Below are 288358 nucleotides of genomic sequence, written 5' to 3'. Positions count from 1 at the left end.
CACAGAGGGCAAGGTGCACAGGGGGAGAGAGACCCTAGGTATGACTTTCCACTCTGAGGCATGGTGCTGGCACACAGAGGGGACAGGTGTACAGGGGGACAGAGACGCTAGGTATGACCTTTCACTATGAGGCACGATGCTGGCATACCGAGGGGACAGGTGTACAGGGGGACGGAGACCCTAGGTATGACTTTCCACTCTGAGGCATGGTGCTGGCACACAGAGGGGACAGGTGTACAGGGGGACAGAGACCCTAGGTATGACCTTCCACTATGAGGCACGATGCTGGCATACAGAGGGGACAGGTGCACAGGGGGACAGAGACCCTAGTTTTGACCGTCCACTCCAAGGCACAGTGCTGGCACACCGAGGGGACAGGTGCACAGGGGGACTGAGAGCCTAGGTATGACCTTCCATCCGAGGCACGGTGCTGGCACACCGAGGGGACAGGTGCACAGGGGGACAGAGACCCTAGTTATGACCATCCACTCCGAGGCACAGTGCTGGCACACCGAGGGGACAGGTGCACAGGGGGACGGAGACGCTAGGTATGACCTTCCACTCTGAGGTACGGTGCTGGCACACCAAGGGGACAGGAGTACTGGGGGGACAGAGACCCTAGGTATGACCTTTCACTCCGAATTAGGGTGCTATCACACCAAGGGGACAGGTGCACAGGCGGACGGAGACCCTAGGTATGACCTTCGATTCTGAAGCATGGTGCTGGCACACTGAGGGCCAGGTGCACAGGGGGACAGAGACCCTAGATATGACCTTCCATTCCAAGGCACGGTGCTGGCACTCCTATGGCCAGGTGCACAGGGGGACGGAGACCCTAGTATGACCTTCCACTCCGAGGCACGGAACTGGCACACAGAGGGCTAGGTGCACAGGGGGAGAGAGACCCTAGGTATGACTTTCCACTCTGAGGCATGGTGCTGGCACACAGAGGGGACAGGTGTACAGGGGGACAGAGACGCTAGGTATGACCTTCCACTATGAGGCACGATGCTGGCATACCGAGGGGACAGGTGCACAGGGGGACAGAGACCCTAGTTTTGACCGTCCACTCCAAGGCACAGTGCTGGCACACCGAGGGGACAGGTGCACAGGGGGGACTGAGAGCCTAGGTATGACCTTCCATCCGAGGCACGGTGCTAGCACACCGAGGGGACAGGTGCACAGGGGGACAGAGACCCTAGTTATGACCATCCACTCCGAGGCACAGTGCTGGCACACTGAGGGGACAGGTGCACAGGGGGACGGAGACCCTAGGTATGACCTTCCACTCTGAGGTACGGTGTTGGCACACCAAGGGGACAGGAGTACTGGGGGGACAGAGACCCTAGGTATGACCTTTCACTCCGAATTAGGGTGCTAGCACACCAAGGGGACAGGTGCACAGGCGGATGGAGACCCTAGGTATGACCTTCCATTCTGAAGCATGGTGCTGGCACATAGAGGGAACAGGTGCACAGGGGGACAGAGACCCCAGATATGACTTTCCACTCTGAGGCACAGTGCTGGCACACCGAGAGCAAGGTGCATAGGGGGACGGAGAACCTAGGAATGACCTTCCACTATGAGGCATGGTGCTGGCACACTGAGGAGACGGAGACCCGAGGTATGAACTTCCACTCCGAGGCATGGTGCTGGCACATAGAGGGAACAGGTGCACAGGGGGACAGAGACCCCTGCTATGACTTTCCACTCTGAGGCACAGTGCTGGCACACCAAGGGGACATGTGTACAGGGGGAAAGAGACCCTAGATATGACCTTCCATTCCAAGGCACGGTGCTGGCACTCCTATGGCCAGGTGCACAGGGGGACGGAGACCCTAGGTATGACCTTCCACTCCGAGGCACGGAACTGGCACACAGAGGGCAAGGTGCACAGGGGGAGAGAGACCCTAGGTATGACTTTCCACTCTGAGGCATGGTGCTGGCACACAGAGGGGACAGGTGTACAGGGGGACAGAGACGCTAGGTATGACCTTCCACTATGAGGCACGATGCTGGCATACCGAGGGGACAGGTGTACAGGGGGACGGAGACCCTAGGTATGACTTTCCACTCTGAGGCATGGTGCTGGCACACAGAGGGGACAGGTGTACAGGGGGACAGAGACCCTAGGTATGACCTTCCACTATGAGGCACGATGCTGGCATACAGAGGGGACAGGTGCACAGGGGGACAGAGACCCTAGTTTTGACCGTCCACTCCAAGGCACAGTGCTGGCACTCCTATGGCCAGGTGCACAGGGGGACGGAGAGCCTAGGTATGACCTTCCATCCGAGGCACGGTGCTGGCACACCGAGGGGACAGGTGCACAGGGGGACAGAGACCCTAGTTATGACCATCCACTCCGAGGCACAGTGCTGGCACACCGAGGGGACAGGTGCACAGGGGGACGGAGACGCTAGGTATGACCTTCCACTCTGAGGTACGGTGCTGGCACACCAAGGGGACAGGAGTACTGGGGGGACAGAGACCCTAGGTATGACCTTTCACTCCGAATTAGGGTGCTATCACACCAAGGGGACAGGTGCACAGGCGGACGGAGACCCTAGGTATGACCTTCCATTCTGAAGCATGGTGCTGGCACACTGAGGGCCAGGTGCACAGGGGGACAGAGACCCTAGATATGACCTTCCATTCCAAGGCACGGTGCTGGCACTCCTATGGCCAGGTGCACAGGGGGACGGAGACCCTAGTATGACCTTCCACTCCGAGGCACGGAACTGGCACACAGAGGGCTAGGTGCACAGGGGGAGAGAGACCCTAGGTATGACTTTCCACTCTGAGGCATGGTGCTGGCACACAGAGGGGACAGGTGTACAGGGGGACAGAGACGCTAGGTATGACCTTCCACTATGAGGCACGATGCTGGCATACCGAGGGGACAGGTGCACAGGGGGACAGAGACCCTAGTTTTGACCGTCCACTCCAAGGCACAGTGCTGGCACACCGAGGGGACAGGTGCACAGGGGGGACTGAGAGCCTAGGTATGACCTTCCATCTGAGGCACGGTGCTAGCACACCGAGGGGACAGGTGCACAGGGGGACAGAGACCCTAGTTATGACCATCCACTCCGAGGCACAGTGCTGGCACACTGAGGGGACAGGTGCACAGGGGGACGGAGACCCTAGGTATGACCTTCCACTCTGAGGTACGGTGCTGGCACACCAAGGGGACAGGAGTACTGGGGGGACAGAGACCCTAGGTATGACCTTTCACTCCGAATTAGGGTGCTAGCACACCAAGGGGACAGGTGCACAGGCGGATGGAGACCCTAGGTATGACCTTCCATTCTGAAGCATGGTGCTGGCACATAGAGGGAACAGGTGCACAGGGGGACAGAGACCCCAGATATGACTTTCCACTCTGAGGCACAGTGCTGGCACACCGAGAGCAAGGTGCATAGGGGGACGGAGAACCTAGGAATGACCTTCCACTATGAGGCATGGTGCTGGCACACTGAGGAGACGGAGACCCGAGGTATGAACTTCCACTCCGAGGCATGGTGCTGGCACATAGAGGGAACAGGTGCACAGGGGGACAGAGACCCCTGCTATGACTTTCCACTCTGAGGCACAGTGCTGGCACACCAAGGGGACATGTGTACAGGGGGAAAGAGACCCTAGGTATGACCTTTCACTCCGAATCAGGGTGCTGGCACACCGAGGGGACAGGTGCACAGGGAAATGGAGACCCTAGGTATGACCTACCACTCCAAGGCACAGTGTTGGCGCACTGAGGGGACAGGTGCACAGGGGGATGGAGACCCTAGGTATGACATTCCACTCCGAAGCACGGTGCTGGCACACAGAGGAGACAGGGGGATGAAGACCCTAGATATGAACTTCCACTCTGAAGCAGAGTGCTGACACACAGACGGGAAAGTTGAACAGGGGTTCAGAGAACCTAGGCATGACCTTCCACTATGAGGCATGGTGCTGGCACACTGAGGGGACAGGAGCACAGGGGGACGGAGACCCCAGGCACTTATTTATTTATATGAACTTCCACTCCGAGGCACAGTGCTGGCACACCGAGGGGACAGGTGCACAGGGGGACAGACACCTTAACTATGACTGTCCACTCCGAGGCACAGTGCTGGCACACAGAGGGGACAGGTGTACAGGGGGACGGATCCCCTAGGTATGACCTTCCATCCGAGGCACGGTGCTGACACACCGAGGGGACAGGTGCACAGGGGGACGAAGACCCTAGGTATGAACTTCCACTCCGAGGCACAGTGCTGGCACACCGAGGGGACAGGTGCACAGGGGGACAGACACCTTAGCTATGACTGTCCACTCCGAGGCACAGTGCTGGCACACAGAGGGGACAGGTGTACAGGGGGACGGATCCCCTAGGTATGACTTCCATCCGAGGCACGGTGCTGACACACCGAGGGGACAGGTGCACAGGGGGACGAAGACCCTAGGTATGAACGTCCACTCTGAGGCACAGTGCTGGCACACCAAGAGAACAGGTGTACAGAGGGACGGAGACTCTAGGTATGACCTTCCACTCTGAAGCAGGGTACTGGCACACAGACGGGACAGGTGTACAGAGGGACAGACACCCTAGGAATGAACTTCCACTCCGAGGCAGGGTGCTGGCACACTGAGGGGATAGGTGTACAGGAGGACGAAGAACCTAGGTATGAACAAGCACTCCGAGGTATGGTGCTGGCACACGGAGGGGCCAGGTGCACAGGGGAACGGAGCCCCTAGGTATGACGTATCACTCCGAGGCATGGTGCTGACACACCGAGGGGACAGGTGTACAGGGGGATGGAGACCCTAGGTATGACCTTCCACTCTGAGGTACGGTGCTGGCACACCGAGGGGACAGGTGTACATTGGGACGGAGACCCTAGGTATGACCTTCCACTCCAAGGCACGGTGCTGGCACACTGAGGGCCAGGTGCACAGGAGGACAGAGACCCTAGATATGACCTTCCATTCCAAGGCACGGTGCTGGCACTCCTATGGCCAGGTGCACAGGGGGACGGAGACCCTAGGTATGACCTTCCACTCCGAGGCACAGAACTGGCACACAGAGGGCTAGGTGCACAGGGGGAGAGAGACCCTAGGTATGACTTTCCACTCTGAGGCATGGTGCTGGCACACAGAGGGGACAGGTGTACAGGGGGACAGAGACCCTAGGTATGACCTTCCACTATGAGGCACGATGCTGGCATACAGAGGGGACAGGTGCACAGGGGGACAGAGACCCTAGTTTTGACCGTCCACTCCAAGGCACAGTGCTGGCACACCGAGGGGACAGGTGCACAGGGGGACTGAGAGCCTAGGTATGACCTTCCATCCGAGGCACGGTGCTGGCACACCGAGGGGACAGGTGCACAGGGGGACAGAGACCGTAGTTATGACCATCCACTCCGAGGCACAGTGCTGGCACACCGAGGGGACAGGTGCACAGGGGGACGGAGACCCTAGGTATGACCTTCCACTCTGAGGTACGGTGCTGGCACACCAAGGGGACAGGAGTACAGGGGGGACAGAGACTCTAGGTATGACCTTTCACTCCGAATTAGGGTGCTAGCACACCAAGGGAACAGGTGCACAGGGGGACAGAGACCCCAGATATGACTTTCCACTCTGAGGCACAGTGCTGGCACACCGAGAGCAAGGTGCATAGGGGGACGGAGAACCTAGGCATGACCTTCCACTATGAGGCATGGTGCTGGCACACTGAGGAGACGGAGACCCCAGGTATGAACTTCCACTCCGAGGCATGGTGCTGGCACATTGAGGGAACGGGTGCACAGGGGGACAGAGACCCCTGCTATGACTTTCCACTCTGAGGCACAGTGCTGGCACACCAAGGGGACAGGTGTACAGGGGGAAAGAGACCCTAGGTATGACCTTTCACTCCGAATCAGGGTGCTGGCACACGAGGGGACAGGTGCCCAGGGGAATGGAGACCCTAGGTATGACCTACCACTCCAAGGCACAGTGTTGGCGCAGTGAGGGGACAGGTGCACAGGGGGACGGAGAACCTAGGCATGACCTTCCACTATGAGGCATGGTGCTGGCACACCGAGGGGACAGGTGCACAGGGGGACAGAGACCTTAGCTATGACTGTCCACTCCGAGGCACAGTGCTGGCACACAGAGGGGACAGGTGTACAGGGGGACGGATCCCCTAGGTATGACCTTCCATCCGAGGCACGGTGCTGACACACCGAGGGGACAGGTGCACAGGGGGACGAAGACCCAAGGTATGAACTTCCACTCCGAGGCACAGTGCTGGCACACTGAGGGGACAGGTGCACAGGGGGATGGAGACCCTAGGTATGACCTTCCACTCCGAAGCACGGTGCTGGCACACAGAGGAGACAGGGGGATGAAGACCCTAGATATGAACTTCCACTCTGAAGCAGGGTGCTGGCACACAGAGGGGACAGGTGTACAGGGGGACAGAGACCCTAGGTATGACTTTCCACTCCGAGGCACAGTGCTGGCACACCGAGGGGACAGGTGCACAGGGGGACGGAGACCCTAGGTATGACCTTCCACTCTGAGGTACGGTACTGGCACACCAAGGGGATAGGAGTACAGAGGGGACAGAAAACCTAGGTATGACCTTTCACTCCGAATCAGGGTGCTGGCACACCGAGGGGACAGATGCACAGGCGGACGGAGACCCTAGGTATGACCTTCCATTCTGATGCATGGTGCTGGCACATAGTGGGAACAGGTGCACAGGGGGACAGAGACCCCAGATATGACTTTCCACTCTGAGGCACAGTGCTGGCACACCGAGAGCAAGGTGCACAGGGGGACGGAGAACCTAGACATGACCTTCCACTATGAGGCATGGTGCTGGCACACTGAGGAGACGGAGACCCCAGGTATGAACTTCCACTCCGAGGCACAGTGCTGGCACACTAGGGGACAGGTGCACAGGGGGACAGAGACCCATGCTATGACTGTCCACTCCGAGGCACGGTGCTGGCACACAGAGAGGACAAGTCTACAGGGGGACGGAGCCCCTAGGTATGACCTTCCATCCGAGGCAGGGTGCTGGCACATAGAGGGGACAGGGGGGCGAAGACCCTAGATATGAACTTCCACTCTGAAGCAGGGTGCTGGCACACAGGGGGGGAGAGGTGTACAGGGGGACGGAGACCCTATGTATAACTTCCCACTCTGAGGCACGGTGCTGGCACACGAGGGGACAGGTGTACAGGGGGACGGAGACCCTAGTTATGAACTTCCACTCCAAGGCACGGAGCTGGCACACAGAGGGGACAGGTGTACAGGGGGACGGAGACCCTAGGTATGATCTTCCACTCCGAGGCACAGTGCTGGCACACTGAGGGGACAGGTGCACAGGGGCATGGAGACCCTAGTTATTACCTTCCATTTCAAAGCAGGGGGCTGGCACACAGAGGGGACAGGGGGGTGAAGACCCTAGATATGAACTTCCACTCTGAAGCAGGGTGCTGGCACACAGGGGAGGAGAGGTGTACAGGGGGACGGAGACCCTATGTATGACTTCCCACTCTGAGGCACGGTGCTGGCACACGAGGGGACAGGTGTACAGGGGGACGGAGACCCTAGTTATGAACTTCCACTCCAAGGCACGGAGCTGGCACACAGAGGGGACAGGTGTACAGGGGGACGGAGACCCTAGGTATGACCTTCCACTCCGAGGCACAATGCTGGCACACTGAGTGGGCTAATGGAGAGGGACAGCGGGCACCAGTTGCGCACTTGCATCGTACGCACAATGTTAGCACACTGAGAGGGCTGGTGGAGAGAGCAGCAATCGGATCAAACTGCGCACCTTCACTCCGGTTCACGGTGCTGGCAAAGAAACACAGGAGGAAGGAGGAGCTGGAAACCCAAGATGAGCACTTTCCCCTCTAGCATGGACCTGACTCACTGAGGAAGCAGGAGGCTTAAAGGACAATGGGCCCAAGGTAAGCCTCCTCCTGCTGCGGCTTTGAGTGAGTGCTACCGGCACTGTGAAGGGGATAGGGTGTAAACAGAGGAGACATCCTAAGGTGACCACCTCCTTTTCTGGACAACCTAATGGGGCTTGAGGGGAGATGGCAGCAGGCACAAGGTGAATCTCTCCACACCGCAATGTAGAACGAGGGCTGCTGGCATACTGAGTGACCTTTCATGGAGAAGTGACAGCAGGCCCAGGATGACCACTGGTCCATGTGCGCACTGTGTGCGCCCTGCGGCCACACTGAGAGGAATCTAAAGGTAAATAACTAATCTCTGAGATGCTGTTGGCGCACCACTGGCACAAAGTATCCAGTAAAGGCTGGAGGGAAGGGCCTAGCACCTGCATCGATGAATCTTCACACTGCTAACATTGTGGGGCCTGCAGGCAAGAGTGAGGCCATATGATTATAAAACCTTCATCGGCCTCATCCCAATTATTTTCAGGGACAAAAATGGAAGTACTCCAGAGGCCGGGCTTACATCCCCTACAACCCCAAAAAAGTTACCTAATAGGGAGCCACAGCCAATGGGTCAAGGAGCAGCGGGCCAAAAAAGTTTGGGAACCACTGAGTTATTAGATTGACTGACACTAAGGAAGAAGTCTTTCCTGGTACTGTCTGCTGTCCATTAGGACCCTCTTCCTCCATGCCATCTCTAAGGCCCTGTGTTGCACTGGCCTCCAGGTCATCCTAGACAGTCTGTTGAACTTTGCCCTCCTTCTTGGTTTCCATTGGAGCCCTTCACTTTTGTGTAGACCTATGAAGTTGTTCTAAGACACCACTCTGCAGCTTTGGTGGCGTGCTGCTTCGTATATAGACAGCTTCATAAGCACAACCCTGGGCCTTCTTCACCCAGCGCAGTGACATAATGACTCTTTACCCAGTCCCGGTAAGTAGACAATTGTTTCTGTATTTGAATGGCTTTGAGTTTAGGTGTCTCTTTGTACTGTTTGACACTTAGTTGATCTCTGCCTCACAGTGCGTTTGTTCACAGCTTAACCTGCACTTGGCTGTCACTATATGCTGCTCTCTCAAAACCTGGTTGCTTCTACTGTTATTTTATCACTCTGTATAATGTATAGCATTATTTTATTTATTTATAAAGTATTATATAGCGCGAACTTGATCCTGAAGGATATGAGAGCGCTTTACAATTTGAGGCAAAGGTAACAAATCCGAACATTAGTCTAACATGGGGAATCTAATGGGCATTGAGATGTTTACTCCTCTCAAATCGGAATGGTTGTTGTATTAAAAATGCATAGATAGAGTGAGGGCGATATACAGATAGATAGAAATTGCATAGTACCTCTGTTCGCTGTCTTCTCATCTATTTCTCGGTCAACGATGTGCAATTTTCTCAATGAAGCATTCTTTATCTATAAATTCTTTACACAGGCTGGAGTTGTGCTGTGACTCCACATACACCAACGTCGATTCTGCACTTCGACTGAGGCACACGTGGTACGCACAAGCAGTCTGCTGGACCACAGAAAACTCTCTGGGAGAGCACTGTCGATCTTCCTTTCCAGTTGTAACCATCATCCCCAGCCTGGGCACTCGCCAAGGACTACACCATACACAGGGGGTCCTTTTACACGTCTTTATTCCTCAGGGTGTAAATGTGAACTAAACATTCTAAACCTGCATTCACTTTGCTTTGCTCGAACACTTATGTCACAGGTCTACAGAGTCCATCAGGAGCCAAAGGGGTTCAGTCATTTCTACATCACATGATACTGCACCACCCATCAGGCAGATGCTACAAAACATACTCTGGTTTGAGAGTACATAATGTCTGCTGGCAGATTGCAAGGTGCTTGGATGGGAATGGGGGCCCTGGTAGTTTTTTTGTATTCCAGGGAGTGAGATCTATTGACCATTCTGAATAAAATCCAGAATTGTCATCTCTAGCCGGAGGAAGAGAGCAAGTGAAAAGATGGAGAAAAGGGAGATGGTGTAGGTGTGTGCCCGCACATGCTCTTTTACACTAGATTCAAGCTGGAGAGATCTGTTTGGCACCAATGGATATATGGGAGTGTTTCCCCACTGCATGAACCCCATAACTACCTCAAAAGTGTGTTCCTCTCCTTATTTATGTTGGCATGGTTCCTATCCAGAAAAAGGTCGGTAGTGCATGCGACAGTCCACACATCTCTGAAAAAGGTTCTTGTGTCATTGTGTCCTGCCCCTACCTCACATCCTCCAATGTACAGGAGAGTTTATTAATGTATTCTGCACCTCTCTGGCTGGAAACCTAGAGTAAAAATCTATTCCAGTAGAAAATGGTTCTCAGTGTGCTAATGGAAAAGACAGGGAAACTGTTTCTCTTCCTACAAGCTAGTTTTGAATAAAACACACTGTCTGATTGGAGTTGCATTTGACCTCGAGTTGTGCTGTGCTCAGGACGTGAAACTGTTTCTGAACTTCCTCCCTTCATCTGGAATGTAGTTCTGCCCAAGAAGACTTCTGGCTTAACTGACGAAGAGCTGATGAAGTGATAGCATCCCCAAGGACTGAGTGATAATAACGATCTGCAGAAGTGCAGGTGAGCAGTTTTGGAGTTATATGACTGTCTGACAACTTGTTCCCCTAAACCAAAAAAAACAAAATCTTTGTCCATCCATTCAACCCAATGAGACTCTCACCTGGGGTACTTCTAACTAGGTTTGAATAGAGGGCGGGATCGCACGTCCCCACATCCCAGCACCACAGCTCGCTTCAATGCATTATGGTAAATGTCTAACAGTCTTTAGTTTTTCATTATCGTTAGTGCAGCCAGTGCTGTGGTTCAGGATAGTTGTTCATCAGCAAAGAGCAACACACCGTCTTGGGGTGCTGAAAATGATGCCCAAAGTCTTCTCAGGTCTCTGTACCACTCACTGAGGGCAGGTGCATCCACCAGAGCTCATCAGTTCATTAGCTCAAGGGAGCCTTTTGAAACAAAGAGGGTGTGTGCTGACTGACCCACATCGCAGCACTCAGTTCACCCCAATGCATTATGGCAAATGCTGTACTTCATAACACCTACTTCAGTAATAGTCTTTAGTTTTTCACCATTGTTGGTGCAGCCAGTGCTATGCATCTCTAGACGGATGTATGATGTTACATTGCATTCTGCTGTAACGCGTGCCTTTACCTCACATCTGTCACGCCGCTTATGACATTACAATGCAAACCTTGACCATGCAGGTCATTTCAACGAATAGGCCTTTACCATGCATGCCTTTAAAACAAATGTTGCTGTAAAAGCATGTATGTTAAAGGCCTACACGTGGCAAAGGTTTATCTGACCATGTCCCTAAACCCTAATCTCATTGTCCGGTGCCCCCAACCCTTCTAAAGAAATGCCCTTCCCAGCCCTAAACCCTAAATCTCTAACCCTGTGCGACTTCCCCCAGCCCACAGTCATTCCCCTACCCTTAAATACTATCCCTGCGCTCCCCCGTCCCTTCCCCTACTCTAAACCTTAAAACAATTCCCTTGCACTTCCCCCGTCCCCTAAGCCCTTCCTTTACTCAAACCCCTAAAATAGTAGCCCCCCCACCCAGGCCCAATCCCCCTTACCTCTCTCCTTGTACAGGTAGCTCTTCTGAGGGGCTGTGCACATCAGTGATAAAGCTGAAGAGTCTCTCCGTTTCCTCTAACGACGTGGATTGCCTTCCAACTGATTCCACGCATATGCCCTTACTAATACACATATGCCTTTACCATACATACCTTAACAACTAAATTCATGGTAAAGGCAAGCGTGGTAAAACCATATGCGTAGTAAACAAAATGCATAGTAAAGACTACGCGTTGTAATGGAGCATGCGATGTAACACATGCTTTGTAATGGTATGCATGGAAACAGCTGCGTTGTAATGCCATTTTCCTCTCCAAACACGTGTTTCAGGATAGTTGTCTTTCCTCAGCGCATGTGCTTATTTATGTTTATTTGTTTTATAGAGAGCAACTGTCACCCCAATAGGGAATCGGAGCGCTACAACAAGCCATACAAATGTTCTAAACTGCAGCTATCCATAACATACACTAATAACATGAAAACCCTTATGCTTCTTCCTGAAACTTGGGTAATTTACTTATTTTTTGAGTGCATCCAGGAGCTTGTTCGATTCTGGGTACCTATGACCAAAAAGGCCCCACCATCTACTGTCTTTTGCCAAGGCCTAGGTATTATACGGTTTAGATAAACAGCTGATCTCAAGGTAGGGTGATATAACTCAAAATGAACTGTAGGAAGAGTGCCACTGGGTAAAGGAATCACTTTGAGCAATAAACACAGTGACTTTAACTCAATCATTTTCTTCAGTGGCAATCAGTGCATTTTAGCCAGGACTGGAGACATGTGACAGTTACGCTGAACACTGCTCGTCAGCCTTGCCACAAAATTGTAGACCAGCTGAAAATGCTTGCACCACAGACTTCCTACCTGCCTCCATCCTGTTGGATCGAGGTCTTCCACATGGTGGGGTGTAAGGATGTCTGGAATTTGTAAAGACCAAGGGCCCGGTTTATATTTGAAGGGGGGGCTATTCTTCACCAGGGCGACATAGTAAATTACTCTATTGCCCTGACGGAGATACCACCCATCCGAATTTAGAAACAACCACTGAACTAGCGGTCATTTCTAAAGCATCGTCAGGAACAACTGTCAAAGTGGTTCATGTCAATACTTTTTTAGGTCTCGCTGAACCAACGCGCATGCGTTGTTCTGCGAGAGTATAGTAGGCAAAACAAACTCTTGAAACCAGCGAGGATTGTCCGAATTTAGAAACAACCACTGAACTAGCGGTCATTTCTAAAGCATCGTCAGGAACCACTATCAAAGTGGTTCATATCAATACTTTTTTAGGTCTCGCTGAACTAATGCGCATGCGTTGTTCTGCGAGAGTATAGTAGGCAAAACAAACTCTTGAAACCAGCGAGGATTGTCCCCAATGCATGTGAGGTACTCAAGCGTGACGCTTCCCCAGCGCGCGCTTGGCCTCACTTCTCAATCACACCCCATATGGTGTTCCCTCCCACTCGCTCGCACATCAAAGGCTGCTGCTCCCCCGCCAATGCGTTCCCACCCCGCCTCCCCACAGCAATGCCAAGAGTTTGTTTTTCATGTTCTCTTTCCCCTTCCGGCACCCATACTCACCGCACCTCCAGCAGCCTTCTCCCTCCGTCTTCTCTACAGCTGTCTTTTGTGTTCTCTTTCCCCTTCAGGCACCCGTACTCACGGCACCTCCATCAGCCTTCTCCCTCCGTCTTCTCTACAGCCGTCTCCAGCAGAACAGCCCCTCCTTCCTCACAAGCGCTTTTTTTCCCGCTTTCTCCTTAACACGGGCGCCTGCTTCCAATAACCCGGGCCCGCTTTAAATCACATGGGCGCCCACTTTTACTTTAACACAGGGACCCGCTTTTACTATAACCCGTCGCCCGGCATCATCTAAATCCCCACCCAACCCGTCGCTACTTGATCTCGCTCAGTCACTCTCTTGTCTGTTTCTCCCCCCACTCCCACCACCCAGCCCTAAAGCCCTGTCTACGTTGCCTCTACCCTTCTTTGTTATAACATGGCGTAGAGGAACTTTAGTGCCGCTAGGAGGAACTACTCAACACCCATTCCATGCCACCCCCTCACCCATCACACACAAAAAAATCTTTTCTGTATACAAAAGCTAAGAGTGTTGTTTCTTTAACTGAGTCATCAGTGACTGTAGGCGGTTACAATTCTGTTGTCGAAATGTGCATCTTATTACATTGTTATTTAAATGGTTCGAAATTCTGTATACAAGCTCAGGTACTTGTTGCACACTGTGACCCGTACTGGGCAGTTCATGAAGGGCTCTTATATTGCTGCCGTATTTTTCAAGAATTCGCACCAGGCAGAATGTGCCTGTGAGCCATTTTCATACTGTGAATGCGGCAGAGCTGAGCCCACACGGGTATTTCAACTGTTCAGTACTGCTGTCAATATGCATAGACTGTTTCATCCTGAACACCACCAGCGCATTTTGGATGTGATTTTGCAATGAGGATCGACCTGCGTTAACCAATCCATTGTCCTGAGAATAAGTAAGTTGAGCAAATGTGCTTAGTTACAAACAAAACAAGCATTTTTTCGCGTACAATTGGACACTTTATTTGAACTAAAGCTCCCCCTGGGTGTTAACTTTATTTTGCGGATGCACTATTTTACCGCGAGCTGCCTTGAAGGTATTATAGCACTTAATGTGGATTTCATATCGCTGTGCAGGGGCCCTTCAATACTATGGCGGAATTGCTTATTGGTATTTTCTGTAAGTCCCGTTCTAACCCACAGTGCATACCTCCTAAAACCCAATTTACTGAAAATAACAAGCAATTCCGTCATACTAATAATTCAAAACAGGTTTTACGTCGCCTCCTCCCACCCAATTTGTTTTGTCTTTCCCCCATCTTGCTTCACCTAATCCTGCTTGTTGTGTGTGGGGCAATATTCCGCCCCAGGTTTGCAGTGCACGAGCAGCTGCCACCCCTCCTCCACTGCTCTCCCTCTAGGCACGCATTTCTTTCCCACAGATTTAGAGATAACTCGCAGCTACCTCACACCTCTCCCTCCCTAGCGAAAGCAACCTCTTCTTAATCTCTCCTCCCCGCCTCCTCCGCTCTTTCGTGAATTATTTCCGTGTATTATTTTAATTCATTCCAGACGCTTAAATTGGCTTGCCCTGGATATGTCTTCTGCACGGTACTCCAGTGAGCAATGGTAGAGGTTAGTGTTTTAATGCTTAATTTACTTGCATATTTTAGCCCGTCAATGTGCCCTTCCACACAAACACAAAATTGTTCTGTTTGCCGAGAGGTCGCTGCATTCTGCATCGCTTGTATCCTGCTCTATTTTGAATAATGACTTCCGCTACATTCTCAGGGAATTCTGGATTGATAAACACGGTCAGAGAAAGCTTGCCTTTGTTTCTCCTGTGTGAGTGCCTTGCACCATGATGCCAGTATGTTTATGATTTTGGCCCATCACTGGCCGTTTTGATTCCCCTACTGCTTCATTATAAGCCCTCCACACACCATCCAAGCGCACACAGCCCCTGAAGCAGTGGGGTTTTATTTGATTAATTATAGCCCTTTGATGCGCCCTTCCACATAAACGCAGCATTTCCTTATTTGCAGTGAGGTCCCCGAACATGCTGCGTTGCTTTGGTATCCTGCTTGCTCAAGGAATTCTTTATTTACAAATAGGGTAAATTTGTAGGGCAATTTGTTAGCTCTTCTCAGCATTCCTGACTGTTCCCTCTTATAAGCTCTGCAGATCTGGAGGCCGGAGATTTGCATACCTGGCCCCCAAGCTCTGGAACTCTTTCCCTCTCTCCCTTAAAATTTCCAACTCTCTGACACTTTTTCGTAAATCTTTAAAAACTTGGCTTTTTCCCCAATCTGGCTAATCTCTCTGTCTCCTCTACTTCCAACCAGCGCCAGGAAACCCATGGTGTCAGTGCGCTATATAAGCACCCCATACGATACGATACGATACGATCGCCAGTGACTGGCATTGGCGTTTAAAAGATTGTGTTTTCCTCCGCGTGTGCTGGCTCGAGATAAACCATGCGAACTACAGCGCGAAATATGTTGAAAGGTGCACAATTTCTTCAAAACATCAACTGCATACCTCAACTTAATCTCCCACTCGCTCTTGTGTGTGTAAAATGTCTTTCCCGTTGATTTAAACTTCCGGTCTGTGGGCCCTTGTCTGCGCTTAAGAGATTGTTGTGCTCCTTGTAATAAAACACTTACACACACTATCACATCATAAACAACACACAAAATCACACACTAAGCAGAACACCACAAACAATACACTCAATTATTGATCACATTAACACACTAAATCAATATCACCACTCAGCACCACCACAGCACCACCACAGCACCACTCAGCACCACCACAGCACCACTCAGCACCACCACAGCACCACCACAGCATCACTCAGCACCACCACATTATCACTCAGCACCACCACAGCATCACTCAGCACCACCACAGCACCACTCAGCACCACCACAGCATCACTCAGCACCACCACAGCATCACTCAGCACCACCACAGCATCACTCACGCCACCACAGCACCACTCAGCGCCACCCCAGCACCACTCAGCATCACTCACGCCACCACAGCACCACTCAGCGCCACCCCAGCACCACTCAGCACCACCACAGCACCACTCAGCGCCACCCCAGCATCACTCAGCGCCACCCCAGCACCACTCAGCACCACCACAGCACCACTCAGCGCCACCCCAGCATCACTCAGCGCCACCCCAGCATCACTCAGCACCACCACAGCACCACTCAGCACCACCAAATCACTCAGCGCTACCCCAGCATCACTCAGCACCACCACATTATCAATGACCACCACCACATTATCACTCAGCACCACCACGTTATCACTCAGCACCATCACAGCATCACTCAGCACCACCACAGCATCACTCAACACCACCACAGCATCACTCAGCACCACCACAGCATCACTCAGCACCACCACAGTGCCACTCAGCACCACCACAGCATCACTCAGCACCGCCACAGCATCACTCAGCACCACCACAGCATCACTCAGCACCACCACAGCATCACTCAGCACCACCACAGCACCACTCAGCACCGCCACAGCATCACTCAGCACCACGACAGCATCACTCTGCACTACCACAGCACCACTCAGCACCACCACAGCACCACTCAGCACCACCACAGCATCACTCAGCACCACCACAGCATCACTCAGCACCACCACAGCATCACTCAGCACCACCACATTATCACTCAGCACCACCATATTATCACTCAGCACCACCACAGCATCACTCAGCACCACCACAGCACCACTCAGCACCACCACAGCACCACTCAGCACCACCACAGCACCACTCAGCACCAAGATCAGCATCACTCAGCACCACTCAGCACCACCACAGCATCACTCAGCACCACCACAGCACCACTCAGCACCACTCAGCACTACCACAGCATCACTCAGCACCACCACAGCATCACTCAGCACCACCACAGCATCACTCAGCACCACCACAGCATCACTCAGGACCACCACAGCACCACTCAGCACCCCCACAGCACCACCACAGCATCACTCAGCACCACCACCGCATCACTCAGTGCCACCCCAGCACCACTCGGCACCACCACAGCACCACTCGGCACCACCACATCATCACTCAGCCCTGCCCCAGCATCACTCAGCACCACCACATTATCACTCAGCACCACCACATTATCACACAGCACCACCACAGAACCACTCAGCACCACCATAGCACTACTCAGCACCACCACAGCACCACTCAGCACCACCACAGCACCACTCATCACCACCACAGCATCACTCAGCACCACCACAGCACCACTCAGAACCACTACAGCACCACTCAGCATCACTCAGCACCACCACAGCACCACTCAGCACCACCACAGCACCATTCAGCACCACCACAGCACCACCACATCATCACTCAGCACCACCACATTATCACTCAGCACCAGCACAGCACCACTCAGCACCACCACAGCATCACTCAGCATCACTCTGGAACAATACAGCATCACTCTGGAACACTACAGCATCACTATGCGCTACCACAGCATTATTATGCGCCACCACAGCATCACTCAGGGCCTCCACAGCATCACTCAGGGTCGCCACAGCATCACTCAGAGCCTCAACAGCATCACTCACGGCCTCCGCAGCATCACTCATGGCCTCCACAGCATCACTCACGGCCTCCACAGCCTCACTCAGGGCCACCACAGCATCACTCAGGGGCACCACAGCATCACTCAGGGGCACCACAACATCACTATGCGCTACCACAGCATCACTGAACGCCACAGCATCACTCGTCGCCACCACATCACTCCGCGCCATCACAGCATCAATCTGTGCAACTATTCAACAACAACTGGTTCAAATATGTTCTCTCAATGTTTCAAGCTTTATTACAAATGTCACAAAAAGATGTTAATATTTCACTTCTGTTCTTGGATTTTCATCACAATAAAATACACTGAACATAATCTTCACAAAAGTTATTTACAAAAGTTTAAGCTATTGCCATTAAAAATTACAATCACTTTTATTTATTATTTAAAAAAATTAAAAGCCATTGTTATTTGTAATATCAATACATCTAAGTCACGTAAATACAAAACATGTTGCATTACAAATGCTATAGGTGTCACATTTGCGAAAGTTATAACTATTGACATTGTAAATGACAAAGCTATTAATTTAGCTATTTTCAAAACCAACACATAAATAAAAAAATTGTCATTTACAAGATCAATAGCTCAAACTTTCATAATGCGAGACCTATTGCATTGCAAAAGCTTGTTCATTTTGGGGCAGGGCTCCGTCAACATGATGGAGCTGATCCAGCGCCCCTAAAGAAAATCTGTCTCATCAACACTACCCACACCACAATACTCACCATTAATCATTCTCACAAAGCCCATAAAATACCGAGACTAATATTGGGCAGCTGAATCATGTGACCTAATTAATCGGAACTATTTACACATTTATATACAACTGCAGTTTATCATCTTCATGACCATGGATTTTAAATAAAAACATTTAATTAAGTCACTTAGGTAAATGGATCAAACTGATGGTAACTAGACTAAGAATAAACAAGACCAGCTTGTCATTTCAAAATCTAATTTTATTTAATCAAAGTAAATGTATTTTTAATAAGAAACTTTATTTATTAGCAAATTAGCAGCACTTTATTGAGGAACAGGCATTTTGGACTAGCAATTCAATAGCATATTCAGAAAACATGAATTTTAATCAAAACGGTTCTCATTCCCTAAAACTATTTCCCTAACTAACTCACTTCACCTAGGAGGGAAAATATAAAGTCATTAAACCCTATTATCCTTACATGAGCAAAAAGTCCGACAGCATGCCACGTCTTACAGGACTCGGAAAGTGAGGAGCACCCTCCTGTTATGAGGCCAGTTTTTATACCTTTCTAACTTACTAATCTTCACTAAAAGTAATCTTTTTACTGTCATTCAGTGTTCCGATTGGCTGACAGCCGTCAGTCCATATGAAATCATAACTTTTTTCAATCCAAAGTCGTGTCTTTCTAAAACGTCTTTGTCCTTTGTCCACAGGCGACATTAGCTTCCTAGGATTTGCAACATCTATTAAATAACAGTTCGCTGCTTCCTCAGCTTGGCTGATCTGCCGTTTCCTGTCCTTGGGGTTATCCAACCCAGAGCACATCTTGCACAGTTCAATTATTTATATTTTTCTGATGAACGTCATCGTGGCAAAACTTTCCACTTTCTTTGCTGTGCTCTGCTCTTCACGACAGGATTCCAAACACTCACTTAAAAACGCTAAGCCTCAGGCCTTTTTCTTGATGGCTAGTATTCAAACAAACACAAAACATTAATTAATTTGAGTAATGAAAACTATTCTGTTACCCACCCCCTTTACTAATGTTAACCCATTAGTTTATGTTATCTAGCCTTAAGCACAAAAAGCAGCATTTATATTAACCTTCTTCTTATAGGCCGCAGAATCCTCCACGAACTTTTTGCCACAGAAAGACACAACATAAACAAAAGCACGAAAATGAGCACATGCCATTAGTTATGCAGCCGCACTTAATATTGACAAAAACAATAGACAAGGTTAGTTTATTATTTTTCAACAAACTTGCAGGTGCAACATAGAGCACATAATGTTAGTCCCGTGTGTCATGTATTGTATTTTAATCTAGGTTGATTAGTACATTTCATGCATAGATTTATTAATACTATTATTCATTATGGAAGTTTAACTTCGCGAGGCAAAACATAACACATTTCTGAACCTCGGTCCATCAACTCCCTCATCTGGTGATTTCAAAATCACCAAACACGCAAAATTTTAACCCTTAGAAACATGTTTTGAACATTCACTGTGTTAGTTTTTCTAAACCTTGGATTCAGCAGTTTGTCTGCAACTCTCATATTGTCCTTTACGAAACTCTTCTAATTCTATCTCCTTCTCTTGCTCTTTCCTGAGTTTGTAAATCCTTTTCTTTTCCCTCACATACTTCTTCCTCTTGTGAATCATGCAACTGATTTTTAACAAAAGTGTCACTATGACTATGATTATTACAGGATAAAGTATTTTGCCAATGATTGAACTGCCAATCTCCTGAAACCAGTTTCTGATTGCTGCGAATCTTTTACTCATGCGTTCTGAAAAATGTTCATCTTCAAGGGGTTCTATTTCAGTGTGTATCTCAGTGATATTTTTGATAAACATCTCTATGCCTTGACTCTTATCTGGGATATATGTACAGCAATGCTGGACATGTAAAATCCCACAAACTCCTCCCTCTTTTGCCAGCAGAATGTGTAATGCAAGACGGTTCTGCCTAACCAGGCTTCTCATGGCAACAAGTTCTGTATCAACCAATTGAAATCCACTTGCAGTGTCTGTGGACAATCTATCTACAATTGTAGATACTTTTCTGATTTTGTTTGCATTCAAGGTAATCCCTACCATAGGAATTATTGCGCCAAATATGTCACCCATGATTTCTGAAAAGCTTTCCCTTCTGTATCTGTTCAAGTGTTTGCCAATTTCGAATGAACCTTTTGCATTTCTATCAACATGATAAATCTTTGGAAAGACTAAACCAACATAGCAAGTCCCATACCAGTGGTCTGGGAGGCTAAAGTAAACTTTGTTCCCGCAAACAAAATAAATTAAAGGGAAAATTGGATCTTTACCACCTTTAAATCCCCATCCCCCTATGATACGATAAGTGTCTTCACACTGACTTGCACCCACAAAGAAATTATCATATAAAGTATTGTCTCTTCTAATGCAGAATTTTCCACTAACTGGTTTATCTATGTGAATAGCAGCGTTCTCATTTCTACCATTTAGCTTTTCATCGTCAACTTTCAAAACTTTGATTTGGTTTGTTTTAGCATCTCATTCCTTTTGTAAATCGCCCTTCTCTCCTCAACCATGTTTAGAAAAGAATTTCTTCAGCTCTCATCTTGCATATTAAATTGTTTTTAAAAGCATATTCATATGTAAGTTCACTAGTCACTAAGAAAAATTCCCTCATCTGTTTGGCAGGTTTTACTTTGTTCAAGCTATTTACAACTTTTAGATTTGCAAAATTTCATCATAGTCTGAGCAGTAATACTCCAGACGACCTGTTTGATAAAACAAGCTAGCTATTACACTACACGTAATGCCATAAGTAAGGGGTAGCATGTTATACGTAACCCCCTCTGAAACAGAAGCAGGAAGTTTCACACAGATGTAACAGTCCTTTACATCCATAACCTTTACGTACTCTGACAAAAGTCTTGAAAAAGAATTGCTAGAAAAATCACCAACAGATCTATTTTGGTGGATCTCTGGTTTGTGCTCAATAACTTGATTAGTCTTGCCATCATGTTTAACTTGTTTAGCTTCAACTTTACTAGTCATGTTAGCTTTATGAATTTCTTTGTCAAGTCCAAAAGGGAAAATGACAGCCAAAATCAACCAAACCAAAATTATTAGAATCACACAAATAGAAGACATTTTGCAACATCTTCTTAAAATTGAACATTTCGAATTGTTGTTAGCATTAAGCATTTTTACTTAGTAACAAGAAAATGAATTCAAAAATGTAAAAATAATATACAAAAATATATACACCCCCCTTTTAAATTTTTTTTTTTTTTAAGACTTAGTAACTCCCTAACAGCTTTTCTTCGACCTTACGTCTTACATCAACGTGTTTTTCCAGCTAACACAATTTCTTCGACCTTGTGTCACCTAACACAATTTTTTCAGCCTTATGCCAAATATAAATCAGAACCTGATAAGATAACAATTTTAATCATTGTCACTGGTTTCTTCTAAATCCTCCTGACTACCGCTACGAATTTACACCACTGGTGGTATTATGATGTACGTCCATTCAGGGGACTTGTATTTCTGATTAGGCTTCAATACTCTCTTTGCTCTACTGCTAATCACTTCTATTTTCTTTCCTCCTTGATTTTTCTTATCAGAGTCACCTTTCTGACTTGATATTTCATTAATCTGTTCTTTTGACTTGTTCACAAATTTGAATTTCAGACCTCCATTTTCATTAGGCCAATTATCTCCTTTTCTTGAGAGCTTCTTCTTTGGTTCAGTTTGATTACACTCAGCTCTCCAAGTTCTTTTTCTGAAATTTCTTATTTCAGAATCTTCATCACTTTCATCTGAGTCAGTTTCTGAGATTTGAATTCTTGATTCAGGTACTTCTTTACTCGGCAGCTTCACTCCATTTGGAACATAATCCTTATAGCTGGTACTTGGCAATTCTTCTTCTTCTTCTTCGATTTCCTCCAACTTCCCAGTTTCAGAATTTTCGTTCCTTCTTCCAGAGCTTCCAATCTGCTTTTCAATACCGTCCTGATCTTGATTATCTTCTTGCTCAGACTCTTTTTCTGCTTCTTTTTCTAGCAGATCTTCATCTTCTTCAGAGTCTTGTATCACAATCGTCAAATCTTCTTCATTCAATGCCTCATTTGCATTTGAATCTTCCAGATGTCGACTTTCTTGACGATCTTCAGAATCTGGATCTTTTTCAGGTTCTTCTTCAGAATCTGAATCTGTTGTTGTGTCACTATCCTCATCAGGATTTTCAGGTTCTGGCACACAAATGGAGTGGCTAGCATGGATCCATCTTTTCAGACCCTTACACTTTACTGCATTTGTTGTGACAAGTATTACCTGTCTTGCTTTCTGCCACCTGGGTACTAGACAGTTTCTTCTTCGATGCACCTTCGTCCCAAACCAGTCTCCTGGTAACAGATCATAATCCATAATTGCACTTTCATTTATACTCAGTAGCTTATTAACTGGAACAAATGCTTGCCTCATGACTCTGCCCATGAGGATCTCATGAGGGCTTATACCTGTCTTTTTATCTGGTGTACTCCTCAAAGTCATCAGAACAAGTGGAAGTGCATCTGTCCACTTCATCCCTGTTGCTGAACACATTTTGGCAAGCCTATTTTTTATTGTGCCATTAATTTGTTCAACAACACCTGATGCTTCTGGTCTGTATGCACAGTGTAGCTTTTGTTTAATATTCAGGGCTTCACAAATCATTTGTAACAATCTGTTTTCAAAATGTGTTCCACGATCAGTCTCGACCGTCACCGGAAATCCATACCTAGGTATGAGCTCCCTTAAAAGCAATTTTGCCACAGTAACTGAGTCATTGTGACGTGTTGGGATCGCTTCCACCCATCTTGAAAACAGACAGACAATCACTAAGACGTATCTTAATCTATTGTGGGGTGGCAGGTCAATGAAATCCATTTGCAACCTGGTAAAAGGACCACCCTCCCGTCCTATGGTTCCCATGCTCACAACTGTTTTTCTGTTTGGATTAATCTGTTGGCAGATCAAGCATCTTTGACAAAGGGATTCTGCAATAATCCTAAATTTTGGATTGAACCATACTTCCCTGAACAATCTGATCATAGAATCTCTCCCTAAATGACCTGGACCATGATACATCCGTGCCATGTCAGCTATCATGCAGTTTGGCATAACTGGTCTGCCATCTTTGTAAACCCAAACCTCATCTTCTTCTCGCTGTCTGCAACCTGCTTTTAACCATGTGTCTTTTTCCTCATCTTCTGCCTCATCTTGTAGATCTTTTACTCCTTGCCATGTCTCAACTACAGATATTAGCATAAGTGAGTTCAAAACATGTTCATCGTTTTTTCCCCCGAATGATTGACATATTGTGTTTCGCGCAGTACCTTGCGATCTCATCAGCATAAGAATTACCCTTGGTAATATAGTCCTCGCCCTTTTTGTGTGCTGCCCATTTCACTACAGCAATTTGTTCTGGTAACTGAATGCCATCAATCAATCTTCTGATCAGTTTTGCATTCCTGTTCGGTGTTCCCGCAGAAGTCAAATAACCTCTTTGAGACCAGAGCTGGCCATAGTCATGGACTACACTGTACCCATATTGACTATCAGTCACTATGGTAATCTTTTTTCCTTTCGCTCTTTCACAAGCACGAATTAAAGCATTAATTCTGCCACTTGAGCTGAACGAATTCCATTGAGACAAGAGGCCTCAACTATGTCTGCAACTGTACAGACAGAGTATGCTGCACTCAGTATGCCTTCATCCGATCTCAAGCAAGAACTATCAACAAAGTAAACAAAATCTGATTCAGTTAAGGGTACATCTTTGATGTCCTGCCTTGGTCTTGGTTTTGTGCAGTATTCTAGAACATCTAGACATTCATGATCAACGTCATTTTCATTTTTGATTTCTGTAACAATACCATCAGGCAATAATGTGGAAGGATTTAAATTCACACACCTTGCAATTGAAACGTTATCTGATCCCAGAATAACTTTTTCATATTTGGTCAGTCTGTTACTTGTTAAATGCTGTGTTATACTTCTGGTAAGAAGAATCTCAACTGAATGGGGAACATATACTTTTACAGGAAACCCCATTATAATTCCTTCCCTTTGCTCAAGACTTACACTTGTTGCAGCCACTGCTTTTAAGCAACCTGGCAATGCTTTTGCAACAGGATCAAGAACAGCTGAGAAGTAAGCAATTGGCTTTCTCAGTTTTCCATGTCTTTGAATCAGACCTGATAATGCACATCTTTCTCTTTCACTGCAGTACAGCTCAAATTCCTTATCATAGTCTGGCATTCCCAATGCTGGAGCTTCACACAGACTTCTTTTTAGCTGCTCAAAAGACTCTAACTCAATTTTTGTTAGGGTAATCAGATCTTTTATGTCTGCTTTTGTTAGTCTCTGCAGTGGTTTTGCAATTACTGAAAATCCACTAATCCATTGACGACAATAACCTACCATCCCTAGAAACATTCTGACCTGTCTCTGTGTTGTTGGAGGTTGTATTGCTCGAATCATGTTTATTCTTTCAATTGTCACCTGTCTGATTCCCTTCGCAATTCTGTGACCAAGATATTTCACTTCTTGTTTGCAAAATTGTAATTTTGCAGGTGACACTTTATGTCCCTCATCTGCCAAATGATTTAAAAGAGTAATGGTATCTGTTACACAGTTATCTCTTGTTTTTGCTGCGACAAGGAGATCATCAATGTATTGCACCAATGTAGACTTACCAGGCAAATCTAGATCTTCCAGAGATTTCTTTAGCAACTGATTAAAAATAGATGGACTTTCTGTATACCCTTGAGGGATACGACACCATGCTAGAATACGCTCCTGGAACCTGAACGCAAACATTTGCTGGCTGTCTGGATGCAATGGAACAGTAAAGAATGCGTTGCAAAGATCTATAACTGTATACCATTCTGCATCATGCGGAATCTGATAAAGAATTACCGCTGGGTTTGGTACAACTGGGCAACATGGAACAACTATTTGATTAACCTTTCTCAGGTCTTGAACAATCCTGTAAGTTCCATTTGGCTTTTTGATACCCATAATTGGTGAATTGCATGGGCTACTTTCAATCTCTTTTAGCATACCTTGTTTTACAAATTTGTCAATTACAGGTATGACACCCTCAATAGTTTCAGCTTTCATTTTATACTGAGGAATGTTCAGAAAATCTACTCCTTGTTTTACTGTAATTTTTACTGGGTCCACATGTTTCATTAAACCCATTTCATCTCCAGTTAAATCCCACATTTTTGCATTGACCGTCTCTTTTACTTCTTCAGGTAAATTATTTTTGTCAAAAGCAGGAAATAGTTTACTTTCTTCTGCTTCAACCATTAACATTGTTAGCTTGTAAAGGCCATCTTCCTCAGGAGTTTGAAGCTCAATACCCTCCGATGAGCAATATATTTTGCAATTCATTTTGCAAAGGATGTCCCTCCCTAACAGGCTTACAGGACTGCTGTTACAGACTACAAATCTGTGTTTGTCTTTAAAATTACCAATTTCAACTTTGACTGGTTCTGTTAAATCTGTTTTGATTTGTTGATTAGCTACACCAACTACTTGGATACTTTCCCCAGAGAGAGGTAGGTTTTCTATTTCCACTGATCTCACAGTAGAACGGGTAGCACCTGTGTCCACTAGAAAAGTGATTTCAACATCATTCACTTTACCATTTACAAATGGACCAGACTGATCTACCTCAAGAGTGGCTCCAAGCACACACTCTTCCTCCTCTCTCAGGCACCGTCATGAGTAATCTTCAGAATCACTCCCTTCATTTTCTTTTAGCCAATATTGTTGAGAAACATTTGACACATTCACTCTTTGCTGTCTGTTTACCTGTTCACCTCCGCTGAATCCCATTTCAGGACTGTATCTCTGCACATTCACACAGTTTGGAAGTGGCGGTTGTGGAATTTGACTTTGCTGATTCACTAACTGTCGCTGTAGCTGTCGCTGCTGACTTATTTCATTTAACTGTCGCTGTAGCTGTTGCTGCTGATTTATCTCACTCTGCATCTGTTGATTTAATGATGTATTTTAAAAATTTCTGGGCAGATTTGTACACTCGCGCTTCCAGTGTCTAATTTCGCCACAATTAAAACATGGGAGCTTTTGTTTAAGCTCTTCAATATTCACATTAAATTTTGGCTTATCAAAATTTCCTTAAAATTTACCTTGATTCTGGTGAACATTTTTATTTTCTAAGGTTGCTATTTGCTGTTCAGCTACCTTCACCTGTGCCCACATTGCTTTCTCCTTAAGCTTTTTCTGCTTAGCATCAATCTCATCACTGCAGTATTTTGCTTTTCTCAAAATATCGTCAACTGAAAGTGATTGCCAACCGACAATTCCATTTCTGATCATTTCACTAATTTCAGGTCTTAAGCCATAAACAAATCTGTAGATAAAATGGCTCATGTCCTTCCCACTCAATTTCTCGTAACCACTGTATTGTTTAAATACCAGCAGTAATCTTTCATAGAATGAATGTACTGATACTTTTGGTTCCTGATTTGTTCTGTCTATTTTAACCCAGTCTACTTCTTTTGGGGCAATTTTGTTTTCAACCAGACAATTACTTTATCATATAGATCCATAACATCTGGTGATGGAGCACCTGTTATTCTGTCTCGAGCAGGTTCTTCTTTGGGCCAACTCACAGAAATGTTACATTCTGTCCAGAGATCTGATGGGACAACAATGTCAAAGAATCCATATAGATCAATCCACAGAACTTTAGAGACTTTAATGAATCTGTCCACCTGTCGATACCATTCCACCGGCTTTTCTCTCAGCCGAGGAAAATCATTTGTGAACAATAAAATGTCCTGTCTTGTCCAAGGGACATGCACATAACCTCCGCCAGCTATTTCTCTCATTGGAAACTCAGCACCTACTTCTCCTCTTTCTCTCCTGTCTTCCTCTCTTTTCTTTGTCCATTTCACTCTCCATTTGCTTAGTTCACCCAATCTTTTTAGAAACACTATTAATTCTTTTACATGAGTTATTCTTCCTGTGGTATTCAAATTTTCAATGTCTTTTTCAGAAAAATCCACTCTGTAGTGTTTCTGCAAATGTTTCTGCCTGCTCAAATCTCTTTCTAATTCAGCAGCCATTACCTCTAATTGGTCATACTTGTTTTTCGTTTTCCATTGTATACTTTTACAAATAAACAATATTTCATTATCCGGATAAAGCTTTAAACTGTCAGGTCCAATTGTGCCAATAATCAATTCCTCCAAATCTGCTTTTAATTTTGCCACATCAAGCAATTTAAATTCAGGAACCTGTGGGGTCTGTGGTGTCTCTGTTAAATGTATTTTATTTACACTCCTTTCTGGGGATCCAGTGTCAGATCCTGCAACAGATGGAGTCTGGTCATTTGACAAATTTTGATTAAAAGTTAAATCTGGCATCATTGATTTTTCGCGATGAATTTCTGTTACATCTGAATAAAAATTTTCAACCACTTTCTGAATTTCCGCATTTAATGGAATAGTTAAAGCTGAGTGTCTGATTTCCCTTTGATCAAAAACTGGTTGAACAGGACCAATCGTTACTGGTACTGTTACTGCTTCCATGCCTTTAGTTAACTGCTGTATTAATTCTTCTTTTGACCTTAAATATTCCGACATTTCTGGTGTATCCCTATGTCTCTCTGTCCTCATTACATTCCTTGGGATTTCATTTCTCTGATCTGGAATCTCAGGATAATTTCTGTTTACTCCTGATGTACTAGAATTACTTCTTGTCCCTCCCTACTTTTTCAGGTGATTTTTCATTATTCTGATTTAATCTAGGCGAATTTTCATCAAATTCTCTAGGAGGTGCACTTGGAGAAATTCCTGAAGAATTTCTCGGGGTAGACCATGAACAATCTGACTGGTAAGGAGGCGGTTTGCGTTTAGTTGAATAAATTTCTTCCAAAACCGCATCATCTAATTCTTCATCAATATTATTTTTCTTTTCAGCACATTTTTGACCATTTGCCTCACCAGGTAACCTTGTTATATACATGCCAACACACATGTCTGCACGTCTCCATCGACGCATTCTATCTTCATGAGTTTCCCTATTAATGTCCAATTTAGGACCTCTTGTTACACCACTGTTTTCTCGTTCAAGTTCAAACATCTCATCCTCCCATTCAACTAAAGCCTCAAATTGAGTAGGTCTAGGCCTTGGCACAAGAGCCATAATTTTTTCTCTCAAGTTTTTCAGGACCTTAATGTTAAATGACCCATCTTCCAGCCATGCTAATACACCATCACAAACTTTTCAAAGGGAGATTTTCTTTTTAAAAATACAAAAGATAATGCCCGTCTCCCCATGGAAGTCATCTCCTATGGAGAGGGGGGCATTTTTTGTTTTTTACTGTCCTCATACCTCAGTCGAGTCTCATTTACTTGTGTGATTTTTCACATTTTGGAGAAAAGGCTTACTCATTTCTTGCAAGTCTCACTTCTGAAGCATAACTTCAAGTATTTGATGCAAGACCTACAAATTACTTCACAGACTCTCACCTAGGAGAACAATATGACTCATTTGATGTAAGTCTTTTATCTTGATGCAGTCATTTTCACCATGTGTGAATTTCACACCCTTGAGCAAGTTCTGTTTCATCAGACATGAGTGTCTGAGATTGAAGAATTTATTTAAATTTTTATATGTGTTGATTTGTACTTATTTTTTTTTTTCTGAGTGAAATACAGAAGACAGGTAGGTCGTCTGGTAAATAATAGTTGACGTAACATTGCAATTTAAGAATACTCTTATCTATCACTTTTCAGAAATTATCATGAAAAATGTACACTTTAAACGCAATCCTGGGGAAGTTCAAGTTTGCTTGATATACCTTTAAAGTACTGTACAATTTAATGAGCTTTTTGGAATGGTTATGTGAAAATTGTGTTTTTAAAATGCAGTAACTAAGCCCATTTTGTATTTATTTCTTCTCACTAGGAAGGTAGAACCATTCTCCAAAGAATCTCCTTTCATCGTTAAAAATCGGAGCAGCTATTAGTCCCAAACACTTTCAAAGATCTCCATGCACCAGTGTTCGAGTGCATTATGTTTTTACATGCTGCTAGGTATACCAAAGATTTTCATGTTGTGAGACAGTTTTCATCTAGCAGAATTTCTAATGTTTGTTCCTGTACTTCCATACCCCTTTCCCCATGCTTGGTTTGTTTTTGGGCCTTGGGCTAATAAGTCTGCTCTTGCTGCCCTTCCCCAGCCTGGTCTGCTGATAGTAGGTCTAGGCTGGAACTAGGCTGCGCTGAAGAAATGGACTGGAGGAGGCAACATTTTCTTTTCACCCAGACTTTTTTACTGAAAGGCTGGTTTGTAAACAAAATGGCACCTTGCAGGTGGATTTTCCAAAAACTTTGAGTCCAAGAAATAAAATGTATTTATTTATTTGTTTATTTGAAAAGTTTTATATAGCGCTACTAGACACGGACACAACGGGAAAAACGAGGAAAACAATGACAGATGTCCGGCTGGGTAGGTGACGGCTGAGGGGTTGAAACCAGGCCCAGAGTCCTCCATAGCTGCATATGACAGCTCCACCGGGCATCGGCCAAGGTTGCTCGTATATCCAGGTGAGTACAAACAGTTTTGAAGGCCATGGGGCATCATCAGAGGTCCATCAGAAGTTCAGAGGAATGTTATTTAAGAGTTATATATAGTGCTGGCTAGACCCGTAGGTATCAGAGAACTTTACATTAGACTACACAATGTTATTGAGAATGAAAACAAATACAAATTACGTCAAAAATTAAGCAACAAATTGGGAGAGGAAAGAAAGGTGAGACAAAGAGAGAGGAGGGAGGGGAAGGCAGAAGTGTGAAGGGTAAGGATGAAGGAAAAGACGGCAGGAGAGACTAAAGGAAGTCTGCCCAAAGACCGACTGAGTAGGTGATGTCCGAGGAGGGAATCCACAGCCCATCTCCCCAATAGCTAAACAGGTAGCTCCATCGGGCATCAGTCAGATTGCTAAGTCTCAACTGACGAGGGAAAGTTCACAGAAGAAAGTCCAGTGGCTAGACAGGGTAGAAACTATGAGCAAGGACGAGTGAGGGCAAAGGTCAATAGCTGGAAAGAGGAGAAGAGTAGAGAGGAGAGGGGTAGGGGGTATGGAGAAGAGGAGAAAGGAGAAAAGTTCATCAGAGAGACGCAGGAGAGTTTGCCCGAAGACCGGCTGGGTAGGTGATGGTCAAGGAGGGAAATCCATAGCTCATCTCCCCTTTAGCTTGCGAGGTAGCTCCAACGGGCGTCAGTCAAAATGTCTAGGTCTCAGCTGCCGATGGAAAAATCTCAGTCAAGTGTCATGGAGGGTGAGCAGGAGCGGGGTCGGGTGAGGCAGTATCTGTATCCGTGTCTGTATGTGACAAACAACGGACCAAAAAATAAATAAATATATATATATATATCTCCAACACTAAGAGTTACCTCCAAAGAAAGAAAACTCACGCAGGTATGTGAGAGTTGCTTGTCGATTTATTGGGCAGCAGCTGCAAACACAAAGGGTCCAAACAAAGAAAGCGTGAAGGTCCGAGCCTGACGCGTTTCGTGATTTTGTCACTTCTTCTGAGGCTCAATGTTGCTGGAATATCGCCGCCACAGGTGCCGCTACTTAATATACGATCGTCAGTCCTGAGTGGGTGTGGCCGCTTGCACAGCCTCCTGGGATATGTAGTGAGGCACAGCTTACTATGAGGAAGCGAATCATGCAGCAGTGAGCTGGCGCGGGATTCTGTGCGTGTTCAGTCAGTGTTACCCCAGTGGGTTGCTTTAACAGTGCTGGCCCTTTAACTGCTGCTGTTTTCGGCTGCCGTCCAAAAAGCACCTTGCCCTGTAGGCACACACCATCTTGGCGATGCAGGGGTCCGTCTTGACACGGCGGTTTTCTTTCATGGCTAGGCACAGCCGTTACAAATCCAACACTAAGAGTTACCTCCAAAGAAAGAAAACTCACGCAGGTAAGTGAGTGTTGCTTGTCGATTTATTGGGCAGCAGCTGCAAACACAAAGGGTCCAAACAAAGAAAGCGTGAAGGTCCGAGCCTGACGCGTTTCGTGATTTTGTCACTTCTTCTGAGGCTCAATGTTGCTGGAATCACGCCGCCACAGGTGCCGCTACTTAATATACGATCGTCAGTCCTGAGTGGGTGTGGCCGCTTGAACAGCCTCCTGGGATCTGTAGTGCGGCACAGCTTACTAGGAGGAAGCAAATCATGCTGCAGTGAGCTGGCGCGGGATTCTGTGCGTGTTCAGTCAGTGTTACCCCAGTGGGTTGCTTTAACAGTGCTACCCCTTTAACTGCTGCTGTTTTCAGCTGCCGTCCAAAAAGCACCTGGCCCTGTAGGCACACACCATCTTGGCAATGCAGGGGTCCGTCTTGACACAGCAGTTTTATTTCACGGCTAGGCACAGCTGTTACAAATCCAACACTAAGAGTTACCTCCAAAGAAAGAAAACTCACGCAGGTAAGTGAGTGTTGCTTGTCGATTTATTCGGCAGCAGCTGCAAACACAAAGGGTCCAAAGAAAGAAATCGTGAAAGTCCGAGCCTGACGCGTTTCGTGAATTTGTCACTTTGTGTCTGTATGTGACAAACAACGGACCAAAAAATAAATATATATATATATATATATATATATATATATATATATATACCAAACCTAGCCCTGAACCCTATAAATACCCCTGTACCTCAAAACCCAAACCTACCCCTGAACCCTAAAAATACCCCTGTACCCCAAAACCCAAACCTAGCCCTGAACCCTATAAATACCACTGTACCCCAAAACCCAAACCTACCCCTGAACACTAAAATACCCCTGTACCCCAAAACCCAAACCTAGCCCTGAACCCTTAAAATACCCCTGTACCCCAAAACCCAAACCTACCCCTGAACCCTAAAAATAACCCTGTACCCCAAACCTACCCCTGAACCCTTAAAAACCCCTGTACCCCAAAACCCAAACCTAGCCCTGAACCCTTAAAATACCCCTGTACCCCAAAACCCAAATCTAGCCCTGAACCCTAAAAATACCCCTATACCCCCAAACCTAGCCCTGAACCCTAAAAATACCCCTGTACCCCAAAACCCATACCTAAACCCACCCCTGTACCCCATAACCAATAACTATATCTGAACCCTTAAAATACCCAAACACCCCAAAACTTATATCTCAGTACCCCAAAACATATACCCCTATACCCATACTTACCTTATCCAAACATAAAAAAAACAAAAAACATGCTCTTACCATTCATGCATTTACAACAAATTTCGTTGTTAAAGCATATAAAATGTAATGCCACGCGTTATAATGGCATTGCGGAGTCATGGTACTTTCGTAATGAAAGTATGCGGAGTGATGTTATGCGGAAAGAAAGTTACGGAATAATGGGTGTTTACCCTCCCCCGGTAAGTACATTGGTGGCGCGGCGGCCCACATCTCCAGCAACATACTCATTTTTTCCCCACCCATTTGAAAAATGCACAGGTCTCTCTCATTGATGGCCAGCAACGACATACACTTTTAGACACACCTCCCGCCACAAGTTCTAGAATTGCGAACTTTAGAGCTGGGGAGCTACGTTTGAATCTCGGAATCAGCTCAACATCCTGTGATTCCAGGCAAATTGCTTTTTCTACCCGTGCCTACCACAAATGAATGTGTTCTTCTGTAATGTAAATTGTGCTCATGCCATGTTGTTGAGTTCGCGCTATATAATATTGCAAGGAAAAATAAAGTAGGGAAACTCGAGTTCACACACTACTGAACGCGCACTCTTAAGTGCATCAGCAGTGCACTGTGAATCGGAGAGTTTCACAGGCCTGCCACAGATAAGAAATGCTATCAAAACGAAATCCTACAAAACAATATACTACTGGCCGGCAGCAATTCATACCCGGACAACGTTCGGACGGGCTGCTAATATGTATGTATGTATATATATATATATGTGTGTATATGTATATATATATGTATATGTATATGTATATATATATATATATCTATATCAAAACAAAACCCTTTCAGGCATAGAGTGACGCATACATTTTGCAAAAAAGAAGGAGAGAACTCTGGGTAGTTCTCAAGTTTAGGTGGAAAGCAGCCCCTGTTAGAGCACTCTCAACACCAGCGACACTCTAGATCTGCTCACCTCAAATGTCTGTTTTTCTATCAAAGTTTTTAAGCATAGGATTAGCACAGTGCTATCCACGCCGAGATAGACAATGACAAAGTCTTTTGAAATTTATACAGCAAAGTCTTTAAGCAAAGGACTAGTACAGTGCAGTCCTTGCCGAGCTGTAAAATTACAAAAGCCATTTATCACTCCAGGCACAATATTACAGCTTTGAATTAGTAAAATACCAACTCAAGCCAACCTGAAATGAGTATTATGAATTTATGCGTCACTCTATGCCTGAAAGGGTTTTGTTTTGACTTAATACTGGGTGCTCCCTTGTGTCTGGACAAAGCTATACCTCTCTGAAGAGCTCCAATTGGAGCGAAACACTGTGTCCGGGGTTGCTTTTACTCATTTCAGGTTGGCTTGAGTTGGTATTTTACTAATTCAAAGCTGTAATATTGTGCCTGGAGTGATAAATGGCTTTTGTAATTTTACAGCTCGGCAAGGACTGCACTGTACTAGTCCTATGCTTAAAGACTTTGCTGTATAAATTTCCAAAGACTTTGTCATTGTCTATCTCGGCGTGGATAGCACTGTGCTAATCCTATGCTTAAAAACTTTGATAGAAAACCAGACATTTGAGGTGAGCAGATCTAGAGTGTCGCTGGTGTTGAGAGTGCTCTAACAGGGGCTGCTTTCCACCTAAACTTGAGAACTACCCAGAGTTCTCTTTCTTTTTTGTATATGTATATATATATATATATATATATATATATATATATATATATAAATAAAAGAGACCATTCTGCATCATGCAATCTAGTCTGTGGCTAATATCAAGTAAGACCGAATTCCCAACTAGATAGTTTTTGTCCAGGGTTGTTAGAGGCATGAGGAGAGTCTAACAGATGAGGTGTGTTTTGTACTGGCATTGTTTCTTTAAGTTGCTTCGCTACACATCTGGGTCTGATAGATCTACTGTACATTTGAGTGGTTTGAGACCTCATATATAAACAATAAAGTCATCCATTTGCAGAGCTTTGTTTTAAAAAAACACTTTGAAGATGGATCATAACTCACACCCTAAAGCCCTCTTCTACCCCTCTCATCAGGACCCTAGAACTTCAAATAAGGTAGACGTGTACTGGCAGTGGTCATGAAAACATAAGTCAAAGGTGGAAAGGCAACACCCCTGTTGATGAGCTGTCACCGCATCTCATGCCACAATTTTGTTCTTATTAATTGTCCTACCACAGTCAAACTCCCCTTAAGGCTGTTCTACACTCCACAACAAGACTTAAAGTTTTGAAAAAAACATATGACCATATAACCCCAATGCTTAAAAAACTACACCACCTACCTTAGCCCCACCATGAAATTCAAGATCAGATGTTTGGCTGACAAAGCAATTTAGCCAAGACTTATTGATTCACAATTAAGAACAAAAAAATCCTTATGTGCCTCAGTTTTATCAAATGTTGCGCTGAGATTGTGGTACATTTCATTATGTACCAATCAGAAGGTTTCCATGCCTCACACTGAAATCTATCAAAATCTCTGTGCAACCGTATAGTTGTCATTTGCAGAATTTATGTTTATAATTTGGGTTGCCATGATGAAGTGACATTTTATGTCATGGTGCAGTGTGATAAGTCTCCATCCCTAATACAGTTTGAATCACCTAAATAATTAAAATGAAAACTCACAGTTGCAACTCACTGTAACTCACGACTTGGCTCACTTTCACCTCGTATGGCAAGCCTCTGCTGTTACAGATACTGCACTGACTGTTTTTAGTGTTTGTACACACCTTACTGTCCAATAAGTAATCATCAGTTTTTCACCTAAACCTGACCTTAGATTCAGGAGAAAAGCCCCAGACTAGTTATTAGTTTGTTTCCATCACATGTATCGAAACTTATTTGTGGAGACTCCCTTTTCCTTATAAAACATTGATTTAAGTTAAGTAAGTATATAAATGAATTATGTGGCCTATACTGCTGATTGTACTGTCCACCACTATTTAATAATCGTGATGTACATTTCAAGGCTTGTGCCTAGAAGTTTGCCTTGATGATATCGCTCGATTTATTTTTACTTGTGATACATTTGTTTTATGAAATGACACTTAATTTTTTGTTTGTTATCTTTTTTTCTTTCAATTTTTGGGATGAGCCTGCAGACAGCATGCATGCATGCATTGGTGCTTGGCGACTTACTGTGTTGAATTTTTTAAAAAAAATATTTATTTATTTAAGAGTTTTATATAGCGCTGGCCAGACCCGAAGGTATCAGAGCGCTTTACAACATTTATCGCGATGTAATTGGCTACACAGTATCACAATAAACAATATTGTCAGTTGTCAAACCTTGTTCAGGCCTGGAGGCGGTACTAGGAGCAAGTCAAAAGGAAGGCGATAAAAATGCCTTCTTACCGAAGTGTCTATGTTCTACGCTGTACAAGATTCCTGTGGTAGAGGAGCTCTCTCTTTTGGAGGCAGCTATCCATTCGGATGAGATCGGTTGAGGAAGAGGTCTTTGGGGCGACTTTGAAGTTTAAGAAGGAGGGATTAGTCCTGATATGGACTGGGATGGAGTTCCAAATTTTAGGCGCATTTCCTGAGAAGGAGCGTGATAAGGTTTTTTTGTTTGCGAGTTTTCGGGGGAATGAGAAGTAGGGTGTTGGTGAGATTCCTTGTTTGGCCTGCCTTTTTGAGTTTGGAAGCCAGGTAGGCAGGTTTACCGGTGTGAAGAGCTTTGTGCGTGAGGCATGCAGTTCTGAAGTTGGAACGCATTTTGATTGGGAGCAATTTTAGCTCTCTTAAAGAAGGAGAGATGTGGTCATATTTCTTTATTCCGGTGACCATCCTGAAAGCTGCTTTTAGAGTTGATCGGAGGGGAGCTAAGTGAGATTTTGCGGTGCCAGTCAGTGTTGCGTTCCCGTAGTCCAATCTAGACGGCACCAGAGATTGTGTGGCCTGTTTAAGGTCATTGGGAGGGATGAACGTTTTTATTTTGTTGAGTTGTTTTAGGTTGAAGAATGCAATCTTTAAAGTGTTCTTGATATGTTTGTCCATGTTTAGGCTTGGGTCCAGGGTGATTCCCAGGGATTTTACAGAGTCTGGTAAGGTAAGATTGCAATTAAGAGCATTAATGGATTTTAGCCATTCTGTGACTTGGGGAAGGGGGGGGGGGGCTGCTCCTTGTTGGATATGAGAAGGTTTTCCGTCTTCTCTTGGTTGAATTTTAGGTGGTTGTGGGATAGCGAGTGCTGGATTTCTCGTAAAGTGTTATTTAGTCTTTGTATGTCTCCAATTGAGGATGTTTCCAGGTAGATCTCGGTATCGTCTGCATAGAGATGGAAGGGGATGTTAGCTTTTTTAAGTATGGCGGTGAGGGGTTCCATGTAGATGTTGAACAGAGATGGGGAAAGAACTGATCCTTGTGGGACTCCCCTGGTTATGGGAAGTTGTAAATTCTGATTAGTTGGGAGTGGTTCTGAAGGAAGGAGGTAAACCATTGTAGGATCACCTGGTCTGCTCCAATCCTTTCTCGGAGTACATTTATGAGCAGATTGTGGTCGACCGTATCAAAGGCTTGTTTGTTTCCACCCTGTGGACTGCCGCTGCTACATGGATCCTTTTCTTATGGACCATTTGTGTTGGTACATGCACTACTTTTTCTTTTGCCTCATCTTTTTTGTAACTTTCCTGTTCATGTTTCACTTTGCTATCCTTGTCCATGTTCACTTTGCTGCTGATCCCCCTCCCGTTGTCACTGTTCATTTTGTTCCCGCCGACCTATCTTCGTAGTTTGTGTTGTCTTTCTTCCCACCCACCTCCCGTTGTCTGTATTCCCTTTGTTCCCACCCGCTCCCATTGCACTTGCTGTCTTTCTTTCCACTGTAACTGCCTAGGGAAGAGGTGCAGCATCTGCACCCGACAGGTGAGGGGTGGGTGGTGCTTTCACCGAGAGGTTATCACACAGGGCTACTAGTCTAAATAGACCGGGGTGCTTCATATCAACAATTCCCCATTAAATCGCATTACTTTGAAGTCAGAGCATCTTCCGCGGTCTTACTCACAGTTACGGTACAGAAGGGGTTATTGTCTCTAAAAGAGAAAAGTCCTGTAGGTGAACTGTGTAATTCTTGTGCCACACATGCCTACAGCTTTTGTGTAAGAAACACACTCCATTCTACACAGCAAAGAGGGCGGGCTGGTCAGCTTGGTTCTCATGTCTGTGAGCATCACACACTCAAAAGCTTTTTGTGTCTCCCACATACTTTGGTTTGTTTGCTTATGAGCATCTCATGGTCTGGTCTGTTGTGACCTCATGCGGTGTACTCATTTGTAAGCTTTTCTCACACAGTACCCTCTGCCACGTCATGGAAGCCACTGTTGTTGCAGCACTTTTTTTCTAGGCATGGAGAGATCCAACATATATTTGCATCTAATCAGAGAGGATCCTGGAAGCATTATTTTCATAGCTTCATATTGTTCAACTTTGCAAACGTGTGTACACATTTGTATACTGGAACAACTGTCGGTAGTGCAGTCTGAACGTACAACATTTCTTTAGCGCGCTCACCCTAATAATAAAGGCTGTGTATTAATGAACCATGCATACAAGTTCGAACAGCATTAACATATGGAATGGTACTGTAATTCTTCAGCCAAGGGGTTTGTGCTGCAGTGGGTTGGGCCTACTTGTCTCAAGGACAAAATAAACATGAAAACTTGCTGTCCTTGACCCCAAACAATATGTCCTGGGCGTCAGGCTATAGGAATTCCACAACCCTTCATCATTTATTCCTACATTAGACTGCATGACCCAGTGTGTAGTAATTATATAGCTCTTCAATCCCGGACAGCACAGCACCAAGGATAATGTGCTGCATGGCTAAACACTTATAAGGTCCCAAATGTGATAGACCTATTGGCTATGCCAATGCTTGTTCCTTTTCTTTCTGTAGAGCTTGGACGTAGTACAGATTCGATTTCACTTAATTATCGTCCATCCACCCACTACTGATGCTGTGATTGAGGTACTATTTCTTCTTTTTCCCCCCATTTTTATGTAGTGTGAAATCGACCTGAAGGTATTGGAGTGCTTCACATAAGCACCAGTTACATTACACAAGTTCACATTCATTTTTATTTTTTTTAGGCATGGGGAGATTAAGGTCCCAATTTAAATGTTGACAGAATGTATACTCCATCATAAGGACGACGGAGTATACATATCGTCAATATGAAGGTCAGCCCGATTTAAATTCAGGACAACCTTTAGTTTGGCTATGGGGGTGACTACCCCATCACCGCCATAGCCAAACCTCTCCAATGGCCTGACAGAGTAAGTGCTACATGTCTGCCCGCCCAATCATCTTGGGCGGACACAGACAGGGAAGGTCAGCTCGATTCAGTAGTCGAAATGTGGCTCAGAGGGCCGGATGGGAGTCCAGCCCCTACTTTCTTCAACATGGGGCAGCGTTAAGGGTAGTGGGTCTGTTCACTGTTCCAGCAGTGTAGATGCACTGGAGAGATCTTGTCTGTGCGCCTGCTGACCTACAGTCACAGATCATGGAAGGGACCATGGTGCGCGTCAAGTTGGAGCTCCAGGCAGAAGCCATCTTACTCTAGGTTCTGCACAGTGTCAGTCCTGCTCAGGGGAAGTCTGATCTTTTTACATGCAAGACGAAAATGTGACAGAGAGACGAGGGAGAGGGATAGGGAGAGGGAGAGAGTTTTCTCTCATCAGCAAGCTTGCTTCCTGCTGTCCCAGTTGGTTCACTTAGTTGGTAAGCCAGCCATTCATAACGGGGAATGAAGATTGTGATGGACAGACTGACAGAGACTGGTGAGCAGGACCCATGGCAATCGTGAGGGATGGTTCCAGTACAAGAGTTTTTTTTTCTGTGATCTTGTAGGCCTACATCATGCTGCTACCAATAAACCTTTAGGCTACCTGTAAATGTCACCCTCCCATGGCCTGTGGCGGCTGTCGCAGAAAAGATTCCCTTCTTGTTATTTATTGTTAGTTATTTTAATTTTATACCGCGCCTAATCACCTACAGGTCTCTAAGCGCCAGGAAAAGATGGTACAGGACAATAACATAGCGGAATCAGAGCAAAGAACAACACTAAATTATGCCATGCTCAGGCTTCTCCTGAACAATAGCGTTTTTAGGCTCTTTCTAAATCTTAAGAGGTTTCCTTCCTCACGCAGCCCTCCAGGCAAGCTGTTCCACAGCTGGGGAACCAACACTGAGAAGGCTCTCCCTCCCTTCGTCGCTAGCCTATAGCGAGGACAGGTCAACAGCTGCGAGTCCGAAGACCGAAGTGTTCTCACCGGACAGTACAGCTGCAGGCGCTCTTTGATATAGGCCGGAGCCTTACCATAGATTGCCTTATGAGCTGTACACAGACTCTTAAATTCCACTCTTTCTTTAATTGGAAGCCAATGTAGGCTTTGTAATAAAGGAGTGGCTTTAGACCTCCTCGGGAGTCTAAAGATCAATCGGGCAGCGTCATTCATTAAGACCTGGAGCCTGTTGGTAAGAGTTTTCGGTAGGCCAAGATAGAGAGCATTCCCATAATCAATTCTGAATATGATAGTGGCCGCCACTATTGATCGCATCATGGACTGTGAGAGGATAGGGGATAACTTCCGCAGTTGCCGAATGATATTGGTACAGCTGCCTACCACCGACGAGATCTGAGGAGCCATCGACAGGTCGTCGTCCAACCTAATCCCCAAGCTTTTTACAGCCAGGCTTGGTTTTGGGGCAGGGCCCAACTCCATAGGCCAGTAAAGATCACTCCAAGGTGAGGAAATGGATGGGATAACTAAGATCTCAGTTTTGTCAGGATTGACTTTTAAAAGGTTATCCGTCATCCATTGCACCGTGAACCTCAAGATGTTCTGGGATTGGAGTTGCGCAGCCGTGGTGTCGTTTATACTTAGCAGCAACTGCGTATCATCCGCGTAGTTAAAGACTTTACAGTCCATCGCAGCCAGCGAAGCAATCAGTGGTTGCAGGTACAGATTAAATAGAAGCGGGGACAGGGCAGACCCCTGCGGTACCCCACACTCTAAAATCCCCACCTCAGATGTTTCATCCCCCAGTTGTATCTTTTGGGTCCTTCCTGTAAGGAAGGATTCCAACCACTGAAAAGCCAAGCCCTTAATCCCGAAGTTCTTTAATCTATCCAAGAGCAAGGTGTGGCTGACAGTATCGAACGCCGCTGATAGATCTAGTAAAATCAGGGCGCTCGCTTTCTTACAGTCAGCCCTGCCTCTTAGTTCGTCCAGCACCGAGAGCATCACCAACTCGGTGCTGTGATGGGCTCGAAAACCTGCCTGTCTATCATGGAGTAGGTGGTAAGATTCCAGATAGCACGACAGGGACTGTAGAACATGCTGCTCAAGGATTTTTGAGAGAAAGGGCAGCTGGGAGATGGGTCTGTAGTTCTTTAACACAGCAGGATCCGACCCCGGTTTTTTCAATAAGGGTCTTACCCGCGCCTCCTTAAGTTCACTCGGCAGATATCCCATGTCTAGCGATCTATTGAGGAGAGAGATGATACAATCCTCTAATAGAGGGCGCGCGACGCGAAAGATCTCAGGTGGACATGGGTCAGCTGGGGAGCCAGATTTAATTTTTCCCATCAGCTGTTCCAAGATTAGTGCATCCATCTCCGGGAACACTTCAAGAGAGCAATCGCTCGCATTCTTAGATGTTAGGGCGGTGGCAGTCCCTGTCGCTGCCCCATTCTCTATCTCCTGGACAATGATCTTCACCTTCTCCAGGAAATAGGCCTGGAAGGTGTTGCAATCGAAAGGGGCCTTAGCATTGTCAGGTTTTTTACTCAGCTCGGCCAGTACTTTAAAGGTTTCTTTCTGGATATTAGCAGCCTTACTTAGGCGCGACTCAAGGTAATCCGCTTTAGCTTGGATCATAAGTTTTTTATATTGATGGAGGGAGGCCTTATAGATATTCCTATCCATGTCCTGCTTGGATTTCCTCCACAACCTTTCTAACTTCCTTAGCTTTGTTTTAGTTTCCCTTAAGAGTGGTGTAAACCAGAGAGCTTTCCCTGACCCATTTATTTGCTGTACTCTCACTGGCGCTATTTGATCGATAGCCAGAGTCATACTTCTCGTTAAATCAGAGTATTCTCGGTCCAGGTTACAATCCAACTCTAAGACCTGGGGGGGTTCCAGAAGTGCCTTGGTCAAAGACATCAGATTGACTTCAGCCCATTTCCGGGTTTTTCTAGAACCGTGTGAGTTACGAACGACCCCGCTATTGAGGGGGACCTCACAAGAGACCAAGCAGTGATCCGACCAGACACAGGGCGCTGCCTCACTAAATGTTAGAGTGGCATCTGTGGTCCACATGAGGTCGAGAGTGTGGCCTTTTACATGTGTTGGGGCATCCACAATCTGTTTAAAACCCAGTGCAGACATTAATGTGTCTAACTGACGCGTGGGTGAGTCCCAATTGGGCTTGTCCCAATGTAGATTAAAATCCCCTGTTACCAGGATTTTTGTATATCTTGAACTAAAGTCAGATATAATAGGACAAAATAGGTCAAAGAAAAGTGGAGTTGACTTAGGCGGGCGATAGACAGACAAAATCACCCAACACACATTGTGTACAGTGACCTTTACCCCGAGCAAATCGGCTAGGTCAATCGTCTCTGTTAATACCTTTTCAACTGTCATAGTCTTCCTATAAAGGATAGCTACCCCACCCCCCCCGTGAGCCCCCTGGGCGGTTGTGCCACATTATATCATATCCGCTTGGAACAGCGGCAATGATATCAGGCATCGAGTTCTCATCCGTCCAGGTCTCCGAGAGAGTCAGGACATCGATATCACTGTCCTGAAGCATATTATATACCTCCAAATGATGGCAGTGAAGCGAGCGGGTATTAAGGCTAGCTATTTTTAGAGTGGGATGTTTACCCAGGGCAGATGTGACCCTGACAGTCCGGGATATGCCGTGGTTTTTAAGCAGCAGCAAGACCGCCTGGTCCACCATGGGCTCACCTCTATTCAAGGATTTAAGCTCCTCTGGGGAGTATATGCGACGCTGACCAGTCGTCCCAGCCCCTGCGCCCGTTCGTGCGCGGACGGGCGCAGACGGGCTGGACTCTGGCGTGACTCCGGCGATGCTCCGGCGAGCCCGCAGCGCGTGCCCGCTGCGCGTCAGCATGGCCCGTTTTAAATACCGGTCTAGCGTCCTTGCGACGACTAGACCGTGCGCAGCTTCTCTGTGCAACCCCCCAACCCAAGATGGCCGCCGCAGTGCTGCCTCACGGGAGAAGGACCCGCTCCAAACGCGGTGAAAACACAATTATGGTGCAAGTGAGTGGGTAATTATTTAAAAGCCATAAAACGGCAGCAATTCACAAATATACAAAATACAAATCAATATTTTTAAAATGTCCTTGTACACGCTCCTATGAGCGCGCTACGCTCTGTAGTGCTACTTGCTCTGTTGTCCAAGGTAGTTTCCAATCACAGGCCGCCTAGTTTGCCCCGTTTAAATACCGGTCTAGCGTCCTTGCGACGACTAGACCGTGCGCAGCTTCTCTGTGCAACCCCCCAACCCAAGATGGCCGCCGCAGTGCTGCCTCACGGGAGAAGGACCCGCTCCAAACGCGGTGAAAACACAATTATGGTGCAAGTGAGTGGGTAATTATTTAAAAGCCATAAAACGGCAGCAATTCACAAATATACAAAATACAAATCAATATTTTTAAAATGTCCTTGTACACGCTCCTATGAGCGCGCTACGCTCTGTAGTGCTACTTGCTCTGTTGTCCAAGGTAGTTTCCAATCACAGGCCGCCTAGTTTGCCCCGTTTAAATACCGGTCTAGCGTCCTTGCGACGACTAGACCGTGCGCAGCTTCTCTGTGCAACCCCCAACCCAAGATGGCCGCCGCAGTGCTGCCTCACGGGAGAAGGACCCGCTCCAAACGCGGTGAAAACACAATTATGGTGCAAGTGAGTGGGTAATTATTTAAAAGCCATAAAACGGCAGCAATTCACAAATATACAAAATACAAATCAATATTTTTAAAATGTCCTTGTACACGCTCCTATGAGCGCGCTACGCTCTGTAGTGCTACTTGCTCTGTTGTCCAAGGTAGTTTCCAATCACAGGCCGCCTAGTTTGCCCCGTTTAAATACCGGTCTAGCGTCCTTGCGACGACTAGACCGTGCGCAGCTTCTCTGTGCAACCCCCCCAACCCAAGATGGCCGCCGCAGTGCTGCCTCACGGGAGAAGGACCCGCTCCAAACGCGGTGAAAACACAATTATGGTGCAAGTGAGTGGGTAATTATTTAAAAGCCATAAAACGGCAGCAATTCACAAATATACAAAATACAAATCAATATTTTTAAAATGTCCTTGTACACGCTCCTATCAGCGCGCTACGCTCTGTAGTGCTACTTGCTCTGTTGTCCAAGGTAGTTTCCAATCCTTCTGACTTCAAAGCAAGGGGCTACCTGCTTTCACATGCAGGCAGTGCTGCCAGGGCATGCTCTCGGGATTTCAACCTCATCCGTTTGTTCTTTGAAGATCGTACAAGAGCATTTCTTTTCCTTCATCTCTCTAAAGGTCAGAACCCATAGGACAATCTACCATCCCACCTAAAGGGAAAAGCCCATCTGCCCCGGAAAGGGCCATAGCTACTAAACTGAGACATGAACGCTATGCAATTAGAAGGTTCATTGCTCCTAGTGTGCTATTTCATCTTCTTTCTTTGGCCCATCTTCCTGCCAATTAACGGAATCTATTAAGTGGCTTCTCAGATGCACCAAATGATTGCCAGACTGACTATTCCATCACCATTCCTAACCCCACAGACATCCTGGCTGCAACCTAAACTAGGGACAGAGTCAGACTGCCTCCTGGACCATCTGCAACCGCCCTGCTGCCCTACCATCACGTCTTCTGCACCCTATAGAGGCCTCTAAACCTCCAGCCCGCCTTTCCAATACCTTCAGTATTCCCAGAATACCACCTCGCCTACAGGCTTGATGCTTGTGTGCCAATAGGGCTAACGATTAGGAGAAGAAGAGTACCATGGCTATGAAGTAAATGGGGCAGGGTCAAGAATGATGTGCATATGGCTGGGTCTAAACTGGAATGGCATGGTGAGCAAAAAAAAGATGGATTTAGGCCCAGATCTCTGTACTGGGGTGTTTGTATGACATTGTTCTGCATTCTGTCCATCAATAGTTCTTTTTGCATTGGTCACCCCAAGTGGGACGGTTATGCCCAGACGTGGGTCCCGTGCTCTTCATGTCACTGGAGTCTAGCTATCCTGGCTGAAAGCCCGAAGCCGGTCGTAGGGTGCTTGTTGCCAGTCCAGGGAGGACCTGGCCTGGAAGTTCGTGCTGGACTGTTCCCATTAGGCACAGGGTTAAGAATAATTTCCATATGGCCGAGTCCAAACTGGAATGGCATGGTGAGCAAAAAAACGATGGCTTTAGGCCCAGATCTCTGAACTGGGGTGAACGTATGACATTGCTCTGCATTCTGTCCATCACATGTTCTTTTGGCATGTGTCACCCTGAGTAGGACTGGTATGCCCAGACGTGGGACCCGTGCTCTCAATGCCACTGGAGTCAAGCAATCCTGGCTGAAAGCCCGAAACCGGTCCTAGGATGCATGTTTCCAGTACAGGGAGGACCTAGCCTGGCAGTTCGAGCTGGACTGTTCCCATTGGGCTCTGGGTCAAGACTGATTTGCTGGGTCCAAACTAGAATGGCACGGTGAACAAAAAAACGATGGATTTAGGCTCAGATCTCTGTACTGGGGTGAATGTATGACATTGTTCTGCATTCTGTCCATCAATTGTTCTTTTTGCTGCATTTACTGGGCCATAATGTGACAGTGTACATTGCGCTTTACTAAATGTCCCCTAGTTGGAGGGAATAAAACCATATTTTGCAATGTCTCCTGATTCTGGATTACATAGGGTAATATGCAAATTATAGCCGGTGCGCATGTCACGATTTTGTTCCACTCTTCCCATTATGCCTACCTGCCCTTTCCAGTATCATGATTCCTAGGTGGGGCACTTACCTACAGGTAGAGCCAGGTGGAAACACTACAAAAAATACTGGGGGAACGTCAACAAACCCTCTCCATCCATGCTAAACTCAGGTTGCCTAAACTTCACTGACCAGACATTCCTGGCGAGAGCAGCAAGCAGCAAACATGTGCACCACCCAGCTTTTCCCAAAAAGTAAACCACAAGTTACAGTGGTATCACCCAATTCCTCCCCGTCTTACAAGCCTACAATATCTTCCTAGCACATACCATGACCCTCCTAGTGACCCCACTGCCACCCAAGCAGATACTCACCCTAAGTCCACTTCACATACCCTCCCCCACACCTTCACCCATGAACATTACTTGGATTTTTGTTTTGATAAGGTGTCCACATGTCGAAAAGTGCTCAAGAAACTGACATCCAAGTAGTGCTCACAAATTAATCCATAATCAGGTGTTTAATCTTTTCTGAAAGGTTAAATAGTCAAGGTGGAGATGGAGAGCATTCCAGAGGCTGGCTGCCAGCACCACAAAAGCTTCTACCTCAGACTAGATCTTTCAGGCACTCTCGATGGATACAATGGCTCAAAAGTGTTAATTCCATGAGGCTGGGGATGCGGAAATGTTTGGTGCAAGAGCTTTCTGCCTCTTCCGTGCCTTGTCCACCACCGCACACAGCACTTAAATGGACTGTTCCATGAGCAACCATGTGGATTCTCCTAGTCACGTTCCTGCTCCTTCCTTCAGCACATACACTGCCCATCAGAGACCCACACTCTGACTAAAGCACAAGCCCACACCCTACATACAAGGTTGCACAAATCTATCATGATGGGGAACTAACCAGGGCACATCCACGAGTCAAGAAAAATGAACAGAAAAGAGTCCTTATTTTAATTTCCATTTTATTTATTTCTGAAACTGGGCAAATGACATTAGCAAACATCAGTGGTGTTACCTTCAAGAACTGAAACTGTGCCCATTTCACCAAATTCAAGTATTACAAGAAAGAACAAATATTCGTTTAAGTAAATAAATACATACATTTCAAGAGAAACAATGTAAAATGAGCCCTTTTGTGACTGTGTGCTGGACCAGGAGCCCTGTGATGCCAGCACTCTTCGCCTGCTCCGCAGAACCCTATCTACCAGCTTAGAGCGTGAGGCAGAGACTGGCCAAGCACGGTATACATACTTCATTACAATACATCATTGCAGTAGGTCAATTTCATGGAAAATAAGATTATAAAATGTGTCGTACAAGAAAGCAAAGATTGCTTTCATTTACTGGAGACGTATTTTTCATCCTGTGAAAACATATAGGAACTTGAGACAAAAAGTCTATCTTGAAAAAATATGTGATGAGGTTACTGTTTCATGCAGAAAATCCCATGACAACAGCCTGGATACCATTATGGCCGAATAGCCTGGAGTGCATTAATGTAGTCATGAAAATACCCAGAGAGAAGACCCTCGTAAAATGGGAAGTGCAGAGTTGCCTGAACTTTTTTTTCATTTTTTGAACTGCTTCAGTGCTTGTTCTAATAATATTTCCCATTGACCGGTCCAAACAACCACCAGGATTACTGATGACCAAAGCATGCACCCAGTGACAGGGAATGTAAAGGGAGGAGGGCACGGACAGCAGCTGTAAAAGAGTTGGTTTAAGTTGGGATCAAGACCACCCTTTCTCTTCCCCTCTGAAAATGAGAGACTGACACCACCCAGGTGAGAAACGTGAACTGTTGAGGAAAAACATGACCATGTCTAATACAGGGTTACAGAAGAACCTTTGTTTTTCTTCTGTGTCAAACTTGGACAAAATGGGCTATAGGAAAGTTTAAGATAGATTTTGGGAATGGTCACCCTCCCCGAATGCTTTAAGACAGCACAATCTATGAACAGCCTGTGAACCATGAAGCCCCACAATCCAGCCCAGCACTACAGCCCGAAAGGATACCTCCACCCAAAACCATTGACTCTCTTTGGACTTCACCATCAATGATCAACCCTGACCTACATGTTTGTAAACTGTGGCACGTTTGTCGGTTCCAGCACCTTTATTCCAGCTGAAACAGCCTAGAAGAGCTGTCGGACATCATGTGGTCTTAGACAACAGAGAGGCACATCGCTGATCAGCAAGGAAATTAACATCCTGAAAAAAAATTCAGGGTAAATTTTTAGAGGCAAGCGCACATTCGTCACAATACATACATCACCACACGCACTGTGCACTGCCTAGTCACAGTGCTGCAGGACATCAATGCTTATAGTATTGAGAAATTTCCTCAAGGCTCAATTATTTACATTAGTTTGCATGTTGAGCCTCATTCCAAGAACAGACTCCCAGCAATGGAGCAAATGAGGGCACAAGTGTAATGCCTCATTGAATATATTTTCTAGTGTATTTCAGAGAAGATCAAAGAATCTTGATTCCTTTGCTCTTTCAAATAGTCCTAAACCTGCAGAAATAGATTTCACACAGACATCATTGTACAGTTTAGGGTTTTGTACCCAGGCAGAGAACAAATGCAAGCTAGGGTCATCCTGATAAGTCTAAATTGGAGCGCACGGACTGCAACTATCGGTAGCCTAGGGCAGTACCTGCTTCCTCTGGTTAGCCCTATGCTAGATCTAGCACTGCCATTTCCCACTCTGGTTTTGGGGTGGTGTGGATTAGGGGGGGTCAGGGGGTGGAGAGTCAAACGCAGGACCATAAAAACCCTGTTTACTCCACTCCTTGCCATTCTCTTAATGCATATGTGCAAAGAGGAAGGCTGTTGAAGAGCAAAAGGTGGTAAAAGGGGTTGTAGGAGAAAAAGAACTGCAATGAAAATGGGTGAATGAGGCAGGCATGTTAACAGGAACTCCCCAAGCAACTCTGGAATACAAATGGGATGTTATACACTACCTGAAACCTAGCTGAAGCTAAAAGTGATGGGGCAACAGATGTTGTGGCTGCAGCACCCACAAGGACTCTATACTTGTGGCTAGAATGCACGTGACAATATATTTCAAAATGCCCCCTAAGGACAGCATAAAATACTCCATTAACACTTCTCATAGCTGGATAAATTCATTGATTTTGTTAAGTATATCTCTGGCCAGCTCTAAAGCTTTCTCCTGTCCTGTTGAGAAGATGTCATTAGGTATGCCAGGTGTCTGATGATAATTTGGATACTGTGTCTTTTTATTATCCACTCCAAGTCTTTCTAGCTCCAGGACCATGCCCTGTACTTCCTTAAGACTGATGCTAAAAGCAGAGATTTTGCAAGCCAAATCACAGATGGGAGCGTCTGTATCAAAACCACCAGGTTTCTTACACAGAACCGCAATCAAAGCTTTCTGTATTGCCTGGTGAATCTTGTACAGCACCCATTCAGGACTGCCACGGTCAACGTCATGGAAAGCAGCTTTGAGATCACACTCTGCTTGCCGGAACCACCTGCTAACTTCACTCAGTCTTGGCTTTCTTTGCTGCCTGTCATGGTAGCCCCAAAAATCATATTCACAGTTAGATCTTCTTGTAAAGTTTTCATGATGCTGACGGTGCTGTGATGCCTCGCCATCCCATCTACTCCAGAATTTAGGAAAGCCTCTAGGATGTTTGTATTCATTTCTGGAGTGGCTTGAGCTACTGTAACCTCTGCTCGGACTGCTGAAGCCTCTGCCCAAGCCATTGTAACTCCTGTCATCTTCTAGGTCTCTTATTCTCTGCTGAAGATATTTGCAGACTTCATCAGCTAACTGTTCTTGCCCAATATTCTTGTCTGGATGGTACCAAAGATAAAGCCTTCGAATGGACTGTGTCTTCTCCTTCTTTGACAGTTTGTATATCTCAAGGAGTTTCTCATCTATCTCTCTTTTTATATCTTTCAAGGATTTCTCAAACCACCTGCCTTGATTTTCCTTTTGGTCTTGTAGGTTCTCCACCGTCAGCAGTTCTCTGCAGTTGTTCTTGCTGATGAGACATCTCTTGAACTGATACAGATCTAGGGCACTGACGTCCATAATACGATCCGGTCCAAGATCAATCCTGAACATCTCCACTTCGGTGTCACCACTAATCCTTGAATCCACTTTCTCCAGGATGATTGCGTAGACGTAGACACCTTCTTCATCAGGATCCATGTAACCTACAAATTCACCCACATTAAATTTGTTGACAATGATCATTTCTAGAGAGTCATGCCACTCACCAGGAATGTTCTCACCTGGACTTGGCATAGAAAAGCTTGTCTGGCTTGCAGAATTTCTTGACAGAATAGAGTGATCTTTCATAACATTGCTTATGTCTTGAGGGTTTTTACAAGAGAGCATTTCAACAAGGATCAACGTTGACTCACAGCTGAGCACATTCATCATTAACCCATTAATCTCCTTTGCCAGAGATGTTATTATCTTTACAGTTTCATGAAAAGAAGTTCCTTTCTTGTGCACCAGATAAACTTGGCACTCTCTGTCCAATTTCTTCAGGATGAACACATCTTTGGACAAAGATGTGTCTGGTAGAGACTCCAAACCTTTAAAAAGAATTGTCTGTATTTTCTCGCAGCAAATAATCTCTAATTTTCTGAAAACAGCTTTGCATTCTTTAGCAGCCTGCCCTGCAGATGTCTCTCCGTTGTTTTGTGCTCTCAGCAGGCTCACAAGGGCTTCCTGGAAGATACTGGATGAGAAAAGGCCATGTAATTGTTCTTTCAACTCACAGTCATCACCAAGACTGCATGGGATCCACGAGTGAAGGTTTTCCGACGTAACTTGTGAGAGCAGTTTAGGCTGAATATCCTCTGGAAGCTGTTGGAGGAGTTTCTCCATTTCATATTGATCATTAAAAAGACTGCATGTCTCAATGTGCACCAGGAACTTGAAGGAACCCTCTAGAGAACTGATGGCCCTCCTGGAATTGCAATTGTTATAAACCAACTTGGCTGAATCATAGAGTCTCCCGTCTGAAGCAGGGAGGTAAAGGGATTTTAGACTTTGAAGTTCATCGTTAGGTGAACTTTGTTTTATCAGCAAGAACAGTTTTTCAGTGGCTTTAAGAAGAGTTGTCCTCTGATTGCCGTGTGGCGATTCCTTCTCTTTGGTTTCATCATAGATTGTAGCAAGCACCCTGGTATAGTGGAACACGCTTGGCTCTGCCTCTACCCCAATACTCTCGAACAGCTCCCTGTACCTACCCAACTGAGAAGGCACGTTGAAAAGGTACGGCTTAAAGAAAAGGTGTTCAGGCAATGAAAATAGTACCTGACTAGGATCCACCAGTGTACTGTCTTCCAATAAAATCACTGGTAAACTTGTGAGAGGAGTGGGATCAAATGGAAGATGTCTTTGGAGAAAAAGATAGGATTCTTCTAGAACTTGATGTCGTTTTTGAACAAGTTCAAAGTTTTTGAATGGTGCTTGACACACATTCTTTATGTTATCCAGTACTGACTCCAGGGGTGGGTCGAAAAAGACCCCAAATGACTTAAGTAGCTTTTCTTGACTCTCAGTGAAGCGGGGCATTCTGCTGTCCTTTGAGGACTCATATTTTGTTTCCAATAAAGCCGCAGACGTCCACACTAGCATTTCAACACATTCATATGAATTCACGATTGAATCTTTAAAAGGAATCAGATGGGTATTATTTGCATATGCTGGGTGTATTTTTTGCAAGTCAGTATTAATGTTAACAGCGGATAAAAATTTGATAGTAGAGACGTTTTTAATGAAGTCCTTTGTGAGATTGTCCACTTCCAATTGAAGCATGTGTGAAAACAATACTTTTATCTTGGGCTCCAGTGATTTCACTGAGATACCTCGTTGTGCTTCTCGTTCAACTTCAGTTGCAAATGCAATGAAGTCCTGGTCAGATACTTCATGCCTCATGCCAACACCAAGCAGGATTTCCTTAATGCTGCTAAATGTGTGTCCTACCCGAACGAAGAAATCTTCTGGGATAAACCTTGTCTGCAGCTGAAAAGTTTTAAATATTGAACAGTCAGGGTCATAATAGAAAGATGCCTGCTGAAGCGTTCCTTGTCCATCTCTAATGAACTTGACAGATCTAAGTGAAGAGAAAATGTTTTGCTCTTTATCTTCAAATGCTTCAGGATATTGATGCTTTAGATTCAGTAGGAGGTTTGGAATTTTTAGTAGATGCTCTTCACACATGTTTGGGAGCAGGGGAAGTAGAAAAAATATAAGAAATTGTAAATCATCAAATGTTTGAATGTTCATGTCCTCAGCCAAAACTGTATGGCGGTAGCAATTGTGTAAAAAAACGGTCTGTGAATCTATCTGGTAGAGCCCTCTGTAGACATCATTCTGTTCCTTTGAGAGCTTTGTATCAAGGATGTATCTCTTCTGATAGACATTCAGTGACCGATGCTTTCCATCTATAGTTTTAAACAAGGGTAGATACTGGAGTCGGTCAAAAAAGCAGTACTTATTTTTGATTTTAGGTAACCCACCTACAAGGAATTTCAGTAACGTTTTTATCTCCCAGCTAGTTAACTTGTTCCAGTGGAGGCAGTTGTTTCTGGCCCATAGCATCTCCAGTACAGAGAAGCAGTCATTAGTTTGTAATAAATAAGGTTTGATGCTGTGGTATCGTATTTTAAAAGGAATTATGGATGTTCTTAGCTTAGGAAAACCTAACTTGGAAAGACCTTTGGCCAGATCATCATCCAGCAATTCATAGAAAATTATCTTGAGGTTACCAAGAGGCAATAGAAATATGCCATTTTCATATTCAAAAGACACAGGTACAATTGCCCAGTCACTTAAAAGAGCAACCAATTCTTGAAACATTAATTTGGTGCTTTCAATATTTTCAGAGTTTTTGTAAATCGTTGTCTCAAAAAACGTCCAGGCATCCTTCATCCAGGCTACATCACTTTCAGGTAATTCATGGTGAGCAATGTCATTCTTTGCTGAGACTTTGAAACTTAGTCCTAGGTAGTCTTTGATGAAACACGTTGATTCTTGAATTGTGAAATCTTTCAAGAAGCCTGCTTCCAGAAGTGAAAGAGCATTCTCAACATCAACCGCATCATGGCTGACAAAATTGTGCTTTTGTGCTGGAAATAAGAATGAAAATAGAGTAAGGTACTTAGGCTCAGCCTCACAGAACCTTCTCAGTTTTCCATCAAGCGTCACAAGAAGAGGAAGATCATTCAAACAATCACCAATCTTTTTCTTTTCAACCTTAAGACAAAAGTTCAACAGAGAGCGACAGCAGGATTCACTTTGAAGAAGGGTGTCAGAGACTGGATGAGGTAAGCTCTGCCCTTCTGGGTAAAGACTTTGGACCTTTAAGTAATTGCAGACTGTTTCAGGATGCAGATCTATAACTAGTACCTGCGCCTTTTTAAACTCCTCAAAGATGCTCTGGAGAGACTCAAAGGGAAGCACTACTTTCATGTGTATGTTCTGAAGAGCATATTCCAATTCTGCATCCAGCTTTCCTAAAATAAAGTGGGGTTCTTCTGTTATCACTTGATTGACACCAGCCCATTCAACAATCACAATATATTCTGTAAATGTGTGAGTTTGTTTAATTTCCTTCTTATAGACAGGAATGAGAGTACTTTGCTTTTCAAAGATTGTACAGTACACGCGATGAACCATATTCTGCAACAGTGGGGGGGTTTTCTCAGACATGCGGGGGAAAAAACGTAACAGTTTTGCATTAAGAGAAGATTCACATTCTTGAAAGTTTTTAAACCTCAAATGTCCTGCTGTGTTTTTGAAAAATGATGATTTACACAAGTGTTCCAGGAGGTCACAATACAGTGGGGCAAGAAGATGCGTTAGGATCAGAAAGTTCCATTCTGTTTTTGCACTCCCACCATCTTCTCCGCAGATGTCCCTACGGGCTGAGTCCAATATGAAACTTCCATTAATATGAACAGGCAGGCCTGTCTCCACTGGTAGCGGTAGAGTGCAAAATGTCCTACCTGGTACTAAGTCATTAATGCATGCGGCCACAGCCCCATGTGCTATACGGTAGGACTTCAAGCTCTCACAGACTCTACGAATATCAGCCAATTTATCATCATCATTGACTCCAATCTGCTTGGCTACAACCCATTTAGCAGCTAATTGAGACCAGCTACAATGTATGTCCACAGTGTAAAACACCTGGTGTGCTGAGGTCTCAGGCATGGTAAATTCTGCCTCTGCAAGCTCATTGAATTTCTTCTGGAAATCCATATGGTGCTGCTCATTAATACTGCTAAGTTTTGCATCAAGTGAAATAATGTTCTTTAGCCGATCATCTTCCTGTGTAATTTTTGAGAATTTGATGCTCTGAATGTTATTTAGAAAAAGTATAAAGTTGCTTGCATTCTTCTTCAGTTCCCCCCATAGTGCCTCGATGTCACGAGTAGATACCGTCTGATCTGAGATTTCAGATTTATGTACAATCTCAGCTGTCCTTAGTGGCAGGCGAAAGAGCGTCCCCTGTTCCAGATTAAACTTGGCAGGAAGGAAAGTATCATACACATCCTGAAATGTATTTTTAAACTCTGAGTTGACAGTCATCTTTGCACCAGGAGAGCTATGATGTGAAGTATTCAAGAACAGAAGGTTGGGGTCAAATATACACAATGTACTGTCACCCGTCACAAAAGATGGGCAGTCTGTCAAGTGATAGACAGCATTAAACCCAAGCCCATACTTCCCAGTCTTGTCTAGTCGATCACCTTTCCCACCTTTGCCTAGTTGTTGAATCCCTTCAATATCTTCATTAGTAAAGACTTTATTGTTATAGATACAAAGGGCTGGGCCTTGTAAGGGGTTCCACTCTTCCCCAAAAGTACGTAACGTAGGATGTGTCCGCCTGTCCCATACAAAATGGATCTCTGTGGCACCAGAGTCATCTGCATTCTGAATAAGCTCCTTAAGAATATCGGTTCTGGAGGAGTATTCACTGATAATATTCCTGATACGCCTTGTAAGGTCTTCTTTGGCCCCAAAGTCTGACACCCAGCGGGACAACTCAGAAATTTTCAGGTTCTGCAGAGTTTTGTGAATTTTTGTCAGTACCTTGAACCGCAATGCCACAGACCGAGGGATCAACTCATGACAGAAGAGCATATCTTTCTCACAAGGTAACCAAGGAGTGTCGTTGTAGTGAAGCCTGTCTGCAGGGCGCAAGATTCCATCTTGATCTGGAAGGAGCATGTACTGCGTTTGATGATCGCAACTAACAGCAGTTTCATCTCTTGTTCTTTCAAATATCACATTGATGAGTTTCATTGTTAAATGGAATTCCTTTTTAGGTAACGGATTTCCTTGATGCTCTCTAGCAATGCTCTGAAGAACAGCAATGTAGTCTTCAACTGTAAAACTGTCTCGGACGCCTAGACACTTCCACAATAGATCAAATTTATGATATTCCTTGGGCAACTGATACAGGTAGGGAGCTGCTTCAAATGATATACTGCCTGCAACTGAACTCAAATGTACAAACTGATGATCTATAAGAACAAAGGGAAAGTCAAAAGCTCTAGTTTTAATCTCATTCATTATCCCTGGCTCATCCCTTATGGCTTTATTCAAATAGGTATAGCACTTTCTGGCAATCTCTGAAAGTTCTTGTTTTGACAATTCATTTGACATTCTAGGAACTTTTGCTAGCTGCAACATCACTGTCTGAATTGATGGAAGACTGTTCAGTCCCAAAAACTCCATGATCTCTTTACAGAATTTAAAATCCTTCCCAACATGTTTTTTACTAAGGACTGGTTCGCTAAGGTTAACCAAACTGAAATGCTTGTAATGGAAAATCTCCATGGGCTTCTTGAGTACAATATCAGCCACATTCTGCATATTGCTGCAAGGTGGAAGAATAGCAGGAAGAAAGGCAATGTTCTTAAATAGAACGTGGTCAGTGTTACTAGAGGTTTGTGCTACAAGGTCCCGGAGCAGCTCCAGTATATGGTGTACGTGTCTGCATGCCTTTTGTCTATCATGCTTCCAGACTGCTGAGAGGTTTCGGGCTCGCTCCATCAATTGCATCATGGGGAGGCGGTCTTTTAACATTCCGAGAAGTTCAAGGCGGGACAACCGTTCAAGTTTCAGATAGGTTTCAGGTGTTCCCTGAGGAAAGCGTCCATCTTCCTTCCCAAACAGGGAAGCTACTTTACCCTCTGGGTGAACTAGATTGCCAATGATCTGTAGGGTTCCATAAGGGATCGATGGAATGCAGGGGACAGACATTAGCAATCGATCTAGTTCCTTATTGTTCATATCAATGGCATGTGTAATGAGGGCATCCCTTGCTTCTAAGGCTACATCGCCCAAGTTGTTGAATATAATCTCTCTGTAAAACCTTTCCCAGTTGTAAGTATTTCTAAGCAAGGCTTCACCACAACCACTTGCAATGAAACCATATTTGACCCACTCTGGCAGCGAGATAGCCACAAATGGTTTGGGGAGCATTTCAGAGAATACCTGTGTTGCAGTCGCACCAATGTACCTGTTTTCCACAATTTCGGAGCTTAAGAAACATGCATGCTCAATCGTGCACCATTCATTCCCATTGTTAAACACTGCAAGAAACCCACAATCAAGCCCCTGGGCTACTGCTCTGTAGAAAGCTTCGACAGCTGCAACAATTAAGGATTTAATTTTTCTAATATCAGGCCAAAATGTGTAGTAGTTGTAGCCTTCTAATAAACCATTCTGACACATGTTCTGGAGCTGGGCTAGAGCTCTTGCCCAAGCCACCAGAACTGCATCACAAAGAAGCTTCCTGTTCCACTCACCCTTTTCAGTTGTGTCCCATAAGCTTTTCCTGTTGGACATGACAGCAAAGGCTCCATTCAGGTGAAATGGGAGACCAGAGAAAATTGAAAGAGGCAGAAAACAGAAAACCTGGCCAATAAAGTCATCCAAATCAGGTGTCCATTTCCCAGTGTCTATGTTCCTTTTTAATGGCAGGGCTAGCCCGGCCACTGGGAGCGAAAACCTGATTTTATTCTGCCTGTTCTGTTGAAATGTTTTTAAAGACTCCCCAATGCCGAAGCTGGAGTGCAGTAGATAATGTTTTTCATAAGTTCTTGACTTTTGCATCGTTGTGACACTGATGATTGTAGATTCAGTGACATCAACAACATTGTTTTTGGGCAGTACAGCTGAGATAGCCTTCTGCTCATTCTGAAGTAAGAAGTCATCAGTAATGCTCAACTTCTGAGCCTGCTCCCTGCATAGTTCCAGCTGCAAAATAGTGTCATGAGGTGATAATAATTCAGGAGGAAGAAATCCAAGACTTATGTCCTGCACTCCTTTTAGGAAGATTATGAGGTTTTGGGAAGACTCTTGAAATATATTTACAAGTACTTTAATCTCTTGTTCACCAAATCTTTGATCACAAATCTTTGAGCTTTTTGCATCTTCCTCTGTTCTGAAAGGCAAACGAATAAGTGTTCCGTTGTAGTCGAGTGTTCCCTTCAGATCGCAGCCAAAAACATTCTCATATGGGTGAAACTGATCAGAAAATAACTGAAGTACTTGAGGGTGCTTCTGGAGGTTTAGTTTGATACCAGGATTAGCTTCATTTTGAATGTGTTTCGTGAGATGATTTGCATTGGGATCAAACATAAGTATACTACTACCACTGAGTATAGATGGCACATCGGTTACACGATACACTGTATTGAAACCAAGTCCAAATTTTCCAATCTTCTCAACCTGGAGCTCTTTAGTAGCTGCTCCAACCCGGGTGATATTACAGAAGTCGTCATTACTGAACTTGCTGTTATTATATGACCACAACGCAGGCCCATGGCAAGATGCCATTTCTGGGTCTATGAGACTGTTTCGAAACAAAAGATTTTGTCTCATGTCCACTAAGAACTTACAGATAGTGGCACCTGCATCGTCAGCGTTCTGTATCATCTCCTTGAAAAGATCCACCTCTTCGCTGTATTCTCTGAGGATGTTCTTTATTCTGAGTGTGATCGGTTCAGAGGGTCCCCAGGGTTCAAAATACTCTGGCTTTAGTATCTTGGTGCTGAGTAATGGGACTTTAAGAAAGGCGGCTGTGGTCAATGTGATATCTTCATGAACAATGTTATAGTCCAGGTCATGTCCAAGGTCATTCAGATGTTCCTTCGGCATATCACAGAACAAGACAGTAGACAAGGGCCTTAAGGTGAAAACTCCTCTCCCTGAATGCACTGGAATAGGAAGGTCGTCTGCACCGTGAAGGCCTCTTCTCTTCATCCAGTCCAAAACAGATATAACAAGTTTTAATTCAACATTGGTGCCACAACCTGAACTCCTGACCTGTATGTCCTTCATAATTTTCTGAAGCATACTAGTCATCTCACCGTCGGTCATGGTCTCACGAACTCCACACTGCAGGAAGAGCTTTTTGTAGATCAGGAAATCATGGGACACCTTCTTGATCTGGGAGCTCAGATCTAAGTCTTCTGGATAGGACATAAGGATCTCAGATGGGGCAGAAAAGCCAGCACCATTCCAGATCCTCATACTGTCCAACATGTTCCGGAACTCACCTACTTTGTCTTGCAAATGCCTGTAAATATTGTGCAATTTCATGACCAATGAGTAGTAATCTACTGTCTGGTAATGAAGGCTAAGGGCTGTGAGGTTTTCTATTACTTTCTTGGGAGGTGGTGATTCATTCAAGGCAAGACTAGTACTTGCTTGTTCATTGAATTCATCAGTGATGGGCATAGAGAACTCCACAAGAGAAGAGTGCTTCTTATTTCTCATGTCTATAGGTTTGCAAAATGTTACCTTAGCATCAGAAGCAAGCCACGGTACCCACGCCATGCTACACAAGGACTGCATATTTTTGATATCAGAGCGTGCGAGCACCTGGGTATCATTGCAAACTTTGACAAGTGCTCTTGCCTTCCTCTCTAGAACCCAAAGATCTTTTATACCCTGGTTTCTGTTTAGCTCATCTGCAATCTGTAGAACATCTCCCAGGGAGATGTCCTGAATAGTATCTTTCAGCCCAAGAACTCTCAGAGACTTCAATGTTAGTGATTCCTGAAAGCTGCTAGGAGGAAACCTACAGGACTCAAATAAATCCTGAAATGTTACAATTTCAGGGTCAAAAAGAGCAGACGGCTTGACCATCTCCCCATTACAAGGTATGAAGGGCAGGCTTTCACAAATTTTCCTGAGCTCATTACTCTGACTGAACAGTACATCACCATTTCTCAGGATCCACAGCATGATGCCTTCTGCTTCACTTCTGTGATGGACATACTGTCCGTTTTTTATTGCCACAGCAGACCGTATAGCAACATCAGCCGCGCTCAAGAAGGGTACCCTAATCTGCTGCAGTAGCCGCCGATCATTTTCACTTCTGCAGGAAAGCAGTGTTTCTGGCAGCACAAGGTCACTGGGAATAGCTGGGACAGTGCATTTATCTACAGCTTGGGCATTACTTGCTGGAACCAGGTCCGACCCCGTGGACTGCAGGGAGCGCATCTTGGTAAAGATGGGCAACTGAGACATGACTTTGCACTCTTCAATGCTCAAACTGGTTGCCAGTGAGAGTAAGTCACTGAACATTAGCTTCTGTTCCACTGTCATTGCTGTCAGTTTTCGGATTACTGTGGCCACACCTATATTTGAACAGGCCTTTAGGATATTGTTGGATGTGGGTGCAAGAACATAGTCCGATAGATTCTTGTGCCAAACTTGTGAGTCCCATTGGCGTATTACTGTGCAGCCAATTGTTTCTAATATATTAACCATATTTTCTGTCAGGCTGGGTCCATCTTTGTTTAGGACGAGAAGACAAGATTTCTGCCTCAGCCTTACCAGCTTGAATGTCTGGGCCCCATGATCCACTGGGCTCATGGGCACCAGGGGATACCCTTCAAATGGTGATAAGACATCAGCATCCTGCTGAAGAAAGTTCCAAAATACATGTAGCCATTCTCTAGGAGGCTGTAGCGATTCATCCGTGTGCCAGGACACCTCATCCAATCCACTCGTCCAGCTTGCTGGTAAGGCCTTGAGTAAGTTCTTCTCGATCACCTTCTTATCCAGGCACACAAGATTTCTGAAGATCTCTGCAGAAGACAAAAGATAGTTTGTAAGCGAATAGTCCTAACTAACATCGTTGTGAACATCAAGTGATTCTGTGAGCTAGAACAGTTCACAAATATAGAAACACATGATTTTAAGGCTTGAAAGCATGCACAGCCTTGTTGGGGGAAGGAAGGAATTTAACAAAGGAAGTCATAATACTTGTAGATGAAATTTATTCTGTATATGTTGTTGTTACCCTTGGCCATATTGGTGTAGTCACTATGTTTATTTACCTGGTCTTTGAGCATCCAGTCAGGCGTACAGCTGGGTTATTCCCCCCTCAAAATATTTACTGGCCTGTGCATATTTGCCAGAAAATTCCATCTCTCTATCTGCGGTCTCATTGAATACTTCTATCCTTTCCCTCACGAGTACCTTCCTTTCAGCAGTGTTACAATAGACCTGTATTTCTTATTCAGGTGTTGCAATTTTCTCCTACTTGTCTAATTGGTCCCTTAGCGCTTTCTGCATTCCTTATTGTTTGGATATAGCTGCCATCTTATACATGCTTTGAGGCTACCCACTGAGTGACAAAGGGAGACACAGTTCCCAAATATGTTTAAGAAGTATACGCATGGGTGTCTCAGTATGCTACCTTCACTAATTTTCCCTTTTAGTCTTTGCAATAGCATTATGCAACAATGCTGGTGACTAATACAACAGTGCATAAGGCAAATAAGTCATCTCTACCATCCAGTTCATCAACTGTCTGGAGCAAAGGTAGACGTCTATCTTCAAAAGGGAGTTATGTACTGCATAATAGTAAGTGTATGTATGGTCATTTGGGTGTGTCTCTCCAGACATCAATTGAGCCTAGTGTTTCCATGTAGTATTGCATGGTATCTTTTGAGATGTTAGTTTTGTCAGATGCTACATTTAACCTATCTTTTGCACATTCCAACCCTATGTGTTCTGAGTCCCCAAATATGTTATGTTATAGACCAAATATAAAGAGCAAGGTACACTCAAGGGATAATAGTGTTATCAAGTCAAGAGGAGCACGGAGTTAAAAATGTATCTAATTATCAAAACCCTGCTTAAAATGTCAGGTCTTAAAAGCTTTCCTGGATGTTGCCAATTCAGTGAAAGAATGAATCTCCAATGGGGGACCATTGTATTCCTATGGCACTAAAGTAAAGAATCTGCATCCCTACCCACTATTCCCCTCCACCCCAGTCCTTATTTTCCTAAATCTGGACACCGCCAAGAAATTGGCAGAGGCAGAACAGAGAGTTCTCCCAGGAACATATCTGAGTAGTCGATCTCAAACAATCTGGGGCTAATCCCTTTCATGCTTTAAAAATTAGGCAGCAATTTTTTAATTTAATAATTTGCCGTCTAATCGGTAGCCAATAGTAGCGCTATATTGCTCCCTCTGCATGAGAATAGTGGGAGCGTTCAGCGTGGGTGTGTGGGTGTGTGGAGGAGGTTTGATAAACAATGGTTGTGTGATAAGCTGCCTCCTAAAATCTACTTTTAATAAAGAGCCTTCCTATTTTAAGTTGAGCCTAGGCAGAGTGCAATGCTGTTTTGGAGATATGCTGTATTTCACTCTATGGGCTTTCATCATGCCCATTGCTTTTCATTAGTTCCTTCGTGTGACTTTTAAAATTCCTTTCTTTTCATTGGTAAAACGAGGCTATTTGTCCTACCTTTGAGTGTTTTTCGCTTTCATGGCTACTGCCCCTTTTACATGTCCCACTACTCCTTGGCTCATTTATGGTTTATTTGGCACACTCTACATAAATAAATAAAACTAATTATATTGCGCACGCTGCAACGCCATATGGAGATGCAGCGCGCGCAATGTAATTTGTTTTTTTCATTTATTTATGTACTTACCTCCGTTCGGCCGTATGCCGGAAATAACTACCCCCAACCCTGCCCCTCCCCCGCCCCAACGCCCAGCAGCTCTCCCTCTAGGAACCACTACTGAGTGCTGGTAATGCAGCAATGGACCAGCCTTTCAGAAGTATGCCCTCCACCTCTTTAATAAGGGATTTGAAGCTTTGCAAATCAGTGCATGTGTTTGAAAGCTGTGCTCTCAGCAACGTGGTTGGCAGGTTATGCTATCATATAATGTATTGTAGTAGGCTCTCCGCACTGGTCAGGGTTTGTGTGAAGCCACTCGAAAATGTTGCTATTGTTCTTTCATGTGAACCACGGATAGTATGTTGCATTCCCAAGAACCTATCCAAACAGAAAGGTCAAATGAGATTGCTTTGCTATTTGTGTTTTTTTTACATTTCTTTAGTCCTCATTCACCTCAAGGTCTAATGTCCATCACTTCGGCCCTTTTACGAAAGTGAGACCAACCTTCTAAGGAAATCCGACAAACATTTCCTTCCCTGCTATATCTCTCTCTCTCAGGGTGTTTGTTTCACACCAGCAGCGGTCTTAAGTACAGACTGGGGACCCTGCAGCCAGACTAGAGAGTTTTAGAAGTGTAATCATTGGGCAGATGTATATTTATTATTTCATATATCATTACCCCTCACTCCCCGCGACACCCCACAGGCACCAGCCCCCCAAACTTGCAGGGGTTTCCAGAATCTTTTCCTCTTTGAGTCTTTCCCTAATAGGTCCAATTATTTGTGTTGTAGTGAAACTTTATTTTCCAAGCGGTGCTACCCCCTGCATCTGTAAACGTTCAAAGCTTCAGTCAGAGAGATATTACAAGAGAAACCGAAAACACAGTCAAAGTGCTTTCAACTGTTTATTTTTTATTTTTTTAAAGACAGCTTATGTGCTCAATAATTCCTTCTGCCTTCATTAACGCTATTTCCATCTTAAACAGGGAGCATAGCCTATGGCAGCTACTTATTTTTTCACAAATAATACAGTTTCAAGTAAGAGTTGCATAAAAAGAAAACCATGTGTTAGGTAAAATGAACCGTTATTTCTGTATTTTGCCTCCTTTTGTACTTCTCTCCGGCTCAAGCTGCAATTATAATAGCATCTCTTGAGTTCGAAGAATTAAAAAATTTCATTTTGCGATGGGCCTAATTAAAAGCAGGAGGCTTTTTATAATTCCACCCCCACCCCATCCCCCCAACCCCCTGGCTAGTTTATGGGCTGGTATGCACAAAAATAAGCAAGTATGGAACAAAGATACCATAGTACCAATGCATCCAAAGCAAAATTAAAAATTAAAAAAAGAAATCTCGCCGGCCGGGTTCTATGGGGTGTGGCAGTGTGAACATCGGCACCTGGGGTCTGGTTCTGTGGCCTATAATAGCAGCGGCTTTGTTCATCACTACGTTTTAAGGCCTTAGACAATCCCGGTCGATAATTTAACTAGAAGCTGTCTCTGTTAGTTGCATTTCATGATCTGTCACTTGGAAAAGCACAGTGAAAAAAATTGGTGCTTAACCCGCCGCTTTCTTGTCTTTTGTTTTACCCTTTTCATCTACATCTTGTAGTGTAGTTCCTATATTCCCAATAGGCTCTGCGCATTGGAATAATATATCCTATAGATTTGACGTAGGACTTAGGTCGAGTAGGTCTCTATCAAATATATTAGACTTAATTGTGAGCTCAGAGATCACTAGAAACTTTCTCGAATACACAAGAAGGGATTAGTTTCTGACAAACGCATAAACATTACAACTTTGTTTCCCCAAGAATAAAACTGATCTTCAGAGTCATGGAAACAATAGATAGATAGATATTTTACCCCAGTCATTCGTGCATGCTTCGTTTCTTCAGAGGTGCAGAAAAATAGAGAGACGGGCGTTTTCAATAAAAGATTTATTGAACGGTCTTCTTTCTCATGCACGTAAAGTGAACTGCTACAATCGTAATACTGGTTGCAAAGTATAATGCGTACATTAAGAAGAGTATTATAAAATAATACTGTAAAAGCATTGTATGGCTCCTAGACCATAGGTAAATACGTACATAAATAACAAAGGCTAAAAAGTACTCAGCTGGTGCTTCTAAAATACGCCTACCCCAAATGTACCTAACCTAAGTTTAGTACGAGGGAAGAAGTAAGTGAGGTGTAGCATAGGTTTAGTCCGTTTTCGCCAAGAATTTAACCAAGAGCTCTCTCAGGGTCTAATCAACTCTGTACCTTGGTTTTAGAATGAAGGAGGTCTGGTAGCTCTGTCTCGGGACGCGGTTTCCCAACACCCCGCGAGGGGAGCTTGGAAACACTGGAGCTGGATTCTCCAAGAGAGAAAGGCAGCCTCTCTGTCAGTGTGTCAGCTGGAAGGTCCGCTTCCTTCGGCACTTGCTATAGCTAGCTGCGTCGGGCAAGTAGCTAGTCGAGCTGCTCCGAACCACCGTGTGCTTGCTAGGGCAAGTGTAGGCATATTTATACCTTGAAAGTGCCTAGTTTGACGTAAAGTCGGACATAAAAACATCACCAAAGAACCCCAAGGGAATGGTAGTTCTTTGAAAACGCCACCATTTCTAGGACAAATCAATATTCAAGCAAGGGGATGTCTCTGACTGCTGAAGCAGAGTTTTCCAAGAAATCGTTGTGGCTTTTCGGAACTAGTGGAAGTAGCCATGCCTGTATTTGGACTGGATGGGTTATGTCTAAATATGGGCAGGATTTCTATGCCTATATAAGGGCAATGTGAATTGTACCTATATAAGGGCATGAATCGGTAAATTACGCTTGATTCTAAAATGCTTCACAACAATCTAAAGTGATTTCATAAAGGTGCCTAATATGTAAATAAAAAAATAAATAACAGTGTGCTGCATGGCTAAATACTTATACGGTCCCAAAGGAGAGACCTATTGGCTATGCCACTGCTTGTTATAAAGAAGTCTGTCTTTTTTTCACTGGTGTCGAGGAGCCATATGGATTAGGAAGAGTGTGCCGGGTCTGTCCTGTTCTGGTTATTGGCAGTTGGTGTGTAATGATCCCAAGTGGTGCCAGCGCGACCGAAGGAGACATCTGCAGCCAGCTATTGTCAGAGCAGGAGCCTTCCTGGTGAGTGCCTGATTTGTGGGGTATGTTGATGGGAAACGTCCTTCAGACCGAAGCCGGAATACCGATGTGCCTTTACAGCACCAGCAAAAGAACCAACGCATCTTTAGTACGCATTTGTTCAGCAGGTAAGTCACTATAACAACTTGCCTTAGGGGGGCACATTGGTGGAATGGTGTTGGATTTAAAGTCTTATAACGACTTGCCTGCTGAACGAAAGCGTACCAAATACGCATTTGTTCTATTGACCGTGCTGTAAAGGTACAGCTTGATTCCAGCATGTGGAATACTGTCACACATTCATGTTGATACTTCTCTGAGGTCCATTTGAAAGTGGAAACAAGGGGGCCTCATGGCACGAGACAACAGTGCATGAGCTGCTTGTGTATCAAGAAAATACTGCAGATTGGAAATTTTTTGCCAAACCCACTTTAAGCGGACTGGTTCCTGTGACAGCAATGCGTCTCCAAGGTAACACAGATTGCTTACTCTGTCCTGAGAAGACGCAAGTTCCAACCTCTGCTCAGCCAACGGATGATGGCAAATGGTGGTGCAAAAAAATTAAAAAATAACCTTAAAAAAATGTAATGGAAATCTAAGAAGTGCGCAAAGGGTAATAGTGGTGGAGCACCTAAATTTAGTGTGATTTAGAGAGTTTTGCTTTGCAACCTTATCCGTTGATTTTGACTTTGAGGGCACCACCACGTTTCCTATTTGTAATATGGAAGGAATTACTGCACCAACACCATTCCTGGGTACTACAGGAGAACCCACTCTTAGATGGGAGGGATGGAATGAAGGCCTTGAGGCATATGTTGAAGTGACTGGTGGAGACAATATACAGCTTCAATCTGGCACTATTAAAACATTATCTAGGTGCATAAGACATCTCGTTTTGAAACACAGATATGACATTGATGAATATGAACACAGCACTAAAACCGCTTCACCTACATTTTGGCTAAAGAAGAAATGAGGTTGTAGAAAGGTTTAAGTTCATGAAAAGAAGCCAGACTCCAGGAAAATTTGTAGAGAACTTTGTGGCTGTGTGGAGACGTCTTGCAACTACAGGTTTACTATTATTATTTTTTTCTTTACACAACATGCAACGGGATCAAGAGGTACAAAAAGTCAACTGCAGAAAAGTTCAAGATCTACCAGCAAGCATGGGAGGACCAGAAGTTTGACAAATTGCATTGCGAACGATCGGGATGCAAAGAATTTCATCCTTCAAGTATGGGACATACGAAAAATTAATGAGAGTAATCCCTTCTGTGAGATCATGGCTAATGGGGTGAAAGTGCAAGTAATGGCGGACTCAGGTGCCTGGTGAAGAGTATTTATCTAAATTTCCTAAACACACAATAGATTAGTGGCTTATTAAAATAAACAATAGATTTGGCAGGGTATATAAATGCAACCTTAGAGTTTCAAGGGTTATGACAGTCTCATAAGTACATTTTGCCAGAGATGGGTCCTGTTTGTTGGGATGGCTGCAGCAAAAAGATTTGTTGATGCATCTTGATCCCAATCATCCTGACTCGGTGTTGGGGGCAAAGTCAGAAATAAGAAAAGCAGCTGGTAAATCTTGGGGAGAGTGACTTTTCACAGGTATTCAGTGATGACCTGGGTATCTTGAAAGGGTTCATCCATAATATAATGTTGAAAAGTAATGCACAAACAAAGTGAGGAGTATTTCCTATGTTTTGAGAGACTCCTTGAAGAAGGCGTTACAAATCGGGTGATATCATAGAGGAAATAGAATCGTCAGAAGGCTGGCTCCAATAGTGAGAGCAAAGCGAGCTAGTGGGGATATTCGCTAGGGCATGGATTTGCATGCTTTGCGTTCTGCAATATGAGTTGGCAATGATCTTTTCGACCTTAGATTATCGTACATCCAGATTTCAGGCACCTAACATCTTTAATTTCACCTGAAGGGGCATACAGGTTTAATCCCAAGCCCTTTGTTCATTGAGAGATGCAGAGAATAAATATTCCACGATTGAAAAAGAGTCTTTAGCGTGTTGGTGGGGCAGAAGCTATATCATCAAGTTTGTATGGGGACCCAGATGAACTGTGCACACTGATCACAGTCCGTTGATGGATGTGTTTACCAAGCAAGGGTCAGGTAGTGTTTCTGGAAGAATTGCATGGTGGATTTTGAGATTATTGGAGTACAATTTTTCTCTCCAATATGTTCCTGGGAAAAAAAAGTCTATTGTGATTAGCAGTGCATGATGTGCAGGAAGACGAGATGGAGGGTGATATATTAGTTGCCAGTGTTTGCAGTAAAACTGATGAGAGTATTTCCCATATGGAGTAGGTAGAAGAAATGCAAGGGGATGTGGAGCTGCAGGAAGTAGAAAATACCTAACAGAGGGTTGGCTCAAGAAAGATAAATTATCTGACCATGTAGAGGCTTCTCTGGACATGAAGTTGTCTTGTTCTAGTGAGGTAATGTTAAGGAAAGATTTACTAGTTGTGCCAGAGGCATGGAGATTAACGATAGTAGATTTAGCCCACAAAGGTCCTGTAGGCATGAGTGCTACCAAACAGCATATAAAGGGCAGAGGCCTTAGTTGGATCGCAATATTGAGCAGAGCATAAGGGATTCCATTACATATGCATGGAGTGATAAGTCATAGAGAACTGTCTTATACATTAGGAGGATAACTGAAAAGATAGATGCCCCATGGCAAAAAATTCTACTTGATATATTTGGTCCATACAGTGTCCTTGGTGCTGGTCTCATGCATGCCTTGGTGGTGGTAGATATTTTTCTCGATGGCCAGAGGTGACATTTACTCACCATCTTACATCTGATGTGGTCATTGATTTTCCAACCACAGTATGGGTTAGGGAGGGAATTCCCAAAACCATTTTAATGGATAATAAAGTTCAACTTGTGTCACATGCCTGGTGATCATTTTTGGATTCTAAAAGGTGTGGAACACATTAGTTTGTCTGTTTATTACCCCCAGAATAATGGTTTAGTCGGGAGGTTAAACAGGGTTTTGAAAGAAGGTATCCAGTTAGTATTGTGTAGTGGTATTCATAGGCGAGAAGATGTCAGAAAAATTGGTGTGTGTGTATCGCACCACACCTTCTACCAATACTGGTCATGAGGGGGCGGAAACCAAGGGCTTCCCAAAGTAAAGATGTGGGGAAACAAAGAGTTTGAGTTAGGAAGCAAGAGATTAAGTGATTGAAAAAACTATTATTGACTGGCATCTTGGGAATTGGCTCGTGGCAAGAGGATTTGTGGTCAAGGCCCTAAAGGGTTCTCAAGATTTTCCATTCCACTCACAGTCAAGTTCAGTGATGGCAATGTTTGGAATAAGTTACCACCTCCTTTCAATTTCAATCTGAATTACTAGCTTGTTTGAAGGAGTGTGAAGGACTGTGTCGGAAAGAGAGAAGAATGAGTTTAAGCTAAGGAAGCCAGGCGATATCTGGTCAGGGTGAATAAAATGCCAAAGTGGTTAAAAGATTGCAAAACGTTTGACTTAAGTTGTACTGAAAATGCTTGAAATGTTCTGTACATCAACTTATAGAATTTCCATATATTGTCATCAAATGTTGTGCAATCACTTTTCCAGCAGTGTGTTATTACTAGGAGTTTTGTATTTGTTGTTAGTAGGGAGGGAGAAGTGTTAGATTCCTCCTTCTGCACGAGAATGTTGTGAGCATTCAGCCTGCATGTAGCTGCCTCAAATATGCAGTGTCACTCACGGCCCATTCTAATTATGGTCACTCAATTCCGATACATTTTTGCAAGTTTGTTTTTATGTCAGCTTCTCTGCTTTCCGAGAGCAGCATTGCCCAACCATCCAAAGTTCCTTTTGAGGAGTCTGTAGCTTCTCCGTAAGTCACAAATACACTAATGTCATCTTTCCATCGGATTCTTTTGTTTTTTAAACCAGCTTTATTCAGTTTTGTAGCATTATATAACGTGAAATAAAGAATGGTAATGCACGTTTGTTATCCTTACATCATGCACTCATCAAATAGTGTTTATGTGTTTCGCTTCAGAGGTTAAACTCAGGACTCCGATCTGATACTAACTTAGTACAGCATTGCACCATATGGCACTTTAGTTAATCAGAGTTTTTTTCTAATGTCAACGAATGCTTTTATCATCATCCTAACAGATTGGGAGAAGTCAAGGAATAATGATATTCTTGTTCTTAGATAGTGAATTTCTTCCTTTTCTGGTGCCATGCGCAAGATTGAAGATCAATCTCTGTGATTCCGTAATTTTACAATTACAGATCTCGGTGGAGCTCCTAGTGGAGGATTCGGAGTCAATAATCTGTGTGTTCTTTAAATTGTGAACACTGCAGAAAAAAAGTATTTGCAGAAAAAAAGTATTTGCCAAATAAGTCTTTGAAGGTGTTTGTTGGACTTGGCCCTTTTGGCAGGTTCATCCCAAAACATTTTGCATTTGCCTAGCCTGTTTCTGTAACCTGGTGTTGGTGATTTTAGGCCTCTGCGCAATTTTTCACTGTGGTCCAGTGTAAAGTGCGTGCGCTCTCTGTGTATGAGTGATGAGTGGCCTGCCCTCCCATAGGAATGCATGGGGAATGTGTGTGTCCATGGTAGTTCCTGATGTGTGGGGAGTGCAGGGGCGAGTTTGGTATGTGCAAAATTGTGAGATTAAATGCTGCGCGATGATGTGCGCGGATTTATTGCGTCTAGTGTGGAAGTGCCACTTCTAGAAGTTGGCATGTCTGTGCAGTGAATGTGAATTGACTGTCTGGCTTGGGATTGGCTGGAACAGGCTGGTGTGCCTGGCTCCAGGAGTCAGGATGGGTCTTCTCTGGTGGTGAATGGAGAGATCTGCATGCTGATGGGAGGGAGGAGTGCACCTGGGACCTGAATAGGGCTGGGCCTTCCCTCCACAGTGCTGGCTCCACCCCCTGTGGTGTGTCTGATGCCCTTGACCCATCCTGTGAATAGGCAGAGGGGCTGAGCAAAACAAAGTGCACAAGAACCAGTTGCCTCTGGTTCGCCCCTTGCCTGCACCTTGGAAACTAAGGAAATGGTGTATAAAAGAGGGGCTGTGACCCCATGAAAATGTTCTTGTGCTTAACTTGAAACAACCAGGGGTGTGCTGCTGCTGCTGGGGCCCAGGAGAAGGCTTGCTTCCCTGGACCCTGCCCAGCCCCTGGATGCCTGGAGGACTTCTGGGGGACCCTTCTGCCTTGCTGGAGTATTTCCAGGACCCTGAAGAGACTTTGGGGCTGCCCCAACACCTTGGGAGTGCTGGCCTTTATTTTCAAGTGTCCCTGGCTCTTTCTGCGCTTTATCCCCCTCTGGGAGTGCTTTATTTTAACCCTGCAGCGCTGGGCTGCAGCGGGTGCGAGGGATTCCCCCTGTCTGGGGATTCCCTCCTCCTTGGGCTCATCACGGGTGCCCACCCCGCCTATTTTGCGTACTTTAATTAGCAGGAGCCCACCCTGCTTTATAGCCCGATCTTGGCAGGGAGCCTACCCCGCTTTTTGCCTTTTTGAAAACATATTTTTAAAAATACGGGTGCCACCCCGTTTATGCCGCCGAAGAATCACCGCCGCAGCCCGAGCTGCCTTGGAAAACGTTGCCGAGCCGCTGCCAATGTGACCCGGAAGTCAGGCACCCATCGTAGGGACATGGGCGTGACCTTGTGAGACCTGAGGGAAGTCCCAAGGAAGCCGTGCCGCATGGATCCCCCGTGCAGGGAGAGAAGGAGTATGGCGGCTCGGTAGGGCTTCCATGAGCGGAGAGAGCCCTGCGGCAGTGAGGAGTTGTACCTGGAGGAAGCACGGCGCTGCGGGTCCCCGCAAGGCTCCCGGGAGCGAGAGAGCCCCGCCCACTGCGCCGAGAGAAGCACAGATGCTGTCTGAGGAGGCCCGGGTGAAGAGACCCGGCAGCAGAGGCAGCCATCGGCAGTGCGGGATTCCCAGGAGTAGAGGGACGCCCAGCGCCGCGAGAAGAAGAGCCGCCGCCGATGGGAAGGAAGAGCCGCCCGACAGAGCCGGTGAGTAGGGCTCAGTGGGGGCGGCAGCTCGTGAATGTGATGGTGCCCGTGGAGGCAAAGAGTCAGAGCGGCCCCAGTTGCCCAGTGGGCCGCTTCAATGTGAAGATGGCTCCCAAGAGGACCCCTGCGGGGGGCCCAGTGTCGATAGACAAGTTTAGGCGCATTGCCTGGGCGGCCCCGCTGGCGAGAGGGCCGCCCCAACGAGGGGGCATGTTTGTTTTAGGAGTCTCGGTGGCTTCCCCGCCCCCATTATTTTCCTGAGGCCGAGGGCTCCAGCGATGGCCCCATTTATCTAAAGGGCCCCAGAAGGGGTTCCCGAGGGCCAGAGGGGCCCATGTTCTTGCCCCTGAGGGCCACAGTTCTAGGGGGAATGTGTATTTGCAGAGCCATCGTTTGGGGCCATATTTGAGTATGGAAGGAGCCAGTGGGCTCCTGGGCACAGTTGATTCCAGAGCCACTTGGCTCCACCATGAGGCGCAATGCGTGAGAGAATCCCAGAAGTGGCACAGAGGTGCCAGGCCTTCCACAGCTGCGCAGCACTTAGTGCCAGCTGCAACGTTTAAGTTTGCGCAGATGGCGCACCCCTGACAGGCGAGGCATTGGCAGCGCGCCCTGACATTCTTGACACAGGGCATTTGAGCCCTTTCTTGTATGGCCAGTTGGCCTGGGGGGCTGGTGGATGTATAGGGTGCAAGGCCCTATTGTGATTTTGTGCTAAAGTGATGTGGTGCTATGAAATGTATTGTGTATAGTATTTTTTGTGCATCCTGTATATGATACCTCTAAAACTGTGGTTTATGATTATGAGGTTGTTTTACCTATGGAAGTTTGTGCTAGTGAGATTGTACTTCACTGTGTGATTTACGCCCCTAATGTGAGTTATACTTAGGAGGTAGGGTCTAATGTGTTTAGACTAGTGAGAGATTGCATAATGTGTTCATGCAGGTGAGGTTGGCGCAGGAGGTAATTCGCGCCTGATGTGACTGTGCATACCGTAAAGTTATGTTACAGGTTGAGGTGGAGTACAGTGATTACCAGTGGCTACTGGTTGTAGGTTTATGATCTATTTTTACTTGTACTAATTTCTACTAAGTGTTGATCCTGACAGTAGCCCACGTGGCCCTGTCCTGTGTAAATAATCCCTTGTGAATATTGCCCGTGCCAGTTGGCACAATGTTTATTGTGTGATTACTATCTGTGAGCTTTTGGCCGGGCTCTCGAACAAACTGACTGACACGGGGGTTCTTGGTAACGAGGGTTTTATTATTTTGTATTGTCTCCTCTTTTGTACAGGTACTCTGTAAAACGGGAGGGGGTTGTCGGCGTCCTCAGCTGCTTGTTTCGTCGCTTCCTGTTTTCGGAACTCCCGTTGCCTTCTGGGTGTTGTAGGCCTTGAGTCCGCCGTGTCTCCACTCTCGGCAGGGACGCCGCCCAAAAGAGAAAGAAACCAAAATCACGCAATTGTCTAAGAGCGTATTCGGGGTGGGGAGTGAGGGACCACACGTGCTCTCCCAGAATGAGGTGTCGGTGAAGTGAGGGGGGGGGTTGTGTTACACCTAAGGTCTTGGCTGGTGTCAAGGGGGGGGTTTTCCCCACTTACGGCCCGCCCAACCCGTGAACAGTGACCGTACCTGTTCTAGCCACACTTCATGTGAAGTGTGGCTGAGCGAAGCGCCTTCCCGTTGGCCTCCCGGCTTGTCGTTGTAGTCGCTGGTCTCTCTCCTCCTAGCTCCGGCTCCCGTCCTCCGCTGTGCCTCTCCCGCCTCTGCTTTCCGATGCTCTGGGCGCGTCTCTGCTCCCGTCCTCTTCCTCTCTTCTCCCGACTCCTCCGGCTGATGTTCTCCGTACGTCTCCTCTCCCGACCTCCTCCTCTGCTTTCCCGTCTCTTCCTCGACTGCGATCTCCGTTTCTCCGTCCTCCGTCCTGCTCCACTCCGCTCCTCTCTCGCTCCGCCACTCTCCGACTCCTCCGGGTGAAAAACACACCTGACTCTGGTTAGGGCGTTCTTTTACCTCCAGCAGGTGGGCAGGGCCAGGGTCAAGTTCCGCCCAGTTAAAGAAACACGGCTCCTCCGTGTCCAGAAGGGGATGTACCGTGTCCTCAGCCGTTTGCCAGGTATCTGTGTGCTGCACAAAAAGAGGTGAGACAGGTAAAGGTAAGCCGGGAGGGCCCGAGTCCGGGTCCTCCCCGTCACACTATCTGATGTGTTTTGAGAATACAAAGGCTATGTTTATATAACCTTGTGTGGAGTTCCTTTTGTGGTGTGCCTGGGATGTTGTTGCTGTGTGCGTGCGCAAATGCTTTACACATTGCCTCCGGGATAAGCCTGACTGCTCGTGCCAAGCTACCAAGGGGGTGAGCAGGGGTTATCTTGGCGTGTGACTCCCTTGCCCTGACTAGAGTGATGGTTTCTGCCTGGCTTTGGCGCAAGCCTTACCCAACCAGAAATCCCAGTTCTAACAGTGTTTTATAGGCAAGTTTTCACATGGTTTCCGTCAGACCTGAGGTGCACACATTTAATCATCACAACTGCCTCCATATTGTAACTTTTGTTTTGCATTTGACCGAACATTTTCAAATGTTTTTGATTTCTTTCACCTGCTTGTAATTTCTATGTCAGAGGGGATCAATGCCCCATAGAGGAACAATTAAAGGGACCCTTGTAGTCACACATTCCTCATTTGCTCAGAATCTGTAATGTGTGAGTGTTCTCAGTGTTCATGGGCATTTACCCCCTCTGATATAGGAACTACTCAATTTAAAGACAAGCACATTCAGCACTTAATGCATATTAAAAGAGCGATTGCTGTATGAATAATAACTGATAGACATAAAGGGGTCCTGGTTCTGAGGAAAACCAGGGACCCCCTTCCGGGGCTGCAATACTACAGAAAATTGTTTACCTATAGGATTCTGGAGGATTAACACACCTATGCATCTGGACTCCATTTTCATGATCTCCTGGGCCTTTTAGTAGTTAAGTATTCGTTTTTGAAGGGGTTCAAGACTTGTAGTCTGCAACCCTGGATCCTGCTCCACTTTCATAAATAGTACTCCCTGTAATCAGGGAGCGCATTTGGCACCATAAAAATGTACGATGAATAAGGCAACGCCCTTAATAAAGCATTGCTGCTAGGTTGGTTTTTGACTGCTCTCCTTACAAATTTTCGTAAATTTTGAGTCCTCTTTTGATACATATACACAAGATTCTAGGTCTCCCTACAACAGAATACTTTCCTCTTGGGACCCTCCCCTCACAAGTTTGTTTTGAATGATCAATTGTTCATATAATTTTCTCAGCTTATGCATTTGAGAGACTGGACTGCTTTCTGGATGGAAATAAAACAAAGATGAAGAACATTTATGATGCTATCTATAGATTCATAGTTTGTAACCTCCATGGCACCATGGGCCCGAGGTCGCATTTGTGTTAAACACATACATAAGCACCTTCCTTCCACACCTTTGTACCGGTCAAATGTCTGTATAGGTACAGTAGTGTTTTGTATTCGCTGTGCTCTTCGTTGGTACTCTAGATATGCTATGAAAAGCAGAAGTCCATCCCTCTTGATTGTTATGAACTTACGAGTAATGGCCCTTATAATATAGTAAGAGAAATTGTTTTGCAGTAGAAGTGAAGTAGATTCTATGCTCAGACAGACAACTTACGACTTTCTCCCATCTTCTGAAGATGCTGAAGGACACCAGATCTGAGATCACTTGGCAGGAATCGCCCTATCAGGCCTGGCAGAAGAAGTCTGGAAAAAGAGAAAATAGTACACATTCTTTTAAAAATAATGCACAGACTGAAATGGAATAATCAGGCAAGCCTTAGTGTAATGAATATGAGAACGAATGCATGGTATGTGCCACTGTAAAATAGCATTCCCACCAGAGCACACTTTGAACATTTATTCACTTCTCTGGTTAAATAGTAAGCAATTGACATTCTTTGCTGAATTCTTGAAAGCAGAAACACAAAGACACATCTTCCAAGATCAGTTACATACTTCAAAGCTCTGTCCATTCTATACCATTATAAAAAAATGGGCATCAGCCACATGCATATCCAAAATATGGCTTGCTAAATATCAACCCAGGCTCTAACATTAGCCACGTTTTAGCACTATATTTGGAGAAATGTGTACTTCAATCGTTAAGCTAATTTATATTTTGTTAGAAGCGCAATATGTGCTTTAGCATCTCAGAAAGACTAGTGGTTTGTATGTAAAACTATACCAGATACTAATCTACACAACTATTATGTTTCTTTGCAAGTAAGTAGTTTTGTCTTCTACAGTGCAAATGTATTTTGGATTCACATGCTGGTCAAAAAGTGGTTTCTGCTTATTGGTTGTGTGTTCAATGGTGTAGTAATGTTATGTATCTTTGAATTAAAAATGTTGTAGTGTTACACTTTCAAAAGCAGTCCCTTCTTCAAAGTCACCATGTAAACTTTTCTTACAATGTAAATAAATTTAGAAGTCTCAAAAACAATATTGAGAATTTGTGTTGGGCCACTACATCAACTTTGTAAAATTGCTCAGCTGTTAACAGCCATGCACCTCCATGATCTATCTGTAGACAACACCTACTCTAAAACATACTGCTTAAAACTAAGCGGATCATCTAACCGCAAGTTGATGATCCTTCAACAAACATAACATTTAAAAAAAAACTATTTACCTGCCAGATCAATCTTCAGATGCCTGAACTTCCCCAAGAACATGAACAGATTCTAGAACGTAAGTCAGATATGTATAGTTGTTCTATGATAATTAATGGCAATTGTTATTTGTGGAGAAACGTGCCCCTTTGTCTGGTGCGGAGGCAAGGTTTTTAATCATTTGTCCCCCACCCTCCCCGTGGCCTTCCTTTCTGTTTTTCATGAAACACAACAGCTATGCTTGTTAAGTTCAACATGTATCATCTGGATCTTTCACAATACAAGCTGTTCCTGTTCACAGAATCTATTTAGGAATGCACCACCGTGCTCCTATGTAGGTTGAAACACACAGCCATGATTTAATTCTGAAATAAGTGGACTTTAAGAGTTTTGGGGAATTATCAATACAGAAAAAGAGTGGAAACAGAAAAAGGCAGTTAGTTCTTCAGGTGGGGGTACATGGCGAGGAGGAGATGATGAACAGAGAATTCAGCTAAGTAGTAACATAAAGATTCAATTTAAAAAAAGTTTTTTCAGAAATTCAAATGGTTGGGTATAGAATTGGATTTCCAGGGCAATGGTTATCCATATTTGAGCTTCTTGCACGCCAAAAGCCCAGCCCCTATTGTTAAGATTTGCTCTTAGGTAGCCTATATAAAAGCTGTGCTTCTGATTTTAACGCACACTTTTTCCAGACAAATTTAAAAAGGATGCTCTTCTCTACTAGTGGTCAATGAGGTTGACAGAGATGATCCGAAACAAGGTCATATGCTTTACGTCTTTAAGACTTCTAATTGTAGCATTCTCAATAAGCTGAAAGCGTTAGATGCTATTTTGGGGAATTTCCATATAGAATTTCCAGCATCAAGACAAGAATGCACAAAAGCAGCGACGGTAATGACTTTCTAAGAGAAAGGCTGGTGTATGATTCACAGGTGAAAAAAGCATGCCTTGAAAGTGGCATCTATGTGTGATCAAGAAAAGGTTCTGGGCCCAGTAGAGTATGTAAGCGGATTAATACGTCTTCAGTTTTTTGCTATTGCCTCTGGCTCTTTCCAGCTAAAACCAATAGCATCAGAGGGACCTTGTCCAGCAGCTATCTGGAATTAAGAGAACTTTGTTGGATACAGCCTTCAACCTTGCCCTGCTGAAGGATTTCAACTTCCATAAAAAAAGACAAGGGAGAAGGTAAAAACTTTGACCAGATGGCCTGCTTGTACATTCAACCTCTGCTCCATCACAGGCAACCTATTTTTTAACCTAGTTCCTGGTGACTGGAGCTTTAATTTTTCTTGGCACTTTTTGTCTCAAAACTTTAAAAAAATCATTAATCCGGCCCCCCTTATTGGATTGTAGCCATTTCGGTGTCACCGTTTCTTACTACATTTTTTTTTTTTTTATTTAAAAATTGGCTGTGTTGTGTTTTGTTTGGACTTTTGACTGTTTGAATGTTGCTAAATAGTGAACACATTTTCCTAATTTAAGTCTGTCTGGTCTGTGCCATAACTACGAGGGAAAGGAACCCAGGCTGAAATTATTGAACGTGTGTGTTTTGTACCCCAGTCATACAGCCGGGACACGGAAGGGATGTGGCGTGGGTGAACACCCTACACATTGGGTTGGCTGGAGCCCACATTGAGGATTCCTGGTACGACGGGGACTACCCTCTATCTGCCATGGATGTCCCTTTGCCAAGAGAAGATTGACGCTTGGGACTTGGCCTCTTTCCTTTGACAGGGGCTGGACCCAATTGGATTTAGATGAAATGTGCACACCATTGCTCGAGTCTGCAGAGTTGATGCTGGTGACTTCAGAGATGAGGGCAACTAAGTAAGAGACCCAAGTGCTGCGGAGGAAGGCATCTGAGACCTAAGTTTGAAAAAATACTAAGATAATGCACCTTCCAGACTATAGGCATGCGGTGGAGTAATGGACTTCTACTATGGAGGATGTTCCCGGCCAGGCTGATTGTCAAATTTTATGGCAAAATCTTTGTTCTCTGACTCACCAGAAGAAGCATCGGAGTGTTTTGAGGAAAGAAAAGTGCTACAACACCCAGAGCAATGAGTCACCCACCCAACAACATCAAGAGGCCCATAAAGACCATCTAAGGCCCAGAGATGGAGATCGTAGGCATGCCCGCTACCAACTCAGAGACACACCGCGCAGCCGTGTTCCTGAAGACAAAGCCAATAATTCTCCTGATAATGAGTTAACAGAATTGTCTGAAACCAGACATAGATTGCCCAAGCTAATAGCAGAAAGATATTCCCAATGCATTGGGAGCTATGAGGATGCACACCCGATATCACACAGAATATAAGTATTTACATTTTTGCAACCTACAACAGCAACCCAACCTGAACATTGATTTGGGGTCCCTTGTAAACCCAGAAATTCCACAGCCATCTTGGCGATTTCAGAGCAAAGTGACAGGATCAGCTTTACCCCCCGCCACCTCCCCCCTACCTGTTATCCTATACTGTGTTTGACTAGTTTTGTTTTAACTTTGCTTATTTGGCTACAATTTTACTTAGGGGCGACATCTGCTTCATGGGATGGGGGGGGGGAAGGGAGTGTGGGCAATTGAGTTTAGTCCATTTTAGATTGTTTTATTTGTTGGTTTGCTGTTGCTCTGTTAGCAACCGGAAGGATAGTAGGCATTCCACACAACTGACACAAGGGTTACTTGTGACATACATGCAATTCACTGACGCTCTGCCTACTCCGGGGAGGCAGGCAGGTCCCCTCCTCTTCGCCACTGTTGGACCCATGCTTCCTTCACCAGCAATATGCCCAGATGCCCAGAACGACACCTGGTACCCCTCTCCCTCGGAAGCCAGCCCACCCCCACTGACCACGCCCACAACCTGGGAATCATCCTGGACTCAGAGCTCAAAATGGACTGCCAGATCAACGACATCGCGCCAACCTACTTGCACACCATCTCCCTCCTATGTAAGACCTTCAAATGGATCCCCCTCAAACACAGAAAGACCATCACTCACGCCCTGGTCACCAGCAGGCTCGACTATAGCAACGCTCTCGATGCCGGAATAAACAAAAACCTCACCGCAAACTACAGAACATCCAAAGCGCCACTGCAAGACTGGTCCTCAACCTGCCAAGACACCGCCACATCTCCCAGCACCTGCGCATACTCCAATAGCTCCCCATCGAAGCTAGAGTCACCTTCAGGATGCTAAGCCATGCTCACAAGGCTCTCCATGACTCCGGACCAGCATACCTGAATATCCGACTCAAATTCCACGCACCCCAAAGGACCCTATGATCAGCCCAGCTCTCCTATGCCGTGGTCCCCCGCACCAAAAAGACTAGATTGGGAGGCCGCTCCTTCTCCTTCCGCGCGGCCAGAGCCTGGAACGACCTGCTCCACCTCAGACAGATAACATCAATACCCATCTTAGCAAGAAACCTCAAAACCTGGCTCTTTGACAGACCCCCTCCTTGATTGACTGGAACGTGCAAAAAAAACTCACCCCAGCCCTTTGAGACCCTTACAGGTGAGTAGTCGCGCTTAACAAACACCTGTTACGATTTGATTATGGCCAAACTCCTCCAGCATAACATTCAGACGTAACATACACTTTCATATGGGTGGGGTTCTCCTGGTTCAAAAACTAAAAAGCACCCATGGATTACGGCACTATTGGAATATGAATATCTTACTTGTCAAAATCAAAAAGAGGAGGTCCTCCTTTATTATAATAAAATGTGCATGATGTTCTCATGCTGAAGGAGACCCACCGTATGGGGACCCAGTGCAATTTCCGAAGCCGATATGAGTACGCCAAAGTCATTCCATGCTGGTTTCACTAGGGGCTCCTGAGGAATGGCAGTGTTAATAAATCTCTCTACCGAGCTCCTAGAGGTGCCCCTCGGAACAATAGGTGTGGGTGGAGATTTCAACCCTGTTATGTACCGAGCAAAGGGCACTCTTGCGAAAGCTTCATCCCGCAGCTTGGTAGATACTTGGCACTAATGACACAAGCACACCACACAATTCATGCACTTCTGCAGCACCCATTGCTCACAGTCCAGAATAGACTACATATTTGTACCAGCTAGCAAGACAGCCTCAATGTCAGGAGCTCATATTCTCCATAGACGACTTTAAGATCACTTCCTCATCAAGATTACGGTCCGGAAGCATGTGGGCGGTTTACAGAGAATGTAGACATTGAACACCTGGGGGCTACAAGATCCCTGATTGAGAGTCATGCATCAGTAGAGCGTGGTCTAGTTCTTTGAGGTCAACTTAGAATCAGTCCCTTTATGCATTGCCTGCTTAGACTTCAAGTGGCCTTAACACAAACCAGTGGACTCCAGAGAGATGCAGCTCTGTTGTTTTAAATTTTTAGGTCGAGCCTATAGCAGCAGCGCACATGCCCTGCTTGTTTTTCAAGGCATGCAGTATTCAGTATGGAGTGGAAGCTCAGTGAAAGCTCCCTCCCACTCTCCGCCCATAATTTTCATTGGTGTGTGTCTTTGTCGGTCCTAAATGCTACCTTCCGAGTTGTTTTAGGCTTGTTATTCCCTCCTCATGACGGCCATGACGTCATTTGTATCCTTCCATGGCTACTGGCCCCTTTACTTTGTGAGTCTGTGCCTTCTCGCTCGGAGCGTAGAAACAAGCTGCATTTAAAAGGGCAGGGAGATGTAGGCTGCCTCTGGTGATGAAGAAAGCTGCCCCTTTTTCTTCCCTCCAAGATACCACTTGCTCCCGATTGCTGTGAAGAGTGCTAAAAGGTAGAAGCAGCCTGCTTCCCTTGTTTTCCCAAAGCTGTAACCAGCCTATGGTAATGGAGAATAGCGCTCGGACGAGATAAGTTTCGTGTGGTGGCAGACTGATGTTGCCAACCCCCCCCCTGAGGTTTCACACATGTGCGAGAGTAGTCCTCCCCTTTAGCTTCCTGTCAGCGCAGTCTCCCTCTGTCGAATGATAGCCATGTCGCCCCTGGGCTGCCCTGTGTTATTGAGTTTAGATAAGTACTGTTCTTGCACATCACCCTCTGACAGCCTCCATGGCTACTACTAACCTGCCTTCTGCGGGGGGAACTCAGAGCGCCCGGGAACATGCCGTCAGCACAATGGGGGAACGACCTCGGTTGGATGAACAATAGCCCGGGTCAGCCTCAGGAAACCCTGCTGGCTCTGGGCCACTCATCCTGTTTTGCGGGGCTCTGGACACGAAAAGCCAACGGATACCATGCGACATTCGTCCCAAAAATAGAGCCGACTTCAGTAGGTTAGGATGTAGCAGAAATCCCTGTTTTTTCCAGAGTGAGAAGAAAGTAAGCGCTATAATGATTGTTGGGGGCACTTCCTTTTTCAATATTTGAGCAACTTTATCTCAATCAGCAAGTCACTGCTAATGACGGAAATCAGTTCTGGGGTATTAAACAACTAACAAAATTAATGCAAGGAAAGCGATTCCCCGCGAGCACCAAAAACACAAATATACAGTTGGAAGCCATCCCTTTAATCTTCCTTTACGGTGAACTCTGAAAAGCACCAAATGACCGGCTACTCGGGAGGTATTTTTAGGGCTCGTTGAAAGATGGGCTGGATCTTTCAGAATGCAACCCCCCGTCCCAAGCGGGGATTGGGGAAGACAACCAGGCACAGAAGGACGGGAATAGTAGGGGTGTATTGTTCATATTTTAAAATGCACAAATGAGAAGAACCCTGCAACAAACTAAGACTGCCAAATCACTCCCTTCTTTGTCTTTGTATAAACCGTTCGTCCTCTTGGGTTGTGTGTGTAATTTTTTCTTTGTCCGTTTCAGATTTTTTTTCTTTTGCCGTTTATCTGTGTTCCTTCTTTTTTCCCCATCTCTTTCCATATTTGTTTTCGATTTTTGCATCGTTGCATCGCCCTACTTTTTCTTTGTTTGTTTCTCCGCTTTATTCTTTTTATACTTTGCACATTTCTTCTTTTCTTTTGGTATTTCTGTTTTTTTCAGTCTTTTATGTTCTTCGTTCTTTGTGCCATTCGGTTATCAGTTTCTTAGTTTTTCCAGATCTCTTTTGTCTTTTTGCGCTTTTTAATTTATTTGTGTCTCTCTACGTTTCTCTTTTCTTTCTTTCTATCGAACTTTTTCTTTTTCTATTTTACGTTGGTGTGTCTAGTTCTTTCTTTCCTGTTTATTTTAAGTCTGTGTGTCTAGTTCTATATTTTCTTACTGTCCACCCTCAGCTTCAGATTGTTTTCTCGCACTGTCTGCTTCCTTCCAGATGCTATTTTCATATTCTATCCTTTCCCTTTCAATCATCTATTTGTCACTTTCCTTCTCTACAACTCATTTTCTTCAATTTTTCTCTAATCTGCTTTTCACTTTACTCTCCCCGACATCCCCTTCTATTACCTCCTCTACACCCCTTGCTGCATTCTTTCTCCTCACCCCTTTCCCCACAACCGTTCTTAAGTTCACACCTTTTCTTATTTCTTCCATATCATATCCAAGCAACCTCTTACTCCCCCCACCCCCAAACTCTTCTCTTCCATCCTAGCACTTCCTTCTACTTCACTACATCTACATTTCGAGGCTACATACCCCAAGTTCCCATTGTACATCAGGACATTTGTGTAAACTCGATCCTCACTCAGTGGTCGAAGTGGGAGGGATCAGAGGGGCATGATGAGCCCATACTTTTCAAATTCAAGATAAACGGTTTCCCTACTTTTTGTTAAAAGTGGGCTGTCCGGGACGGTTAATTTCGAGAGTTGAAATGCTTCAGCTGAAACGTAAGGCAGGGCGAGCGTCTCTTTTGTTATGAAACTGAGGGAGATGTTCTTGCCAGGGTGCTTGCTGTCTGAAAGAAATGTAAGTGTGCACAACTGGTCAATCTGCAAATGTAAAAGGTGCTTGGAAGCAGGTATTGGCTTTAACTGATGGGTCTTTTGAAGTTTCCTGATGACACAGATGAATTATTTTTGACTGGTACGGCAAGGGAGTTACCAGCTGAGCTGTGAAGTGTGTGCATTTAACAGTTGTTAAAAAAGACTGCACAATTTACAGTCTCGGTAGTACTAAAATCTGTATTTTGGACACTTTATCTTAAGCCTTTTTACGCATTTTGTAGCGGCCTATTGTATAGTATGTGTAAATCAAGTTTAAAATAATGACTTACATATTCACAGTGCTTTCTGTAACAGACTGGGACTGGGACATTCACAAGTCACTTTTCTCACCAAACAGGATTCAATTCTGTGGCTCTCTGGTTACATGCAGAGACTGTGCACTGCATTAACTAATAGAGGTTTCATAATGTACGATAGTTCATTTCCCACTAATGCAAGATTTGTCCTTTGTACGGCTGGCAGTGGTTACTTTTACTTACTAGCACATATCACATTTATGGGAGACCTTCTATTAATTTCCCTTCAGCAGCGCCACATAGTAGAACCTAATCTGGAATTAAAAGAATAATTATTTTGTCACATTTCAAACCTACTAATTTTATATATGGATATAGCTAGTTGAATGTAGTTGTGGTACTGTCTTGCATGCAATGCATTATGGGTAGGGTGGATTTACCATATCTTCTGCAGGGTGCAGTACTATATGCAGCCAAAAGAGGTCCCATGTGACCTAATTTGGCCACATATGGTCCTGCACCCTACAACATGGCTAGGTAAAACCAGCATTTGCAATGCAATAGGTTTTTAAAACATAAATAAAAGGCATTGTCATTTACAATGCCAGTAGCTTAAACTCACGTAAATGTGAGGCCTATTGCATTGCAAATGCTTGTTTTAACAGTCTTTGATAAAGTACACTGGCCCTTTAAGCTAGCGGTCTACCTAAGGATGCAGCTTGGCTGCCATTTTCTTGGTTTTGTGAGAGTCCTTTATTCCTCCCCGTGGCCCAGGTTCATGTTAATGGTGCCCTTTCACTTCCTTTCCAGATTTGCCATGGTACCCAATGGGGGTGCTCTCTTTCCCCTTTCTCTTTGCCCTGGTCATCAAGCCTGAGGTGGAATGGACTAAACAAGGGAATTCCGATGGTGTGAAGGTCCAAAGGACTTTTTGTTCAATGCCATGAAGCCACTATCCTGAGAGCTTCCATATGCTATGGGTCTTCAAAACTGCATCGGAATCCAAAGTAAACTGGGGGGAATCAACATACATGCACCTAGTGGCTAGTCCCTCCTCCCCAAACGCCTAAATATCAAAATGTAAGGTGGCCTTTACTCATTTCACATATTTGGGCAAGATGATCATGACAGACCCGAACCCGAGTTGGAACCTTAACATTAACCTGTTACTAAGAAAGAGCCAGGAGACCTTGATAACCGGTCCAAACTACCACTCATTACTATGGGTCAATGTCCTTTTTAAAATGGTGTCCCTTCCACAAATTCTACATAATTCAAAACCACCCATATTTGCTCCCCTAAACCTTTTTCCAGACATTACATCGCTCTCTCACACATCTTCTATGGGTAGGGGGAAGAGGGCAGAGTGCAAAGACTCCACAGGTCTAATTTGCCAAGTGTGTACAAACCACATACGTTGGTGATTTGGAGATCCCTACTGTACAATTCCATTACTAGCCATCCTAACATATTGAACTGAATGATTGTCTCTTCTACCATAGAGAGGGCGTGGCAGTCCATATGCAAGTAATACTAGAAAAATATATTTTATATTCCATGCTATATGTCGATTCCGCACTCATTACCTGTGATAACTAGAACTACATTAAAATGCTGCATTTGAACACATTGGAAGGCAAGGTGTGTTGACTGCAGAAAACCCACTTTTGCATAGCATACTTCTTAAATAAGTGGTTGACCTGGTGGGATTCCAGGTGACAGCCACAGATTGCATGAAATCCTCCAAACAACTCACAGCCAATTATACTCTCTATAAGAGCGAATTTTCTCCATGTTATATGGGAATGCACTGTCATTACGTCATACTGGCACACAATCCACACACATATGGAGAGAGTACTGGGAACCAGATTTACAATATAGACCCAAAGGTGGTCGTGATGGATCATGGACAGATGGGAAGGCAGAGTTTCACGTTTACAGGTAGGAATAGGACACTTAAATTGCCAAACATGACATAGAAAAGCATTAGTGAAGAGCAGCCTTTGGCAAATGGCAGGGAGGAAGGGATAGATGTGCATTACTGGAAAAGGCAGTCTATAAGACTAGAGGTTGCCTTGGTCTACATGGACACAGTATGAAGAGGCCGGATCTCTCCAGGCCCGAGGGCAATGGGCACTGAGGGAAGTTATTTGGGGATTGCCTGGTTGAGGGTTCATTTGGGCTCCATAGTGGGAGGAGGGACTTCAGTGAATATGACCTGTAAAATGATGTAATGGAAGTGTACAGGTACTATCATTATCAATGCAGCATGATTATAAACTGTTTAGTAAGGATTGAAACGGAAATAAAACTTTTTATAAAAATAAAAAAAAATAAACTGTGTTCGACGTGACAAGATTTGGGGACTTATTACTTGGATAGGGCACATCCTCCCCAATTAATAACCTATTTTCTTACATTGGTGTTCTGTGTGGGGGGGGGGGGGAGGAATCCAGAACTTTTGTTTAGCAGTTGATACTCCGTTCTAATAGATTAAATTAAAAACGTCCTCTATACAACTGTCAGCAAAAAAAAGGTCTTGATTGGGTAATTTTTTTTTTTTTTTTTACAGTAGGCATGCCGCAAAAGGGAACGATGGAGAGCAACAAGGATAAAAAAAACTAGTTCTCTAAAAGGTTTCAAAAGTCTGTGAACAAGCAAGAGTCCAAACCACCCTTACGAAGAAATAAGTTGGGTACAAGGTAAAGAATTATGATCCCACAAAGGGCAACGTGTGCTTTGATTGTCGGCAACCAGGAGAGATGAAGGAAGACTCCGATGGCTCCAAGAAGCCCCACCAGTGAGCACGCCCAAGGGATTGCAAGTGTAGGAATTCAGGCGGAATTCAGGGAACCTAAGGGTTGGAGGAAAGCCACACTAGTCTGCATAGGTGGAGTGGATGTTGAGACCATGGCTAACTTGCCTCCCAGCATGGAAAAGTATAGGCAATGGAAAACCGTCAAAGGGACCCGTGGAGAGGCTTCAGGGAAACTGAAGCCAACATGATCGCTGTGATGGAAATCCTGGTAGTCTGGGGTAGGTTTTCAGTTTCACAAAATTAGAGTAGTAACTGATATTGACACACTGACATGAGTATCACGTATTTAACCTTTTTTAAACATGAGGGTTATAGTATGGAAAGATCGGTTAGCATACGGCGTCCCGCTGCACACGAGGAGAACCACTTTACTAACCATACGGAGTGGATGACTTTTACAAGCGCAGGGCGTCATATTATAAACACACAGATGAGTGTTGTAATGTCCCAGGCTTTCCCCTCAATGATGACGCTAGGCTGTATAGAGGGTTGAACAGGTTTATTTAACTACAGGCTATCGGAGAGCGCCGAGCCGATCTGTAGCTCACTCAGCGTTTGCGCCTCTCTGCCGCGCATGCGCACGGCTGCTCAAGATGGCGGCCACCGCATTGCGTTATCACGCAATGCGGGACAGCTATACCGCAAACACTACATATCTCCCCCCTTTAATACAATTGCATGAACTTCAAACTTACAGTCCTTCACCCATTTCAAAGTCTTGGAAGCGGGAAGGTCTCACCACTGCTCTCCCTCTGCGGGTATACCTTACCGGGGCAGCATGTGTGTCTCTCTCCAAAGTCTCATCACTGCCTTCCCCACGGTTGGGCTCCGCAGGGTTCCCCCCCATTCTCCTTCCTCTCTTCTCTTCGTCCCCCCCCGGGGCGATTCGATTGTCTTGTGATCCCCTCACTTCTCCATCTTCTAGATCCGCACCCAAGTCAGAAAGTTCAGCTCTGTTGTCGGGCCCTGTCATTGCTCCTTGCTCAGGCTCGACATGACTCCAATGTAGTACCTTGTTGCACCTTGCCATGCGGTCTTGGGACCACACGTTACCGTCACTCAACAAGGCCGCTCGATCATACACCTCCTTGACTTGGAGTGGTTTGCTGTACTTGCTGTCTCCCTTCCTTTGCATCACCGCCAACTTGACTCTTACCCATTCGCCTTCTTCCAATCCGGTCTCTTTCACATTTCTCCGTGCGTTGTAGTACTTGGTGTATACCGCTTGTGCTTTTTCCAGGTTCGCTTGCACCACTGCCGGAGACCATTTACTGGTTACTGTTTTCTCCTTCCACATTCTATTGTCTCTTGTGAATGGGTCTCTGCCTCTCAGGATTTGGAAAGGGTTGTACCCTGTGCCAGTGGGGGGGATTCTGTATGCCCATATCATTTGTCCTATCTCCTTTTCCCAGTCCTTGCCACACGTAATTGCCGCTTGCACTGATCCCATCACCACTCGGTTAAAACGTTCCACCAGTCCGTTGGCCGCCCGGTGATATATAGCAGTGTGCTTGGAGAGGATGCCATTTCGTTCCATGAACGTAGTCCATTTTTCTGAGGTAAATTGAGGACCGTTGTCACTCAATATTGACTTGGGGATGCCTTCTCTTACAAAGGTGTCATCTAGGAACCTTAGAATTGTTTCAGTGTCCATTACCTCTTCTACTTTTACTTCTGGCCACTTGGAGTATCTGTCTATGAGGACACATGCACACTTCGGCGTTCCTTGACCATCTAAGATCGGGCCCAAAATGTCAATAGACAATTCCTCCCACGGATTTCTCGGGGAGTCAAACTTTCCTAATGCCGGCCTCAGAGGCTTGAGTGTCTTATCCGCTCCTTGGCACTGAGTGCACTCTCTGATGTACCGTTCTGCTTGTGTGTCCATGCCTGGCCACCAGTATCCTTGTTTTGTTCTTAACTTTGTCTTGCCGATTCCTAGGTGCCCTTCGTGGTGTATCGCCAGCAGCCTGTGAATTATTCCTGATGGAGGGATGACCTTGTCCCCCCTGTATGCGAACACTCCTTCGTCATCTACTGAGAGCTCCTCCCTGACTTCATAGTACCTCCTTAGGTCCTCATTGAGGTGCCTCTTCTCTGGCCAGCCCTTCACAATGCATTCCTTCACCTTCCGGATGACTAGATCCTCCTCATAGGCGGTTTCCCATTCTTGTCTGCTAATAACTCTTTCCTGGTCCTCCATTAGGGCTACCATTTCTTCTCCCCCTTCTCTGTCTTCTTCGTCTGGTTCCATGGCCGCTGTCCTGCTCAATTAGTCCGCCACTTTGTTGCGGCTGCCTGGAATATACTCCACGTCATATCTAAATTCCAATTGTTTCAAAGTCATTTTTGAGATTCTGGGTGTGGCACTGGCATGCCCACTGGAGGGGAGCACCTTCACCAACGGTTTATGATCTGTCTTTAGCTGAAATCGTGTCCCCCACAGGAACTGTCGGAATCTTGTCATAGCCCACACCACTGCCAGCATCTCCTTCTCAATGACGCTGAACTTCTTTTCAGTGCTGCTCAATGTACGGGAAGCAAAGCTCAATGTTTCCACCACTCCTTGACCTCTGTCTTGCATTAAGACGGCACCTAGGCCCTTGTCGCTGGCGTCCGTTGTGAGCACCGTTCTGCCCTGGGGATCATAGCCTTGCAGGGGTACAGCTCCCACGATGTCCATCTTAACGCTGTTGAATTCCTCCTGTGCTTCTGCTGACCAGCTGAATGTTGCTTTCTCCCTGGTTAGCTGCCTCATGTGGTGGGTTTTCGTTGCGAAATGTTGAACAAACTTACTATAGTACTCTGCCATGCCCAAAAAGGACCTGACTTCCTCCTTGCTGGTGGGGGGTGGTGCGTCACAAATCGCTTTCACATTCTCAGCCTTGGGTGTGATGCCTTGCACTCCAATTTCATGTCCCAAGTATGTTACGGACTCCATTCCTAGGCGGCATTTGTCCCATTTTGCAGTCAGGCCTTTTGTCTCCAACACATCCAGCACTTTGGTGAGTTTGGCGTCATGGTCTATTCTGTCTCGCCCCATTATCAGGATGTCGTCCTGAAAATACTGGATGCCTTCCATGTCCTTGAATAACTGGTGCATCAATTTCTGAAACACGGCCGCTGCCGAGGCCAGTCCGAAGGGCATACGGCAAAATTGGTAGCACACGAAGGGGGTGATGAAGGACGTCAGCCTCCTGCTCTCCTGGTGTAGGGCTATTTGGTGGTATGCTGAGGTTAAGTCGATGGTGGAATACCACTTTATTCCTCTTGTCTTGGCGAGCATTTCCTCAAATCTTGGTAGGGGGAATTTCTCCACCACGATGTTTTTGTTCAATTCCAGCAGGTCCACACATAGCCTGACCTTTCCGCTGGGTTTCATCACCACCACCAGTGGCACTAGCCATTCGGCGCACGTGATTGGCTCTATGATGCCCTTATCTTCTAGCTCCCGAAGTTCTACTTGCACCGCCTCTCTCACCGCCAGGGGCACATTCCTCACCTTATGGGATACTGGCACTGCTCCTGCTTTGAGTATGATTTTGTGTGCGAACTTCTCTAGCTTGCCCACTTTGCCTCCAAACACCTTAGGGTATTCCTTCTTCCATTTGTCTATGTCAGGCCATCCATCCGGTTCCGTAAGCAGGATTTGGACCTTTCCTCCCGGATCCAACTTTATTCCCAGGTCGCCATGGTCCAGCCATCCTAACACTGATGGTCCTTTTTCGGAGACATATAGTTTGCAGATGGCGCTCCGCCCTCTGAATTCAAATTTCAGCGGTCTGAACCCCACCATGGGTATGCGGTCTCCATTATACGTGACGGGCCTTATGTCCAGTTTCTCCAGCTCTGGGCCCACGTGAGGCGTGAACGTCTCATTCCATACTGCCCTCTGGACTATCGTGTATGGTGAGCCCGTGTCTGCAACAATGTTTATCTGCACTCCACCAATTGTCATGTCCAGCACCGGCTTGCTCGACCTGTTGGTGTCCACGCATAATATTTGGTCATAAATGCAAAGGACGGTGTCCTCCTCCTCGCGGTCATTATCCTATGGGGCTTCCTGCCCTTGGTCCACGTATCGTACCATGCTCCTGGTTGACTTCTTGCGGCACACCTTCTCGTAGTGCCCTACGATTCCACAGAACAAACATTTGGCGCGAAATGCTGGACACTTCCTATGGTGGGCCTCGTGCGTCATGCTTCCGCAGCGGTAACAGTTCCTCTTACCACCGCCCATCTGTCGGCCTGGTGGGCCTGGATTCCCTTGCCACCTTTGTGGTCCTTTCTGTGGGGCACCTTTTTGTCTGTTATCCCTCCGGGGTTCTTCTTCCTCTATCCTGTTCACCATGGGTCAGGCCATTGTCTCTTTCTTTGCTGCTTCCGCACACCGTCGTGCCAGCTCCGCTTTTTTCACTGTCGCTATGACCTCCTTGAGTGTGACGTCGCCACTGGACCATAATTTCTCTTGTACGGCCTTGCTTGTGGTGTGCATCACGATCTGATCCTTGATAAACTCATCTTGGAATGCAGCATAATTGCACGTGGACGCTAGTTTCCTTAATGCCGTCAAATACTCTTCCACCGACTCCCCTGCTTCTTGCTTTCTTTGTTGAAAGTTGAATCGGTTAATTGAGACGCATACCGCTGGTCGGTAATGTTCGTTCAATTCCTCGATTGCGTGGGCATATACATCATCGTCGGTGGTCGCTCTTTGCTTAGGGACCAGGTTTTTAAATACTCGGAGCCCCTCCGGGCCCAAGTTGTGGAGCAGTATTCTCCTCTTCCTCTTACTCGGGAATTGTTCTTCATTTTCATTTTCCAACACCTCTATGAAGTTGTCTATGTAGTCTCTCCAGTCCTCCCATCTCATCAGGGGCTTTCCCGGCTTGGGCAGGAACGGGACAGGCGCAGTCGCTGAAGATGTCTGCGCGCACATTTTTTCACGCTTGGTTTTTGGCGCGGTTGTTAGCGCAGTTCCACTTGGCCCTTTGGGGCTCCCTGGCGCCCCGTCTTCCTTCTGTTCTTTGTGGAGAAGCTGGTCTCTACCCCGTCGCTACCTCCTGAGGTCGCCAGCGCTTTGTCTCGTAGTCTTCACGGTGACAGTGAGGGGCTGTAAGATTGTGTGCCCTTTGACGTGCACTTCTTGGTCCCCACTGTGCCCTTGCTGAACCCCGTTGCTGTGCTGGGGGGTGGGGGGGGTTTGCCGCGCTCTCCAATGCCTGTCCTTACCCGCTACCGCTGTGGTACTGGTTCTCCTTCTGTGGCCGTGGTTTTTTTCTCCAGTTGGGTTCGATAATCAGTGGGTCTCTGGTGTTTTTTCGTTTATATCCTTTCTCTTTAATTTCTCCGATTAGGATTGAATACATTGATTAAGTAAAATTAGCTTAAATATGTACTAATAACCAAATAAAATGGTTTTGATTAACCCCTTCTGTGCTGATGACGAGCCCAGGCTCATCATGCAGCACGGTGCTTGTGTGCTGGTGACGAGCCTGGGCTCGTCATGAGCTGTGGAACGCTCACACGCGGGGATAATTTCCCCGCTGTGCTGAGCGTTCCATTGCGCGGGCGTGGTCATGACGAGCCCAGGCTCGTCACCAGCACACGAGCACCGTGCTGCATGACGCGCTTGGGCTCGTCATGAGCACCGCGGCGCCATGTGCGGCGCCGCTCCCCCGTGCCGTGGGGAATTAGCCCCGCGGCGAAGAGGTTAATCAATCAATACATTTGTAAAGCATGCTACTTACCCGTGAGGGTCTCAAGGTGCGGGGGTGACAGAGGGGGTAAAGCTGCTACTGCTCGAATAGCCAGGTCTTTAGGAGTCTTCTGAAGGTTAGCAGGTCCTGGGTCTGCCGTAGGGGGATGGGGAGGGTGTTCCAGGTCTTGGCGGCGAGGTGGGAGAACGATCTGCCGCCGGAGGTCGCTCTTCGGATGCGGGGGACTGTGGTGAGGTCGGGAGAGCGGAGCAAGCGGTTGGGGGTGTAGAAGCAGAGTCTTCTGTTGAGGTATGTTGGTCCACTGTTGTGGAGTGCCTTGTGTGCGTGGGTGAGGAGCTTGAAGGTGATCCTCTTGTTGACGGGGAGCCAGTGCAGGTCGCTTAGGTGGGGTGTGATGTGGCTGCGGCAAGGGAAGTCGAGGATCAGGCATTCAGACGAGGGCATGCTGACGAGGGCCTGGGTGATCGTCGTTCTTGTTTCGGTGGGGATCCACATGTATATCTTGGGGAGTATGCAGAGTGTGTTGAAGCAGGAGGACGAGACGGCGTTGACCTGCTTTGTCATGGATAGGGTTGAGGCGAGGATGAACACTAGGTTGCGAGCGTAGTCAGTGGGTGTTGAAGCTGTTCCCAGTGTGGTCGGCCACCAGGATTCGTCCCAGGCCGAGGGGGTGGATCCGAGGATGAGGACTTCCGTCTTGTCCGAGTTTAGCTTCAGTCGGCTGTTCTTCATCCACTAGGCGACGGCTTTCATTCCTTCGTGGAGGTTGGTTTTGGCGGTGTCGGGGTCCTTGGTGAAGGAGAGAGAGACAGCTGGGTGTCGTAGGCATAGGAGAGGATGTTGAGGTCATGCAGTTGGACGACGTGGGCGAGCGGTGCCATGTCGATGTTGAACAGTGTTGGGCTGAGGGATGGGCCCTGGGGTACGTCGCAGATGATCTCGGTGGCTTCGGAGCAGAAAGAGGGGAGACGGACGGAGGTGATCCAGCCCAGAGCCTTGTCTCGGATCCCAGCGCCGTGGAGGCGTGTGCGTAGGGTGCGGTGGCAGACAGTGTCAAAGGCGGCTGACAGGTCCAGGAGGATGAGGGCCGCGGTTTTGACGTTGTCCAGCAGGGCCCTGATGTCATCGGTCACGGCAATGAGGGCAGTTTCAGTACTGTGGTTGCTGCGGAATCCGGACTGGGACGGGTCCAGGATGCTGTTCTCCTCAAGGTAGCGGGTCAGTTGTCTGTTGACGGTCTCACGATGACCTTCGCCGGGAACGGGAGCAGGGAGATGGGCGGGAAGCTCTTGAAGTCCTTAGGGTCAGCCTTGGGTTTTTTGAGTGAGGGGTTGATCTCGGCGTGGTTCCAGCTCTCCGGGAAGGTCGCTGTCTCGAAAGAGATGTTGATGGCTTTACGGAGATGGGGTGCGATGGCGGTGCTGGCTTTGTTGAATATGTTAATGTTATGGGGGATTTATAAAACGCGCGGCTACTCAGAGGAGTGTCCCGGCGCTGAAAAAGTCCCCCTTGAAAAGAGAGACACTAGTCACTCACAATCCTACACAACTTCACTACTGATGGAACAGCCAGGTCTTGAGTTGCCGTCTGAAGCTAAGAAGCTCAGGTTCTTGTCTAAGAGGAGGAGACAACGAGTTTGATAGTCTGCCCACTACCACCAGGAAGGAGCGACCCCCCCAATCCTGGTCTGAGAGAATTTTGGCACCAGTAACAGATGTTGTGTCGATGACCTCAAGGTCCTGGCTGGGGTGTAGGGTATTTTCTCTTCCTGATGTACTGAGCCCCACTATTATGCAGAGCCTTAAAGGCCAACACAAGAGACTTAAAATCAATCCTGTTTTTCATTGATAACCAGTGTTGAGTTTTCAAATGACTTGACACTCGAGTCCTAGGCTCAGTGAAGAGTTTTCAAATGACTTGACATGCGAGTCCTAGGCCCTGCCAGAGAAATCGCTCTAGCTGTCGCATTTTGCACAACCTGAAGGCATCCCAGTAAGTAATTCGGAATGCCCAGGTAAAGTACATAGGCATAATCCAGCCTTGACATACCGTCTTCCTATGGGACAGTGGTAGCAGTGGTAAAAAGTTCCTCATCATTTTTAGGAGCCTAAAACACGTGCCAGCAACAGATTGAACCTGCGACTTCATAGAACTCCGAGTCAAGCATGACTCCAAGATTTTTCACAGTGGTGACAGGACTGGATGGAGAAGGTTGATCCTGGGGCCACCAATTACGCCATTCATCTCCAAGGGTATGACCCAAAAAAATAATTTTGATTTTGGCAGAATTGCATGACAATTGGTTCTGTCGAATGCAGTCAAATACCTTAGTTAGACATTTGTGTATTACTTTCATTTAGTGGCTCATCCTTTTCAAACGTGAACAATAGTTGGGAGTCATCTGCGTGAGTTATAATCTTAGCCCAGAGTTTCTCCGCAGGAGGTGCCAGTGTTGCCATATAAATATTAAAAAGAGTTGGACTCAGAACTGAGCCCTGAGGCACTCCGACATTCAGCGAAAGAATATCAGCTGAAAAAGGTGGGGACCAGACAAATTGCTGACGGCCTTCCAAAAAAGAGGAAAACCACTTAAGAACTGTGCCCCCGAAACCACATTCCCTGAGTCTCTGAAGGAGTCGTCCGTGTGGCACGGTATCAAAAGCCGCCGAGAGGTCCAGCAGTATCAAAACTGCCTTACCTCCTATATCAAGGGTGGCTTTGATACTTTCATTAACTTCCAGTAAGGCCGTTTCGGTACTATAATTAGCTATGATGCCAGATTGACTGGGATAGAGAGCATTTGGGCCTCAATGAAGTCCGTGATCACCACATTTACGTACTTCTCCAACACCTTGGCAAAGAAAGGGAGCAGTGTTATGGGCCTATAGTTGCTAACTACGGCAGGGTCAGCTGATGGTTTCTTCAAAAGGGGGAGGATTTTACCCTGTTTCCACCTCACTGGGACTTTTCCATCGGACAAAGAGAGGTTCAGAACTTGATTAACCGCTGGGTTCAGAACCTCAGCGACAGATGCTACTATTTTTCGCAGGACAGGGATTCGTAGGCGACCCAGATTTCATCGCCTTCATTATGTTAACCCCTTGGGCACGGCCGCGAATCTGCGCCTGTGCGGCAGAATCGCGAGTGGGCGGGTTCATGACGGCCCCCAGCCGTCATCAGCACACGAGCCCCGTGATGCATGACGGCTGGGGGCCGTCATCAGCATCGAAGGTGTTAAGTGAGGTGTCCAGAGAAACAATACTTCCTCCCTAAAATATTCTTTGGAGTCTGGCACAGCATCCTGATTCATGCAGATGGACATATCAAAGATGTCTTGGATGGACTTAATCTTATTAAAGAAAAATTTTGCCATCGGATTCGTCCATTCACAGGTGGGAGTGAAAGGACTCTGGGTATTATTGGGGGAAACAAAGCCTTTCGCAATCTTGAATAGTTCCCTACTACTATTTCTGGCATGATCAATTTTAGTAGCCAGGAAACTTTTTTTCTCCTCGCACACTTTTATATAATGCGCTTTCAGTGCCTGTTTATAGGCGTCTTTACTCAGAGGGTCAAAACTTTTCCTCCATAAACGCTCTAGGCATTTACAAGCACTTTTACTCTTCCTCAATGTCTCGATGAACCAGGGAGCAGAGTTATTTCCCTGAGTAGCCTTACGCATCTTTGGGGGAGCAAGATGCAAGGCCCAGTTCTGCAGCCCGCTTTCCAGAGCGAGTGTCGCATCATCTAGGGACCTCTCCACAGGAATAGGATGATGGTCTAATATGTCTGCCAAAGCATCGGGCGTGATTAGCTTAAAGGATCTGAATTCTTTTGTTTGTTGCATACCGTGAGACCAGGCCCTATTAGACACTTTTTCCAGCCAGAAGGTAAGCAAGAAATGATCTGACCAAATAATAGGAAAAGGGTTGTCTAGGTCAATGTTACATGTTAAAAAAAAAATCTGGTCCAAAATGTGCCCCTTAACGTGAGTGGGGGACAACACATACGGAGCCATGCTAAAAATGTTCAGAGATTCACATAACTTCTTGGTATTATATATATATATATATATATATATATATATATATATATATATATATATATATATATATATATATAAATAATCGCACTGGCGATTGACTGGTGGGCGGAGACTGACAGATGAAATACTAATCCTTCCGCTCCCTCCAGGTCAGTAATAGGTATAGCCGAGCAAGGGAGATAGTTCCTATATATAATTGCTACCCTCCCCCTCTATTACCTATTCTGTCTTTTCTGATTATCATATAATCAGGGGGTATAGCGTTAGCAAGAGTAGGGTTTGATCCCTCGTGGAGCCAGGTTTCAGTAATAAACAAAACATCCGGCTTGGCTTCCACAAGGAGATCATACAGTTGAAATTCATGTTCCTCATAGACCTGGTATTTATAAGCAAAGCTTTGAAATTTTCCCTGGTCACCTCATTCAAGGGGGTATGTGACTCGAAGGTATGGTCATTTCCCCCACAGGCCCCTCCCACACCATCTCTGGGGACTGCCTTCCATTCGCAGACATTACACAGCAATTTGTCAGAGTCACCCGATAGTTTTGTTCATGGACAACACATTGCCTGACTACCAATCCTCATAAGGTTGTCTCTGCTGTATGTAAGCCTAAGTGTGCTCTTACCTCCATTACTTCCAGTAGAATGGGGAGCAATTCCGGCGCCGAGCACCTCCGGGACGCAGAGGGGCTTGCCTTTGGCACGCATGCTGCGAGCATCCACTGCGCGCTAGCGAAGCATCCCTCTTTAAGCCCTCCAGAGCAGCTAGGCCGCCCCACAGGAAGAAAAATGGCGGCTCGGGAGTGTCGGCAGAGACAGTCTGCACCCAGATGTGGTGTGGGCATCGGTCTGATGGAGAGCCAGAGTGGATGGTGTCATCGTCGCTTATGTTGGGCGAGGAGAGCAGGGAATCGGTCCAGGAGAGCAGGGAATCGGTGCGGGTGGTGGCCATGGGGACGGAGGTCTCAGTGGCTGTTGGGGCGGTCGTGATGTTGAAGCGGTCGTGGATGTCTGCGATCTTGCGATGCAAGAAGGTGGCAAGGGAGTCGCATAGGTCTTGCGAAGGTGGGATGTTGTTGGTGTTGGAGCGTTCCTTCAAGATGTTGAAGAGCTCTTTGCAATTGTGTGCATTGTCGTCTAGGCGGTCTTTGAAGGAGGCCCTTTTGGCGGATCTGATGAGGTGATTGTGTCAGCGGGTGGCGTTCCTGTGGTTGTCCGGTGTTGGGCCGGGGAAGGCCGGGGAAGGCTCGCGCTGGAGATCGCAGCCCCTCCCGCCCTCCCAGGTACTTAAGGGCGTTTTTACTTGTTGTGAGGACATTTGCTGAACTCACCCTTGAGGCGGAAAGCCGGGGGTATCTTGCGCTCCCTTGCGCGCTACTGTGACCCGCCAAGCGCTGAATATAGTGTTGGGGTTATTGACTGAGAATAACTACTTTTAAAAACTGTATATATTTTATTAGGTGGCGATTTTAATTGTAGCCCCTACCTTAGCGAGATTAACATCGCTAGGACACTCTCCGTGGGTGACGCAGCGCCGCTGTTGCTAGGCGCTGGTCACTTCCCCCAGTAACTGGAGCCGCCATCTTGGGCCGGGGAAGGCTCGCGCTGGAGATCGCAGCCCCTCCCACCCTCCTCCCACCTATTGGAATGTATTTAGGTCAAGGGTCGTCCCGTCCGCGCAGCGGGCGGGCGCAGCGGGCGCGCCAAAGGCGCGCCAAAGGCAAGCCCGTCTGCGCCCGTCCGCGCCGGATCCGGGCCCAGGGCCATGCCCCCTGGCCTTTTTCCGTTACCTCCTCTGGGGACATACTCCTCCAGCCAACTTAGGAGCTACCGACCTCTACAAGATCCCCTATGCTCCACACTTGACCCGCATTCTTTTGTGGGAAATGCTCATCAATGCTTAAATTGTGATGCCTTAATATCAACCAGTCACAACCTCCCTCACAGGAAACCCATTAAGACTCCTTGTGACTATCTCATGGCCCTTATCAATGTCCGCTCACTGGGTAAACATCGACATGAGATAGCTGAGCTCATGGAAGAAAAACAATTAGACATTTTGTTTTTAACTGAGACCTGGTTGGACAAAGCTTCTGATCCGGACCTGGTTATTGCTGTTCCCCATGGGTTCTCAATCCATAGATTGGATAGACAACATAAGAGAGGGGGAGGTATAGCCATAATTGCACGGGATACCTATGCGGTCAGAATTGATGAGATACCGCTTCTTTCTTGCGAGGCTCTTCAATTCTCTATCAAACTTACTCCTTCCGTTAACTTTAAAGGTATCCTTCTTTATCGTCCTCCAGGACAAAGGTCGGCTTTTATCTCCGACATTAGTCACATTCTAGAAGTATCTGCTTTGGATGGTTCATTTACCATACTAGGCGACTTCAATTTTCACTTCGACACAATTGAAGATAGTGACACAGTCGCCCTCCAGGCATGCCTAACCACCTTTGGGCTCTCCCAACTAGTGAGAGCCCCTACTCATGAAGGAGGCCATATTCTGGATGGCATTTTTTCCAATTTAAACGACTTTCAGGTTTCTGCAATTTTCCCCATTATATGGTCAGATCACTTTGTTATAACGGCCACTCTAACCAGCCATGCCTCAGGAATAGCTATGGAAAATGATAATCATCGTCAGACCTTCTTGGATTGGAAAAATATTGACAGCAATAGCTTACAATCAGCTTTGATTAAAACCAGCCCGACTCTATCACACGATCCTAATCTCGCTATCACCCAATATAATGAATGGGTTGCATCTGCGGCCACTCTTTTGGTCCAGTTAAAACAAAGCTCTCGGAACAGATCAACCCCATCTGCCCCTTGGTTTTCGGAAACACTAAGGACACAGAAGCAGTTGTGTCGGAAGAATGAGAGGAACTGGCGCAGACACTATTCCGAAGAGGCCAAAATAATATACAAGCACTCGGTTATCATATACAAAAATATGATCCTAGATGCCAAGAAGAAGTATTTTTCGGAAAAAATCGAACTTGCTAAAAATTCAAATAAAGCTTTGTTTGAGACAACTAAACAACTGGCCGGTTGTTTACCTAATCTTCAACCCCCTTCCTCCCAATCGTTTTGTGATGCACTGGCCAATCATTTTTATGACAAAGTTAACGACATTTATACTGTCTTCGCCAGCTCCGCAAAAACGCCAGTAAATACCACTTCTGAGAAGGCGAGTTCCTCCACAGCCGGTCCTTTTCTTTCTCAGTTTAAGGAGGTATCTATCACTCAGGTCAGGGATTTTTTATCACCTATTAAATCAGGATCTGCCCTTGATCCATGCCCTTTTAAAGTATTGCTACCAGTTTTGGAAATCCTGCTCCCAGCCATCACTAATATATGTAATACTTTGATCAATACAGGAGTCTACCCCGTTGATCTAAAAAAGACATTACTTAAGCCGTTGCTGAAGAAGCCAAATTTAGACAGGAACGAGCTCAAGAACTACCGACCGATTGCCAATTTGCCCATCTTGGCCAAAGTTGTCGAAAAGGTTTTAAACGCCCAACTGTCAGCCTTTATAGAATTCCATCATCTATTGGATGATTCTCAGTTTGGTTTTCGCCGACATCATGGGACGGAGACGGCCCTGATCAAGGCCACAGAGGACATCCGAATCATTCGTGATGCTGGTGGCACTGCGGTCTTGATACTGCTGGACCTATCGGCAGCATTCGACACGGTCGATCATGCTATTTTGATCGACCGTGTCGAAGATCTGGGGATTAAGCACAAGGCTAAGACCCTATTGGCATCCTTCCTTGCCGAGAGGACTCAGGTGGTCACCATAGGGCCTTTTCAGTCCACCACCTTGTCCCTGCCATGCGGAGTACCCCAAGGCTCATCCCTGAGTCCGACACTCTTTAATATATACGTGTCGGACCTTGCCAATACTATCAGAGCTCATGGGATGAGCCTTACATCCTATGCTGACGATACCCAGTTGGTCTTGGCCATCAGAAATGACGGACAAAAAGTGGCTAATAACTTCAATCTGGGCATGCAAGCTATAGGAAGTTGGATGGCCTCCAACTGCCTCAAATTTAATTCGGATAAGTCCGAGGTGGTCATCTTTGGACGCTTATCCCCAGATTGGTCTTCCCGCTGGTGGCCACAGTCCATGGGTTCACCTCCCATCCCAGTCAGCAAGGTGAGGAACTTGGGCGTCATGGTTGATGACCAGCTCACTTTTCTTTCTCACGCAAATCAGATTGCTTCCTCCGCATTTTATAAATTACGAATCATCAAAAAAATCCTTCCTTTTCTTCCTACTTCAGCTGGCAAAACCTTGATCACGTCCTTGGTCTTATCCACCTTGGACTATTGCAATGCTCTATTCTTGAATGCCCAAGAGAGAGTCCTCAACAAACTGCAAACTATTCAAAACGCTGCTGCCCGACTGTTGGGTAACATCCCCAAATTTCAATCAGTCTCGAGCACTATCAGAGAGTTGCACTGGCTTTCCATTAGGAACAGAACTAAGTTCAAGGCTATGTGCATTGTCTATAAGGCACTGCACAACCAGGGACCAGCCTTTCTTACTCAACAACTTATTCCCTATCGGCCCACCAGGTCCCTGCGGTCCTCTGATCTCTTCCAGCTGAAAGTACCCCGTACCAAACTGGTCTCATGGGGTGACAGGAGATTCCTTGTTTCAGCACCCAAGCTCTGGAACTCTTTGCCATTAATCATAAAGAACAGCCCCTCTTTGTGGTCCTTTCGAAAACAACTCAAAACGTGGTTATTTGACCAATAATCAGATTTTCCTGTAGGGTTGAATTCAGCAGATACCAGCGCCGAGATGCCCAAGGGCCTTTGTAGCGCTTTACAAGTGTTTAAATAAATAAATAAATTGGTTTGTGGTGCCATTTCTTCTCTAGTCTTCTGCAGGTTTGCTTGGAGGCTTGGAGGTCCTCAGTGAACCAGCTGCCTTTCTTGCTGGTGTGTCTGTTGGAGGGTTTCTTGATTGGGGCGAGGGTGTTGGCGCAGTCGTCGATCCTCTGAGGTTGCGGGTGGTTGTGTCGGGGGTCGTGGGTTGGCTCCGAGCGAGGGTGGTGGTTAGCTGGTCTTCGGTGACTTTGCTCCAGCAGCGGCGGGGCAGCTGTTGGGTGCGGTGGGTTTCGGGAGGGTAAGTGGATGCAGTGATGGTAGGTCCAATGGAGTTCGGTGGTGTGGCTGAAGGAGATGTGGGTGTTTGCGGAGAAGATTGGGTCAAGCGTGTGTCAGCAGAGTGGGTGGGTGTTGTGACGAGCTGTCTGAGTCCGAGGTTGGCGAGGTTGTCAATCAAGGCGGTGGAGTTAGTGTCGGTGTTGTTCTGGAGGTGGAAGTTCAGGTCCCCGAGGAGGATGTAGTCTGTGGAGGCGAGGGCGTGTGTACTGATTAAGTCGGCGATTGAGTCGCTTAACTGTGGCCGGGGTCCGGGGGGGGGGGGTGTCTGTAGACTAGGTTTCCTCTGAGGGTGGTGTTGGGATCGGTGTGGATCTGGAAATGCAGGTGATCAGCGGTGCTGAGGGTGTTGTCGGTGTTGATTGAGACTCTGAGAGTATTCCTGTGGACAATGGCGATTCCTCCTCCTGTTCCGTTGCTGCGGTCCCTGCGGGTGATCTTGTAGCTGTCTGGGATGGCTATGGCGATGTCGGGTGCTGAGGAGGGGTTCTTCCAGGTCTCCGTCAGGAAGGAGACATCTGGCGAGGTTGAGTCAAGTAGGGCTCAGAATTCAACGACGAGTTTGCGGGCGGAGCGGGTGTTGAGAAGAATGCATCTGAGTTGGTTGCGTTCTTTCACGGTGGGAGGCTGGGCGGATCGGATGCTGGTGAAGCTGCATTTCCGGCAGGAGAAGCGTGCTTTGGTATGCTTCGGGCGGCCAGGAAGCAGGTGTTGGATCGTCCGGTGTTGAGTGCGTGGAGGGTGCTGGCATCGTAGTGGAGACCGGCGTTGTGGCGTTTCTGGGCGCGGTCCAGGCACAGATGGGCTTGCCTTAGGCGTGTCTTCGGCCACCATAAGAAGGGGAGGCGGGAGGGAGGAGCAGCTGGGAGGTGGGAGCAGACGAATGGGCGAGCGGGTGGGCGGGGCCATAGTGGATGCAGTGGTGGGAAAAACGGGGGGGGGGGAAACAGCAAGCAGGGAGGATACAGAAGGCAAAAGGGTGCAGTGAAAGTCCAGAGGGGCAAGGAAAACAATAAAACACAGTGCAAGCAAGTACAACAGATAAACAAATAGAGCAAATTACAGTGCAATAAGAAACAAATTAGCAAGACCTACGGCCTTCCACTAGCCACCAGGCTGAGGCGCAGGTGTAGCCTGCAGGTGGAGGAGGGCCTTGAACTCTGAAGCGGCAGCTGGGGCTCAGAACACAGCACATAGGCGGTGCTGTGCGGCGTGGGGAGCGATCTGCCTGTAAAAGGGTCTCTGCCCTCTCCCTTTCTGAGCATTGATTATTGTATCCGAGGTAAATGTTTGGTATTTATGAAATTGAATTTTCTCTCCTATGAATGTTGGTGACTGCACTGTATTTCTGAGATGGTTCACATATGTTTTATTTAGATAAAGATTTAAACTTTTCTGAGTCTGTGGTTATTTACTTCATAAATATATGAATAGTTAGAGTTATGTTAATTATCACCATCAACTAGTTCAACTAATGGTCTATTGACCGGAGGAAAGAACTTTTTGATCAAGTGAAGTGTTAGTTAGGGATGAATAACTGTACCGAATAACTAATCCTGAATATTATGAAATTTATAAAACCTTGACACAAGCGGTTTACTCAGATGTGAGTTTATGGGCCCAGGTGAGTATATGGTAGTGATGTATCTGTTGCTGGTATACCGCTGGATCACTTTTCTGGTAGCAGAGCTACGGTTATTATTGACTAGTTTGGAGATAAATATGGTTTATTGATTATTGATTTATGTTTAACAAAAGAGCTATTCGCTTGTTTTATGTCGTCTAAAAGCACAGGAACAGTGGTTGCCTAGGCATCTTGGGAATGGAATTTGAATAGCGGGTGGTGATAGAAGCCATTCTGCAGAAGGTTACCCGTCTGTTGTCATAATACCGAGAAGCTCGGGAGGGCTAGCAGTGTTATATTAGGGACTGTAGTGTAAAAGTGGAGTGTGAGTGAGAGCAGTGAGTTGGATGGTGAAACTTTGGTCTTATTTCCCAAAAGGGGTAACACTGAATAAGTAGCGGGTTCTCCCAAGCTTGAATGAGGAGTAAACAGGGGTTTTTACTCGCAGTGAAAAAGGATTCTGGAATAAGATTCAATCTATCCTGAATTCATGGAGTAGACAGAGTAGCGCTGTTTTTATGTTGTTACTAACGGATTTTTAATTAGAAAAGTAAAAGAAAATAAGTTATCGTATTATCTTGTGAAGGGAGGGTCAGTCGCAGGAGTTGTACAGACGTCACAAAGAGCCACGCTGGGATTGGTTGAAACAGTGGGCATGTGAAAGAAGCAGATTTTAAAAGGAGGGTCAGTAGTGAGGAGCAATACGGACGTCACAAAAGGTCGCGCTGGCATTGATCAAGACAACAGGCGTGAGCCTGAGCCTAATTGGTTGATGGATAAAAGCCACACTAGGATTGGTTGGAAAAGAATGTATGTTGGGTCCCAATTTGACTGCTAGTGAGAGTCGAGCTGACATAGGAAGGGACGTAGGTAATAGAGTTCGAAGGTATACGGAAGACTCTTTTCTAGATTGTCCGTCTGAAATATTTGGAGAATGAAAGAAAAGGACGTTAATGAAGAAAATTAAAAATGTCTTTAAGAAAGACAAGCCTGTGATGACTAGGGAGGGAATTCCTATTCCGCCACCTAAAACGCCTGCTTAATTTATGAGGATGGAGAAAGGAAGTCACACTTGTGTATGGTTGGAGAATTGGGTAGAGTATACAAAAGATGATGTTATTTTGTCTTTTCCAGATCATGGTACTTTTAATGTAAAGATACTTCCGAATTTGAGAGATAGAATGAATATGTTAGAACCAAATCCTAGAATGAATATGTTAGAACCAAGTCCTAGAATAACACAGTATGAAGCTTGAGAGGAATGGGAGATTGAGGCATTTAATTGTGAGAAATTCAGAAGTGGTAAAAGATTTAGAGGATTTTTGCCTAGATATCCTTATGAATCAAATGTAGATCAAATAAAGTGTTGGAGAAGAGCTGTAGTGACAGAGGGCTTATATTCAGTATTAATGGCGGAGGAAAAGTCAGGAGGCAAGTGTAAAGAAAAAACGGAACACATGAATATGACGGGATATGGTGAATCAGATGATGATGATTTATTAGAGGATATTTTGATTAAAATCCCTCCACCATACCAAGAACCTAGTAGAGTCACCCCAAGTGCACTGATGAGAGGAACGCCTTGAACCCCACAAATTTCACATGATGTGTCAGTTAATAGGGTATTGCAGAGTAATGAAATAGAAAACTAGGGAAGAATTAGTTCAGAAAATAAGCCAATTGAATTTAAATGCAGAAGCTTTGACAGTGACAGTGACTATTGGTCCTGTTATCCCATTATACGGAGATAAAAAGATTTGCCCGAAACCTCAAGCTGTGACAATTGCGTTAAGTAATCCCAGAAAAGAAGTATTAATTTCTGATGATCAGGCCAGTGAAAGTGAATCTGTCATTTCATTAATGGATCTCCCAATAATGGAACATTTAGCCGAAACTCCAAAGAGAGATTTACCTGGAAATTTGAGCGAAAAGGGGTCTTAGGTCCATATAGGAAGCAGAGCCTCAACAGCAGTTACTCCAGAAGATTTAGAGAGATGGGCACAGGGCATAGAGAAACTAAATTCACAGCCAAAGATTTTAGATATCAGCAGATTGAAAGTAGATTTGGAAGAAATTATAGCTGGTAATGTGAGCACAGAAAGATTGAACGTTAATAATGATAAGGAGTTGTTATTCTTATGTAGGAGCATAACCAGAAGAGCAAGAGTATTTCATGAGAAATTAACGGAAGTTGCATAAGAGATTGGAATAGAATAGATATAGGGAAATCAAAACTATTGCAGAAACCATATTGAGTGGAGTTTCCTGAAAAGGATTTAGAAAGTGTAAATTATTCTGGTAAGAGACTACAGATAAAGGAGTTAATGAACTTTTTGCGAAAATGGGGAGACACTGACAAATGGAGAGTCAGATGGACAAGAACGAAAGAGGAAATACAAGCGAGAGAAGCGTCATCTGCATTTCCGGTGACAGAATCAGATAAAATTGAAAAAATATGTCCAATGAAAGAAGTTCCTGGTGGTGGATATGTTCGTGTTCCTTGGAGTAGACAGGATATTTTGTCATTTACGAATGATTTCCCTAGATTGAGAGAAAACCCTGTTGAATGGTACAAACAGGTGGAAAGATTTGTGAAAGTTTCAAAAGGATTTGGATGGTTTATTAGATATTGTGGACAGAGTGTAAAATCACAGTTGATTGGCCAAATAAGGAATATGCTAGAGATTCTAAAACAGGAGCATCATCAGAGGAGGTATGAAGATGTATAATCAAGTGATTACTTTCTGGAAAGGAAAAATTCCTCCTAAAGAGACAGATTGGGTAAAAATAGATAGAACAACTCAGGAGCCAAAAGGATCTGTACACATGTACTATGAGAGATTATTACAGGTATTCAAGCAGTATGGTGAATTTGAGAATATTGGAGATAAGGCTATGGCACATTCTGTATATCAGTTTGTGAATGGTCTGAAACCAGAGATTAGTTAGATGATTCAACAGCACTTTTTCTGCCGGCTGAACAAGACTTTAGACAAAATATTAAAACATGCAAAGTACTGTGACGATAACATTGAAGCAAAAACATAGAAAGCTAAAAGAGAAAATAATGTGGTCACAGGTGAAATTGGCAGAGCAGCAGGAAGCAAAATTAATGAGCCAAACTGATAATGAGATGGATGTTAGCTAAGCAAGGTACAGAAGTGGATGAAAGGTTTTCATTATTAACTGAAAATGAATTACGAGAAGAATGGAGAACCACAGTAAATCCAGAGGTGTGGGACTTTTCAGGAAAAGATATAGGGCTAATGGCGAATGTAGATTCAGTGAAAATAGAAGTAAAAGAAGGTGCAGTTTAGCCAAACACATGACAGTACAAAATGAATCCAGAAGTAAAAGCAGGAGTTGCTCCAGTAAATGATCAAATGATTAAGCAGGGAATTCTGAAAGAAATAATGGTTAGTCCTTGTAATTCACCAATCATGGGGATCAAAAAGCCTAGTGGTAAGTACAGGATGGTGCACGACTTGCGAAAAATAAACAATATTGAAGTGCCTTGTTGCCAAATCCAGCAGTGATCCTTTATCAAATACCTTGGAATGCAAGTTGGTATACAGTAATTGATTTGTGTCAAGCATTTTTTTTCCATATTTTGCACCCAGACAGCTAGTATGTTTTCGCCTTCCGGTTTGAAGATCGTAGTTTGGCATGTTGCAGAGTTTCTCAAGGGTATACAGAGAGTCCCTCAATTTTCAATCAAATCCTGAAAAAGTATCTAGATTCATTAAATATGCCTGGGAAATCAGTTCTGGTTCAGTACATTGATGACCTATTGGTGGCATCAAAGACAAGAAGATTGTGTCACTGACACAATAGCACTACTGAACCATTTGGCCGAAGGACACAAGGTGTCTCCAGTTTTGTCAACAAGAAGTTAGATATTTAGGGCATGAAAAAAAAAAAAAAAGAGGAGTTAGAAAAGTAACCCCGGAAAGAATAATAATAAAACAAATGCAACTACCTCAGACACAAAAGGAGCTGAGAATGTTTTTGAGAGTGGTTGGGTTACTGTAGGCAGTGGATAAATACCTTCTCCCTGCTAGCGAAACAATTGATATAATTGACCCTGAAAAGAGCAAATGATCCAATTGATTGGGATGATGATTGTTTGGAAGCATTTGTGAAATTGTGAAATTGTCTGTGTGAGGCCCCTGCTTTGAGTACGTCTGATTCATCAAAAGAATTTGCGCTGGTTTGTTGTAAAAGACAAAATTGGGCACTTTCAGTTTTAACACAGCGACATGGATTAAGCCGACGACTAGTGGCATATTTCTCTGCCACTTTGGATCCATTGGCTTCAGCCTTACCTGGCTGCTTAAAAGCAGTAGCTGCTACCTGTATGAGTCAGGGGCAAAGTGAGTCATTTGTGACGGGACATCCTGTAAAGGTATATGTTCCACACTCAGTTGGGATTCTTTTGACAAGAACGCGAACACAGCACCTCACTCCTAGTCGGATGACTAAGTATGAGAGAGTGATTTTGGGAGCAGAGAATGTGACGGTGATAAGGTGTACAATAATGAGTCCTGCCACATTATTGCTAGATCCTTGTTGTGAAGAAGTGAAAGATGAGGTTGATCATGATTGTTTGGATGTGACTAAATGGTGCATAAAGCCCAGCCCAGACATAAAAGAAGCACCCTTGACAGAATTTGATCATGTATTGTTCGTGGATGGGTCATGTCTGAGAACAAAAAGGAGGAGGGCTAAGTGCTGCATACGCTGTATGTAAAATATGAGGAGCCATTGAAGCATCCCGATTACCAGGAGTCAAATCTGCACAAGTAGTCGAATTGGTTGCCTTAACAAAGGCATGCAAAATTGGGAAAAATTGGAGAATAACCATATTTACAGATAGTCAATATGGTTTTGGGGTTGTGCATGATTTTGGCCAACTCTGGATGCAGAGGGAATTTCTGACTTCTTCAGGATCTCCCATCAGAAATAGCAAAAATGTAAAGCATTTGTTGGAAGCATTACAATTGTCAAAAGAAATAGCGGTTGTCAAATGAGCTGCACATCAGTCAGGAAATGACTATGTAACGGCAGGTAATAAATATGCAGACCAAATTGCTCAATACTGTGCAGGAAATACAATGGCAATTAACAAGAAATTGAATCAGATGAAACCAGCTGCTAACTTATGTTTTTTTCAGCTCCAAAAACATTGGATGAGGCCAGACAGTTGCAGGAAGAAGTTGAGGAAAAGGAAAAAGAAATCTGGGTAAAGTCAGGTTGTATAAAAAGGACAGAAGATGAAGTGTGAGTGTACTCAGATGGCAGACCAGTCATGCCAGATTGCTTACTCTCTCAAATGGCAAGAGTATACCATGGGACAACACATATTGGCAGGGACTCAATGATCAGACTATTCAGAGAAAATTGGTATAATCCAAAGTTTAGGGTAGTTGCAGAAAGCCTTTGCCAAAGATGCTTAATGTGTCAGCGGCAGAATCCAGGCAGAAAGACAGTGGTTAGTTGGGGAAAGATTGGAAAGGCAGAAGAACCATTCACCAGGCTGCAGTTAGACTTCATTGAGTTACCTCCGTGCAATGGATTGAAGTATGTACTTGTCATAGTGTGTTCTCGAGATGGGTAGAGGCATATCCCGCTAGAAGAAATGACAGTTTCACAGTTGCTAAATTACTGTTAAGAGTGTTGATACCTCGATTCGGTTTTTCAGTTACTTTGAAATCGAATAGAGGACCTCATTTTAATAATGAGATCATTCGATTAATCCGTGCTGCTTTTGACATTGAACAAAAACTGCACAAGTTCAGGCAGAAGACGAACAGATCAAACTAAGACCTGAACAGGATCAGATAGAAGTAGAAGAACATGTTCATGCAGAAAAAGAACAACCTCCAATAAGACCTGAACAGGTGCATAGAGAAGAAGATCCAAATACAGAGCAAAGACAATTAGAACGAAAAGAAGAACAGATTTTGCCCAGCCAAATTGGAAACAAAAGAACTTTAGAAGACGGAGAAGGTGAAAGTGCAGTTCAGGTCAAAAGACTTAGAAAAGGTGATAATTGGCCAGGTGGAGTGAAAAGATTGAGGGGCAGATGTATCAAGATTCCATTTTGCGATTCCTAAATAGCGATTTTTAAGGAATCGCTATTTAGAATTCGCAAAATAGAATGTATGAAAAAAATCGCTATTTTTTTGCGATTCCTTAATCTTCCTTATTTGTGAATTTGCATTTGCTAATTTGCAAATAAGGAATAATTTCCCATGCATTCCTATGGGCCAGGAGGCCCATGGGAATGATTGTGAGGTAATTCTCAAATTGCGAATTCGCAATTTGCTAATCGCAATTTGAGAATTATTTCAAGGGTGCAGGGGTGTCTCAAAGACACCCTGCTGCACCCCTGAAATGTACATGTGTGTGCATATGGTGCACATACATGCCCTATGGGCATGTGTGTGCATCACATGCCACCATCAAAAATGCTAAATTGTGCATTTTCTAAAGACTTCTCAAATTACCATCAACTACAAGTTGGTGGTAATTTGCGAATTCTTAAACAAAAATCGCAATTCAAAAAAGCTACATACATAGCATTTAAGGAATCGCAAAATTGCGATTCCTTAAATGCTATGGCAAAATAAGGAATCGCAAATTTTTGCTATTTCTTATTTTGCAAATTTTTGATGCATGCCAAAACATGCAAAAATACCTTTTGCGATTCGCAAAGGCCTTGCTTGTCGCAAAAGGCTTGATACATCTGCCCCTAGGATATTACTTAAGGAAGTCAGAGAAGAAACCAGAACAAGTAAGTGAAGTTTCAAGTGAAACTAAATCTAAACAGCCAGTAGTAAAACTCACACGAAGAAGTCCAAGAGTGAGGATTCTGAACAAGAAATACAAAGCCCCTGAGTGGACCTGTTATTCTAGAAGAATGTGAAAATTTAGATTTACGGGAAGAATCCGAGAGAGTTCATGTTGCACAGATTGATGAAAACGAATTAAGACCACCCTAAAAATAAGACTGTTTTTTGAGAATAAAGGGAATAGAAATTTTCTCAGATTAAAAATGGCAGAAATTGAAGTTACTGAACAACCAAAACTAAGTTTAAAACGATAATGTTTTAGGTTTTGCTTCTGTAGAATTTTACTATGAGTATTAGTGTGTTTTTTTCTAACAGTGGTGGTACCTTTGTTAATGGTAACAAGAATAATACAGCTACTAATGAGAAAATAGATAGAATATAGGGAACTAAAATAGAATTAGGGAATAGAAGATGAGAAACTATCATCATGACTAATCAGACAATGATTAAACTTTAAATGTGTTTACTAAATTGTTATTTCAGTATGGTAATACAATGGAAATTAGTGATTGTTATGTCTGTATGAAATTATCCTCAGCCGTATCAGAAGGGGTAACTTACCACCATATACCCTTGACATATGGTATATCATGTAGTGTTCTATCAAGTTTATTTTATGTAACCGGAAAGCTTCAGTATTTTTATTCAAACTTAGATGTAGTATTTTCAGAACTAACTGTAAGAAAGAATATCAATCCAGTATTTAGTAGTAAAGATGCACAGTGTATGGGTGATTTTTTCTTAACAATGAGCTCAATAGATATAGCACACAAGGATAACGTAACATGTATATTACGTGAAGAAAAATAATTTTTACGCGAAAAAAAAAATATTTTTGAATTCAGTATTAGAAAGGAGACAGGATTTAACAACGCAAGCTGCTGAACAGAAAGCCCAGAAATCCCATGTACCTCCATGGGCTGAGAAAGAGGGAATGAGGGAATGTATGGAATACGCGAGGCTCATGCTGCAATGTCCCTAGACTTAATGAAGATTGGAAAATCTGCCTCCATAGGTTAAACACAGATTGCAATAACATTTTCATTGGTTCCAGTGAATGTCAACACAACTTCCTAATTTTAGAGGGATAGGGACTAAAAGGGGGCACTGATCTGGTATTTCCAGGAGTTTATTATGTGTGTGGAAATAATGCCTAGTATAGGTTACCTTCAAGGTGGTATGGTAGTTGTTATTTCGGAACAGTTTTTTCAAAGATCTACCATTTGCAAATTGTCAACAGTAGTGATTGTCTTTCTACTGATGCTGCCGGAGGTTTCTTAATGATTAATACAGAAATGGTTGCGATAAGATCTATGGTTTTACAAAATCGTCTTGCTCTTGATGTTTTATTGGCAAAAGAGGGCGGAGTCTGTGTTATGCTGAAAATTCCACATTGCTGCACTAACATTCCCTGACAAAAGTAAGGAAATTAAAGGATATTGAAAATATTACAAGGATGCATGAAGATTTGACCCAACTGGAGGTTGACAGTGTATGAGGGAGATTAACAAAGAGTATAACATCAATAGGGAGATGGTTTACTAATTTTGGAAAAGTTTTCTAGGTCAAATAATATTGCCAGTAGTTGTGATAATGAAAATAGTATTGACAATAATGATTACAAGTAAGTGTTGCAGGAGCAAAGGAAAAAGAAGAATACTGTAGTAACCACAATGAAAGTGGATATAGTAGAAGCGTATTTATTCATAAGTAAATCTATACAGCTTCATAGTAACCTCCAGCTTCACCAACTGACTCCAGTCTTAGAATTCTCATATGATGTAATCTCATTACATCATTGAGTTCCATACTAAGGAAAAGACATTTCCACCCCTTTCCCCCCTTACAAACATTTCCTTATAATTGATAAAGAGAACATAAATGGATAGTACAAAAATGAATACAATCAAACTATTACAGTCAATACAGAAAAAATGCACAAGTTGCTACTTGTGTAACAATATATCTGTAAGAGACATTAGTTAGTGATAGATTCCTTACTTTAGAATATCCCCAGGCGTCAGACTGGATTCGCAAATTTTTGCGTAGTAGTACCCATGCGCGTCGGTAGGCGTCGTCCGCGGCTCCACGTCCGTCGTTGGCGTCGTGGGCGCCGTGATGACGTAGTCGGAGTATATAGACGCTGCCTCCGTGTGCTGACGTCAGTTCTTATACACAGCTTTTCCCCGCCAGAAACGCAGAGCCATGAAAAAAACCAACACTGGTGCCATGAAACTATGGCCCTGAAAGGGGATGACCTTAACCCTAGATATCGGTTCGCAGAACGGGGAGGATGGGTGGATCGGTAAGGAATCTATCACTAACTAATGTCTCTTACAGATATATCGTTACACAAGTAGTAACTTCTGCATCTGAAAGAGACACGTTGGTGATAGATTCCTTACCTTAGAATAGATACCCCAGCAATCCCAACCCTGGTGGTGGGTCTGCGAACCAATAATCACAATAATAATCCTGGAGGACGGAACGGCCAAAGAAGCCATCCCTCCGGACTTGGCTGTCCAGGCAGTAGTGCATTGCGAACGTATGCAGCGAGGCCTACGTAGCTGCCTGACAAATGTCCTGCAAGGGGACTCCCCGGCCCAGGGCAGTACTAGCCGCCCTGGCCCGAGTGGAGTGGGCCCTAAGCCTAACAGGAGGTTCCTTTTTAGCCAAGGAGTAGCATGCCTGGATGCACAACACGATCCACCGAGAGATGGTCCGCTTGTACACCGCCCGTCCCTTCTTAGCGCCCACGTAACCAACAAAGAGTTGGTCATCAACCCGGAACTGGCGTGTGCGATCCAGATAGAATGAGAGCGCACGTTTTGGGTCCAGACGGTGGAGCCTCTCTTCCTCTTTCGAGGGATGCGGAGGCGGAAAGAAGGTGGGCAAGGTGATGGACTGCCCGATGTGGAAGGCTGTGACTACCTTGTCTTGTCCGCAACACAACCTTGTCCGGATGGACAGAAAGGAATGGAGGTTGGGAAGAAAGAGCCTGGAGCTCACTCACTCTCCTGGCAGAGGTGATGGCAACCAGGAAGGCAGTCTTCAGAGTAAGAAGGCGGAGAGGACAGTTATGAAGCGGCTCAAAGGGAGCGCACATCAAATAAGTAAGTACAAGGTTCAAGTCCCACTGAGGCATCACGAATGGAACAGGAGGAAACTTGTGCGGGATGCCCTTCAAAAACCTATTTACAATTGGGGACTTGAATAAAGATGGCTGATCAGGTAGCCTTAAGAAGGCGGAAAGGGCAGAAAGGTAGCCCTTGATAGTGCCCAGAGCAGAGCCCTGCTGGGCAAGAGAAAGAAGGAAGAGGAGAACCTTAGAAAGGGGGGCAGAGAGTGGATCCACACCCTTTGCTGTGCACCATGCCACAAATCTGTTCCACCTGCAGGCGTACACCGATTTTGTGGAGGGACGCCTGGCTGACAGAATGACATTACAGATTTCGGGAGGCAAGTCAAATGACCTCAACTGTCGCCGCTCAATCTCCAAGCTTGTAGGTGGAGACTGGACAGGTTCGGGTGGAGGACCGTCCCCTGCTGCTGCGACAGAAGGTCCTCCCAAAGAGGCAGACGAATTGGGGGATCGACAGGCATGCTGAGCAGCTCTGGATACCAATATCTTCGAGCCCAGTCCGGAGCCACGAGGATAACCTGGGCCCGGTCGCGCCTGATCTTCTTCAGCACTCTAGGCAGAAGTGGTATAGGCAGAAAGGCGTACAATAGACCAACTCCACTCGTGACGAAAAGCGTCTCGTAGCGAGTGCCGCCTTGAAAATTAAAACGCGCAGAACTGATGACATTGCACGTTCTCGTGTGGTGAATAGATCTAACCAAGGCTGTCCCCACTGAAGAAAGAGGCCTTGCGCCACGTCCGAGTTCAGACGCCATTCGTGATCCATCATGCACCGACGGCTGAGTTCGTCCGCCCTGGCGCTCAGAGAACCTGCCAAGTGTTGAAGCACAAGGGTCATGCCCTGATGTTCCAGCCACTGCCTGAGTCGCAGAGCCTCCTGGCATAGGGTCCACGACCCCATCCCGCCCAGTTTGTTGCAGTACCACATGGCGGTGGTGTTGTCCGTGAACACCTGCACTACGCTCCCCCGGACAGAGGGGAGGAATGCCTTCAGTGCAAGCCGGATCGCCTGCAGCTCCAGAAGGTTGATGTGGAGCTGGTACTCCGCCGGAGACCAGAGACCTCTGATCTCCGCCTCTCCCATGTGGCCCCCCCAGCCCTGGAGGGACGCGTCCGTCACAACTACGTGCTCCAGTTGGGGTAGGGAGAGGGATCTGCACTGACCCAATCGAGGTCCGTGAGCCACCACTGCAACTGTCTTGCAGTGCCCTCTGAGATCAAGACACGGTCGGACACGTTGCGCTGCTGCTGGGCCCAATGAAACTTCAGGTCCCACTGCAGAGCCCGCATCCGCCACCGGGCGTGATGCACCAGAAGGATGCAGGAGGCCATCAGCCCCAGAAGCCGCAGCGTCAACCTGACCGAGACGGGATAAAGGCTAAAAGATCGGAATCAGAGCCTGAATATCCCAAACCCGCTGTTCGGGAGGATAAACCCGAAACTGCGCCGAGTCTAGAACTGCTCCGATGAAGAGGAGCTTCTTAGAGGGACACAGGTGTGACTTCGGCACATTGATGGAGAACCCCAGCAGGTGCAGGAGGTCGGCCGTAGTCTGGAGGGGGCTGACGACTGTCTGGGGCAAGCCCGCCTTCAACAACCAGTCGTCGAGGTAGGGGAAGACTGAAACCCCTAACCTGCGCAGATGAGCTGCGACCACCGCCATCACTTTCGTGAACACCCGTGGGGCACTGGTAAGGCCGAAGGGGAGCACGGTAAACTGAAAGTGCTCGTGGCCTACCGTGAACCGCAGGTAACACCGGTGGGCCGGCAGGCCGGGGATGTGAAAATAAGCGTCCTGTAAGTCCAATGCTACCATCCAGTCTCCAGGGTCTAGGGCAGCTAAGACCTGAGCCAATGTCAGCATCTTGAACTTCTCCTTCCGGAGAAAGCCGTTGACGTTCCGCGGGCCCCCTTTGCCCTTCTTGGGTACCAGAAAGTAGTGGGAGTAACAACCACACCCTACTTCTGGCCCAGGAACGCGCTCGATGGCCCCCTTGGCCAAGAGGGCCGTAACTTCCTCTTGTAGAAGTCGCAAGTGATCCCCCGACACGCGGTGGCACTGCGGTGGCATGGCTGGAGGGGTCGCCTCGAAGGGGACGAAGTAGCCCCTTCAGACGATTTGCAGCACCCACTCGTCCGAAGTGACAGTGCATCAGCGGTGGTGGTGATGGCGAACCCTGCCCCCCACTGGCGACACATGGGCCTGAAAGCACGGACTAGGAGGATTTCGAGGCGGATGCTGCATGGGTAGGTGTGGACTGGCCTCGCCGTTGTCCCCAACGATCCGCCACAACGGTTTCCACGTCCGCCACCGCGCTGGATGGTAGTCTGTGGCCCATGGCTGGCAGGACGTGTGGGGGCGCCCCTCCCTTGGCCACGAAAGGAGCGAAAAGCAGCCGTTTGCTGGCGCGGGGCAGAGAGGCCCAAGGACTTAGCCGTAGCCCTGGAGTCCTTAAAGCGCTCAAGCGCATGGTCTGCCTTGTCGCCAAAGAGGCGACAGCCATCGAACGGCATGTCCATAAGTGTGTTTTGGACATCGGCCGAGAAATTGGCGGACCTCAACCAGGCGTGGCAACGAATCGCCACCGTCGTGGTCATTGCTCTGCCTAGAGAGTCAGTAGTGTCCAGCCCACACAGGATGGAGTAACGTGCCGCATCTCGGCCTTCCACAAGAGCCTGGCCGAGATTAGCCTGGACCTCCACCGGGCATTCAGGCAGCACGGCCGCGACCGTGTCCCACAGAGAGTGGGTGTAGCGGCCCAAGAGGCACGTGGTATTGACTGATCGCAATCCCAAACTTAAGGAGGAGAATACCCTCTTCCCGTAATTCTCGTACCTCTTGGATTCCCGGTCGGGGGGAGCCGACTGGAATGCGGTCTGGGAATTGGAGGCTTGGATTACCAGGCTCTCAGGGGTGGGGTGGGGAGACAGAAAGCAAGGGTCGCCCGGAGCCGGGCGGTGGCGCCTGGCCACGTTCCTACCCACAGGCTGCCCTGTGGCGGGATTGGACCAAGTGCCCAGAAGAACGTCTGATAGGGCCTCATTAAACGGCAGCAGAGGCTCGGCCGAGCTTGACTGCGGTTTAAGGACCTCAGTGAGGAGGTTAGTCCTCACGGCCGCGACGGGGAGCTCAAGGCCTAAGGCCTTGGCCGACCTCATCAGCACCACGCTATAGGCAGCCCCTCCTACGTAGTCACGCTAGGAGGGGAGACAAAACCAGTGTTGGGCGAAGTGTCCAGACCACTGGCAACTCCAAGCTCTCCTGTCCAGTCCTCAGAAGACTGACAGTCACGTGCCAGAGTGTCCTCAGACCCCTCCCAATCCTCCTCGTCACCCACCGCCTGGTACTCAGGCTCAACAGATGGGGCTGGGTCATAGAAATAAAAATCTCCCAACGGCGTCATAGAAATAAAAATCTCCCAACGGCGTCGAGAGCGGACCGGACCCGAATCAAGGGCAGGACCAGGGACGACGTCGTCCTGGGACGGCGCCGGGGAGGACACTCTCGGGGCCGACGCCGGCGAGGTCGTGAGGTCGACCAGCGGCAACTCGGATCCGGAACCGGACCCAGTGGGGCCCTGCGGCGTTGGGACCGAAGTCACCGACGGAGCCGAAGCACCCGGCCCGCTTGGGGACCCAGTCGGAACCAATTGGCCCAGAGGCGCCACGGAACCCGACGGAGGAGCGAGCGACCTCATTGCCATGAGGAAGTCTGTAATCTCCCCCGGCGTCGCGTTCTGCCCAGGGACCGGCGGGTATGGAGCAGGCCGCGACCCCTGCGGCTTCAGCGGAGCAGCGTGGGCGGTGTCGCCCAAACCCCCGGCCGCGTCGCGCGAGCGTCAGGGGGAGTCAAAAGAGCGATGGTGTCTCTTCGACTTCTTGTGCCTCTTACCTGAGGACTTCGAGCCCGAAGACAGATGACGACTCCCGGAACTGTGGCAGCTTCGGCCCCGCGACCGGTCCCTCGACCTCCTTTCGGACCGGGACCTCGAGCGGTGCGGGCGGACTGCCGAAGCTCGAGTCGCTTATGGGACCGCTTCCGTCTAGCTTTAGACGTCAGGGCCCAGCAGTCGGAGCAGGACTTGTCGTCGTGGTCGATGGGGGTCGGTAACCGACATCAGTCGGCGCAGGGCTTGAACCCGGGCATCCCTACCGGCACCGTCTGAGTCGAATAGACTTCGAAAACAGATCAAAAAGGATCTTAAAAGTTTAGTCAAAAAGTGACTTGGGTACAACTTTTTCCGAATCTGCGCTTGCTGGCGCGGAAAAAAGAAGAACTGACGTCAGCACGCGGAGGCGGCGTCTATATACTCTGACGACATCACGGCGCCCACAACGCCAACGACGGACGCGGAGCTGCGGACGACGCCTACCGACGCGCATGGGTACTGCTATGCAAAAAATTTCGGAATCCAGTCTGACGCCTGGGGATATTCTAAGGTAAGGAATCTATCACTAACGTGTCTCTTTCAGATGAAGAACATTGCAACATAAACATAATACAAATAAGATCTCTATTCTATAGGATATGGAATATGAACCTTACACAAATTCCCCATACTCCATTCTCTTCCATCATCCAGTTTCACTACAGATCCCACTACCTTAACCACTCTCTAAGGTTGAGAATACTTGCTCTCACCTTTTCTGACAAACACCATCTTTCTTACAACAAACCAATCACCACATTTCATTTCAACATCTTTCACGCTCTTCCTTCTTTCGTAGCACACTTTGTTGCGTTCTTGAGACTCCTTAATTGTTTCAACAGTACACTCACGATCCACCCAAACTTGACTTTTCTTTTACAACCATACAGGAGATTACTTAGTTGCAGGTTCTCTGCCTTATAGAGCAATGAAAGGGGATACACCAGTGACAGAATGGGGAGTCACCCTATGGGCCCACATCATCTTGTTCAATTCCTCTCTCCACATCAATCTATTCGCTAGGGACAACTGGACGTTGTCTACAATTATTCTGTTGACTCTTTCTACTAGACCGTTGTGCTGCGGCCAAAATAATGCTAGTCTAACCGGTTTAATTCCCAAATCATCAAGAAATTTAGTCATTACATTGGACACCAATTGAACTCCATTATCAGTAAGGAAAATGCTACTTACCAGTATGCATCTGTTCTTGGCATGTAGGGCTGCAGAGCCACACACTTTTGCATAGATCACCATCTGGTAGTGGGCCCGGATGATTACACTTTGTTGTTGTCTTGGAAGAGTCTGTCTGTTGGATGACTCCTCCTATAGATTGTAGTGCGCATGGGCATCGACTCCATCTTCAGATTGTTTTCGCCATTGGGGAAATGATGGAGTTGTAGGAGTACAAAAAAGGATGTTCATGTGTTGTGTATCGAAGTAAGATATTACTGGAACAGATATAGGTAGCCGGGGAGGTGGGTGGGAGTGTATGGCTCTGCAGCCCTACATGCTAAGAACGAGGTTCTGCTCTGCGGAAAGTACCATCCGTTCTCTGCACTGGCTGCCTATGGCACAGAGGATCCACTTTAAGTCCCTGTGCCTTTCCTTCAAGATCCTTAAGTTGGCCCCCAGATCCTTGATAATCTTTTGGTGCCTTACGTGCCCTCGCGTTCCTTGAGATCTTTGGGTCAAACTTGGTGGTGGTCCCACGGTTCAGGCTGTGCAGGGCTGGAGGTCGGTCCTTCCGGGTTTTGGCTGCAAAATTGTGGAATTCTCTTACATCCCACATTCGTGAAATGGATGAGCTTCTGAAGTTTAGGAGGGCTATTAAAACACATCTGTTCCCTCATACATCTTAGTACTCTGATCTGTGCGCTTCTGCCCTTGTACTGCTGTGTTGTGTTTGGGTACTCTCTCTGAAGCGCCGGGACGCCCCTTGGCTGGGGCAGCTGTGCGCTATAGAAGTGTTATTAACATAACATAACAGAACAGATGCATACTGGTAAGTAGCATTTTCCGTTCGAGGCATATGGGCTGCAGACCACACACTACTGCATCGATTGCATAGCAGTTCTCTCTCTTAGCGACGACCACCTGCATCTGTTGCAGTAGTTTGAAATAATGTTTTTAGTACAGCCTGACCCACACTAGCTTGTTGTTTTGCCTGCACATCTACACAGTAGTGTTTTGTAAATGTGTGCGGTGTAGACCATGTAGCTCCTTTACAGATTTCATCTAGGGGTATATTTCCTAGGAATGCCATAGATGCCCCTAATTTATGAGTGGAATGAGCCCTAGGGGGAATGGATAGAGTGAGTTTTGCTTTTTGTTAACAGATTTGAATGCACTTAACAATCCACCTTGCAATACCCGATTTTGAAATGGGATTACCTTTGTGTAGAGGAGAAGAGAACACAAACAACTGTTTTGTTTTACGAAACAGTTTTGTCCTATCAATGTAGTAGAGGAGCGCTCTTTTTACATCTAATATATGTAGAGCTCTTTCCGCAACGGTTTGTGGTTGAGAAAAGAATACTGGCAAAACAACAGATTGGTTGAGGTGAATCGGTGAAATTACTTTTGGAAGGAATTTCGGGTTTGTTTTAAGAACCACTTTGTTGTGATGGAGTTGTAAGAATGGTTCTTGAATTGTTAATGCCTGGATCTCACTTACTCTTCTGAGTAAGGAAATAGCAATTAAAAAAGCAACTTTCCATGTAAGGAACTGTAACTCACACTTATGTAATGGTTCAAATGGAGGACCCATAAGTCTAGTAAGAACAATATTAAAATTACATACCGGAGAGGGTGGTATTCTGGGAGGAATTTTTCTTTTGAGTCCTTTCATAAACGCTTTGATGGCAGGTACTCTAAATAATGACAAATGTTGTCTGTTTTGAAGGGAGGCTGCTATAGCAGCAAGATGTAACCTGATTGAGGAGTACGCTAAATTACATCTTTGTAGATGGAGCAGGTAACATATAATGTTTTGTATGGAAACATCTAATGGGTTAATGTTGTTATTTATGCAATACACAACAAACCTTTTCAACTTGGCTGCATAGCATGCTCTAGTGGTGGGGCGTCTCACTTCTTTTATGACATTCATGCAATCAGGCGGAAGATTGAGGTATCCAAATTCTAAGACCTCAGGAGCCAAATCGCTAGATTGAGCTGTATTGGGTCTGGATGCATGATCTCTCCGTGGTTCTGTGTCAGTAGATGTGGAGAGAGTTTTACATTTTTGATGTGGTACTACTGAGAGTTCTAGTAGTGTGGTGTACCATGGTTGTTTTGCCCACGTTGGTGCTGTGAGAATCAATGTGAGGGAATGTTGATGTAGCTTGCGTACCACTAACGGAATTAGTGGGAGAGGTGGAAAAGCATACGCAAATGTGTTTGACCAACTCATTCATACCACATTGCCTTTGGACAATGGGTGTAGGTATCTGGCGACAAAGCTTGGGCATTTGGGGTTGCGGTGTGTGGCGAACAGATCTATCTCTGGTTGGCCCCACTTGTGAAAGAAAGGTTGAAGAACTTGAGGATGAAGTTCCCACTTGCGTATCTGTTGTCTCAGACGACTTAACAGATCTGCAACTTGATTGTGAACTCCTGGTAGATGTTCTGCTAACAAAAAGATTTTGAGGAATGGTCCACCTCTATATACTCTGCGCCAGCCGGGAGAGCTGTAAGGAGTGTGTTCCTCCTTGTTTTTGGATGTAATACATGGCTGTCATATTGTCTGTGTGGACTAGTACAGCCTTGCTTGATAGGTAATGTTGAAACGATTTTAGAGCTAGAAAAATTGCCCGAAAATCCAGATGATTTAGGTTGAGTAGCTTTTGTTGCAGTGTCCATGTACCCTGTACTGTGTGTTTTTCCAAATGTGCTCCCCATCCTTTGAGAGATGCGTCTGTGGTTAGCACCATTTGTGGATCAGGCTCTATGAACGGCAGGCCCTTTGAAAGATTTTTGGTGTTCACCACTGCAGAGAGCGATATGTCCGGTCGTCCACCACCAGATCTGTTATTTGTTGCTGAGCCTGATTCCACTGACTTGCTAAGTACTCTTGTATGGGGCGCATTTGAAGTCTTGCGTATGGTACTATGAAAATGCAAGATGCCATCATTCCCATTAATTGCATGAACACTCAAGCTGGTAGTGAGTGCTGTGGCTGGAATTTTTGTATAAGAGCTTGCATACTTTGTATCCTTGTTGAATTGGGGTATGCAATTGCTTTGGAGGCATCTATTGTGGCACTTCGATATTGTTGAGACAGGGATGGTGGGAGAAGTGACTTCTTTTGATTTACTGTGAATCCTAGCTTGTGCAACAGGCAGATGGTCTGATGCGTGTGCTGTACACATTGGTGGTATGACTTGGATTTTATTAACCAGTCGTCTAGGTATGGGAACACATGAATGTTGTCCCTTCTTAAGTGTGCTGCTACTACTGCTAGACACTTTGTGAACACTCAAGGTGCTGTAGTTACTCCGAAAGGGAGTACTTTGAATTGGTAATGTTGACCTTCTAATACAAATCGAAGGTACTTTCTGTGAGATTGATGGATAGGAATGTGGAAGTAGGCGTCCTTGAGATCTAATGTGGCAAAGGAAGTCGCCTTGTTTTAACAGCGGCAGAACCTGTTGTAGTGTGACCATATGGAAATGGTCGGATTGTATGTAAAGGTTTAGGGGCCTTAGATCTAGTAAAGGTCTGAGGGACCCATCCTTTTTGGGTATGAGAAAGTATAGGGAGTAAACTCCTGTGTTTTGGGACTGGTTCTATTGCATTCTTCTGCAGTAGAGATGCAACCTCTTGTTTTAGGAGTGTGAGATGCTCCTGTGACAAGGGGCGTTGTCTGGGTGGTATTGTTGGAGAAGCAGAAGTGAGCTCCAGGCAATAACCTGACTGAACTATTTGTCTTACCCACCTGTCTGTGGTGATGGAGTTCCAGACAGGTAGGAACTGTTGTACTCCACCCCCGACAGGAGTAGAATGGTCAGGGGGGATGGAAGGGAAGACACTGTTTGGGAGTAGAGGCATTGCGGTCCTCTGCCTCTACCCTATTGTTGTTACCTCTATATCCTCCTCTGTAATACCCTCTACTGGGCAAGGTTGGTGTGGGCGCATTATGAGAGGAGGAGGTGTTGTCAGTTTGAAAACCTTTAGAGGCACCCCTGTAGGAGCGACAAAAGGACGCTCGATGGTTCCGAGTTTGTAAGGCTCCCATGGATTTTTCCATATCCGTATCTTTTTTCCTTTTCTCTAGTGCATTATCAACTGTTGGACCAAAGAGATGTTGCTGGTCAAAGGGTAGATTTAAGATACTGGCCTGTACTTCTGGCTTGAATCCAGAGATGCGTAACCATGCATGTCTACGCAACAGGACTCCTGTATTTATTGCTCTAGAGGCTGTGTCAGCAGCGTCTAATGCACAGCGGATTGAGGTATTCGAATAACCTTGCCTTCTGGTATCAAGTCAGTAGCCCTGGTCTTATATTGTTCTGGTAAATGTTGCACGAGTGATTCTAACTCATCATAATGAGCTCGAGCATATCTCGCTAACAAAGCTTGAGTGATAGCAATTCTCCAGACATTGCTGCTTGTGAGATGGTGTGTTTTCCTGAAGCATCTAAGACCTTGGACTCTTTATCAGGGGGTGGAGCATCCCCTGTTGTCTGTGAGTTAGCTATTTTTCTCGCATTTGATACTACTAATGAGTCCAATGGCAGCTGACCTTTGATGTATGCTGGGTCAGTGGAGCCGCTTTATACTTTTTTTCCAGTCTGGGGTTAATTACCCTGGCTCTAACGGGGTCTTTGAATACCTCTGATGCATGTTTCATTACTCCACTAAGTATTGGTAATGTGGTTGTGGTTTTATGTGACAACAGTAGTGTATCCATAAGGAAGTCCTCTTCCACTGGATCTGTATGTAAGTCCACTCCATGAAAAGTGGCTGCTCTATGAATGAGCTGTGTAAACCCAATAGTGTCATCTGGGGGAGATGGACTAGAAGGGTATGCGTCATCTTGTGGCAGATCTGGTGCATCTGGCGCATTATAATCTTCCCAGGGATCATCTGATGGCCCAGGAATATTGTCTGGGTCATCTAGGTGTTGCTCACTTTCTACCCCATGTGAATAATTGTCTTCATCATCATCCTGTGTTATAGGGTTATGAGTGCTGGATGGTGAGTGTACAAGAGAAATATCTATTGGTATCTCTAGCAATGGTGAAGGGATTCTTATGGGGGAAGTTTGAGCATGTTTTTGAGAGGAACTTGATGTGGTTTGGGAGAGTCCATTTTCCTCTTTTCAGGCACTGTAATGACATGTCCAGTTTTTGGGTTAATACGAAGAGTCTTTAGCTTTGGATCTGGGTGGGAAAGCTCTTCTGCTGAAAAATCCTTTTTCGGTCCCGATTTATCCTGCTTGGGATCAAAATGCTTAGTTTTTCCAGTGTCTATTGTCTTTGGAGCGGATTTTGGCTTCGGTTCCGAAGACTTGATATCATGTTTCTTTCTCGGATCTGAGCTTTTTCGATCTGGAATTGTTCCCGAAGTACGTTTAGAATTATTGACTTTCGGAGCCAAAGTGTGTTTCGGTGCCGAAGCAGGCTTCTGATCGACTTTTTCGGAACCGGCGTTGTCTTCGGTTCAGTAGACTTGGGAACGTCTTTCGGTGCTGAGCTTGATGTTGGGTTGAGCGGTTTCAGTACCGAGGGCTGCTTTGTTGCCAGAGTTAATTTTGGTTTGAGTACTTCTGCTTGTCGGGACCAACAGACTGACTCAAGCCTGAGTCGACTGGAGGCTTTTTTTTATTATTTGTTGCTGAGCCAGAAGGCACGGCGTCGGAAGGTTTTGGTCGGTGTGCACCTGGACCCGGAGGTGGAGGTGGAACCGAAGCCTGTCCCGGTATGGGGGAGTGAACAGGGTCGACGCTTGTACTCACGACCTGTTGACCAGCTGGAAGAAGATAGTCGTCTTCTGATTGATCCTCGGCTCCGGAAGCTGGATCCTCTGCTTCGGAAACAATGTCGTCCTGCTGGTGTTCTTCGGACTCTCCCTCGATCGGAGCCTCGTCTATGATGAGGTCTGGTGTCGATTAAGATGACTGCGCCATGACTCTTCGAGCTTGAAGGTCCCTAATTGTCTTCTTGGATCGGAACGAAGCGCAGGCCTCACAGTCTCTACTCTTGTGCTCTGGAGAAAAGCACAGATTGCAAACCTCATGAAGATCAGTGTGAGGAAATTTGTGTCCACACTCAGGGCACTTCTTGAAGGGTGTTCTTTCCATGAGCCAAAGGCCCAATGGCGCAGTTGGGCCAGACGGCCCAACGAACGCTGGAATCGAGAAGTGTAAGCCTTTCTTCGACGCGGGTAACTGGAATTACTGTCAAAGACGATACGGATGGTAGGATGTAGGACTGGAAGTCTCAAAGAGATCGGTAACGGGACCAAACAATAAACAAATCCGAGCCCGATGGCGGAAAAAATAATATGAATATTGAGCCGATGCCCATGCGTAATATGATCTATAGGAGGAGTCATCCAACAGACAAAGACTCCTCGAAGACAACAACAAAGTGTAATCATCCGGGCCCACCACCAGATGATGATTTATGCAATAGTGTGTGGTCTGCAGCCCATATGCCTCGAACCTGGTGTTCTATGAATTCCTTCTTCAAAGAATATCTCCTTAAGAAATTCAATTACTTTCACAGATGTGATATTCTCGACAGGTAAAAATCTGTTCCTAACACCTAGCCTTTCAATTGGACCTAAGAAATCCAACGCTAATTTTTCCAATGGTCGATCAGGGACTTTCACACACCCCCTCACAGGCCCACTCACTCATGCACTCACAGACCAGCTCAGACACTTACGCACCCACTAACAGTTCCAATCAGTCACTTATGTACCCACTAACACACCCACCCACTCAGACTCACACATGTGAGTAAATCTGAGTGGCTGTATGGGTGTGTGAGTGAGTATGTAAGTGGTTACTTGGATGTGTTAATGAGTATGTGAGTAGCTGTATGGGTGACTGAGTGACTGTATTGGAGCGTGAATGGGTGTGTGAGTGTGTATAAGTGAGTTACTAGGTAAGGGAATAGCTGCATAGGTATGTGAGTGTGAGTGGCCGTATGGGTGACTGAGTTGTTAGAATGGCTGAGTGGGTGAGTGAATAGATGTTTGAGTGTGCAAATAGGTAGGTGAGTGGGGGTATTAGAGAGTAAATGTTTGTGCGAGTAGCTATAAGGATGAGAGTGTATGAGTAGTTTGGATGCGTGAATGGGTATGTATGTGGTTCTGTGGCTGTGTGAGTGATTATATGGGTGAGTGAATGACTGTCAGTGGATGAATTGGTACATGAGTGGGTGTGTCAGTAGGTGTATTGTTGAGTGAGTGGCAGTCTGAGTGGCTGAATGGATGAGTGAGTGGGTGTATGAGTGACTGTATTGGTGAGTGAGTGGCAGTGTGAGTGGCTATATGAGTGAGTGTGTGAATACCTGTATGGGTGAGTGAGTGGCTGTGTTAGTTTCTGTATGGGTGATTGAGTTGGAGTGGGAGTGCCCGTAAGGGTGTATGAGAAGGTGTATAAGTGTATGTTTGTATGACTGGGTGTGTGATTGGGTGTAATGGTGAGTTAATGAGTGTGTGAATGGCAGTATGAGTGAGTAGAGGTGTGAGTGGCTCCATGGATGAGTTATTGGTTGTGGAAGTACTGGTATGGGTCTGTGAATGGGTATATGGGAGGCTGTGTACGTATAGATGTATGAGAGTTTCTATGGGGGTGTGAGTAGTTCTGTGGATGATGTCATCAATGATGTCATTTGAGATCTCATCAGTGATGTAACCGAATGTGTCATGAGTGATGTTATATGGGAGGTCAAAAGCAGTGCATTGCGGTGGTGTAAGTTATAGTTAGCTCAGGTAACTATTACTGCTTTATTTCTCTGGTTTTGTATGAGTGAAATGTCAGACCAACTAGAACGGCCCTGTAACCTTTGTGTTTTTCGGTGAATTTCTAAGGGTTTTTAAATTTTATTTCGTATGTGTAACCTGTAACCTTTGATAGTGAGTGTCAGTGAGTGCATTAGTGTCTCAGAGGGTGTGTGAGCAGATGCGTATGTGTCTCATTGGGTGTGTGAGTGGGTACAGGAGTGTCTGAGTGGGTCTGTGAGTGGGTGTGAGTGTGAGAGTAGGTTTAGGAGTGCCTCCACGAGTGTGCGAGTCAGTCTGTGAGTAAGTGCATGAATGTCTGAGTGGTTCTACGAGTGGATGCATGAATATCTGAGTGAGTCTGTGAGTCAGTGTGTGTCTCTCTGAGAAGGTCTGGGAGTGGGTCTGTGAGAACATGAGTGGTTCTGTAAGTGGAAGCATGAGTGTTTAAGTGGGTCAGTGTATATGTCTGGGTGGGTGCATGAGTGTCTGAATGGGTCTGTGAGTGGGTGTATGAATCTCTGAGTGAAGCTGTGAGTTGGTGTGTGAGTTTCTGAGTGGGTATGCGAGTCTCTTAATGAGTGTGAGCTGGTGCATGGGTCTCCTAGTGGCACTGTGAGTGGGTGCATGGGTCTCCGAGGGAGGATATCAATCTCTGAGTGGGTCTATGAGTTGGTGCATTAGTGTCGGAGTAGAGTCTGTGACTGGGTGTGTGAGTGTCTTAGTGGGTCTGTTACCTGAGCCATCTATAACTTACGCCACCGCAATGTATCACTTATGACCGTAGAAATTCAGTGAAAAAAAACAAATGTTACAGGGATGTTATAATTTGGAAATCGAATTAAAAAAAACTTAGGCTGACATTTCAATCGTACAAAACCAGAGAAATTCAGCAGTTATAGTTACCTAGGCTAACTAGAACTCATGCCGCCACAATGCACTGTTTATAACCTCACATATTACATCACTCATGACATAGTCAGTGAAATTACTGATACCACTGATGAGATCTCAAATGACATCACTGATGACATCATCCCATGATCAGAAGTGTTTCATAAACATGTCTCAGACTTAAAGATATATACTAAGCTACAACACAAGTTAAAATAATATTCTTTCTGTACTAGTAATTAGGTATATCACAAAAAGGAGGTAGTTCCTCTGTCAGGCAGATGCACTAAAGGGTGCCATCAAGTCAGAGTAAGTGTTGCTGGGAGATCTGAATTTCAGATCGTAATTCCCTTACACACCTGTTAAGCTGTCATGCTTTATCATAGGATGCTCCTCGTCAGACCAGTGCTGCAATGTCGGACAGGCCTAGTGGCTACTTTGGTGGAGTTCTTTAGATCTGAGAACGCCATATGTGGTGGGTGCACGTTGGCAATAGGAGTAGTGAATTATAGTGTATAGAAAGCGACTTAAAATAGGCACCGGCACCCGTAATAACTGAATTAAATTAAATAAGGGTCCAGGACTAGGTAAAAACATTAGTGCTATCTTGAGGTCCCTAGGTACCAGGAAAATGTTAGGAGTATGTGGTCGACATGTTTCGTGACATCTAGACCCAACAGTCGGGCAGGACCTCTTCAGGACCTTAATAAACAGTGGTGCCCCCCTGGTGGGATGGGCGATCTCCCCGCTACTCGAGGATAACCTAATATAGTATGCTGCTGACCCCTAGTGGGGAACCAGTGTAGTGTCTCCACCTTGAAGAGTGGAGTCTAATACTTCATAGGTGGATTGGAGGATCCCTATCAGAGTAGGTAACACTTAGTATGTAGATCGGCCACTACAGTCTCACCTACTCTGCTCTATCACGTCTGAAGGGGAACAGCCATGACAACGCGGGGATTACCCCGCACTGCCATTACAACGTAGGGATTACAGCGGCGCTTTTGGATAGGGAATAGTTTAATTTTCTATCCAACACCTTCCCTACTGTCAACGTGGGCTGGAGTTGGAATAGAAAATTAAACTATTCCACTATCCAGCGCCCTCCAGCGAAAGTCGTAACGACTTTCGTTGTAATCCCCGCGTTGTAAGGGCATGCGTGGTAATACCACGCGTTGTCATGACATACACCCAGTCTGAATATTCGTGATCGGGACCCTACAATCCGCCTTGGATCTTCTTGGCATGCTTTTGTGATAGGCGTTATATTAACTCCTAAACATCATCCTACTGTGCACATTGATAATTTGCCATCAAAGCACTTTCGTTAGTAATCTTTATGGTGTATGATGTGGTAAAGGCAGTTTTCCTACTCACTGCTTTGGATTGTCATTCTTGTTTTTGAGTGCACTGCAGTGGTGCCACAGATTTTTAAGCAGGGGCGACTACAATGTTGGTCCTATCTGGGTGTCTCCTATGCATATAGAATCCTGTGGTGATGGTTTATTAATTTTTACCTCTATTTAGTTGAAGGTTTGACAGATTTAGAAATTCCTGCCCTCATGAAAATGACTTTAGTCGTTTTCACTACTTACTTCAGTTTGGCTGATGAGTATAAGATATCGGATTGATTCACAGTGCCCACTAATATGGGCTCTTCTTCCTTCTTCATCGCTACGTGGAATCTCAGCAGTGTGTGGTTTAATAGGGCTGAAGAATCTCCGGTGGCAAAGACAATACATTGACCCTTGTTTTGGGAACTAGGGAGTATCAAAACCTTCAATTCGATGAATGGAGAATACGCTTACTACGGTCTCAGAGACTGGGCATTTAGGGGAGGCATTCAGAATCCAGACCTTAATTCAGATATATAGCAAGAGAGCAGAGAATTGATGCCATAGTTAAGTAAATGGATGCTCTGTTTAGGAAAAATAAAGCCTTAGAATTCAATAAAAAGTGCATGAAGTCCTGATCAAAGAGACTACCCCTGTAAGTAGGACCAAGGTTCACAGCTGTTGGGAGGGATATATGCAGTACATGAATATGGAAGATCCCTTGTAGAACAGACTGCAGAGGGTTATCAAATCACATGGCAGAACAAGACCTATCCTATGCCAATGATAACGGTGGTAGATGAAGGGAGCAATTAATACATCCTGACAGCCCCAACATTTCAGGCTGAAATCCTGTTTGAGGCACAGTAGAAAACAATTGCTCTCCACAAGGCACAAGAAATAATGAACAAAAAATTACAATTTAGAACGCTACAAAAAAATGCTTTTCTCCATGTGCTGGTACATTTGGACCCACTTCAACTCAGAGAACTGCAATTCCTGTTTTAGGGCCTGGAAAAGGCAGAGGAGAAGAGGAGTATGACATTTGAAGTCGAAGAGAATATAGTATTGCTGACCAAATATCATTAGAGGTAAAATGTTTAGATTTTGCTTAATGGTCAGTCAGATATGCCTTTGGACGATACCTTTCATAAGAGTGTAAGGCTTTAAAGGTTTATTTGTATTTGCCTCTATTAGAATTTCATGTAGGCATTAAAAAAGCATATAACCAAAAATAAGTATTATTTTAGAAGTAAAATAAATGAGCACTGTAACTAGTCTAGGATGGGAGTAAGGAGCCGACGGTCTTCATGGCTATCAAAAGTCCATAATGAGTATGCTATAATAGGTATGGCAAATAATATTCACACTTTCTGGTTAACACTGGATTTTGGTATTTTATGCAAACATTCAGGTAGTTGGACTGCACTTAAAACCAGGACTATGGCAAATATTCATCAAAACATTCAGAGAGCTTTCGGGTGTATATCAGGGCACACAAGTGTCTATCAATTTGTAACATAAATTAATGGGGTGATTCTTAAAGGAAAAATTTATATTCTAAACAAAGGATAAGAAAGTGGCTGAAGGGCTGATACAATATCATGAAAAAATCAGACTAGCTGTGAATGTGGGCATTACCATACAATCATACAATGAAAATGTCAGATAATCACAATATCACAAATATTTATACAACCGATGGGCAATATTGGGTTCAGTAAAAACGTTAATGGATATGGTAAACGGAATGGTGAGCCCTCCATTCTTTAATCAGATAGTCTACAAGATCCCACATTACATTTTAAGTGAATATCATGAGAATAAAGTAAAAGGCAGTGCCAAGCTACTAACCTTGGATATTTAGGGCTGTCGATGAAGGCCTTTTCGTCACTCTCTGCCTCCAGAAAGCTAATGAAGTTTCCATCAGACAGAGGTAAGAGCTGGAGACCCTGGAGGTCTTGGTATTGTTCGTCACTGATCACATACTCCAAAATCAATAGCTTCTGTCTGCTTAAGAGCCTATTCCAGGAGTTTTGTTGCAAGACCCCTCGGATGAATAAAGGAGTCACCATTCTGAGCTTGTTGGAAGCCAACAAAAGTGTGCTCAAAACATGTCCTGGGACTTTGACAAGAGGTTCTCCCACATGCAGAAGAAGGTCTTCCAAGGCTTGCTGTATGTCATTGTTCTGCATGTCAGGTAAGAAGACTGCTTCCGTAGCTTTCAACCACATGGAACTATCAGCAGCCGTGTACAGCACCTCCATCTGAAGCAAGCATTTGGCAATGTTTTCAGTCAGCCTTTGCCACCTCTCTTTGTGCACGGTCTGATTTGGGTCAGGCCAAATGCCATAGGCCAACGAACTTGAACCATCCAAAGACCTTACCAGAGACACAGCTGCCTGGACTGCCTGGCAATAGACGAGAGGTAAGATCTGCTCTACCAGCAGATGGTTCCACTGGGCAGCATCATCGTGTTGTTGATCTACCTCCACCCATTTTATGCTTCTTCTGTCATCAGTCAGGTCAAAGCTGGCATGGATTATGATCGGGAGACCAGTCCTATTTTCTTCTCTGTCTGGGAGTGGCAGGAAGCAGCTGAGACGCCCACCACAGGAATGTACACTCTTGTCACCTAGGCAATATGCAAGGCCAATCTTGGGAATATGGTTTAATTTCTTTGCAAGGTCTTCCAAGACTTGAAAATTCCCATCTTTGATTGTGCTAGCAATGACCAGCCATTTACAGACTTCTTCAGGCCTACCAAAGCTATTTAGAGTACAGGTCTTCACATTCATTGAAGTGAGTATCTTAGATGAAGTGCAATTGATATTCTCTAGAACTACACTACCCTGAACATCCATGCAGGCAGTCAGTAGGTGTTTCACTGCCCCATCATGGTCAATAATTCTCAATGACACTCGAGTGACATTCCGAAGAAAAAGAAGGCTAATACTAGCATCCTTACTGAAGCACTCAAATAGCTCAGTAACCCTTTCTGTACTGTAGAGATTGTCAGCTAGCTCAGAAGGACTTGACCGCAGTGGAAAACGGAAGAGCGTGCCCTCGAAGTAGCCAGTCTCCCTGATATTGTCCCAGTTACCACGGTCAATGGCTCTTAAACCATCCATGAAGGGAAGAAATTGGTCAGAGAGTGATTCAATCTCCTTCCTGTCCTCTTCATCTTGCAGGTTCCACATGAAGCCTCCATCATCAAAGACTGTCCTTTGTGGATCTAGCATTCCAATGTGTCTGCCACTGAACACCTCCGGAAGATCTGTGTAATCAATGGAGGAGACAGTGAGTGCAGCAAACAAAAACCTTTACTGGGACAAAAAGGCATTTGATATGAACACAAAACTGGAATTTTAATAGTGCTCCACACAGTTAATATAATAGAGAACAGTGATAGTACTGCCCAAGAGACAATACTACCATCCAATCTATATATATAAAAACGAAAGTATGTCTGTTTGTCCTTTATGCATTACTACACCATTCATCAGATCGGCATGAAACTTTGGGAAGTGGTTGAGTACACTCCCGCGAAGGTTTATTTAAATATCGGCCCCCCCGGCCCCTCATAATCTTTCCAATACTGAACGTTTACAGTGCGACTCGCTTTTGCAATGGCCATCAACAAAGCACAAGGACAATCGCTGCAAGTGTGTGGACTAGATTTGGAGAATACGTGCTTCTCACATGGACAACTGTAAGTGGCCAGCTAACGCGTCGGAAAACCTTCGGATTTATTCGTGTACGCACCAGACGGAAAAACAAACAATACCGTGTATCCACAAGCACTCGAATAAATAAACAGAATTAAAACAACACTTTAAAATGTTTTCCATATTAAAATGAATAAGTTTCAATAAAAATGACACAATGTAAATTAAATGTTATCATAACAAGTAACCCGAACATCCAGGAAAGGTAGGCTAGTGGTACTTATTGTGTGAGTAAACTGTATGTGATCATCAAGATTGTTGATGTAAGTCAGAAACTCTGAGATTTAATCTGGTGGACCGATCCAAATAAAAAATAAAATTGTCAATATACCGCCACAGAGTGCGGATGTTGTTTGTCCATTTGTTGTTGTTCAAAATGCAGTCCATGATTTTTGATTCATATGAAACCATCACTATGAATTCTATTAAGGATTGTTTCAGAAAACCAGCTCCTAAACGCAACAACTTTAACCGCAGGGAATCTAGAGCACTGAATCAAATTGCATGCAATCCGAATATTGTCTGCTGCAAAGCAGATAAAGGGGGAGCATTGGTTATTATGGACAGAGACTATTATCACAAGAGTGTGACAGAACACGTTCATGACGCTAATTTGTACATGAAGTTAATGCATGACCCAACTGAGACTTTTTCAGCGATTTTGAAAACCATTCTGGATAAAGCTGTTTCCATGGGAACTATCACCGTGAAAGATCATAAATACTTAATGCAATCACACCCTAAATGTCCTAGCATACATATGCTACCCAAGATCCATAAAAATCTACACCAACCTCCTTTCCACCCCATCGTATCCACCAAGAACTCCATTCACGAACCGACCAGGAAATTCATTGGCCTGTACCTTCAGAACATTGTTAAGAGCATGTCTACATACTTACGAGACACCACTGACTTTTTAAAACGACTTCAACAAGTGACCTTGGAGCCCAACATCATGTACACCTTGGTTACCATTGTCCTATGTGCCTTATACACATCTATACCGCACAACAGGGGAATCGAAGCAATTGAATCCTTTTTGCTAACTCATCCCATTGACGATGACTTGAAAGTTCTAATACTTGAACTAATACAATTCACACTTTTACCATAGCTACTTTTCTTGGAACGATGAATACTACTTGCAGCTTGTTGGTACCTCAATGGGTAATTGCGCAGCGCCCAGCTACGCCAATCTCTTCATGCACCGCATGGAACTGGACTGCATTTTGAACAACTACAAATGGACAAACAACATCCGCAATCTGTGGCGGTATATTGGCGACATTTTTTTAATTTGGATCGGTCCACCAGATGAAATCTCAGAGTTTCTGACTTACATCAACAATCTTGATGATCACATACAGTTTACTCACACAATAAGTACCACTAGCCTACTTTTCCTGGATGTTCGGGTTACATTGCAGGACAACAAACTAGTTACTGACCTGTTTGTGAAAGATACTGACAGAAACAATGCCCTATTTTTCACCAGTTGTCATCCCACTTCTTTGAAAAGACGCCTACCTTATTCTCAGTTGTTAAGGGCTAAAAGAATTTGTTCAGAACCAGAGGCTTATAATCTTTCTGAACAAAAGATTCTTCAGAAATATAGAGATCGGAAATATCCGGAATCCACCCTACAAACAGCTAAAGCACATATTTCTTCCAAGAATCGCCAGGATCTTTTGACTCCACACACTGAACTAACCAGTAACCAGAGACCGGTCTTTGTGTCTAAATATTCCACCAGAAGCATCGCCATCAAAAACATCATTTTGAAAAATTGGGACATGATCCAATATGAACCAGACTTCCAGGGTATCTTTAACTACAGACGACTATTTGCATATCAGAGGTCCAAAAATATCAAGAACATCCTGGAGTCTCAATCTACAGATTCTTCCGCTGGCTACACAGGCACCAAACCTTGTTTAAATTGCAGCCACTGGGAGGAGCCACGCTAGCAACTAAGATGGCCGCTCAAGCTTCCGGCTCCGCAGACCTCCGTCTTCGGCCAGACGATCCTGTAATATATCCTGAACAAACGCCCAACCTCCAAGTAGATGAACTGATGCGGAGTCTGATGGTGCAATACCGGGAATTTTATCGCACCGAATGACGGAGCGGTGTCGTACTTTGATCTTCGGCCTAACCAAGCGTGTAAGCCGGGGCCTCGATTACTGGCCCATCCGGGTTACAGTTGAACAACATCGGCCGTGGGACTCAGACAGGGTCCGGTCTCTTCCAGTGGCGGTTATCCGGGCCTGTTTATGATGGCGGTCACCGGGTCGCAGTGGTATTGAAGGAGTGGTAACAAGACTAGTCTGCGGCTGTGGGGTGTGTCCCCGACCCGGCGACCCGGTTTCTCTGTCCCCCGGGTCTGCCGGACTGGGGCCCTCGCTCGCAGGGACAAGATACAAATCGAAGCCTTCTGGTGGACAGAGCACCCTCCGTTGTCGTCCGCTCCGCTCCGGTCTCCTTCCCCGAAGGGATCTAGTGTTCCGGCGGGGCACGTCTTTGTAGCTACAGAACGAGCAGAGATGGAGCAGACGAACTGTGAGCCTTCCTTGCAGACCGTACTGGCCGCCATTGGAGCACTTCAATTACATCTGGAAGCCATTGTTCACAAAATGATCGCTAAGATTGAAACTGGGTGTCCGAGTCCGGGCCCTGATCCATCGCAGGAATTACAACGAACTGAGTCTCCCACGCTGTACATGGTAATGGAAGATGAGGGCCCCGTGCAGGAAGAAGTATTGATGCCCTTGGTTAGTGTGCAAATGAGGAGTAACGGACTGGGTTTTTTGACAGAAATGCAGCATCCACCGTCGTTAACGATCGGAGTAGATCGATTAGATGCTTTACTCCTGTGGACTTCTTTTAACGACAATCGGAAGGCACCAACGTCTTCTCCCTCTCCAGCGATTTTAATCTACTCATGGCGGAAACAACTGTTGGATTTAATGTCGGTGATAGAGATCGTATGTGTGGCTGCGATTTACAGTGATTCAGTGTCTGTGACTCGTTCCGGATTGCACTTTATCGAACTTCCCTCGTACTTTGATTCTTCTAGGGCTGCGACGTTGTCACCAGTTAGAGTTCGCATTTTGGATCGGAAGGGCCAAGGATGAGATTGTTTGTCTAGATCTGATTTCGGGGCTTTGGATGACGCAGGATTTGCTGCCATAATGCTTGCTGGAGGTTGGGCGGTGCTTAACGTCTCCCCTGTTCTGTACTGTTTACAACTATTCAATGTTTATTGTTCAATAAAGGGGTTGTTCGTTTCTGGCCGGGGGGTGGGGAGACCGGGAGCCTGTATGGAACTCTCCTCCTCCGCTCTTTTCTTTTTGTAGAATTAGTTAGTTGGGGCGACAGGCACACTGCTAGTTGGGGTTAGGCGATTGCCATATGCAGGGGTGCAGGGTGGTGGGAAGGGTCTATAGTCTCTCTCATGCTCTCTTTTTATTTATTTATTTATTTATTTATTTACGCAACTTTTATAGCGCAACAAATACCCGAAGGTGTCTCGGCGCTGTGGAGCAACAAAGTTCATCATCCTACCGTCTTCTCACTGGTTAAACAACCATGTTTTCAGGAGCCTACGGAAGCTAATCAGATTCGGAGCAGCTTTTATGGCAGTTGGCAGAAGATTCCAAAGTTTTGGAGTGGCCACCAAAAAGCGCCTATCACCCCAGGTGACTGATCTTGTACGTGGCACCTGCAAAAGACTGGCATTGGCCGATCTAAGGTGCCTTCTGGGGGTATAGAGCTGAAAAGCTTCGATCAAGAATCTGGGTCCTGCGCCATGTAAGGCCTTATAGGCAATACAGAGGGCCTTAAATTTAACACGGCTCTCAACTCTCAGCCAGTGAAGCTGGCGGATAGCAGAGGTGGTGGATTTGCGGCGAGGGATGTTAAGAAGAATCCTAGCAGCCGCGTTCTGAATAGATTGCAGCTTCGTGATGACACGCTTCTGAGTGTGGAGAAAGAGAGCATTCCCGTAATCTATTTTTGAGAAGACTAAGGTAGAGACCAAAGTCTTCCCGGCTGACGGAGGGAGATAAGGTAGCAGCTTCTTAATCTTTTTCAAGATGTAGAAAGAAGATGACACAACCTTATTAACATGGAGGTCGAAGACCAGCTTGTTGTCGAAAATCACTCCCAAGTTTCTGGCTTTTTCCACTGGGACAGGTGGATGGCCAAGCTTATCTGGCCACCAACCGAGAGACCATTCAGGGGAGAGTTTTCCGAAGGTCATGATCTCGGTCTTGTCCGAGTTAAGCCTAAGACAGTTCAAGGCCATCCAGGTACTGACCTCAAGCATGGCTTTCTGGAAGTTGGCTGCTACAGTAAGGCCATCCTTATGGATACCCAGCACCAGCTGGGTATCATCTGCATACGATGTTAACTGTATCCCATAGGCCTTTATTATCCTCGCTAAGTCCGCTACATAGATGTTAAAGAGCATGGGACTTAGCGAGGAGCCTTGTGGGACTCCACAAGGGAGTGCAGAGATGGGAGAGTAAAAATCTCCGAGCCTTACTGTCTGGGTACGGTTTGCCAGGAAGGATGAGATAAGATCCTTAGCCCGACCATTTATACCCAGAGTTGTGACACGGTCGACAAGAGTGACATGGTCGACCGTGTCAAAGGCTGCCGACAAATCCAGAAGGATGAGGACAGCCGCCCCTCCCTGATCCATGATCGTCCTGATCTCATCAGAGGCCTTTATCAAGGCAGTCTCTGTTCCATGCCCTCTCCTGAATCCAAACTGCGTTTCGTCGAGAAGTTGGTGAGTCTCGACGAACTCTGAGAGCTGCTGGTTCATCAGATGTTCGCATACTTTGGCTGGAAAGGGCAGGCACGCAATTGGTCTGTAACTTGCGACAGCAGTGGGATCTAAGGAAGGTTTTTTTAGGAGGGGTTTAATAACAGCCTTCTTCCATATACTAGGGAATTGGCCTGTTAAGAATATGTTATTACAAATTTCCATCAGTGGGAGTGAGATCACTTCTGTGAGTTTCTGCATCACGGACGGGGGACAGGGGTCCAAAGGAGAGCCTGATTTAGTGGTGGAAATGATTTTGATCACATCCTGATGTGAAACAGGCGAGAAACAGGAGAAGGAGTCGGGATTAGTGTATGACAATATTTCTTTCCCGCTATCACCTCTATGTTCAGTTCTAATATCGTTTCCAAAAGAAGCGTAAATATCTGCAACCTTGGTAGTAAAAAAGATGGCCAGTTCATTGCAGAAAGTCTGTGAGGGCTCAACTCCAGATCCAGTGGAGGGGGTAGACAGGGTGGTGACAACGGTAAATAATTCTCTGGCAGAGTTAGCAGCAGTCTCAATTTGTGCTGAGTAAAAGACTGTTTTCCGGGCTAGTATCGCCTTTTTATAGATCAAAAGAGCATCTTTATAGGTTTGTCTAGCTGTGTCACAGTAAGCTTTCCTCCAGCGCCTTTCTAAATTCCTACAATGTTGGCGATGTAGACGAAGATCTTCATTATACCAGGGGGCTGAAGGCGATACTCTATTTGGTTGCATAAATTTCTCTGGGGCCACTAGATCAGCGGCACTTCTGATCCAGTTCTGGAACTCTGAAGCTGATGGTGATAAACTATTACCTCCCTGGGGACAGGAGGAGGCCAGGGAATGCAGCATCTGAGGGAGATCAGCAGTTTTCCAGGCCCGGGCACCTATCTTGGTGCGAGGTCTGGGGTGCAGTAAAGTAGAAAGTCGAGCATCTAATTGGAAGATAATAGCCCTATGGTCTGACCATGGAATTGGGATAGTATCTGATACAGTAATGTCAGGATCATTAGTAAATAGCCCGTCCAAGGAGTTTTTCTTTCTTTCATAACGCTGTGTAGTATCTTGATTTCATATGTATTCCAGTATCCGGTAACCGCACCTTTTATTTCATCCTGAAGTATACGAGTGGGTGGGGTCTGAGGGTGGGCGACTATGTTGGGAGATAGATTGCTTTGTTCCTCATCCTGAATTGTGCTTGCTAGCGCTGGAGTCTTGGTCATTCCCTTTAAATTGATCTGTGATTACTTATTTTTGTAACTACCAACTTAATCATGCTGTTTGACTGTATGGCACCGGATATTTCTGTCTCTTTTTCCTAACTGTTAGGCTTGGGGGTGGGGGGTTAAACATAAAACAAAACCTCTGTCTTATCATGTAATTTGTAGTGCGTTCAATGCAATGATTATCCTGAACCGCTGCCGGACCTCAGGGTTGTCGGCTGAAGAGCTGTGTCATTTGAGAATATGGTGGATCCTAGTCTTTTGTAGCGGCCGGCCCCTGTGGTTGTAGTTCCATGCTTGTAATATTGCTGAACGGTACAATAAAGGTTTAAAAAAAAAATAATAATAATAAATTGCAGCCACTGTCCCAATATCATCAAAGGTAATACCATGAACCATCCATCATCCGGAAAAACCATTAAACTTATGACTAATGCTACATATGACTGCAAAAACGTTGTGTATCTACTCAAATGTCCTTGTGGATTACCTTATGTAGGTAAAACTGAGAGAAAAATAAAAGTTTGCTTGACCGAACATAAGAGCACCATAAGGAACAAAACCACCAAAGCACCCCTTGCGGCCCACTTTACTGCATACCATCATAACGTCAGCCAACTACGGTTCCTTGTCTTGGAGATTGTACCGTTGAGGCCAGGCACGGATAACAAAAAAAAGACTCTTACAAAGAGAAATGGTCTGGATAAAAAGACTAGATGCCTGCCAGTCTAAAGGCCTCAACGACAGGATTGAATACAGTGGTTTTCTCAGACCAGTCAATTGACTTACATGCTGTCATTTACCCGTCATTTCTCATGTACATTTGTTCTTCTGCTTTTTCCTACTTTACTTTGTTTTACACTCAAAATGCTCTAGATTCACGCAGCGTGTGTTCTCGACTCCATCCGTTTATTTTCCCTCCACTATAACCTTATTTAGTATTCCCACACTACCCATTCTATCTGAACCTTGGTTTACTCATTCTTTACCCATGAGGACTGCTTCTGTGTGTCCGTTTTTCACTCACTGTTTTTTGTAACGATATGGTTTTCTCTCTTAAGCTATATTATTTCCATCTTTTCCACATCATATGTATGTCTCTACTTATTGTATTTGCACTGTTTGTTCCCTTTATCTCATTCATCTATCTTTCTCTTCTCTATAACCTAATTCCGTATTCCTCACTTAAGATGGCCGCCCCGTGCGTCGGTCTTCTACTTTTCCACCCATGGTCTTTTTACTTGATATGATCTTTGTTTATAATCTTTATTTCTTTTACCGACACCAAGTGTATGTTTCCAGGTTGTAATCATGATTTTATTGTATTTCCGTTTTCTACATTCGTGGTCTTCCATCCCTCTTGAGTCCTTTGTTTGTTTCTACCCCATACGTCACACTGCCCGTCGCCATTATTTACTTCCGCGTTCACTCCTGCAACTCTTACCCGCTTGACAGACACGAGATGAGTCTTTCCCTTGTACTATCCGGTAAGCACCGAACACACGGTTCCGTCTAACTTGCGCCACGTGGGTGATAACGTTTGCACTTCAGACATTAACTTTCCGTCAGCTTTCACTTTATCGTTAACCTTCACACATTAACTTTTTCCGACCGGAATTCACCCTGTTTTGATTACCGTTCTACCATCAGGGATTCTCAACTTTGTTTAAGCTTTTTGTCACTTTATTTCTGTTTCCTTCTTTTAATCTCCAGTCACCCTGCGTTTAGCACGTATCTTTTTGCATGCTGTTTTCAACACTCACGTGTTTATAAACCCGATTCACCGCCCGTGAACCCCTCTAAACCCCCGCACATCTAGGCACGTTTTAAGTTCAGCCCCATGTTTGTTCGTTTTGGTGTACTTGTACTATGGAGGTGTTTTCTCTCCCTGAATCTTCACACTCTTCTTTTCAGATTGCGAAATGTCCCCTGATGAAGGGCTTCAGTCCCGAAATGCAAAGGAACACAATCAATGCAATCGGATACTTTTGAATTTCAAATTGACTACTTGTTTCTTCAATGAAGTTACTATCATGAAGTTGCTATGATTCAATATGTAACTTTCTAAATAAATACATCAGTAATGGAGTACTGACGATTAGTGTACCTTCATTTATGACTTTGTTTACATTTACAAAACTTTCATTGAAGGAGAATCCTTCTCCACTCGGAGTGCCATTGGAAGTAGTGCAGGTGGTCCCTGCACGCCCCCAGTTCTTTCGTTGATCTTTGTCTAAAACATGAATAATACTAGTCTGCTTCTTAGGTACACCCATTTTTTGTATTTTATGCCCTCAAACGAGGCCTGTTAACAAGATGGCTGAAAGCAACAATTTTTTTTACCATTATCCCAGGCCACTTGCTCCCACTAAGATGCATCAAGACTTACAATACAGAGTTGTAAACAAGAGCTTGCATTTGGTCAATGCACTGCTATACTCAGAAAAATATTGCCACTCACGCTGATTTCAAACATCTAGTTCCAAAAAAAGAAGGGGCAGATTTACTTGCATTTCACGCAATGCAAGGCAGCAAGCAAAGTTATGTTGTGTTGCAGGTAAGATAGACAGCAAAAAAGTGTCATGTCAACTGAAATATGGCGCGTTTCTGCTCTCTCCTATTGCTAGCACACTGTGTGCTGCCTAGCGCCAACGCAGGAACCCTTGCACCATCATGGTGCAAGGGTGCCTGCAATACAGGCAGGATTGTTTTTGTACAGGAAGGGACACCCTCCTGCAAAAAAAAAATGCTTAAAGTAATTTTACTCATTACTTGTGTGCTACAGAAAACTTAGGATGTAACTAGGAGAAATAAAGATATTTCTCCTCATTATACCTGGTTTGGGGGAGAAGTAGCATTTTGACACATTCCCAGGCTTACTAGCTTTAGTAAATCTATGAAAGAGCCAAAATCCATGGGTGGTGCAGTTACTCATTCAGCAATCTTCCCCTCACACCACCCATCCCTTAGGCTTACCTCAGTGATCCAGGCACACCGGACGAGTTTTGGAGATGCACCTGTGTGCCTGTGAGTGGTACTGTGACCTGAGAGGAACTTGGCAGCATTTCCAGCAACCCCAGATGGTTTTTCTTTGCTCTCTAAAACTGCTGCTCTATACTTATGAAGGGCTCAACCCAGAAACACGTGTCTAGAGGTATACATAATGTCTGCACCAACTTTGGTGAAAAACTCAAACTAATTTTGAAGTAAGTTTTAATTGGGTACTGCACTTACCAGGATGCAAAGGGGCGAACTGTGCTGGGACTGTGAGGCAGTGTGCTCCCAACCCCCATTCCCTCTCATGTCACTCTATGCCAAAGTGCTTACTCCCTACCTCAGTCTCTTTCCAGCCTTATTTCATCATGTGCCTGAACAATTACCAGTCCTCTCCAGAACACTGTTGTGCATGAGCGCTGGATGTCTCACACTTCATGCTCTCCTAATTTTACAATTTATCACAACGCTCTCAGTAGTTGGCCCCTGTGAGAAGCTGGCTTGGTGTAGGATGTCCACTATTGTAAGTGGGCACCCTGCACCTGTCCAGACAACCCTTATGGTGATTTAAGAGGTCTTAGACAACCTTAGAAAGCTCTCTAAGTGGTAGCTGTGGAAAGCAGCTTTCAGGCTTAGTCCAGAAGGAGAATAAAGCAGCTTGTTTCACTAGAATGCAATGTTATATGTATAGATTAAGTTAAAAAGAACCACACAAGGTATTCATAAAAATATGTATTTACTATATAATTCTATTGAACACGTACAAATATCTTCTACCCAAAGAAATGCAGTAAATAGTACAGAATACACAGTAGGCCTGGGAGGGACCAAACCATATACTAAGAAAATGGTAGAAGAACCACGACTCGAGTCAAGACAATGTCCAGAGGATGTAGAAGTGCTGGGGACCCAAGGAACCACCCAAGGTAAGTAGATAGGGACTCGAGGATCATTTGTGCAGTGTGAGTACACAACCACGATCCCTGTACAACACTACTCATAAGTTGACGTTGGATTTTTAAAGACTAATGACCCTTCCCAGTGAACAATGCAGAAGGATCCAACCTTCATACATACCCCCCTCACCAAACGAAAGGCGTAAGCTAACTTTGCCCAGTTGAGACTTTATTTCCTAAGTGGGCATATAAGGAAGGTCCTGCAGTAGCATGAATATCCCCTATCTTATGGACCACTAAGAAGTTCCTCCCCGTAGGGTCTTGAATCCTCCCAAAAATTTGGGGTGTCTACCTGTAAGCGGTATTTGCCAAGATAGAGGCTGGTGGGGAGTCGGATTAGGGAAGTGAGGACCTAACCGGGTTGGTCTCAGCCTCCTCAGAGCACTGACCACCATGGAGGTCTTTCTTCTAGTGGTCAACCCCTGGCTGTCTGCAGCCTTTGGTTTGTCCCTTCTGATTGGAACAATGGGGGCACAGTGAAGGTTTGGGACAGCTCTGTCCCAGGTTTTACTTTGCCCAACAAAGGCCATCTGGGGGGATGTCACGGCGTAAGGGTAAGAGGGATCCCTCAGATTGCTGAAGAATATCCACTGAGCTAGTAATACTAGGCTGTGGGTCCATAACCTGCTGGTGAGGGGGTTACTCTTGGCAGTGGGCCCCTAGGGATCCACTGACACATCTCTGACCTCTGCAGCCCTAGGCAGACTGAGGCTGGGGAGAGAGGGGCAGGCCTGGGAAGGCTCTGCCAGGACAGGCCTCGCCACCTCTGGGGCAGTTTCTTCACAAGGGGTAGGATTAGTTCCCTGAGGAGGCTAACCCTTGCTTATAGTCTGGGGGGGGAGGGGCGATACTTTTCTTCATCCCCAGTTCGCTCTGGTGGAGCAAAGTGGGCCATCCTTTCAGGCTCCACTGCTCCTTATATACCCTAAGGTATTTCCATGGGGTTGAACTGGGTCCCTGAGGGTCAATTCTAGATGGGCCTTCACAGTTCTACAACAGCCCGGCTGAAGTTTCCAAATCTTTGCCCAAGAGGCAATCTACAGGCAAGTTTGGGCACTGAGATTGACTATGGCCATGGGATGATCTATTCTAACACCATCAGTGTTTGTCACCTTATACCTGTACTCAGGTAAAAGCTGAGGTGGGGGCACTAGGTTTCCTGTCACCATGGTGGCACTAGCCCCTGCGTCCCTATAGGCTACAGCGTTCTGACCATTATTTAGAGGCTCCTGTCTGTATTTGCACAAGGATTTGGGACTTACAGTAAAAGTGGCAAATCCCATGCCACCATCACAGACTAAGGTGGCCTGTGTGGGGGATCTGGCTAAGCCAATATCCACCTCGGTTCCCCATGAGAACCCAACTACATTTTTGGGTGTGCTACCACTACCTGACGGACTACTACTTGTGGCCATGGGGGGGTGTTGTAGTACTAGTAGTAACATTTTCCTTATTGCTGTCCTTAGGGCAATTAGCATAATTTTTCACGTGGCCTTGCTTTTTACAAATAAAGCAATAATGTTTTTTGTCAAGGGAGGAAGGAGTTTGGGGACCTTCAGAGGACTTCTCTTTAGATTTATCCCGACCTTTCTCTTGGGTTTTGGAAGTATCTTTCTTCTGGTCACCACCAACCTGGTTTTTCTTTTTACCTCTGGTTCCTACCCATTTATCGGCCTTCTTTCCCAATTTACGGGGAGATGATAGAGCTGAGTACACCGGATACTGGTGCAAAAGCTGTTTTGACAATTATTATTAAGGATCTGCTCTCTCATAATCAAGTTGTAAAATCCTTGGTAGTCATGCACTTTGCTGCCATGTAGCCATCCTTCCAGAGCCTTTGTGAAACTATCCACACAATCTACCCAGTCCAGGGTTTGTGCTTTCTGGGTGTCTCTGAACTTAATCATGTATTTGTCAGTGGTTAAGCCAAACCCATCAATGAGAGCCCTTTTCAAGACTGTGTAATTATCAGCATCCTCTTCTCTAAGAGTGAGGCGCTTATCTCTACCTTTGTCAGCAAAGGAGAGCCACAAGATAGCTGCCCGCTGCTCTTGAGGGAATATCTGAACTTTACAGGCCCTTTCTAAAGCAGTTATCTATTTGTGGATGACATCCCCAACATGGTAGGGAGGTACTATTTTGCTCAGGTTCCTATGGTCAAAATAAGTTCCTCTAACTCTAGTGACCTTGTTGCTGCCACCATGGGACTCTAGTCCCAATTTTTTTGTAGCACTCTGAACTTCTAGGGACTCTTTGTCAAGGGTCAACTGCTCTTGCATGATCCTAAGCCTAGATTTCTCAAGTTCAAGAAGTTGATATTCCCTATCGAAAGAGTTTTCCCACTTCCTAGATATGGAGGTCCATATTGACTGTCCTGAGGCATTGGATTCAGCAGAGGAGGATCTAGACCTCCTTGGTCTACTCCCAGGAGGATCAAAGGGGGCATTCTGTTGGCCACGTGTTCTTCTCTGGGAGGTCTGCATTGTCCAAATAAGAGTAATCAGGCTCCACCTGGTCAGGGTTAGATTCTAGTTCCAAGAGTTTCCTCTTCTGGCCTATCCTCATTCCCATGCTCACCCAATTTCTCCTGTTCATCTGATCCACTTGTTTTCCTGAGGTCATCTAACAGTAACACCTCTAGGAGGTGTTGGCACCTTTCCCTGTCTTCAACTTTCTAGAGGCACAAAGGGCTTCAGTTCTTGGAATGCAAGCTCACTGTATCTAGCAGTCAGAAAGCCAATGGCATCACCTTTGGAAGAGATACTAAGTGCGGTGTGGTGTTGCACCTACCTAACCTAGTGGGAACTAAACTCGGAGGTTGGAGAAAGGGTGCGCTAAACCCTTGGCTACCCAACCCTAAGTTCAGTAGAACTTACTTATTCTAAGCTTGTATTATATGTGCCTAGTATTAGTGATGGTTTTTAAATTAATCAACACAAAGGTTTATATGGTAAAACAATGCTGGCTTGAATCCCAACCGCTGCACACCAATGTGAGAAGTTAGGCTGGTATATGATGTCCACTAATATAAGTGGGTACCCTGCACCAGTCCAGACAACCCTTAGGATAATTTTAGTGGTCTTAATCTCAGAAATCTCTAAGTGGTGGCTGAAGGAGTGTAAAGCAGCTTGTTTTTAACCAGAATGCAATCTCGTAGTACACACTAAATGAAAAAGAACCACACAAGGCATATATAAAAATATGTATTTATTATATAATACTCTGTAACACACAATTATCTCCTACCCGGAGATATGCATTTTGCACACCATACTTAGCAACGAAATGCAGTAAATAGTACAGAATACACAGTGGGCCCCAGGGTAGGACCAAACCATATACTAAGAAAGTGGTATAAGAACCATGACTCGAGTCAGGACAATGTTGAGAGGAGGCATTAGTGCTGGGGACCCAAGGAGCCATCCAAGGCAAGTAGACAGGGACACCACATAGCGTGTGTGCAGTGTGAGTATACGACCGCCATCCTCGTGCAACTCTACGTATAAGTCGCGGTTGGATTTTTAAAGACTAAGGACCCTACCCAGTGGGCTCTGAAAAAACCCCATGGGAGACAGATGCTTGGAGAGCTACTCCACCCGTGGATACCATAGTACCCACGTTACCTACACCAGGGAAGCTGGGTGCATAGTGGTGAAGTGGTGTCGGAAACTGCAGTCAAACCCAAAAGGGGAATTCAGGAAAGTGCCGCTGATGGAAGAGGAGAAAGTGTGTGTTGGAATCAAAGGGTGGATTCTAGTCGAGGAGAACCTGCAAGCAGAGGGGACAGAGTCTATGTCACTCAGGAGTGACCAGGAGACTTGGAAGTCGAATGAGCTCCGATGTGGGGTATTGCAGGAGAGATGACGATGACCTTGACTCTGCAGCTGTGAGGGCCAGGTGATGCTGAGGAGGACCAGGAGCCATGCACAAACTGTCCCACTGAGGATGTTGAGTGCTGGAGGGTCGGTGTCAGGCTGGAGCACCAACAAGCCTTGGCAAATGCAACCAACGCAAGAATTGAAGAAGGAGCAATGTCGGGACCAGCAAGAACCAGGGGACTCCATATAAGCAGGGGAGTCAGGGCAGGTGCAGAGCAATCAGGGGAGCCCAAAAGAAAGACGTGTGGACCTCAAATGGACCCACAGGCCGGAGGCACTGGAGTCGCAAGAGGACCTTGAGCAGCTCACCAAAAGATGCAGGCCACAGTGCAAACAATGCTAAAGATTCTAGTCACAGGAGGTGCTTGAGGTTGGGGCTTCTTGGAGCCTGAAGAGCTTCTTGGAAGGAAGCCAACAAGCCTTTGCAATTGCAAGTTGATAAGGTGCACAGGGTTCAATTATTGCAACCCCCACAAGGGATACTGGCCTCAGACTTGGTGAGAGGGCAGGGCAGGCCTCAGGAGCTGTGGAAAACCACCACCTGTGTTTCAGAACCTTACGGAGTCCGGAGGAGCTCAGGATCAGCAGACTGGGTGACTTAGTTGCGGTTCCTGCCAATGCAGGAGAGTGACTTCTTCACTCCAAGGTAGAATCCTTCAGGTGTCCTTGAAGCCGACAGGCCTTGGAAGGTTCCTGTTTGATGCACAGGCACAGACGATGCAGCAGACTGGAAGGGAGACTAAGTTGAGCCCAAAACCAACTCCAGAGTGCCCGGACGGAAAGGGTTGGGACAATTCAGGGGACCCTCCCAAGGGCGGGTCTGGACAGGGGGGAAGTTACACTAATGTCCTTTGTCCAGTTTCGTGCCAGAGCGGGAGCCAACGGCTCCCGGGACTGGTTTGAAGGAGTAGTTTCTGTCCTGTAACTCCAGTTCTGTACTAGGGGTATCTCTGTTATAGTAATAATCTAGTGAATAGTCCCGCAGATGTGCGTGGACCCCGGAGCAATCAAAAATAATCTCTTAACGTGTCGAAAAATGCAGAACTGCACAGACACTTAAGAGAGAATTAAAGATAGATAATGCAGCCTATAAAACAGGCTACACTGTCCAGTACTTAAAATAGAAATTCCACCAAAAATCCACAAAACAGCAAAGCCTGTCCAGATTTCCCTTGCTTTAGCAGCAAAATCCCTCTGGAATGATAGAGAGGAGGACCTGGACAGACAAGGCTACAATTATGTGGCTCAGAACAGGATACTGTGCCTTTAAGAGAACTTTCCAGAACTTCACAGTATCCCAGAATGCACTGCAGGTCCCTTTTACTTTCAGTTCTTTTTGAAGGCGTAACACGCCAGACCTGTAGCATTCCTTACATGAATATCTCTCTCCACCGGGGAGGCGAGCGGGCGCTTATGACTATAACAGAGATACCCCTACTACAGAAACTACTCCTTCTGTAGTAGGGGGATCTCTGTGTATAGTCATAATCTAGTGAATAGAATGGCAAGCCCATCCCCACACCAAAGCGGCGGTGGATAAACGGGAAATAACACCACTATTGTGCGAACAGATTTCGCAGCGAAGCCTGCCCAACCTGAGCGTCTGCCCTGGCATCAGTGTCCAGACAGTAATGCTTTGCAAAGGTATGGACCGACTTCCAAGTGGCCGCCTTGCAGATTTCTGCAATTGGAACATTACGGAGCAAAGCCGTCGTGGCAGCTTTGCCCATGGTGGAATGAGCCTTCGGTTTACCCCCTAAGGTCTTATTAGCCTTTTGGTAACACAATTGTATGCAGGACACCTAGAGATGGACTGTTTAGAGGTAGCAAGACCCGTCCTGACTGATCCATAATTGATAAACAATTGGTCTGACCTACGAATATCTTTGGTCTTATCCAGATAAAATTTCAACACCCTCCTAACATCCAGGGAATGCAAAGACTTTTCCGCTGGAGATAAAGGATTCTGAAAAAACGTAGGCAAAGTTATAGTCTGGTTGACATGGAAATTAGAAATAACCTTGGGAAGAAATTTAGATTGAGTACGCATAACAACCTTAGCAGCATGAAATACAGTATAAGGTTCTTGGCAACACAACGCCTGAATTTCACTCACCCTGCGGGCCGATGTAATGGCCACGAGGAACGCCGCCTTCCAGGACAGGTGCTGCAACTAAGCCTTATGAATAAGTTCAAAAGGCTCCTTCATCAACCTGGACAGCACCACATTCAGTTCCCATGAAGGCGAAGGAAGCCTGACAGGAGGGAATACTTTCTTCAAGCCTTCCAAAAAATCTTTGATCACAGGGATCTGGAAGAAGGAAGTCTGTGAAGGGCATTTCCTGTAGGCAGTCAATGCAGCGAGATGAACCTTAATAGAATGAACATTAAGGCCAGACTGCGCCAAATACAGAAGGTAAGGAAGGATGACGTCTTCCTTGCACGTCGTCGGATCATAGTTCTTGGACTTGCCCCAGATACAGAACCTCTTCCACTTGAAAGCATAGGAAGTCCGAGTGGAAGGTCTCTTAGCCTCCTTCAATAGGTCCATACAATCTTTGGGTAGATTCAAATGGCCATACATATCTCAGGAGCCATGCCGCCAAACTCAAAGACGAGAGGTTGGGGTGCAACATCAGCCCCCCGAACTTCGTGAGAAGGTCCGGCCTGCAGGGCAACCGTATGTGAGGAAGGAGAGACCTGTGAAGTAGGTCCGTGAACCACCACTGCCTGGACCATTCCGGGGCAATCAGGATCATCCGCGCCCTGGAATGGGACAGCTTGATGAGCACTGCCGGAATCAGGGGAATGGGTGGAAAAGCATACAGAAAGCTGTTCGACCAGTCGATCCATAGAGCATTCCCCAGCGTCCCCTGCTGGTAGTACCTGGAGGCGAAGTCTCGGCATTTGCTGTTTTCGGCGGTGGCGAACAGATCTATGTCGGGAGTCCCCCACCTTGCGAAGACTTCTCCTAGTACTTCGTCGTTTATGACCCATTCATGGTTCTCCTGAATCAGTCTGCTCAGTGCGTCTGCCTGAACATTCTGCACACCTGGTAGATGGGTAGCCGTTATCGCCTGTCCTCTGGCCAGAAGCCAGTGCCAGATTGCCTGCGCTTCCTGTGACAGGGTGCGCAATCTCGAGCTCCCCTACTTGTTGAGGTAATACATCGTGGTCGTATTGTCCGTCTGCACAAGCAGAGAGTTGGTCTGGAAGGACGGAAGAAAGGCCTACAGTGCCAAGTGAACAGCTCTGAGTTCCAGGAAATTGATGTGGTACATGGACTCCGTCTGGGACCACGTCCCTTGAATCTGTAAGTCTCCGGAGTGCGCCCTCCATCCTTGGAGAGTCGCATCCGTCGTGATAGTCTGAGTGGGAATGTCCTTGTGAAAGGGAACCCCTGTGAAGAGGTTCTCCGCTGAACACCACCACTTCATTGACTGAAGAGCATGCAGAGACAGTCGTATCTTGTCGTCCCAAGACCCTTTTCTCTGATCCCACTGATCCTCCAAGCACTCCTGCAATGGTCTCATGTGCAGTCGTGCGTGTGGCGTTACGAAGATACAAGAAGCCATCGATCCCAGTAGAGAAGACACCGTTCTCACTGTTGCAGATAGAGTGGTCATAAGAGCCTGAGCCTTCCAAAGAAGTGATAATCGTCGCTCCTCCTAAGGAGACACGCTTGCTGATAGCGTATTGATGGAGGCTCCCAAGTACTGAATGCACTGGACCGGAGTCGGGACAGACTTGGACATGTTGATGTGCAACCCCAGCTTGTTCAAGAGAACGCACGTCTTCTGGAAGTGTGCTTGAGCTTCCGAGAAGGAGGAGGCCTTGATCAACCAATCGTCCAGGTGCGGGTAGACAAACACCTTGTTCTTCCTCAGGTGCGCTGCTACCACTGCCATGCACTTCGAGAATGTTCTGGGCGCAGACTTCAGTCCGAATAGCAGTACCGTGTACTGATAATGATTGGTGCCGACTTGGAATCGCAGGAACTTCCTGTGTTTGTGTGCAATGGGCACATGGAAGTACGCATCCTGTAGGTCTATTGCACATAGCCAGTCTCCCTGTTGCAACTGAGGATAAATCTGATGCAACGACAGCATGTATGTATAAATTGTTTTGTAACGCGCTCTGTTACTTGGGAGTATCCTGGTGCGAAACTTTTCTCTGCGAATCCACTTGTTTGCCTGTCGCAAGTCCAGAATGGGCCTGAACTCGTTCTTGTCCTTCTTGTGAACAAGGAAGAACCGGGAGTACAGACCTCTTCCTCTTTGAGACAGAGGTACATCTTCTATCGCCCTTTTCCTTAACAGGATATCAGCCTCCGCCTGGAGTTCGCTCAGCTGAAACTGCGAGCAAACCGGAGGAATCGATGGAGGCGGGCTGGTGAACCGAAGACTGTATCCATTGCAAACAATATTCAGCACCCACTTGTCCGGAGTAATTTTTCTCCAGTCTGCCAGAAAAAATTGAACGCTTCCCCCCCACCGGAGCGGGTAACGGATGAAGGGGAAGTAACCACTCAGGGTCGAGACCCGGCCGGGCCCTTGTTCGCTGTAGAGGACTGCTGTCCACCTCTACCCTTCTGGCGTTTTTGGAAGGGTCTCCGGAACTGCTGCTGTTGTTGCTGCTGCTGTCCCGAAGACTGCCCTCGTCCTCTTCCCTGGGAACCAAACCGTCTCTGGAACGGACGGTAGGCTTTCTTTTCTTTGGGCTTAGCAAAGCCCACAGCCGTCAGGGTTTCTGCCTCCGCCTTCATGTGGGCCATCTCATCATCGGCATGCTTTCCGAAAAGGGTTTCCCCTGAGAAGGGCAGATTGGCCACCCACTGCTGGGCCTCCGGCTTGAGTGATGTGAGCCTGAGCCAAGCGTGGCGCCGCTGGTTGATCCCATGACCGTACCCATGGGCAGCCAAAAGAGAGACATCCGCAGCCGCACTGATGACCTGGTTTGAAACCAGCATCCCCTCTTTGAGTATCTCCTGCAAGTCCTCCCTCTTGTCTCGTGGCAGGAGTTCCGTGAATTGTTGCAGGGATTCCCAAAGGGCACGGTCATACCGCCCTAGCAACGCCGCATCGCTGGAAGCCTTCATGGCTGTGGATGCAGTCCCACAAGCCTTCCTACCAGCCGAGTCGATCCATCGACTCTCCTTATCGGGCGGAACGGTTGAAGACGGGGAGGTAGAATGCAACTTCCTGGCCGCCGTCACTATAACAGAGTCAAGTACCGGGTCTATCCGCAGGAAAGCCGGGTCCGAATTCGGGGCCCTGTACTTCTTCAGAAGTCGGGAGGGAGCGGCCTTCACCACCACTGGCGTGAGGAACAGCTCCTCCGCAGGCTCTTCCAAACCAGGCACTAGCGGCAGTAGGGGGCGAGACAAATGCTTCTTGTGAAGCGTCTCAAATATCACGGACGTCGTAGGTGTCGGAGCAGTCACGGCGATTCCCAATTTCGCTGCCCCCCTCAGGAGAACATCCTGGAATGTGCTGATGTCGTCCACCGGAGACACCCTTGTTCCCGGGGATTCAGACAAGGTGGGAGAATAGGTCCTGGTCCTGGAGGAGTCCGTGCGGGACCTAGATCCATGCCTCCTATGGCAACGTCTTGACATGGTGGAGGATCTACGTATACTCCTCGATCTCCCTCTCCGTCCGGAGCGTGATCGTGACTTCCTCGGCTTTGGTCGATCCGCTGGTACGGGCGACTTCCGCTTGGCCGGGGCCTTCGGCTTAGGGGTCCCCTTGGGAGGGGTCGTTAGTCTAGGCAGCGAGGCCAACCTTGGAGGGACCGGAGGCGGCCTGTCTGCTGGCAGCTGAGGTCGAGGCATGGGTTGCGGAAGTGGTGGTAGAGGAGGAGGTGTAGCGTTCCTCTGAGGGAGTCCCCTCGATAATGGAGGCAGCAGTCTGTTCAGTTCCTTCGACGTCGAACGTCGACGTCGCTTCGACCCAGAGCCCTGGGGAGACGGGGAACAGACTGTAGTCATCCCTCTCGACGTCGTAGTCGGTGCAACTGACCCAGACGGAGAATGGTGACGCTTGCTGGTCTTCCTGCCCCTGGGGAGCCCCCCAGAGGCCTCAGCACGGGCAGAGGAAGCCCCTCCAGACCCACCTTGAGCCTTCAGCCTTCTTTCCTCAAGGCCCTGAAGCCTGATCTTCTTTCTGTCCTTCAGGGTCCTGCCAGAGAAGCCCTGACAGATCACACACTCCTCTGGAACATGGGACGAGGGAAGGCAGAGGATACACACCTCATGGGGATCTGATTTGGCCTTCTTCCTGGAGCACTCCGGGCATTTGTCAAATAATGCAGGCATATTTGACATCAAAAGAGTGCAAAACACAAGAAGGAAGGCACCAAAGTACTTAGAAAGCACTCAACTTGACAAAAAAGTGAAAAAAATCACCAATAAACCCTTGAAAAGGGAGAGCTCAATGCTCCAGGGTCCTGCTTGCAGGAGCCGGAAAAAAGAACTGAAAGTGAAAGGGACCTGCAGTGCATTCTGGGATACTGTGAAGTTCTGGAAAGTTCTCTTAAAGGCACAGTATCCTGTCCTGAGCCACATAATGGCAGCCTATGGGCTTGTCTGTCCAGGTCCTCCTCTCTATCATTCCAGAGGGTTTTTGCTGCTAAAGCAAGGGAAATCTGGACAGGCTTTGCTGTTTTGTGGATTTTTAGTGGAGTTTCTAGTTGAAGTACTGGACAGTGTAGTCTGTTTTATAGGCTGCATTATCTGTCTTTAATTCTCTCTTAAGTGTCTGTGCAGTTCTGCATTTTTCGACACTTTAAGAGATTATTTTTGATTGCACATGGGCGGGACTATTCACTAGATTATGACTATAACAGAGATACCCCTACTACAGAACTGGACTATGCACGGGGACACCAAATGTGCCCCTCATGCAGACCTAGTGGTGCTGGCAAGCACACCCACCCGGTCCCAACACACTAAATCCTGTCTGGGAGGTGGTCACACACCCCTGTGACAGGACACCTATTGTTCTGCTATCCCCTTCTCGAGCTTGGCTCAGCAGCAGGAGAGCAGAAATGTGTCTCTGGTCGGCAGAAACCATTTCATGCTGTCCGTGTCTAGAATATTGGCACTGGGAGCACTGAGAGCCTAACGGAGGGCTCTTCCAGTGCTTGGAATCCTACCTCCCACACTGTTTACGATGTGGGGATATGATTCTAACAGGTTTCATAACAAACATGATAGGATTCGTTCAAGCCAGTTTTGAGATGGTCATCGCGTAACTACGCAGAGCCCCTCCATATAGTATATGGCTGCTTCACGGACAACCCAGGAAAATGGACTCCGTAGACTGTAGGGGTTTCCTGCTCATGCAGGGGCACCCTCACCCTTGGAACCAAGCACCCTGCCTTCAGGATTGGAATTATTTACAACAAGGGGTGGTGATGGACAGAGTCTCTGAATTAAGCAGAGTACTCTCACCCAGTCAAGAGATCAGGGCTAGATCCAACACCGTTTTTTAGCTCATTGCACCATCCCAGTTTCAGAACCCGGCTGTATGCAAATTAGTCTGTCCCTGGCCCAGTGCATCATGGGAACAGGGCAGACCAGACTACAAAAGCCAATTCTTACACTGGGAAGGAAACAAGCTTCCGGGGACCGGTTTCTGCCATTTCAGGCGTCTTCGGCCCGGCTTGCTTGAATCCTGATGGTGCAATGAGCAAGGGACTCACATCTGAGTATACCCTTCCACGCTTAGGGTGGACAAAATTATTTACAACAAGGGGTGGTGATGGACAGAGTCTCTGAATTAAGCAGAGTACTCTCACCCAGTCAAGAGATCAGGGCTAGATCCAACACCGTTTTTTAGCTCATTGCACCATCCCAGTTTCAGAACCCGGCTGTATGCAAATTAGTCTGTCCCTGGCCCAGTGCATCATGGGAACAGGGCAGACCAGACTACAAAAGCCAATTCTTACACTGGGAAGGAAACAAGCTTCCGGGGACCGGTTTCTGCCATTTCAGGCGTCTTCGGCCCGGCTTGCTTGAATCCTGATGGTGCAATGAGCAAGGGACTCACATCTGAGTATACCCTTCCACGCTTAGGGTGGACAAAATTATTTACAACAAGGGGTGGTGATGGACAGAGTCTCTGAATTAAGCAGAGTACTCTCACCCAGTCAAGAGATCAGGGCTAGATCCAACACCGTTTTTTAGCTCATTGCACCATCCCAGTTTAAGAGTGGTCTGCTTAATTCAGACACTCTGTTCATCACCACCCCCTTTTCTGTATCGTTTTTGGCCACTATAGGTGTGGCAGGGTATACTCAGACATGAGTCCCTTTTTCACTGCTCCATCAGGATTCAAGCAAGCCGGGCCGAAGAGGCTGAAATGCCAGAAACCGGTCCCCGGTAGCTTGTCTCCTTTCTGGTGAAGAATTGGCTTGGTAGTTTGGTCTGCCCTGTTCCCATGATGAACTGGGCCAGGGACAGACTAATTTGCATATAGCCAGGTTCTGAGCTGGGATGGGGCAGTGAGATAAATAACGGTGATGGATCAAGCCCTGATCTTTGGACTGGGTAAGAGTGGTCTGCTTAATTCAGACACTCTGTTCATCACCACCCCCTTTTCTGTATCGTTTTTGGCCACTATAGGTGTGGCAGGGTATACTCAGACATGAGTCCCTTTCTCACTGCTCCATCAGGATTCAAGCAAGTCGGGCCGAAGAGGCTGAAATGCCAGAAACCGGTCCCCGGTAGCTTGTCTCCTTTCTGGTGAAGAATTGGCTTGGTAGTTTGGTCTGCCCTGTTCCCATGATGCACTGGGCCAGGGACAGACTAATTTGCATATAGCCAGGTTCTGAGCTGGGATGGGGCAGTGAGATAAATAACGGTGATGGATCAAGCCCTGATCTTTGGACTGGGTAAGAGTGGTCTGCTTAATTCAGACACTCTGTTCATCACCACCCCCTTTTCTGTATCGTTTTTGGCCACTATAGGTGTGGCAGGGTATACTCAGACATGAGTCCCTTTCTCACTGCTCCATCAGGATTCAAGCAAGCCGGGCCGAAGAGGCTGAAATGCCAGAAACCGGTCCCCGGTAGCTTGTCTCCTTTCTGGTGAAGAATTGGCTTGATAGTTTGGTCTGCCCTGTTCCCATGATGCACTGGGCCAGGGACAGACTAATTTGCATATAGCCAGGTTCTGAGCTGGGATGGGGCAGTGAGATAAATAACGGTGATGGATCAAGCCCTGATCTTTGGACTGGGTAAGAGTGGTCTGCTTAATTCAGACACTCTGTTCATCACCACCCCCTTTTCTGTATCGTTTTTGGCCACTATAGGTGTGGCAGGGTATACTCAGACATGAGTCCCTTTCTCACTGCTCCATCAGGATTCAAGCAAGCCGGGCCGAAGAGGCTGAAATGCCAGAAACCGGTCCCCGGTAGCTTGTCTCCTTTCTGGTGAAGAATTGGCTTGGTAGTTTGGTCTGCCCTGTTCCCATGATGCACTGGGCCAGGGACAGACTAATTTGCATATAGCCAGGTTCTGAGCTGGGATGGGGCAGTGAGATAAATAACGGTGATGGATCAAGCCCTGATCTTTGGACTGGGTAAGAGTGGTCTGCTTAATTCAGACACTCTGTTCATCACCACCCCCTTTTCTGTATCGTTCAGGATTGGAATGGCCTGCTATAGGGGTGACGTATAGGTTTTAAGTGCAGTTACCCTAGATATAGGAAACCTATATCTTTAGTAAGTTGTGCTAGCACCAACTTACACAGGCTGCAATGGCAGGCCTGTAGTACCATTTTCAATGGTATCCCATGGATGGCATATTACAAGCTTCAGCCCATGGGGGACCTATGGGGTCCCTATGCCCTGGGTATCTCAGTACCATATATGAGGGACTGACCAGGGTAACCCAGTATCTAATCTGGGACGTACCCAAGTCCTGAACATGACAATTTAAGGGAGAAAACAGATAGATTGGGGTTCTGATTAGCAGGATCCCAGTCAGACTAGTCAAAAACCATTATGGCAGCAGGCAAAAAAGTGGGTGTAACCATGCAGAAGGATACTACCTCCCTACAGCCCCCAACCCACGTAGTGACCCATCAATCTGGCAAGCCTCCCACCGTGTGCCTTTGCTAATGCCAACAATGCACCCATATCAGATGCCTTTTTGCTGCTCTTCGTATTGTACCAGCCACTTCGCCTCATGCTAGTATCCCTATACGTCATACTCCTCCACTTTATAATGGTGATGACAATTGGTTTTTCAGTTCTCTCTTAACATCTCCAATTGGTGGCACAAAGTATACTGCCTTTATCCTAGTTGATGGGGGAAGACTGCTTAGCTTCCTAGATGTGCCTGCTATCTGGTGTCATGAAGTGCCCCTCATTTATCCTGGGGTGACACAGGGTTGGGCAGAAACACTTGTATGATCCTATCTCCCCTGCAACTGAGTAGCTGCTCCTCTCCCACCTCCAATTAACCCACATAATAGAAAACTGGAGCTCCGTTTCCCTCACTTGTTTTAGGCCCCTGAAATCACTTTAGTAACTGCCCCAATGAACGCAACAACCCACCCTGCACCATACCTATCCACCTCCCATTAAACATTATACCCAATCCCACTCCATTATTCCAGCTAATAACAGTCTTTGACACCACACTTTCCCATCTGTATGCCCCTACTGTCTTGCACTAGATCTCCACACCACTCGGGCCTCAGTTATGATGCACTGACCCCGTAGGTTTCCTTGTCACCAGGAAGGTGCCAACTTATCCCAAAGTTGGCTATCGAGGGCCAAGTTTCCATTTATATCTTTAAAGGCAATACAGGTTACCCTGTCCCCAGACTGCCCTACAATGTCCCCTGTGTGTGCCAACATTTGGCAACAAATAACAGGGCTATTCAGACTAAATAGATTGGGGGAAACTTTACCTGCATTGAAATAAAGGATCTTTTAAGTGAAAAGGGAATGTAAAATCAGAAGTCTCCCTCCTAAATCGTCCACTGCCACCAGCAATGAGCACTCCTACAAAGGCAGCTGCTGTCAGCCTCTTTAAACTGTTGGGCATTGATAGGAATGCCCTCTTGCAATACCGCACATCACCCTGTGGTCCAAGAGCCCATGAAGTCTTTGTGATTGTGCTGCAGCACCTTAGACACAGCTTTGATGGTTTTGTGGCACAAGGGAATTAATTCCTTGGCATGCCTGCATTTTGGTTGAGATGTTAGCCCCAAGGTCAATTTGACTTACAGCTCCTACATCGCCAGTGCAACAGCCCTGAATCCATCCCACCCTGCCCCCAATATCTGGAGCAGACATAGTCAGTTCTTCTCAGAATCCAATTGGAAATTGTTTGGGGTAGGGCTGTGCAATACAGACAATTTATTTTATCCTGTTGTTTACTGACCTACCCAGCAGGTGCAATCTAGCATACTTTTCGGTATTTAACCTTATGCAATATGTCTGATATGACACCATTATGCCACATTGCATAGTTAAGATTTTGTGCGGGTAAAAATCCTACCGTGAAGATTGGGATCCAAGTGAATTACCAAAACACAAGAAGTTTTTAATCACATCACGTGTGAATTTGCATTAAAACACAGTGTTAAACGCCATTCTGGCATTTTGCGTAATTTTCTCAAAGGAATTTGTGTGAATTCCGCCCAGGCATAACTAGCATGCTGGCCATAGTGTGGACTTTTCCACCCTTCGGGGCTGATTATGCATGTGAATGAACTAAGGTATACAGCATTTTGGGTCTGATAGAGCAGAGTGTACATCAAATGATTTTATTGATAAAAGAAATGATTATGACAACTTCTGCGTAAGCCATAGAAAACATGTGCAAATTTTCACCTTCAGAAAATTGACATATAAATGATTTGTAGTTACTGCATAGTAAAAGCATGCAGAAGTAAGATAGATTTGAGACAATATTTGTTTAATTAATATAGATGTGACTATTAATCATGAAATACTATTTTCACTAATTTATATGTGTTAGAATAATTAAGGAGAAAAGTCTCACGTTATTGATTTTATTGCGAATTGATTTGATTTGTATGTAATGAATTTGAAATGTATCAGACTAAAAGAAATTATTATGATTTAGTTTGGTTTCCATGTGAAAATTAACTACAATGTCATTTTATGCAATAACATGTGCACCGAAAAGTAGGTGCTACACAATTATACTTGCATGTGTTTTCATGAAACTTCTTTAGCATGTATTCCACATATGTATTAGGAGAATAACACAAACGACAAAGATTAATATGCATTTTCTCATATGTATAATGTTGACACTTTAAAAAAAAGTACTTGTACACTATACTTACATGTATTTTTATGATCAGATTGAAATATTTAATATATTAAGTCATATTTTGAATTCACATGCTAGCTTCTTATTAATGTGCAATTCACAAATTGACATGATCTAGTCATATGAGCCCAAATGTTCATGCAAGCCTCATTTCCGTTTTAGTGAAATCATAGACTGAATATTTCCAAAGCGTATGAGAACTACTTGCAATATTGCAAGCTGTACTGAAATAATAACTGTTTTCTTTGACATCTCCCATACTGAACAGTGCACTTGCAACAATTTTTGTTACATTCTGGAACAGATGCTTGGGAAAGGGAACTTATGAACTCTTACGCCTTCTTTTTCAATGTCCTATTCTTCAATGTGTTCTATGCTTACATGACCTAAGGAACTGCGTAATTGATTCACCTAATTTTTCCGGATTGGTTTCTCCTTTACTGCCACATCACTATCACCTTATTACGGATTAACCATTGAACTGAAAGGTCTGACAAATTGAGATGTCAATGGATGTCACCCCAGAAAATGATCCGGTATAATTGGTCATTTTAAGAGAACCTGTTGGCTTCTGATACAGATCTGATTCCGATTCTGTTGCTGCGACATGGACTCATTTCTGCTGACCGGAGCCCTTGTGCAGATTTAACGTTTTCAGCTGGAGGCTTATTGTCACGTTGTTGTGACTCGTGCGGTAGCAGCACACGGAGAAGGATTACGGTCTTGACTAATTGGGCTGGCTACTAGTAACTTTGCTGAACTTTCCTGAGAGTCTTTGCAGAAGGCTCACCTGGCTACCTATCCCCATCAACGCAAACGCTGTGTTGTAATTCTATCTAGGACCCTAATTCGATATTTCTGATTTATGCCCTTGTGTGGTTATAATAAATAATATCCTCATAAAGGCATAGGAATCATATACAAATTAGTCGTAGCCCAGGCCATCCACATTAAGCAAGGCTACTTCCCCGGACCCTAGAGAGTACAACGAGTTCTTTAAACAAACCAAACCTCCAGCAACCTGGGAAAGCCCCCTGGCTTTTGTTTTGATTTATCATAGAACTCCTGTGAACACTAAAAGAACGGCCAGTTCTTGGTGACATCTTTATTGACGTCTTATGTCCCACCTTACGTCAAACCCGGCACCTTTCAGGTATAAATATACCAACGTTGCCTTAAGCAAACACACGGTGGTGGTTTTGGAGCAGAGCAGCTACCTACTTGCCTGAGAGCCCAGCTAATGCGAGAGCCCACGGACGCTGCCCCTCCTTTTGACGCACTGAGAGAGGCGCTGTCTTTTCTCCGGCCGAGAAATCCAGCTCCGGTGTTCTCAGCCGCCTTCGCGGGCTGCTGGGATAGCGAGTCCTGAAAGAGAGATACCAGACCTCCTGCTTTCTACTACCAAGGTACGGAGCTGACTAAACCCTTAAAGAGAATTCTTGAGTCAGATTCTTGGCAAAACAACTTAAGTTAAACTGCTACTTAATTACTCCTTCCCACATATTAGGCTTAGGTCAGGTACACCGGGGTAGGCGTATTTAGAAGCACCAGTTGAGTACGTTAGTCAATGTATATATGTATGTATACGTTTTATCCATTTTAAAGTATCTTATGGCTAAGAAACCATATCAATGCTTTTACAGTATTATTACATAATACTCCTTTTACTGTACGCACTTTACTATGAGTATTGCAATTATGGCAATTCATTTCTCTTGCATAAGAAAGAAGACTGCTCAATAAATTACACCTTTTATTGAAAACGCCCGTCTCTCTTTTCTCTGCACTCTGGTGAAACTAAGTACGCACGATTGACTGAGTGAAATAGCGGTCTATTGTTTTCACACGACTCTAGAGATACACTCTTATTCTGAGGGAGCAAAGTTGTCATGTTTTATGGTTGTCAGAAGCTAATCCCTTCTTGTCTATCCAGGGAGGTTGAACTCCTCCTCGTTTATTCGAGAAAGTTTCTAGTGACCTCTGAGCTAGCTGGCAAACCTTAAGTCTAATATAGTCAGTAGAGACCTAGTCGACCTCAGTCCTACGTCTACACTGCTGAATATATTATTCCAATGCGCAGAGCCTATTGGGAATATAGGAGCTACAATACAGCTGTATGTGGTCAGAATCTGCCTCGGATGAGGAAGATTGTCCCATTCACTCACCATATATTCTCTTAATCCAAGAGGCTTTGTATATTTCATTAAATCATTTACTAATTGATTATAAGAGCTGTATGCTATTTTATTGAACACACATGTTCTTCACATTTTAAATAATTAAACTAACTTTTGATATAACTCTGCTGTTCTGTCTCATCATTCCTTGTGAGAGCATTAATTATGGGTTGTCCATGCGCTGGGAAAGATTAATCTGTATGAATATTGAATTTTAGTTACAGTTATCCTAGTCCTGGTCCTCATTGGGCAACTGTTCATTCACCCAATATCCAACCCCTTTCAGCGCAGAGCAAGACCCATCGGAAGACCAACTGAATGTATGAGTAGCGTAAAAATAAGTAAATTCCGTAAAGGCCCAGTAAACGCTACAGCAGGTCCTAGTTGGCCAAATTTCCAGTGAAATTCACAGGCAGTAAAACGTATTGTCTGACAATTATAATAAATCGTCTCAAATCAAAGTCTGTGTAGACCTTATGAATGAAGAGGTGTAGGACAAATTTTGCAGATTGTCCCATGTAATTATAAGCCATTTTTAGACTTGTGTAGAGACAACCGTAGCTGTTTGGAAAGAGCATATACTATATATGCAGAGAGAGAGAGGGGGCCACACATTTGCAGAGGATATAGCATGGCCACCAGCCACTAGTACAGAGAGGTCCTGAAGTTACACTTGCAGGAACTAGTGGCGTCAAGTGCTACAAGGCTTACCAACTTCTTGTTATAATTTTTTTTCTTACCTGAATTGTCTAAGTGTACCGAATAGCACAGCAGTAGAACACACTTGATTAAATTAAGAGATTGCCTGCTGACCAGCCTGGGGCCTTTTTCTCCGCAGACAGTGAAGTAGGAATACTATGAAGGTTTTTAGGAGTGGCGCGGGAATGAGCCAGATTTCCCTATCCCGGGAGTTACCCATACGGTGTACTGGTAACTCCAGATGTGAGTAGAATCCATCACATTACGAATTCGACCTTGAAGGTTCATTAAGACATGGGGAAATGCAGAGGGACTATGTAATTCCTGGTCAAATTCCCCCGATAATTCCTAATATTTCTCTGCACTTTCATGAGGTGATTTCAGCAGTTTTCTGTAGTTGAAATCTCCAGCAGAAGTTTTAAAAACAAAAGTTTATTCCAATAGTGCCAGAACTGTTGTTACTGGCCCCATATCAATTAAGAGGCTGTAGGAAGGTAGGATTCTTCTGCATGGGTTACCTCCACTTTTTGCCTGGTGCTAAGGTGGTTTTTGACTAGTCTGACTGAGACCCTGTTAATCAGGACCCCGTCCATCTTTTTTCTCCTTAAACTGTTACAACATGTACTTAGTTACACCCCAGATTAGATACTGGGATACCATTGTCAGTCCTCATGTGTTAATGTGTAATATATTACTTAGCATAAGCTGCAGCCATTTTGGCTGTGGCGTCCATTTCGTTTCCTTCGTAATTCTCCTGTCCTCTGCTGCTCGTATTTTTACTGTGTTTGTGTTATCTATTTTAGTTAACTTCCGGACTCAGCTAAAAGCAATGTACATGCTGAGGGTTTGCCAGTACACCTGTTAACTGTCAATCATTTACTGCTGCCATAAGCATTTCTGCTCCCCTTCCACTTTGCTGACCATGTAGTTATTCATCTGCCCTTGTTTGCTGACAACTATTTCTAAAACGTGTTCTTCCTATTTCTGTTCACATGCTTACAGTGCAGGAAACTAGTATAAAAGGGACAACGGTTTGTGAAGTCAGTGTACTAACTCATGCAGCACTTGAGAGTGCTGTGTGGATGTGGTCCACTCATGAGTGATTAATAAACTTGCTATTTATTCCAACTCCAGTGCTGATCTCTTTTTTGTTGGTCTTTGAACCTGTGAACAAAAGGGTGACCCTGGACCAGTGTACCCCTAAAAAGGTACATTTCCACAGTTGGCGTCCGACTCATGGGACCCCATCGGAGACTCGGACGTCCAAAGGAGTGGTCTACACGGAGGATCAAAATATTGCTAAGGAAGGGCACTGCACGAGGAGACCTTGGTCTTCGCACGCCGACGGAATTTTTCCAGATTTCCTGATTTGACCCTACAGGTGGTGACCAGTTTCGACTGGGGTTTTCTTTGGCGCAATTTCATTAGGTCGACCAGAGATCGGCAGGTAGGAGTTGGAGACTTCGGTTTGGTAAGGTCGCTGAAGCGGCACTCGAGTAGTTTGGTCATGGCTTTTTGTTTAGATTTGGAATTCATTCTTTGCAAAGTTTGAAGGCAGGTAATGTAGAGATTCTTCTTTTGGAATACTTGTTTGGAGTAGTAATATTTTACATATATTTATAAAACATGCCTGTTCTCAGCACACTTCGTAAGTGGTGTTGCTGCTATGGTGGCACCAAAGTAAGTTTGGAACAAAGTCTGCCGGCTCCCCCAGAAGGGACACCTAGTAGAGACATGTATATCAAATATGGCATTTCTTTCATAATGTACGGTCCACAATGGAACAAATACACAAAGAAAGAGTCCGATCTCCAATGGCCAGTGAATGGGTCATTCAATTTTAAAAAGGTTCACTATGTAGAGCAGTGTTTATTTAAAAGGAAAGGTAGAAAGGATATGTTTGACTGTGTGCATATGTGGGAGAAAGAAGTACGAGAGAGAGCAAAGAAAGCAGAAGCTATAGCAGAAAAAGAACAATGAAAAACAATATTTCAAAAAGCGCTAGAATTCAAAAATAAAGAAAAGGAGGAAAACATAGAAAAAGAAGATCGAGAACGTAGATTAGAGGTAAAAGGCCAGTTCCCTATTAGGCGCCCTATCTATCCACTACTTAAGACTCAGGATGATTGCATCCTATTAGAATGACCCCCACCCCTATATAAACTTTCCCACTCCAAGTGCCCCTGAAGATAAGGTTTCTGATGAGGAGCATGTGTCTTCAAATGAAAAAGATAAAAATAAACGAGATGGGCGACGGACTCGCTCTACTTTGACTAGAGCAGAAAAAGATAAAATAAAAAAACGCTGCTAGGGATGAGGTTCGCCAGCCTCACGCTGCATCGCTCATTGTAACTATGGTTTAACAGTGGAAAAATACAGAGCAATTTTATTTTGTAGAAAAATTTGCTTGGGAGGTAATATTTGATTATAGACAAATTTCTCAGGGACTAGAGCCAGCTGATATAAATACTGATTATAAAGGATTAACAGAGGGGACTTTTACCTTTTTCGGACCTATCTGATATGATTAGACGAGTGGTTAAAATACGGGACCTAACATTACGTTTACGAAAGGAGCAAGAATTAGCTAGAACACAGAGAGGTATAGAAGCAGTTCAAACTCAAGCACAGGACATAGATGCTCCGGTGGAAGAGGTTGCACCAAGGAGTACTACAGTTACTGTGAAACCTATGCATGAAGCTGCACTCCTGTATGTTCCTCCGAAGGGTGCAGGAACCAATGATGATAAAACGTCAGATGATGCAAAGGAATATTATATATGTAATTGGGATTACACTCCTTGGAGTATCGCAGATGTTATAGCTCTCAAGTAGCTTTGCCTGACCCCAGGAAAAATCCTGCCGCCTTTTATGAGGAGGTGGAAGGAGACATCAGCTCCTGCACTATGACCTTGCTAGATAAGTCTTTTTGGGCTTATTTTGCCCGCCGATATGTGGAGAAAGATACGTAAAATAGATGATAATGTAGCATATGGTGATACCTGGGAACATTTAGAGCAAATAGATGTGGGAAGGGAGCCTGGGCAGAAACCTCAGAAGCAGATATTAGATCTTCCTAAAGCTATTGTGACTAAGTTAAAGACTTTCATACCCCCTAAGAAAATAGATTGGACCACGTTAGCGTCCTGAAAACAGAAAAAAGGATGAGTTAGTTATTGATTTCTTTTCAAGATTTGAAGAGACATTCCATGATTTTAGTATTCAGCTATTCGCCGATGATACGGGTAAGCATTTGTTTGTTGACAAATTTGTCGCTAATATGTTACCGGAAATAGCTAGTCGCTTAAAGGCCAGTGAGAGTTCTTGGACCACGTCTTCCCCAGTTTCCCTTTTGACTATGGCCCAATATTATGAGTGACAGGAATAGGAAGCGAAAGGCAGGGAGAATAAGAAGGTTACAGAATTAAAGACAAAAGTTGTGTTGGCTCAAGTATATGGTCCACCATTTAGGGGAGGTGGAAGAGGCGGATGTGTAATGTATACACCTGGAGTGCCCCCTCTTCCTAAAGCAAATTGGTCCCCTGATCAGGGTGCTTATTGTAAAGAGACTGGGCATTGGCATTCGGAGTGCCCTCTTTTGCAAGGTCAGCAGTATCAGCGGGGAAGGAGTAGTATAAGAGGACACCCAGGAAATTCAGTAAGCAGGGGAGGTACAGGAGCTCGCCCCAGATTTAAAGCAGTTGAACAAGGACCAAATTAATCTAATACTTTTGATAGATAAAATCAATATCAAATGTCGGATTATTCTACTGATGCCCTTACGGATTCTGATTATGCATAGGGATGCCTAGGATGGGGTAAAGAAGGGTGTTGAGGTGCCAGTAGATCAATTGGGTCCCTATGTTGACGCAAACGACTTGGGATCTACTGATCGGTTTCTGGTTGATACAGTGGCTACCCGTAGTGATCGGTCTAAAATATTGGTTCCTAGGGCTCCCCTGTCCGGCACAATGAAAACATTTGATAGTATTCGATGGGACACCTACACCTAGCCCACTTTCACAGCCACTTGAATTCAGACTTGATAAATTCACAGCAGCATGTCCATTTTTGCTTTCCCCTACCACACAGGAAAACATTGTGGGTATCGATATGCTTAAATATTTTGTGCCACAATACGCTGTTCGCCGGAAGGTATGCTTGTTATTTTGAATGACAATTATCAAATGGTTGAGAGATCTGGTCTTATCAATGAGGCTGTTGCTCTGGCATCCTTACCGAGTACTTTATGGGCTAATTCAGATACTGATGTGGGTCAAATGGTTATTCCACCTGTACATATTCAAGTAAAGGAGGGTGTCTCATTGCCTCGACTGCCCCAATACAAAATATCTCGAGAAGGTGAAGAAGCATTAGCACATATTGTTCAGGATTTGATTAAAGTAGGGGTAATGGAAGAAGTCCCCTATAACACTTGCAATAGCCCTATCCTTCCTATTTTGAAAAAAAGACACTGACCCTAAAATCTACAGATTCATTATTGATTTGCAAGAAGTTAATAACATTGTAGTGCCCCAATATCCGGTCGTTTCTGATATCACTACACTTCTCACTATGGTCCCTCCTACTGCCACTACAATTTCAGTGGTCAATTTGAAGAATGCTTTCCTCTCAATACCCATTCACTCTGACAGCCGGTATTTGTTCGGGTTCAACCTGAAAAATAGATCCTTTCAGTTCTGAAGAGCTCCACAGGCCTATACAGAGAGTCCTAGCATTTACAGTCAGGCATTAAAAAGGCAGCATGAATCTTTTCCTGTACCTACAGGAGTGGCCCTTATCCAATATGTCGACAATATCTTGTTGGCTGCAGATAACCCTGAGCAGTGTGAAGAAGGAACACGGTTATTGTTCTCATTTCTTGCCTGTCACAATCACAAAGTCTAGCAAACGAAATTGCAATTTTGTAGACAGCAGGTTACCTATTTAGATCACCTCCTGTCTAAGGAGGGACGTGCACTTACACCAGACCGCAACCAGACTATTTTAGATACTCCTGTGCCCCGTACTCAGAAGGATATCCGTGCACTGATTGGCCTTACTTCTTTTTGTAGGCAGTGGATCCCCAGTTTTTCACACATTATTAAACCTTTGTTGGCCCTATTGACTAAAGACACTCCGATGCCCCTCCCATGGACTACTGAATGTCAGAATGCCTTCCAACAGTTACGTCAAGCTCTTTGCTCTTCACCAGTATTAGGAACTCCAGACTACACTAAGACTTTCACACTCTATGTACACAAGAGGGAAGGTTGTGCCCTCTCAGTTTTAACACAGAATGATAAGCAACGTCCTTGTGCATATTTCTCAGCTGTCTTTGACCCAGTTGCCCGTGCGCTGCCTGGATGTTTCCGAGCAGTGGCAGTAACGGCTGTATCAATACGTCAGAGTGAGGGAATAGTTTTGTCACAAACTGCTTGAGTTTGCTAAATCAAACGAAAACACAGCATTTGACTAGTGCTTGCTTGACAGGCTATGAATTGACACTTTTGGCCCCTCATATTACGCTGAAAAGATGTCAGACCCTAAACCCTGCTACACTATTGCCATTTCCAGCTACTCAGTCTCAGTCACGAGGGTTTTATGATTGTTTATTCCTCACTGAAGAGCAAACAAAGGGCTGTGTTGACCTAACAAGATACACCTCTCCCTACTGTTGATGGAGAGCTATGGGTTTATGGCCCGTGTCTAAAATTGCATGATGGCACTACATCTGCTGACTATGCGATTACAACACTTCAGACAGTAGTTAAAACAGCTCGCATCCCACAGAAGTCGGCCCGAGAGACTGAATTGATTACACTAATGGGAGCATGTGAGCTTAGTACAGATTTGCTTGTTAATATTTTTACCGACAGCCAGTATGCTTTCGGGGTGGCACACAATTTTGTATATTTGTGGAAAGAAAGGGGCTTTCTCACCTCACTTGGGACACAGATAGTGTATGGAGAAATAGTACATAATCTCCTCACTGCTCTAACCTATCCTACGAAAGTGGCAATTATGAAGTGTGGTGCACACAAGAAAGTGACTGATAAATTAGGAGCAGGTAATGCCTTTGCAGATCACACAGCCCGCAAAACTGCAATGCAGCGAAGTACCACATCTATGTATGTAGTGAAGTCACAAGCTGAAGGTTTGCATGATGCCAGGCAAGAAGAGCTGGACATGCAACAATCTGCCTCCACTGATGAACTAGACCAATGGTCTAAGGAGGGAGCACTGTATGATGAGAGCTCCTGGAAGAATAAAGATATGACCAAATGGAAGTTACCCACAGCCTACTCACACTCCATGATTCACAAGGCACACGGGCCGGCACATGTTGGTGCATCCTCAATGGCAAAACAACTCATGCAAGTTTGGGATCATCCTGATATTGCAGGCACTGCTAAAAAGATAGTCCAGTCTTGTCTGATCTGTCTCCAGTATAATCCTGGAAAGAGAATGTGAACTCCAACAGGAGGGTTTGCGACACCAACTGCACCTTTTGTGGTCCTACAAATGGACTACATTCAGTTTGAGCACTGTAATAACCTAAAATATGTCCTAGTATTGGATTGTGCCTTCAGGAAATGGGTGCAGGCATATGCTATGAAGGATAATACAGCTCTCACGACAGCAAAAGTAATCCTGAAGGAGTTCATTCCCCGATTCGGCATTTGTCGGGTCCTAAGGAGTGACAATGGACCTCATTTCATTGGGCAAGTTGTCGAATAGGTCCAAAAAGGGTTAGGGATTAAGCAGAAATGTCATGCCCCTTTTCACCCACAATCAGCAGGTTTGGTGGAGCGTTACAACTCCACCCTGAAATTGAAATTGGCTAGAATACAGGCTTCCACGTCTTTTGAAATGGCCTGATGCCCTGCCCCTAGCACTACTTTCTATCAGATCAATACCACATACACGATCTGGCCTTATTCCATATGAGGTTGTGTTTGGCAGGCCCATGACTATTTGGGGAATCCCTAAGCCTCACCCTAGACATGATGCACCTGACTATTTGTCCCAGTAAACTGACAGCTTGTCTTCTATTTATCAGCAGGTACAGGAAGCCCTTCCAGACAGGTCGCAGGGTGATGGTCAGTTGAAACGACTTTGTCAAAACAAAGTCGCAGATCGTGGCCAAGTTCTTTGGCACCTTGTTGGCACGGACCGGAACAAGTCCTCCTGGCTACCATAACTGCAGTGTGAGTGACCAACCGGAAGAATTGGGTGCATGCCACCCATTGTCCAAAAGTCATGCGTGCCCTCGTGAGCCCAGCTGCGCTGACAGATCACCGCAAAATCCTGACTACTGACTGACTACAAAGGGGGGTAGCCTATTAGGGACTACTCGTCTCAACGTTAGTGAAGGAACCAACGCCTGCCCAGGACCTTAGGGCACCATCTGTTTTGTTGTTTACTGACTAAATGAACATACCGGAGGAGAAGAAAGGCTGCAAAAGTTTGTAGTAAAAATATGATGTTCGCCATGGGACTAACTTCATTGCTGCAATAATGTGGGTTGTAGAGGAAGTAGCTCCAGCTCAAAACGTATTGACTGCTACTACTCCTGTCCCCACCGAACATTATTATTTTACTCTTCCCTATCATGAAAAGAAACACGGAATGTCGTATCTCAATAACACTTTCATACAAATGTTGCATCACACTCATAACGCTAAAAACACTACCAACTGCTGGGTATGTGGAATGATGCCGGCTCATCAGAAGGGAGGAATGCCTTTCATGCCCTTGCAATCTTTGCATAATGGCTCCTGTATGGCCTGGTTTGCACTGTTGTGGGCCTCTGAAATTGTGAATATTACTCTAGCTGATGTAGGAGGACTTAATGCAAAACTTAATAAAGCTTGCTACCCCGATGAGGAAGGGGACCCACAAGCCAAAGGAACTGTATGGGAAATGGAGGAGTATTGCAGAAGAAATTCCTCCACACGTTATGTTTTCCTCAACACTCGAACGGCCTAGGGTAACGGGCCTTTTGTTATCGCCCTTACAAGAGCCCGAGCAAATCTTTGTGTGAGCAGTTTTGGTAGTATCCCAGTGAGAAAAAGTGGCTGTACCACAGTATTGAACATTACTGTTACAGAGGTGTCCCCCAAGGATCAGTACTATCACCACAACTTCAACATCCATATGGAACCCCTTACCACTATACAAAAAAAAAACAAAAAACAAAAAACATTTCCTTCCACTCTATGATGACGATACCCAGATCTATCTGGAAACCTCCTCCATTGAAGACATTCAGAGACTGAACAACACTCTTAGAGAAGTCCAACACTGGTTATCACGCAATCACCTGAAACTAAGCCAAGACCAGACGGAAATCTTCCTCTTCTCCAACAAGGAGAAGAACCCCCAATTCACAGAATGGCTTAAATCCATTGATGCTCTCAACTATAACCCCACCCTAGCCGATTCAGTAAAATCGCAGGGAATCTCTCTAGACCCTAACTTAGACATGAAAAACATCAAGAGCACCGCAAAGAGCGCCTTCCTAAGCCTCAAACTACTAAACAAAATAAAACGCTTAATCCAGCTGAAAAACCTCAAACAACCCACTCAATCCGTAGTGCAGTCAAGACTGGACTACGGAAGTGCAACCCTCACAGGAGCAGCAAAATCACACCTAGAGCCCCTCAGATCAACCCTGAACACAGCAGCGAGAATGGTCACAGGAGTAAAGAAATATCAACACATCTCTCCAGTACTCAAAGAACTAAAATAGATCAGAGTCTAAATGTGCGCCAACTTCAGAACCACATGCCTCATGCACAAAGCTCTGCATACAGGGAAACCTGGCCTCCAAACTCCAGAAGGTAGGTCAGTCAAGAAACCGAAGGAGCACCAACACTCTACTCCTTATCCCTCCTAAAAAACTAGCAAACAAAAAACCGCACTGCAATCCTTTGCAGGAAGTGCGTCTAAAATCTGGAACTCCATCCAAGTACACATCAGGACTAACCCCTACTACTTAAAATTCAAAAGGCAGCTCAAAGACCTCCTCCTCAACAGATCTCTCCAGAAGGGTTAGCTACAACTCAACACCGAAGCACGCTGTGACTTTGACCTCAGACCCCTACCTCACTCTCCCCAAGACTACCTCAACGACCCCCCATATCCCGGATCAAACCACGGCAGGAGACAGGGTGCTATCTACGAAGTGATGATTCGGAGAGACCTGAGACACTGTACACACAACTGTGTTAACATATCTTACAAGCGATTCAGCGCTCGCAAGGATTTCATGACCAAATCATGTCAAGAGACATGGTGCTCTCTATGACGACACCACTCGAAACGCCTTGAGACATTGCACATACAACGGTGTTTACATATCTCACAAGTGACTCTGTGCTTGTAGCAAAGAGATTACACGATGCGTAAGGACCCATTGTGCATATTACTATATTAATGTATCTTATGATTGATAATGCTGCAAAGCGCTCCAATACCTTCGGGTCTGGCTAGCGCTATATAAAACCCTTAAATAAATTAAATAAATTCCTGGAATGAACAATAGCAGTTTTCTATCCTAACACAACACTTATTTCATCTGTGGGAGTAAAGGCTATTATCATCTACCAATCAGATGGCCTGGAACATGTTATGTGTCCTTCTTGCTTCCTCCTGTGTTCCTAGCACCTGCATCTGATCATAAAGATCATAAACTGTTAAAGACATTTCCTTGAACTGATTCAAAAGAACTATAAATAATGATCAAGTTGATCAAACTGACACTATATAAAACCCTTAAATAAATAAAATAAAATATCGGCCTTGTATATAATTATTGCAATTCTCTTCTCTTGTTGTTTATGTATCCAATGCAGGCAAATGCTTTGTTCCCTCTGTATTTCCACTTGTACTACTGGCCTACCAACTAAAACGAATGTCCAAAATGTAAATGCCCGTTTAGCAATAGATCGAGAAGTCAGCGATATGATGCTAATTGACATCCATGATGTTTATCGTACCCCTTTTGGAGTATAAGAAAATGCCTTTGCTTATGCTAAAAGGGTCATCTGTGGAAATGTATGATATTTTACTTAGCATAAGCTGCAGCCATTTTGGCAGTGGTGTCCATTTCATTTCCTTTGTAATTCCGCCATCTTCTGCTGTTCGACTTTTTACTGTGCTTGTGTTATCTATATTAGTTAACTTCCTGACTCACCTAAAAGCAATGTGCATGCTGAGGGTTTGTAGCTGCAAGTACACCTTTTAACTGTCAATCATTTATTGTGCCATAAGCATTTCTGCTTCCCCTCCCACCTTGCTGAACATGTAGTTATTCATCTACCATTGTATGCTGATAACTATTTCTAAAACGTGTTCTTCCCATTTCTGTTCACATGCTTACAGTGCAGGAAACTAGTAGAAAAGGGACAACGGTTTGTGAAGTCAGTGTACTACCTCATTCAGCACTGGAGTGCTGTGTGGATGTGGTCCCACTCCGGAGTAATTAATTAACTTGGTATTTATTCCAACTCCAGTGCTGATCTCTATTTTGTTGGTCTTTGAACCCGTGGACAACAGGGTGATCCTGCACCAGTGTACCCCTAAAAAGGTACATTTCCACACTTATAATATTGTACCCATGTACCCAGATCATAGGTACCCCAGAGGTCTCCCATGGGCTAAAGACTGTATTATGCCACCCATGACAGACCATTCAAAATGGAACTACAGGTCTGCCATTGCAGCCTGTGTAAGTTGGTGCTTTCACCACTTACGAAAGATATAGGTTTACTATATCTAAGGGTCAATGCACTTAAAACTCATTAGTCACCCCTATAGCAGGCCTTAACAATCCTAAAGGCAGAATGCTTGGTTCTAAGTGAGAGGGTGTCCCTGCATGAGCAGCACACCCCTGCAGTCTACGGAGTCCATTCTCCCGGGTTGTCACTGAAGCAGCCATATACTATATAAAGGGGCACCGCATAATTACACAATGACCATCTTGAATCTGGCTGCATCAAATCCTTTCATGTTTGGTATCAAACATGTTGAAATCATACCCCCCACACCCTAAACAGTGTGGGAGGTATGATTCCAAGGACCAGAAGAACACTCTGTTAGGCTTTTGGTGCTCCCGGTACCAGCCTTTTTGATCCCGACAACGCAAAATGGTTGCTGTCGACCAAAGACACATTTCTGCCCTCCTGCTGCTGAGCCAAGATTGATCAGGGGAAGGCAGAATAATATATATCCTGTCACAGGTAGGTGTGATCACCACCCAGACACGATTTAGTGTATTGGGGCTGGATGGGTGCGCTTGCCAGTGCCAGAATGTCTGCATGAGGGGCACATTTGGTATCTCTGTGCATAGTCCAGTTCAAACCAGTCCTGGGAGCCAGCGGCTCCTGCTCTGGCACAAATCTGGACAAAGGACGTGGTGGTAACATCTCCCCCCCGCCTAGTCCCTCCCCTGGGAGGGTCCCCTGAATCTTCCTAACCCTTTCCCTAAGGTACTTAAGGGCTTGCCTGGGTGTAGGTCCCTAGATTTGTCGTGGGATAAGATTCAGAACCGAAACCACTGCACTTCTACCATCTGGGCACTCTGGACTTCGCTGGACTTCGTTTGGGTTGGACTTGATCTCCCTTCCAGTTTGCTGCATCGTCTTTGCCTGTGCATCATATATGAACCTTCCAAGGCCTGTGAAACATCAAGAACTACCAAAGTAATCTCCCTTGGAGTGAAGGAGTACTCCCCTGAATTTGCAGGCTCCGCAACACTGTTGATTGGTCTGTTGATCCCGAGCTCCTGTTGACTCCAAAGGATTCAACTACACAGGGGGTGGGTTTCTACACTCCTCGAGTCCTGCGATATCCTCTCACGGAGCTGGAGACCAGTATCCCTCGTGGGGGCTGCAATTCCCAACCCCCTGTGTCCTTTTGCAAGCACAAATGCTTGTTTCAATTCTGCAACAAGTGCATCGGGCTCCAAGTAGCCCCAACCTCTGGCAACTGCTCCTACAAAGATCTTCAGCCATATCGCACTGTGTGCTCCGTGGCCTCCTGTTTTGTAACTTTGCACAAGGTCCTCCTACGATTCCAGAGCCCTGCCTGTGGGTACCTGTGGAGGGTCATCTTCGACTTTCTTGGGCTTGCCTAATTGCTTGGGGCCTGCCCTGACTCCCCTGCTAGTGGTGAGTCTCCAGGACCTTGCTGGTCCTCTTCCTGCGTGGGTTGCTTTTGCCAAGGCTTGTTGGTGCTCCCACAGGACACAGACCTCATAGCACTCTACATCCTTTGTGGGACAGCTTCTATCTGGCTCCTGGTCATCCTCAGCTTCGCCTGGTCCCCACAGCTGGAGATTCAAGGTCATTGACATCTACCCTGATGCACCTGACATCGGTGAGCATTCTTCTAACGAGCCCCTGGTCCCTCCCAAGTGACCCAGATTCTGTCCCCTCTGCTTTCAGGTACTCTGAATCCAGAATCCACTTTGGATTCCCACAGACACTTTATCCTCTTCCAGCAGCGGCACTTTCCTGAAGTCCTCTACTGGGTTCGACAGCGGTTTCCGACACCACTTCATCCCTATGCACCCAGCTTCCCTGGGTTAGGTAACGTGGGTATCCACGGGTGGGGTGGGTCTCCAACCTTCCGTTTTCCACAGGGTCCACTGGGAAGGATCCTTAAACTTTAAAACTTCAACTACTACTTACTTGTAGAGTTGTACAGAGCCCGCAGTCAAGCTCCCACACTGCACGCATGCTCCGTGGGGTCCCGGTCTACTTACCATGGGTCGTTCCTTATCCCCAGCGATTCTACATTCTCTCGACATTGTCCTGACTCGAGTTGTGGTTCTTACAATACTCTTAGTATATGCTTTGGTCCCCCATGGGGCCCGCGGTGTATTAGGGCTAATTACTTTGATTTCTTTACTATAGTATTGTGAACTTTGTGTATATCTCTGTGTGGGAGATACTGTAATATACTACAGAGTGGTATATAATAAATACATATTTTTATAATTACTTTGTGTGGTTCTTTTTCATTTTGTCTATACAATAAGCTAGCATGCTGGTAAAACAAGCTGCTTTACACTCCTTCAAGACTAAGCCTACCCTCTACAGCTACCACTTAGAGAGCTTTCCAAGGTTGTCCAAGACCACTAAAGTCATCATAAGGGTTGTCTGGACTGGTGCAAGGTGCCCACTTACATTAGTGGACATCATATACCAGACCAGCCTCTCTCAGAGGCCATTTATAATGAGGGCCTTAGTGGGTATCTCGACTTACTTATGTGAAAGATCAAAAGCTTTTATTTTATTTATTTATTTCAATAAAATGAAGAAGAAGTGATAGCGAATTGGCGTTCACCATGGAGAAATATGAAGGGTTGAATGAGATATAACCTTCAATTAATCAATCAGGGGATTCATAAAGCGCGCTACTCGCCTGTGAGGGTCTCAAGGAGCTGCATCTAAGCAAACAATTACCTACAAGCAGAAGTATTTCTCTACACCCTGAAAAAGGCAAAAATATTTACACCACTGAAAAGTAGCTTTAACATTTGAGATCCCACCTTGTCCACTGTGTGTCTGCATTTAAGTGGGAGAAGTGTGGTGAGGGTAGTGAGAGGGATAAAATGTTACATGCAAAATTTAATTAATTTATATAGTTACATTTCTACCGTGGCTCAAGTGAATAGATATATTTTGATACAATATTTACGAAGAAAATAATCTATCATTTTGAGTGAATCTTTTGTAATGTGATCCTATGGGATATTTATGAAATTCCTTTTTTAACCCCTTCGATGCTTGTGACGGAACCATTCCGTCATGCCTCACGGTTGAGCTGTGCGGATGACGGAATGGTTCCGTCACGACCACACCCAGGAATGGAATGCCCAGCACCGGGGGGAAATCGGCACCACACGCAAGGTGTTAAAGAAGCTTTTCTATGGTGTAAATATACTGTAGGTATGTTTCTTATCAAATCTAAAGTTATTGATGTGAAACGTATGATTTTGTAATCGTTTATGTGAATATGAATATATGTTCTCTGGGTTTAATGTTTATATAAAACTATCACAGTCTAAGTAAACACATTCATGCATTTTAAACTACAGTATATGCTAACAAACATTGGAGTAGTGAGTGACAGAAATAGGAAACAACTCTAGTAGTACATATATTTCCTCCTACTTGGGGCCATGCGTGCAGCTCATGCACGAACTAAGAATTTAAGCATGTGCACTTTTGGCAGTACAATATCTCTAAACAGTCATATGGCTCACCTTCCAACTAACGCACTTTTTGATACATCCTTGCTGGCATTTTAAGGCAGACCTCACTGATAGCAGGTGTAAACCACTATTTCCACTGAACTGTCACTTTCCTGCAGCCCATTCACACTTTGAAGTAACAGAGGTCACTTAAAACTCTGCGACAATACAAAACAAGCATTGGCAAAGCCAATCGGTCTGGCCTTTCACATGGCTACAGTACCTGAATTAATTACTGGATGCCCATCTCAAGTCGGAAGAAACCGCATAAAGTCTTTAAAAAGACTGCAGCCCTTCAATACTCTGCTAGATGTTCCTCTCAAATCAGAAGGAACTGCTTAACAAGTCTGCCACAGTCAGGAGGAGCCACGCTAGCAACCAAGATGGCCGCGTAGGCTCCCGGCTCCGCCGACCTCTTACTCCCGCCGGAATATCCTGTCATTTATCCTGTCCTTGCGCCCAGCCACAGGGTGTATGAACCTGCCGTGAGACTAATGGTGCTTTACCGAGATCTCTACTTGCTCGGCTGACGAAGATATGTCGAGTGAAAGTTTGCGGCCTAGATCTGCCCGGAAGCCGGGGTCTCGAGTACTGGCCCATCCGGGTTTCAGTTAAACAACATCGGCTGTGGTGGTGTGATTGGGTCCGGTCTACCGGAGTGGGGAAAAGAAAACATTTTTCTTCGCTTTTTTGGATTGATGTGGATGACGGTTGCCTGCCTTGGTGAAAGTCTGAGGAGGGGTGACAACCCAACGCTTGCAGTTGTGGACGGGGGCCCTGCCCGGCGTCCTGGTAACGGGCCCGCTGGTGTTCGCTGGGTTTGGATCTCCGCCAGCGGTGGCGGCCCTAGGATATCATCGAAACAACTGATGTCTCCCTCTGCAGTCGAACGTTCCCTATTCGTCCGTCCCCCTCTGAGAAATCTAGCCTGCCGGGGGAAGCGATCATGATCGACATCGATCAAAGAGTGGTTGAACGGAATGTGAGTGATCCGTCGCTACGAACTGTGTTGGCAGCCATTGGGTCAATTCAAGTGTACGTTGAAGACCGCATTCAGAGGATGATGGCGCGCTTGACTGAGATGGTACGAATTGGACCGGACCCTACTCCACTACAAGAAACAGCGACAGCCGAGACACCCAAAATGGCCACTCTGATGAAGGAAGCAGACCCCCTATTGTGTGAGGTATCGGAGCCTTTGACCAGTGTTTTGGACGATGAACACAAGCTCGATGCCACCAATGGATTGTTAAGCCTACGATCGTTGCAGACTATGGAAGGACTAATTGTTGTTCCTACTCCAGACACTTTTGATGAGAATTGTAATCGAAATGAAACTGCGTCACTTCCCTATGCATCGGAGCCGCTAAGATGGCAAACGAATCAACGCTGGGAGCTCATAACGGGGAAGAGAGTCTCTGGAACTGTCGATGTTCACGGCACTTTCGTTCTACTATTTTGTCTTGCATTGAGTTCTATTATAGTTTCTTCGTACTCGGACTGTCCTGTGGAAGAGGTGGTTTATCCGGAGGGGACTCATGTGTCTGATCGTAAGGGGCAAGGATGAGATCGAAAGACTGGGTTTGACTCAAGTATCGATGGGCACGGGATATGCTAAACTTATGCTATAATAAGGCTGGGCGGTGTTTGAAGATTCCCTTGTTGAGATACATATTTGCTGTCCGATAGATTTCTTGACTTCAAATTGGGGATCCTTGGTTCTGGCGGGAGGGGGGGGGACCGGGAGCCTCTACGAAGATGCCCTCCTCCACTTCTCCTCTCTACTTCGGCAGATTTCTTCTTTTAGAACCTAGTTAGTTGGGGGAGTCAGGGACGCTGCTACTGGGGGTTAGGCGATAGCCGTTTGCAGGGGTGGAGGGTGGGGGGGATGGGTTTATCGTTTTCTTTGTTATCGCCCATATGTTTTTTTTTTCTTTTTCATTTTTTCTTAGTCTTTCCTTTCCTCGCAATATTGGCGAAATATCCGGACTTTGATCCTTAACCTCTAGTATCTGGTTGCCATGATTCTCCTGCTGTTTTGATTTTAGGGGTGGGAAGGTTCTGAGGATCCGCAACTGAACTGTTAACTGAATATACTGAGGCAAATTTTGTTTTGTGCTTAATAGTGCGAGCCTCTCGAATATTTTTGCTACTCCACGTCTATCCTGTTTTTTGTACCAATTCACCCTGTCATTATTGGATGTATGTATGGCACCGGATATGTCTGTTTATTTTTTTGCTTTAAAATAATAAATAGATTTATAAAAAAAAAAAAAAAAGTCTGCCACAAGGCTGCAATAACTGATGTGGTTACTAAATGTCCCTCACAAGTAAGATGCAACTGCTTCTAATGTCCCTCATTAGGGTGTGTCTTCAACATAAAAATGTACATATCCACATTTGCTACTCTAATAAATTGTGCTTAGTTTCAATCGGATAAGTAATTGTGCTAATACTTGGGTATTCCTTCAACCAGATTGTTGGGAAACAGTGGCACTATATTTACGCCCCTGAGAAATGCCCACTGCCTTATTCTATGGTTATTACTACAGATACCTCTCGACCCAGATGTTAAAGCTTCAAAAATGTTTCCAAGAGCTGCAGTTCCTCAAGACGTTACAAGAGGTAACTGGAGTCAGATGCAAAGGCATGGATAGCCTTTCATTAAGCTGAAGTTCCACTATTCATTACGAGGTGTCACTCTAAAGTCAAATACAAAAGCATACATTTTCTTTCATGAAGCCACAGATCCACTAGTCTACTAAAGGTCCCTCTCAAGTCAACCCAGAGGTATTGATATCTTTAAGGAAGGTGCAGTTCCACAAATCATTACTAGAGGTCCCTCTTGAGTCACATGCAAAAGCATTGAAATTCTTACTTGACGCCACAGTTCCACTAGTAGCTACTAGGCGTCCCCCTCGAAACAAAAGCAATGAAATTCCTTCATGTAGCCGCACTTCCACTAGTCATAACTAGGTGTCCCTATCAAGATGTAAAAGCATTGCAATTCTTACAGGAAGAAGCAGTTCCACAAGTTACAACTAGGTATCCTTCTCAAGTCAAAAGCAAAAATACTGATATTCTTTCACAAATCTGCAGATCCACTTGTAAGAGAGGTCCGCTCAAGTCAGATGCAACTGCTTCAAAGGGCCACCATCAAGCTGAGGGGGTGCAGCTTTAATATATACATTTATATATACAATTATTGTAAGTATATGTGCTTATTTTCCATACGTTTAATTTTTTGCCAAAGATTGCTCACAACGAAGTCAAAATTACAAAATTACATAGGTCAACTGGAAAGTACAATTGTGTTTAGAAAACTTATTTTGGTTGTTTATTTGTAGGCGGGTGGAAGGGTATGCAGGTAGTAGCATATTTTTGCTTGGAGGCGTAGTGCATACCCACCGTTGGGAAAAAGCTTTGAGGTCTCGCTCAAGTCATTTAATCAATCAACCAACAGAATTTGTATAGCGCGCTACTCACCCATTAGGGTCTCAAGGCTCTGAGGGGGGTCGGGAGGGGGGGGGAGGGGGGAGAGAGGGGTCGCTACTGTTCGAACAGCCAGGTCTTGAGTTGTTTCCTGAAGAAGAGATGGTCCAGGGTCAGCCGTAGGTGGGTGGGGAGGGAGTTTCATGTCCTGGCTGCCAGGTAGGAGAAGGATCTTCCTCCGACAGTGGTTTTGCAGATTCGTGGGACGGAGGCGAGGGCGAGGCTGGCGGAACGGAGCTGGCGGGTGGGTGGGTGTGTAGAATGTGAGTCGGCTGTTGAGGTACTTCGGGCCCGTGTCGTGGAGAGCCTTGTGTGCGTGGGTGAGGAGTCTGAACGTGATCCTCTTATTGGGGAGCCAGTGCAGGTCTTTCAGGTGGGCAGAGATGTGGCTGTGGCGAGGGATGTCCTGGATGAGTCGTGCTGAGGCGTCCTGAATGCGCCGGAGTCTTTTCTGGAGTTTGGCTGTGGTTCCCGCGTAGAGGGTGTTGCCGTAGTCCAGACGGCTGGTGACGAGGGCCCGAGTGACCGTCTTCCTGGTTTCGGTGGGGATCCATCGGAAGATCTTTCGGAGCATGCGCAGGGTGTTGAAACAGGATGACGAGACGGCGTTGACTTGCTTGGTCATTGTGAGGGAGGAGTCCAGGATGAAGCCCAGGTTGCGTGCGTGGTCCGTTGGCTTGGGTGCGGTGCCCAGGGCAGGGGGCCATCAGGAGACGTCCCAGGCGGAGGGGGATGGTCCGAGGATGAGGACTTCCGTCTTGTCTATACAAATGGTCGAATGTAAGTCACAAACTTGAGGAAGGTGTGGCTTTAACCTAAAAATCTGCATATAATACTCTGGCTGCTCCAATGACTTGTTCTCATCTTCTCTAGGACAAATAGGTATACCAAAGGAATCAACATTATAATTTACAATAAGTTTATTAAGAGTTATGGAAATAGTTAATGAAACTCTACTATATATATCAGTCATTGGGACACCCAAGTGTCTAACCAGGTATTTTATTGGGAGAACTGTTTTTTTTAGGTGCATGTGTACACGTGCAAGGGCAAAAGGCAGTTACTCAAAGTTAAAGCATCCACTAGCTGGAGTGGGCTGGACTGTTGATCTGCACATTCGGCTGAGGTGGGAGGTAATATAATTCGAGTTACATGGCAACAGCCCAATGGTGAAAGAGTGCTTGTTGGGAGCCCTTGTATAAGCATGTATTATTGTATTTTGTTAGGCAAACATGAGGCTGACAAAACAGCTAAAGCAGGCTTTTGGCCAGACCTAAAAATGTCTTGTAAGATTTACTGGATATTTGCACTGGTCTGCGATTCACAAGTTGGAGGGATGATGGCATTTAAGAAAATGTTTCTGACTGCTACAGGCTTCATGAGTAATAAGTGGAAATGACCTGCAATATCACAATTACCGCTGCTTACTGCCTTTTTTAATCAGAAATCTACAACAACATTTACCAGGATAGTCTTAACGAAGGCTATGTGTTGATGGTGTTTTCTTTATGTTTTGTTAATTGAACTCCAGCCCAACATGCTGAACTTCTCAGAGGATCTCAGGCACAGGATCTTTTCATTTACTGCACTATATCAAAAGGTGATTTAGGCATTTTTCCAGGTTGGAAACTACATTGAATTCACCCAGATTTAATAGAGAGATTCTAAGTTTAGCATGATTTGCTCAGTAATAGTTTCACACAATACTGGGGTGGAGTTGGAGAGAAGGGGGAGGATGTAGTTAGAGAGGAGGGTATTGCAAATTTTCTAAGTAAAGATCAGACATAACAGCGCGTTAAAACTCTACATTAAAATAGCAGAGGTGGTGCTATTTTCAGGCCACAGACTCAAATCTGGGCCAGGAGGGTTAAGCCTGTAATTCTTGTGAGACAGGTAAAATGCATACAATTGAACTTATACTCTGACAGCTTTATAAGACACTGACTCATGTCAAGAAATCTCCCATTTAACCAACATGCCAATGCATCTGAAAAGCAGGTACTGCTAGAGTCACCTAAATGTTCACATTCCTACTTTTTTTTGCTGCTTAAGTAGGAGCAACTACGAGTTGACGCAGCACCCACCAAGCAGGGCCATGCCTTTTTATGCACTTAGGTATAAAAACACACATATATATGTGGGGGTGTATGTGTATATAAATATACATGGTATCAACAAGGACTAGCCAAGGGTGACCTATGTAGGACTCTAGGCTGCATTTATCAGCAGGCACCTAGTAGGTGTTCATGAAGCCCTCACCCACCAACCTAGTTGGCGGCATGCTTTATCATCGGGCCCACCCAGTGACACCTAGCGTGTCCCGGGTGTGCTACGATGCCTGATTACAGCGGAGCTGGTATGTTATTGAGAGTGCAGTGTGGTGAGTGAAGAGGTGAAGATTAAAACGGCTTCAGGGTGATCCCAGTACCCGAGGGTAAATTACATTTTAATGACTGGGTCTCCGTGAGCGGTTAAAAACAAGGCAGTGGGACGTTGTGGTGGTGAAGTTAAGACCACCTACGTCCAGTGTAGGTCGACATGTTTCAGCCAGTGCCTTAGTTATGCTGGTTTTCCTCAGGACCAAAAGATAGTGAGTGCAATGATAAAAATTATTATTAAATTCTATTCTTAAGTGCGTGTTATCGACTATGTGTCGCACTCGCTAAGGTGCTCTTAGTGTATGAGGGGGTTCCCTCATCAAGCATACCTTAACATGTAACATGTAGGACAAGACATGTAGAACAAAAAACGGGACATACAGAAGAGTCAATTAGCATATGTCTTTAAGGTCACTAGACAATATGGCCGGTTTATATGTGCTTCGTGGGGAGGAAGGACTATAGCACGGCGAAGGTGTAACAGCATGTAACTGCACTCTCAGTAACATACCAGCTCCGCTGTTATCAGGCGTCGTAGCACACCCGGGACACGCTAGGTGTCACTGGGTGGGCCCGATGATGAAGCATGCCACCAACTAGGTTGGTGGGTGAGGGCTATAGGAACACCTACCAGGTGCCTGCTGATAAATACAGCCTAGAGTCCTACATAGGTCACCCTTGGCTAGTCCTTGTTGATATCATATATAAACCCCGGGGATCCGGACTAGCTAGTTAGTCCTCCCTCTCTCTCTTGATATACGCATATATAAATATACACACACATATACACACATATACATACATACACACACACACACACACAATTGTCTTTCCTTAAACTTTACACACTGCTACATGAAGTCTTCTTAATATCACCAAAAAACGTTTGTGTGCGTTTCAAGATTAACCTACAGGAATGTCATGAGATTTTGAAAAATCGCCTCTCCCAACAAGTTTTCCTGGCATGCTTCATCATTGGCGATCTTTCACATCATGGTAGGTAAATACCACCATGGCGGACTCAACCATTGCTGGAAGTTCTTAGGTAAATGTTTCTTGGATAATTGCAGGGATCCAATACAACTTAAATATTTCTTGGGATATACCCAGAACATATCTTTTATTCAGGGGTCTCCCAGATATAATTAAAACCTTAATAAATACGTACGGGTATAGGGTGAGATGCAATGTCCTATTCACCTGTGTTCCTATGACAACACGTTTTGTCCGTTGATGTAGCATGGCACTAAAAGATGTGGGTGAGAAGAATTTGTAAAATCTCTTGAGATTCCTGTAGGATGATCCTGAAACACGCACAATAAAACAATTTTTGGAGGTTACCTAGCATTTTTGGCGATATTATGTTGTGATGTGGAGGATATGTCCAGGTTTTTATCCCTCTTCCTCTCCAACAGTGAAATTACACGAGGTCTTCTTACCTGTGATGTGATAGACCGAGTTGAACCCCAGTCCGAATCGTCCCACGGTATTGGGATCCTTCAGTTTGACACTGTTCCCTGTGCTCTGGATTCCTGCCCAGTCATCATCGGAGAAAGTGGCGTTGTTATACGCCAGCAGAGCAGGACCTGATGATGGCAGAGAGAGAAATTCATCAATGGAGACAACAAACGATATGGAGGGCGCACTTTAAAGGAATCTCATGGTCTGTAACTGTGGATGCTGGTAGTGTATTCCATTCATTAGACACAGAACAGGGAGCTGCATCCAACTCCAACTAAAACAGTAAAAATCCTCATTGTTTCATTGAATTCAAACATGTCCTTCACTCGACCAGCTAACAGTAGTCAAGGGAATGTACTACGAGCTACCTTTGATCTGAAAGGTGTGTGAAGCAATACGGGGGGCCAGGATATGTACACAAAATTGGCTGGGGTATGTAAAGAAAATCAATCTAAATTAAAGATGTAGGGACAGATTTACGACCATGACATTTAGCGACTCACAAATTGTGCTCAAATGCGAGTCGCAAAATGCCATGTACAACTGTGTCATAGACACTATTTTCGATTTCCAATGGGGTAGCAAATTGCATGCCCCATCAATATTCATGAGGCACTCGCAATGTGCGACCTCATTGGGAATGGCTGGCCCTCCCAGGTATGGTGGCCTGCTGGGCTCAGCAGACCTCCATGTCTGGGACTGCTTTTAAATAAAGCAATTTTTTTTTGAAAATGCAGCCCGTTTTCCTGAAGTGAAAATGGGATGCATTTAAAAAAAGAAAAATGAAATGTTGGGACCACTGCCTGCCCCTTAAAAATATTTTCCCCCACATTCACAAAGGGGAAGGGGTCCAGAGGGGACCCCTTCCCATTTGCGAGTGCTTTACCACCCTCTTGAAGGAGGCGGTAAATTGCAAGTGTTTTGCGACCGCAATTGCGATTGCAAAACATTCTTACATAGGCCTCTGACTCTCTATTAGGAAGGGACGCCCTTGGAATGCCCCTTCCTAATAGTAACTCACAATTCCTTTTTCGCGAGCCTCAAAAAAATTGCACCTCACTAAATAAGGATTGCACATGGCTCTAATAGATTTTGCATGCACAAACGGATTGCAAAACCGTTTGCACATGCAAAATAGGGTCGTAAATCTGGCCCTTAATAATTTTTTCAGAGTATATGTTTTGACAGAGCACCGAAACCCAACATTTTCAAAGAGATCCTCGATTTATAATTAGGCTCCGATGGAGCAGTGCCTATTTCATTTTGATCTGGACCGGGCCCTATCATTGCACTTGACACTTCATCTTGTCTACACCAAGTGACCTCTTTCCGGTCTTCATTCAACCACTAGTTTAGTGGCATGATTGGGAGTCTCTCCCGGTTCACCTAGAGCTGTGGCCGTTGACAACATACTTAGTGCAATAGAATATCTATTATATAAATAAATTCAATAAAACAGCAAGGTAAATTAAAATACTTTTGTAGAGGCAACCATTTAATCAGTGCCATTTTGAGCATCATCAGGTTGCTAGTGATGGAAGACCTGGTATACAGTTCCACGGAGCACACAAATAGGCGGCCTTATGGAGCCTTCTCATGAAACAATCAAGATCATGACAAAATGTTTGATAGTACTCTAAGCTTACTGCATTTGTAAGTTCCCGTAGGCTGCAGGAAATTAACGTGTTTGGGAAGAAACATATAGCTCTGCAGATTTACATAACAAATGCATTTTAAATCAGGGAGAGTTACTGTGGAGCTATAAAATTGCATCAGTCCCAGGACTTCAGGTGTGCAAATAATTTGTACTAAATTCACATAGATCATAAATCTACTCTTCGTAGGTTTCCTCCTAGGATTTGAGTAGATGTATGAATTTGGCAGGGTTCATAAAATACCAAACACAGCTTAATCTTAAACCTAAACTGGTGGATTTTGCAACAGGCAGAAGATACTCCTTCGTTTGACTATCTACAAGGTGCATGCACATTTGCTCCTTTTTTCTCCTTTGGTAAAACAAAATACTCTGTTGAAAATCCCCTTCCCCGAAACATCTTAAAAAGATTGGGGTGTTTGGGAATTTTACACTACATCATCCGATTTATTCTAATCTAATTGGAGTTGTTTTAAATGCATAAATGGGTGGGCACATCTACTGAACGTCTTAGAGAATACCCTGGCCTCCACCTTGGAAACAAAGGTTCTTTCCCAAACACTTGACTTACAATACTGAAAAACCTACTGTATTGGAGGAAAATGTTACCACTAATTAATATCACTTTATGCATTCAGGTGACCAAACCATGTTTTGAACATAGTCCTGTGGCACCTACCAGGACAACTGGGGAAGTTACAGTGCCGGCCAACAGGGATGGAAAACTGCAACACGAATGAGTACTTCATGAACTTTCATCAGGAAAAGCCTTAACATTTCTAAACAGGTTCTGCTTTAGTTTGCATACCTTGGAACGTATCTAAGTCTTCTGACCAAAGACTTTTCTTCTCATAATCCCTCTCGTCATGCACAAAAATGACTTCACTAGCGCCAGCATCGTCTGCATTCTGGATCAGCTCCTGGAAACAGGTGTGAAGAGAAAATAAAGTTTTAATCCTTGACAAAGTGTTAATATTCCATTCCATAGTACATATCTTCTCTCTCTTGGGCTAGATAAACTCCTATTGATGTACCAAGAAAGCTGCGAACTGATGAATAGGAACATATGCGGAGCAATGCTGATCTAGCGGAACAATGATTATTGAGAGTCTTTCTAAAAGAAAGAACATCCTGAATCTTGCTGGAAACCGGGTCAGTTGGTTCCACAGTTTGGCTCGGAAATTCTGAAAAATCGACATATCTGGGTCTTTTTTATTCTGGCTGTTTGCAGCAGCACTTTTCCAGAGCGCGAAGGGCAGCCAGGCTTATATTGTATTATTTGAACCTAAAGGACTTGCCTGAGAGACATGTAGGCACTTGAACTGAATTCTCTGCTTCACTGGTAACCAGGAGCTTTATACGCAAGGTTGAACTCATGTCCTTTTTAGCTTACACAATGACGTCATAAAATGGACAGATCTCCGTAATAACTTGCTGCCATACTTACTGAGCAAGGAATGTGTCCTTCTATGCCCACATATAGCAAAAGCCAAATGCCGAAAGCTGATTGCACAGGTATTGTGTAAATCCTCGCATTGACGCATTTGGTGGTCTCAGCCATCAGGATATGTAGACACCTTCCTGGTCAAAATCTTGCATAACGAGCTGTTTATTTCAATGTGTTGGTTGAACACTTATAGCTTGTGCAACTTTTGCCTCGTCTGGTCGGTAACTCTACTATATATTTGTTCATTATGCTGAAGAAATCCCCTTTTCTGTCTCATGATTGGATCTGTACTAAACACACCTTTTGTTGTTCGTATGTATTAAACACCCAGAGTAAGTTCTGCGAATTGGATATACTGCTGTTTTCCTAACGTTCCTGTAAATCACGTATAAAGGTGCTTATGAAACTGGACTATTGTCTGTGTTTCTTTAATTGAGCTTCCACAATAGCGTGTGTGGAGATGTGCTCGTTGTGAAAGTGCAACATGCAATCACTCCAAGTGAAGTAGGCTGCTCCACTGCCCCATGCTATAAGCTGTTGTGGGTGGAAGCAAAATGTGATCGACAACAGACCAATGTGGCTGAAGGCCCCTCTTTGCAAGTATACATAGTTCTGTAAAATCAAAAGGTCTAGGCTAAAGCCAGACCTGCAAATGGTGACACTGAAATGTCAGTCCAGAAGGATTCACAGCTCAATTATAGAAGCGTAAAACTGTAAAGATTGTTTATGGAATAACAAAACTAACCAAGACCTCGAAAATTACATTTCATGAATTTATTTTGCCTGGCAAGTGTTCAGCTAGATTTTTATCTCTTGTTTATCAGCAGAATGCAAATCTGGAATGTGTGATAGGGTACACTCAATGAGTGACTTCATTTAAAATGGCCAAATACTGCCTCGATTACCAGCCCATGACATTGCGGACGATTAATGGCAGCTAATTATAGCACTTGTGTACAGATCATTTGTTTTAAAAATTGCTTTTAGGTAGCGCTTACTACCCTGGATGAGGTATTGAGGTGCTTAAGGCGAGTAGCACGCTACCTGCAGCCCAAAGTTAGTGGTCAGTCCATTGGTTATTGGAGTTAGTATTGCATGCTAAAGGAAACCATTACTTTCTATGTAGTACTTTAGTGATTTAGGCATGATCATTAGAAGGGGGTATGTGAGAAACAAATTATTTCACAAAGAGCTTTTAGGACAGACAGGCTTAAGATTTAAGAGTGTTGTGGAGATAACGGATATATGACGTTACCACGTGTTCTTTTACCACGCAGACCATTACCACGCATTTTTTACAACGCAGGACCCTTTACCACGAATACCTTTACAACGCAATACACTACAACGCAGGTACTATTACAACGCATACCATTACAACGTAAGTATAGGTACGTAAATAATATGGTAAAATAATGTAATTATTAATATATTTTTTTATTAATAAATTATTATTTTAATATTTTAATTATTTATATTAATATTTATTTATTAATTTTTAAATATATATGTTAAAAATACCCCTGTACCCCAAAACCCAAACCCAGCCCTGAAACCTAAAAATACCCCTGAACCCCAAAACCCAAACCCAGCCCTGAAACCTAAAAATACCCCTGTACCCCAAAACCCAAACCCAACCCTGAACCCTAAAAATACCCCTGTACCCCAAACCCCAAACCCAGCCCTGAACCCTAAAAATACCCCTGTACCCCAAAAACTGAAAACTGACCCTGAACCCTAAAAATACCCCTTTACCCAAAAACTGAAAACTGACCCTGAACCCTAAAAATACCCCTTTACCCAAAACTGAAAACTGACCCTGAACCCTAAAAATACCCCTTTACCCAAAAACTGAAAACTGACCCTGAACCCTAAAAATACCCCTGTACCCAAAAACTGAAAACTGACCCTGAACCCTAAAAATACTCCTTTACCCAAAACTGAAAACTGACCCTGAACCCTAAAAATACCCCTTTACCCAAAAACTGAAAACTGACCCTGAACCCTAAAAATACCCATTTACCCAAAACCCAAACCTAAAATATTTTAAATAAAATAATATACTTACCAATACTTACGTTGTAATGGTATGCGTTGTAAAGGTATCTGCGTTGTAAATACCTGCGTTGTAATGGTATGCGTGGTAAAGGGTCCTGCGTTGTAAAAGTTGCGTGGTAAAGGTAGGTCGTGGTAAAAGTTGCGTGGTAAAGGTTGTATACCGGAGATAACTGGCCTTTGCCTTATCGAATACTCACCTCATACTTGAAGCTCTGCACACTTGTGTACACTTGTGTACAGGAAGGCTGAGACCACAGGCAAAGTCTTTGTCTGTCTCTACTGGAACAGTAGAGAGCAGAAACAGAGCAAGGCCTGCTGTTAATTCACCCTGAAATTAGAGGAGGAGGTATACCACAGAAGGTGTGGAGAACTTGCCTTTTCCAACCCAGAGCTACATTCTAGCCCTCGTGTGGGCTGCCGTCAGGATGCCTGACGATATTGCAATTACCAGGACCTGAGGAGCTGACCAGGCTGCAACTCTTTCCCCCAAACTTCACTGAAGAAGAGGGTGATGCCTGTCGCCATTGTGCCTCTACTGCATCTATGTTTCCACTTAAGCAGCAATGAAGAAAAACGTGAAGCCTGCTCTGACTGCAAATGCGTTTCCCAAGGGGGAGTTCTGGAAAGTAGACAGGATGATCAGTGTGTACAGAAAACGCTGCCATCCAAGCATTTCCCCGTCACTCTGTACCCTTTTACCTGAAAGGTACCGAGAAGAAACAGAACACCTGCATGTCCCTGGGATGCCTAGTGCAAAAGTGCTTTTACAGTAGCATTGGCCACAGCCATAATGTTGCACCATTCCAGAGTGGCCTTGAAGAGAGGTGCGTGGACTAGTGTGCACCTGTCCGGCTTCCATTCTGTTTTCACTGTGGAGCAAACAAGTGGTATCGATGGCGAATACTACTCTATTTGAATGGCGACTGAAGCATGGTAGTAACAACATCAACAAATACTGTGTGCATTTACCACACAGGGCAAGCTAAGTACGCCATCAAATTGTGACAACGGATTAACAGTGCCCTGTATGCAAAGGACTGTAGCCTCTCAATAGAAAGATGCCTATGTGTATACTGTGAATGTGCAGGCCTTTATGAAATTCTTGATTAAACTGCATAGCAATTAAGATTCAACATAAGAGATAAGTATACCATAACACTGACTGTTACTAAGCACCTTTCCTCATTGTAGGCAGGCACGTCTTTATCTTTTATGTACAGACAAACCCAAATGTTCTTTCCCACACCACCCTCGAAGACTAACCCTCGACTGTTCAACAGCATTAAATCCAGAAATTCAAAGCCTAATGAAGAGTACTTGACAATTTGTAAACTGGTGCCTGTTTTTTGTATTTTAAAGGAGCTTCAGGATTTCCCCATTGTTTGAACATGCATGGAGACATAACTCTATTGTTTATCTCTCCAAGGTTAGGACTCAACCTGGAGAATCTGAAGAACCATGTGAAGTGCTCTGCCCTCGAAGAGGGGCTGGTCTGCTGTAACTGTGCTGCCTCTAACCAGACCAAAGGGTAAAGGCACTTGTCAAGGACCAACTTGATGAACAGACTTAAAGAAGGCTTATAGGCCAGCTAATCAAGAACAAAGATGCAAAGAGAACATCTTACTGCAGTCAAGAAACGTGGTAAGTATTTACATATAGGCTTGAGAAGTCACCCCGCCATGCAAACTTGTCTATTTATGTTCTACTTGAGAGATCTTCACCAGACATACCTACTGGATTCAGATACAGGACAGGCTGAGCTGAGCATACATGCCCTGAGTCACACAATATCCTGCGATTGACTCCACCATGTCCCCAGGCCATCACGTAAATGCGTCTGGACGTTCTGGGGTACATGTAACTGCATTTTCTAAACAAAAACGAACACAAGCTTTTGCCCTTTTTAACTATCTTGCTTGAATTTACAGCTCTGAGGTGGACCGGCTTACCCAACTGGCCCACATCCCTCATGGACAGACACTTCTCCATAATGGTGTTCAGCTCTTCATTATAGGCTCGGGGAAGAGGAACCCAACGAAAAGCTGGATTGGAAGTTGAAGACAAACTGTATTTGTTTTCTTTGCTTTATTGATTGATAATGGTCTACATTGCCTCGGAGATTTGCTCTCAATCAACTGTACTTCCCAACAGGAATTTGACCCAGAGACTGTGGAGATGTCTAGGAGTCACTTGTGGTCCACCTGATTTTTGTTTCTGGTGAAATAGACTTGCAACAGGCTCCTTGAACCACCCTCCCTGTCAAGAAACCCCACAATCCTAGCAGCCAGGTCTCCTTACTGACCCTCGATCCTAGAGCTTGCGAGCCAGGTTACCGAGCCCATGGTCATTTCGTGTTTTCTGAGAAAAGTCAGGAAATATCTTGCGGTAGCAAGTAAACACTGCACCAGAAATCAGTAAATGAGCAAATCCCTCATATTTTGCAAATCTACCCTTAAGCAACAAAATATTCTCATTGAACATGATGTTTTTCAGGGCAGTTTACTGTATTATGTTACATGACAGTTGGAGGAGTAACTATTTGATCTGTATTGCATGGACGGCAGAAGAACACTGACTGAAGTCACATCTATTAGTGTTGCATTTTTGGTTTGTGTGTTAGGACCAAAGAGTGCGCTCCAACTGGGTGCAGCAGCATGGATGCACAATTTAGACTTGTGGACGTGAGCAAAGGACTACCAGGGTAAATTTGCAAGCAACATGTACAAAGCACTCATTGATTGCAAAATGGGCACATTTAGTTCCAACATTTGGGAAACACCAGGTGTAGGAAATTGGGTTACTGGTTGAGGGGGTGGAACCCTACTCAAGGGAGGCCACTCTCTTTGTCCGTGACTGGCCGCTTGACCATTGCTAAAATGATAATACTCCCCAAATTGCTCTACCTATTCATCAACTTGCCGATTCTAATGACACCACACTTTCGTCATCAGCTCAGATTCTACCTGGTCTCATTCGAGCAGGTGGTGCCAAAGCGCGTATCTCCTAGGAAATAATGGCATTCCCCTTTGAGCAGGGTGGATTGGTAGCCCCTGACATGGACCTGTATTATTTGTACGCTCAAGCTCCGTTAGCCCATCACTGGCTCTTCCCCACTCAGTCCCTTAACCATACTGCCCATGAAGCCGATCATGCGGCTCCCTGCTCTCTCCCAATTACCTTGTTCATGGCCCCTAGGTGCCCGTGAACAAGGGTTGACACTGTGGCGTGCACTGTCTGGGCATGGAATGAACTAAGGCACAGGGCCCATGTCAGGCACCACTTCGCTCCCTCAGTGCCCCTAATTGGTCACTCCTCCTTTCCCATTACGGAGGACCTGGGCACTCCCTCTAGACTTCTTAAATTGCGACTTACGATGATGGGTGCAATATACCCAGACAATACATTAATCTCTTCTCAACAGGCTTTACAAGGTGGGGATGTCAACTGGTTAGACATCTTCACATATCATCAACTCCGAGCTGCTTTTCGGGTGAAGTACACCTCGTTTCCCAATGCCCAGCCCTCATTCCAAGTACTGGAGTGGGCCTTGACTACTCCCTCTCCTCACCGGCTCATAACGCGGTTTTATGCAGGGATGCAGAACACAGCACCAATGTGTTCCCCGAGAGCCGTACCGCAAGGGATAAGGATATGGCCCCTCCTCCCTTGGATGAACAGTGGAAATGCCGCTGACCGCGCGACCCGCAGGGGAGCATGGGCAGGGCAGCGCCCTAGTCCCACACGACTGGCGAGCAGAGCATCTTATTGCGCCCCTCCCTGCGCCACCTCCCTATCACTAGCCAATGGGGAGGGCTCACCTGGGAGGAGGGGTGCCCCTCCGGTATTTAGCACTGCAGCGCCATTGCTCGGCCTCTCCCTGCCGGATTCTCCCTCGGCTCTGCGCTGTTCTCGCGTCGCGTCGGCGGATCGTTTTATTGAGGTATGTGGCTTCCAACTAGCCTCCCCCTGGCCCCGTCCCTGGGCATGACCAGGTTGATGGGGCCCTGTGGTATCGACCACGGGGGGGGGGGTTGGTGGTGGCGGGTCGCGGGTTAGGTAGACGGTCGGGGTGGGGGCAATCAGCCGTTTGAGTGAATTTGGATCGGGTTAGGAGGGAGAATCCAGTCTTAGGTGGCCGGAGTGTTATTTACGTAATTGACCGGCATCAGACCGCTTCTGTGCTTTCGAGCCTCTTCCAGCATATATCGTGGTTTTAACTTCCGTTAACCCGGTGATGTCGGACACAAAAGGCCAGTGACGCACGGCCGATTCGTAAATAGTGGCTCGTCGGAACTACTGAAGGCGTTTACGGTTACCTTCTCCAATTGTCCCTATTTTATAATTGAGGCGGAGCACTCGACAGCGAGGACTGCGAGGCGGCTTTAGTAGTTCCGCTATCCTGCTTAGCATGTGGTACCTGTAATATAAAGCTGATACGAACACAGGCACGGTCTGTCTTATGGCCCTTATGGCACAGCTCATCAGTTAATTTGGGGTTGGTTGGCGCCATATTCGGTCGCCATTACACGCCATTTTAAAGGATGCACCTCCTACGCTGTAGTACCTAGTTACCGAAGGGACTGGGTTAGCGCCTTAGTCGGGCGACATTATCGGGCAGCTCGTGTAATTCTTGGGTTGGTTGGCGCCATATTCGGCCACCATTACACGTCCATTTTAAAGGATGCACCTTCTTTGGGTGTCTTTACAATGCTGCTCATCCCTTCCCTATGTTTCACCCAGTACAAGGGCGTTAGTCATTAAGACTTATTCTACATCTACACAGCAAGCCTCTTTGTGGTTAAGCAAAAGTTTATTGTAATGCTGATCTAGTGCAACACTGCCATCCTATGGATTCTTTCGGAATCGCGAAGCTTGGCCATTTCTTATCGGCTTTGCATTTTATTTTAAATTTGTCCAGTGAAAGTTGTCATACGTTGCCTATTGACTTGTAAATTTTATTTAATAACGGTGGTCATCCTATATATCTCTAAATATATGTAGAACCTCCTGAAGAACCAGAATCCCCAAAATAGCGAATTTTATTACCCGCATCGGTTGATTATTGCGTCTTTTGCTGTAGCAGTATGCAACATTTCGGGAAGATGGTGTGAAATTACGTTTACGTACACATAATGTAAATCTGTCAATGCGCGCTATATTTTGGCACGCTTCATTGACAAAGCAAATAGTCTAAACAACCTAACAAGCGCACAGACTTGTTCGGCGCATTCCTACTTTGCTTTTATTCCGAGCAAGCTTTACCCGGTATGGGGCCTCTCCCCTTCCAGCAAGGGGGGCCATAAATGGGGCGTAGCTCCCGTTGTTGCAGCAAGTGCCGTGGCACCAGGATTCGGATTTAGTACCCGAGAGGCCCGTTGAACCCCGATAATGTTTATATTTCACTACCCCAACAGCAGTCGGGGCCAATGTATCGCAACATGGCCCATGGTACACTCGCTACACTACGGACTTCGAAACCTCCCTGTGGGGAGAATCCGAAGCTCTGGTCTCTAAAATGCCAGGTTGCTCTCACTTAGGAAAATATTCAACTCTCCGCCCCCTTTCACTTACAAGGCGCTCGCTTCTTCACAATCACTTCATAAATATCAGTTAACAATTCCAATTCGTCTAGGAGCAGCGCCTCGACATGCCACCCAGCGCACAGGCGCCATAATACAAAACAAGCGTTCCTCTTATCTAGAGTGAGGCATAGTCTGAAGAGGGCGAGAGAAAGCTAGAGTGAGCCTAGGAACGACTAACACACCAGGTGAAATAGCAGACAAACTTCGATGATAAGGAAATAAGCAACCAGATACGTAAAATAATGATGAAAAGAACATTTATTTAACGAGAACCAACGGAGCCCACGGCTGACCGCAGTCCAGAGACGGGAAGAGTCAGCTGGTCAGGCTAACGATGTCACTCCCCCTAAAATGCGGGCGGCGTGGGGCGTCATGCTCTCTAAACACCAAAGCAAAACAGAAGCGTGGTGCGGCACGTAATAACGGAATGTAACTTGAGCAGCTTTTCACTACAGCTGTGCACCAGCCCCGAAGCTATCCCGGGTATGAGGTCTATTATAGCTGCCTGGTGCGTTATGTGCTCAAACTGGTCCTGACATCGGCTGGTCCTGACATAACATAAATAAAACACAGCTCGCCAAGGAACGTGCGGGATTCTCGCATATGGGCAAACACAGCGCGTCAGGGAGCGTGCGGGTTTCTCGCATAGGGGCTGGCTTGCTCGGTAGAGTAGGCATACGCAACCAGTCTCTGTGCATAATCGGTTAGCGCGTTCGGCTGTTAACCGAAAGGTTGGTGGTTCAAGCCCACCCAGGGGCGTTTCATTTAGACTTTCAGCCCAGAAAGGCTTCTTTCCTGAGAAGAGAGGAGAAAGCCTGCCAAAGAATACGAAAACAATACGAAAACAAACAACAGACTGACAGCCAACATTTACCGGGGCTTGCAACAGACTTGCTTAAATCAGAGTCCCCGCCCTTTCTTGTACTCGAGTCGCTAGGTGCCATAGGGCCTGGCGCTATGCTTCGGTGTGCGCGGTGCTGGGAGGGATGAGTGCGCCTGCCCGGCGCTTCCCGCATGGTATCTACACTAGGGTGGATGCGGGACCCCAGCCCGCTGAGGTGGTCGCTCCCTTCCTCAGAGCGTCCTGAGCGCTGCGAGTAAAGCTTGTTGATGGCCAGTGCAACAGTAGGGCCAGTGTGCGCAGCAAGTGGGCATGCGAGGCATTAGACCAGTAATGCGCCACAGTGCATGAGGTAATCAGATAGTGTTATGTCACCTACGAGGTAGGGTTTAATGTTTGTTTCACCACGAGCCTCATTTGGAATGCATGCAGTAAGCTTCAAGTTCAGTTGGTCTGCATTGAAGCGCGGGCGCCGGCCCGACACGCCCGTTGTGCACTTTCGAGCGGCAGAGACAGTTAAATCACGAATTGCAGTGTACACGATAATTAATTCGGTCTTGTTTTTTCAGGTCGCGCCCGGGAACACGTCGCAAGGACTGGCAGCCGCATAGGTTTAACAAGTATATGAGCAGGTAATTCATGGGCGCGAGTCAGACGGTGGTTGTGTTAGTAACGGGAGCATGCACTAGTCAGCACAGCTGATCCGGTTGCCAGCAGACTCAGCAAGGAGTGGTGCTACTCCACGTGTTTTATTGGCAGTAGACTCAGCAAGGAGTGGCACAACCTCACGTGTTTTCTCACCCATAGGAACCCGGAAGGGCAGAAGCCACCGTGATGAGCATCCGCGGCGCCGCATTACCACAAGATGGGCTGTGGGCAGAATTTCTGGCAGTCGCACAGGCTAAAGGGCCCGCATGGGCTCAGGGTTTCATCGAGGCGCGTAGGCTAGAGGAGGCTGGCCGACCTAGCGCCCCTGAGGACGCGGCGGGCACCTCAGGAGGAGGGACGCGAAGGTCCACTCGGAAGCGAAAGTACACACGCAAGGAATTTCCGGCCGAGCCAGCACGAAACGAACACCAGGCGACGCCACTTCCCCCCGCGGCGAGGCCCGTGGAATTACCTGTGACACCTGCCGTGGTGCATGAGTCGGCGGCGGGACTAACAGACTTGGCCCAAATGGGTAAGACAATGGACGAAATGATGGGATTAATGGCACTCTTTCAAAAACGTTTAGATGATGTGGCGGCGGCACAGAAAGGGATGCCCCCCCCCCCCGCCCCGGGCCGACAACTTCTGATCCAGTGATGCAAGTGTGGGCTTGCAGGTTTCCGCAGTTGCGGTGCCACTGCCAGCTGCGCCGCTTGTCACCCCCGCCACACCTCAGAATGCCGCCGGCTTGCAGGTTTCCGCAGTTGCGGTGCCACTGCCAGCTGTGCCACTGGTCAACCCAGTCACACCTCAGAATGCCGGCCAGGTGCCCGCCACGGGGTCAACGCCCGCCTCGGGGAGTGCGGTAAGGGGCTTAGCAACTACTGCGATCAGCGGCACGGCTGGTCCAGTGGAACTAGCTCAACCTGGTCTGGGTGGGGCTGCCCCGGCGCAAGTGGATGTGGTACAACCGGCCGGTGTGGGCCCGGGCAAGCCAAGCGCGACACACGCCCCGCTGTCATCAGGTCGTTGCTCCCTGGCCCGGCAGGTACCTCAGGCTGCCAAGGAAGGGATATGGAGGAGGGAGTATATTGATATTTTGACGCTGTTGATGCATGACATCGCAGGTGCAGACTCTAGGAGGATGGGGAAGAAAGATGATGAGAAAAAAGTTAGGTACCAGCGTTGGCCTGAGAAGACAATAGAAAACTGGACCGAGGCATTTAACATTTTAGCAGCAGTAATAGTGCAGAAGGACCCAGCTCAGAGTGAGGCATTGATGGAATACGCCAACACCATCCAACAGGGAGCGAGGGAGTCCGGGGGGATGGGCTGGTTCTGGTACGATCAAAAATTTAGGAAAACCATGGCTAGCTGCCCTGAAGTAGGGTGGGAACATAAGGATATCCAGCTCTGGATCAAACACATGTGCAGGACAGGTAATAATCAGAGAGACACACCGTACAAGGCACAAGGTGAATGGGACACTAAGGAGTAGGAACAGTTCCCGAGGCGTTCCTTCCAGCAGCCCTTTCGGGGGGGTCGGGGGAGGGGCCAGGGATCCGGACCGAGACGTTTCAACTCTGGAACCTGTAGACTGTTCAATGGTGGAACATGTACCTGGGGTAGAGCTTGTAAGTTTGCCCATAATTGTAGCAAATGTGGTGCCCAGCATGCAGCAATCACTTGTACCAACGGCCAGAACCCCTCCCCCGCCACAGCACAGGGAACGGACGGAGCACGCCAGTAGGGCATTGGGAAGCAAGGGCCCCTCTCCCAGTGTTGCAGATTTTTTTTTACCTTTACGATCAGGTCGCTGTATTTATGTGTCATCACGTCTTTCAAGTGGAGTTTGCAGTGCTCACGTATAATGTTTATGTCGCATCACGTCTTTCGAGTGGAGTTTACAGTGTGGCTCACCGGTTGGAGAAGTGTGGCTCACCGGTTAGAAGCGGCAGACCCTGAAGCAGAGGTCGGCCCAGGACCAGGGTTCAATTCCCGACGCGGCAGGGTCTTGGGTCAATGTCTGCGGACTCGATAATTCTCGCTTAGGTGCCTAGGCTAACCATGGGTCCCACTCTGCAACTCTGGGCAATAGCTTGCTTAATCTCCACAACAGCCCCAGCAACACCAGGGATGCCTGGCTTCACCTTGGGGTGCCCTCTCACAGGGAAAGCCAGGACGGGTTCCCCAGCGGTATACAGCGCCAGGACACCACGTAACGAGGTAACAGTGCGCTTTACAAGTATACATACATTACATTACAGTGTTCACCAATAAACAAAGTGTTAATGTGACGGTGTTTGGTCCTCTCCCTCCTTTAGTTGTGGCTTCAACATTGTCTTGTTTCTTTGCAGCTGACTGTTGCGTGTGGGTGATGGGCCATTCTTACGTTCCCAGGCTGGAACGATGGGCGACATCCAAGAGATGGAATTTGGCTTTTGCAAGGACACAAATCCTGTGGTTGGGTTTTCCTGGAATGAAATGGGGTCACCTGAAGTACAAGCTTGAACAATGCCTGGTAGTACGGGGCGGCCCTCCCAATATTCTCATTATCCATTTAGGAGGGAATGATCTGGTCACGGTGGGGAGGAGGGCCCGGATTCTGGCCATGCAGAAGGATGTGGCAGCGATAACTAACAGGCTAGGAGCCACTGAGCTATTTTGGTCAGAAATTGTCCCTCGCAAAGTGTGGAGGGGCGCACGATCGCTGGTTGCAATAGAGCAGTCCCGCAGGAGGGTCAACAGGTCCATGCAGAAGTTCATGGAGAAGAGGGGCCTGGGGTTCATTAGGCATGCACTCATACAGGAAAGAACTGAAGGGTATTACGAGGGCAATGGGGTGCACTTGTCTGGGTATGGATGTTTTCCTCCTAGACATACAAGAGGCTCTGTCAGCGGCAGGTTGTAAGTAGCGTTTTGGGTGGGGGGGCTCTGTCATCAACGGGGGCCTCCTCCAGAGCTGTGGCGGAGTACAGGGCGATCTGGAAGCAGACGGACAGTGTACCTCTACGGCAGAAGGGTACAGTAAGGGTACCTCTGCCTGGCACAGTAAGGGTGCCTGAGCCAAGGACCTGGAGCCGAAGGAGGTTCCGGGGAAACCGCGACGGCGCCCCGTTAGTCCTTCGGGCGGTCGGGGGGCCTGAACCGACCGGGGGTGTGCCCCACCGCTCCGCCCTGACAGGGGGGCGGGAGTATAATGAAATGGTAATGTGCTGCACCGTCAGAGCATCGTCTCGCCGTGCAAGATGGCTCCTTAGGCATGCGGGACAGCGAGGGGCTGCCTGCTTTGGATCGCCTATAAGATGACCCACCATAACGTCGTACCTGTGTTGTATAAAATAAACCTGCAGCAGTTCTTTCCCACAAATATGTCTCCTGAGTTTCCTTTTGGGAAGTGTAAGTGTGTAATTGTCAAGCGGGGGAGCGCATGGCGGTGTGGGCACTATGCGGCTGTGCCCAGTCGCCTGCACTCTCCCCCAACTACAGACTCCGTCATATTCATTTTAAATATATACATTGCCTTTATCACACTCCTGAGGAGAATCTGGTCTAGATGGGCCTGAGAAAAGACACTTGTTGCGCGGCCTGCTCTTTTCCCACGGCCAGGTTCCTTCATCTTGACCGGGATTGTCCGGGCATCTCGGATTCTTGGACTGACATTTATAACACAATTGCAGAGATTGCACTACACCTACCTGAGTGCACTCCCAGAGTAGCGCTACTAGGCTTTGTTAATGATGTGCCCTTGGCAGTAAGCAAACAGACAGAAATCCTCCTCCTGCTCGCCAAGTGTAGGTTTGCAATGCAATGGGGCAGATGCACACTGCCTCTTGCTGTTGATTAGCTAAAGGATGCAGCGTACTGTCATGAACAACTTACAGCATACTGGGAACTTATGCTTTCCGTTCCCAACCCCATACCTTCTTGCCCATACAGATGCTGTAGAGGATGGGCGAGATGAAGAGGGAGCTTGGCCCTCTACTCCTTGATGGGAAAGGCCCTTTGGCTCCGGCCTGATCACTTGAACCCTCCTTTACTACCCTTCAACTGCCCATACCTTTCCTTGCCACCACCAACCTCGCTGTACAATGGACCCAGATACCACCGAGTGACAGCCCTCCCCCTTCATCATTCCCTCTTTTGTTTCCAAGTTGCCCCCTTCTCTCTCTCGTGCTCAGCTGCATAGAAGTGAATACTCCACTTGTGATATACTCAGATATGTACGTTTTCTGATTTGAGATGTCTTCTCCTATGCTTGCTGTAATCTCTGTATTGTGTTCTTTTTTAAATTGGTAAACAGATTATAGAGAAAAAAAGAATTCTACTCAAGTAGCAACTGCAATTCCTGTTAGGGTGAAGTCACATGCACACCAAATTAATCTGTGCTCAATCCTCTGGTAGCTTGGCACAAAAGCAGTCAGGTTTAACTTCGATTCAATGTGTAAAGTATTTATGCAGCACTTCAAGCAATAAAAAAATGAGAAGACAAGAAGCATCCCACACCAATTTAGAATAGAGGTAAATGTAATAAATGATTTGAGACTAAAAAGACAAAAATCCAATCAGTAGAACTGGAGATAATGCAATTTTAAAGATTTAGGTGAAAACAGTGCTTAGAAGCACAAAGTGTAAATTGTGGTTATCTGGTTGCACCGGACCAGGACAAACTCACAAGTTCAGGCAGACTATGATGAAGAGTGCGCCAGGTACAAGTTAGGACTCCTGAACAGAATACCTTAAATCAGAGTTGCAGCGAGTTGTGAGGTCCAGTGTACACGATGCATCCTGCAGCGGTAGGTCCAATGGGCTGTGAGGCTGTGAGGAGAGGTCCTGCGTCGAGATGCGTTGCACAGCGTTGGTTCAGCGGAGCTGCGCAGCAAGAGGTCTTGCATCGAGATGTGTTGCACAGCAGCAGCAGGTCTGAAGAACTACAGAGCGATGTGCCATGCTGCATTGGGTTTGCTAGGACCACTGCGAGGTTGGCAGAGCACCTTCAGTCACACTTCCAAGGGTTCAGGACGGAGTTGACACCACTTGGGGAGGCAAGACTCACAGCAGGTAGAGTCCAGGTGCTGGGTGCAGGGTGCTTGGAGCCATTTCTCTCTCTGAGGCTCTGATCAGGAGGCCAGCCAACTGGCCCTTGGAGTCACTCTGGTGGTCCCGGGTTTAAGATGTAGGTCAAGTCCTTCGCACCCAAGACCCTGAGTCTTCCATAGGTCCAAAAGTGTTGCGTCCAATATTTATTATTGGTGCCAGCTTTCTAATGCGGGAATGTTCTGGAGATTTCCACTCCAGAGGTGTTTGGAATTTCCTGCCACCCTGCCCTGGCCCTAGCTTGTCTTGGGCACAAAAGACTAATGTCAAACCCTTTGTGAGGGTGCTGGGCAGAGCCTTTGTGATATGCAAGTGTGGTAGGTAAAAGCTCCCCCCACTTACCAAGTCAGAGATGGCCTATCCTGCCAACACCTATTCCCCTATTCGTTTCAGTGTCTTGGAGCACAAGACCAACTACCAGCTACACCTAGTCATGAGACACAGGCACCAAATGGTTAGGACATGACAATGCCAACTTTCTAAAAGTAGCAAACGAGGGTATAGAATTACAATTATTTAAATATTAAACTCGATCTCTTTCAATTGGGCACAGGTAGGGAGATCACTTATTACATGCAATAAGATAACTAAAAGTTATACGATGCGAGAGGTAGTCCATGCAGTAATGATAAACGAATGTAATAGTTTTTCCCTGCAAGGAGATGTAAAAGTTAAACATTTTAAATACACTGTACCCGGTCGCGGGTACTCCATAGTGCCTGCTACATTGTGCAAGGTTTTACAGGGAGGGGTCCCCTGAGTACCCCCACTGACCCCATCTGGAGACCTCAGGATGAAGAGAGACCTGCTAGTGGCCCCCAAAGTCAGTTTCGGACAGCCTTTTTGTGTCGGACAGACCGACTCGGAAAGGCGGTCAGAATCCAACATCGTAATCAACCAATTTGGAATGATCGAACGGTTTCCCTTCCTACCGCGGGCATTGTAATCGGTCTGCCGGAAATGTTTCCAAAGGAGTCGATCGAAAGGGTTCCGAGACGGTCAAGGAGAATCAGACTGTTGGTTGGAGGCTTTCAACAGACATCGTAAATAGGCCCCAGGTCTTTATTTCTCTGTAATCTTAATGGTTGTCAATGAAGTGTAGTGAATAGACACCGTTTCACAATATGAGAGTGAAAACTTTAATGAAGGGTGTTGAAAGTGTATGTTTGTGGAGCACTGCAAGCGTTCTGTCAGTTTTACCGGTTGATCCATTTCTGAAAAGGGCCAAGTGTCCATTAGGGGTTGCTTCGTGTAGAATGCTTTCCACAGGTTCGCCTAAATAGGTTTCTATGATGAAAAGTAGGGCCTGGTTAAAGATCACTAGAGTACCGGCCCATATTAGCCACTCAATTTATTTTAAACTTATGGGAACTAATAGGGATTCAGATGGAAGATACTCCTCATTTCATAACTCTATCATTCACATTTTGATAGAGGTTTCCACTTGTTTCTACTGGTTTGGAAGTTCCCATCCAGATTTGAATCTTAGCTCATCTGTTTTGGCTGATAGATATTGAATGAAAGGGGAAAACACTTTACTTTTGGTGTCAATTCTGATCCACAAGTGAGATTGTTGCAACATCTATTCTCTTCCAACTGTTATACTATGTTCACCCACAAGTTAATCCTTTCTTTTTTGCCTTCTATTCGGACACACAATGCCACATATAACCGTGTCAGCAAGCCGATAATCTTTCTAAATCAAGAAGTGCAGCAGGTCACATGCACCTTATGGTTGCACAGGGTCTTGCAAACCACGATGGCATTTGAAAAACTAAAGTGAATTTAAAAGAGCAGGTAAGAATACCATTGTTTCACAAGTTTGATTTAATTTTCCCAGTCGTTTTTAGGGCAAGGGTGACGACCAGGTTCTGATTAAGGCACTGCATGAATGAGGAAGGGTGCAGACACAAGTTGATCCACTATTGCAATTGGTAGCCAACAATTATGTTTTAATATGTGGCAGAGCAAAGGGAACTGAATATCATTGTTACAAAAAGTTTACAACACAAATTAAGAAAAGTGGGTCCCATTTCATCCTTTATCAGTTGCACTAGGTATAGTAACCACAGCTAGTCGCTCTAAGAAGAAAACAGGTAGTGTGATCCAAGTAAAGGCAGCAACACCAGTGTGCCGCATTTCAGGAAAAGTGGCTCTAAGAGAAAGAATTACGGTATAAATGATAAAAACACAACTTGTAGACAAGAAGTAAAAAACAAACCTGATAACAACTAAAGGGAATTTACCACTACTTTGACTTTTCAAAATGTGATACATTTTATTTCACAATGATGGAGTAACAATGTTTCACTTTGAGTTACTCCTTAGGCTACTGTACTCTATGTTCTATGATACAGCATAAGCCCGGAAGCGTAACATAGGACATAATCTGTAATAAATCACTATGGGCCTTAGTTAGAGTTTTGACAAGGGTTACACAGTCACAAACGTGAAGGATGTCCTGTCTGGCATATTACAAGTGCCATTGTAGCCTAGGGTGTAATACGACAGATAGGATATCCGTCATGTTTTGACTGAGTATCCCACCAAACTTTAAATAAAGCACATGTAGTCTTAGTTTTATAAATAATTTTGGTTTTTCCCTCACCAACCCACAATGTTTAAGAAAAGATGCTCACAGGAGAAGGCATATATTTAATTTTGCCTTCTTTTCCAACACTTCTTCAGAAGTACAAAGTGCCCTAGACTATTTGGAGGTCCCGTAGATTGTACTATGACCATACAAACATCTTCAAGTCTCTACACAGGCTCCTTCTAAGAAACAGCAGTTTCAAACTTGAAAACAAGACCACCACACATTCTGCAAACACTATTTAATTGATGTTACATACAGGTTGTATAGGAATGTGATCAAGCTATGTTTTGGAATATTTCGGGCTAGGCTTCTGGAGTTTACTTGACAGCTGCCACCCTTATCCACATTTCTGAAGGCTTTGAAATATTTCCACAAGTCTGGAGGAAAGAGAGCTGGTACACAAGAGATGACAAGTTATAGAAAGCAGTGATTCATGTATCAGTAGTCCTAGGTCCCTCTTTACCATAGGACAGCCATGAACCATTTGCGGTCTTCACCAATTTGTTGTGGTATTGCTGGAGAAAAAGAGACAAGGGCCAGCCAATGAGTCCTGGGACAAAGGGCTGCAAGACCAAATGTTATCCTTTACATTTTGTGCCTTCAGTCTAAAATTATTTTACAGTGAGTAGTAATCCACAGTGGTTAACTCCATAATGCACAGGAAATTTCACAAGTCTGGGCAATGATGTGCTCCAGGTCCAACGGTCACTTCACGGAGAATAAAACACTTATGAGTCGGATAGCACTAATACCTTATTACCTTTAAAATCTGCCCTCCATCGGGGTATTTATGCAGGATGTTCTTGAGATATGTCAAGAATGGGGGTGATTTCTGAGAGAACCTATTCCTGGAAAGGGGAGAATAAACATGCCAGATTAATAGAAGATTAAGTAATACCATTACTTTCCTATCCATATTTCACAAATTCACATTATAAGCCTTCTCTGCCTTTCGAATTCGAAATGACATCACCACGGAGTGCATTATTAAACTCATGCAATAGCGGGTCAGATTGTGCGTGTGCAGACACATCCTTTCATATGATATGATTTCAACTGTTCAAAGGCCTAGTCTTCTTACCAGTGTCAAGAAAAATCCATATTGGTAAAGCGCTAACTACTCACCCTTAAGGGTCTCAAGGCGCTGGGGCCCATTGTGGAAATTAAGTGAGCTATTGCCCAGAGTCACATGGTGCAGAGCTGATCTGCTGCCGGAGCTAGGGATTGAACCGTGAGCCCTGTGCTCTGAAGTCAGCTGCCCTGTCCGCTGCAGTACACCACTGCACCACACCTCTCCACCCAACTCACCAGCACTGTGTCCGTACACATCACTATTAGTGGACTGCTTTTCCATTTCTTCACGCAAGTGAACAGTGTCACCAAGCTGCTGGTTTGGAAAAGTCAGGTAGAAACATGGACTCCGTTCCCCAAGATGTAAGGGATACCATCTGGAAAATCTGGAGATCCATAAATTATATCCTTGGCACAGGATTTCTTGAAGTTACAAAGCGGCTCAATTTTTGGCAGCATGATAAGCACACATCTTCTTTGCAGAAATAATGTGAATTTGTTGTATATAAAATAAATTCTAGTGTACTGCAGAAAAATAATTACAGAAAAAAAGACTTGGCCTTGACAGGCATGTTCTTCACCTATTTCGCAGCTTCCATTCCCTATTAAACATGTGGACACCATCTCATCACATTTACAACCTGTTTTAGACCTGGTTCAGACCCAGGAGTTCAGAAAGTGCATTTCAATTCTGTATAAATTAGTAAAATGAAGATGGAAGAACACAGTGTGGTGCCCAGAGGCTGTTCGATCTGTAGGGCCATTACATCATTGATGATACCTTCATTATTCTCAGATCATCACCAGACTACTGCTAAACCTCTTCCTACTCTATTTTCAGACCTCTCTTGGGGGATACCTCGCAGCTCCTTTCTGTACTCTTTATTTCTTTTACCCGCAGACCCTTTCCAATTGTGCTTCATTAGTTCAGGGCATGTTTCTGTCTGTACATCAGTGACACACAGTCCCGGGCAACACACAGTCCTGGGCATCTGCATGGGTGAGAAAAATGAATACCATGGTCAGTCATTGGATATCCAAGTTTTTTCTAAACCCTAATGGGTGGCACAGGGGAGACCGTGCTTCTTTTCATGAGAATCCGGCCTTAGTTCCAGTGGCCTCAGTGAGAAAACTTTTGCATCCTCAGTGAAACGATCAGTGCGGTTTCAAATGTATTCTTTAATCAACTTAAGACCATCGGCAGAATTCTGCATTATCTTTATTGCCGCCATCTTGTTTTGGCAGTCGATGTGTCTTGCAAGCTTAATAATGGCAGCATTTCATTGGTCTCCCATAAAAATCTTTTGCTCGACTTCACTATGTCCAGAACGATGCTGCCAGAGTACTTCGCATAGCAGAACCTCCTCTCTCTCCTCCACTGTGGTCACTTGACTGCGTGTCAATCATGTAAAATAGTAGGCACTCTGCCCCTTTCACAGAACCTATTTTGCCACTGGTCTAGCCTTCTAAAGTGAGAAATTTTATCACAAAAGTGCACTTAACCATCTCACTCTACCAGCTGACATTTTTGTTATTGAAGGTTGGTCATTTCTTTCTAAACGCACACTGCAATTTTGTGCAACTATATGGCAGATTCACTGAGACAGAAAGATAACCACAGATATTTCAGGATGGGTTTAAAACGTGGTTATTCTACAATAATCCCATTTGGTGTCATTCTTATATCTATTGAGCAAGCACCAAATACCTTTTTCACTATAGGTGCACTTGCAAATCCAAAAGAACAGAACATTACATATTAGTTTATTGTCCATTTTAATGTAGCTCTCTGAGCTTTAAACTCCCCCCTTGTAACCCTGATTCCCTTGAATTTACATTCTTTTCTAATGTCTGTCAGACCCGTTCTAGAATTGATTATATTTTGGTTAGTAAACCCTTACTCCCAACTATTCAATCTTCCGAGATTGGATCTATTTTTATTTCTGACCATGCTCCTGTCCTTTCTGCACTTTACCTTTCCCTGTGCTCTCCTAAATCTGGTCGCTGGAAACTTAATTTTTTGTTGAAAGATATTGTTTTCATTTCTGAAGCCACCACTTTTATTAATGAGTTTTTTACTATCAATAAGCCTTTGGATACTTCTATTCCTAATAATTGGGATGCCTTTAAGTCCTCCTTCCGTGCCTTCACCATCTCCTATTCATTAAGAAAGAAGAAAACTACAAAGGCCAAGTATACAACGCTCTTATAGCAACTCAAATCGCTGGAGAATAAAGTATTTTACTTCCAGATCCCCCTCCGTTCTCCTTGAATTAATTAAGGCCAAATCTTCTCTAAACAAATTTGCAACAGTTGATGCCTGTAATGTCCTTCTTAAAATTAAGACGCAGTACCATGGGAATAAAGCTAGCAAGATGCTGGCCACTTTTTTAAAAATTAAATCTGAACGTGAAAATATTGGCCCCCTCCTGAATTAATCCACCAACAAATTGGTGTCCTCAGATGAAGATATTTCCACTGCTTTTCAGGATTATTACCAATTGTTATACTCTGATGACGCGAATCCCTCTAATCAGAATTTACACACCTCTTTTACGGATCTTATTAAACTCTCATTGTTGTCTGGCGAGTTTGAGGTATTAGAAACAGAGATCACTCTTCAAGAGATAATAGATGCCATTAAATCAAAAAAAAAAAAAATCAATTAAAAAAAAATCAAAAAGCACCTGGTCTTGATGGCCTATCTGCTGAATTTTTTTCTACTTTTTCTTCTATTTTTGCTCCCAAACTCTTTGCTCTTTTTAACTCTTTCCTTGATGACTCCAAGGCATCTAGTTCCTTTATGGAAGCTTTTATTTTCATTATCCCCAAACCTGATAAAGAACAACACCCTCTGTAAAATCGATCGCCCTATTTCACTAATCAATTAGTATTGTAAGATTTATGCTAAAATTCTTGCCTCTCTACTTGAGAACATTAATTGTTTAAAACTGATCAAGCTGGCTTTGTTAAGGGTAGATTGGCAGCGGATAACGCTAATGTCATCTCCATTGGGAAAAAGTAGAAGTCTCCCCTTGCAGCATTGTCCTTAGATGCCGAGAAGGCTTTTGATCGTATTAACTGGCAATTCATGTTGAATACTCTCAATGGTATGGGTTTAGACCAAATTTTATTTCTCATGTTAAATGGTTATATTTGTTTCCTCGTGCCAGTAGTTTTGTGAACAAACACTTTTCTAAATATTTTCCTTTATATAGGGGGTACCTGTCAAGGATGCTCTCTTTCACCCTTGCTATTTGTTTTATGTTTAGAACCGTTCCTTGAGCGCATTCGTGTTAACACACTTATTTCCGCTTTTACACAACTCTACAGAACCAAATTGTCAGCATACGCTGATGACATTCTGGTATATATGTCCAACCCCATTACCTCTCTCCCTCCCTTTGTGTCTGAGGTTCCGTTGTATTCCAGTATTTCTGGATATAAGATGAACTTCTCTAAAACAGAGGTTTTTCCTTTGAACTCCATTTGCTATCAATATAGGTTTAATACCACTAACTTTACCTGGTGTCTCTTAAAAATAAAATATATCTTAGAATATGGTTTTCCTCTACCTAATCTACCGCTATCAGTTACACGTTTAATGCTTTAATTACCAAAATACAAAACACTACTTCATTCTTGGTTGCCTCTTCATTTATTATGGTGGGGTAGACTGGATACTATTAAAATGATGAGTGTTCCCCATGTCCTTTATACATTATCCATGTTACCTTTAGGATTTCTGCTTCATATTTTTCACAAATTAACTCTATTTGCAGTAAGTTTTTATCGAATAACAAACAGCCCCGCATTGCTCTTGTGAAACTCAAACGCCCCAAAACAGAGGGTGGTGTGCGTTTTGCTGCCTTGAAATTATATCACTCTGCATTTTTAATTAGTCAGTTTTTTGCCTTAACTTATGATTTTGCTGATAACCCTATCCCTCGTTGGATTTTTTTTTAACATTCCCTATTAAAATATTTTTCTTTTCAAAATATAATTTATATGTCTAATTATACTTTCATATCAGATAATCCTATTCTAAAATATTCCAACAATTATTATATGATATTTTGTCAGTTGGTCTTGATCCATATCAATTTTCTTTTGTCCTCTACGGTGTGGTATAATAAATGTATTAAATATAGATGTAAATTATTTTATTACAAACACTGGAAGGAGAAAGGAATCATATTTATGAATCAGTTGATCCTTCATAATTCTGTTATTCCCTTCCCCCCAGTTACAGTATAACTTGCCCAACTCCTTTTTTAATGAGTACCTCTTAATATCAACTGCTTTGCAATCTAACAACTCATGATTTTTCATTTGCCACTCTTTCCTCCCACACCATTATATAGGTGTTTCTCAAGACCACAGGCCTAAGGCTGCTTCTATTTATGAGATATTGCAATTGCCAATTACTGAATGTTCTAAATCTCATACCGAATTACCATGGGAAGCGGATTTATCTTTATCGCTTTATCGTAGTTTGCACAGGCCAGAACCCCTGTGCAAACTACTAGGCACATATACACAAGAGAGCAACTACTCTGTCTTGACCCTCTAGTATGTGTCCCGCACAATCTAATAGGTAACTCACAAGGCGCTCTGATTACTAAATGCAACCTATGTGAATGGATTGCATTTCCATCAAACTCCATTCCTGATGATGATGCACAGGTTAGCAAAACACCTTTAAAGTGTATCTTACTTAATACCAGATCCATAGTAAAGCACATATTCCAGCTCAAATGCATGATTCAAGTGGAAAGACCGGATTTTGTCTTTCTTACTGAAACATGGGCCAATGAGAACAGTGATCCTGATTGGCAGATAACAGTCCCAATGGGTTATCTGGTTACCAATCACGATCGAATAGGAGCCAAAGGTGGAGGAATCGCCATAATATATCGTGCTGCCTTTTCAGTCAAAATTGGACCGGAGGCCATAGCCGATGCGGAGGTTATCTTTCTCCATTAAATGGAATAAAGTAGAGATATTTCCAGGTCTACTAATTTATAGACCTCCTGGACCTAAAACTGTTTTTTTAAACGCTATACATAATTTTATGGAATCCTGCTTAGATACCGAGCACTTTACAATCCTGGGGGATTTCAACTTCCATCTGGAAGATAAAAGCAACCACGACACCATATGCTTGTTAGACAAGTTAGCTAGCCTTGATTTCACTCAGATCATCAGCAAACCTACACATACAGCAGGGCACACATTGGATGGGATATGCACCAACAACTCTGGCATATCAATTAGAAAAATCTGCATGTTACCATGCACCGATCATTCGGCGATTTACTTTGACATAATACAAACAATATCTACTAGAAGACGTATCTCTCGCGTTCCAGATAGTAAATACAGAATATGGAAGTCAGTGAGTGAAGCACAGTTTGCATCAGCACTCACAAAAAGACCTGAAATATCCAATGATTTAAATCAAACCATTGATGATTTCTAGAACTGGCTAACCACAGCAGCAAATAAAGTGGCACCTGAAGTGTCCAAGAAATCTATAGTCAAAAAGGCTTCATCCCCATGGTACTCACCCAAGTTAAAATCGATAAAGATCAAATGCAGACAAAAAGAACGGAGATCCCAATATAAAACTGACCATAAGAAAGAATATTGCGCAGCCTTGGAAAAATATAAAGCTGCAATTATTCAGGCAAAGGCTACATACTACACGATTAAAATCCAAGAAGCTGCAAATTCTTCGAAAGAACTATTTCAAACAGTTAATGCCCTGATGAGATGCCCACGGGATGCAATGTTCACACCGGAACAAACATTTATAGATAAAATTGCCACTTTCTTCCAAAACAAACTGCAATCAGTGTATGATAGCTTAGAAGAATCAAAACACAATATAGGAGAACTAAATGTAGCTCAACCTGAAGCCAGGGTGGAACATGAAGGCTTGCTATCCTTCTCCCCACTAACAGAAAAAAGGGTAGAGGAACTGCTACTAAGCATCAAATCGGGCTCCCCCTTGGATCCCTGTCCGCCATATATATTGCATATGGCATCAGAAGGCATCAGCTCTGCCTTATCTCCATTAATTAATAAAATCCTGTCTGATGGGAGTGTTCCCCAAGACATGGAAGAAAGCGTGTATACGCCCACTTCTGAAAAAGCCTAAATCGGACCCACAGGTTGAGATGAACTACAGACCTATCTCACGTCTGCCTTTTGCAGCGAAAGTACTGGAAAAGGCATTAAACATTGAACTGATGTCATTCTTGGAGATAAACAACCTGCTAGACAACACCCAACATGGTTTCCATCCTAAACATTCTACGGAAACTGCTCTAATCCTGGCAACAGAAGAAATACGTAGGGTAACAGATGAAGGGGGGAGTGCTGTACTGGTCCTGCTTGATCTAACAGCGGCCTTTGATACGGTAAACCATACTGTGCTCAATCAAAGGCTGCAGGATGTTGGTGTCAATGTTACAGCATTTTCTCTCCTATCATCCTTTCTGGCAGACAGGAAACAAACGATCTACTGGAATGGCCTCAGATCAGAGGAATTCACCCTACCGGGAGGAGTCCCGCAGGGATCGGCCTTATCGCCAACATTATTTAATATATATGTTGCCCCTCTGGCCAGGATGGTAAAGAGCCATGGCTTTAAGTTGGTATCCTATGCTGACGATACGCAGCTCATAGTATCGCTAGCTAAGGCTGCAGACTCACAAGCCATGGACTTCTGTAATTGCATTTCATCCCTGATGAACTGGATGAATGTGAACTTTTTAAAGGTAAATACAACCAAAACAGAAGTCATGGAATTCGGCTCAAAAGAACAAATCTGGAACCAATTATGGTGGCCTAGTACTGCTGGACTACCTCAGATACCAGTTTCAAAAGCCAGGAACTTGGGAGTAATGGTTGATAAAAACCGGACCTGGGCTCCACAGATCAACCAGGTCACCTCAGCTTGCTTTTTCACTCTAAAAGGACTGAGAAAGATTCTCCCATATATTCCCTTTGCCTTAAGGAAAACGGTGGTTGTCTCAACCATACTGTCCAGAATTGATTACTGCAACGCCCTCTACCTTGGAATGGGTGTTGCTCAACTAAATAAACTTCAGGCTATTCAAAATGCTGCAGCCAGAGTGCTGCTTGGGTTGCCCAGACGCCACCCAACTTCAACAGCCATAAGAAACTTTCACTGGCTCCCTGTATGCAGAAGAATAGAATTTAAGTCACTCTGCCTAGTTCATAAGGCTCTGTTTGGAGAGGGTGCTAAAGATGTGCAAGCTCTCTTCTCACATTATGTCCCTACTCGGACTTTAAAATCCTCTTCCCTTGGTCTTGCACAAATTCCAAAGATAAAAAGAGCACGTTATGGAGGAAAGCGTTTTTCATTCCTGGCGTCTAAACTCTGGAACACACTTCCACTACATATAAGAAGTTTATCCAACAGAGGGCCAAGCAGGGCTCGGGGATGCGACCCGAGCCCAGGCGACCTACCGCAACACCACAGGGAATCCCAGCAGTGAGGGAGCGGTGCCGTGGTCCAAAGGAGGGACCCCCGAAGGGAAGTACCCCAACAGCACCACATCCTCCAAGCCTGGATCGGAACCAGTCAGTGCCAGGGCCCAGCACAATGCAAGGGAGCTGCCGACGCCCCAGGAGGGGAAGGAGGTGGAGACTCCAGCGAGGCCTGCAAAGCCACCGCATATGTCTCCATCTGGACTCTCGACGCCCCTTCACCGGAAAACGGTGGATAGGAGGCCGACACGCATCACCCGCAGTGAGCCCACGCCCCTGGCATGCCGAACACCAGACCCCTCAGACAAGCTGCAGCACTCACCCACCAGAGAGCGTCGCTCCCGTGACATCGGAGAGGGATGAAGACGTCGACAGTTTCTGAAACCGTCCGCCAAGGCTGAACGAGGGGAAGAGGCTGACCTTGAAAGACGCGCCGAGAGTAGTTTCATCCGGCGCTCCCGCAGCAACTCCGGCTTCAACTGTTGGCACCCCTCACAATCTATGGTGCCGTGATTTTCCCTCAAACACCACATGGAAATGAGGTGAGTGTCGGTCGCCGACATAAGACGCCAACACGACCTGCAAGTTTTGAAGCCCGAAGGCATTCGCACACTGTTCCACCAAAGATATCAAAATGAGGGGAAAAAAGGGGCCCAAACAGAGACCGGATCCGCGTTGCACGCGGAAAAGGAAAACAATTGACATAGGCGTGCCGGGGTGGGACTTATGTGACCTCGCTGACATCACGTATCCGGACGACGCATGGGCGGAGTCGCTTGATGCCGTCCCCCCGGCGCACAGGGATGCTGTGGCAAAAAGTTTTCCGGATCCAGTCTCACGCCTGGGGATAATTCTACGTTAAGGAATCTGCGGTTAGTAGTCTCCATCAGATTTGATCTTGCAACCTGCCACGATAATTTAAGCTGTACTCAAACACGTACCATCACATGATCACCAACCCTACGTCAGTGTAGCTCCTGCCATCATGCAGGTCACCTTTCACCCTCTGCTCACTAACCTACTGACCTATGACTATCTGATACCTCTGCATATAAGCTTGGATCCAGATTTTGCTCTACTTGCTCTAGACAGGAGTAAAAACCAGACTCCTACGGCCCAGGAAGGCCACCAAGCCTTCATGGCCCCCTCCTCTCGTTTAACTCAAGGCCAATGAATACAGTGAGATATTGGACAGTCAGGGGCCCCCATCACGTGCTGCATGTGGGCCCATCATTTTGCCTTACACCACAGGTTCGAAATTTGTTTTACAGAGCATTGATGGAAGCATTAGGGCGTCTCTCTTCTGATGCACTTTTAATAAAACTAGCCGTCCCTGGCCACTGGAGATTTCTGGCTCAGCTATCCGTGGCAAGAGACGTGTGTAGACTATCTGTGCAACACTGCAATAATGAGACACGGGGTTGTTGCAGAGCATAATCAGCACGCACACGCTCAGATAGAAGTCAGCTAATCGGGATAAGTTGCTGTGCCAGAGGTCGAGAAAGAAGCACATGGTCACAGTGTGTCATGAAGAGGGAAACGCCAGAAGAACCCCACCCTGCATGGTGAAGCCCAGAGGTTTCAGAAGAGTTTACCTTGCAAAGGGAGATACCCAAAAAGAATAGCCTTCCTGGAAATGTAAAATGACCATATTAAAAAATATAAGAACACAGACCGTGTTTAATTTAGGCTTTAGGTAGAGGTGAGAAAACTAGAGAATGCATGGGAAGGGCTGAGCCAGGGCTCCAGCTTGGATATATGAGCCCAGAATACAATACCAGCTGGGAAAAACAGCATGTGAAGACTAGCTTTCTCCGGCCTTCACCTGACTTTACGGTCTCCCTTTCCATCTCTTTCTCTCCCCCTTTCCTTCTGCCTTAGTCTCTCCTCTGTGTCTTTCTGGCTCCTTTGTCTCTCCCTATCGGTTCCCTTGCTTCCATTATGTTTCATCTTTCCCTTTATCTCCTTCTCTTCCGCTCTTGCTCTCTGTGCCCCACTACCTCCATCTTAAGGCATTCCTCTCCGTTTCCCCACCCTGTACTGTGCTCCCAAGTTAAAAGGGACGGTCTCCAGCCAGCACATGTGCTAGTCTTCCCTTTCTGCCTCAAATGCATCCCTCTTGTGCAACACCACATAATTCTTCAAGCTCCTTTGCTGGCTGCAGCAGAGGAGGGTCTCCCCAGAGCCACAGTGGCCAGTCCAGTCACCTCCTCTGCTGAACCAGGGAGGCCTGGAGAATGACATTGAAGTGCACAAGAGGGACACTGAAGAGGTAGACGCTGTGACTTCCCGGCTCGCTTCTGACTCCAGAGTCTGCTTTACAGTCTCCCCTTTCATCTTTTTCTCTCCCCCTTTCCTTCTGCCTTAGTCTATCTTCTGTCTGTTTCCGGCTCCACTGACTCCCCTTCTCCGTTCCCTTGCTTCTAGTAGGTTTCATTTTTCCCATTATCTCCTCTCTTCCACTCTTGCACACACTGCCACTCATTCTTGAACCCAAATCCCAAGGTAAGTAATCTACTATATTCCGCCATCCATCTGCATACTCCACTTTGCAATCATGTTCTTGCAACACAATAATCCACTTGGTGGATACCCAGTGTAGATAATCACTGAATTTAAGGTCTGTGATCTGTTCGTAACACACATGGAACCTCCCACGCAAAAATCCTAAAAATGGTTTGATGCGCATAAAGACATTAATGCCTCCCTTCTCACTACCAAATATTTTTTTCTGCATCACTCACTGCCTGCGATGAAAAAGCTATATTGACTTCCCACCCTGAATCCGGGACAATCGTTAGAAATGTATGGTACTTCACATCAAAAGTTGACAATAGGTGCCTTGCTTACATCCTGTTTAAGTGACTTAAAACGCCTCTAGACAGGTCTCCTTCAACAAATGCAGAATTCTCCAGCAAACCCGTTATTGCAATTGTTTTCTCAGAGAAATGCATTACAAACTTTGCAGAATAGTCAAGGAATTTGAAAAATGAACTCAAATTTTCTTTGTTTCTCGAAGCAGGAAGATTCATCATAATCATTGTCAATTCATCTTTCAGTTTAACTCCTGTGATTTTACATTTTGCTTGCTTCACAGTAGTAAAATATGTTTTATATCTGGATTCCTCTTTCAATTTGCTTTGGCGATACGTGGAGGACAAATCAATTGCACTGAACCTCTGTTCCTTTTCACTTGGTGAGAGCACAACTTCGTGCTCACCTTGCGACAGAATTCTAGTTACAACCTCTTGGGTATCTCTTCCAGCACTCCATTAAGCTTGTTGTATACAACAATTTCCTCATTCTCACATCATTTGATTATACAACTGTACGCACATCTTCTGTCAGAATTAGAGGTATCACAACTGAATGCTCTATCTCCTCCCCATTTCCTTCTGTTCTAATGTTACTACAGGAGTATTACATTTCTCATCATGTTAAAAGTATGCTAGTCCACCCCTCCTCCCCAGGGGAAGGAAAACCTCCTGACTACCTCAGACCCAAAGCTTTGGCCGCTACACACATCCCACACTCCATCCTGGCCAATCTTTACCATTAGCCACATTTCCCACACCTTTAACAAGGCCCCATAAAATGTCCACTAGTGGAACCTACAACTCATTTACCTACTGTACCCTCTTGTTCGCGATTGTTCTTATTCACTTTACACCCTTTTTTTTTTACTTCTCCTTTAAATTTGTTTGTTTTCGATACCTGCACAAGTGCCACCAGTGCCTACGTAACGCTTGTTCTTGTGCTGGAGTGTCCTCCATATATTACAGTATTTTACCTATATGTTTATTTTGTACGCTTTTGTAACCTGCACACGTCACTTTTTCCTCCTGTAATGCACCGTTTGCTACCTCTTGTATTTTGTTGGCTCACGATGGTCACTTTTGTAATGCACCGTTTGCTACCTCACGATTGTCACTTTTGTAATGCACCGTTTGCTACCTCTTGTATTTTGTTGGCTCACGATTGTCATTTTTGCGTCATTTAATGTAACATTTGCTTTTGTATTTTGCTCACTTGGAATGTGCTCATGTTTCAGTTCTGTTCCTATTGTGAAGCGCTCTGTCACCTTCGGGTAAAGTCCGCGCTATATAAAAACGCATAAATAAATAAACTCACAACATTCGCTGTCACATGTCTTTCTCAAACAGGCCCCTTCTCAGTACCTTAAATGGGTAATTTGAGATCTATCCACTCATAAACCTTTCCCAATTTTGGAATTGCAAGTTTTCGTCATTGCCTAATACCCAACGTGCTCATCTGAGTCGACTGTAAAGTTGCAATTTGATATCAAACAGCTTAGCACTGCTAAATACTCAACTGTTTCACTATCCTTTTGCTCCTTGGGGAAGAACACGAACCTTTCTAAAATTACATTCATTTTACTTTTAAAATACTCTGAGTAGTCTTTGTGCCTCGATATATGGTGTTTCTTTGTCCCCATTTTCTGCACTTTTTTTGGTAGTGGTTCATCTGGTAAAATCCCATAAAGTCTTAACCCTTCTTCTCCCAAACAGTTCAATAACATGGAGAGGTTCCGATACCCTGAACTATGATCATCAACTCAGGAGCAAACTGTAGCTGAGCATCAACCGGTCTCCATATGTATTCCAGTTAAGCAGCACAGGCACAGAGGCAAGTTTGGCTTAAACATGTACCACTGTACAGCTATTTATATGTCTCGCCTACGCAGCGCGCATGCGCTGCATAGGAGGAGACCTCTTGCAATCGATTTGCTTTTTAGGGCAAAAACGTGCACACATTGCATTGCTTTCAATGACAACGCGTGCACGTTTGGCGATACCCTTGTGGAAGCAAGCTTTGAAACCCTTTGTTTGTACTTAACTTTTAAACAGATGGTGCCCTTGCCCACTCCCGCAAAAGAAACGCTGTGTCTGTGTGTTTCGCTCGTGCCTCATTAGAGTAGTAGCATTTCTTTAGCAGTGACCTGTAGATGGCACTAGACCGGTTTTAAAATGATTTCATTGACATTTGCTGGTCCGCGCGCCTCATTCGACTTCAAAGCTGCTGTGGCGGACAAGAACAAAACATTTCAGTTTTTCATTTAACACACAGGCTGTGCACCACTTGCGGTCTATTTGTAATTGTTTCCTGCTCATCTCGTCTGTGCCGTCCCCCCACAACTGCCCGTCCGTCAATTCTGAGCTCTGGGGCTCTGTTCTTAAGCCCACAAGACGTCTAGGACTCAGCAGATGCTCTTGGGCACCATCCCTTCCCCCTTCAGGCAACACCACCTCACCCCAGGTCGCTTTCAAGCACAGTGTGCTTCTAATCAACCTCTGCTCTGCGTTGCTGCTTCTGTTTATATATACAGCAAACTCGACTCAAGCTTATTGAAGCACTTTAAGTGAGAACCAGTCATATTACACAAAGCAATGTTAATTTATTAGGTACTGTGAAATTATGTAATATGCCAAGGATCACAGGACGTGGTGCCGGTACTCAAATTTGCTTCTGTGGCTCCAAAGTCAGCAGCCCTGGCCCTTGTACATAACTTCCTCTCCTTTGCTCAGCTACCGCCCTCTTTATATTCCTCGTCTCATCGGCGTGCTTCTCTCCCCATCCCCCGCTGATCTTTTTTCATTGCACTCAAAACCGGTTTTGAAATTATTCGATTAGCATGTGCTGGTCTGCACCCCTCATTAAACTTCAGAGCTGCTGTGGTGGACTTGAACAAAACCTTTAAGTTTTTTCATTTAACACAGAGGCTGCAATTACAAGCACACTGGCCCTGTACATAATTGCGGGTAGGGGGAAACGCTATGTATAGTAGCAGGATGTTAACAAATGCGCTGCTTATGGGGAGCACAAACTTCCAGAGCACCACCTTTTTAACACCTTGGTGGTTTCTAAATCCTGTGGAGGACACGCCCCGTTATGCAAAAGATGTTAAAATGTAAACATATGGCAAGCGTTTATCCCTCCTACAAAAAACAATGTGCTAAATGCTATTTCTTTTCCTCATTAAAATCCACAGCAGGCATGCTCATGCAATTACATTGTCTCTTACCTTCTTGTGGTTGTATATACATTTTCTGCACGTTCCATGTTTCTATACAGTGCCAGTTTGGCAGAGCATGTTTGCCTTTCCATGCCAACAACATACTATGAGCTTTTTAAATTCGAGGGGGAATTTGGAATAGAGTGCAAATGGTGTGCCATTGAGTAACAATATTGTTATTTCTGTGTCTGCTGCTATTCGTCAACTCACATTGACATTTGTTTTCCCCATATGCTAGCACAGACCAAGGAGTGTGTGCTGACCTCTGTGCGTATGCCCCACCACACTCTGCCCTTCCTTTCCTGGCAAAAATGTTTGCTGTACCTTATGTCTTTGCCTTCATAATGTTCTGTTTTGGCAAAGTTTAAACAATGCAGTTGTGCTACAACATCAATAGCCTTTCAACCTTCTATAGAGTCTGGTGCGCTGAAGCCCATCCAGTTATATCCAGTGTTTGCCACAGATTGTTTTTACGCAACGCTCTTGATGCAGTACACACCGGTCCTAAAGGCGAGACCTATTGGCTATGCGACTGCTTTTTTAAAAGAGCAACCATTTTGCTCTAGGACAGCAGTACCTCAACACATCAGCACTGCAATCAAATCAAGTGCAGCAGAGGTTTAGCCGCTAACAGTCCCACTGTGCGCACATATAAAGTAAGTCATGCTGCAACCGTAGTCATTTCACTTTGGTTTACATCTAGCTATATCATACATCTAGAACACACTACCCCTATATGATTGAATACATGCTGCTTTGTTTGAATATATGTTTGAATCACCATCTGCCCACATGATGCACGAAACTGGCATAGGGCTGCTTGCATAAACAAGAAGGTTGATGGAATGATGTCTGCTGAGCTACAGTATGCACATTATGCACCTCACTTCCACATCATTACTATCCCCTCCCTTCTTCATCACAATGACCCTTGTAGCTGCTTCATGAACATTTCCTCACCTTTTTCGTGGTCTTTGAGACATGATGAAGATTTCAAAGCTGGAAAGAAAAACAAACTGTTAAAAACAGACAATTGACATGGATCCCCAACCGGATACTGCCTTTTGCTCACCGGAAATACAAGTGTGGTGGGACTTTCCCCTCGTCTCACCCGCACTTCATGTGGAATTTTTAACTGATGCTCAACTGTTGTATAGTGTGGGTCACCAACACCACAGCTCCTCTTCTTAGCCAGGACCAATATTTCCATCAACTGACGGTACCTCGCCTGACAGAACCTCAGAACTCAGCATCTCAATCAGACCGAAAACACGTGACCTCAGCCATATCTACACTGTGCTTCACCTTAGGCAATTACTGCATCTCACACCTTTCAAACTGACCACATAACCCACCACCTAAAGGTTTATTTAATGCACTGAATATTTTAATAATAATATAATAATAATATTAGTGGAGAAGTGTGGCTCACTGGTTAGAGGAGGCAGACCCTGAAGCAGAGGTCAGACCCGGGACCAGGGTTCAATTCCCGACGCGGCAGGGTCTTGAGCTCAAATATCCACGTACTCGATAATTCTCGTTTCGGTGCCTAGTCGAATCACGGGTTCACACTCTGCAGCTCTGGGCATTAGCCTGCTTAATCTCCACTACGGCCCCCCGCGGCGGGATGCCTGGCCTTCACCTTGGGGATGACCATTACGGGTATCTCACAGGGAAAAAGCCAGGACGGGTTCCCAAGGCAAGCGCCGAGATGCCTACGGTTAATCGAGCGCTATATAAGACCGCATAATAATATTATTAATAATAATAATTTTGGCTTCACACCTAAAGATTGAGAACCCAAGGTCATCATAAAAGGAATGGGTTCTCATTTAGAAATATGCTCCATCAGACTAGCAGGATCATTCAGTACACAAAAACAGTGAAATCGTGTGGACATCTACAATGAACGGTTTTCTTTACACCCACTGACAGGAATTAGAAACATGTAAGGCTGGTGCTGCCTATCGACCATCTAGACGCAAGATGACATATGACTGGCACTGCCACAGTCCAATCAAACATCAGAAGCGAGTCTGATATGCGATAGATTCTGACCCAGGCCTACTAAATAGTTACTGTGTCACAGCTCTAACTACTATCAAAGGAGAGTCCAACATGTGACCAACATCTTTGCGTCACAGCACTACTTAGGATCAAACGAGAACCTGGCGTGCGATCAAACTTCGCAAGAGGTGAGCTTGAAACACAACTGACTCTTCCCCCAATCAAAAGGTTAACCTGATAAATAACTAACTGCAAGATTGCCAGCCCGAATATTAGGATTTAAATATTATGAGAATACTGTAACAAAAATAATGACATCTAAAATATTTTCATGGTAAGGATACATCGTAAGTATAGGTTCACCGTATTTAACATACAAAATGACAATATGTATATCTTCAAAGAACATTGATGTTAAATTGAGAATAGTAAATCTATACTTCCCAATCTATATTTACCTCCAGAACATTGTCGTTGTCGATATTTTTTTGTTGATATTTCTTTAATCAATATTCTGACATCAAGACAATTCATTGGTGGGGGAGGGTGAAGGGGTCAGGGTTATTCTGAAAAGCTGCCTGGGCAGCACCAAAGCAAATGGTTCAATTACAGAGACCGATTCTGATTGGTTGATGGCAGCCAACCAGAATTGCTGAAAGGCATACTGATTCAGAACAGACAGTTCCTGAAATGCATGCTTCAAGGAAAAAGTAGAGGGACGTGGTTCCCATCAGAGACTGCCCTCCTCAACCTCCATCACTGGCGGCCCTTGCAGGGCAGTATGTGCTGCACTTCTTCAGCACAGGGAATCACAATAGTGTTGTAAGCCCAACATCAAAATTGCACCAAGTTCTAGTCCAATGATGTTTGGGAATAGGGGCAACAGGACAAACCGTTTCCTTTCTGCCCGTCACTAGTCACGTCTGATTGCTGCTTCCCACATTCTTGTGGTAAACGGTGCCTTTTGTAGGTTTTCTATGGGAGTTTTAATGTTAACCCATGAGCACCGAGATGCTGGGATTTGCATCGAAAATGTGACCTCTGCCCTCTCATCCATTGGGTTGTTTAACCTGTAATTGCCTACAAGACAAAAAAGCAGAAAGCCAGGAACTACAATTGATTTAGCATTTCACAACTCTGCGCTTTGGTGCTAGGACATTTCTTACCAGCATCGGTTTATTTTTTCCAACCAGTAGCATGTTGCATTGTGGGGCTGTGGTTTTGCTTTTAAAAGTTCCGTCGTGGACTCAAAATCACAGCATTCAATGTGCGGTTGGCTAAAATGCTAGAATTAGGAACTGGTCAGCTATGATTTAAATTTTTTACAAAGTGGACTACTCCATTAAACAAATTGATGGTTTCACACGAAAATCCTTAACATAACTTTGCACAAATTTATTACCAATATTGGAAAGATGTGAAAGCATCTAGGACTTGTTGAAACATAGACACAAACTTGACTTCGTAGTCACACACAGATGGTCCCTTTAGGGTTGCCACGTTTCTTAGCAAAACATACTGGCCATCTGTACGTGTTCGATGGTTCGGGTGGACCTGGAGATTGCACTGTAACTTCCTTCAAATCTTCCATAACTACGTAAATTGTTGTTTGGTTATCCCAGCACCAGGATGCCCTTTTCTGGGAACCAGTCAGCAATCAATCGAGCTTAAGCATAACCAAATAGCAGAGCTTTGCAGAGTGGGGGTGACCACCAAGTAGGGAAGAGTAAGAGTGCGGTTTCAGCCTCAGACCAGAATGACCGCCAATGAATACATGGGACACCTGGCAAGGACTAGAGAGTGTCTCTGCACATCTGGCAGGCCCTCTCCAGCTGCTGTGCTGAGCCTGAGCACTGTACAAATAAGGGCCTTATTTAGAGTTTGGTAATCGGATACTCCATCATAAATGTGCCAATGTCCCAACCCCGTATTCTAAGTGTAATCAATGATACTAGCAATATGGCAGACAGGATAGCCGCCACATTTTGCCAGCGCACAACATCCTCCAGAGCTTAACTAAAACCCTAAATGACTGGATAGCATCAGTGCATATCTGAGAAATGCAGCCAATCGAAAACTCAGAAAATAATGCACGTTTATGCACAAACGCACTCCACGCTAACCTAGGATGCTTATACAATGAGAAATATTAGCAAAAATAATTGATTTTTATATAGTGCATCGTACCGGTAAATGGCACCTTCATGATCTATAGATAAAAACTGTAACTATAGTGCAGCCTAGTCACAGATGTGAAGCGCTATACAAATTTGCCAGTGAAAAACAACACTCACATTAATGGGTTTGAAACTCTGGTCCCATACACTTCAGCAGCAACATAACTACTGGAAACACGTACTGACTAGTTTCAACTGTGTTGAGGTTTTGCAATAAATTCATGCGCTATTACGCCCCAATGTTTTCTAATATGCACAGAATTATAATGCAGAACTAGAGTGCTAATGTTATGTCAACGGTAGCGTAAAAGTGAGGATGCCATAGAACTATCAAACATACATAAGGTGTGGGTTGGGCTGCTACCCCGAGCGATTGCCAGTGGTTAGACAAATTGCAAGCAGTCCTCCATCATCCAAAAACCTCTTTTTGCAGGCTGTTTCTGTCCTCTGCTGCACAGTGTGGCCAGCATGTTGTGACAGCAAGAGTAAGGTGTTTTTTTTTGGGGGGGGGTTAACAGTCTGGCTCGACAGCAGAGCTGTCTGCAACGCCTATTCTCACCAGTGTCCTAACATATAGGGAGTGGACTTTGGCTCTACCTAGAGCAGTACTTCTCTTTCCCCTTATGCTAATGGATGTACGATGTATGGTTTGTTCCTAATGCAGTGCATAAGGGAATACTTTTAATCTCAGAAGCACACTGGTCTTTTCTCATAGATGCACAGTACACAGAAAGCAATCATTTTCGTTTTATGTATTACCTGCAGCAGACTTTCCTTTAATGTTTCCTACATGACTAACATTTCAAGCCAGATCCATTAGCTTTGTCAATGCTTGTTTTCCCCCTACAGCCACTCTTTGCCTGCCTGTCCTCAGCTGTCTCTCTTCCTCCACACCCTCTGCATGGGTTTCGCTGCATCCGTGTCTGCATACTGAAGTCGCCATCAGGGCCATGACTACAGGAGTGGTTTTTAGGTGCGACACCCCCAAAATAAATACATTCTTGGCTTGGTAGTGGAGTCTGTGGGCCCTGAGCCAGGTCTGCTATGTTTATGTTGTTTTTTTCTAGTCAACCTGATCTCACCAAGATGATTTTAGTTGTTCATTTTCAAGACAGTGTCATGTTTACCAAAACTGTAGCAACACTGAGTGCAGACTTAGAAGGACTGTATATGTATAGAATATAGTGCTTTATCATAAACCTAGTATATTGCTAGACATTAATTTATTGTGGTGGTTGCTGAATGCATTATGAGTCTTGAGCCCATGTGACCTTTGCAAATAATGCCCTCACCCACTGAGAAGCCTTGGACTGCTCAACCTGTGCTACTGTTGAGAGTCAAGGGCTGAAGGGGTACTTGGCCCAGACAGCGGCAGCTCCTCTGCTATGGGGTTCGAGCATCGCCCCCCACTTGAGTGCCAGGCAGCAGACAAATAGGAAAAATAAAATGATAAACCCATTTTATTGTCATTTTTCTTTCTGCTGTAGAGAACCAATTCTGGATGGGCGGGCCATGAGGAGTTCAGGAGAAGTGCTCACTGTAAAGTGCGCATGAGTGTCTGGCCAGCTGTTTAATGCCATACAAACCCTCATGCGCACTTTGAGCTCTCTTCACCCGAGATGTGTAGAGGGCAGCAACTTGATTGGCGTCTAGGAGCCTGCACAGTATGCAGTGACCCAGAGGAGAAGAATGCAGAGACAGTGGCCGGCAAAGCAGCAGCAGGAAAGTGTTTTTTAATTTATTAAATTCAGCCTACCCACACCTTCCCCATTTACCCCCGCCCTACCACTTATTAAGAAAGCGAGCCGCTTTTGGGCCCAGTTGGTCCGGACCCGTAGTAGGTCAGCCCCCAGGACATCAGGAGTAAAATGATTGAAACCTCACTGTTTTGCCCAGCAACCCCTGTTTGCCCACTGGCCCTCTGAAAGGGGAAGGGAATCTTAGAGGGATGTTTATAATATTCAACCATAACCTACTTCTTTGCCCCAAAATCTGTGTATATAGCGAACCATTGCCGCTCACATGTTTTGGCAAAGTGCAGTAGGGAATGTCTGCCGTCAATGTACAAAACTTGTGCCAGGCAGCTAAATGCTTACAGAACATGTGATTTAGACATGTGAAGAAAGGGAATAACGGAATATCATGATTTTTGTAAAGTCCCTCCATCCTATTTTATTTATTTATCAATTTATAGAGCGCATGGTTACACTGCCGGTGTGTCCCCGCGTTAGTAGCAGACTTTCCTGACCGTCCTGTATCCTGCAGACGCGGTCGCTCCCCCACGCTGCTCCCCGCCCTGCCTGCCCTGCAGCCTGGTATCGTAGCACATCGCTGCGGCGCTTGAGGAATCAATTTGCTCTTTATATTTGCTAGACTGCCTTAATTGCCTGTTTGTCTTTCATAGCGATATCGTAGCGCTAGAATACCTTAATTGCCTAAAGAATAAACGTAGGGAGGGTCAAAATAGGGCTATATTTAACGACCAAAACCACTCATGCCCTAAGAGAGACTGTCAATAAACAAAAAGTGGCCTGGTCAGAAACCTGTAAGTGTGCCGCAACTGGAACTAGTGCCCCAAAACCATTAGTAGCACTAGAAGTGATAACCCGGGTCTGTTAGGAAAAAATTCCCATCAGCCCACCCATGTGGTGGAATGTCGTCATGTGGGAGATGTCACCAATCCAAATCTCAAACAGTGCACCTAGTCATGGTGCAGAGATGGATTAACATGGTGTAAATACAGACCACTGGGCTTCACTGGTGATGCTAATGGGGTGCAGTGCAAGAAATTGAAGTGAAAAACGTGAAAGTAAAATTGATTCCAAGGACCAAAATTAATTTTAATCAGTATGGCACTCGGGTCAAGATTAAAATTTGCCAAAATAGTTTGAAATAATAACTATATGTGGGCAAAGTGAGTGGAGGTCGACATGTTTCAGCTGTATTGACTGTTGGTCTTAGCTTTCTTCAGGACCATTTAGGAAACTGCGACTGCAAATCAAAAAATTAGTGAAGCACGCTAATGTACATTGGATAAGTCCTACCAGTTCCTCTGAGCCCAGATGAATACCGTAGGAAGTCCAAAATTTTATGTATCTCCTAAGGAAGAAGCATAAGCGTGAATCAAAAACCATGTAGTGCACAACAGATTTTAGGAAAACAAGCACAAGATGCTAAGCACACAAACAGGGCGATGGAGACAATCTCTCCCCGCTGATTATACTGCTATGTTTCAATCAGTGTATAAAATCACATATATGGTAATGAATGTGGTAACTTACCCAGCATTATGTGGGAGTACGCCTCACCTCACCCGGAACCCACTCGGGAAAAAGGGAGGCCCCGCTCTAGTTAAGGAGGGAAATGGACAAGAAAGTACCTTTGAAAGATAGCAAAGGGACTAACAACAATACTAGCTACCATTTCCAAAACTATTCTTAACAAAACCTAGCTTTAAACAGAAAAAAGACTCAACCAAGTATAAGGAAAATGACTATAAGACTCTGCAAGAATAAATTAACCAAAAATGGAGGGCAGGGCCACTCCTTGGAGGACTCTTACTAGCGATAAAATGACTAAGAAGAGGCACTGGCGCTATCAGTAACCAAATATTTGGGCAAAATGGCTGAAGACTTAAGGTACGCAGAACCACTCCTTAAGGGACTCTTGCTAGTGCTAAGATGACTCGCCCTGTTAGGGATAGCAAGTGATGGTGTGGTGCCCTACCTGTCCGTCGGTACCTCGATGCCGGCGTCCGAGAAGGAACGGAGGTACCGACGCACAGCGCGCATGTCTATTTATACCCTGGTTGATTGGGTAACAGGCTGCAGCTGTTTCTATTATCCATCGCGTCTGCTTCGTAAAAGGGGTGCCCGCGCTATAGTGCGCATGCGCTAGGCATCCCAGTAGTACGACGCGTGAGCAGTGAACTGCAACGCGCATGCGCACGGCTTTTCGGCCGCAATGCGCATGCGCGGGCTCTGAGCCATGTGTATCGGTCCGCGCATGCGCCAGAGTGTACTGCGCAAGCGCCGGTATTGAAACACGTCCAATCGCGATCCCATTACCGGTGTGTACCACCACAAAGTAAACGGAGCGTTAATGTTGTCAAAAAAACAGACAGCTGTATCAGAGGCACGAAAAGATAGTTAATTCTGAGTACATGCGCTGAAAGATCTGGGGGATCATATGTACTCATTTATAATCCCTATTACCAATATGGGAAAAAGTAAGTATCTATGTGTAGATTGAGCCAAAGTAGAAGCAACAGTGCATATACTTCTCATGACTACAGGTAGTGACAATTGGACTGTGTATGCTAAAAATAAGCAATTACAAGTGTAGAATAGTGTATTAGGCGCAAAATGACTCAATTTGTTCTGAGATGTAGTATCTTGAATGACCTCAAAGATGATAACAGGATGAGTCAATGTTGAAGACAGATGACAAAAACTCAGGACTAGTTGGATTACAGCGATGTCCACGGTATGTCATCATTTAGACCTTGCATGTGACTTTTCAAAAGAAAAATCCATTTCTGCTCCTTCCTGAACAAAAATTTGGCCACATCACTGATGTCATCAGTTCTATTCTTAAAGAAAAAGTGAAGGCGCACTTTACGGAAGAATTTCTCAAGTTCCGTTCTTTGAAGAAATGGGTCACCTGCATTAGTTGGCACAAAGCCCAGACCTCTCTCCAAGACTGACTGCTCGACTGGAGTAAGAGTACGAGAGCTGAGATTTACAACTAGACTCCTGTCGTCTCCGAGCTGTTGTTCTCTTGAGCTGCTCTCCTGCTCCGAGTGTTGGGGAACGTCTGTTCGGCTTCCCAGTGGACAGTTTGAAAAGCCTTTCTTAGGGCGTGGCCGGGGCCAGAACAGGGGAAGAAGAAAAGGACCACAAACTGTCCACTGGGAAGCCGAGCGAGCTTTTTAACAAACATGCAACCACACTAGCCACTCACCTAGAGGAACGCTATTACCCCAAGCATCTTGTGAACAAAGCATGGAAACGTGCCTCGAACAACAACCGCGAGGCACTGATTGAAAAACGCCCATCTAAACCACCAATGGAGCGCCTGACATTTGTTAGTACGTTCAGTACAATGTCTAACTCTGTCCAGAAAATGGTTCGCAAAAACTGGACGATTTTGAACAGTACTGGGGCAAACCTTCCATTACCACTGTTTTCATTTAAAAGGGCACCTAGTCTTCGAGACACTCTTGTCCATACAAGACCTAGGACTACCAAGACTGACGGCTCAACAACCCTATGGAACCTTCCCCCAGTTTCTGGTCACTACCCCTGTGGGACATGTAGTGTCTGCCCTCAGACTGAGAAAACCACTATAGTCGACATAGGGACTGGGAGGACATGGTTGCTCAAGAAGCATACTAATTGTAACACCGACAACGCCATCTATATGATAACGTGTCCCTGTTCCCTTAGATATGTTGGCTATACCACCCGCAAGATTAAAATAAGAATAGGGGAGCACAAAAGCACCATTAGGTGTCGCAAACAGGCTACCAAACTAACAAACCACTTTCTGGAGCAAGGACACACTGCTGATGAAATGAAATGGGTCATTTTAGAACGGCCATTTATTCCGTCTCACATCAGTGATGTGGCCAAATTTTTGTTCAGGAAGGAGCAGAAATGGATTTTTCTTTTGAAAAGTCACATGCAAGGTCTAAATGATGACATACCGTGGACATCGCTGTAATCCAACTAGTCCTGAGTTTTTGTCATCTGTCTTCAACATTGACTCATCCTGTTATCATCTTTGAGGTCATTCAAGATACTACATCTCAGAACAAATTGAGTCATTTTGCGCCTAATACACTATTCTACACTTGTAATTGCTTATTTTTAGCATACACAGTCCAATTGTCACTACCTGTAGTCATGAGAAGTATATGCACTGTTGCTTCTACTTTGGCTCAATCTACACATAGATACTTACTTTTTCCCATATTGGTAATAGGGATTATAAATGAGTACATATGATCCCCCAGATCTTTCAGCGCATGTACTCAGAATTAACTATCTTTTCGTGCCTCTGATACAGCTGTCTGTTTTTTTGACAACATTAACGCTCCGTTTACTTTGTGGTGGTACACACCGGTAATGGGATCGCGATTGGACGTGTTTCAATACCGGCGCTTGCGCAGTACACTCTGGCGCATGCGCGGACCGATACACATGGCTCAGAGCCCGCGCATGCGCATTGCGGCCGAAAAGCCGTGCACATGCGCGTTGCAGTTCACTGCTCACGCGTCGTACTACTGGGATGCCTAGCGCATGCGCACTATAGCGCGGGCACCCCTTTTACGAAGCAGACGCGATGGATAATAGAAACAGCTGCAGCCTGTTACCCAATCAACCAGGGTATAAATAGACATGCGCGCTGTGCGTCGGTACCTCCGTTCCTTCTCGGACGCCGGCATCGAGGTACCGACGGACAGGTAGGGCACCACACCATCACTTGCTATCCCTAACAGGGCGAGTCATCTTAGCACTAGCAAGAGTCCCTTAAGGAGTGGTTCTGCGTACCTTAAGTCTTCAGCCATTTTGCCCAAATATTTGGTTACTGATAGCGCCAGTGCCTCTTCTTAGTCATTTTATCGCTAGTAAGAGTCCTCCAAGGAGTGGCCCTGCCCTCCATTTTTGGTTAATTTATTCTTGCAGAGTCTTATAGTCATTTTCCTTATACTTGGTTGAGTCTTTTTTCTGTTTAAAGCTAGGTTTTGTTAAGAATAGTTTTGGAAATGGTAGCTAGTATTGTTGTTAGTCCCTTTGCTATCTTTCAAAGGTACTTTCTTGTCCATTTCCCTCCTTAACTAGAGCGGGGCCTCCCTTTTTCCCGAGTGGGTTCCGGGTGAGGTGAGGCGTACTCCCACATAATGCTGGGTAAGTTACCACATTCATTACCATATATGTGATTTTATACACTGATTGAAACATAGCAGTATAATCAGCGGGGAGAGATTGTCTCCATCGCCCTGTTTGTGTGCTTAGCATCTTGTGCTTGTTTTCCTAAAATCTGTTGTGCACTACATGGTTTTTGATTCACGCTTATGCTTCTTCCTTAGGAGATACATACAATTTTGGACTTCCTACGGTATTCATCTGGGCTCAGAGGAACTGGTAGGACTTATCCAATGTACATTAGCGTGCTTCACTAATTTTTTGATTTGCAGTCGCAGTTTCCTAAATGGTCCTGAAGAAAGCTAAGACCAACAGTCAATACAGCTGAAACATGTCGACCTCCACTCACTTTGCCCACATATAGTTATTATTTCAAACTATTTTGGCAAATTTTAATCTTGACCCGAGTGCCATACTGATTAAAATTAATTTTGGTCCTTGGAATCAATTTTACTTTCACGTTTTTCACTTCAATTTCTTGCACTGCACCCCATTAGCATCACCAGTGAAGCCCAGTGGTCTGTATTTACACCATGTTAATCCATCTCTGCACCATGACTAGGTGCACTGTTTGAGATTTGGATTGGTGACATCTCCCACATGACGACATTCCACCACATGGGTGGGCTGATGGGAATTTTTTCCTAACAGACCCGGGTTATCACTTCTAGTGCTACTAATGGTTTTGGGGCACTAGTTCCAGTTGCGGCACACTTACAGGTTTCTGACCAGGCCACTTTTTGTTTATTGACTACCTTAATTGCCTGCCTCTCATCTCATACACGGTTACATTGCAGCACTTGACCGCCTTGACTGCTTGATTAATTGTTTGTATTCAGACATCGTGTGGCTAAATTGTGAAAGCGCGCTGCTATTACAAGTTAATTTGCCTGCCCGTAAATTTAAAGGTGCCACTGCCATATGCTTCGCATTGGCTTCTAGCTCGTTTCTGGCTGCCCGCCATTTTATTTTTTGTTGTTGTTATTGTGTGACCCCCTGCCCGGATCTCCGCCCCGCTCCCGCCTCCCAGCTGACCCTCCCTCGCCCCTCCCCCTCCACTATCCACCTATGTCAAATGTAGCTGCGCGCAGCGGTCGCGCCCCAAAGGTGCGCCAAAGGTAAGCCCGTCTACGCCCGTCCGCGTTGGACCGCGCCCAGCGCCAGACCCCCTGGTCCTCGCAAACCCATCTCCTCCCGCATCACATGCGACGCCGCCACCCTCCTAGCCCTTAACCCCGGACGCACACCACAATGCTACGAGGCTACCCCAGGACATACCCACGGCCCATTCGCCTGCCACTCCTGCAAGTTCGCCTGCACCAAAACCCCCACCAAATACACTAACCCCACACACAGACCCGACCCTAACCACCTAAAGTGCTTCTTGCTTAACACCCGCTCGATCCACAGACACGCCACTGAACTCTGGGACCTACTCGACACTGCTTCACCGGACGTCGCCTTCCTTACAGAAACCTGGATGAACGCCTCTTCAGCGCCCGACATCGCCATAGCCATCCCAGACGGCTACAAGATCATCCGAAAAGACCGCGACAACCAAACAGGAGGAGGCATCGCCATCGTCCATAAGAACACCATCAGAATCACGACCAGCTCCGACGATAACCTTACAACCGCCGAACACCTCCACTTTCAGATCCACACCGACCCTAGAACCACACTTGGAGGCACCCTCATCTACAGACCACCAGGAACCCGTAAACAATTCAGCGAAGACATCACTGACTTCATCAGCCCACATGCCCTCGCATCCGATAACTACATGCTACTGGGAGACCTCAACTTCCACCTGGAAAAGAAAAACGAAACCAACACCACCACCCTTCTGGACAACCTGGCCAATCTTGGTCTCAAGCAACTTGTCGACACCCCCACCCATCTAGCCGGACATACGCTCGACCCAATCTTCACCTCCAGCAAGCACATCTCCTTCGATCACACCACAGCTCTCCATTGGACGGACCACAGCTGTGTTCACTTCAGCTACAGAACTACCTCGTCCCACAACCCCCCACAACCTATTCCACGAAGAAACTGGAACAAAATCACCACCGACCAACTCCTCACATCGCTCAATCAAAACCCTCCCGCCCTCCCATCAGACCCAAACCAAGCGGCCACCAAACTCAAACAATGGATCACTCACAGCGCTAACGAACTAGCACCCTTGAAAAACCACCAAACCAAACAGGGCAGCAAAAAAGCCCCCTGGTTCAACGAAGACCTTAAGAAATCAAAGAAACTATGCCGTACTCTTGAGAAAACATGGAGAAAAAACCCAACCACTGACAACCTGACCACCCTCAAGACAGCCACCCGCAAACACCACCAACTGATCCGATCCACCAAGAAGTCAGCATTTAAGGATCGACTCGACAACAAGGCCCAAAACAGCAAGGAACTATTCAACATCGTCAAAGAATTTACCAATCCCACCACAGCCTCAAACGACATCACTCCCTCCCAAGAACTCTGCGACTCCTTATCCTCTTTCTTCTATAACAAAATCGCCGACATACATAACAGCTTTGAGAACACTTCCAAAGAACAATCCACTCCACCCACCTCCGAACCTAAACCGCCCTCTAACATCCTTAACACCTGGAACCCAATCACCACTGAAGACACCATCCGCCTAATGAACTCCATCCATTCAGGCTCGCCAACCGACCCCTGTCCCCACCACATCTTCAACAAAGCAGACTCCATCATCGCACCCCATCTCCGTGATGTCATCAACTGCTCCTTCAACTCCGCTACCTTCCCAGAAAGCTGGAAACACGCCGAACTCAGCGCACTCTTGAAGAAACCCACAGCGGACCCCTCTGAACTCAAGAACTACCGCCCCATTTCCCTCCTCCCTTTCCCTGCCAAAGTCATTGAGAAAGCCGTCAACAGACAGCTCGCCGCCTTCCTTGAATCCAACAACTCCCTCGACCCCTCATAGTCCGGCTTTCGTGCCAAACACAGCACCGAAACAGCCGTTATTGCAGCGACAGACGACATCTGAACACTACTGGACAACGGAGAAACAGTTGCCCTCATCCTACGTGACCTCTCCGCCACCTTCGACACGGTCTGTAATAGCACCCTCATACAACGCCTCAGCAACATCGGCATACAAGGAAAAGCCTTAGACTGGATCATCTCGTTCCTCGCCGGGAGGACCCAGAGAGTCCGACTCCCCCCATTCAAATCAGAGGCCACCGAAGTCATCTGCGGAGTACCACAAGGATCATCACTCAGTCCCACCCTCTTCAACGTCTACATGAGTCCCATCGCGCGACAACACAACCTCAACATCATCTCCTACGCTGACGACACCCAACTGATCCTTTCTCTTACCAAAGACCCTAACACCGCCAAAACCAATCTCCATGAAGGCATGAAAGAAGTAGCCGAATGGATGAAAAACAGCTGCCTAAAACTTAACTCAGACAAAACGGAAGTCCTCATCCTAGGATCATCCCCCTCTGCCTGGGATGATTCATGGTGGCCATCGGCCCTGGGCACAGCACCCATACCCACAGACCACGCACGTAACCTGGGCTTCATCCTAGACTCCTCCCTCTCGATGTCCAGACAAGTCAACGCCGTCTCATCCTCTTGCTTTAACGTACTTCGTATGCTCAAAAAAACCTTTCGTTGGATCCCCACCGAAACAAGAAAGACTGTCACCCACGCTCTGGTCACTAGCCGTCTGGACTATGGAAACACCCTCTACGCCGGAATCACTTCCAAATTACAGAAAAAACTCCAACGCATCCAAAACGCATCAGCCAGACTCATATTGGACATCCCGCGCCAAGCTCACATTACCGGTCACCTGAAAGACCTCCACTGGCTTCCAGTCAACAAGAGAATAACGTTCCGTCTCCTCACCCACGCACACAAGGCCCTCTACAATCTAGGACCCGAATGCCTCAACACACGACTGTCCCTCTACACACCGACCCGCCAACTTAGATCCTCCAATCAAGCCCTCGCTGCAGTTCCACGCATCCAAAGATCCACCATGGGAGGAAGATCCTTCTCCTACTTGGCAGCCAAAACCTGGAATTCTCTCCCCACACACCTCCGCCTCACCCAGAACCACATTTCCTTCCGGAAGGAACTTAAAACCTGGCTATTCGATAAATAATGCACCCCCTTCCCCCAAGCGCCTTGAGACCCTCTGGGTGAGTAGTGCGCTATACAAATTCCTGAACTTGAACTTGAACTTTCAGATAGCCAAAAGTTGAGAGCAAAGCAATTAAACACTCAGCCCGTAGGCATGTATCAGGAAGTCTCGGAACTATACCAGGAACTGTGTAAGCCGACACTGTTTTCAAACCTGCGGCATTGGTCAAACTCCACTGTACACTTATTTAAGCTGTATGCAGCAGGGGTAATCCAAAGGGAATTGCAGGCTAGGTAATGAGATGCCCTCTGGATGTGAGCAACTGAGGGTGGGGTCAAGGCCTGGTGCTGCGACCAATCCTTCACAGGCCCCCAACCACCACACTTAAAGTGGCTAAAGGCCATTGCAGGTTTGGGATATAGCTTCTGGCTAGGGACGCCGCCCTACAGGCATCCAAACTGCCACTGCATACAGCCTTCAGACGTCCACAGTAGGGTCATTCAACCCATGAAGCTGGTAGTCATCAGGATGGATGGAGGCTTGACAGCACCGTTTTGGGGTCAGCTGAACGAGCCCTTAAATCTCAAGCTCAGACTGAAGATTGTCTAACCAGTGCATGGGGGCTTGGCGCAGCACTGCCGTAGGTTTGCACAGTGGGACCGTTCAGTCCGAGATGCTCACCCGGAGGTGGTTTACCTGGGGAATGGAAGATCAACAATACCACACTTATGCCTGATGCAGAGAAGCCCTGCAGTCTGTGAAGCTTGACCAGGTTGTTCTCTATCCGATGGACAGAAACTTGACATCGCACCTACTTGGGCCCTGCATAACTGAGCACTGCAGTGCACAAATCTCGGCCAGGGGTGGACTGTTCAGTGGATGGAAGCTTGATGCGACACCCCATTGAACTGAGCACAGACTCAACCTGCAGTCTGCGAAGCTGGAACAGGAGGGGGTCTACCTAATGGATGAAATCCTTAACACAGCACCTCCTTCAGTGAGGTGCCGCAGGAGTGTGGCTCAATGGTTAGAGCGGCAGACCCTGATGCAGAGTTCTGGCCTGGGACCAGGGTTCAATTCCTGCCTCGGCGGGTCTTGGGCTCAATTTCCTCGGACCTGACAATTCTCGCCTCGGTGCCTATTCTAATCATGGGCCCCACGCTGCAACTCTGGGAAATAGCTTGCTTAACCTCCACACCGGCCCCAACAGCGCTAGGATGCCTGGCTTCACCCTGGGGGTGCCCAGGAGTGGACACTTCACAGGGAAATTGAGAAAAATATAAGGAGGACCCCACACAGGGTTATGGAGGACCGTGGGGAGAGCAAGGTTAAAAAATTAACGAAGGTCCCAAGTCAGTAGACAAGGAGAGATATGTCCTATTTTGATGTTGGTCTTATGGGAATGGTCTTGAACCCTCAAGATGTTAAAGTTGTGATTAGAACAATTGTCTACAAAATTAAACGATTTAAAAAAAAAATTTCTAAAAGGATTTTTCTTTTGGTTCAACTAGAACGGATGTGAATTCCGCGGGAAAGGCAAATGCACAAAGATGTGTGATTAGTTGTCAATTCCATACAAAAGTTATACACTATGGTCTCTAGTATAGACACAGAAAAAAGCAGATTCTACACAGTTACTTTAGAGACCTATTAGCAAGTATTGTGACTACAATTATTCAACATATTATAAAAATTAATGCTTATCAACACAATTGTTTGGTAGCGATATTTAAATTTTATTACACTTTACTCAGTACACATTTCTGTTAAAAACAATAAATTTAAAAACATTTAGCAAATCAACATGATCATCACTATAATGTTATGATAAAATATATATATAAATGTGCAAACAAAGAATCAAAATGTCGACGCGGCGTTTCGGCTTTCTTTTCTACACCTTCTTCAGGACTGATTCTAGACAATTAAAATATTAAAAACACAAAATTACCAAACAATTTTTTATACATCTGTATCTTGTCACATTTCACTTGCCCTATTATTTACATCATAACTCGTTTTTTTAAAAATTAACATGTGTATATGTCTACATTTTCTGTTTACATTTTCTTTAATGTTTAAGAACATACTTTTATTCATTATTGCACACTTTATTTGCCTTTCCACTGGGGAAATATCTGAGGAAATATCTAATGCTAAACCAATTACCATGCTCCCAACATCAAAGTAATACGCGCTCTCTTTGCTTGCATGCGTACCTTTTTGTTCCAGATGGAGTTATTGCCCATATGGAAGGAAATCGCTGATTAGCGGAGAGTCCTCTATGAATGTGGACGTTAGTAGATCGTAAGTTGCTAGAAATTATATGCAAAGTTACGTTGTCTCTAAAATGGGGATATAGGTTCATATCAGTAACTGATTCATTTTTCTAGTCCCGCTCAAGCTTCATTAGGCGATCAATCCCATTAGTACATACCTTATGAAAGAGGGGTACCATCAATTCCCTCTAGGTTTTGATTACCCTATTCATATGTCATAAGGAACATGTTTTCACTTTATGTACCTGTTAGTATAAAGAGATAATGTACGGGGTTGTTTTCAATCGTTTATCGCCCTGTTATTACGCTCTGAATTAATTATTTTACGATAAGTAAGTTACCTTTGTATAGGCTGTGGTATTGCCGCTTTTTCGCTGCCAGAGGGAGCCACCATTTTATATATAGGTATTCGGCACTATTCTTTCTGTGAAATTAAAATTAATGTCCCCTTTAATCCGTTGCATATTGAAAACTGATGCTTTGGTCACGATCTACATTGTACGTGAAAATATATTTTGGGTTAAACTCACCATGGGTGCCGGGTGTACGGTTACCGAAGTCCGATGGCCTCATCAGGTTGTTGTTCCCATTAATTTCTTGGTAATTCTTTTGTATTATTTATATATAAATAATACAAAAGAATTACCAAGAAATTAATGGTACTAACACCCTTACAGGGAACAACAACCTGATGAGGCCATCCCCAAACACAGGGATCGTGTTTCTGATAGATGCCGACCTAATTGATAAAAGGTTTGGACTTCGGTAACCGTACACCCGGCACCCATGGTGAGTTTAACCCAAAATATATTTTCACGTACAATGTAGATCGTGACCAAAGCATCAGTTTTCAATATGCAACAGATTAAAGGGGACATTAATTTTAATTTCACAGAAAGAATAGTGCCGAATACCTATATATAAAACGGTGGCTCCCTCTGGCAGCGAAAAAGCGGCAATACCACAGCCTATACAAAGGTAACTTACTTATCGTAAAATAATTAATTCAGAGCGTAATAACAGGGCGATAAACGATTGAAAACAACCCCGTACATTATCTCTTTATACTAACAGGTACATAAAGTGAAAACATGTTCCTTATGACATATGAATAGGGTAATCAAAACCTAGAGGGAATTGATGGTACCCCTCTTTCATAAGGTATGTACTAATGGGATTGATCGCCTAATAAAGCTTGAGCGGGACTAGAAAAATGAATCAGTTACTGATATGAACCTATATCCCCATTTTAGAGACAACGTAACTTTGCATATAATTTCTAGCAACTTGCGATCTACTAAAGTCCACATTCATAGAGGACTCTCCGCTAATCAGCGATTTCCTTCCATATGGGCAATAACTCCATCTGGAACAAAAAGGTACGCATGCAAGCAAAGAGAGCGCGTATTACTTTGATGTTGGGAGCATGGTAATTGGTTTAGCATTAGATATTTCCTCAGATATTTCCCCAGTGGAAAGGCAAATAAAGTGTGCAATAATGAATAAAAGTATGTTCTTAAACATTAAAGAAAATGTAAACAGAAAATGTAGACATATACACATGTTAATTTTTAAAAAAACGAGTTATGATGTAAATAATAGGGCAAGTGAAATGTGACAAGATACAGATGTATAAAAAATTGTTTGGTAATTTTGTGTTTTTAATATTTTAATTGTCTAGAATCAGTCCTGAAGAAGGTGTAGAAAAGAAAGCCGAAACGCCGCGTCGACATTTTGATTCTTTGTTTGCACATTTATATATATATTTTATCATAACATTATAGTGATGATCATGTTGATTTGCTAAATGTTTTTAAATTTATTGTTTTTAACAGAAATGTGTACTGAGTAAAGTGTAATAAAATTTAAATATCGCTACCAAACAATTGTGTTGATAAGCATTAATTTTTATAATATGTTGAATAATTGTAGTCACAATACTTGCTAATAGGTATCTAAAGTAACTGTGTAGAATCTGCTTTTTTCTGTGTCTATACTAGAGACCATAGTGTATAACTTTTGTATGGAATTGACAACTAATCACACATCTTTGTGCATTTGCCTTTCCCGCAGAATTCACATCCGTTCTAGTTGAACCAAAAGAAAAATCCTTTTAGAATTTTTTTTTTAAATCGTTTAATTTTGTAGAAAATTGTTCGAATCACAAATTTAACATCTTGAGGGTTCAAGACCATTCCCATAAGACCAACATCAAAATAGGACATATCTCTCCTTGTCTACTGACTTGGGACCTTCGTTAATTTTTGAACCTCACTTCACAGGGAAAGCCAGGAAGGGTTCCACAGCGGTATGAGTAATAGCGCCAGGAAACCGCTTGGTGGCAGTGTGCTCTACAAATACCTTGACATTTACATTTACATTCCCTTCAGTCTGTGGTGGTCTACCACTGGATGGAAGCTGCACACAACTCTGCCTTGGGCCCAGTGCTGCAGATCCGTGCAGTGCAAATCTCAGCCTACTGGTGGTCTACCCAGTGGATAGAAGCTTGACATAGTTCCACCTTGGACCCCAGTGCAGCAGGGCCCTTCATTTGTAGAAACTTGGCCGCTTGGGGGGGGGGGGGTCTACTCGATGGATAGAAGCTTGATGCTGTGCCACCTCCGCTACGACACAGCAAGACTCCTCAGTCTGTGAAGCTAGCACTGGTGGTGGTCTACAAAGTCTGCAAGGTTTGACAGTTCCATGGGCCAAAACTCTAGAACTGTAGTACCAGAGGGCTTGCTGGCAGTCGCAAAAGATCAGTAAATACAAAAAAAAGTACTCTTATGTTTTTTGCTTCAGTACAAGATACCCCCATTTGGGCCTGAAGTCCGAATGTGCTCAGCCTGCCCTCCTATACGACCTTTTTATTTTTTATTCAAGACAAGGAGACCACGTCCTGTAATCGTGGCCATAACATTTTTGCATGATGCACCCCAGCCAATCAGATCACTTTGTATATGGGTTCCAATATTGGATCTGTTAATGCAACATGGCGGACAGGAGATAAAGCTCACTCGGCCAATAGGATCAGAGTATTTTTTGCAACATTGGATTAAAGGATATTCTCAGATCCTAAATGGTCTGGATAACACCAAGGGGGTCATTAGGATTGCGGGCGGATCGCCACCGCCCGTATGGCGGTGGCCATCTGCCCGTGAAAAACCTCCACCCGCTCTGCATTTACCCCCTGCCACATTACCATGGTGGGGGGGGGGGGGGGGGCAGAAGAGGGGGGGGCCCGGGAGACGGAAAGAACTTCTGCCGGTTTTCCGCCCGGTCGCAGAGTTGACCAGGCGGAAAAGCTGCTTACATGGTCGCGCTGTCTGGGACCCCCTGCAGTTCTGTGCACAACATGGCAGGGACAGCGCGGTGCCTGCCATGTTGTGCATGGAAGTGCACGACATGCCTTCCTGGCATTGTGGCAGGCGGTGCTGAGTGCACCGCCCGCCACAATGTCAGGAATGCAGGATGTCCGCCCGCTATCCTAATGACCCCCCTAAATGTTTCTAGAATTTAACCACTTCAGGTACAACCAAACTCCTCTGTAAATGCTAATTTCTCTAAAACTACTGAACATATGTATACCAAACCAACAAAAAAACGACTTCTCCTTGAGTAAAGTTTTAACTTTAGGTCAAACCTGATGTACTTCCAATTAGCGTTTTTCTACCTCAAGTAGCAAATAAACCTATAGGAATGAAATTGGAAATTGCTAATTGTGTTTTTGGGATCCACTGTTTTTTTTCTTGCCCCCCACTGGACAGATCAGCATACAACTTGCCAGTAACAACCCAAGGTGGATGAACTTTATTTTTGGAAAGCTTCATACTGATTCATCAAACTACACTAAAGTTATTAAGGACACAAAAAATGACTTTCCTGGGAAACTCTGACCTAATCATAACTTTCCTAGCGTTATTGCTGCCAGTGTAATAGAGGTGTTTACATATATATTTTTTCACATTACATTTAATGTTTATGGATTTTTTGGGGGTGTTAGCTTGGGAGACGTCGCCTCAGGCAATGCTTCAGTTGTAAGTATTGCCAGGAGTGTCGCCGGTGGGGGCTAAGTTTCTCTCAAGGCGGCTGAAGAACTTGAAATCACTGTCCGATAACAGCTGGTCCATTGTGTGGATCCCCGCTTCCCTCCTACTCGGCCTGTAGAGGGGTCTGCTGATGATAAGGAGGCTGTCATTGCCACAAAGTGGATCTCCTTTCTGTAGCCCATGGTAAACTCTGAAGAGGTCAGGAGCTCGTAGCCAGGCCTTGAACATTGCCTGCAATGTGGGTGGAGATGGGAGGGCGGAGATGAATGGGTCCTGTAAATAAGGCCTAGACCGTCATCCCAAGCAAGAAGAGAGTGCTGTGTGTGCACTCATTATGGGGGGTCTGAGGTGCCCCGCAGGAGGTAGGAGAGTTGAGAGAGGGCAGTGAGTAGTGTTCCTCTGAGGGCAATCCCAGTCCTCCACAAGAGCTATGCGCCAGTAGTTTGGAGACGGCAAGGCCAGGGTAGGTGTTACCCCATACGAAGGCTCGTATCCGGGTATCAATGAGACGGAGCGTAGTGGTACTGTGATGGGGAGCATGCCTAGCGTATATGTGAAGCACAGCAGTGTGACCATCCTCACAGCCTACAACCGGTGACCTGCCCCACATAGAGAGGCCCAGTAGGGACCACTTTTCAAAGTCCCATTTCATCTATGCAATAAGGGGGGTCAAGTTGCCTGTGACCATCTTGGTTAGGCCCCTGTTGACCAATATGCCCAGGCATTTGAGTCAAGAGGCTTTCCTGCAGAATGTGAATCTGTGAATCGCCGCTATGGTAGAACACGTCAACACTGGGAGGGCTTCATTCTTGTCCCAGTTAACTTTTCAGCCAGAAAATGCCGCAAAATAGTCTATGATGTTCAGCAACACTGGGAGAGAACTGCTGAGGTCTCGTAGGGTGAGGAGAATGTCATCAGCATAAAGGTAGATCTTGGGAGAGGCCGCCCGCAATGAGGATGCTAGAAATAGGTGAGGAGTGGTAGATGGCAGAAGCCAAAGGCCCCATTTCCAACAGGAATAGGAGTAGGAAGAGTGGGAAGCATTGATGCATGCCTCGTCCTATCTGGAAGTGTTGGGATATGAACCCTTCCAGCGCTGTGGGGAAGTCATACAGAAGCCGTACTTTGGATATCAACGGGTCTCCCAGTCATGCCCCTATTCTGACCGTCATTGCAAATTGCAAATCAGTGACCTAAAATAACTGTTAAACACGGACCTCACACCTTATGTAAACAACGACTTTGTGCACAGATACAAAGTGCTACATGCCCCTAGTCTGGCCTTCAAATGTGTACTTGGCCCCCCATACCTCAGCTTACGAGGGAAGATTCTACTGTTGAAACCCCACTTGTACCAGAGATATTCCCGACTTGAAGAAAACCTGTCAAAATCAATGATGTTTAAAATGTTACCTGTTCTTAAAACCAAGAGCCCTTAAAAAGCTTTGCCCGGTGTGTGCCCGGGGTCCATTGGTCCTGAAGCTTGTATGTTGTGGAACATAAAATGGTTTCAGAGTACCTCCATGCTGGTTTAGATTGATGAATACATCCATTTGCTTGTGGAGTGCCTTGGAGTTGCTTCCTGGTGTGCTGTTCCCATATTTTTTATTTTAAAAACTAAACTGTTCCTTAACAGTTGCGTTGTCACAGGATTGAGAAGGGGAGAAGAAGGGACTCCTCTACCTTGAAGCGAGAGAAAGAACAGGCAGCTGAAGAAACAAACTAGGGGCATGGTTTGGTGCCAGGGAAGATGGTTGCTGGTTGATGCCGCTCCGCACAGAGACTGCACGGTGACCCAAGGACTTTCGTTTTGCCGGCAGTGGCAGCGCCCCGACACCTTCAAAGACCCAAATACTCTCTAAATGAACTCCTCTGGATTTGAATGACACCCTTCGCAGCCCGTGGTAAGCACTCTTCTACTTAGAATGCACGACGCGTCTCTGTGACTGGATTCGCCGCTGCCATTTTGTATTCCCTGCGCTTTATCTGCTCTGCTGCAATCTCTGTCATTTCTGAAGAGACATCAATTTTAACTTGCCAATTGGCCTCTTGGCTAAGTTTCTCAATGAATATTGTTGAAGTTTCCTCCTCTACAAATGACATTTGTTCTTGATCTGCCAACAGCATCATCATCTTATTTTCTTTAACACTTGCACTATTATGTGCACAGCCATTTTCCTTCACATTGAGAAAACCCTATTAATTTTTCAAAGTACACAAGAATAGGTGAACCTCAAAACATTTGACTAGCAACTCTCTCAAAAACTTTATACAGTAACTCCCCTTCTTTTACTGTGACTATGGGGAGAATTAAATTTGGTGGAGGTGCTGCTTCAAAATCCATCCCATTTCCATGTACTAAATCCACTACAATACCTACTTCAAACCCTTTTTCAGTATTGCACAGTGACATGGAGGAATCAGAACAGGTCGCACCTCCCCACTTTACAGAAACAATGGCCATTACGCCCTTGTTTACTACTCTTCTTCCACACCCATCTTTGCCAGATGGGAAAAATGTTTCTAAAGTGCCAACCTCCTCTGCGTTGTCGTATACTAAAGAGATTTAAAAAAAGAGCCTCCTTCACAAACCACATCTCCACCACCAGCCTCCTTAGAATTGCTTCCGGACAAGATCTGATCACTTAAAACCTATATGGAAGAAACAAACGTACGTTTACAAGCCCTAGAAGATAAATGGTCTACTCTTGACAACAAAATTAATTTAGTGGTACGTCAAATGGAATCTCTGCAAATATCCTCTCAAAAAATGCATCCTATGAAAGCAGAAATCCTACAACTACAGAAGCGAGTAGAAAACCGAAGCAGGCTCAAAAACCTGCAAAGTTATGGTTTGGCTGAAGGATTGGAAGGCTCCAATCCCATTTCCTTTTATCAAAATGGCTTGCCACAGGTCCTTGAATATACGGAATCTCCAACATTAAACATACAGAGAGCACATAGACTAGGTCGTTCTCCTCAGAATTCTTCTATTCGGCGCAAACCAAGAAGCGTAATACTATACTTCTTAGAATATATGGATTTGTTGAAGGTCCTACAAGCAGTCAAAATCAAACATCACATTTCATGGCAAGGTTCCCAGTTATTTTTCTCACAAGACTATGCGAAAATGACGGCAGACAAATGGAAAAGCTTCTTAGCCATGAGACCAGCTTTACGTAACCTGAATGACAGACTTGGTCTACTCCATACTGGACCCTTTAAGGTGATTTATAAGAATAAAACAGCCACATACGATGATCCAGCCTTACTTCAATAATTTCTTGACAGTTGCAGAGAAGAATCCATGGCATTTGCAAGATCGAACTGATAATTGTTTCTCCCTTACTAAAGATAACTAGTTTTACTATGTTTCTATGATATATTTTGATTACCTTATCTCCTTTCCTTATGTCTCTCCCTCCTAGATACGGTTCCCTGATAGACCCATTATTATATTGTTCGTCTGGAATAATACCCTCCTTGTGGTTTCTACCGGAGTTTCGTAACTGGCTATTTCGTCTTCTTTCTATGACCTCAACACCCTCCACCCATGTTTGAGTCTTTGGTAGGCTTTGTCTTTTCTATCTATTTTATTGATCTCTTTTCCTCCCTTTTCCTTTGCCTTTCCCTTTTCTCTCTTCCTTTTATTTATTTTTTCTATTTCAATATTTCCCACTTCATATCTTGTCTCAAGGCTGTTGCTGTGCTCATTTTTTGTTTCTCTAAATATTGCGGATATTTTATTGCATTCTTGATTTGCTGTAAAATTCTACAAATGTTTATAATATATAGTTGATTAATGAAGTTACGTGTTATTTCCTTGAATGTGAAATGTTTGGGTAAGCCTATGAAAAGGCAAAGGGTTCTTACCCATTCATCTTTATTGCGTTTTTTTAAACTGCTTTTAAATTGTGTTGTATTGAATTTGAATGCTCATGACAAACTCATCGCGCTAGCTGCTCCACGTGCCTTGAATTCGGCCATGCTCACTTCCTGGTGCTACGCCCACTCGGGCGCCAATCATCGAGGAGGGGGGAGGAGCTAAGGCAGACTACGGCCATTCAAATGCCAGTAGCAGCGCCTTGAGCTCAGCGGGCGTGCCGGTGGCGTGCCAAAGGCAAGCCCATCTGCGCCCGTCCGCAAATGGCCAGGGGCCAGACACTATGCCCAATTCACAACTAATTCATCAACCAATCTGAAACGGTCGGAGAAATTTGTACTTAATCCACATGACGGGCCTGTCCAAGAATGGGATCATAGAAATTAGGACCTCTTTCCCCAAACTCTCACACCCTGGCTACCCTGCAGGTCGCACCCAAACTCAGGACAGAAACAAAAGTCAGGTGCTTTCTGTTATCTACCTTAATACCCACTCCATGGTAAAACACAAATTGGACATACACCTATTACTGGAGTCTGAACAACCGGACACCCTTCTGTTAACAGAAACCTGGTTATCACAGGATTCCTCCCCTGACATCCTAGCTGCACTACATAGGGACTACTATATCCTTCAAGCCAACCGCCCTCAGGGGAAGGTGGGGGAGGAGTAGCAGCCATGATACGCCACAACTTGAAGTTCACGGCACTTACTCCTCTTGATCTACCATCAGTAGACAATTTGGTGATCAAATTAGAATCGGACGCTGCCCCCATGGTTTGTGTTTTACTCTATAGGCCCCCGCAGAATATTCCACTGTTCCCACAATCTCTGGGCGAACAGATAGCCCACCTAATAACAGATCACGCAAACATTCTATTGATCTGTGATTTTAATTATTGGGCCAACAACACTGAATTTACTGACCTACTCACAGGGCTAAATCTTAATCAACAGGTGAGCGTCGCTACCCACATTAAAGGGCACATACTCGATGAGGCATGGACAGCCAACCTTACTATGTCTAACCCGGTGGTTGTCCCTTGCCCATGGTCCGATCATCATCTGATTAAATTTATTATCAAAAATCTCACTAGGACCGAAACCCCTGCCTCCGACGGTACGGTAGCGAGGAGCTCGAACAATACTAATAAAAGTCAATTCCTCGAGACATTGACCAACACAGTCCCGCCAGCCCAATCCTCTATTATTCAGAGCAAGGAAAACCTATCAGCTTGGTTACTTGCAGCCAGTAACAAACATTCACCCCTTAGGAAAATACATTGAGCCCGACGCCACGATCCATTATTTGTAAAAAACAATCTGGTTTCATTAAGGAAGAAATATCTCTGATAACACTAGAACTTTCTTAAATATACTACACAAATCCAACAAATACGCTCATTTACTTGCAGCCATTCCTCTGGATGCGGAAAGAACGTTTTTATTGTCAAATTGCACATATGTTGCAGGGCTCTGCACCCCAGAGAAAACTGCAGAATTGAACCATATAGTATCAAGACCGCAATCGACTTTTGGAGTTACAACAAAAATACATAGCTAAAGGCTACAAAGGACTCTAACCGCTAACACCCTCCCTCCCTTACCTCCCACCCCAGAGGTCGCACAGCGTCCATAGAATCCAGCCCACAATTGTTATATAGAACAATGGCATCTTACGGAAAAAGCTTTTGACCACATGGATTGGATGTTTGTTTTCCATACACTGTCCTGGTTTGGCTTCGGGCCCAAATGTATTTCTTATATTTCCTTATTGTATATGTCACCCAAAGCTTCTATTTTTGCCAATAGCGCCATCTCTAACTCTTACTTTAGAAAGAGGTGTCCCCCAAGGTTGTCCCCTTTCCCCACTTCTCTTCATTCTCGCACTAGAGCCCTTTCTTGCCAGAATTAAACAAAACACTAACATAAATGTCTTTCAACATGATAAACTTCATATTAAAATGAGTGTCTATGCAGATGATATTGCGTTATAGATGTCTAAGGCAGAACAATCTATCCCAGCTTTCACTGGTGAGGTCAATGCTTTTCCTTTAATTTGTGGTTATAAACTGTATCATGATAAATGTGAAATTCTACCTCTCAATATCTTGTGTTTTAAGCAAGACTTTGCTTCCACCAATTACTCATGGAATTCCCCCCCAAAAAAAAAATATTTAGGTCTCTGGTTTACCCCCTCTATCAAACACACTTCATCACTAAACATAACTCAAGTTCTCTCCACATTTTCTATTTCTAAATGGCATCCTCTATATTCATCTAGGAGGGGCAGACCTGGCACTATTAAAATGATGCTCGCTCCTGTTATTTTTTATATGATCTCTGCTATTCCCCTCAGCTTTCCCTCATATTATTTTTAAAAATGAATTCTATTTTATCTGTCTTTTTATGGAATAAGAAAAAAAACACGTATCTCTCTAGTCATTCTCAAATTGAATAAATCGCTTGGTGGAGTTCATTTCCCTAATTTTCAACTTTACCATAATGCTTTTCTTCTTAAACAACTTTCTAAATCTTTAAACCAATCCATCTCTGATCCATCTCCATTGTGGAAAGACATTGAACTTTCTTTCCTTTCTCCATTCTCTTTCGAAGAATCTCTTACATTTACTCACAAAGAACAATTTTTATCTTCACCTATGCATAAAACTACCCATAAGTTATTTCACTCTTTTCTAATTTTGCACCTCTCGAATAAAGACCGATTTCATAATTCCTCGATTTGGCATCATCGCCTTATAAAAATTAAAAACAAACCCATTTTTTTGGAAGGCTTGGCGAGACAAAGGTCTCCTTTGGACCCATCAAATTTACTCAAACAATACTTTTCTTACTTTCTCTGAAGCACAATCTCTTTATAAAATTGCCAAAATAAATTTTGGGCAAATTTAAGATATTAGTCCAAACTGTATCTTCTTTCTCAATATCCTCTATTCCACCTCCTTTATTACCTCAACGTACTGTACTATTCTTTGCATTTTAAGTGCCGAATCTAGTGCTTCATCTATTTACTAATTCCCCAACACCCTCCCTGAACACAGAATTAAAACTAACATAGAACTCCAATCGGAACAAAGTCAGCTAAAAAGCTGTAAAACTTCAAGATCAGCCAGAACGACACAAACACTTTTCTATATATATATATATATATATATATTACCTACTGGCGGTCGCCAGTAGGTATATATAGTTAGGATTTTTTCTCTATGGGATTTTTGAAAATTCTATGTCTAATAACTTTGGCGTTTGTGGACGGAATTGGCTGAAATTTTCAGGAAAATGGCACATTTTGTTTCTGAGCAGCCCTTGAAAATTTGGGGGGGGTTCGTCAAGGGGGGGCCGAGAAAAAAGGGGGGTCCCAAAACGTGTTTTTAACATTGAGTTTTCCATAGGGCGGTTGGCCTCACTTTTAGCCCGAACGGCTGAATGGATTTGCACGAAACTTGGCAAAATTGTAGGGACTGGTAGCCCGATGTGCCTTTTGTAGGTCTCAATATATGTGCTCCAGTGGATTTTGAGAAATTAACGTTTAAAAAAAGATATATATCTGTAACAGCGGACCGGGCAGCGCTCCAGTACGCGTACTTTTCGCGCAACGGAGCTTTGTGAAGCGAAGCTGATTGGTTCTCCGGCGTCTGTAAACATTCCAAACAGTCCGTAGCGGCCGCCATCTTGTCTCTCGGTAGGATCGAGAGACAAGCGGAGGCCAAACCGAAGGGGCAAATGACCATAAGGGGGCATAGTAGATCCTCCCTGACCGTTTAGGTTTGATGTGGAGGTTTTAAAAGGGCCCCGCGGGGCAAAAAAAAAAATAAATAATAAAACAGCTGAATGGATTTGCACGAAACTTGGCAAAATTGTAGGGACTGGTAGCCCGATGTGCCTTTGCTAGATCTCAATATATGTGCTCCAGTGGATTTTGAGAAATTAACGTTCAAAAAAAGATATATATCTGTAACAGCGCACCGCTTCGCGTACTTTTCGCGTTACGGAGCTTTGCGAAGCGAAGCTGATTGGCTCTCCGGTGTCTGTAAACATTCCAAACAGTCCGTAGCGGCCGCCATCTTGTCTCTCGGTAGGATCGAGAGACAAGAGGAGGCCAAAGCGAAGGGGCAAATGACCATAAGGGGGCATAGTAGATCCTCCCTGACCCCCTAGGTTTGATGTGGAGGTTTTAAAAGGGCCCCGCGGGGCAAAAAAAAAAAATAATAATAATAATCGAACGGCTGAATGGATTTGCACGAAACTTGGTAAAATATTAGGGACTGGTAGCCCGATGTGCCTTTGCTAGGTCTCAATATATGTGGTTCAGTGCATTTTGAGAAATTAACGTTCAAAAACAAGATATATATCTGTAACAGCGCTCCGCTTCGCGGAGATAAAATTATATCTGTATTACCTAGCTGTTGCTAACACCAGTTAGCGACCGCTAGTAGGAGATAGCGACCATCTTGGGCCCCACTTTGCATGTGAGTGATATTTATCACTAATGACATGCAAAGTGGGCATGCCAAGATGTTAGCGACTGGAAACAGTCGCTAACATCGCTATCTCCTATTATCAACTTTTGGAAATATTCGAGATAAGCGCGAATATCTCCAAAAGCTAGCACCTGCCCTGAGCAGTTCTTAGCCATGTTATCCAATGGGAGGTGGATAACATGGCTAAGAGCATTAGCTCGGTAATGCATGAATATCGCTGAGTTTTCAGCGATATTAATGCATTGCGGTCGTTTTTTATCGTATTTGCGATAAACCTTGATAATAGCAAGGTTTATCTGCGATAATTTCTGACGGTAAAAAAATCGTTGCTAAGCATCGTTAGGGATAAATATCGCTTAACTTTGGTAATATGCCCCAACGTCTGTTAACGTTCGATTCGAAGGAAATCAGGAAGTGTTGAAAAACATTGTCTGCGCCATCTTGTCTTTTTTCAAATGCCACACTTTTGTCGTGCACGGCAGCCATTTTAGATGCCTTGACCAGACCCACTCTGTGCACGCTGTCGATCCTTAGCATGGCTCCCCACCCTCGCAAGCATCTCCCCCAGGCAGTGGTCACCCTCGCTCTCTGTCTTATGCATGGGTAATAAACCTCCCCCCATCTGCGCTGCTCTTCCCTGAGAATCACACCCTGTGCCCGCCCGACACCTCCCTTTCGCCCTATTCACTACCGCACCCTCTGACACTCCTTTTCCTCTGTGTCCGATTGTCCAGGCTGGTCCTAGGGTATCAGCTAGCCCTGCAGATGTAGTTTATGGCCACAGCTGTAAAGAATCACCCCTCTTCAAAGGAGTTATAGTAGATCAAGGCCCACACTCGATGAGATCCGTCACAGCAGAAGCGTTGCTATTATCTGAAAACCATCCTGTATTGTGATTGGGGAGGGGACTGAGCCTGAAGCGGAAGATTCCAGGGATGACTCTTTGTACATCAAAGTTTTTACAATTATGTGTCACATTAAAAATATATAGCACTCCGACAAAGTAGTAAGATTATAAAACTTTAATAATTTATAAATATATACAAGAAAACAAAAATAGTAATAACATATACACATTTTTAGGGAAAAACAACGAAGTAGCGGTCGGCTGTGCGAATAGTCCCAACGCAGCACAACGTCCAGATTTCCGGCGTGGGGCGTCGCGGGGGGTGGGTCATCAGTAGCAAACTGTTGTGCGAATAGTTCCAAGGCAGCAGAACGCGTTGAAATCTAGATGACACGAAAGTGATGTCTAGTAAGTTGCCACCCAGCAAATAACGGCGTGGGGCGTCGTGGGGGGTGGGTCATCAGTAGCAAACTGTTGTGCGAATAGTTCCAAGGCAGCAGAACGATGGCACCAAGGTGATGTCCAGTAAGTTGCCGCACTGGTTTTGGTATCCTACAATGCTGCTCCGAATAACGGCGTGGGGCGCCCCGGGGGAGGCGGCGTGAACGGGCCTCTCCAGGTGGAGTGTCATCTGTTGTAGTGGGGCGCCCCTTTACCGTTTCAGTTGCCATTCCGTCCGTTTTTGGTCCACTGTGTCAAAAGCCGCAATTCAGCTGAGTTGCGCCCACTCTTGCGGTGCAGCGATAGGCGGCTGTCACAGGACTCTCAAAATGGCGGCAGGCTCTTTCCTTTTTGGGCCTGGTCCACTGAAATGGCCCTGGGACACCTTGGAAATCGCACGCTTGTCTGCTAGGTCTTGGACCCCATTCTCGAAAGCGTCCCCTCCGCCTTGAGGATTCAACAAAAGTTTTGGGGGCCCCCGACTCCTGCAGGCTTCTGGTGGGGAGCGGCTGCCATGATTGCTCGCGGAATGACCACGACGGAGCCACGAGATGGTGGTGCTTTCATGTTGACGCCAGCTTCAGTCTGAAACATCCAGAAACAAGGTGGGGCTTTCATCGTTTGGGAAAAAAAAAAAAGTTTTCATCCAATGAAAAGTGTTGTTTTTAGGTCATATGATCAAGCCTTCCATCATTAGGAAACCAAAAGTAAAATGAACCAATGAAAAGTTTTATAAACAAGTCACATGACCTGTTATGCGGCATAGGGTATAAAATGCGGAGAAAATACGTTGGCACGTGAGGCGGCGTTAGTAGCGGACCGATGTGCGAATAGGCCGAAGGCAATACAACGCGCCAAGATCCGGATGGCACCGAGGTGGTGTCCAGCAAGTTGCAGCACTGGTGTGGCCATCCTACAATGCTGAAAGTCGGCGTGGGGCGCCCCGTTGGCCTGTGAGTTTGCGTCAGTAGCGGACCGATGTGCGAATAGGCCGAAGGCAGCACAACGCGCCAAGATCCGGATGGCACCGAGGTGGTGTCTAGTAAGTTGCCGCACTGGTGTGGCCATCCAACAATGCTGAAAGTCGGCGTGGGGCGCCCCGTTGGCCTGTGAGATGGCGTCAGTAGCGGACCGATGTGCGAATAGGCCGAAGGCAGCACAACGCGCCAAGATCCGGATGGCACCGAGGTGGTGTCTAGTAAGTTGCCGCACTGGTGTGGCCATCCAACAATGCTGAAAGTCGGCGTGGGGCGCCCCGTTGGCCTGTGAGATGGCGTCAGTAGCGGACCGATGTGCGAATAGGCCGAAGGCAGCACAACGCGCCAAGATCCGGATGGCACCGAGGTGGTGTCTAGTAAGTTGCCGCACTGGTGTGGCCATCCAACAATGCTGAAAGTCGGCGTGGGGCGCCCCGTTGGCCTGTGAGATGGCGTCAGTAGCAGACTGATGTGTGAATGGGGCCGAAGGCAGCGCAACAATATTTTCGGAATAGAAGACACCACTAGGCGCTGAGATGCCAAGATCCGGATGGCACCGAGGTGGTGTGTAGCAAGTTGCCGCACTGGTGTGGCCATCCTACAATGCTGAAAGTCGGCGTGGGGCGCCCCGTTGGCCTGTGAGTTTGCGTCAGTAGCGGACCGATGTGCGAATGGGGCCAAAGGCAGCGCAACAATAGTTTCTGACTGACACCACAAGGCGCTGAGATGCCAAGATCCGGATGGCACCGAGGTGGTGTCATAGTTGAGAGTTCTGAGCAGCGGTTGTAACACTGTCTGAAGCTTATTTGCAGCTGCTGCAGCTTCACTACGCGTCAAGATCCGGATGGCACCGAGGTGGTGTCTAGTAAGGTGCACTGGTGTGGCCATCCTACAATGCTGAAAGTCGGCGTGGGGCGCCCCGTTGGCCTGTGAGTTTGCGTCAGTAGCGGACCGATGTGCGAATAGGCCGAAGGCAGCACAACGCGCCAAGATCCGGATGGCACCGAGGTGGTGTCTAGTAAGTTGTCGCACTTCTGTGGCCATCCTACAATGTTGAAAGTCGGCGTGGGGCGCCCCGTTGGCCTGTGAGATGGCGTCAGTAGCGGACCGATGTGCGAATGGGGCCAAAGGCAGCGCAACAATATTTTCTGATTTGAAGACACCACAAGGCGCTGAGATGCCAAGATCCGGATGGCACCGAGGTGGTGTCTAGCAAGTTGTGGCACTGGTGTGGCCATCGTACAATGGTAAAAGTCGGCGTGGGGCGCCCTGTTGGCCTGTGAGATGGTGTCAGTAGCGGACTGATGTGCGAATGGGGCCAAAGGCAGCGCAACAATATTTTCTGACTGACACCACAAGGCGCTGAGATGCCAAGATCCGGATGGCACCGAGGTGATGTCTAAGTTGCGGACTGATGTGCGAATGGGGCCAAAGGCAGCGTAACAATTTTTTCTGTATGGAAGATACCACTAGGCGTTGAGATGCCAAGATTCGGATGGCACCGAGGTGATGTCTAGCAAGTTGCTGTACTGGTGTGGTCATCCTACAATGCTGAAACTCGGCGTGGGTCGCCCCATTAGCCTGTGAGATGGCGTCAGTAGCGGACCGATGTGCGAATAGGCCGAAGGCAGCACAACGCGCCAAGATCCGGATGTCACCGTGGTGGTTTCATAGTTGAGAGGCACTTCATCTGCAGTGGGGCGCCGAGATCCGGATGGCACCGAGGTGATGTCTAGCAAGTTGCTGTACTGGTGTGGTCATCCTACAATGCTGAAAGTCGGCGTGGGGCGCCCCATTAGCCTGTGAGATGGCGTCAGTAGCGGACTGATGTGCGAATGGGGCCAAAGGCAACGCAACAATATTTTCTGAAGAGAAGACACCAAAAGGCGCTGACATTCCAAGATCCGGATGGCACCGAGGTGGTGTCTAGCAAGCTATGCAGTTGAGTTGTGTGCGCACTTGCGGCGAATAGGTCGAAGGCAGCATAACAATGTTTTCTGAATAGAAGACACCACAAGGCGTTGAGATTCGGTTACCACCGAGGTGATGTCTAGCAAGTTGCCGCACTGGTGTGGCCATCCTACAATACTGCTCCGAATAACGGCGTGGGGTGCCCGAAGGGGGGGGGGGGGGGAGCCGGCGTGAATGGGCCTTCCTAGGTGGAGGCTCGTCTGCTGTAGTGGGGCGCCCCTTTACCGTTTCAGTTGCCATTCAGCTGAGTTTCGGCTGCTCTTGATGCTACAGCGACAGGCGGCTGCAAGAGGACTCTCAAAATGGCGGCCTGTTCTTTGGATTTGGGCCTGGTCCACTAAAATGGCCCTGGGACACCTTAGAACTCGGACGCTCGATTTTTTTTTCCTTTCCTGTACATGCAAAAAAAGGTAAATGCCCGGTACGTTACACGCTTCATCTGCCACGATGAACTCTCCAGAGGAACCGAAAAAAAATATAGTTGTGGTAACTATACCATGCATCGTCATATGGAGAGGTGGCACCAATTAATTATAGTGCTGCATAAAAGAGAGATTTGGAGGAGAACCCCTGACCTGCTAGTACATTCATCAAAGAAGTGGCACTGAGAGCTTCAGAGGCAAGGGAAACGGTCCCAAATATTTAGAAGAACTTTGGAAAGATTAAAATGACATGTTTAGATTGTGGCAAATTAATTTCATGTGGACAGATGAGTGTTACTCTAATAAATACAGCATATGAACATCATCATAGTCGATGGTTGGTAGAGACATTTTGACTATATCCTGGACCTGCCCGTCCTCGCCCAAAATGGCGCCGGAATAAATGGGACCCGTAACTCCTTGTTGTGTACTGGTTGCAGAACCTTGAAATCACGAGATACGTATGCAGTTTTGAAGCACATGGCGGGCGGGGACGAGAATTGATTGAATATTTCGACATCCCTATTGATATTAAGTTCTGATGTGTTATTGATTACTGTACTGTTGAAAGTTCGAATTAACGTCACCCATGGTACTTGCCCGCAAATGTATATCTAGATAATTTTATTGTAACTGGCCCTGTCGTATTTTAATTATAAAATGTACGTCCACCGATTCCGTAACTGTTAGACACCTTAGTTCTTGCAACCTAATGGCCCGCCCGTTACGTTCCTCTACAGTGTAAATGTCTATTCATCATATACGATTACAGTTTGCTCCGTGGCAGGCCCACGTGGTTATAGGCTCGTATTTGTATAATGAAATTTTCACAATAAAGGTTTTTAAAAGAAAACATGGTAGTAGTATATACATTGGTAAAGTTTTTAATAATAGTCACTGTTTTAGAATCATTAAAAGGCAAGTGAAATAAAGCAGACCAATTACATGAAGGGTAAAAGGTATATTACGAAGGAACGCAGTAAAGATAAATGGTCAAGGGCTGTTGTGTTTTCTATTCCTGCAACATAAAGTGATCGATAAGAATCTCATATTCAGGCGTATCGGCGACTAAGACAGCAGGTCGACCCTCTTTTGCTCAACGGCTCCGTCATGGGACGAAGAAACGCTCTTTTTCTCGAAAAAAGAATATATTTTACTTGCAGGACAGTTGTAAAATTTCCGGGAAAGTACATTAGCCTGGAACATTATAACATATATTTAAGAAAAAATAATGTTCGGAAGTAATGAAAAGCGTAATTTTTAGGTCATATGACCAAGCCTTTCATCATTACAATAAGAAAAGTAAAATGAACCAATGAAAAGTTTTATTAACAAGTCACATGACCTGTTATGCTTACGTTACGCGCTGCGCGCCCCGGATGACTTCCGGATGCGCTAACGCGGCGCGTCATATGACGCATTACGCGACAACGCAGGTCCAGAATATAGTCAAAATGTCTCCACCAACCAGCGGTCGGAACACAACCCCTTTCAGCAGGCTAAATAGTTCTGTTAAATGACAACAGAAGGGACAGGCAACAAGAACCATCAGTCAAAGAGGGGAGGGCTAGTTCTTCTCTACCGGGTTACATTGGGGCGCTACCGGAACTGATCGAATTGGTAGTCTACAGTGTTTCTGGATGTTTCAGACTGAAGCTGGGGTTAGCATGAGAGCAGCACCATTTCGTAGCTCCGTCGTGGCCATTCCGCAACCAATCATGGCAGCCGCTCTTTATCATTATTTTGGGCGGGGTGGGTGGCGGAGCCGAGCTGTTTTGCAGCCATCATTGTGTGGAGTTCAGTTCATCTCACTAGTTTTGTATTTGTCATGAGGGGTTGTTCCTAATGTTTCTATTTTAGCGAGGTCAAAAAGAGATCCCATTAGTGGCCAACTGATTTTGCTCGATTCCTTTTCTTTTTTTTTACACGATTTTTCGTTATCTGCAAAGACTAAACAGAGTATTGCGACTCTGTGTTTGTTTGTAAATAGAGAATGAACCAAAGAGAACTAATTCTAAAACAGTAAATACTTGGGTAACAATCAATCAAATGGAGAGAGAAGCAGGCACGACGCATTACAACGGGGGCAAAGGCCTGCGTTAACTACCTTTCACTATCTGCAAAGAGAGAGTACTCCTAATAGAAATGAGGGGGGGGGCACCATTCAAAGCAGATCAGTGTGCATAAACACGAAAATGTTTTCACTTACCACGTACTTGACATTCGACAGCTTATGATATTTGCTATTAAAAAACCATTGAAATTCACTGAAAAAACCATAGGTTATAGACCATATATAGTTAGGAATTAGCATTTACAAAACCTTGAAAATTCACTGAAAAAACCATAGGTTATAGACCATATATAGTTAGGAATTAGCATTTAAAAAACCTTATTTTACTCACACAAAACCATTGAAATTCCATATATAGTTAGTTGCACTAACTATATATCGCGCACCCGCAATCCACTGCTGATCATGTCACATATTACATCATTCATGACATGGTCAGTGACATCACTGATGACATCACTGATGACATCTCAGATGACATCACTGATGACATCACTGATGACATCTCAAATGACATCACTGATGACATCTCAAATGACATCACTGATGACATCTCATTTGACATTACTGATCACATCACTGATGACATCATTCATGTGATAATACGATGAACCTCTTCAGACTCTAATATAACCTTAGATACACTCAGTGTAAACAGACACTCATAGACTGTCACTCATCCATGGAGTTACTCAGACACTTAGTCAGTCATGCAAAGAATCAATCACACCTCCATTTCCTCAACTATACAGTTATACACACCTTACTTATTCAAACATATACTAAAACATATTTACTCACTTATACAATCCTGGATACAAGTTCACAATGATCCATACAGCCACTCACACATTCACTGGCTCTTATGCACAGTTATTTATATATGTCAACTCTCACATGTACTGTGTTTTACATATGTACTTACTTTGACATGTAGCACTGAGATATCCATTCACTCACCAATACACTCATGCACACAGTCAACCGCCCATACAGCTGTTTCCACATGCACTTTTGAACCCATACATCTAGTCAATCAACTGCTCACACATCTATGCAGAGAGTCATACACCTCCCAGCCACCCAGACACACACTCAGTCTCCCATACAAATGCTTGGGCAACCAATCAATAACCCATACAGTTAATCATATAGCTAATGATCAACACATGCAGCAGTTTACAGAACAACAGACATAATGATGCACAAATTAAGACAGTTTAGTCACTAACCCATGCACTCAGTGAGACACATTTAATCAGTCACTCATACAGTCAGCCATGCCCCTACTAAATCCTTCATCAAGACACTTATACATCCACTCATTCTTCAATATGTAAGACATATTTTAACTTTACAGAATTATACAGTCACTGGATGTAGTCATCAGTGATGTCATTTGAGATGTCATCAGTGATGTCATCAGTGATGTCATTTGAGATGTCATCAGTGATGTCACTGACCATGTCGTGAATGATGTAATATGTGACATGATCAGCAGTGGATTGCGGGTGCGCGATATATAGTTAGTGCAACTAACTATATATGGAATTTCAATGGTTTTGTGTGAGTAAAATAAGGTTTTTTAAATGCTAATTCCTAACTATATATGGTCTATAACCTATGGTTTTTTCAGTGAATATATATATATATATAAAATCGACTTTGGTTTACTTTAATGTCCTTACATAAATTCAAATCCACAATTGTCCCAAATTCTTGGTTATGTAACGCTACTCATGCGGACTTATATCACATGCTTTTCTCTTGTCCCTTCACTCACCAGTTTTGGCTGAAGATATGGTCTCAAATCAATGCACTCTTTCACACTCACTTTTCTTTTTCACTTACAGAAATCTTTCTAGGTACATTCTCTGAACAATGGCAAACGCTTTCATATAACACAGATGTTGTATATTTATTGATTGCAGTTGCATTCCAACAAATAACAAAAAAACGGAAACAATCCATACAACTGTCTTTTCAAGCTTGGTGGTATAGTGTTTGCTACAACCATCAACTAGATTGTGCACACGTTTCTCCTAGGTCTTTGCTACTGAAAAGAGAACATATATGGTCCCTTGGAACTATTTTCTTAGAAACTTCTGCACAAAAGTTTGCACAACATCATCCATTACTGGAAGAAGTCCCCAAACCAAAATGAATCGTCTTATTGGTATATTTATTTATTTATTTTTTCTAATTGCATGTTTACAGCCATTATTCCTTAAATTGTTGATATATTTTACAAGGTATTAAGATCTCCTGTTTTTATATTACATATTTAGTCATGTTATTATTACGCTACTTACCTTTCTATCATAGTTATTGTAACCTTCTTTATATGTGCAACTACTCTGACTCTAGTTACGTTTCTTTTCTATAATATGGATTTAACTCTTTTATTGTTAATCAACATTTTGCTACTTTTGTACTTGGTTGCATCTCTTTAAAAAAATTAAGTGTTCTGTTTAAACCTAAAAGAAGAAACAAGCCCTCTCTCCAGGGTGTTTGCTACCTGCAAATAACATGAAGGTGTGCAATTGCTGAACCAGAAAGCATAAGTGCTGCTAGGAAGCAAGAACACGCTTTAATTGACAGAATCTGGAAATTGTCCTTTTAATGGAAACCTCTAAAAAAGGTTTACAGTAGGTAGAGTTCGTGTCAAAATAAAACATAACTTTTGAAAGCACTAAACATTTAAATAATCTTTTTGCACATTTTGAGACAGCCTGCTTCTACTGTGTGCAATGTGTTTAAAAAAAAAAAAAATACAGTACTTTCTGTCACAGGCTTAGACCTCTTAGCACTATAAATCCACGTCCCTACTTCCCCGAAGCATGGACCACCCAGTTACAGCCGCATGCATCAAGTGATAGCATTAACCAACCAAGCTTTGCTACCCGAAAAATACGTCTAACAAGACACTGGCCTACGCATCGTTCTGTGAAGTGATAGGCACAACAACTTCCACGCTCCATTCACTCACGAGCGACTTGCCTCAGGCCCGCAAACACACCTTCAGCATGCCTTTGAGAGGTCTTTTGCCGCGCTCCGTCCCCCCACCTCAGTCAGCCCTAGGTTCCATCCATGCAGTTTTGCAAAAGTCTCGGTCCACACGTGTCTGCTGCTACTTCCCTTGGCGACCCCGCCCCACCCGTTGACGGCCTCGCACCTGCTCCTGCTCTCTCAGCCCTCTGCTCTGCCTTCGTATCCAAGACACTTGGAGCACCGGAAATGGACGATATCAAGGGGGCGCTACATTTAAAAAACTAAAAATGAAACTAAATTACAGTAGTTTTTAATACCCTGCAACGTCATCGCACAGTTTGAGATTGTTTTAAATATTAGAGATTCTAAGAAGCGCCTCTTCCTTCCATTTCCGCTCCCAATAAAACAGACCCCGGGCTGGTTTCCGCCCTTCCCTCCCTTGGCTGTCTGTCACTCGTCTTCCCTGCCCTGTTTCTGGGAGCAATGGGGACGTTTCTGTTTTGGGAATACCTTGCTGTTTTTACGCTCTGGGGCCCAACACTTAACTCCGAGCGCCGATACCTCTTGGCCATGGCCCCCGACACCGAGGAGTGTTACAGCAGACCTACCCAGTGCTTCATGCTCAGTCTTACCTTTGTGGACCTCAGAAATGTATCAAAGCAGCCGGTAGGGCTGGGGCGGGGTCCGTAACTTGGCGGGATGAGACCTCTGCAATACAGATGGGTTGGTTTGAAGTCGGCCTCAGCGCACCGGAAACTTATGAGACCGGAGGAGGCCAAGGTCAAACGAGCGAGCCGCTGAAAGACCAGGACTGGGGCAGGGTCCGAGGGTCGACCTAGGTAGCCTGTTCTCGCATACAATATTTGGCATTACAAAATAATAATAGATAAGACAGTCTTTGGCTAAGAAATCTGCTGCTAACCCGGCGATTCTCTCTGGCTACACAGATGAGCATCCCTTTGCTTTATAGGCAGTCAGGAGAAGGAAACCGAAAACGCAGTTTCGTTTCATAGCTTCGTCGTCAGTCAGATTGTGGTAATAAGTGGTGCACCGACTGGCACACGTTTGATTGCTCACCTCCCTCCCCTCTGTTATCAGAGAGCTTGATTTAAGTTTCATTTACGCGATTTAGGTCTATGAGCTGGATCTCGTGTATACTCTTGTGAAACTTCCAGTGGGCGTACTGCTCTTACAATGCTTTGGTATGTCACCAGGGCTTCAAGTGGGCCGGGTCCGGTCCTTTTGGTGCTCAGCATCAACAGCTCTAAAAAGTATTTATTTATTTAGTTATGCGTTTTTATATAGCGCGGACTTTACCCGAAGGTGTCAGAGCGCTTCACAATAGGAACGTTAATGATACATGAGGAGAAAATACAAGTGAACAAATTACAAAAGCAAACGTTAAGTTACATGAGGTAAACGTGACAATTGTGAGCAAACAAAATACAAGAGTTAGCAAACGGTGCATTACAGGAGGAAAAAAGTGGCGTGTGCAAGTTACAAAGGCGTACAAAGTACAAGTAGAGGTATAATACTGCAATAAATGGGCAACAGTGGAGAACCCTATCGGGCTCTCCGTTGTTGCCCTCACCCTCAGGGTTCTTAACCCCTTCGCTGCGGGGAGTTTTCACCTGCTGTGCGGTGGGTCACGCTGCACGACGGCGCTGTGCTCATGACCACACCCGTTTTCGAACGTTCAGCACAGCGGGGAAATTATACCCGCGTGCGAACATTCCAACGGTCATGACCAGCTCAACCGTGCCTCATAACGAGCTGAGCTCGTCATGAGCACGGAAGGAGTTAATATAACAAGCATTGGCATAGCCAATAGGTCTCACCTTTGTGACCTTTTAAGTGCTTAGCTATGCAGTTCGTATATACATGGCGTGGCGAATCACAGCCCAATGAAAGGACTGGCTTTCACGCTAATGAATGTTGAATTGTACGTTTATGTTGTAAAGTTATGAAAAATGTGGGAGTCACAGAGGCGCTGAAGACAAACGATGATTGTTTAACGGTAAAGGTTACAAAACTTGCAAAAAATAGTCTGACAGCACAGACAGGTTTCCCGTTTTTTCCTTCCTCTGCGACTTATTTGTAAATCTTCCTGTAGTAATGAGGACTGAACAAAAAAAAACGTTTTGTTGCTGCAAATTATAGGGACCCTCCCCGCCCCCCAGTACTACCTAAACAAGAGGCGGAGCGCAGTCCATTGACCTAAGAAGGATCAAATACTCAGTTAGCCCCCACAGCATTGCAAACCCTGAGCTTCATGTTTTACGCTGCATGCTGAGCTCTGTAGTATGTGCATTAACCTAGTGGTCTGTATTATTGGATTCAGAAAGGTTGAAGTCAGAGTGAGACGGAGACCGCATCTGTCACGCACACTCTCTTTCTCTGATCTCATCAGCCAGCACTGATAACGGTGATGAACAATAGTATTTCCCGTTCCTTGATTTATCTCCAAACAGCCCCCAACATCCCGCAATCTCCCTGCAAACAATTTAGGTAAATTATGGCGCCGCTCCCCTTTGACTTCAGAGACAAAAAAAATGTACTGGCACTGGTCACAATTGTAGAGAGAGATGGCCCAGGCTTAAGCCACTTTGCAGCAGTGAAAAACAAGCCTCCATTGTGAAGGCACTTGGGAACAAGAATGGTTCATTGTCATGATTGTGGCGCCCTACAAGGAATGCTGCTGAACCGGTGTTTATAGATTAAACTGAGCTGCAGAATTCTTTATATGACGAAAATTAACATGTCTTGTTTCGATCTTGTTATGACAGCACAAAACACAAACACAAGAAAGGCGTAATCTGTATTAATTTCTTCACTTGTTTTGAATGTACAGTTCTGAAACAGCATTGGTGAGTGGGTGGCATGAATGCTTGTTTCTCTGAAAATTTGCAAAAACAGGGAGTCAGGTCCTGGGACATGTAGTTGGTTGGACCATAGGTAACTAAGTAATATAAACCCAATTTACCAACTACACACTTCTCTAGATCCTCCACTTTGAGGAAAAAACCAAGTGATACTCCTAGGTTAATTGGGTATATTTCATTTGTGCCCTTTTATTTTATTATTTTAAGTTTTTTTCATTATTTCGTGTGTGAAAAGGACACTTAACGTTTTTGTTCATTTACAAACACAATACATTTCTACAAGAAATTCTTGTTGCATTTGTTTGTTGTTTATTTGAACCTTGAGTCCAGAGCGTGACTTTTGTCTTTTCACACAAAAAAAAGTGCGAGCAGTTAATACACTGTTAAAAAATGATTGTGTATATATCAAAATATATTTGTGTATATATAAATGGTGTGTTTATGTTGTAGAAATGTATTGTGTTTGTAAATGAACAAAAACGTTAAGTGTCCTTTTCACACACGAAATAATGAAAAAAACTTAAAATAATAAAATAAAAGGGTACAAATGAAATATACCCAATTAACCTAGGAGTATCACTTGTTTTTTTCCTCAAAGTGGAGGATCTAGAGAAGTGCGTAGTTGGTAAATTGTGTTTATATTACTTTGTTTCTCTGAAAAGACACTGCTGCCTTCCACTGGTATTAACAAGTCACAACTGCTGCAGGGGACAATGCAAGGCAAGTAGCCTAAGGGCCTAAGGGGTATGATAAACAAACATTTTTAGAAATCGCAGTACTAAGGATGTACACCTTTTCAACGTGGGTAAAGGAAACGACTCCTAAAATAAAACATTCGAAACATGAAAATCCGCTGGTAAACAAGCCCATGTTTTTTTCACAGTAAAGGTTGGGAGGTAAGAATAGCAGTTAGGGGTGGGAATGGAAAAGAGATGGGAAAAATGAGTAAATCAGCCAGTGACTGGTGTATGCTTAATCGCACAAACGTCTCATCAATATGTAAAATTACATCAATGGATGGAGCCGGTCACAAAAAAACATATCCGCACTTGTGAATCCGCTATCGGAGGCCGGAGTGCAGAAGGGGTTAAGTAAATATATCAAAAAACGTCAGTATTCGGTGCAATGCTTACCCCAAAGACTCCAGTAAGAAAACCAGCACAGACGACCGGCGTCCAAGGCGCAAAGTAAACGTTAACAAGCGCGCGCTGAAGCAGACGAGGAGGGAATGGGAGGGGGGAGTGGGGGCAGGCACAGTGGTGCGGACGCAGTTGTAAATGGCAGGGAGAGGGTGAGATTGAGAAAGGGAAAGATAGGGATCAAAGGAGAACAAGCGCCTGCTGAAGCTGACGAGAAGGGAGGGGGGAGGGGATGCACGCGCTGTAGAAAGCCAGATGGCAGGGCAGCTGTGCACGTTGCACGCGCTTGTGCGCGTAACAGCAAGCTGGTGGCCGGCAAAGGTAGCACTTTGAAAAGCCCCTTACTAAAAACCGAGCAAGCAGCTCATGCGCTGCTCTAGGCTCAAACTAAAAAGGTCAAATGGCCATCTGAATATCAACATGAAAACAGAGAACAGGCAGCCTCCAAAATACATGTTAATATAGCGAGGATACGTTTATTACAGTTGGAACAACCAAGAACTCATTTGGTTAAATTGTGAAATGACCGTGGAATAAATATAAATGCAGAGCGCGTTTGCATAATGTAGGAGAGTAGGGTCTGCAATCCTATGATCACCCAGATTTTTGCTTTTTGCTGCACTGGTTTACGACTTTCCCTGGCTGTGGGCCTGCTAATCAGACCCACAGCCTAGCTGTTCTCTCTATCCAAATTGTACTCAGGTACTGAATTGGCACTGGGCCCTCTCCAAGTCCCTGTACCCAGGGCTGAGGTGTACCCAGAAGTCTCCCAGGGGCTGAAGCATGTATTATGCCACCCCTGGGCTGACTAACTAAACTGACACAACTGGCTGCACGACAGCTGGGGCAAGGTGGTGTACTCACCCTTTGCTTTAGATATAGTATACCTATATCTAACCCTAAAATGGACACACAGATCTCCTATCAGTCACTCCTATGGCAGGCCTTAACAATCCTGAAGGCAGAGTGCTTGGAATCGTGTGAGATAGTGCTCTGGCATGAGCTGAGCCTGTCTGCGGCTTTCGGGACCCATCCCTTAGCCGTTTCCATGATATCGCATACCATATACTCTTAAGTGCATTATAATCCTCGCGGTTATATGCCAACTCTGGTATCGCTTTATCAAAACATGTCGAGTAAGGTGTCATACGAATTGGAATACTAACCCCTCGCCAATTCTGGCGACGGGGTTAGCATTCCACCCTTCTAGAGGGACACGACATGTATGTAACCCCTAACCCCGGTTAAAGTCAGACAGAGCCTTAGCATCCACAAAATGGATGCTGCCACCGAGACACAAGTCTGCCCTCCTGCTGCTGGGAGTCCTCCCAGAGCAGGAGATAAGGACAAAGGGTTTCCTGCCAGGGGCGGTGCCAGCACCGTCCCAGACAGGATTTTGTGTATTGTAGGTAGGCAGGGCTTCAGAGGAAGGTGAGTGCACGTGGCACCCCGGTGCTCACTGTGCATAGGCTGGCTTGAACCAGTTCCAGGGACACTCCAGACCCTGTGCTGGGGAAAAGCCCGCCAAGGAAGTGGGTGTAACCACCCCCCTCCTGGTCCCACCCCTAGGGCAGGACTTAGTCGCGTGCCAGCCCCCTTTTCCCAGATAAAGGTAGGGACTGGCCCCCTTCCAAATCAGATCATCTTTGGAATCAAGATACCACTTTCCATGAAAGAACTTCACGATTTCTTCTTCAAGATTCTCCCTTGTGGCTAAGGAGTAGTCACCCTGCATCCGCAGGCACCATCTAAGAACACTGCGGTCTGCTGCACGTCCTTCCTCCGGAATCCGACTGCCCAGCTCGACGAGACCCGGCTTCCCTGGCACCTCTGACCTCTATCCACCTCTACAGCCCAGCTGAGAACCGTGGGTGCGACGAGACCTCGAGGGACCGGCCATCGCCAAGACTGCACGACTTCTGCACAGCAAGCCCACCGAGTAATTTCCTGGTGAGTGCTTTGGGGTCCGAGAAGCCCCCACCCTGAGCAGCTCCAGCACCGAAGAGCAGCCCCCCAGCTTCTCCACGATCGGCGTGGGGCCCTTCTGCTTTTTGCTGCTCACCGCGTTGTTTGGCTACTAGCCCGCTGGCTTGTGGCCTTCCGAACGACGCCCGACGACAATACTGCTGCTAGTCTTGTTGCTCCAGACTGGCCCTTGCTTCCCTCCATCGGAGAAGTACCCTGGACCCTCCTGGTCCGGCTAAGACGCCATTTTAGGTCCACCGCGTGGGCCTTGCATTTGCCAAGACTTGTTGCCCAATCCTGGGTCCAGCGACGTCGACAGCAAGAACCTTCGTGGGACAGCTCGCACCTCCATCCTGGTCGCCGACAACGCCTCCTGGTCCGAGAGACTGCAGAGCCCAGCAGCGCCCACTCACCTGACTGCGGTGACTTCGCCCGGTGCCATCCTGGTGCCCACTTAATCACTGGCTAGTGATTCAAGAACTTGGTCCCCTCTGCTTTCAGGTTTTCTTCTTCCTTGATCCAGGCTTGGATCCATCGAACTTTTCTTCACTGGTCGCCTGCCAGCAACTTCCTTCTTCCAGGCTCCTGGTCCGGCACGAGGATTCCCGACGTCTTTTCAGACCTATGCAGCTGCAGCCCCTGGGCTAGGTAACTTCGGCATTTCGGTGCCCCAGCATAGCCTCACTATCCAAGGGTCAGGATCCACTGTCGTTTTCTTCCTACCAGGTCGGGTTCGCCCGTAAACACTAACTTTAACTTTACTAGCTTCCATAGACTTTGTCCCGCATCCCGCGTGAGAGTGCACACTCTGCACCCGAGTCCCCTAGGCCTCCTAGAAGTAATCTAACGATTCTATAGTCAAGTCCTAGCGATTCCAAAGCCTATTAGTACTGTACTTACCTGCTAGTAATTTCGCATTCCACTTTTAAAGTATATGGTTTTTCGTGCCCCTCGGGCATTTGTGTATACCGTGCTAACTTAAGTATTTTCGTAAGAGTTTTGTTGTGTGCTTAGCACCCTGTCCTCATAAAGAGTACAGGGTTGTTGTGATTCTAATAAATACATTGTTTATTTTCATAACACTTGTGTGGTGTCCTTTCACTGGGTGTTCAAGGGGTAATGTGATGGTAAAACAGCTGGCTTAACACGCCCTCTAGAGTCTTAGCCTTAGACTGCTCGTATCCATGCTACTAGGATAGCTGGTCTATAAGGTTGACTTACAACCAATCATCAATAAGGGTTGTTTGGACTGATATATAGTGATCACTAGAATAGTGAACACTGCACATCAGGCCAACTTCTCACATTGGTGAGCAGCGGTTGGGATTTGAGCTTGCTGTTGTTTTACCACACATGCCCTAAGAATATCTTGTGAAAGATCACATAAGTACTAAAGGTACATATAACTTAGCTTAGAATACTCTGAGTTCTACTGAACCAGCTGTTGTAGCTCCTAGGGCCTAGCACACCCTCAACTACAACTCTAGCAAGGGATCAGTAGGCAAACATATAGTGTAGGTAAGTGCACCACTTACACCTCACTAGAAAAGCATGTCTACCCAGGGAGAATCTACTGAGACTCCCCTGGTCAGTGTTGACCCTCCACAGGTCACTTCAAGATATGCAGCTCTCAGTTTTCAGGAGATGAGACAAATCTGTGTCTCCAGGAAACTGAAGCAGGGGTCTAACCCCACCACTCCCTTTCTGATAGGTCTCTTAGAGAGATATGATGCCAGAAAGCTTTCTCAGTTACATGAGAACATGCCAGCCTTAGAGGGAACCTCTGAGGATCCAGATCTCCCCAACATTGCTACTGCAGTTGAGGAGGAGGATCAAGAGGAACTCTCTGGGGATGAGGTAGACAAAGGTCTTGAGGTAGTCAGAAGGCTAACGAAGGCCAACTTAGACTTACTTGGGCTGGGAACTGGGGGACCCCCAGTACTAACCCGAAGTGGGCCTAACCTTGGAGTTAGGAGAGATAGATCTCTTTCTAGGGACTCCAATAGATCTCTGCACTCTAATGCCTCTTCCCAGAGGAGAAGGAATCCTCCACAGAGGAGATTTTCTTCCCCTCAGAGAATGGAGCATGAAGCTAGAATGAGACAAGCTGAACTGAGGATTGAAAGGGAAGAACTTGCCCTGGCCAAAGAGAAGCTTGCCTTTGCTAGAGAGCAGCAGATGAGTGGGCTAGCTCCCACTGGTGGCAGCAATCTCCCAAGAGATAGAGAGAAGGGTTTAGATACTAAACACCTGACTAAGATAGTGCCCCCCTTTAAGCAAGGGGATGATATCCAGAAATGGATGGCTGCTCTGGAGAGGGCCTGCACTGTGCAGTGCATTCCCCAGAGTCAGTGGGCAGCTATACTGTGGCTCTCCTTTGATGGTAAAGGTAGAGATAAGCTCCTCACTACAAGAGTGGAGGATGCTAACAATTACCAGGTCCTGAAGAATACACTGGTTGATGGGTTTGGTTTAACCACTGAACAGTACAGGTTGCTGTTCAGAGACACCCAGAAAACTCAGTCTCAGGACTGGTCTGACTTTGTGGATTGTGCCACTAAGGCTTTGGAGGGCTGGTTGCTGGGTAGCAAGGTTACAGATTACACAGGATTGTATAATCTTATGATGAGAGAACAAATTTTAAACAATTGTCAGAACCAGTTGTTGCACCAGCACCTTGTTGATTCAGATCTGACCTCTCCCCAAGAATTGGGAAAGAAGGCAGACAAATGGGTCAGGACAAGGATCAAGCAGAACCAGAACCAGAACCAGGGTGGTCAGAAGAAAGCAGACCAGAAGGGTAATGCAAAGAGTGAACAAAATGACCAGAAGTCTTCACCAGGTCCCCAACAAACCAAAGAGGGTGGGGGTCAGGCTTCCCAAAAGAAGAAGACTCAAGAAGGCCAGTCAAAAAGGTGGTGCCAGTACTGCAAAAGTAAATCTCACTGGTTTAGTGAGTGCACCAAAAGAGGAGGACAAACTCCTGCCACTACAGCCCCTAAGGCAACTGCACCCCCTAGTACAGTCAGTAGTGGTAGTGTACCTCCCAAGGCATTAGTTGGGTTAACCTTGGGAACTGAGGGGTCTGACAACTTAGTTGGCACACTCACTCAGGCTGTCCTTGTCTGTACAGGGGATATGGATATAACCCCTGAGATACGTCCCAATACTTTGGGCAAATACAGGCAGACGCCTTTGATTAATGGCAAAATGGCTCAGGCCTATAGGGACACTTGTGCCAGTGTCACCATGGTGACACCTAACTTTGTGGACCCTGGACAGATCATGCCAGGTACTGATTTCCTGGTGACCAATGCCAGCAATGTCACTACTAGTCATAGTGTGGCAATTGTGGCTTTCTCCTGGGGTGGAGTGAAGGGACAAAAGAAAGTTGTAGTCAGTTCAGACCTCCCAGTTGATTGTTTGTTGGGCAATGATTTGGAGTCATCACAATGGTCAGAAGTGGAGCAGAGGACTCACATGGAAATGTTAGGCTTGCCAGCACATGTGCTTGCTGTGACTAGGTCACAGGCCAGAAAATGCCCCACTGAACAGGTGCTGGATCCTGAAATGATGGACCAGACACCTTCCAAGAAGAAGAGCAGTAAGGGTAAGGCTTTGCCTTCCCCCTTGCCCCAGGTTGAGGATCAAGTCTCTGAGGAGGCTGATCTGAGAGAACTGAGGGAAACTGAGCCTAAAGAGCTTGAACTTGATCAAGTTGAGTTTCTGGGCTCAGGGGGACCCACCAGAGCAGACCTGGGGAAGGCACAGTTAGACTGCCCTTCCCTTGAACCCCTCAGACAGCAGGCTGCTGCTGAGGCTGCAGGGAATGCCACAGGTGCCCACAGGGTATACTGGGAAGATGGACTCCTGTACTCTGAGTCAAGAGACCCCAAGCCTGGTGCAACCAGGAGGCTGGTCATCCCCTTGTCTCTGAGAGGTTTCCTTCTCACCTTGGCCCATGAGATTCCCCTTGCAGGTCATTTAGGTCAGACAAAGACTTGGGACAGGCTTGTCTCACACTTTCACTGGCCCCATATGAATGAGAATACCAAGGAGTTTTGTTGCTCCTGTGTCACTTGCCAAGCCAGTGGTAAGTCAGGTGGCACAACAAAGGCCCCCCTCATACCACTACCTGTGGTGGGGGTTCCCTTTGAAAGGGTGGGGATTGACATTGTTGGTCCAATGGAACCCCAGACAGCATCAGGGCACAAGTTTATACTGGTGGTAGTGGATCATGCCACCAGGTACCCTGAAGCTATTCCACTTAGGACCACTACAGCACCTGTAGTGGCAAGGGCCCTAGTTGGAGTGTTCTCCAGAGTGGGCTTCCCTAAGGAGGTTGTTTCTGACAGAGGTACAAACTTCATGTCAGGATATCTGACTGCAATGTGGAAGGAGTGTGGTGTGAACTACAAGTTCACCACACCCTACCACCCACAATGCAATGGGCTTGTTGAGAGATTCAACAGGACCCTCAAAGGGATGATTCATGGACTACCTGAAACTCTTAGGAGAAGATGGGATGTCCTGATCCCCTGCCTCTTGTTTGCTTACAGAGAGGTCCCACAGAAGGGGGTTGGCTACAGCCCTTTTGAGCTTCTGTATGGGCATCCTGTAAGAGGACCCCTGTGTTTGGTGAAGGAAGGATGGGAGAGACCTCTCAAAAAGCCTGCAACCAACATAGTGGACTATGTACTTGGTCTCCGCTCCAGGATGGCTGAGTATATGGAGAAGGCATCTAAAAACCTGGAGGCCAGCCAAGAACTTCAAAAAGCTTGGCATGACCAAAAGGCTGTTCTGACTGTGTACCAGCCAGGACAGAAGGTGTGGGTGCTGGAGCCAGTGGCCCCAGCAGCTCTGAAAGACAAATGGTCTGGGCCCCACACCATCATTGAGCAAAAGGGAGAGGTTACCTACTTGGTGGACCTTGGAACTCCCAGGAGCCCTCTCAGAGTGCTCCATGTTAACAGGCTCAAAGCATATGTTGACAGGAAGGACATGAGCTTGCTCATGGCCACAGATGAGGGACAGGAGGAAGAGAGTGACCCTCTCCCAGACCTGCTCACTCAGAATCCTGATGATGGATCAGTTGATGGTGTTGTCTTTTGTGGCAGCCTCGCTGAACATCAGCAACAGGATTGCAGGCAAGTCCTGCAATCCTTCAGACATATGTTCTCTCTGACTCCCAGCCAAACTGATTGGTGTACCCATGATGTTGACACTGGGGACAGTCTGCCTGTCAAGAGTAAAATCTACAGACAGCTTGATCATGTTAGAGACTGCATCAAAACTGAAGTGCAGAAAATGTTGGAGCTGGGAGTCATTGAGCCCTCAGATAGCCCTTGGGCTAGCCCAGTAGTTCTAGTGCCAAAGCCTCACACCCAGGGTGGTAAGAAAGAGATGAGGTTCTGCGTAGACTACAGAGGCCTCAATGCAGTCACTAAGACTGATGCCCACCCAATACCAAGAGCAGATGAACTTATAGATAAATTGGCTTCTGCCAACTTCTTAAGTACATTTGATTTGACAGCTGGGTATTGGCAAATCAGGTTAGCTGAGGAGGCCAAACCCAAGACAGCATTTTCTACCCCTGGAGGGCATTATCAGTTTGTGGTAATGCCCTTTGGACTGAAAAATGCACCTGCCACCTTCCAAAGGTTGGTGAATCAAGTCCTCACTGGGCTGGATGACTTCTGTGCAGCATATCTAGACGATATTGCTGTCTTTAGCTCCACCTGGGAGGATCACCTGGTCCACCTGAGGAAAGTGTTAGAGGCCCTGCAAAAGGCAGGCCTCACTATCAAGGCCACAAAGTGCCAGATAGGGCAGACACAGGTTGTATACCTGGGCCACCTTGTAGGTGGAGGCCAGGTTCAGCCACTGGAGAGTAAGATACAGGCCATCAAGGACTGGACTCCTCCAATCACCCAGACTCAGGTTCGAGCTTTCTTGGGCCTGACTGGGTACTATAGGAAGTTTGTCAGAAATTATGGGTCCATAGTGACCCCTCTTAATGACCTGACAAGCAAAAAGATGCCAAAGAAAGTTCAGTGGACAGCAAGCTGTCAGAAAGCATTCAATGACCTAAAGCAGGCCATGTGCACAGCACCTATCCTAAAGAGTCCAGATTACTCCAAGCCATTCATTGTCCAAACAGATGCTTCTGAGTTGGGTGTGGGGGCTGTTCTGTCTCAACTGAATTTTGATGGTAATGATCAGCCTATTGCTTTCATTAGTAGGAGGTTGACACCCAGAGAGAAAAATTGGTCAGCTATTGAGAGGGAGGCCTTTGCTGTGGTCTGGGCCCTGAAGAAGCTGAGGGCCTACTTGTTTGGCACTCACTTCACCATTCAGACAGACCATAAGCCCCTCTTGTGGCTAAATCAGATGAAGGGTGAAAACCCCAAACTGCTTAGGTGGTCCATTTCCCTACAGGGGATGGATTTTACAGTGGAGCATAGACCTGGTACTGATCACAGCAATGCTGATGGGCTCTCCAGGTATTTCCACTTAGAGCAAGAAGACTCACCTGGTCAAGGTTAGTTTATTGTCCCAAAGTTTGGGGGGGGGTCATGTAGGAGAGTAGGGTCTGCAATCCTATGATCACCCAGATTTTTGCTTTTTGCTGCACTGGTTTACGACTTTCCCTGGCTGTGGGCCTGCTAATCAGACCCACAGCCTAGCTGTTCTCTCTATCCAAATTGTACTCAGGTACTGAATTGGCACTGGGCCCTCTCCAAGTCCCTGTACCCAGGGCTGAGGTGTACCCAGAAGTCTCCCAGGGGCTGAAGCATGTATTATGCCACCCCTGGGCTGACTAACTAAACTGACACAACTGGCTGCACGACAGCTGGGGCAAGGTGGTGTACTCACCCTTTGCTTTAGATATAGTATACCTATATCTAACCCTAAAATGGACACACAGATCTCCTATCAGTCACTCCTATGGCAGGCCTTAACAATCCTGAAGGCAGAGTGCTTGGAATCGTGTGAGATGGTGCTCTGGCATGAGCTGAGCCTGTCTGCGGCTTTCGGGACCCATCCCTTAGCCGTTTCCATGATATCGCATACCATATACTCTTAAGTGCATTATAATCCTCGCGGTTATATGCCAACTCTGGTATCGCTTTATCAAAACATGTCGAGTAAGGTGTCATACGAATTGAAATACTAACCCCTCGCCAATTCTGGCGACGGGGTTAGCATTCCACCCTTCTAGAGGGACACGACATGTATGTAACCCCTAACCCCGGTTAAAGTCAGACAGAGCCTTAGCATCCACAAAATGGATGCTGCCACCGAGACACAAGTCTGCCCTCCTGCTGCTGGGAGTCCTCCCAGAGCAGGAGATAAGGACAAAGGGTTTCCTGCCAGGGGCGGTGCCAGCACCGTCCCAGACAGGATTTTGTGTATTGTAGGTAGGCAGGGCTTCAGAGGAAGGTGACTGCACGTGGCACCCCGGTGCTCACTGTGCATAGGCTGGCTTGAACCAGTTCCAGGGACACTCCAGACCCAGTGCTGGGGAAAAGCCCGCCAAGGAAGTGGGTGTAACCACCCCCCTCCTGGTCCCACCCCTAGGGCAGGACTTAGTCGCGTGCCAGCCCCCTTTTCCCAGATAAAGGTAGGGACTGGCCCCCTTCCAAATCAGATCATCTTTGGAATCAAGATACCACTTTCCACGAAAGGACTTCACGATTTCTTCTTCAAGATTCTCCCTTGTGGCTAAGGAGTAGTCACCCTGCATCCGCAGGCACCATCTAAGAACACTGCGGTCTGCTGCACGTCCTTCCTCCGGAATCCGACTGCCCAGCTCGACGAGACCCGGCTTCCCTGGCACCTCTGACCTCTACCCACCTCTACAGCCCAGCTGAGAACCGTGGGTGCGGCGAGACCTCGAGGGACCGGCCATCGCCAAGACTGCACGACTTCTGCACAGCAAGCCCACCGAGTAATTTCCTGGTGAGTGCTTTGGGGTCCGAGAAGCCCCCACCCTGAGCAGCTCCAGCACCGAAGAGCAGCCCCCCAGCATCTCCACGATCGGCGTGGGGCCCTTCTGCTTTTTGCTGCTCACCGCGTTGTTTGGCTACTAGCCCGCTGGCTTGTGGCCTTCCGAACGACGCCCGACGACAATACTGCTGCTAGTCTGGTTGCTCCAGACTGGCCCTTGCTTCCCTCCATCGGAGAAGTACCCTGGACCCTCCTGGTCCGGCTAAGACGCCATTTTAGGTCCACCGCGTGGGCCTTGCATTTGCCAAGACTTGTTGCCCAATCCTGGGTCCAGCGACGTCGACAGCAAGAACCTTCGTGGGACAGCTCGCACCTCCATCCTGGTCGCCGACAACGCCTCCTGGTCCGAGAGACTGCAGAGCCCAGCAGCGCCCACTCACCTGACTGCGGTGACTTCGCCCGGTGCCATCCTGGTGCCCACTTAATCACTGGCTAGTGATTCAAGAACTTGGTCCCCTCTGCTTTCAGGTTTTCTTCTTCCTTGATCCAGGCTTGGATCCATCAAACTTTTCTTCACTGGTCGCCTGCCAGCAACTTCCTTCTTCCAGGCTCCTGGTCCGGCACGAGGATTCCCGACGTCTTTTCAGACCTATGCAGCTGCAGCCCCTGGGCTAGGTAACTTCGGCATTTCGGTGCCCCAGCATAGCCTCACTATCCAAGGGTCAGGATCCACTGTCGTTTTCTTCCTACCAGGTCGGGTTCGCCCGTAAACACTAACTTTAACTTTACTAGCTTCCATAGACTTTGTCCCGCATCCCGCGTGAGAGTGCACACTCTGCACCCGAGTCCCCTAGGCCTCCTAGAAGTAATCTAACGATTCTATAGTCAAGTCCTAGCGATTCCAAAGCCTATTAGTACTGTACTTACCTGCTAGTAATTTCGCATTCCACTTTTAAAGTATATGGTTTTTCGTGCCCCTCGGGCATTTGTGTATACCGTGCTAACTTAAGTATTTTCGTAAGAGTTTTGTTGTGTGCTTAGCACCCTGTCCTCATAAAGAGTACAGGGTTGTTGTGATTCTAATAAATACATTGTTTATTTTCATAACACTTGTGTGGTGTCCTTTCACTGGGTGTTCAAGGGGTAATGTGATGGTAAAACAGCTGGCTTAACACGCCCTCTAGAGTCTTAGCCTTAGACTGCTCGTATCCATGCTACTAGGATAGCTGGTCTATAAGGTTGACTTACAACCAATCATCAATAAGGGTTGTTTGGACTGATATATAGTGATCACTAGAATAGTGAACACTGCACATCAGGCCAACTTCTCACACATAATAATACAAATCTCAATAACATAAAAAATTAAGTTTTTACAAAGGCGTACCGTAGTTACTTAAACTAGAAAGAAAATGCTATTGGAAATTGTTTTTGGTCGTGAAGAAGGCAAGGGAACAAGGCTTTGCACGTGCGTAGTACAATAAAAAAAAACAAGCATTTACAATGCAATGGTTTTGCCTTTGTTAAAGTTAGAGCTATTGGCATTGCTCTTGACATTATTTTGATTTAGTTTTTTTTTTAACATAAATAAATGGCATTGTCATTTACAATGCCACTAGCTTTATCTCTCGCAAATTACACACACAAACACCAAAAAGAGCCCCCACACACACCCACACGGAGCCCCCACACACTGCGAGCCCCCCCCACACACTGCGAGCCCCACACACTGCGAGCCCCCCCGCAGGCAACAGAGGCACGAAAACAGGGTCACAAGCAGGCAACAGAGGCACGAAAACAGGGTCACAAGCAGGCAACAGAGGCACGAAAACAGGGTCACAAGCAAGCAACAGAGGCACGAAAACAGGGTCCCAAGCAGGCAACAGAGTCACAAGCAGGCAACAAAGTCACGAAAACAGGGTCACAAGCAGGCAACAGAGGCACGAAAACAGGGTCACAAGCAGGCAACAGAGGCACGTAAAGAGGGCCACAAGCAGGCAACAGAGGCACGAAAACAGGGTCCCAAGCAGGCAACAGAGTCACAAGCAGGCAACAGAGGCACGAAAACAGGGTCACAAGCAGGCAACAGAGGCACGAAAACAGGGTCACAAGAGGCAACAGTCACAAGCAGGCAACAGAGGCATGAAAACAGGTTCACAAGCAGGCAACAGAGGCACGTAAAGAGGGCCACAAGCAGGCAACAGAGGCACGTAAACAGGGTCACAAGCAGGCAACAGAGGCACGTAAACAGGATCACAAGCAGGCAACAGAGGCACGAAAACAGGATCACAAGCAGGCAACAGAGGCACGAAAACAGGGTCACAAGCAGGCAACAGGCGGATCACTCCTGACAAACCAACTCTCCCCTTTTTTTCCCGAACTATCCACCACTTCTTGTTCTACGCTATTTCAGGCCCCTCATTCCCACGGTCTCTGAACCCCACACTTTTTCCAGTGTTGAGTTGAACATTTCTTCCTCCCATGTACTGCAGAGAGAGATAGCGACACAGGGAGGGGGAGCAGATTAGGGGAGATAGTGACACAAGGAGGGAGAGTAGCACAGGGGGAGATAATGGCACAGGGAGGGAGAGTAGTGCAGCAGGAGATAGCGACACAGGGAGGAATAGCAGCACAGGAGGAGATAGTGACACAGGGAGGGAGAGCAGCGCAAGGGGAGATAGCGACAGGGAGGGAGAGTAGCACAGGGGGAGATAGTAGACGTGGCCTGGTGATGGCAGACATACCACTTCAGACTCCAGCAGCCAGGTGCCAACCAGTGCCTCAACGCCACACCCTGCGAATCACTTACTGCCTCACTGGTAAGTGATTCAATAATCTAAACATTACAAACCCTCATTTGTAAATTAAAAATGTATTCAGTTGCAGCAAGTCACATAGTCCTAATTTGAACGAAATGTAGTCAGCTAATCTATCTTGTTTAAGAAACATAATTCAAATACAAAAAAATGACCAACTTGCTTATCGTGATATGACAAGGGATTTTTTGAGAAGTAACATGCTAACAAATTATAATAGCAGATCAGATATATTTCGAAAACACACACCTAGAGCTATTTATGTCAATTCCTTATTCCAAGCACTTGCACTTTTTCAGGTTAGTACGAACAGCACTACTGTTAAACTCGTGTGCTTCCCAACATGTAGTATTCTGTAACGTATGTGGCAAAATATAATTTATTTACGTGCACCATGCATAAATCATGCAGCCTTTTGGACCAAGTAATAAACGTGCAAAGAAAGATATTGCAATGGCATTTGTATGTTTTATTTTAGTGAATGTCAAGTGTGTACGCTTGTGATATGAAGCGATACAACTGAGGCTGCCGTTTGTAAACGGTAAAAGATTTCACCTGCATGACGAAATCCCACACTCCCCCTCCTGGACGTGAAATCAGAGCCAGTCCAGCGGAAATAAAGGTCTGCTCGTGCCACGCCCCCTCGGGAAGAGATTACTACTGTTTGCCGATCTTATCTAAGTCATTCTTCAAATTGTCAGTGTTCCAGGGCCGGTTCCTGTTTTTTTGTGTTCTATGTTGCAAGCTTTAGCTGTCAGGCGAGTGTTGCAATTTCACAGAGAATAGGCTAGGCGTCACTATAGTAAATAGCGTCCTTAGTTACCAAACTTTTTCCCCGTGAAATCACTGCAGGAATATTAAACTCTGCAGTGGAAAGTCAACAGGCTATTAACATGGCCCAGATAACATGCGTAGCGTTAAAGCACCTGTTAACGACACATTTGAAAACGCAGAAAGAAAACGGCGAGTGCATTTATATAAAAGCATTGCTAAATGTCTGTACTATTAAACTGGCAGGCGTCCGTCTTACACTGCCCAGATTACTAAAATGATTTTTCAAAGAGATGAAAGTGTATGCTAGGCTCTGTGTGGAGATATGTTCATAATTTGCGTGGTATCTTTAGCAAATTTGATATAACTTAATATAATGTTAAAAGTGCTGCGGTTGCTGCAGATGATCAGTTGCCTATTAGTCCAAGTCGGCGACTTCCAGAATTCCAATTTATGCATACAAATTGAAAAGTCTTTGCACTCAAGCGCACGCCCGCCATTCAAAAAGCAATCACACATACATCACAACATATTGTTAGCAATAGATGGAGAGGTTGGATGCAAAAAAGAACAGATTGGATTTATCGATTGAGTTAATTAAAATGAATGTCAGGGTTACATGTGGGCACCGCTGCCGGGTGGTTCAGACGCGGGGCATGCTCCCCGGGGCATGCGCGTGCGTCACCGCACTCCCCTCACCAACGGGCGTCTCCAGTCAGACTTACGTGGTAGTCTTGGTACCAGTCGTCCAGTTTCTCCTGCATGTACTTGCACAGCGCCCCGTTCTTCAACCGCCGGAGGGAGTCGGCCATGGCTGGTTGGAGTTTCCTTCTTGTCTTTTGGGGGGGCTCCCAGCTTTCCTGGTGAGGGTCGAGTCGGGCGGCGGTTGCCTCCTCCTTCACCTCACCCTGGGTTCCGCGCCTCAGGCAGAGCAGAGAAGACACCCTCCCCGGCGCGGCCCTGGCCCTTTATATACCGCCCCAACAACTCGGCTGGCCGGATCCGGCGATTGCCAGGGACGCCGAGGCTGTGCCGAAAGCCTGTGGCTCTTTAGTTGTAGCAACGCTCGCCTCCCTCTGCCCTCACCCCCCTCGAGTATTCTGTCATCCCCGCCCCTTAGCACACCAAGGACTGGGCCGAGGGGCGGCGGGCGCACGCCGGACGCGCCGGTGAGCCAACAATGGGCAGTACTCGTTCATGGACAGCAAGTGGGTAACGGCAGCGACGCCCGCTCTCCACCGGAGAGCCTCTCGGTGTGTGGGAGCGAAGAATCAAGGCGGCCGCCTCTCACGGGGCACAGTATTCACTGAATTGACTTAATGCCTCTGCGCCCTCTTTTAGTCTTCGGTGCTTCAGCCAGAAAGGCGTGGAAAGGACCACCGACAGTAACGGTTTATTGCCCTCTGTAAAGACTATCACACTTGTGCCCATTCCCATTAGCGCTGGGTCGGTTAGCGCCATTTCACACACGGACAGGCACGGAGAGCGGGAAGACATAAGGCAAGAAACAAGAAAAACAAGTCAGGTCCCGGGCCGCGCTGTGATTGGCTGACGTCACGGGGGTGTCCCGGCCGGCAGCCAATCACAGCGCGGCCCGGGAATGACGTCACGGGGGTGTCCCGGGCCGGCAGCCAATGGCAGCGCGGCCCGGGACAAAGGGGCGGGGCTTAAAAAAAGCACCAGAAACGCCCCCGAATCGCGTTTTCGAGAGAAAACGCGATTGACAGCCTCTGCCTCCCAATGGCTAGCCTCCATTTATGGAGCTAGCCAATGATAGGCAGAGGCGGGTCATCACCCCAGATAGGAATCAAGAGGTTTTGCTAGCGCATGCGTACTTCGTACGCATGGCTAAGGCAAAACCTAATGACTCATAACAGACTCCAATATATATATGGCCATCAATACGGAACATTAGAATTGACACAAAAGAAAATGATAATGTTCTTTTTGTTTAGGTAAAACAACATACTTTTGGAAAAACATATAAATATTAATCTCTCTAACCATGTCGAACGGCCGGGCAGCCTTGATTCAGCTCAATCAGGTTTTCGCCCTAAACAGAGCACAGAATCAGCCCTACTAGTGGTAACCGACAACATCAGGATGACCCTAGATAGAGGCCACTCTACGATTCTGGTGCCGTTGGATCTGTCCGCCACGTTCGACACGGTTTCTCATAGGATATTGCTCAGGAGGTTGGAGGAGATTGGACTAAGAGACTCGGCCCTTCAGTGGTTGACAAGCTTCCTTTCTTCTCATTCAGAGACGGTTAACCTTGGCTCGTATCGTTCAGCAGCAACAGAATTGTCCAAGGGAGTACCTCAGGGCTCTTGTTTGAGCCCCACTTTGTTCAACATCTACGTGGCTCCCTTGGCAAATCTGCTGAGGTGTAGCGGGTTCATCCCCGTCTCCTATGCGGACGATACCCAGCTACTTTTTCCATTCACAAAGGTTACTCCATCAGTGCAGGCCATTTTCTCCTTGGGAATGAGAAATATTTCTCAGTGGATGAGGAGTAATTTTCTTCAGTGCAATGTGAGGAAGACAGAAATCATGCTCTTCGGAGAAGCCCAACTATTGTGGACCCCTGATTGGTGGCCTTTATATTTAGGCTCTCCCCTTGTTCCTAAATCCTGTGTCAAAAATGTAGGTGTCCGCCTTGAGCAGACTCTAACCATGAAGGAGCATGCTGCTCAGACAGCTGGCTCCTGCTTTCATGTGTTGGGTCTTTTGCGTCGTATCCTTCCTCTGCTCGATGATTGATCTAGGAATACGATTACCCAGGCGCTTGTTTTAAGTCGCCTACACTATTGCAATAGCCTTTTACTGTTGGCCAATGAGGCTGCCCTTGATAGACTGCAGGTTGTTCAGAATACGGCGGCACGTCTGATTCTGAACGCACCCCCAAGGACTGCCTCTCGGCCTTTGTTACACCAGCTCCACTGGCTCCCGATACGGAAGCGAGTACGGTTTAAGGTTTATTGCACCATTCACAAGGCCTTGTTTAATTCCGGCCTCAGCTATCTTGCGGATACATTTATCCCTTACACACCAAGCTGGTCTCTCCGCTCAGAATCAAAAAATCTCCTCACAGTGCCTAGAATTAAACGACCTAGACAAGGTGGGAAGGCACTATCTTATCTGGGCCCACACCACTGGAACAAGCTCCCTGTGCAACTCAGACAGTGCACGGAACATCTCCATTTCAGAAAACTGCTCAAAACTCATCTTTTCACCTTGGATCTCTAGCTGACAGCTCTCTCCCTCATGCAGCCCATCTCGAGCGCAGAGATACCCCTTCGGGGTCGATTCTGGCGCTTTATAAATAAATAAATAAATACATCGTGTTCATGATAATTTCAAAAAGAAGTATATAGGTAAATAAAATTACATCTGTCTGAGCACTCCCTTCCACCGGACTCAGCAGCCCTGGCATTTTTAACTTCTGGCTCACCTCTTTGTTTCCGCTGGGCAGAGTTCCCTCCCCGCTGACGGTGGCTCTTCGTTACAGCCTGATCCGACGCCGGGTTTCCCGTTTGAGTGGAGGGCTTGTGACGAAACGAGTCACCTGACCATCCTCCACCTGGACGAGGGGGGCGGAGCTCGGCCTGAGGCGGTACTTTGGTGGACTACAAAGCCCACATGTCATTCTGGTCGTGCAGCGGACGCGCGCAGACCATGGGTAATGACTGTGTGATATTATAATGTTTGCTCTGCACTTAAGACTAGGCGCTACTTGGATCTCTTGCCCAGCCGTGCAGTATTTATTTGAACTGTTTTGTTATTCTTTATTTTACTTTTTTTCGCTATGCATGGTGCATAAGTCTGGTTCTCTGTAGTTACACTCAGCCGCCCTGTTTGCTTACTTTTACTTAACGTCTCAATACAATAAGGGGTATTCTCTCTATAACCCAAAAAGCATCTGGGAACAATATATTTCAATAACAAAAATGATGCTATGGAACCAATATGTATAAATCCTTATTACAGATAGGTCTATCAATTACCCATCTGACCTTACATAATTTTTCAGAAATAAATCAACTCAGTTATATATTCCATTTAAATCCTGAAACCTAAAAAAATCATTTTGGCATTTTAAACTTCTGGCTCACCTCTTTGTTTCCGCTGGGCAGAGTTCCCTCCCCGCTGCCGGTGCTTCTTCATCACAGCCTAATCCGACGCCGGGTTTTCCGTTCGAGCGGAGGGCTTGTGACGAAACGAGTCACCTGACCATCCTCCACCTGGACGAGGGGGGCGGAGCTCGGCCTGAGGCGGTACTTTGGTAGACTACAAGCCCACATGTCATTCTGGTCGCGCAGCGGACGCGCCAAAGGCAAGCCCGTCTGCGCCCGTCCGCGCCCGACCAGGGCCTGGGGCCCGTGATGCTGCCCAATTCCTTACCTATTCCCCCTCAGAACTCATGGCGTACAAAGCAAGATGGCCTATCTCCAAACATTTACATGCTAAGCTTGGCACCCTGGGCCTTCTCTGTCCTTCTGACCTTCCTTCTTCAGTCTCTGTTATTGGGGATGTCTATGCCTCTAACGACAGCTGAAATGTATTAGCAGCCCTTCCTCCTGATTATCACGAGGTATTTTCAGCATGCTTGCTTAATACTCGCTCACTACCCAAAGATCAGTTTGAGACGTTCTGTTTTCTCGACCAAGTTCAATCCTATTGTTTATTCCTCACTGAAACTTGGTTCACCCCTGTATCTTCAGCCGATATTTTAGCGGCCCTCCCTGAAAACTACCTCCTGCGCTCTAACCGTGTCTCTGGTAAAAGTGGGGGTGGTGTGGCTGCCACCATCCACTCGAGATGGTCATTTACATCAATACCCTCCCCGACTATCCCTGCGGTTGACTATCTGGTCATGAAATCCATGTCTGTCTCCCCTCCATTAGTTTGTGTGTTGTTCTATTGCCCCCCCCGATCTATGCCCGCCTTTTCCTTAGTCGGTGAGATCCTTGCCAATTTGGTTGTAAACAACTCACGCATTGTGATTTTAGGTGACTTCAACTATTGGCCTGGTGACCCCTCGGAGGACCCTCATTCTAAGGACTTCTCTGATTTGCTCACTCAGCTTAATCTAACTCAATTGGTCCATACACCGACCCATAAGCTCGGTCATACTTTGGACCAAATCTGATCGGTCAATTTAGATATCTCTTTACTTTCGGTCCTCCCCTGCCTGTGGTCTGATCACTTTTTGGTTTCCTTCTCCTTGTTACTTAATCCCACGACCAGAACTCCCTTACCTACCAACATTAAGGTTAGGAATTGGGGACGAGTAAACATCAACTGACTCTGCTCAATGCTTTCCACCACTAGTCCGTCTAACGTTGACTATTCAGACTCCTCCCTGCATGATCAGGCCTTAGACATTAACTCCTGCCTTACCTCATCTTACGATGACCTGGTCCCCTGGAAGTCAATTCGGCTTAAACGATCTCATGACACTCAAAGATGGTTCTCCCCCTCCTTACAAGCCAAAAAAACTTCAACTCAGACAGGCAGAACATAAGTGGCGTCGGAGCCATGATCCTCTGGATAAAACTGTTTACTCTACAACTTTGAGGGAATATAAACATGATATTCTTACTGCTAAAACACAATATTTTTCTGCAATTATTTTATCGTCCCCTAATAAGCCTAAGGAAATCTTTTCTGTTCTGACTAGTCTTTCTAAACTTGATCGAGTCACTGCCAAACCTCTCCCTTCCCAAGATCTTTGTGACTCCCTCCATGATTATTTCTTTACTAAAATCTCTACTATTAAACTCCATATTCCCTCTCTCTCACCCTCTTTTGATCCTCCCTTACCCCCTCCCAGCATACATTCTTTCACTGGTTTTCCACCCATTTTGACCGAGAACTTCCTCAGTGTGGTGGGGCTACGAAATCTGGCTCCCCCACTGATAGTTGTCCTTCTCACATTCTTCGCGAGATTTTTTCGATCTGTCCCGACCCTCCTCTTGCCCTCCCTAATAAATCTTTGGCTATGGGCATAGTCCCTAATCTTTTTAAATCAGCAAAGATTGTTCCTGTTTTGAAAAAGGTAGGCGCTGATCCGACTATTCCATCTAACTTTCGACCCATCTCTTTGCTCCCCTTTTTAGGCGAAGTTTTAGAGAGACATGTCACTCACTGCCTCAGTTCTTTTATTGAGGCCTCTGATTACTTTGATCCCTATCAAGCTGGCTTCCGTCCTTTTCACTCGACGGAATCAGTCATCCTTTCAGTTTTGGATGAGCTCAGAGTTGGTGCCGATCATGGATCTACCCAGGCCCTTGTACTTCTTGATTTATCGGCTGCCTTATGTTGGATCTCCGCCTTTCTGGCGGTTCAACTTTCTTCCTTTTCTTTTACCCCTCGGGCGGTAACCTGCAGTGTCCCTCAAGGTTCTGCCCTTTCCCCCCCTTCTCTTTAACCTCTATATTTGTCCTCTTATTTTTGCTTTACGTCAACGGAAGGTCACAGTGTTCAATTACGCTGATGACCTTCAACTTAATTTTACGTTTTCTGCCTCTCCTGACTCTGTTTCTTACTTTCAGAACACCATGATTTTCATTCAGGACTGGATGAGCTCAAACCACCTTAAACTAAATCTGTGAAGAGTCTGGGCATAAAAATCAGTGACGACCTTTCTATGCACACTCAAATCAGCAAGGTCGTCTCATCTTGTTTTTTGTGCCTTCGTACTATGCAAAAGGTTGCCCGGTTCTTTACTATCGAGGCTCTCAAATTCATTCTCCTTGCTCTTGTCATCTCTAGGGTGGATTATGCTAATTCCCTTTATATCGGCATTCCTGCCTATGAACTACGCCGATTACAGCTCATTCAGAATCAGGCAGCTAGACTGATTTTTAGTCGGTCTGGATACCACCATGCTCTACCACTTTTGAGGCAACTGCACTGGTTACCGGTCTCCCATCGATGCTGATTTAAACTGGGTTGTCTTATTTTTAAATCACTAGCGGGTTTAGCTCCTTCCTATGTAGCTTCCAGGCTTAGAACCTACACTCCCTCCAGAAACTTATGCTCCTCCTCCAAGAACCTTTTGGTTGTCCCACGGTTTGTCAGGAAGAAACATGGGGGGGCTGAGCTTTTCATTCCAGGCCCCTCGATTTTGGAACTCTCTTCCTGACTATCTCCGGTTCTCTCAATCTTATCTGGAGTTTCGTAAAAATATGACCTGGCTTTTTACTAAAGCTTTTGAGGTCTAAATTATTGCCCTGGTCTGATTAGCGCCATGAAACCTTTTTGGTGTACGAGCGCTCTATAAATTCCCCCAACTTCAACTTCAACTTCTACATCACAAGGCAACTTTTCATTACGCGTTTCCAAGCTGTATTTCAATAAGATCACCTGATGCACTTTGGCATGGTATTCATTTATTTTGGACATTTAAAAGACGCATGGCTTTACTTTTGGGCATTTAAAAGACAGAGAACCCGGTGCCAGGGGCCCAGTGTAGAGTGAGCACTTTAATGTTACTTGTTGTGTTAGATATCTGGATGCAGTGACAGAAGCAGTAAAATACCAGCCTGGCAGCACACTATCCTAAGCATAGATTTTTTAGCTTGCCTGTTTTTAAGCCATGCCCTAAATTACATCTGCCACGCCCCTTAGATTTTTATCCCACTTAAAGCTCTGATTGTCACTCTAATTTCCTTGCTTATTATTCAATGTCTTGCCTTCCTCTTGTGTTCCTTGCCTGTGGTGCACTTCCTCTTTACCGGATGTATGACATTACAACGCATGTTTTTACCACGCATGCCTTTACAACACGGTTTTTACAACGCAAACCTTTACAACGCATAGCGCTTTGGGGTGCTGGATAGTGAATAGTTTAATTTACTATTCCAACTCCAGTCCCCGTGGACACTAGGGGAGGTGTTGGATAGTAAATTAAACTTATTCCCTATCCTAGAGCGCCTCCCAGCGCAATGCGTTGTAATGGTTTGCGTTGTAAAAGTTGCGTCGTAAAGGCACTGCGTGGTAAAAGTTGCGTTGTAAAGGATGTTTCCCCCTTTTTACCATGCTTTGGATTGACTAACTTATATCCTGTAGTCCTGTGCGTTTTGGATGACCTAAACTGGGGGCTAGGTGTAAAGACAGACTCTGAACACCCCCAAAGGATATGTGTTGGAAGCTTTCTTGTCTTTGTCCTCGTGGCAATCTCGTGACACTCTCCTACCAGTGTTCCTTGCATGGAACTAAGAATGTATAATTACAGCAGTTGCTGCCGGGTTGACTGTTCTGCTGGACATGATTAAAGGAACCTCTAACAATACCTGTTGTCTTCCTTTCACTGGCGACGGGCTGGTCCAGTATTCAGTCTCCCTCTTCATAAGTTGCTGGACGTCGTGGTAGCTTTTCCACTTCCAGGCAACAAAAGAAATTTCGACGCTTTGCCATTTCCCTTTGGTGCGCGAGCTTTCTTCAGTGGTTTTCGGTGCGTGCATCTACGCTCATCGTCACGACAACCGCTTACGCATCAGTCTGCGCAACGCCACAGAACATCACATGATGTTTTGATGTTACCTTGACAACGGCCATAACAACCGGTGCACACAGTTTGTTCTAGGCTGCTTTGCGTTGTGATAGTCCTCCTCATTTAGCGCAATTTCAGTGTGCTTAACGCTTAATTGATTACTGGCACAATTTCATCAAGCACAACACTGAATTAGATTATTTGAACATATCATCATTAGAGTCACGAAGTAGAGATTATTTCATTGTGATAATCGACGCGCATACCGACGTGTGTCACTCTGATTCAACATTTGTATTATTTCTTTATTGTTGTTCAGTGATACGCACACTTCAGTGATACGTACACTACGCACGTCAGTAATAACAAGAAAAAAAAGGATCAACATTTTGGGTTTTGTGACTTATAATTAAACATTTGATTGTGACTTTTTGGGGCAGCAACTCACCCTTGCAAGGTCCCCAACTGGATGGAGTAATAGCACCACCTCCCTTTTTACAGTCACCTGGTACTCCTCCAATGCTGTGGCAACAGTGGAAGGATATGTTTGAGGCCTATCTTGAGGCGATTGATGATGATACTTTCACCTCCAAAAAGAAAAAATCATTACTTGTTTACAATTTAGGCGCTGAAGGGAGATCTATTTTAAAAACTTGACCTATTGAACTAGTAAGAACATGTATCAGTGGAGGTGATGATGGTGATTCGGTTATTGTTGATGACTATGCTTCACTTGTAAAAACCCTGGATAAAAGATTCAATCCTAAGTGTAATATTGTTCTGGAGCATCATACATTTTTGCCTGAAGAATCCATAGACAATTTTGTTGCTGCCCTGAAAATCTTAGCTGTCAATTGCAATTTCAGGGTGTTCAGGGATGAAATAATTTGTGATCAGTTAATTGAACGCACATGCAATAAGAAAGTTCAGGATAACTTTTATCTTCTGAGGATCCAGATTTAGAGACTGTCCTTATTTTATCAAAGAGCATTGAACATTCTCAATTCTGTATGAAAGAGTTAAGTGTATCTGCGCCATCTACATCATCTAGTGAAATCAAGCTGGTCAGCACAAAACATTCTGTCAAACCAACCAAGGGTGCAAAAATGAATGTTGCTCGTGCCCCACCGGTACCCAATCTGTCTAGAATTAAAACTGAAGGACAGGATTTATCATGCTATTGTTGAGGCAGAAGATCTCATTTGGGCAATTTCATGTTTTGTTTTGCCATAAATCAAACTTGTTTCAAGTGTGGGAAGAAGGGACATCTGGCACGCATGTGCAAAGCGACTGTTGTTCACAAGGGAGCGTCACACACTGTGAAAGCTATTGAAGAAGACAGTGTGGAATATGAAGAAGATAATGCTAGTTGTCATGATCGCGATTCCCATCAGTGCACCTTGAAAGAACGATGCATTCCAGGATCGCGCGTAGTGCCGGTATTCCGGACTACAACACCCATGAAAACTTGCGCGTGACGAATAATGTCGCCAGAAGACGGCATAAAAACAACAGAGAACTGAGTTCCCGCGTCGGAAATTCTTCGTCCCGGGGGAGTATCTGGCTGCAGTCTGACTTATTTTCCATAGAGCGGTAAGGGTGCCTTGCACCATCTCGATCTCCCTTAATCCTTGAAACCAACCTCGGTTGGCGAGCGGCTGCACATGCGGAGGCTGGTACCTTGTTCATTGATTTTCCTCGGCTAACGCTCTCGGTTAGCGGTGAGGACCTTGTCTCTTGGGTCATTTTCTTTGGGCTGTTTCCTCGGGTAGCTTCCCCGGCTAGCGGCGAGGAGTGTTGTAAATTAACCACTTGGGAGCTAGTAAACAAACCTCCCCAGTGCTGCGCTGTCCATTATCCGGTGCTGAACTGGACGTCCAGCGGTCGCACGCAGCACTGGGGAGGTAGTGCCCGTGACGACCGTTGGCCGACGGCAGCACTTAAGGGGTTAAGTGGAATTGATCGGCCTGCATTGCCGGCCGGCCGGCGGGGTCCTTGAATTACTGTCCACACTATCTCTCAGGATAGAGAGCTTTGTTTTTTCTTTTGTTTAAATGTACTTTGGAATTACCGTTTGGGTTCCCTTTTTGGGCCATTTCCTGCCAGCACCTCAGACTCCTTGGGCTTAGAGTCATTACACCAAGAGTACTATTGAGAGCCATTTTTTATGAACTCTTCCTGAATCCTTGGAGTTCTTATATGGCAGTACGAATCATAACTTTTTGCTGTTGGTATGATACGTATTGGAGGAGGTCTCGTTATAAATGTTTGTTCTAGCTCTATCTTTAACAGGGGTTGATATGAGAGGCCGAAGCCTAGCAATATCCCTGTGAAGTGTGGTGGAGTCCAGATAGGGTAGGTCTATGTTCCACGTTAAATGTATAGACCTAATTCTATTGTGGCAGTTAGTAGTATGTTGATGCATATATCTGGCTACATGTTCTTTTGTTTCCTCCCTGCAGTTATAACATGCCAGAGCCTTTTCCATTGACGGCATTCAGTTCTGTCCCAAAACAACAGCCCTTACAAGGAGGTTTTCATTTTCTTTACAGGTATTAAGGGTGTACCATCCGGAGTAGCGGTCTGATATATATATACTGGTTACTGTCTACAGAATATATGTATAGAAAGAAGTATCACTTAGCTGTTCTTGTTTGTCTCGTTTCAGATCTCCTTCCCTGCTGTTCCCTCCCTTTCTTTCCCCCACTTGATCCTTCCGCTGACCTTTGCTATTACGGCTTGTAGGCTTGGTTTGATCAAGAGGTGGCCCATTCCTAGCAACAAACTGATCCTGAGGACTGACCATCGTTACACTCGTAATGAATTATTGATGCTATTTGCTTCCTCTATTCAATCTGAGGGTGTGGTAGAAATTGCTTCCATTGTAGAGCCTCAAAGAAGAAAATCTCCTGTGTGCACTATAAGTTTGAATGGCAAAAACATTAAGTTTCTTGCTGATTCTGGTTCCCCTTTTACCCTCATTATTGTCAAAGATTTTGAAAGTCTAGGTGACATTTCTGTAGCTCATTCAAGCATAAAGATCTTTGCTTATGGTGGTAAAAGAGTAGAGGTTCTAAGCAAAGTTAGGGGCAATTTAGAATTCAAAGGTGATTGTACACAGGGCACTGTATTCATTGTGAACGAAGGTGCCAATTTGTTGAGACAATTTCAAAAAGGGGGTGGTGATGGACAGAGTATCTGAGTTAATCAGAACACTCCTACCCAGTCAACAGATCAGGGCTTGATCCATCACCGTTTTTTAGCTCACTGCACCATCCCAGTTCAGAACCTGGCTATATGTAAATTAGTCTGTCCCTGGCCCAGTGCATCATGGGAACAGGGCAGACCAAACTACCAAGCCAATTCTTCACTGGAAAGGAAACAAGCTTCCGGGGACTGGTTTCTGGCATTACAGCCGTCTTCGGCCCGGCTTGCTTGAATCCTGATGGTGCAGTGAGCAAGGGACTCATGTCTGAGCATACCCTTCCACACTCATGGTGGCCAAAATAATTTCAAAAAGGGGGTGGTGATGGACAGAGTATCTGAGTTAATCAGAACACTCCTACCCAGTCAACAGATCAGGGCTTGATCCATCACCGTTTTTTAGCTCACTGCACCATCCCAGTTCAGAACCTGGCTATATGCAAATTAGTCTGTCCCTGGCCCAGTGCATCATGGGAACAGGGCAGACCAAACTACCAAGCCAATTCTTCACTGGAAAGGAAACAAGCTTCCGGGGACCGGTTTCTGGCATTACAGCCGTCTTCGGCCCGGCTTGCTTGATTCCTGATGGTGCAGTGAGCAAGGGACTCATGTCTGAGCATACCCTTCCACACTCATGGTGGCCAAAATAATTTCAAAAAGGGGGTGGTGATGGACAGAGTATCTGAGTTAATCAGAACACTCCTACCCAGTCAACAGATCAGGGCTTGATCCATCACCGTTTTTTAGCTCACTGCACCATCCCAGTTCAGAACCTGGCTATATGCAAATTAGTCTGTCCCTGGCCCAGTGCATCATGGGAACAGGGCAGACCAAACTACCAAGCCAATTCTTCACTGGAAAGGAAACAAGCTTCCGGGGACCGGTTTCTGGCATTACAGCCGTCTTCGGCCCGGCTTGCTTGAATCCTGATGGTGCAGTGAGCAAGGGACTCATGTCTGAGCATACCCTTCCACACTCATGGTGGCCAAAATAATTTCAAAAAGGGGGTGGTGATGGACAGAGTATCTGAGTTAATCAGAACACTCCTACCCAGTCAACAGATAAGGGCTTGATCCATCACCGTTTTTTAGCTCACTGCACCATCCCAGTTCAGAACCTGGCTATATGCAAATTAGTCTGTCCCTGGCCCAGTGCATCCTGGGAACAGGGCAGACCAAACTATCAAGCCAATTCTTCACTGGAAAGGAAACAAGCTTCCGGGGACCAGTTTCTGGCATTACAGCCGTCTTCGGCCCGGCTTGCTTGAATCCTGATGGTGCAGTGAGCAAGGGACTCATGTCTGAGCATACCCTTCCACACTCATGGTGGCCAAAATAATTTCAAAAAGGGGGTGGTGATGGACAGAGTATCTGAGTTAATCAGAACACTCCTACCCAGTCAACAGATCAGGGCTTGATCCATCACCGTTTTTTAGCTCACTGCACCATCCCAGTTCAGAACCTGGCTATATGCAAATTAGTCTGTCCCTGGCCCAGTGCATCATGGGAACAGGGCAGACCAAACTACCAAGCCAATTCTTCACTGGAAAGGAAACAAGCTTCCGGGGACCGGTTTCTGGCATTACAGCCGTCTTCGGCCCGGCTTGCTTGAATCCTGATGGTGCAGTGAGCAAGGGACTCATGTCTGAGCATACCCTTCCACACTCATGGTGGCCAAAATAATTTCAACAAGCATTAGAAATGCAATCGGGCTCAGATTTATTTGAGTTTGAGCTAATGGCATTGTAAATGGTAATGTATTTTTGCTAAGTGTTATGGAGTGTGTTAATGTGGTGGTGGTGGTAGTGGTAGTACTGGTGGTGGTGGTACTGGTAGTACTGGCGGTGGTGTTAGTACTGTTGGTGGTGGTACTGGTAGTAGTGGTGGCTGTAGTAGTGGTAGTACTGGTGGCTGTAGTAGTGGTAGTACTGGTGGTGGTAGTACTGGTAGTACTGATGGTGGTAGTACTGGTGATGGTGGTGGTACTGGTAGTGGTAGTACTGGTGGTGGTGGTACTGGTAGTGGTAGTACTGGTGGTGGTGGTACTGGTAGTACTGGTGGTGGTACTGGTAGTGGTAGTAGTGGTAGTACTGGAGGTGGTGATACTGGTAAGGGTAGTACTGTTGGTGGTAGTACTGGTGGTGGTAGTACTGGTAGTGGGGGTACTGGTGGTGGTGGTGGTACTGGTAGCTGGAGTACTGGTGGTGGTGGTACTGGTAGCAGTAGCATTGGTGGTGGTGGTACTGCTGCCCGTAATACTGGAGTGTGTTAATGTGGTGGTGGTGGTAGTGGTAGTACTGGTGGTGGTGGTACTAGTAGTACTGGCGGTGGTGTTAGTACTGTTGGTGCTGGTAGTGGTAGTACTGGTGGCTGTAGTAGTGGTAGTACTGGTGGCTGTAGTAGTGGTAGTGCTGGTGGTGGTAGTACTGGTAGTACTGATGGTGGTAGTACTGGTGATGGTGGTGGTACTGGTAGTGGTAGTACTAGTGGTGGTGGTACTGGTAGTGGTAGTACTGGTGGTGGTGGTACTGGTAGTACTGGTGGTGGTACTGGTAGTGGTAGTAGTGGTAGTACTGGAGGTGGTGGTACTGGTAATGGTAGTACTGTTGGTGGTAGTACTGGTGGTGGTAGTACTGGTAGTGGTGGTACTGGTGGTGGTGGTACTGGTAGCGGGAGTACTGGTGGTGGTGGTACTGGTAGCAGTAGCATTGGTGGTGGTGGTACTGCTGCCCGTAATACTGGTAGTGGTAGTACTGGTGGAGGTGGTACTGGTGGTGGTAGTACTGGTGGTGGTAGTGGTACTGGTTGTGGTAGTACTGGTGGTGGTGGTACTGGTAGTACTGACGGTGGTGGTACTGGTAGTAGTGGTAGTACTGGAGGTGGTGGTACTGGTAGTGGTAGTACTGTTGGTGGTAGTACTGCTGGTGGTAGTAGTGGTGGTACTGGTGGTGGTGGTAGTGGTAGCGGGAGTACTGGTGGTGGTGGTAGTACTGGTAGCAGTAGCATTGGTGGTGGTGGTGGTGGTACTGCTGGCCGTAATACTGGTAGTGGTAGTACTGCTGGTGGTGGTACTGGTGGTGGTAGTACTGGTGGTGGTAGTGGTACTGGTTGTAGCAGTACTGGTACTGGTAGTACTGGTGGTGGTGGTAGTACTGTTGGTGGTGGTAGTGGTAGTACTGGTGGCTGTAGTAGTGGTGGTACTGGTGGCTGTAGTAGTAATAGTACTGGTGGTGGTAGTACTGGTAGTACTGATGGTGGTAGTACTGGTAGTACTGGTGGTGGTGGTGGTACTGGTAGTGTTAGTACTGGTGGTGGTGGCTCGGATTTATTGAATTTTGAGCTAATGGCATTGTAAATGGCAATGTGTTTTCGTCATGTGTGAAGGAGTGTCTGCACTACCACTCTGCACTACCACTCTGCACTACGCACTACCACTCTGCACTACGCACTACCAC

At 45.6% G+C, this 288358-nt stretch overlaps 1 protein-coding gene across 4 annotated transcripts; it reads right to left on the bottom strand.

Moving 5' to 3' along the window:
* Positions 1-46608: 46608 nt before the first annotated feature.
* On the bottom strand, positions 46609-256640 carry LOC144770403 (sacsin-like). 4 transcript variants are annotated; one of them, XM_078654908.1, is made up of 8 exons: positions 256310-256640; positions 216948-216986; positions 202122-202209; positions 183901-184012; positions 181417-181563; positions 128904-130326; positions 74420-74508; positions 46609-59770 (listed from the first exon to the last, which is right to left on the bottom strand). In XM_078654908.1, exons 2-8 carry the CDS (start codon positions 216968-216970, stop codon positions 48777-48779), a joined length of 12876 nt encoding a protein of 4291 aa, XP_078511034.1. In that variant the 5' UTR covers positions 216971-216986; positions 256310-256640; the 3' UTR covers positions 46609-48776. The 4 variants fall into 4 exon arrangements, with proteins under 4 accessions (XP_078511034.1, XP_078511033.1, XP_078511035.1 ...); XM_078654907.1 differs by lacking the exon at positions 256310-256640 and adding an exon at positions 256188-256285; XM_078654909.1 differs by lacking the exon at positions 256310-256640 and adding an exon at positions 255862-255965.
* Between the last annotated feature and the right edge of the window lie 31718 nt (positions 256641-288358).

Source organism: Lissotriton helveticus, chromosome 7 (assembly GCF_964261635.1).
Source record: "Lissotriton helveticus chromosome 7, aLisHel1.1, whole genome shotgun sequence".
NCBI lineage: Eukaryota > Metazoa > Chordata > Amphibia > Caudata > Salamandridae > Lissotriton > Lissotriton helveticus.
This window is presented reverse-complemented; position numbering and strand designations above follow the sequence as displayed.

Coding starts and splice junctions, on each gene's coding strand:
- LOC144770403 (XM_078654907.1), bottom strand. CDS start 256,249: ATGGCCAAGAGGTATCGGCGCTCGGAGTTAAGTGTTGGGCCCCAGAGC. Junction 74,509..128,903: donor GACAGCCCTAAATATCCAAG/GTTAGTAGCTTG, acceptor CTCTTTTTCCAG/ACTTCTTCTGCCAGGCCTGA. Junction 59,771..74,419: donor TCAGAAGATGGGAGAAAGTC/GTAAGTTGTCTG, acceptor TGTCTTCTGCAG/AGATCTTCAGAAATCTTGTG.